Here is a 243,646-nt window from a genome sequence, read left to right as displayed (position 1 = left end):
TTGACTTCACATTACTTCCCATAAATACTTTTATTCAATTTTATTAAGTCTTGAGAACAGGCATTCTCAACTTGGAGTCCATAGACCCCTAAAACTAAATGCATAATTTTGTGTGTATGTACTTTTTTCTGGGAGAAGGGTCCATTGTATTAGTAAAGAGATCACAGACCCCAAAAAGTTGGGCATTTATTCTAAACTCTCTCCTCTTGCCTCAACCTTCCACTCCACCCTCCTATGCTTTGTCCTGGCCCAAGATTCTTCTGCTGCCCCTTCTTGACTGAGATGATCCAAGTGGTCTGGTATGAGCTTCCCCTCTACTCTCACAATATCCACATCTTCCTCCTCTTTCAGTCTTAATGGAAGCAGCATTCTTCTTTCTTCCCAAGGCCAGTGTTTCATTACTATCTCACTCTTAATCTTCTACTTCCTTAGATACCTTGCTCCATCAATTATCCCATGTTTTTCTAGCATCTTAATGCTAGCATCTTCAGCTCTCCCTACTTCCTCTCCAGGCACTCACAGGATTTGTACAAAGAGAAAAACACCTTTGCTTCACTCTACAGCCCACCATCATCCCAATATATGATGGGCAGGGAATGAAGATGAATTAAGATGGGTACAGTCCCTGCTGTTGTAGAATGTCCACTATAGTTGAAGACACAGACAAGGAAAAAAGGCAAGTGAAGAGTTCTCCATTTGGAATCACAACAGATGAAAAGCAGTGTCCCTGGTAACACACAGCACTAACCCAGATTTGGGGCCTGGGAGGCAGACAGAGGGAGCATCAAAGTGGTGAAGAGTAAAGAATCTGGGCCAGCTGGCTGGGGTCAGACTCCAGTTCTACTGTTGTACTAGCTGTGTGATCTTGGGCAAATTGTTTACCAGCACTGGCCTCAGTTTCCTCATCTAGAAAATGGGGATAAGAACAGTGTCTATTTGATACAGTTGTTGCAAGGGTTAAGTGAATTGATATATGTAAAGAACTTAGAAGAGTGCCTGGCACATAGTATATGCTATGTAAGTGTTAACTAATCTTTTAATATTTACATCAAGCTCTGGACTAGACCCCTAACATACATTATTTCATTTATTCCTCACAACAACTCTATGAATTAGGTATGATTATTAATATTTGTTCTTTAATTTTTAAAATAATGGCTTCATTGCAATATGCTTTACATACCATAAAATTCACCTTTAAAAAGTATACAATTGAGTGGTTTGTTGTATTTTAACAGAGTTGTGCAACAATTACACTGTATAATTCCAGAACATTTTCATCATCCCCAAAAGAAACTCTGTACCCATTAGCAATTCCTCCCCATTCACCCCCATCTCCCAAATTCCAAGCCATAGCCAACCACTAGTTTATTTTCTCTATATATAAATTTGCCTATTCTGGACATTTCATATAAAGGGAATTACACAATACATGTTCTTTTGTTATGAGCCTCTTTCACTTAGCATGTTTTCAAGGTCCATCCATGTTGTCACATGTCAGTACTTCACTTTATTATTTATTCTTTTATTTTGAGACAGGGTCTCACTCTGTCACCCAGCCTGAAATGCAGGGGTGCGATTATAGCTTGCTGAGGCCTTGAACGCCTGGGCTCAAGCCATCCTCCCGTCTCAGCTTCCTGAGTAGCTGGGACTACAGGCACACACGATCACACCTGGCTAATTAATTTCTTTTTTTTTTTTTTTCTATAGAGACAGGGTCTTGCCGTGTTGGCCAGGCTGGTCTCAAATTCCTGGGCTCAGGTGATCCTCTTGCCTCGGCCTCCCAAAGTGCTGGGACTACAGACATGAGCCACTGCACCTGGCCTTCGTTCCTTTTTATAGAAGAATGACATTCCACTGTATGAATATATCAAATTTTATTTGCTCATCAGCTGATGGATATTCACAAGCTCTCTACTATCTGATATTATAAAAAATGCTGCAGTCAACATTTGTGTACATTTTGTGTGTGTGGACATATGTTTTCTTTGATTTATTAATCAAAGTAATATATGTATTTAGTTTTAGAAGTCAAATATTACCTCAAGGCTCCTCATGAAACACCAGTCTCCTGACACACTCCTTCCCCTCTGATTCCATTCCCTAGAATCAAGTATTTTCAACAGTTTTAGCTAGTTCTTCTGTTGTTTTGTTCCATATTTCTAGAGTTACGCTTATGGAATATCTTGATTAGGTTCAGATACATACATATATACGTATATATGTGTTCATATATTTTTTTCCTTCCTACTTGAAAGATAAATATTTGAGCTTCTCACATCCCCTAGTCCAACATATACATGGTAACCTTCCCATCATCCTCCAGAGCAGTTTACAATATCCTTTTAGTTAAATCAATACTCAAGTTTTTACAGCGACTCAAAATATTCATAACTGAGTTAGGAATATTTTGCATTATGTTTTTGTATCTTTTTTGATATGCTAGGTTTCTATGTACATATTACTAATTCTGTATAAACTCTCCAAAAGAGCTAAAATACAATTTAAAACATCAAGAAATGATTCCATCCCTTGTTTCCCCCTTGGAGAGGCCCTTCCTCCTGTTCGGTCCTGCTGCCCAGCTGCCTTCTAGAAGCTTCCCTTCCTCATCACTCTGGGGACCCCTTTATTCTCCATCTAGGCTGAATCTCCTATTTCCGGACCACACACCATCCCACTTTCTTGGTCTACTTCCTTGTTTAAATGAGCATATCCTCTAGTGGATTCTTGAGAAAGAGTATATGGAACATAAATTTCTTGAGACATTTTATAGTTGAAAACTATCTTCATTCTTTGAAGTCCATACTGGAAATCATTTTCTCAGAATTTGGAAGGAATTGTTCCTGTGTGTTCTAGGTTCCAGGGTTGCTGTTGAGACATCTGATATCATTCTGACTTATGGTCCCTTTCACGTCATTTTTGGTTTCTCTCGGAAAATTTTTAGAATTTTTTTAATGCCAGATGTTCTGAAAATTGTTGGTGATCTGTCTTAGTGTAAGTCTGTTTTCATCTACCATGCAAGGTACTCAGTGGTCCTTTCTAATTGGGAAATTCAAGTCTCTCAGTTCTGGGAAATAGTTTCTCTCTCCATCTCTTGTCTCCTTTCCTCTGTTTCCTATGCTCTATTTCCCTGGGATTACATTTATTTGCATGTTATGCCTCTTGGATTAATCTTCTAATTTCCTTTATTTCCTCCCATCTTCTGCCTCTTAGCCTTCCTATTCTACTGTTAGAATTTTTCTACACTTGCTTCAAAACTTCCATTGAATGTTTTATTTCTGCTTTCACCTCAAAATTTATCTCTTAGTCTGTTTTGTGCTGTTATAACAAAATATCTCCGACTGGGTAACTTATAATAAACAGAAATTCATTGACTCACAGTTCTGGAGGCTGGGAAGTCCAATATAAGGTGCCAGCATCTTATAAGGGTCTTCTTGCTGCCTCATCCCATGGCAGAAGGCAAGAAGGCAAGGAAGCAAGACTGGGACAAACTTGCCTTTTTATAATGGCATTAATTCTATGTGGGCAGTCACCCCTTTAAGGCCTCACCTCTTAATACTATCACAATGGCAATTAAATTTCAACATGAGTTTTGGAGGGGACATTCAAACCATAGCAATTGCTAAAAACCCTTTTTTCCTGCATGTTTCTTTTTTAAATTTTATATAGCAACATGTGGGTGGGGACAGGGTGGGGAATGTCTTACTGCTCCTTATATAAACTTTCTACTAATCTTCCTATTTTTCAAGTCCCTCTTGCACTCTGCCTCCAAAGGTATCTGGTGCCTCAGAGTACTGAGCTTTGCTGAGTGCCCATGGTGGGATATGAATTACTTCTCTATGGCTTCTCGCATTATAGGCTTGGAATTCAGCTTTTCCATATCTGTTAAGGCTAGTGTTATCACCTATTTCATGGTCTCCAACATACTGCTGACATCTCTGGTATACTATTGGCTCATTTGATATTAGTCTCACGTACTAGACTTGGAATTCCATGAGGCCAAGTGCTGTGTTTGCTTTGTTAACTTCTAAACACTGTATCCAGCATTTCAAAAACGTTTGTTGAATAAATTAATGAAGAGGACTAAGCTGAGACTTGAAGAATGACATGGAAAGGAAAGGTGGAAATGTACTATAAGCATAAGGGAATCGCATGTGTGAAAGATCACAGGTGGGAGAAATAAAAGTACATCAAAAATATGACCAAAACTGGATGCTACTGTGGTTTAAGAGTGCGAAGCTGGGGGAAAGTGCAGAGAAAGAGAAAAACTGGAGGATTTTGCAGAGACCAAGTCATAGTGGATCTTTTAACTGTGTTTAGGAGTTTGGGCTTTACCCTGTGTATTAATCAGGGTTTTCCAGAGAAACAGAACAATAGGATATGTGTCTGTGTGTATGTATTTATGCATGTATGTATACGTATAAAGAGCTTTATTACAAGGAATTGGTTCATGTGATTAGGGAGGCTGACAGGTCCCAAGATCTTCATAATGATTCAGTAAGCTGGAGACCCAGGAGAGCCAGTGGTGAAGTTCTAGCCTGATGGCTGGCAGGCCTGAGACCCAGGAAGATCCAGTGTTTCAGTTTGAGTCCAAAGGGAGAAAAAAGCCAAAGTCTCAGCTCAAAGGCAGTCAGTCAGGAAGAATTCTCTCTCACTCAAGGGATGGTCAACCTTTTTGCTCTATTCAGGCCTTCAGCTGATTGGATGAGGGCCACCCCCTTAGGGAGGGCCATTTGCTTAACTCAGTCTACCAAGTTAAATGTTAACATCACCCAAAACACTGTCACCAAAACACCCAGAATAATGTTTGACCAAATATCTGGGCACTCCATGGCCCAGTCAAGTTGACACATAAAAAATTAACCATCACACCCTGCAAGCAATTGGGAGCCATTTTAGGATCCCTATCTACTTCCTAGGGCTGTTGTAACAAAGTACCAAAAACTGAGTGGTTTAAAATAACAAAAATGAATTATCTCACAGTTCTGAAGTTAAAAATCGGAAACTACAGTGTTGTGGGACTGGTTCCTTCTGCGAGTTGTGAGAGAGAACTTGTTCCATGTCTCTCTCCCAGCCTGGTGGGTTTGCTGGCAACATTTGTCATCCTTGGCTTATAAAGGCATCACCCCAATTTCTGCTTTTATCTACACATTTGTGTCTAAATTTCCCCTTTTTAAAAAAGATGACAATCATATTGGATCAGGGCTCATCCTAATGATCTCATCTTAACTTGATTGTCTGCAAAGACCCTATTTCTAAATAAGGTCACATTCATAGGCATTTGGATTTAGAACTTCAATATTTTTGGTAGGACACAATTCCTAACAGTCATAAGTGGAAAGTGACACAATTATACTTGAGTTTTAGAAAAATCCCCCTAACTCCAGTGAGAAGAGTAAGATGGCAAGGACTATAGGAAGAGTGGGGAGAATAAAGACTGGCCCATTCCAGAAGCCTTTGCCTTGGCAGGGCATGAGGTGATGATGGTGGCAGTGGGATAATTATACGTGGGTGAATTCCAGAGACACTTGATAGGCAGAAAGGGGAAGAAAAGACTGACTGACTACGGAGGAAAAGAGATTGAATATGGTGGAAGGAGCATGGGAAACTGGGTGGTAGAGAGTAGTAACATTCAATGAGATGAGGAATTCAGGAGGAGGGGTTTGGACAAGAGGATTATGAATTTAATAAATGCTACCTTTGTTCATTTCCATAGAATCTCTATTCGGCTGCTGTTCTCATCACTCTTCTGAAACTGGACTCTATTCAGTCCTCAATGTCCTTGTTTTTATACAATATTTGACACTGTTAACAATCCTTTCCTTTTCCAATTTCTCTTCTCCATGAACAATTACTCATATTTAAGTGAAAAATAAACAAGTCTATTTTGAAATTCCGACAATCTCCAATGTCTAAAACTGAAGTCATCATTCCTTTGACAAAGAAGCTGCCCTTAGCCCATCGCTTCCTTTCTTCGTTCCACTAAGAGCAGACTACACCCCCAGGACAGTCCAGAGTACTCCTTGAGTCCTACTTTTTATTTTTTTATTTTTTTATTTTTTATTTTTTGCAATTCCCACATGTGGTCAAAGTTTCATTTATTTTTCCCTTATAGTATTTCTTGGTTTTGTTCTTTCTTTGCCACTTTTGCCTTATTATCACATTTGGATTAGCTTCCTGATTTCCCTGTTTTTTGCCTCACTGCTCCTCTCTCCATCCTGCATAGCAGCACCACATGACTCTTCATAAGGCTACAGTTTTCTCCCTTCACTCTCCTGCTCCCTATGCATCTGAAGTTACTCATTGCTGCTAGAAAAATGTCCAAAGTTTGCCTCAATGCATCTTCCAAGCCTCAGAGCAACAACGTAAACCCTCTAGTGCCTTCAGGCTGGCCTGTCCTTGACCCTCTGGAAGCCTGGCACATTTCTCATTATGCCTGTGAGATTTTTGTGCTCATTCTCCCTGCCTGTCTCTCCACTCCCCTTGTCTATAAATCTGAATCATTCTCCTAGAACCAAGAACAGAACCAACTACATGATTTGCAGGCCTCAGTGCAAAATAAAAATGTGGAGTCCTTTGTTTAAAAATTAGGAATTTTTAGACAGCGACAGCAGAGCATTAAACCAAGTGTGAAGCCTTTCTGGGCACAGGCTAGGAGGCTAGCCTGGCCAAGAATCTTCCCTTGACCACCATTCTATTCTTTCTTCTCCTGCTAAAGCCTATAGTACTTGTTTATAAGACATTCTTGATACTTATTGCATGCCACATTTGTCAACTAATCTTTATGACTATATATCTGTATGTGTTTGTTGCATTTTTATTCATTCATCAAGCTCTTATTAGGATCATACCATGTACCAGGTACTCAGAAAACAAACCTAAAAGACTCAGTCTTATAAATTCGGGAAGTTTGCAATCAGGGAGGTTAACAAACATAACAATTATAATACCTTGTGATAAACTCTGGTAGAAAGATGCATAGGGTACCAAAAGCAAAATGACAGTAAAGTGCCAGGTAGGAAGGCATCTTAGAAGAAGTATAGCTGTAATCACAATGAGATGTCACATCACCTCTGTTAGGATGGCTATTATCAAAAAGATAGAAGGTGAGCATTGGCAAGGATATGGAGAAAAAGGGAACCGTTGTACACTGTTGGTGGGGATTCAATGCAAATTAGTATAGCCATTATGAAGAATATGGAGGTTCCTCAAAAAATTAAAAATAGAACTACCATATAATCCAGTGGCCTGTGCACTCTCACACAGGCCTGTGCCCAGAAGGGCTCCACACTTAGTTTAATGCTCTGCTGTCTAAAAATTCCTAATCTTTAAACAAAGGACTCCACATTTTTATTTTGCACTGGGGCCCACAAATTATGTAGTTGGTTCTGTTCTTGGTTCTAGGAGAATGATTCAGATTTATAGACATAAGGAGTGGAGACACAGGCAGGGAGAGTGAGTACAAAAATCTCACAGGCATAATGAGAAATGTGCCAGGCATGGCAGAGGCATATGCCCAAAGGGAATGAACTCAGAACAGATACCTGCACTCCCATGTTCACAGCAGCATTATTCACGACAGCCAAGATGTGGCATCAACCTAAGTATCCAGCATCAGATGAATGAATAAAGAAAATGTGGTCTATATACACGATGGAATACTATTCAACTTTAAAAGAGAAGGAAATTTTGTCATGTGTGACATCATAGATTAATCAGGGGGACATTATGCTAAGTAAAAGAAGCCTGGCACAGAAAGACAAATACTGCATAATCTCACTTTTATGTGAAATCTTAAAAAGTTGACTTATAGAAGCAGGGAGTAGTTGAGCAATGCGGGGAGGGTAAGAAAAATGGGAAGACGTTGGCCATAGAGAACAAACTTTCAGCTAGATAGGAGGAATAACTCCTAGAGACCTATTGTACAAAAGGGTGACTATAGTTAATGTACTATATCCTTGAAAATTGCTAAGGTTATTTAAATATTCTCACAGGAAAAAAAATAAGTATATGAGGGGATAGGTAAGTTAATTAGCTTAGTTTAATTATTCCATAATGTATACATACATAAAACATCACACTGTATACCATAAACATATGTATTTTTTATTTATCAGTTAAAAAAAGAAGATGATGTACAGCTGGGCCTTGAGAAATATATAGAAGCTGGCCAGATAAAGGAGGGAGAAAAGTGATGAAGCCCATTTCGAACAGAGGGGCCAGCATATATGAACAGAGCTGGATGCTATATACATCTCCCAACTGAAATGTCAGCTTCTGGAGTACAGGAATTGCACCCTTCCACAGCACCTAACATGGTGCGTTGCACGTAGAGCAATTTCAATGCATATTTCATTAGTTGAGAAGGCAAGCCGATTCTATAAACAATATGGCATTTTAACATTAAACCGAAGATCTAAAGTAATTAGACGTTTTAAATAGATATCTAAAATTCATTCTTGAAGCACAATAGGTCTTCCAGAGAGTTTATATACACAGCTCTCATTGGAAGGTTGACTTTACATCTGTTTAATGCTAATTTGACTATCCTTTTCTGATAGCAATGTAACAAAAGTTAATTATAGTTATTATTTTCAGGTAGATTAAGAAAGAAAGAGGGCTGTTCATGACTTGCAATTTTTTTTTCATAAAATGTCAAACACATAAAAATGTTGTCTCTGCAGTATTCCTATGTATTAAAAAGTGGAACTCAGCAAATAATGCAATCTACAACCATTTCAAAAGCAGAAAATTCACTTAACTGTAGCTTATAACAACTCCCTAGATATCCCTAGATATTCACTGACAGTTTACAACCCATTTGCATTAACAGAGTCATTGAAACAGATGCTAGTTGAAATTAATTGTGCTACTTACCTTCAGTTTCCTAAGCTGGAAATACAGTACTTCCTCAACTTTTATAAACAGATATGATGCTGCTGCTGAGACAATGTTTGAGTCTTCGAACCACCAAGAATACAAATATAGGAACAAAGGTTTTAAAATAAGCATACAGAAAACAAAAGAAAAAGAGTATGAACTAAGTTATTCAACAGGAGAGTAAAAATGTAAGTCATGAGCGTTTTAACAATGCTCATGTTAAAAGGTGAAAAAAAATGATAAGAAAAATATTTGAGAGCATGGTACATAGAAAAAGCAAAAGAGTCCAGGCATGGGGGCTCATGCCTGTAAATCCCAGCACTTTGGGAGGCCGAGGCGGGAGGATCACTTGAGTTCAGGAGTTCAAGACCAGCTTGGCCAACATGGTGAAACCCCATCTCTACTGAAAATACAAAAATTAGCAGGACACGGTGGCGCACACCTGTTGTCCCAGCTACTCGGGAGGCTGAGGCGGGAGAATTGCTTAAACCCGGGAGGCGGAGGTTAAAGTGAGCTGAGATCGTGCCACTGCACTCTAGCCTGGGTGACAGAGTGAGACTCCATCTCAAAAAAAAAAAAAAAGAAAAAAAGAAAAGAAAAGAAAAGAAAAGAAAGAAAAAAAGAAAAAGAAAAAGACTTGGAAGCAGAAATCTTGAGACAAACCCTAATTCCAGTATATACCAACAAGCCTGGAATAAGGCATTTTTCCTTTTTCTCAGCTAAACTTGTCTGTACATTGAAAAAAAGACCACTTGCATCACAGGGTTACTTCTAAGAATGCATGAGGAGATGATATATGTGTTCACATACCTAACACAGAGGTCGTAATTATGCCAAATTTTAGTTGAATCTGAATTTTATAAATTGTGATTTATATAAAATGATTCATTATTTCATGTTGCCATCAAATTCGCTAATTCAATCTTTTTGTATTAAGACTCAGGTAGGATTCATTTTGCATCTGTGGGATATCCCATGCTGGGTGCCTTAATCCATCACATGTAATACTTCCAGCAAATCTAGGATACTCATAGGTGGCATTTTTCTCTGTTGTAAGGTAAGGAAATTGAGGTCCAGATGAAAACTCTTTGTCTTATTTGCAGCTGCAATATAAAAATAGTTCTGGCCAAGTTCTCCATTCCTTAAATAGAGATATGAATCAGCTGCTAATCTTCTATAAACTAGGCCAAAGCATAGTCAACATAGCTCCAGCGAATTCACATGACCGAACTTCCTTATTTCAATCACTCTTAGTACTTTTTATTAAGCAAGTATTTACCGTGTATAAGAAAATGTTAAAGATGACACAAAACAAACATAGGTAAAAAGAATCAGGAAATTTGATCAGCAGAGAGTGAAACTATGAAATTGGCCATTTTAGGTTAGTTTGGTAGCAGAAAAAATGGTATGGAGGGGACATGGCTGGAAACAAGAAGGGTTAAGAAACCATGGCTGTGGACAAGGTATGAGGCAGTAACCGCTAGGCCTGGGATTGTGGCAAGGGGCATGGGGAGCAAGAGGCAAACATAAGAGATATTTCAGAGGCTATTGAGGGTAAATAAGAAGGACAAGTCAAGGATAATTTTCAGGTTAATTATCTGCCATTGGACACTTGGATGTTTGTCCCCTTAAGCTCATGTTGAAATTTGATCTCCAATGTTGAAGGTAAAGCCTAATGGGAGGTGTCTAGGTCATGGGGGTGAATCCCTCATGAATGGCTTGGTACTACTGAGGAAGTGTGTGAGTGAGCCCTTGCTGTTGGTTCCCATAAGAACTGGTTGTTAAACAGAGTCTGGCACCTTACCCCTCTCTCTTGCTTCTGCTCTTGCCCTGTGATCTCTGCACACCAGCTCCCCTTTGCCTTCCACCATAAGTGAAAGCAGCCTGGACCCTCACCACAAGCAGATGCTGGCACCATGCTTCTTGTACAGCCTGCTGAACCATGAGCCAAATATGTCTATTTCTTCATAAATTGCCCAGCCTCAGGTATTCCTTTATAGCAACACAAATGGACCAAGACATCATCTAAGGAATTTAGGGAGTGGTGATGCCCTGGACAGAACAGTGGCATTTAGGGAAGATGAAGATGAAATCCAATGGATTACAATGAGGTCGAGGCAACACTGAAGATAGCTCAGGAGAGCTGGCCTGTGGATAATGCAAGGTATGCATCCAGAGCTTAGTGCCAAGTCAGGGCAGAAGATACAGATTGCAGCCTCATCAGCACAGAGCTGACTACAACTGTAGGAAAGAGTTAACTGTCTAGGAGGAAGCATTGGATGCAAATGAGAAGAAGTTTAAAAACTGACATCTAAAATTGTGAGAGGAAAAAAGAAGAACAAAGGCCCATTTCACCAATTTTTGGTGTGCACTTTAATGGAATGCATTTCAATAATAAAGGACTACCTTTTATTCCTGTTTTTCTGTGCCCGAGAACAGATAAGTATCAATAAAGGAGGCGGCACAAGCACTATACATTCTGTTTATTTTAAGAAAAATCATGTTCAGGGCAAGAAAATCATTGTTAAAAATAAAGTCCCTTGAATATCAATAACCCATTTCCAATTTACCAGTGTGTAAGATCTGCTTCTATCATCCAAACTCTGGAAGTGTCCAGCAAATCTGAGAACTTGCTTCTGCCTGCAATGACTACAGCCTCTAAATTCATTCACTCCTTTCCTCATTCATCCTACTTGCCACAAGCTACTCAGCCAAACTTTGACAACACAGTGGCGCATCAGGCAGACATACTGTCTGCTCTGGTGGAATTCATAGTCTAGCCTGTGACAATCTGCATCCTACCGCTTTCCTATACAAAGTAATCAGGATTGAACCTCAGTGACATTTAACTAGTTCTACTTGTCTTTCCTATTGTCCTTTGGCTATGTCCTTTTTATAGATGAAGGCAGGGTGCCTGTTAATCAGCAGAGGGAGGTCTTCTTTTAGACGAATTGTGAGGTAACCACAAAAGGTGATAAATATATGCGCAAGTGGCCACACATTTTAACCCAACTGGTTGAGGGGCTCCCACGACCACTCTACAGGGCTGTGTCAGTAGTCTACACAGCAGAGGGTTTCAGACTTATGAAGGCTGCCTACTCCCTTATGAACTCCAGTCAAAGGAATGAGACCATAGGAGGGAAAAGGATCCTCTCACCTCATCTCCCTTCGCATTGCTCTTTCCTGTCTAAATCAAGAGAAAGGAAGGATAAGGGAAGAGAAACAAAAACATTTTTTAATTTTTAAAAAAACAAGTAGCAGGATAAATAAAACACGGACTCTCCAAAACTGCTTTTGGTAGATTTAGCAAACCTACTGACCTTAGAAACTTTCATTTTATAATTGTCCGGAGATAGAAAGCAGTGCTTCCGAATAAGTGGATAACTCTGCCTATCCCAGTAGGTGCCATTGGTGAGCACCCAGGATTGTTTTAGCCTCTAAGTCATTTCCCTGCCTGTGGTTTCAATCAATGTCAAATACCTACAGGGGTCAGGCAGGTAACTCAATGAAGTAAAATAGGTTGCACAGATGTCACAGGGATTGCCACACACTGGAAAATATAAGTCTTATCTAAAGGTAACAGCAGAAAGAATGTAGGCTTGTTTAAGAGAAACTAGAAATCTGGATTTTTACGTTAAAAGTTGTCTGATTTTTAATATACTGGCAAAATTTTTTCAATTAAATATCAAGTTGGCTAATCTGTAATTGACTCATCCAGACATCACTAATTTACAACTTCTGGTCTATGGCAAGTTTGCAATGTTTGTATGGAAACATGGAAGTCGCTGCAGGGTTAGAAACAAACTTTAGCATTTACAAAGAGTGCAAAAGACTGAAGAATGCTGAAAGAACATAAATAAAGTGCATACAATTATAATTACATGTTTAAAAGAGAGATCATTTAAACACATAAAAATAAATGGTGATGAAATGAGTATTACTGGTGCATATGGAGTGAATGGTTGAACAGTAGCAATAACACCGAGAGGCTGATAATAAATCATGCAAAATGTTGAAATGGGCTTGATCTATACAATCATCATCATTAGCTAGAAACTAGGAAGAACTCTTTGGTGTGGTAAATATTGGATGGCTAATGTTCATTTAGAAGAAGTCTAGGAGTTTTGAGTAACAGATCATGGTGAATTGCTGCTAAAAGTTGTTGCAAGGCCTGGATTATTCCATTGGTTCAACGGCTGCTTCACCAAAATTTGTATTGGGGCTCCAGTGCAGATTCATTCATCCATTCATTCATTTGTTCAACAAATACTTGATTACTTACTGTATCTCAGGTACTTTTAGAGGCACAGGAGGTGTAAATGCATAAATAAGACATTAGTTCCTAACCTTATGGAACTGACATTCCAGTTGAGAGACACACACAATATTTAAGATAACTAAGTACCTATTAGATAGTAATAAGTCTTAGGGAGAAAAAAATTAAAGCACAGAAGGGGAATCTAAGGCTATGTGTGTGTGTGTATTCAGGGTTGAGGGTGGTGTGGAATTGAAATTCTTAGTGACATTACCAGGAAAGGCCTTTCTGAGAAAGTGACATTTGAACAAAAACATGAGGGAGGGAAGGGCAGAGAGTGAGGGAGTGCAAGTGAAGCAAGCCCTGAAGATATCAGGGGTAAGAGAATTCCAGGCAGAAGGAATAAGTGCAAAGGCTCCGAGGGAAGAGTGTTTCATTTTCAAGGCCAATGAGAAGAGGCAAAAGAGGGGTAGAGTAGTAGCAGATGAGGTCAGAGAGGCCTAATCCCACAGGGCGTTGCCTTTTACAACAGGGGAGGCAAGAAGCTATTGCAGGGAGGGTGGTCTCATCAACAGAGTTACAGGATCTGATATACATTTTTAAAAAGATCTTTCCGGCCGGGCGCGGTGGCTCAAGCCTGTAATCCCAGCACTTTGGGAGGCCGAGACGGGCGGATCACTAGGTCAGGAGATCGAGACCATCCTGGGTAACACAGTGAAACCCCGTCTCTACTAAAAATACAAAAACTTAGCCGGGCGAGGTGGCGGGCGCCTGTAGTCCCAGCTACTCGGGAGGCTGAGGCAGGAGAATGGCGTGAACCCGGGAGGCGGAGCTTGCAGTGAGCTGAGATCCGGCCACTGCACTCCAGCCTGGGTGACAGAGCGAGACTCCGTCTCAAAATAAATAAATAAATAAAATAAATAAATAAATAAATAAATAAATAAAAAGATCTTTCCAGCTGTTGTGTCATGATTAAACCAAAGAAGGGCAATGTCAGATGCAGGGAGACAAATTGGGAGGCTGTTGCAATAATCTAGGTGAGAGATGATGTGGCTTGGACCAAACTCTTAGCAGAGGAGACAGAAATTGCCAGATTCTGTGTACATTGTGACAGTACAGCTGATAGGATTTGCTGACAGCTTCTTTGTGGCATATGAGAAAGTGAAGAGTTAAGTATGAATCGAAGGCCTTTGGCCTTAACTACTAGAAGGATGGAGTTGCCATTAACTGATATGGAGAAGACAGGATGAAAATCAGGCCTGGGGATGGAGAATTGCAGAAGCTCAATTTTAGACCTGTTTATCCTATTAGAGATCCAATCAGGAGATCTGAGTAGACAGTTGGATATAGGTATCTGGAGGTCTCACTGTAGATATTAAGTTGAAGTCATCAGCATATCAATGGTATTTAAAGCGGTGAGGGCTGGGTGCGGTGGCTCATGCCTACAATCTCAGCACTTTAGGAGGCTGAGGTGGGTGGACCACCTGAGGTCAGGAGCTTGAGACCAGCCTGGACAACATGGTGAAACTCCATCTCTACTAAAAACACAAAAATTAGCCAGGCGTGGTAGCGCACACCTGTAATCCCAGCTACCCAGGAGGCTAAGGCAGAAGAATCGCTTGAACCTGGGAAGCGGAGGTTGCAGTGAGTCGAGATCGTACCACTGCACTCCAGCCTGGGTGACAGAGCAAGACTCAGTCTCAAAAAATAAAAATAAAGAATAAAGCTGTGAGGTTGGTTGAGATCACGTATGGAGTAAATATGAAGGAGAAGGGAGGGTGGTAGCAGGGTAAGGGATAATAAAACTACGTATTAGGCACAGTGTAAACGACTCTGGTGACAGGTGCACTAAAATGTCAGGCTTTACCACTATACAATTCATTCACGTAACCAAAACCCATTTGGACCTCTAAAGGTATGGAAATAAAAAAGAAGAAGAAGAAATAAACTCCAGATTCTGGGGCATTCCAACATAAGAGGTTAGGAAAATAAAGAGGAACCACCAAAGGATACTAAGAAGAAGCTTCCAGAGAGGCAGGAGATAAATCAGGTGATTGTGATGACTTAGAGGCCTAATGAAGACTGATCTCTAGAGAAGGAGCGGGAGCCACCTCTGAAGAGCTGCTGATAGGCCATGTAAGAGGATGGAGAACCAACTGACCACAGAAGGCACAAACATGGAGGCCGCTAGGAACCGTGTAAAGATAGTTTGATGGAAGAGTGAAGCTAACGTCCCATTGGAACGGTTTCCCAAAAGAATGAGAGGGGAGACATTGGAGACAGTAATTGTAAACAATTTCAGAAGATGTACTGTAAAAGGAAGAAGAGAAATGTTGAAGCTGGCCGAAAGGGGAAGTGGGCTCAAGAGTTGTTTTTCTTTTTTAAGAAGAAAGAAATAGCAGCATATTTCTATGATTCCAGGAATTACCTAGCAGCAGAGAGAAAGGGTTGGGGTGGCGATGGAGACAGAGAGAGAGAGAGAGAGAGAGAGAGAGAGAGATGTGTGGGAGCAATTTTCTTGAATAGATGAGAGGATAAGATCTACTAAACAAGTGGAGGACTTGACCCTGGCTAGCTGCAAAGACAGCTTATCCACAAGGGCAGGAGAGAAAGCACAGTAAATAGTCACAGGCGCTGGGAGGTGCACCTGGGGAAATTCTTTTAATTGCCCCTATTTTCACAATGAATGAGGCTGGGGAAGGAGCTACACAAGGGCTGTAGTGAAAGGAGAGTGTCTGAAATATTGTCTAGGAGTTTGGAAGAATGAATACTTTGGGGAAGATGGTATAATGGCTGAGTAATATTCAAGGCTAGTGATGTTCCATTTAAAAATATTTTTCCTTTAATTAACTTTTAATTTTGAAATAATTTCAGAATTACAAAAAAGGTGGGAAAATAGTTAAAAGAATCCCCATATACCCTTCACCCAACTTTCCCAAATGTTAACATCTTAATACCGTACCATAGTATAATTATCAATATTGAGAAATTATCATTGATCCACTATTATTAACTAAACTACAAACCTTTTTCACCTTTGATAGACTATCCTATTAGTATCCTTTTTCTGGACTAGGATCCAATCCAGATCTCACATTCCATTTAGTTGTGATGTCACCTTAGCCTCCATGAATCTGGGACAGTTCTTCAATCTGTCTTTCATCACCTTGACACTTTCAAAAAGGTCCATCATAGAATGTCCCTCAGTGTGGGCTTGTCTGTTTCCTCACAATTTAATTCAGGTATGTATTTTTGGCAAGAGTAACACATTAGTGATGTTGTTCTCTCTCTCAGCACATCATACGTGGAGTACATGATGACTGCAGGGACGCCCCACTGTAAAGTTACTATTTTTCCCTTTGTAATTAAAAAGTAGGTGACTGGCCGGGCGTGGTGGCTCACGCCTGTAATCTCAGCACTTTGGGAGGCCAAGGCAAGTGGATCACCTGAGGTCAGGAGTTTGAGACCAGCCTTCACATGGTGAAACCCCATCTCTACTAAAAATACAAAAATTAGCCGGGCGTCGTGGCGGGCACCTGTAATCCCAGCTACTCAGGAGGCTGAGGTAGGAGAATCGCTTGAAACTGGGAGGTGGAGGCTGCAGCCAGCCGAGATCACACCACTGCACTCCAGCCTGGGCAACAGAGTGAGACTCTGTTTCAAAAAAATAAATTTAAAGAAAAGTAGGTGATTATGAATTTAAAATAAGGGCATTCCACGTGGGCTTTCTCCGACCCTGTTTGGTTCCACTGGTGTAGGTATTGAGTAGGTGGAGAGTTGATTTAATATTGTGGTTATCAAGTGAGCACCTTAAAGTGTAACCTAAAACACCTGCAGATGTCATCCAAGAGGAGGGTTAACTCCCTCAATAGATTTTCGATGTAGACTAAAACAATCAATTACATTAACAGAAAGAATGTCTGATAGATTGTATATGATCTCAAAGGCGGAGAACAGACCTGATTTTAAAGTTTCACAGGACTAACTTTTTATACCCATCTTTAGTGGAAATGCTTCTGAGGACTTCCGAGAAATACTCCTTAATCTGTTTTAGTCACTAAGGATTTATGCACAAATGTATTGGAAAATAGCCTTCTGAAATCTAACATGTCCATAAGTAAGGAGGTTCTAGATTTTCATTAATGCATCCAATAAATCCTTACTGAACCAATATCTGGACCGAAACCTGAACATCTGGTGTGTGCTACAAGTGAGAGAAAATTAAAAAATATGTCAAGTGTCTAATGAAAACATCCCAGGAACTCTGAAAAGTCAGAAAGCGGAATATGATTCTGAACTTCTGATATAGGAGATGTGCCTAACTAAGCATTTTTCTTACAATAAGATCTAATACTACTCTGTGGCTTTAGCTGTATACTCTCAAAGAAATGTAGAGAACAGAGGCCTGAGGTGAGACAGGAAATACACTAGACCACAAGTCAAGAGATCTTGAATCTAAATTTGATTGGGTTGCAACTTGTGTGTCCAAGTCAAGCTGGGATAGCCAAGCGGCTAAGAGCTCGTTCTGTGGAGTTACAAAGGCTTGGGTCCCAAAGCTAGTCCCTGAGTTTATGGTCTTCTTAATCTAAGCCTCAGTATCCTTATTAGCAGACAGGAAAAGTAAATAGCACCTACATCATAGCATAGTTACGAGGCATAAATAAGGGAATGCATGCAGAGTACTTAGTATAATATAATATAATGACTAACACACAACATATGTTCTAAAAGTACTCATATTTAATCATTTTTATTACTATAATTAATAATCAGTCACTTTTCTGTGCTTAATTTTCCATATCTGTAGAATGAGGAGAATCAACTAGACTAGAACTTCTCTAGCATGAATACATACATGAAAAAATTATCCCAGACTTCCACAGTTGTCTTTACCTATTTCTATTACATAAGCAAACAGCAAACTTGGGGTAAGCTGCTACTGCAGTTAGATCATAACTGTAAATCCAAAATAAGCTTAAAATTAAGTTCAAAACACACAGGAAAACCACACTAAGATTTCTAATGAGGTTAGTAGTGACTTTCTGGAATTAAATTCATGCTTTGCCCTGTGAGCATGGTGCTGACCCCCAAGGCCCAGGGTGGTCTGCGTTCACTGCCCTGTTACCTACTGTGCATTCTGCAGCAGTTCAATTCCTCTGCTTTGCTTTCTTTGAACTACTGCCATCTCTGGTGATGTCATTTGGCCTTCACTTTACACAACTCATTATTCTGTCAGAGCTGGATCTTTCCTCATTCGCCCTTGAAAATTAAGAGAATAACCTGGCCTCAATTCCAGATTCATCTTATAATGCAGATCCTGTAGCTTCCCTGCTCTAAATCTTCCAGTAGCTCCCTACTGCCTGTCAATATCCTAATATTTAAGTTCCTAACAGACTTCCATTGCTAGCCTGACCTACCCAACTTCTTCTCTAGTTAAACTGGAATATCTACTAAGTGCCCCCTCTAGAATTTGTTAAGATTTCCTCTGTGGCCAATCTTGGTAAATATTTCAAGTGTACCAAAGAGGAATGTGTGTTCTTGATTTATTGGATACAGGTATCTATATATCAATCAGATAAAGTGTATTACTTGGTTTATCAAAATCTCCCATATCCTTTGGAATCTTTTGTTTGCTTGAGCTTTTATTTTCTAACAGACATGAGCTTCTTTTAAAAAAGGGGTTCTCATTTTAGAGGTAGATTTATCAATAGCTCCTTGTCATTTTGTCAATTGTTTCTGGTATTTAGAAGTTATGCGGTTGAGTGCAGACAGTCATAGGCTGGCACATCACCTTGATGAATCATTTCTTTGTATCCTTAAAAAATAAGCCTATTAGAGTCTACTTTGTCCACTATTAATATATTGTTTGCCTAGCCTATGGTCAGCTTCCTTGATACGTTGCGGGCTAGAGGGTGGATTCTCTAGTCCCTGTTTCAGAGAAAGGGTCTTAATTTTGAGGCTCTCAGATTTATGCAGGGCATTTCATTTCAGTTCTCTGCTTGCTGCAGACTAGGGAGTGCATCTCCACTTCCCATATATATATATATATGTATATGTATGTATATGTGTGTATGTAAAGAGCACAAGAACCATTTTAGTGTAATTTAGCAACAAATCAGTTATATGTAATTATAATAATAACAGTAATGAGTATGGTACTTCCTTTATATAATCAACTTTTGAATTATCATTGAGAAAAAATAGTAGTTGACATTTATTGAACATTTTCAGTGATCCAGGAACTGTGTTGAAGCATTCTGAGGATGTTCTCATTTAATTTTCACAACTCTGTTTGGGGTAGGTGCCATTATTGCCTCAATTTTACAGATGTGGAAATTAAGAATTAAAGCGTTAACTTGACCAAAGTCATATAATTGGTAAACAATGGTGTCGGTATTCAGACCCAGTCTATCTGACTTTAGGGTCCACATATGTAACCACTTCATATCTCATCTTACGTAGCCTCAGTAGGCAAACAGGGCATATTGTGTATCCATAATATCTCTTAAAAATCATTAGGGATCTCTTAAAAATCACACAGGGGCCAGGCATGGTGGCTCACGCCTGTAATTCCAGCCCTCTGGGAGGCTGGGGCAGGCAGCTCATTCTAGCCCAGGAGTTTGAGACCAGCCTGGGCAACATGTTGAAACCCCGTGTCTGCAAAAAATTAAAAAAAAAAAAATTAGCTGGATGTGGCGGCATGCATTGTAGTCCCAGCTACTTAGGAGGCTGAGGTGGGGAGATTGCTTGAGCCCAGGAGGTCAAGGCTGCAGTAAGCTATGATCGTCCTACTGCATTCCAGCCTGGGCAACAGAGCAACACCTGTCTCAAAAAAAAATTAAAATTAAAGAAAAATAACCATTAGGGGGAAGAAAAAATACTACCATGTAAAAATGGACAAGGGACTGGGATAAGCCATTTACAACAGAATACACTCAGTAATAAACATACGAAAAAATGTTTAAACTCATTAATAATCAAATACTAATTACAATAAGATGCTCTTTTCTTTCTGTACTGCAAAAGAAGCAATAGAATGAAGAGACAACCCATGGTCTGGGAGAAAATATCTGCAAATCATATACTGGATAAGGGGCTGACATCCAACTGAAAGTACTCAATAACAAGAAAACAAATAACCTTACTAAAAATTGGGCAAAGGACTTGAATAAACATTTCTCAAATGACAACATACAAGGTCAGGCACAGTGGCTCATGCCTGTAATCCCAGTGCTTTGGGAGGCTGAGGTGGGAGGATCTCCTCAGCGGGAGTTTGAGACCAGCCTAGGCAACACCGTGAGACTCTGCTCTACAAAAAAATTTTAAAATGAGCTGGACACAGTGGTGGGTGCTTGTAGTTCCAGCTACTCAGGAGGCGGAGGTGGGAGGATCTCCTGAGCCTGGGAGTTCGAGGCTGCAGCGAGCTAATGACTATGCCACTGCACTCCAGCCTGGGGACAGAGCGAGACCCTATCTCTAAAATACTTCAACAGTATAAAATCACTATAAAGAGCATTTTATTAGTTTCAGAAGACAAGATCTTTTTTTTTTTTTTTTTTTTTTTTTTGAGACGGAGTCTCGCTCTGTCGCCCAGGCTGGAGTGCAGTGGCGCGATCTCGGCTCACTGCAAGCTCCGCCTCCCGGGTTCACGCCATTCTCCTGCCTCAGCCTCCCGAGTGGCTGGGACTACAGGCGCCCACAACCGCGCCCGGCTAATTTTTTGTATTTTTAGTAGAGACGGGGTTTCACCGTGGTCTCGATCTCCTGACCTTGTGATCCGCCCGCCTCGGCCTCCCAAAGTGCTGGGATTACAGGCGTGAGCCACCGCGCCCGGCCTAGAAGACAAGATCTTAATCTTATCTCTGACTATGGCTGTGTGGCCTCCCACTTCCTGTGCTTCACCCTGTTCCATCAAAATCTGTCCCTTCTACTTGGGAGAGGTACTATGAAGTACCAGGAAGAAAGGTGCCTGTTAATCTTTGTGCAGATGTTTCTGAAGGGCAGAGGTCATCTGAGGGAGGTCTAGAGATCAAGCAGGAGATAAAGGTCGGTATTCCATGTCGCTGGAGCCATTCCCTTCTGGGATTCCTTAATCCTTTAGGCAGAACATGTCAGCAACTCATTCAGGAAGTTCTGGCCTTTAAAATCCACATCTCCATGACTGTAAGAAGCTCTTAAAGCCCTCAATGCTCTCATACTTTTACAGCTCACAGAAAACATTTATGTTTGACTCTTTGTCCCATGAAAGCATGAAACATAAATACATTTATTAAGAAACACACTAGGCCAACTAACTCTAGCCCTCTGGTATGGCTGTAGAAATCATAGCCATTCTAATTCATCACAGCTTGTCTTACAGTGCACAGTACAAGAGTAGCAAAACCGGCCCTTCTGGTTTTTAACTAACTGATTTCTATTAAGCAAATGGTGCCAAACCGGATTTGTTATACTCATGGTTCCACTTTCAACCCCTGTGGTCTCTCACTTTAACTCCTTTCAGAAAGCTGCTATCATCATTGACCCCATTAGTGCCGTCTTCTTTTTACCTTCACTGGGGACATCAAGTGTCTAACAACTATGTACTGCCAATGTCCTCAGTCAGTGAGTGTACAGGGTGAGGCACTTTGCTTTTTCTTTTCCTAAGTAGGAACACTTGGGGAAAGTGATACACCAAGTCACAAATCCTCTGGAAGCAATCCCTTCTAACGTTCTGAGTTTGGGAGAGAGTAGGGAGTTGGGAAGAAAGGAACGTTCTGGCTTCCTTTGCTCCCATTGAGAGCAGTGGTGACCCAGAGCTGCTACTGAGCCTAACTCAGATGGCTTGGGAATTGACGGTGTGTGTGTAGCTCCTGGGCACAAGGAAGGTACCCCAGCAATGGCCACGCAAGTTTTCCATGAGAAACCTTTCCAGGGCAAGGTACCATCCAATGAGAAGCAGGAACACAGACTGTCTCAAGGGTGAAAACACCTAAAGCCATCTGATTTGGTGGTTTGCATGCAATCTCTTGTAGCCATAGGAACTTTTCTTCAAACAGCAGGGCCTAGTATGTCAAACTCATACAAGCATAGTTGCTTTCTTGGAATTGCAGTGGGGAGAAGAATAAAGCCCCGCAAACTGCCTTCCCCATGGCTTCTGAATAGAGCTGGACACTATATTCTTTTCCTTGGTTGGGTATTACCTCACCTGGAAAACCTGGCAAAAGAAATGAAGACATTTTCTGCTACCTGGGGCAGGGCGAAGAGAGAAGCAATGTCCTGAAACTTTAATTCTACCCTGATAAAATTTGCCATCATATTATAAATTGGGCAACATATTATAAATTTGGCAACATATTATAAAGTGGAGATTGCAATTGTCAGAAATGTAGCATAACTGTCAACAGCATACTAAACTATGTGATACTGAAATGTGAGTTACACTTCTAGTTGTCTAGTTCTGGTATAAGAAATACAAGTTCTTTACCAACACTCAACCCACAGAATACAATGAACTCTTACATGTCCTGCCCTTACTCCCATACACAATTTTCAGCCTCATACACTTATTAATAAAACAAATACTCCATAGGGCAGTAGGCATAAGCAGAATGCTAGGTTTGAAAAGCAAATCAGATCTACTGTTTAAGGTCATATGTTGACATTAGAATGAAGAATAAGTCATACAAAGCATTTTTCTCACCTGCGGTTCTAATTGCTACAGGTGTTTGCTGAGGGTTGAATAGAGAGCATGCAGCTCAGACACTCTGTTGATATGGTACACATTCCTCCTAAGTTTAGGACTAAATCCCAGCCAGTACAGGGACTCAGACTCATCTATCAAAGTCCGGTGTGCACATTAGGAAAAAAACCTAAGAAAGATCATGTGCATTTAACACCTTTCCCTCTAGCCATTCCAAGGAGCTTCACATTGCAGCCCTTTTTCACCTTTGTTAGGCACACCAAGTGGCCTGGAAGATGCTGAGAACAAAGAGGCTTTCTTCCTTGGGTTACCAGTTGAAATTCATCATCAATTCAGCCCAGCTCAATCAATGGTGACGGCAGCTCGCAGACCCAACTCACGTGGGGGAGAGTCAAGGCCTCCTTACATCACTGTACCAGGACTCCCTCAGGCACTAGCTCTCCCACAGCTCCTGCGCCACCCAGAGGAGTATAAAGACCTGTGACAGAATGTAGGACACCGCCTAGAGCACAGCATTTGTGCCACAGTCCGAGAACTGCAAACTAGAGTTGCCAACATTTGGAGACATTAAGAAAGTTAAATGTGAAATGTTGTGGATAAATGTTGTGGATAAATGCCCAGGATGTACAGGCCTCCAATATTTCAATTAACATAGACTATCATCACATAAAGCAGGGCTGCGGAGACCGGAAAACTGGGCTGTTTTATTTTAATTTTCTAACAACATCCACGGAGCACTGACTCTGTGACTGGCACAGAACTAAGCTCCTGACACAGATTATCTCTTTAACTCCTCACAAGACCCTTTGGTAAGTACCATTTTAACCCAGTTTTACAAATGAGGAAACCCCTGGGGCTTAGGTTAAGTAGCTGGTCCAAGGGCCCAGAGCTGACAAGCTGCGGCCAAATGTGAACCCAGCTGGGTAGAGCTGTGCTGTACTTCCTGTGCTTGAAATTTAATGCAGATGCCAGCACCCTCAATTAATGGAATAATTGTGAAGCTAAAACAAAATCAACATTTAAAACAGTGCCTTCCACATAGTAATGGACATTGCTCATGCTTAAGTGCCCAATATTAAGGAAACAAATATTATTTAGCTTTTTTTGGTGAAGGACACAATCATACAATATACACAAACATCTAATATTAGCTGGTTGCAGACAGTCTAAAATGATGGCTGCAGCTAAAAAAAAAACACTCAGAAATGTTTCTGAGAATCAGAGGAGTGTGAATAAACAACACTATTCTACCAAAGCAATATAATAAAAAATTGTTAAAAAAAAAAAAAAAAAAACCCTCAAGTAGTTATAATACAGATAAGTGTAGTCTTCGGAAATGATTTAAAATTTCATTTTGATGTCTAAATTATAAAGCCTCAAATTAATCATTGTAAGTTGTTTTAATAAAGTTAAAAGTTTAGCACCTAGTGAAGTAACTTATGCATAGTAGGTTTCCAATAAATGATTCTGGAATGAATGACTAAATTCATAAAGGCACTTTTGAAAACAGACAGACATTGTCCTTTCCTTGTGTTTGGATTTTTTTTTTAATTCCATGATAAAGGTTGCATGACATTTCCTTATTAGTAATTTTTGTAAAGGAATCCCAGGATCTCCGGTTCAAACAAAGGAAATAACTATCACCTTGAAAGACAAAAAGAAATAATTGGCTAAAATAATTAAAAACGGAGTGTTTGTCTTTACAGTGAAATATGGGGATAAAAAAAGTAGCAGCTTCTTCAAAATATCTTTATTAACATTTGAGAAAATATAAAATGATTCTCTAGGCAACAGCATGAAAACACATGAAATAAGTGGGTACATTTAAGCCACTGTGACTGGTGAAGAAGACATTTCCCCGTACATATAATTAATATAAACAGGTAAATTCAGACCAATAAAACATCTCTTTCTCAAAAGCATTTTAGTGCCCTGTGTTACACTGGAGACTCAGTAGTTGAACAAATATGTGCTCAAAAATAACTATTCATTCTTTAACAGTACTTAAAAAAACTAATATGAACATAAAAACACAAATTACTCCATTATTTCCATAAGGTAAAATATTAGGTTAAAACTATAATGGCCAAACTGTTTAGTAAACCTCTGTCCTATTTCAAAGGTAAATAGATAAATAAGAGACAGGTCTATGGAAAATAAAGAAGATGTCTAGCAACACTTTTTACATCATTTCAACAGAACCAACAGCAAATCTAAGGTTCCCCAAGCATTTCCCACTTATTAGGGAAATCGATAGCACTACCTGCGGGGTGCCTGCGGTTGCTTTTGCATAAGGCTTTTATCTCATTTTAGCAACATTTAAAAAATGCAGGATGTCTATAACCTTGGCACTCATCATTACACTGGCATCTTTAGTACAATTTGCTAATAGAGTGAAAGCACTGTGGTTCAGTTTGGGAAGCTTCTTCATAAGGTTCTGCCAAATTGCAAAGGGGATGGAACAAATAAATAGGCTGACTGTGCGTACATCAGAAAAAGCAGACCCTTAAAATCAAAAAGGGAGCTATTCATTATTTCAAAAACACATTATTTTACAAAAGAAGAAATAAAATAGAGGGGATAATATTTTCAAAAATATAAGAACTATAAAATAATCTAAATTGAATTTCATTTGTCCTGTCTAAACCCATCCTACACCGATACATCATTTCTATAGACAAAGCGGGTCAGATGTGTTAGAATAACATATATACATATAAAACATACTAAGCCATGGATTTAATTTTCATAACTATCTCATTTGCCTAAATGTTTGGTACTAAGTGGTAGAAATAGAAAACAAAATGTTCACACCTGAGAAGATTACATATTAAACCGCCCGAGGTTTTAGTCTGATACTTGCTGGAAGAGATCTACAAGGAATGAAACCTGGATGCCTGCGGATTCCACGTGTGACAAAGCATTTTTTTAAAAAAGCATTCAGAAGGCTTGCTTTCGACTATGCAAAACAAAGCATACATTTTAAAGGCCAAACGTCAGTCAGTAAAACTCAATTCCCGTAGTTCTCCTGGTTCCAATGATCTTGAAGAGCATAGGTACCTGACTCAATTTATGCCATTTTTTATGCTTAAAAATATAAACATTTTTTCACATTTACAAAATATGCCCGATATATATTACTTGAGACTAATCTTAGCCATCAGAGCTGCCTTTTGTTTTCAGCTTTGTGTTTCTGAGAAACTAATGAATCTATGGTGCAGATACAGCCAAAGTGGAAATAAATTCATAGTCTGGGGCAGCAGTATAATTGGGACACAGTAATCTTACGATGAAAAGAAACAGTACACTAGCACTATAAAGGAAAACGAGTTGCATAATATTTTCCAGAGTCTGATTACTTTTTTGTTTAAACTTTTCTATTTTTTTCATTGTTTTAAAATGCATTTGCTACTTAGGAGAAAAAGGAAGACATGGTTATGGTGTGAATCTTGAAAGATCCCCAAAGCTAGAAAGATCTATACAGAAGTCTCTCATTTTCCAACTTCTGTTATAAAGTTCCTGCACTTGTACTTTGAAAAAAACCAAACCTGGAAGGAAGCTCTACCTAGTTTACTTTCTGAGTTCGGATTTCCACATCTATCAGATAAGTTCTTTCTAGCGCTCTTTCCCCCTCACATCTCCAGAGAAACACGCACATTTTTGCAGACACACACGATGTATCGATCACTGCACACACAGGTTCATCAACACCATGACAGAGGCGACACTTCACAATATGATAACCGGAACAGAGGACGATGACAGTGAGAAATGGGTTTCTTTTACAGCCCGCTTGGATCCCTAATGCCCTTATTTCTACACAATCCAGCCTCAGCCAGGAACTTTAAAGGATCAGAAAGACAAAACAGGTTGCATGAAAGGAAGAGAAAGAAAACCGAATGCCCGCTTTTCGAGAGCACTGCAAAATTAGCCCCGGGACCCGGCTGCGCAAAAGTGCAGCGTTAAAGAATGCCAGCCCATATTCTAGACACCCAAGTAAAGCATCCTGCAATAGAGAGAAGTAAATAATAAATAATAGTGGTTATTGCCATTAAGCATAAGAATAGTAATAACAATTGTCACCACGGCGTTCCGTACAGCAGCTGCACGTGGAGCCGGCTTCTCCTCCGGCCCCCACGGCCCGCAGCCTCCCCTGCAGCCCCCCAGGGCGGCTGAGTAAGGCGAGAGGACTTCGAGCGCGCCGCGCACTGGGCTGGGCGGGCCCCTCCCCTCCCGGGGCCCGCCCCGCCGCTCCCGCCCCCGCGCCTGCGCCTGCGCGTCAAGTGGCTGGGCTGGCTTAGCGGATCCCGGTTGCTAGGGTGTGTCTCCTTGGCCTCCTAGAGGGTGGGGATCCGTGGTGCTTCTTCGGGAACAGCCTCCTGCAGGAAGACCCGCCACCTCGCTGGACCTTTACCTCGCTGCCTAGATTCCGAGGAATAGGAGATAGGAGACGAAAAGCCAGTTGGTTTGGGAAGCGGCTGATTATCCTAAAGGGTAGTGTGGGAGTCCAGCACTTCCGTGCACCTCTTTGGGTACTACGGAAGGGAGATTTCCAGCATCGAGTGGAATATATGACCAGGGAGTACACCTTGAGCGCTTGTGTGCAGTTATCTTTTGGCGGTAAACGGCCCATTTGTGCAGTTCCAGGGTGTTCCCTTCTAGGCTATCAATGGAGTAGTGCCGTGCCAGGCACTTTTGATGTTGCCCTGCAAACTAAAAGCACATTTTGGGGGTGCATCTTCTGGCATCATTTCTAAATAGCATGAGTTGGGATCCAGCAGCCCTGGGAAACCTCATTATAGTGAAACCTATCTTATTTTAGGATTGAATGGTTTTGGCCCAAGCATAGTGGTTGAAAAACAAGCCATTACAGAAAGAAGACAATTTGTTTGTGAATGGTTAGATATGGTGGGTCTTCAGAGGCTTATCTAATGAAGAGATCGTCTACACATTTCTGACCAAATTCTTTCTACATTTATAGTGATAACATTTTGGAGGGAGAGAAAAAAATGTCATTTCGACTATTCTGAAAAATTAGTATTTACTAGTTGAAACAGCATTGGCAAATTGAACTTTGTACTAGCATGGAAAATTGTAGAAGGATCCTGGGTAGTAATAATACACATATTTTTAAAATTATATGTTTACTTATAACCCTACATTTTAACTGGATTCTTTCTATTAATAGAAGTTTTAAAGAATTATTTTCTTACCCTCTTTTTTTTTCATAAAGGAATTCTGCTTGGATTCAGTAGAATATTGCAACAGAATGATTTTCATTAAGATGTAATCTAAATTCTTATTTCTCAACAATTCAAACATATTCAAAACCTTTTCAATTCTCACTTACACCAAGGATTATGAAAAACAGCACTTACTATTCATTAAAATGCGAAAGCCCCCACTACTTCTTCGAAGACCCTTACCTCCAAAATTCACTAAGCTGTCTTTACATGAGATAAAAACCCGTACAGGTATGTGTATTAATCAGATATGTGTATTAACATTTATGTATCTTTCATAGAAATTCCTTGACTTGCACAGCTCAGAATCGCAATAAATACACTCACTAATAACTTAACAAATGTTTGTTGTCAGATGAAAGCATCCAATTCAAGCCTACAGATGCATTTATTGATACTTATTGGTGGACTTAGTAGGTTCAAGTTTACCTCATCGATAAAATTTACTTCTAACACCAGAATTGGTACTCATAGGGCTTTCTGAGTCGTGCGTGGATGTGTGCAGAGCACTGAAAAATTTGAGTCACTCAACACCCATGCCCCAGCTGAGGTGGAACAAAGCTACCTCTGCCTTCTTGTTTCAGCTCTCATGTTGTAAACAGGTACTGTGTTCCCTGTCTGTTTAGCGCTATGTTTCTTGAATGTTTTGTGCTTTTAGTTAGTGATTTCACTGTGGGCCCCAAGCATAGTGCTGAAGTACTGTCTAGTGTTCCTGAGCACAAGAAGGCTGTGATGGGCCTTACAGAGAACAAGATATGTGTTAGATAAGCTTCCTTCAGGCATGAGTAGTGTTGTTGGCCCTGAGTTCAATGTTAACAAATCAACTGTATATATTTATTAAAGTGTCTTTAAATAGAAACAAATATAAAACAAAATTACATGTTGGTCAGTTGATGAAAATGTTGAAACCAGAGGTTTGTAGGAACCTAGCCCCATATTTCTCCTAGGAGAAATGGTTGAGTAATGAGTAATTCATTGTTTGCAGAACAGAACTACCACAAATAACGAGGACTGAATATATTTAGTGAGCAAAAACAGACCTTACCAGTTCCCTTCAGTAGTTACCCACTGGGATAGTGATTGTAAACAATCAATCATGTAAGTGAATGTAAAATTGCCCTGTGATAAGTGCTATAAAGTAAATATGAGCCACTTTTATAACTATAACTTTATATAATACTTAATCCTCTATTTCTGTGTATGGTTTCTATTCCCTCCTTATTATAAGCAATACAATTAGCATATTTTCTCATTTTCCCCTTCTTAGTCTCCTCTTCCATCTGATTTTAGTTGATTGCAGTTTTAGTGTCAACATTTATACTGTTCAAATATACCTAGTCTATAACTTGATTTATAATGTTAAATTATCATCTTTTGACCTATGACTGTTAACAATATGTAACTCAACTTACCTGTAATACTGCCACAATTTCCTCTCTTACTTTCTCTCCCAACTTTTGTTACATGATTTCTACATCATCATTTCTACATTTCTAGAATGTTCTGCATTTACAATCTGCTCTGTAATAATACAGTATGCAGATTTACAGCTCAAGATTACCAGTTATCTTGTAGTTTCTCTATTCATCTTTTGTTTAAAGTTTATCTTCTGGTACAGAATTTCACAACCTTGGCACTATGGACATTTTGGGCTGGATGGTTCCTTATTTGGTGGGGAAAGCAGAGCTCTCTTGCTCCAAAGGCTCTTGACAAAGGGCTTTGCACATAGTAAGTGCTTGAATTTTTTTTTTTTATTTATTCTAAAAAAAAAAAACAAAAAAAAAAAACAGGATACATGTGCAGAACGTGCAGGTTTGTTACATAGGTATATGTATGCCATGGTGGTTTGCTGTACCTATTTACCCATCCTCTAAGTTTTCTCCCCTCACTCTCCACCCCCTAACAGGCCCTGGTGTGTGTTGTTCACCTCTCTGTGTCCCTGTGTTCTCAATGTTCAACTCCCACTTATGAGTAAGAACACACGGTGTTTGGTTTTCTGTTCCTGTGTTAGTTTGCTGAGGATGATGGCTTTCAGTTTCATCCATGTCCCTGCAAAGTACACGATCTCATTCTTTTTTATGACTGCATAGTATTCCATGATGTATATGTACCACATTTTCTTTATCCAGTCTGTCATTGACAGGCATTTGGGTTGGTTCCATGTTTTTGCTATTGTGAACAGTGCTGCAATAAACATACATGTGCATGTGTCTTTACAGTAGAATGATTTATATTCCTTTGGGAATATACCCAGTAATGGGATTGCTGGGTCAAATGGTATTTCTGGATCTAGATCCTTGAGGAATCCTTATACTGTCTTCCACAGTGGTCGAACTAATTTACGTTCCCACCAACCGTGTAAAAGTGTTCCTATTTCTCCACAGTCTTGCCAGCCTCTATTGTTTCCTGACATTTTAATAATCACCATTCTGACTGGCGTGAGATGGTATGTTGTTGTGGTTTTGATTTGCATTTCTCAGATGATTAGTGATGTTAAGCTTTTTTCCATATGTTTATTGGCCACATAAATGTCTTCTTTTAAGAAGTGTCTGTTCATATCCTTCACCCACTTTTTGATGGGGTTGTTTGTTTTTTTCTCATAAATATGTTTAAGTTCCTTGTAAATTCTGGATATTAGACCTTTTTCAGATGGGTATATAGCAAAAATTTTCTCTCATTCTGTAGGCTGCCTGTTCACTCTGATGATAGTTTCTTTTGCAGTGCAGAAGCTCTTTAGTTTAACTAGATCCCATTTGTCAATTTTGGCTTTTGTTGCCACTGCTTTTGGCATTTTTGTCATGAAGTCTTTGCCCATGCCTGTGTCCTGAATGGTATTGCCTAGGTTTTCTTCTAAGGTTTTTATGGTTTTAGGTCTTACATTGAAGTCTTTAATCCATCTTGAGTTAATTTTTGTATAAGGTGCAAGGAAGGGGTCCAGTTTCAGTTTTTGGTGTATGGCTAGCCAGTTTTCCCAGCACCATTTACTGAATAGGAGATCCTTTCCCGATTGCTTGTTTTTGTCAGGTTTGCCAAAGATCAGGTGGTTGTAGATGTGTGGCATTATTTCTGAGGTCTCTGTTCTGCTCCATTGGTCTATATGTCTGTTTTGGTAACAGTAACATGCTGTTTTGATTATTGTAGCCTTGTAGTATAGTTTGAAGTCAGATAGGGTGATGCCTCCAGCTTCATTCTTTTTGCTTAGGATTGTCTTGGCTATATGGGCTCTTTTTTGGTTCCATATGAAATTTAAAGTAGTTTTTTCTAATTCTGGGAAGACAGTCAGTGGTAGCTTGATGAGGATAGCACTGAATCTATACATTACTTTGGGCAATATGGCCATTTTCATGATGTTGATTCTTCCTATCCATGAGCATGGTACGTTTTTCCATTTGGTTGTGTCCTCTCTTATTTCCTTGAGCACTGGTTTGTAATTCTCTTTGAAGAGGTCCTTAATATCCCTTGTAAGTTGGATTCCTAGGTATTTTATTCTCTTTGTAGCAGTTGTAAATGGGAGTTCACTCATGATTTGGCTCTCTGTTTGTCTGTTATTGGTGTATATGAATGCCTATGATTTTTGCTTATTGGTTTTGTATCCTGAGACTTTGCTGAAGTTGCTTATCAGCTTAAGGAGACTTTGGGCTGAGACGATGGGATTTTCTAAAACTACAATCATGTCATCTGCAAAAAGAGACAATTTGACTTCCTCTTTTCCTATTTGAATACCCTTTATTGCCTTCTCTTGCCTGATTGTGCTGGCCAGAACTTCCAATATCAGGTTGAACAGGAGTGGTGAGAGAAGGCATCTCTGTTTTGTGCCGGCTTTCAAACGGAATGCTTCCAGCTTTTGCCCATTCAGTATGATATTGGCTGTGGGTTTGTCATAAGTAGCTCTTATTATTTTGAGATATATTCCATCAATACCTAGTTTATTGAGAGTTTTTAGCATGAAAGGATGTTGAAATTTATCAAAGGCCTTTTCTGCATCTATTGAGATAATTATGTGGTTTTTGTCATTGGTTCTGTTTATGTGATGGATTATGTTTATTGATTTACATATGTTGAACCAGCCTTGCATCCCAAGGATGAAGCCAACTTGATCGTGGTGGATAAGCTTATTGATGTGCTGCTGGATTCGGTTCACCACTGTTTTATTAAGGATTTTCACACTGATCTTCATCAGGGATATTGGCCTAACATTTTCCTTTTTTTGTTGTGTCTCTGCCAGGTTTTGGTATCAGGATGATGCTAGCCTTATAAAATGAGTTAGGGAAGAGTCCCTCTTTTTCTGTTGTTTGGAATAGTTTCAGAAGGAATCATACCAGCTCCTCTTTGTACCTCTGGTAGAATTCGGGTGTGAATCTGTCTGGTCCTGGGCTTTCTTTGGTTGGTAGGCTATTAATTACTGCCTCAATTTCAGAACTTGTTACTGGTCTATTCAGGGACTTGACTTCTTCCTGGTTTCATCTCGGGAGGGTGTATGTGTCCAGGAATTTATCCATTTCTTCTAGATTTTCTAGTTTATTTACGTAGAGGTGTTTATAGTATTCTCTGATGGTAGTTTGTATTTGTGTGGGATCAGTGTTTTTATTCTGTCTCTTTGATTCTTCTCTCTTTTCTTCTTTATTAGTCTGGCTAGTAGTCTATCTATTTTGTTAATCTTTTAAAAAAACTCAGCTCCTGGATTCATTGATTTTTTGAAGGGTTTTTCATGTCTCTGACTCCTTCAGTTCTGCTCTGATCTTAGTTATTTCTTGTCTTCTGCTAGCTTTTGAATTTGTTTGCTCTTGCTTCTCTAGTTCTTTCAATTGTGATGTTAGGGTGTTAATTTTACATCTTTCCCACTTTCTCCTGTGGGCACAGTGCTGTAAATTTCCCTCTACACACTGCTTTAGCTGTGTCCCAGAGATTTGGGTACGTTGTGTCTTCGTTTTTATTGGTTTCAAAGGACTTATTTATTTCTGCCTTAATTTCATTATTTACCCAGTAGTCATTCAGCAGCAGGTTGTTTGGTTTCCATGTAGTTGTGCAGTTTTGAGTGAGTTTCTTAATCCTGATTCTAATTTGATTGCAGTGTGGCCTGAGAGACTGTTTGTTATGATTTCCGTTCTTTTGCACTTTCTGAGGAGTGTTTTACTTCCAATTATCTGGTCAATTTTAGAATAAGTGCGATGTGGTGCTGAGAAGAATGTATATTCTGTTGATTTGGGGTGGAGAGTTCTGTAGACATCTATTAGGTCTGCTTGGTCCAGAGCTGAGTTCAAGCCCTGAATATCCTTGTTAATTTTCTGTCTTGTTGATCTGTCTAATATTGACAGTGGGGTGTTAAAGTCTCCCATTATTATTGTGTGGGAGTCTAAGTCTTTTTGAAGGTCTCTGAGAACTTGCTTTATGAATCTGGGTGCTCCTATATTGGGTATATTTAGGATAGTTAGCTCTTCTTGTTGCACTGGTCCCTTTACCCATTATGTAATGCCCTTCTTTGTCTCTTTTGATCTTTGTTGGTTTAAAGTCTGTTTTATCAGAGACTAGGATTACAACCCCTGCTATTTTCTTTTTTTTTTTTTTTGCTTTCCATTTGCTTGGTAAATATTCCTCCATCCCTTTATTTTGAGCCTATGTGTGTCTTTGCATGTGAGATGGGTCTCCTAAATACAGCACACTGATGGGTCTTGACTCTTTATCCAGTTTGCCAGTCTGTCTCTTTTAATTGGGGCATTTAGCCCATTTACATTTAAGGTTAATATCATTATATGTGAATTTGATCCTGTTATTATGAAGCTAGCTGGTTATTTTGCCCTTTAGTTGATGCAGTTTCTTCATAGTGTTGATGGTCTTTACAATTTGGTATGTTTTTGCAGTGGCTGGTACCAGTTTTTACTTTCCATATTTGGTGTTTCCTTCAGGAGCTCTTGTAAGGCAGGCCTGGTGGTGACAAAAATCCCTCAGTATTTGCTTGTCTGTAATGGATTTCATTTCTCCTTCGCTTATGAAGCTTAGTTTGGCTGGATATGAAATTCTGGGTTGAAAATTCTTTTCTTTAAGAATGTCGAATACTGGCCCCCAGTCTATTCTGGCCTGTAGTGTTTCTGCAGAGAGATCCACTGTTAGTCTGATGGGCTTCCCTTTGTGGGTAACCTGACCTTTCTCTCTGGCTGCCCTTAACATTTTTTCCTTCATTTCAACCTTGGTGAGTCTGACAATTATGGGTCTTGGGATTGCTCTTCTTGAGAAGTATCTTTGTTATGTTCTCTGTCTTTCCTGAATTTGAATGTTGGCCTGTCTTGCTAGATTGGGGAAGTTCTCCTGGATAATATCCTGAAGAGTGTTTTCCAACTTGGTTCCATCCTCCTTGTCTCTTTCAGTATACCAATCAAATGTAGGTTTGGTCTTTTCACATAATCCCATATTTCTTGGAGGCTTTGTTCATTCCTTTTTGTTCTTTTTTCTCTAATCATGTCTTCACGCTTGATTTCATTAAGTTGATCTTCAATCTCTGATATCCTTTCTTCTGCTTGATCGATTTGGCTTTTGATACTATATATGCTTCACGAAGTTCTTGTGCTGTGATTTTCAGCTCCATCACTCCATTTATGTTCTTCTCTAAACTGGTTATTCTGGTTAGCAATTCGTCTAACCTTTTTTCAAAGTTCTTAGTTTCCTTGCATTGGGTTAGATCATGTTCCTTTAGCTCAGAGGAGTTTATTATTATCCACCTTCTGAAGCCTACTTCTGTCAGTTCATCAAACTCATTCTCCATCCAGTTTTGTTCCCTTGCTGGCATGAAGTTGTGATCCTTTGGAGGAGAAGAGGCATTCTGGTTTTTGGAATTTTCAGCCCTTTTGTGCTGTTCTTCCTCATCTTCGTGGATTTATCTACCTTTGGTCTTTGATGCTGGTCACTTTCGGATGGGGTTTCTGTGTGGACATCCTTTTTGTTGATGTTGATGCTATTCCTTTCTGTTTGTTATTTTTTCCTTCCATCAGTCTGGCCCCTCTGCTGCAGGTCTGCTGGAGTTTGCTGGAGGGCCACTCCAGACACTGTTTGCCTGGGTATCACCAGTGGAGGCTGCAGAAGAGCAAAGATTGCTGCCTGCTCCTTCCACTGGAAACTTTGTTCCAGAGGGGCACCCACCAGATGCCAGCCGGATCTCTCCTGTGTGAGGTGTCTGTCAACCCCTGCTGGGAGGTGTCTCCCAGTCATGAGGCATGGGGGTCAGGGACCCACTTGAGGAAGCAGTCTGTCCCCCTTAGCAGAGCTCAAGCACTGTGCTGGGAGCTTTGCTGCTCTCTTTAGACCTGGCAGGCAGGAACTTTTAAGTTGGCTGAAGCTGGACCTACAGCTGCCCCTTTCCCCAGGTGCTGTGTCCCAGGGAGATAGGAGTTTTCTCCATAAGGCCCTGACTGGGGCTGCTGCCTTTCTTTCAGAAAAGGCTGCCCAGAGAGGACAAATCTAGAGAGGAAGTCTGGCTACAGCAGTTTTGCTGAGCTGCAGTGGGCTCCACCCAGTTTGAACTTCCTGGTGGCTTTGTATACGCTGTGCGGGGGTTGGCGGGGGGAACTGCCTGCTTAAGCCTCAGTAATGACAGATGCCCCTCCCCCCACCAAGCTTAAGTGTCCCAGGTTGACTTCAGACTGCTGTGCTGGCAGTGAGAATTTCAAGCCAGTGGATTTTAGCTTGCCCGGCTCTGTGGGGGTTGGGTTCACTGAACTAGACCACTTGGTCCCTGGCTTCAGGCCCCTTTCCAGGGGAGTGAACTGTTCTGTCTCACTGGCATTCCAGGCACCACTGGATTATGAAAAAAAAAAAAAACTTCTGCAGCTAGCTCGATGTCTGCCCAAATGGCTACTCAGTTTTGTGCTTGAAACCCAGGGCCCTGGTGGCATAGGCACCTGAGGGCATCTCCTGGTCTAGGGATTGTGAAGATGATGGGAAAAGCGTAGTATCTGGGTTGCAGTGCACCGTTCCTCACGTCACAGTCCCTTCTGACTTCCCTTGACTAGGGTAGGGAGTTCCCGGACCCCTTGTGCTTCCCAGGTGAGGCAACACCACACCCTGCTTTGGCTCACCCTACATGTTGGGAAAAGTTCTTTAAGCATCGCTTCTCTACCCAATAAGACTGCCTTTTTCCTTTCTCCCATAGTATTCCATATTTACCCCTACGAACCACTTATTATAACTGTTTACCTGCCTAGTTTCTATACTAAATTGTGAGATATCTGTTGGTAGTAAGGTTTGTGTTGTATCATTGTACCCCCAGCACTATGTGTACAGCTGACACATGGTAGGTGTTAAATATTCATTGAATGAATTGATGAGAATGATAAATATGTGTTGTATTATCAAAGAAGGATGGATTGCACAGGGTTTAAGGTAGACTTTGAAAGTAAAAAATGATTTGAACTGGTTGATAAGATATTCCACATAGCGTGATAGACATGTGAAATGAAGTCGTATATGAGCAATTAGGCCTTTTCGGTTGTCAGAAATAATTGCAGTAACTAAGGCTTCATATTGGAAAGTAACGAGTCGTCTCAAAAAAGGTGGAGTAAAGTAGTTCCTGTTCACTTAGATTTTTATATGCCAAACTAAGAAATCTGAATTAATACCGATTCTGATAATTCAGTGAAAACATGGTATGCCAATATCAGAAAACCAATGGGAAATTAACTCTGAAGACTAGGACGATGGCAGTGATGATCAGGGGAAAACCTTTTTTAAATTTTTATTTTCCTGTTTTGTTTTCATGACATTGGGTTTGAAGAGAGGGGTTCATAAGTATATGGGACTGTGATATTTTGCTGTCTCTCAAGTGCCATATTGATCAAAGTTCAAATTTTGTCTTCAAGTTCAAGACTTGGTTCTGAGTCAGCAGAGGTTAACCCATTGCTGCTGGGGAGTTGGGGTCTATTGGAAGAAAGAAAGGGACATTGGTGTGAATGATTGTGGAGGACTGAAGATTTCCAGAACCCATCTCAGGCCTTGGATGTTTTCAATATAGTTTATTTGTTGGGAGTTGCCAAAGCAGACCCCTAGAGCAACATGGAATGGCCAGGCTGATATTGTACTCAGAGTGGAAGGTTGTCAGGTGTATAGTGAACAGCTGATGAGAACACATACCTTCAGGGTTTCTTTTTCTCTGCATCCTCACTAACATCTGTTATTTTTTATCTTTTTAATAACAGCCATTCTAACTAGGGTAAGATAATATCTCGTTATGGTTTAATTTGTATTTCTCTAATCATTAGTGATGTTGAGCATTTTAAAATATAAGTGTTGGCCATTTGTATGTCTTCTTTTCAGAAATGTCTATTCATGTCATGCCTAAGGGGATTTTTTTTTTCCGTTGAGTTGTTTGAGGTCCTTGTATATTCTAGATATTAGTCCCTTGTTGTATGGATAATTTGCAAATATTTTCTCCCACTCAACAAGGTCTTAGTCATAAATTATTTTCCTAAACCAGTGTCCAGGAGGGTTTTACCTAGGTTTTCTTGTAGTAATTTTATAGTTCTGGGTCTTCAGTTTAACTCTGTAATCCATTTTGAGTTATATGTTGTATATGGTAAGAGATAGGGATCCAGTTTCATTCTTTTGAATATGGCTGTCCAATTTTCCTAACACTATTTATTAAAGAGGGTGTCCTTTCCCCATTGTTCTTGTCAGTGTTGCTAAAGATCAGTTGGCTGTAAGTATGTGACTTTATTTCAGGGTTCTGTATTCTGTTCCATTGAGCATTTCTCATAGGGTCTCTCTTGGTTGTAGCAAATTCCCTCAGCATTTGCTTTTCTGGGAAAGACTTTATTTTTCCTCCATCTATGAAGGATAATTTTGCTGGATAGACTCTTCTTGGCTGACAGGTTTTTTTTGTTTTTTGTTTTTTTAAATTTCAGTACTTTGAATATATCACCTCATTCTCTTCTAGCCTGTAAAGTTTCTGCTAAGAAATCCACTGTTAAGACCAGGTACAGTGGCTCACGCCTGTAATCCCAGAACTTTGGGAGGCTGAGGTGGGTGGATCACAAGGTCAGGAGTTTGAGACCAGCCAGGCCAACATGGTGAAACCCCGTCTCTACTAAAAAAAAATACAGAAATTAGCTGGGCATGGTGGTGTGGGTCTGTAATCCCAGCTACTCAGGAGGCTGAGGCAGGAGAATCGCTTGAATATGGGGAGGCTGAGGTTGCAGTGAGCCGAGATTGTGCCACTGCATTCCAGCCTGGGCGACAGAGCAAGACCTTGTCTCAAAAACAAAAACAAAACAACAACAACAACAACAACAACAACAAAAACGAAAAAATATCCCACAGAAATCCACTGTTAGTTAGTCTGATGGGGTTTCTTTATTGGTGACTAGATGCTTTTCTCTTGCTTTTTAAAGGGTATGCTTTTTATCTTTGACTTCAGGCAGTCTCACTATAATGTGCCATGGGGAAGACATTTTTGCAGTGTTTGCCTAGGGATTGCTGAAGTTCCTATATCTGAATGTGAACATCTACAATTCTTGCTAGACTTGGGAAGTTTTCTTCTATTATTTAATTATATAGGTTTTATAGTCCTTCCTTTGTCTCTTTGCCCCTGGGATGCCAATAATTTGAATATTTGATCACATTATGTTGTCCCAAATGTCACAAAGTCTTTGTGGATTCTTTTAGGTTCTTTTTCTTTATTTTTGTCTGACTGGATTATTTCAAAAGATGTGTCGTCAAGTTCTGAGATTCTTTCTTCTGCCTGATCTAGTCTATTATTGGAGCTTTCAAATATATTTTATATTTTCTTCAATTAATTCTTCAGCTCCAGAATTTCTATTTGGGTCTTTCTTAAAAATATCTATCTCTCTCTTTGGTAGATTTCTCATTCATGTCCTGAATTATTCTTCTCAATTCTTTGTATTTTCCAGAATTCTCTTGTATCTAACTGAGCTTCTTTAAAATTGAAATTTTGAATTATTTTTCTGGGATTTCAGCAACTTCTTTTTGATTAAGATCTATTGCTGGAGAATTATTGTTTTCCAAAGGAAAACAATTTCCTTTGGAAATATTGTTTCCTTTGGAAAACAATAATTCATATTTCATATTAAAGGGAAATAATACATATTTCATTGTATTTTGATGTTTTCTGTGTCTTTATGTTGATATCTGTGTATCTGGTGTAACAGTTGCATCTTCCTATTTTTAATTCACTTCCATAGGGTAGGACTTTTTTTCTGAAGATGTATCTGTGGTGTTGGCTGGGTAAGGCACTTTGACTTTGATTCTGGGTGCATGTAGTAGTGTAGTCTCTGTATGATTTCTTTGGCTGTAAATAGCATTAGTGCTTTCTGTGATTTCCTTAGAGGATTAGGCTGCAATTATTAGTGAAGGCTGTGGTGAAGTTGTGCTGGGGACAGGCCCCAAGGGTAGGCTGACTCTACCTATCTTTGTGTCCCAGAGTGGTGTATGCTGGCACCTGTGTTGGTGGTTACTGGTGGGCCAGTTCCTGGGCCTTAGGTGGCTTGCATGGCTGCTGGTAGTGGCAACAGTGGGCTAGGTCACTGAACAGATTCTCATGTCCTGGGAAACAATTGTGCTATGGGTCATGGCAGTAGAGGTGGTGGAATGACCCTCTGGGTCCTGCATGGTATGGGCTCATGTTGGTGGTGGCTGTGCTATGGGTCACCACCCACAGCTCCAGACATGCTGTTCTCAGGTTCTTCTGCTCTCTGCAGCAGCAGTGCTATAGTGCCATGTGTCAGGGAGGAAGAACCTTGCTTTCACTCCAGATCCCAGGCATGCAGGCCATGTTACACTGTGAGGTTGTAGTCACTACTTAGAACCTCAGTCAGGCCGGTCTCTGGATCACCTACCCCAGCCTTCAGCAGCAGCAGCAGAAGTGGGTGTGTGGAGGAGGAGGAGATGTCCTGTTCTCTATGTATGAGCCTGAGTACAGAGACTCTTCTTCCAGTGGGAGAGGAAATCAAACTAATGAGTATAAATTACTTCAGTTTGCCATTAAAGGGAAGGATAAATATGGTGAGATGGTGGTAGTTGGAAGGAGTTCTGGAGTCTATTGAAGTGTTTGCTGTGTTAATGTGTTTTGTTTTAATAGAGAGAAAATGAACTTAAATACATTGGTGTAGCTATTTTATTGAATTGGTTACCTTCAATTAGTTCCACTTAAGTGGGAAGCAAACATTATTTTCTTACTACTGTCCTTCAAACTCACGTGGCACATGTATCTCTCTAAAAGCATTTCTAGTCAGTTTTGTCAATTAGCTCTATTCATTTTCAGATATTAAATTACTTGTTTCATCTAAATTAGTACTTCCATATAGTATATAATCAGACTGTGTCCCTTCTCCCAGCTCAACCTAGGCCTGCTAATTCTTACACAAGCCAAGGGAAGGAGGGGCCTGATCAGTTCTTCCACCCCATTTTTTTACTCTCTTTTTCTATTCTTTTCATTTTTCCTTTTTCTTTTCTTTTTTTTCTTTTAGACAAGGTCTCGCTCCGTCACCCAAGCTGGAGTGCAGTGGTGCAATCATGGCTCACTGTAGCCTCAGTCTCCCGGGCTCGTGGTACCCTCCCACCTCAGCCTTCTAAGTATCTGGGACTACAGGAGCATGCTGCCACACTTGACTAATTTTTTTTTTTTTTCTTTTTTTTTTTTTGCAGAGATAGGAGTATTGCTATGTTGCCCAGGCTGATCTTGAACTCCTGGCCTCAGGTGATCTTACTATCTCAGCCTACCAAAGTGCTGGGATTACTGGCATGAACTACTGTGCCTGGCCCTACTCTCTTTTTCAACTCATATTATAGTTTTTGGTTCCTCCATAAGTGGGGCAAGGTGTGGGGAAGAGTTATGTTGTTAAAAAGTTAATAATTAAAGTGAGAATCAGCATCAGTCTTATACCCCACGGAAATGTCAGGAGATAGAAGTCAAGTAGTTAAAATGATTCCCTTATATTACTCTGATCAGGAAACAGCAATGGATAAACCAATACATTTTGCTGTTCTGCAAGTATCAGTGGGGGAGGTGGATAGGGGAAGAGTGAGATGTTACTTTCTCCCTGTGGTATATATTCCTCTTATTTATAAAAAGTCCCCCTCACTTGGTTTGAGATAGGGGACATCATCCCTCCTACACCCTCAATGGGGAGGGAAAAATCAGGGAAATGCATACAACTCCAATAGCTCTGTTCAGAGGAGATACTCTCTCCAAACTCAGATCAGTCTCCAGCCGTCCCATATAGACAACAGATGGGTGAAGGGTGAAGTGCTGAAGGACTTATTTTGGCCACCCCTTGGCAATCTATTATCTCCTCATTTGAATGTACAGATCCTCATCATTTATTGCACTCAGCTGAGGGAACAGAAAAATGTCATTTCACATTCTGTTGCATAGGAAAGAAAAGGCATATATGATTCCTGCCTAAGAATGCAAGCTCAGTGCATTTTCTGGACATGAGATAGAAAAGAATACTTGTTGTTATAATCTAAATGAGCTTATGGCACCTGTAACCACTATCAGATTGTTACCATCTTCAAAAGACACATTGGTCTGACATGTGGCATTTAAAAGAAATGTAAATCTTTGGTCAAGAAAATTTCAAATGAGGGAGAGCTGATGATGTATGATAAATAGCAAAACTTCATCAATTGTATCCATCCCTATTGCCAGAGTTTTAGTGATAAACTCTCAAAAATCTCGTCTATTATTGGAGCTTATATCTTCCCTTCTCTCTACCAATTCTGTTCTTCCAAGGATAGTTCTCTACCCTTTAAAACTCTAATACGATTTAGCCTTTTCACTTCTCCAGTTGCTCACTCAAACTTTATACCAGTCATGTCAACACACATCCTGGTAGCTGAGCACGTATATACAGAAACATTTTTAGAAGGTGAGAAAGGGGTGAGTGGGTAAAGAAAAGTTGTGAATGCTAAGATATTTTGTCTGTGACACATTGATAAATATAATTTAATTTTTCTTTTTTTCTTTTGGTTTAGCCAAAACTGGTAAAACTGGGTCACTACACGTAACATTCACTGAAGATGAAACCACTTCCATTAAAACGGATAAAACTCATTTTCCTGATGTTTTAAGAAGTCAATCATTAACACCTATCAGTATCCAAAATATCTTTTTTGGTCATTGTGTACAAGAAAGAGTGACTGCAATTTCATCACCCCAAAAACCTACTAAGCATGTCTATCAGCAGATTCCAGATACTGCTACTGGTTCCATATTTTTTCCACGTTGTCATTCAGCTTCTACTCGAATTTTTGGGAAACAAAGAAACAAAATGGAAAGTTCCAGAAAGTTGAAAACTATGAAAGATGTTTATACTGAAAAAAAGCTAGAAAACATTTTAATTCTTTCTTCCAAGTTTTCCAAACCTGGAAGTGCTCCTGGCTTAGTTATCACTCACAAACTTGAGAATGTGCACCCTGAGCATCAACCTTTACTGGAGAGTCCAGGCGATACTTATCAGCACATCTCGAGAGATTTACGTGCAAGAGTGCCAAGCCCTCTACCTACAACTGTACCTGTGAAACCAGAAGGACAGTGGCCTGAACATTTTAAACCAACTGCTACGTTGACACTAAAAGTGACTCAATTTCCAGGTTTTGTTTCCTTGCCAACACCAATTTTACCAAGAAAACCTCACGGGCAGTCTGTGATAGGTAAATATGATCTGAACATGGTGTAATTACAGAGTCAAGTAAAGCAAAGGGGAGAGAAGGCATGCAAGCTAATGGTACCCCTCCCCGTTTGGGTTTGCAGAGTGGGAGGATGGAATCACCTTTTATCTATACATGTAATACTTGAGCCATAGGGCAGTAACAGAAGTCCTGACCTTGCAGATCTGCCAAGGCCAGACTGGGTACTCCATTCTGATGGTGATGATGGGAACCAACAAGGGAATTCAAAGGATCAGAAAAGCTAATATACAGAAGCAGTGAGAATACACAATCATTCAAAAGGTGATCTAGATGAACTCCAGAAGTAGAATGCCAATGCTGATAGATGCCTTCATGAATACATTTTCATGGATAATTGGAATTCATTAAATGATGAACAATTATATTGAAGTCATAAAACCCTCAAATGAATTTTTACATGTATCCAAAGTCATCCCATTTGTTTTTCATTTTTCTAGAAACTCTTGCAGCAGAACATGAAAATGTAGAAAGTGTCCCAAAGCAAATCCTACCAAGACCACCTGAAGGTAAATGCTAGATTTATGCAATTCTTTTAGAAACTGTATATAAGATTATATCTTTAAAAAATTATGAATGATTTTGTGTGTTTATGTGTGTGAGTCACACATGCATAACACACATATGTCTTACTTCATTTTCGGATCCCTAAGTCATTTATGGAGCAGCTATTTTTAATATATTGACTATGAACCAAACATATTGATGTTGAGAATATAAAAGCTGATGTACTCTTAATCTGGGTGGGGTGAACAGACATACAAAAATATGAATTAACTATTTGCCATGTGCCAGGCACTGTTATAAGTGCTTTGACCTTAGTTACTTAGAAGAAACAAATGAAAATGAAAAATATCTTTGAAGAAAGATTACACCATCCTAGATTTACATTATGTCTACAAACAATCTCTCAAATATAGTGTGTGGTAAATAATTCACAATTACCAGGCACACAAAGAGAAAGACAAAATGAATGAAAACTAGCAGAAACAATAAAGAGTAGAAACATATCCACAGGATTATTTGGTATTAGAATTATTGGACACATTTTTAAATAACCTGGTGACTTCTAGGTTTTTTCCATTACTAAGTAGTTTGTATTGGACTAACCTTACCAAAGTCGACTATTAACGCTGCCAAAAATATATAAAGTCGCCATTGAAGGAACTGCACAGTAACAAATGTGGGTGTGACTTGGGTAGAGCTGGACAGTAACCAATGTGGATGTTACAATTCCTGAAAGAAGGGAAGCTCTGCCTTTGCCTTGCCTTTTGCCTGAGGGTGTTTGCGGTGTGGGAGAATGGATTACAAGTAGAATGTGGTGGTTTTAGTGGATTGAGGAGCTAGCAGTCAGACTTCAGAGCAGCCAATATACTTGGGACTTGAAGGAGAAAATCTTGGCGAGGAAAGAATTGAAGGAAGGTGAATCAAAAAATCTGCATACAAGCTGGGCACAGTGGAGCGCAGCTGTAGTCTCAGTTCTTGAGAGGCTGAGGTGGAGTATCACTTTAGCCTAGGAGTTTGAGGCCCACCTGGGTAACATAGTGAGACTCAGTCTGTGTTAGGCCATTCTTGCATTGCTATAAAGAAATACCTGAGACTGGATAATTTATAGGGAAAAGAGATTTAATTGGCTCACAGTTCTGCAGACCATACAAGAAGTGTGGTGCTGGTATCTGCCGCTGGTTAGGGCCTCAGGGAGCTTTTACTCATGGTATACAGCAAAGTGGGAGCTTGAACATCACATGATGAGAGTGGGAGCAAGAGAGTGGTGTGAGGTACAGGTGCCACACACTTTAAAACAGCCAGATCTTATAAGAACTCACTATCATAAGGGCAGCACAAAGCCATGAGGGATCCACTCCCATGAACCAGACACCTCCCACCAGGCCCCATGTTCAACACTGGGAGTTACATTTCAATATGAGATTTAGAGGGGACAACAGCCAAACTATATCACTCCACCTCTGGCCTCTCAAATATCATGTTCTTCTCACATTGCAAAATACAATCGTCCCCTGCCAATAGTTCCCCAAAAGTCTCAATTCATTTCAGCTTCATTCAAAAGTACAAAGTGTCATGTTAGACAAGGCATGTCCCTTTGTATTAGTTTGGTTTCTCTAGAGGGACAGAACTAATAGGATATATGTATATATGAAAGGGAGTTTATTAACGAGAATTGACTTACACCATCACAAGGTAAGGTCCCACAATAGACCTTCTGCTAATTGAGGAGTAAGGAAGCCAGTAGTGACTCAGTCTGAATCCCATAACCTCAAAAGTAGGGAAGCCGACTGTGTAGCCTTCAGTCTATGGCTAAAGGCCCGAGAGCCCCAGGCAAACCACTGGTGTAGGTCCAAGAGCCTAAAAGCCAAAGAACTTGAAGTCTGATGTTCTAGGGCAGGAAGCATCCAGCATGGGAGAAAGATGAAGGCCAGAAGACTCAACAAGTCAGCTTCTTCGACCTTCTGCCTGCTTTTTCTAGCTGTGCTGACAGCTGATTGGATGGTACATACATCCAATGTGGTACACACATCCCACAATGTGGAGTGGTACCCACATTGTGGGTGGGTCTTCTTGAGAGCGGGTCTTCCTTTCCTAGTCCATTGACTCAGATGTTAATCTCTTCTGGCAACACGAGAAACACCCAGATATACCCAGAAACAACACTTTGCATCCTTCAATCAAATTGACAGTATTAACCATCACACCCTTCTACTTAGAAGCCTGTAAAATTAAAACAAGTTATTTATTTCCAAGCCTGTAAAATTAAAACAAGTTATTTATTTCCAAGCCTGTAAAATTAAAACAAGTTATTTACTTCCAAGATACAATGGGGGGAGGGGTACCAGCATTGGGTAAACATTCCCATTCAAAAAGGGAGAAATTGGCAAAAAGAAAGGGGCTACAGACCCTATTCATTTTCATGGATAATTGCAATCCATTAAATGATGAACGATTATACTGAAGTCATAAGACCCTCAAATGAATTTTTACACGTATCCAAACTCATCCCAGTTTTTTTCTTTTTTCTAGAAATTCCTATAACAGAAAATGAAAATGTAGAAAGTATACAGATCTGAAACCCAGCTGGGCAGACATTATATCTTAAAGTTCTAAAATAATATTTCACTGGATGTTCCACATCCAGGGCACACTGGTGCAAGGGGTGGACTCCCAAGGCCTTTCCCAGCTCCACCCATGTGGCTTTGCAGGGTACAGCTCCTGTGGCTGCTCTCATGGGTTGGAGTTGAGTACTTGTGGCTTTTCCAGCCTCACGATTTAAGCTGCATGCAGTGCTACCATTCTGGGGTCTGGAGGGTGGCTGCCCACACCCACAGCTCCACTAGGCAATGCCTCAGTGGGGTATTTGTGTGGGGGCTCCAACCCCACATTTCCCCCATCCTGTCCTAATAGAGGTTCTCAGTGAAGGCTCCACCGCTGTGACAGGCTTCTACCTGAGCACCCAGGCTTTCTTATACATCCTCTGAAATGTAGGTGCAGGCTGCCAAACCTCCTTCACTCTTGCATTCTGCAGGTTTTGAGGCCTAACACCATGTGGAAGCCACCAAGGCTTACAGCTTGCACTCTCCAAAGCAGCAGCCTAAGCAGTATCTGGGGTCCTTTGAGCTGAGGCTGGGGTCAGAATGGCCAAGACACAAGGAGCAGCCCCCTCAGGTGGCACAGGGCAGTGGTGCCCTGGGCCTGGCCCCCGAAACTATTCAGTCCTCTTGGTCCTCTGCGTCTGTGATGGGAGGGGCTGCCACAGTGGTCTCTGAAATGTCTTTGAGGCCTTGTTCCCATTTTCTTGGCTATTCCTACTTGGATCCTTTTTAGTTATGCAGATCTCTCTAGCAAGTGGTTACTCTATAGCCTGCTGGAATCCCTCTCCCAAAGCTTTTTCTTTCCATGCTATATGGCCAGGCTGCAAATTTTCCAAACTTTTACAAGCTGCTTCCCTTTTGAATATAAATTTCAACTTTGTCATTGCTTTGCTCCCACATCTGGGCATAGGCTGTTACAAGCAGCCAGGCTAAATCCTGAATGCTTTGCTGCTTAGAAATTTCTTCTATCAGATACCAAATCATCACTCTGAAGTTCAGACTTCCACAGATCTTTAGGGCATGAATAGAATTTAGCCAGGCTCTTTGCTAAAGCGTAACATGAGTAACTTTTGCTCCAGTTCCAAATAAGTTCCTCATTTCAATCTGAGACCTTGGCAGCCTGGCCTTCACTGTCAATATAAATATCAGCATTTTGGTCACGCTGTTTACCCAGTCTCTGAGAAGTTCCAAACTTTCCCTCATCTTCCTGTCTTCTTCTGAGCCTTAGAAACTCTTCCAACCTCTGCCTGTTACCTGGTTCCAAAGTGGCTCCCACATTTTTATGTATCTTCATAGCAGTGCCCTTCTCCTCAGTACCAACTTTATGTGTTAGTTTGTTCTTGCATTACTACAAAGAAAAACCCAAGACTGAGTAATGTATAGAGAAAAGAGGTGTAATTGGTTTACAGTTCTGAAGGCTATACAAGCAAAGTTATGGCATTCCCTTGGCTTTTGGGGAGGCTTCAGTGGGTTTTACTCATGGCAGAAGGCAAAACAAGAGCAGGTATATCACATTGCAAAAGCAGAAGCAAGAGAGAGTGAAGGAGAGGTCCCACACAATTTTTTTTTTTTTTTAAAGACAGAGTCTTACTCTGTTGCCCAGGCCAGAGTGCAGTGGCACAATCTCAGCTCACTACAACCTCTGCCTTCCAGGTTCAAGTGATTCTCCTGTCTCAGCCTCCTGAGTAACTGGGATTGCAGGCATAGCTAGTTTTTGTATTTTTCATAGAGACAGGGTTTCACCATGTTGACCAGATTGGTCTCAAACTTCTGACCTCTAGTGATCCTCCTTGGCCTCCCAAAGTCCTGGGATTATAGATGTGAGCCACCGCACCTGGCCTGCCACACACTTATTTATTTATTTATTTATTTTGAGACAGAGCTTTGCTGTGTCACCCAGGCTGGAGTGCAGTGGCGCGATCTCGGCTCACTGTAAGCTTGGCCTCCTGGGTTCATGCCATTCTTCTGCCTCAGCCTCCAGAGTAGCTGGGACTACAGGCGCCCGCCACCATGCCTGGCTAATTTTTTGTATTTTCAGTAGAGACAGGGTTTCACCTTGTTAGCCAGGATGGTCTCGATCTCCTGACCTCGTGATCTGCCAGCCTCTGCCTCCCAAAGTGCTGAGATTACAAGCGTGAGCCACAGCGCCTGGCCTGCCACACACTTTTAAACAAGATCAGAATTCCACTCACTACCACAAGGATAGCACCAAGCCATAGGAGATCTGCCCCCATGACCCAAACACCTCCCACCAGGACCCATATCCAACATTGGGATTTACATTTCAACATGAGATTTAAAGAGGACAACATACAAACTATATCACAGTCTCCTAAAAAAAATCTGCATACAAACTCCCTCAAGGGTGCTAGCTGATTTCTAAGCTGTGAATGTATAGAACAAGATTCCAAGAAAGAGTAGAAAACATCAGCTGAGAAGATAAGAAATTGATCATAGAGTTTTGTGATTGCACAAAAGATGGATAATAGAGTTCAAGCTCTGCCGAAGTGTTGGGGCCTTTGTAAACACATTGGAATTTCAGTTGAAATTCCATGCCTTAGGAATAAAGATGGTGTTCTAGGAAAGAAGACAAAACTAAAATAGCCGAGCCCTAACAAAACTCAAACCAATCCTTGATAATGGTGTTTTCTGCCTAATCAAGGAAAACCTAACATGTTGAGAGAAAGAGAAAGAAAGAGAGAGAGGGCATATTATCCAGACTTCTTAAAATAGTTCATCTTTGAAGTCCAGCATTAAATTTAAAAAATTACAACACATTCTAAAAATAAAATAAAATATCTGAAAAACAGTAGAAAGAAACAGGCAATAAAACAGGCCTATATTTGATTCAGATATTAGAGTTTCAAATGGATTTAAAAGTAACTATGATTACTATGTCCAAGAAAGCAAAGAGATCATTGGAGAATTTCACCACAGAACTGGTATTTTTGTTTTTTAAAATGAGTCAAATAAAATTCTAGAACAATAAAAATAATATACCAAATTAACAATTCAAATAGCTGCATTTAGTAAAAGGTTATATACAGCAGAACACTCCAACCATAACCCGCCATTCCTCCCAGAACTTTTGTATCCTTGTCTATGATGTCAATTAACTTCCAGGTCTCTTCCATGTCATTCTGCCATTATTTGCTTTATTGAGTTTCTTCTCTGGTGGTTTCCTTCTTAGAAAATTTAAGAATCCCCAGATTCTTGAGCAATCACCTCCTCTTCATCTCCATCTTCCTCATTTCTACTCAACAACCGACTGCGTGGGCTTAGAGCAGGGAGCAGGCCACAGACTTATGTCTTAACTCACTCTCTTTCCCTTCTTGCTCCATTCTTTCTCCCAAGCCAAGGTATCTCTATATTACATTATATATCTTTCTTTATTCAAGCTTTCACGTCTCTTGATCTGAAATGGGCACAGAGGTTCTGTTTTAGAAATTAAAAACCTTTTTTTGTTTTCTTCGTTCTAGGATGCTGATTTTCTCTCATCGAAGCAGTAACATAAGAATTACTGACATTATAAAATATGTTTCTGCAAACAATGCAGCAATACTGGCTGCAAAAGTAAAATATATTATATAAAATGTTAAAATACTTTCCTGCCACATTTGGTGTATACTTGCATGGGACATTTTTGATGGAAGGTGAAACCCATAGGGTCATAATAAAGTAAATTTAAATTTAGATGGTCTTTCTTTGGCTTACTCCTGAGATGTCTGTTTGTCTCCTATGGGGGATCTACCAGCTAAAGGAAGAGTTTAATTACATAGGGCATTTGAATTGTACATCAAAGTGATACTAAGGAAAAAGTGAGGCTGACGTCTTGCTGAGGTATTCTTACATGACGTTGCCTATTAATTTTATGAGCCAAGAAGTTCTTTATGTAATTCATAGTAAATTTTAAGAAAATATTTTTACACATAGTATGCAAAGACAGATATTGATGGAAACTAAATTATCCAGATAGAAATCTATGAGCATATGGTTTACTTTGGGGAAGATAATGGTGCACCTAAAATTACAAAACAAAACAACACCCAATTTGGCAAACAGAACTGAGTTTGGGGTAGATGAAGGCTATGGGGAATCCCTGCCAGAGGATGTGTGCACTTAAGCCCTTAGGGTAACTCAATATTTTCATAAGATAAATACCTCTTAACTTTCATTCTAGGTGATAACACATTTAAATTTTATGTTTTGTTTTGTTTATTTAGGTCTCATCAAAACTGAAAAAATAGAATCAGAGATACAGATTGTGCGTGGTGAAGGTTTTAAGACTGTTGCAGCAACACGATATGAAACAATAGCAGCCATGACCAACCTGGCCATAGTAAACTGTCAAGTATATGGAAGAAATGCACTTAATCTGAAGGTATGCTGGATCTTTTTAATGACAGTGTCCTCCTGTATTATCAATTATTTTTGCTTTAGATTTCCCAATATAGATTAGTTTCCATGGTATTGAGGGGAATTTTCCTATTACAATAGAGATTTCTTAGGAACACATTCAAATTGCATCTCAAAACCTATATTCCTAGTTTGCCTTCAGTTTAAAAAGATTCTGAGGTTCAAGTCAATCACAGTGCTTTTTTAAAATTACTTAGCATAAGAGAATTTGAATTCAGATTTATTGTATTTTTAAGTTATTAGCAATCTTTGGCTCTGTGACAAATCTAGTACTAGGATGGCTTTTCACTGAACACAAGCTCAATATCATGAATAGCAATAATATTAGTTATCATTTGTTAAGTATCCACTACGTGCCACGTACACATTACTCCTAATACATAATTATGTAAAGTATTATAATCTTTATCCTCAGACAAGAACACTGAGGCTTAATGAAAGTAACTTGTATAAGATCACACAGTAAGCAAGTTGTAGAGCTTGGGTTTGAACCCAGAACCTTTTGGCCTCAAAATCTATGCTTTTTTATTTTAAGTTTTATTTTGAGGTAAGTTCTAACTCATAGAAAATTTGTAAAAATAGGAAAAGCTACAGAGAGTTTCTTTGAAAAATTAGGGCATTAAAATAATATCCATATATACTGGGAAATTTGGAAAGTCAAATGCTTGGCTGGGGCTAGACACATTCTTAGAAAAGACCTGAGAAGGCCCTAAGCTTTCACATCTGGCTGACCTCTAAATGCAGTACAAGCAGGAAGTAAAGGCAAAGGTGGTTGTAAATGGCCTGGCTAAGCATTGAAGGAGTGCCTTAGCACAGAGTCCATCTGAAAAGGTAGAGTTCTCTCTCTCTCCTCCTCTCTCTGTCTTCTGTTGTGTAAGGAAATCTCTGTCAAAACAATAACTGAACCCGAGTTAAAAGAGCAGAGATTTTAAAGAAAACATGTGACAAAGAATACAGACTTCACAAAAAAAGTTTAGAAAATTATTAAACAACTCAATAGCTATAGCTCATATCAAGCCTACAGAAATTCTGGAGCTGAAAAATACAATAACTGAAATGAAAACCTCACTGGAAGATTTCAATAGTAGATTTGATCAGGCAGTAGATTTGATCTATTTCTATTCTATAAAAATAGAAATAGAATGCAAAACAACAAAACAAACCCCAAAGAGAGAGAAAAATGTGATTTCCAGAGTTAACACATTATAATGATTAAGACGTCCAGTTCCAGTTTTTAACAAAAATTATGGAATATCCAAAAAATATGGCTTGTTCACAGAAGAAACTAACAGAAGCTCTATTTTTTCACATCAGACGGGTAATGTGCCAATGTCATAAAAAGGCTTGAGGGAGGCATATTTTATTCATGAGCATAAAAAGCCAATCATCATGCTTATGAACTACTAAAGGATTAGAAACTACTTCTGAGGAAGCACAGATATTGGACTTACTGGAAAAAGGACTTCAAATAAACTGTCTTAAATATGTTCAAACTGCTAAATGAAACTATGGACAGAGAGCTAAAGAGAATAATGTGTGAACAGAGATTTCAATAAGGAGAATAATGCGTGAACAGAGATTACAATAAAGAGATGGAAATGACAAAAGAAAAAAAAACAATTCAGGAGCTGGAAACTACATTACCAAACTGAAAACTTCTCTAGAAAGTTTCAATACTAGGAATATTGATTAGGCAGAATAAAGAATTATAAACTAGAAAATAGGTAAATTGAAATGATCAAGTATGAAGAACAGAAAGAAAAATAAATAAATAAAAATGAACAGAACTTAAGGGACCTCCAGAACATCATCAAGTATACCAACATACATTTAATGGGGTCTCTGGAAAAAAGGAAAGAGAAGAAAGGGCAGAAAAAATATTTGAAGAAATAATGGCCAAATATTCCAAATTTGATTAAAAGCACAACTCTATACATCCAGGAAGCTCAATCAACTCCAAGAAGGATAATTGCCAAGAGATCCACAATGAGACATATAATCTAATTGTCAAAAGCCAAAGTCAAAGAAATAATCTTGACAGCAGCAAGCAAGAAGTGTTTTGTCATGTACAAGGGCTCTACAATGAAATTCACAGCCAGTTTGTTGCCAGAAACTATGGAGGCAAGAAAGGAATTGGATGACATCTTTATAGTGCTGAAAGAAAAGCAATCTGTCAACCAAAAGTCTATAACCAGAAAATATCCTTCAAAAACAAAGGAGTAATTAAGACATTCCCCAATAAGCAGAAGCCGAGGGCATTTCTGCCCTATAAGAAATGCTAGAGAGTTGTTCAGGCTACAGTGAGATAACATTAGACAGCAACTCAAAGTCTTAAAAAGAAATAAAGAACTCTGATGAAGGTAACTACATAGGTAAATATAAAAGTCAGTATTATTTTGGTTATCAGTTTGTATTTTTCTTATATCACTTAAAAGACAAGTGTGTAAACATAATTATAAATGTGTATTAATGGACACACAATGTTTAAAGATTTAATTTGTGACAAAACAGAAGGGAGATGAAGCTGTATAGGAACAGAGATTTTGTATGCCATTAGAGTTAATTTGGTATCAATCTAAACTAGATTGTTGTAAATTTAGGATGCCAAGTGCAATCCCATAGTAACTACTACTAAAAAACCATATTAAAACATACACAAAGGGAAGTGAGGAGGGAATTAATGTGGCACACTACAGAAAATTCATTAAATACAAAGAAGGCTGTAATGAAGGGAACGAACAAAACCAACAATGACAAAACATTCTGGAAAGGGCAAAAGTGTAAAGGCAGTAAAAGTACCTGCGGTTTTCAGGGTTGTGGCAGAAGGGAAGAAAGGATGAATAGGAGAAGCACGAGTAATTTTTAGGGCAGTGATTCCGTATGATACTGTAATGGTGAGTCTATTTCCTTATGTATTTTGAAAACCCATGGAATATATAACACAAGGTGTGAACTATAATGTAAACTATGGACTTGGGTTGATAATGATGTGCCAATGTTGGTTCATTGATTGTAACAAATATACCAACATGTTGTACAGGACGTTAATGTTGGGAGAAGGCTATAGGTACATATGGCAAAGGGGTATGTGGAGAAGAAAAATCTCAAATTAAGAACTTAACTTTACACTTTAAAAAACTTGAACAAAGAGAGCAAACTAAACCCAAAGTTAACAGAAGGAAGAAAACAATAATGATAAGAGCAGAGATAAATGAAATAGAGAATAGGAAAACAGTAGAGAAAATTAATGAAAACAAAGTTAGGTTATTTGTAAAGATCAACAAAATAAATAAATCCTTAGCTAGACTAAGTAAAAAAGAGAGAGAGAATGTACAAATAACTAACATTAGTCATGAAAATTGAAATATTACAACTGGTCTTACAAAAATAAAGGGGATTGTAAAAGAATACTTTAAATGATTGTACACTAATGAATAATATAACCTAGATTAAATGGAAACATTTCTAGAAAAACACAAATTACAGACTCAAGAACAAATAAAAATCCGAGCAGACATTTAACAAGTAATGAGATTAAGTCAGTAACAAAAAACTTCCAAACAAAGTAAAATCCAGGACCAGATGGGCCTAATATCAGGCAACCCTAATTTCAGACAAAACAGGCTTTAAACCAACAAAGTTCAAAAAAGACAAAGGCGTTACATAATGTTAAAGGGCTCAATTCAACAAGAAGACGTAACTATCCTAAATATATATGCACCCAATACAGGAGCAGCCAGATTCATAAAGCAAATTATTAGATTCCTACAAAAAGACTGAGGTTCCCTCATAATGAATAGTGGGAGACATCAACACTCCACTGACAGCATTAGACAAATCATCAAGGCAGAAAATTAACAAAGATATTCAACATTGGACAAAAATGGATCTGGACCTTTACAGAACTCTACCCCTAAAACAACAGAATTCTTCCCATTTCCACATGACACATACTCTAAAATCAACCATGTAATCGAACACAAAACAAGTCTCAGCAAATGAAAAATAATTGTATTAGTACATTGTCATACTGCTATGAAGAAATACCCGAGACTGGGTAATTTATAAATAAAAAGAGTTTAATGGACTAACAGTTCCACATGGCTGGGGAGGTCTCACAATCATGGCAGAAGGCAAAGGAGAAGCAATGACACGTCTTACATGACGGCAAGCAAGCATGTGCAGGGGAACTGCCCTTTATAAAACCATCAGCTCTCACGTGACTTACTCATTTTCATCACAAGAAAAACTCACCCCTATGATGCATTTACCTCCCACCAGATCCCTCCCACGACACGTGGATTATGGGAGCTACAATTCAAGATGATGTTTGGGTGGGGACACAGGCAAACCATATCAATAACCAAAATTATACCAAACACAATCTTGGACCACAGTACAATAAAAATAGAAGTCAAGACTTTTAAAATCACTCATACCATGCAGTTACATGAAAATTAAATGACATACTCCTGAATGACTCTTGGGTAAATCTGAAATTAAGGTAGAAAAGAAGTACTTTGAAATTAATGAGAATAAAAATACAGCATATTAGAATCTCTGGTACACAGCTAAGGCAATGTTAAGCAGGAAATTCATAGCACTAAATGTCCACATCAGGAAGTTAGAAAGATGTTAAATTAGTAACCTAACATTAAAACTGAAAGAACTAGAGAAGCAAGAGTAAACCAACCCCAAAGCTAGCAGAAGACAAGAAATAACCAAAGTCAGAGCTGAACTAAAGAAAACTGAGACACAAAAAAGAATTCAAAAGATCAGCAGATCCAGGAGTTGATTTTTTGGGGGAAAAAAAAATTAGTAATATAGGACACTAGCTAGACTAATAAAGAAGGAAGAGAAAATCCAAATACAATTAGAAATAACAAAGGAGAAGTTATTCCTGACCCCACAATAATAAAAATAATCATCAGAAACAACTACAGACACCTCTCTGCACACAAAGTAGAAAACCTAGAAGAGATGGATAAATTCCCAGACACATACATCCTCCCAAGACTGAACCAGGAAGAAGTTGATTCCCTGAACAGACCAATAATGAGCTCCAAAACTGAATCAGTAGTAAATAGCCCACCAACCAAGAAAAGCCCAGTGCCACACAGATTCACAGCTGAATTCTACCAGATGTACAAAGCAGAGCTTGTACCATTTCTGGTGAAACTATTCCAAAAAATTGAGGAGGAGGAGCTCCTCCCTAACTAATTCAGTGATGCCTGCATCATCCTGATGCCAAAACCTGGCAGAGACACAACAACAACAACAACAACAAAAAACAACAAAACTTCAGGCCAATATTCTTGATGAACACTGATGCAAAAATCTTCAACAAAATACTAGCAAACTGAATCCAGCAGCACATCAAAAAGCTTATCTACTATGATCAAGTAGGCTTTATCCCTGGGATGCAAGATTGGTTCAACATATGCAAATCAATACATGTGATTCATCACACAAACAGAACTAAAAACAAAAACTATATGATTATCTCAATAGATGTAGAAAAGGTTTTTAATAAAATTCAACATCACTACATGTTAAACACTCTCCATAAAGTAGGTATTGAAGAAACAACCTCAAAATAATAAGAGCCACCTATGACAGACTGACAGCCAACATCATACAGAATGGGCAGAAGTTGGAAGCATTCCCCTTAAAAACTGGAACAAGTCAAGGATGTCCTCTGTCTCTCTCTCTTTTTTTGTTTTTGTTTTTGTTTTTTGGTTTTTGAGACAGAGTCTCGCTCTATTGCCCAGGCTGGAGTGCAGTGGTGCGATCTCGGCTCACTGCATTGTCCACCTCCCAGGTTCATGCCATTCTCCTGCCTTAGCCTCCCGAGTAGCTGGGACTACATGCGCCCACCACGACGCCCATCTAAATTTTTTGTAATTTTAGTAGAGACGGGGTTTCACCATGTTAGCCAGGATAGTCTCGATCTGCTGGCCTCGTGATCCACCCGCCTCGGCCTTCCAAAGTGCTGGGATTACAGGCGTGAGCCACTGTACCCAGCCAAGGATGCCCTCTCTCAACACTCCTATTCAACAAAGTATTGGAAATCCTGACCAGGGTAATCAGGCAAGAGAAAGAAAGAAAGAACATCCAAATAGGAAGAGAGGAAGCTAAACTATCCCTATTTGCAAATGGCATGATCCCATATGTAGAAAACCTCGTAGTCTCAGCCCCAAAGCTCCTTAAGCTGATAAACAACTTCAGCAAAATCTCAGACTACAAAATCAATGTGCCAAAATCACAGACATTCTTATACACCAACAACAGTCAAGCTAAGAGCCAAATCAGGAACACAGTCTCATTCACAATTGCCACATAAAGAATAAGATCTTTAGGAATACAGCTAACCAAGGATGTGAATGATCTCTACAAGGAGAACTACGAAACACAAAGTTCAAAGGAATCAGAGATGACACAAGCAAATGGAAAAACATTCCATGCTCATGGATAGGAAGAATCAATATTAATAAAATGGCCATACTGACAAAAGCAATTTATAGATTGAATGGTATTCCTATTAAACTACCAGTGACATTCTTCACAGAACTAGAAAAAACCATTATAAAATTCATATGGAACCAAAAAAGAGCCTGACTAGCCAAGGCAAACCTAAGCAAAAAGAGAAAAGCTAGAGGCATCATGCTACCTGCCTCGAACTATACTAGAGGGCTACAGCATGGTGCTGGTACATAAACAAACACATAAACCAATGGAACTGAATAGAGAACTCAGAAACAAGGCTGCATACCTACAACTATCTGATCTTTGACAAAGCTGACAAAAACAAGCAATGGGGAAAGGATTCCCTATTCAATAAATGGTGCTGGGATAATTGGCTAGCCATATGCAGAAGATCGAAATTGGACCCCTTCCATATACTATATACAAAAATTAACTCAAGATATATTAAAGACTTTAATGTAAAATGCAAAACTATAAAAACCCTGGAGGACAACCTAGGCAATACTATTTAGGGCATAGGAATGAGCAAAGATTTAATGATAAAGACACCAAAGCAATTGCAACAAAAGCAAAAATTGACAGATGGGGTCTAATTAAACTAAAGAGCTTCTGCATTACAACGAAAATTATCAACAGAGTGAACAGACAGCCTACAGAATGGGAGAGAAATTTTGCAAACTATGCATCTGACAAAGGCCTAATATCCAGCATTTATAAGGAACTAAAACAAACAACCCCATTAAAAAGTGGGCAAAGGCCATGAACAGACACTCCAAAAGAAGACATACATGTGACCAACAATCATGAAAAAAGCTCAACATCACTGATCATTAGAGAAATGCAAATCAAAGTCACAATAAGATACCATCTCACATCAGGCAGGATAGCTATTACTAAAACGAAAAAAATAACAGATGCTGTTGAGGTTGTGGAGAAAAAGGAACATTTATACACTCTTGGTGGGAGTGTAAATTAGTTCAACCATTGTGGAAGACAGTGTGACAATTCCTCTAAAACCTAAAAACAGAAATACCATTTGACCCAGCATCCCATTACTGGGTATATACCCAAACCAATATAAATTATTCTATTATAAAGACACATGCGTGTGTTTATGGCAGCACTCTTTGTGATAACAAAGTCATGGAATCAACCTAAATGCACATCAATGATAGACTGGATAAAGAAAATGTGGTACATATACACCATAGAATACTATGCTACCATTTAAAAGAACAAGAGCATGTCTTTTGTGGGAACATGGATGGAGCTGGAGGCCATTATACTTAGCAAACTAACTCAGGGACAGTAAACCAAATATTTCATGTTCTCACTTATAAGTGGGAGCTAAATAATGAGTACACACGGACACATAGAGGGGAACAACATGCACTGGATCCTATTGGAAGGTGGAGGGTGGGAAGAGGGAGAGGGTTGGGAAAAATAACTAATGGGTACTAGGCTTAATACTTGGGTGATTAAATAATCTGTACAAGAAACCCCCATGACACAAGTTTTCCTATATAATAAATCTGCATGTGTATCCCTGAACTTAAAATAAAAGCTAAATTAAAAAAAAAAAAGACCTAGAAAACATATTTAAGGAAATAATGGCTGAGATTTTCCCAAATCTGGAGATAACCAGTAGCACCCAAATACAGGAAATTCAAAGGTCACCAATTAGATTCAATGCAGGAGGAATTTCCCAAGGTACATCATAATCAAATTAGCAAAAATCAAAGAGAAAGAATATTTGCAGCACAAACAATAAAGAAACATATGACATTCAACAGAGCCCCAGTACAGCTTTTAGCAGCTTATTCAGCAGAAACCCTGCAGGCTAGGAGAGAGTGTTGAAGGGGAGGAAAAAAAAAAAAAAAACAACCCTCTTGACTGAGACTACTATACCCATTAAAGTGTCTCTTCAAACACAAAGGAGAGATAAAGACTTTCCCCAAATAACAAAAGCGGAAGGAACTCATGAACACCAAACCTGTCCAAAAAATGCTACAGGGAGTCCTTCCATCTGGGAGAAATAGGCTGTAAGGTGTAACAAGAAAACATTTCAAAATATAAAACTCACTGCTGAAAATAAGAAAATTGAAAACTAGACAAATTCAGAACGTATTAATACTGTAATTGTGGTAAGTAAACCACTTACATCTTAAATATGAAGACTAAAAGACAAAACTATTAAAAACAACAATTGCAACAGCTGGTTAAGAGATAGGCAATATGGAAGGATGTAAATTGAAACATCAAGAAGTCAAAATATGTAGAAGGTGCTATTAAAGTGTGGAGTTTGTTTTTGATGCTTTTCCTTGCGAGCAAAGTTAAGTTGTCATCAGTTTAAAATTACCTATTATATCATGGTTTTTGTAAGCCTCATGGTAACCACAAAGCATAAACCTGTAATAGCACAGAATCCAAACATATTACTAGAGAAAATTACTTAAACACAAAGTCAGGTAGTAAGAGAGGTAAAAAGGAAGAAAGGATTCACACAATAAGCAGAAAACGAATAACAAAATGACAACAGGAAACCCTTACCTATCAATAAAAACCTTGAATATAAGTAAATAAATAAATAATATCAGCCCCAGCTATATGCTGTCTATAAGAAACTCACTTTCTCTATAAAGACACAGGCTGAAAATGAAGGGATGGACAAAGATATTCCACATACACTGAAACCAAAAAAGAGCATGAGCAGCTATACTTATATCAGATAAAGTAAACTTTAAGTCAAGAATGGTAAGACAAGGAGGGCCATCGTATAAAAATCAAGAGGAGAGGCTGGTCTCGAACTCCCGACCTCAGGTGATCCACCCACCTCGGCCTCCCAAAGTACTGGGATAACAGGCGTGAGCCACCACACCCGGTCCTTGGTTATAAGCTTTAAAGAATTTGTTTGCTATTTTGCACATTTCTGCCTTAAGACTGTGTTTCTAGCAACTATTTAAAGTTATAAACTCTTCATTGATAAAGAATAAATCTTATATCACTAAAAGATGAATATGCAATAAGATGTTTTCAGACAAAGAAAAGCTGAATTTGTTTTTCTCAAGCTTATCTCTACTACAAGAAATGTTGGAAAAAAGCCTGAGGAGTTAAAAAAAGAAAAAAATTAGACCAAATAGAAACCTAGTTAATTAAGAAATAATGAATAGCACCACAAGTGGTAAATACATCAGTGAATATAAAGGACCTTTTAAAACAATCTTGAAATCTCTTTAAAAGAATACTGATTATTTAAAATAAATACATTAACCATATATTGTGGGTGTTATAGCTAATATAAAAGTAAAATATTTGACAACAGGAGTACAAAAGTTTGGAAGGGGCTAAATGTATGTATCTATTATAAGGTTCTTTTTTTTTCCTTACCCTTTTCTTTTTTTTTTTTTTTTTTTTTTTTTTTTTTTAAGTTTCACAGAAGAAGTTTATTTGTTTGATTTTATATTTGCAAGCAAGACAATACTTTAAAAATAAAAGTATTTGATCCAGACCCTTGAGAGACAAAATATTTGAAGTTGATTCTAGAAGTGTGGTTTTATAATAAAAAGCTAGATTCTGGCTGAATCAAAGTATGTAAAGTTTACATAATGAACCAAGCAGACGTATGTATGTGGAGTTAACTACAGTTTTCCCTCCCCAAATGCAGAAAAAGACAAAATGAAAAGCAAGGATTTAAGTTTCTGATGGGAACATTTCCAGAGTTTAGACAAAGTAAATACCTAAAAGCTGCCCCAAACAAGTGTGGGGAAATGAGAGAGAAAGCTCACAGGTGGAGATTCCAGAATAGATGTGACCATTATCTGACTTCTTGTGGTATAATCCAGAGGAAAGTAAATCTCCTAGGAAACCTTCACTTCTGGATGTCACTGAATGGTGGTTGTAGCAGCTCAGAATTCCCGCAGCCAGTCCCAAGTGTGAAGGGTTTGAAACGGCAGCAGATTAAAAGGGAACTTGGGGCTGTTGTTAGAAAATATCTAGCCAGCACATTTGCTTGCCTTCTTAACTGAAAGGAACTTTCGGTTCAAGGATGTAATAGTGAACATCAGTAAATGATAACAAAGGTGAGATGAACGTGTGTACCTCAGTGGAGGCCAGTGATGTCTCCTCATATAATATATTTCTCATGTAAATCCACATGAGTTTGTGGAAAACATTTTTATTAAAATCCCTAGCTATAAATATTTGTAAGTCTTAAATTGTAAGAATAATGTTTAAAGTTTCCTTTACATAAAACTACAAAGTAGGTGTAGTATGTGTCACTGAAAAAGCAAAGTGGAAGTTATCTAACTTGTTTATTTATCCTGTAAGCAATTTATCTCCTCTTTCATAAATTTTCACTAACACACACACGCACAGGCACATATATTTGAATGTAGTAGTACTTAGCACATATCTGATTGGGATGGTCTCAGAAGGTATATAACAGATTTATTCATGAATCTCTCTTCTCCTAAATGAGTATTATTCACAGCAAACACCCCAAACCTGAACACTTATAATACACGTTCTGTTATATTTCAACATGCATTCCTTACCCTTTTCTATGGTGCTGATACTGAAAGATTCTTTAATCATGAAGTAGTAGAATATTTTTTGAAGGGTGGTTGTGTTAAGGCACATACTGTGATCTTTAAAGAAGTCACTTTTTTAATAAGACTAAGGAGAATAACAAGAAAGTCATTTAAAAAAAATGATGTTTGAACAAATGGTCTGTTCACAGCAAAGAAGGCAAGAAAAGAATAGAGGAATAAGGCTGAGTGCTGTGGCTTATGCCTGTAATCTCAGTGCTTTGGGAAGTCAAGGCAGGAGGATTCCTTGATGCCAGGTGTTTGAGGACAGCCTAGGCAACATAGCAAGACCCTGTCTCTACAAATTTTCTGTTTAGAAATTAGCCAAGAATGGTGATATGTACCTGTAGTTCTAGCTACTCAGGAGGCTGAGGAAGATCACATGAGCCCAGGAATTTGAGGTTTTAGTGAGCTATGATTGTGCCACTGGACTCCAGGCAGGGTGACTGAGCGAGACCGTGTCTCTAAAGAAAAAGGAGAATAGAGAATAGAAGAACAGAAACAGACCAGACAAACAGAAAAAAGCACCAAAATGGTAAACTTTAGCCTAAACATATTAGTAATTTTGTTAAATGTAAATGGGTTAAACATCACAATAAAAAAATAGAGATCGTCAAACTGGCCAATGAAGTACCACTCAATTATTTGCTATTTACAGGAAGCGTACTTAAATAAAGACACTAATGGTTAAAAAGTAAAACTGGAAAAAGATAACAGTAGGCATTATAAAGCTCTTAGGGCTATATTAGCTGACTAAGTAGAAAATAATACTAAAGAAAAAGAGTATTACCAAGTATAAAGAGAAGTGTGAAAATGTTTAAACGGTCAATTCATCAAGAAGACAGAACAATCTAAATGTGTATAGATATAATAAGAATGCCTCAAAATTCGTCAATCAAAATTTAACAGAACTAAAGTGAGAAGTAGAACAATTCACCATCATAACTGGATATTAGACTTAACATATCTTGATCAAGAATTGATATGTGTAGTAAAAAACAATTCAGTAAAGATATAGAAGATCTGAAATAACTCCAGAAACTAACTTGACCTAATTAACATTTATAGAATGATACATCCAATAGCTGCAGAATAAACATTACTTTTTAGGTACACATAGAACAATTTCAAGATATATGTTGGGCCATAAAACATATCTCAGGAAATTTTAAAAGATTGAAATATTGTAGTTCTCATACCACAACAGAAATAAAATAGAAGTCACAGTAAGATATCTAGAAAAGTACCAAATATTTGTGCTAAATATTAATGTAAATATTAAAAAGCACGAAGTGTTTGGAAATGAAACAACACACTAATTAAAAAATAGGTCAAGAAAGAAAGCACCAAGGAAATCAGAAATGTTTTAAACTGAATGACAATGAAGACAGTACAGAAATTGGCACATTTAACAAGAAGTTTCAGGTAGATGCTGGATTAACAGATAGAAATCAGAGAAATAAAGGTAGAGATATAAAAAGGAGTAAAGAAAATAATTATATATAAAATAGATTCAATTATATTTCAGCACATAGCAATGTTTGCTTGTTAGTGATTGAACTAATTCTGTCACGCATATAATACTACACTTGTCACACACATAAATACTTAGTCTGATATGGTTTGGGTCTGTGTCCTCACCAAGTCTCATGTCAAATGGTAATCTCCAGTGCTGAAGGTGGGGCCTAGTGGGAGGTGATTGGATCATGGGGATGGATTTGCTGTTCTCCTGATAGCAAGCGAGTTCTCATGAGATCTCTTAGTTTTAAAGACCTCCCTGGTCTTCCTGCTGCTATGACCATGTAAGACTGCTTCCCCCTTCACCTTCTGCTATGATTTTAAGTTTCCTGAGGCCTCCCCAGAAGCCAAGCAGATGCTGCCATGCTTTCTCTACAGCCTGGAGAACCATGAGCCAATTAAACCTCTTTTCTTTATAAATTACCCAGTGTCAGATATCTCTTTATAGCAGTGTGAGAACAGCCTAATGCATAGTGTTTCTATTTTGCTTCCATCTTTTACATACCAAAGAAATTATTAACACGACAGACTAAAAAAAAATTAATAGATGACGAGTATAGGCTTGTTAGTATATTGTGTAAAACATTCTCATTCAAATTAAGTGCTGATTTTGTTTTACTCTTGTATAAACTATTTTGTGCCTTGTTCATGATTAACTTCTTATCTCTTGTCACTTTCTTTTAGGGCTTTTTTATACTACATTGTCCAGACTTAACACCTTTAGCTTTCCAGTTGATATATCTTAATTTGTCATTTAATGATCTTCGTTACTTTCCCACAGAAGTGAGTCCATTTTTATTGTTATATACTGATGTAACTTATTGTGTATAATAATTATAATAAAAATAGACATCTTTTAATACCTCGAAGTTACTATAAAGTGCTGTAAATGTATTTTGGATTGCATCTTTTGAATGGCTTATTTTCAGAAGCACAAAATGTACAGTACATCTTTCTTAGGAAGTCCCATGATGTAATCCTCAAACAATATGTTATAATGAGGCTCTCAAATGTGTTCTCATAATTCTATAATGTATATTAAATATTTATTCTTCTAACTCTGAATGTAATCCAAAATAAACCTTATTTATATGCTAATTGGAAGCTTTAAAAGCAAACATGTAGTGTTGTAACAAATTTTAATTACCAAAGGATAAAATATAATATTCTGCTTAATAAAATGTATGAAGGATAATCAGATATGGGATTAGCTAATTTAATATCATTTTAAGTGAATGAATCATTATGAATAATTAGGACAAATTGTGTTTTTAGTGTCTTTAGTCATTGTTTCATTGATTACTGGGTAATTGGTGGTTTTGTGAATTGATTTCCAGAGTATTGTCCTTCAGCGAGTTGATTTTTGGCAAATGTACTTTCTTCCTATTTCAATCATATACTATTGAAAACATATATTTTCCATACTTTCTCTATAATACCATGTTTTTATTTTCAATTGGAGAAATTATTTCTTTTCTAATATGTTACACCAGTTTTGTTAATATGACTGGGAGAAATTGACAAGAATTCCCAAGGAATATAGAGATCTGAGTTCTTCACACTAATTTAACTTTTCTTCTAAGTAGATACAGGTAATATTTGTGTATCTGCCAAAGAAAATTCCATCCACTAAAAAATAAATGTGTGAAGACAAGAGGGCTAGTCACATGTAAGATATGAAGTGCTCATTATTAAAGTGACAGAGATCAACTTGTCATTAAAATGCAGGTCTGTGTTATATAGCTATAGGTAAAATATTCCAATGAAGATGGTACTATCTAGGCTTAGAGGGGCTGTTTTGGGGACAGGCTGATGAGGACCAGTTGTTAGCATGGCATAAAGGCAATGAATAGAAGGCTGGGGACTGAGGTAAGTGGGGTGATTCAAATTATTACCGGTTTCATGGAAAATTCAAGATGGTTGAATCAGGCTGAGTGCAGTGTCCACTAAAATAGTTTAGGATGGGAGAAGGTAGAAGCAGAAATGTTAAATAAAGATTAATATAGCAAACTCTATATACATATACTCGGTCTTCTTCTCTAAGATTCTTAAACAGTCATAAAATCAAATATAATACTAAGTATAATAATGTGTTGTTAGGTCTGTAACATATATGGATATGATATACATGGAAATTATAGACACAAAAGGAAGAAGGAATTGAATATGTATGAAGAACATTTCATATCTCACTGGAATTAAGTTAGTATAAATCTGAAGTAAATTCTGATAAGGTATATATTATAACCTCTAAACAATCACTAAGAAAAGAACTCAAGAGAACATACTAAAAACACTTACTGAAGTCATAAAATGTTACACTAGAACATATTCACTTGATGCAAAAGAAAGTAGTAGGGGAGGAATTAAAAGAACATATGACATATAGAAAGCTAAAAGTGAAATGACAGATATAAATCCAATCATGTCAATAATAACATTAAACGTGAATATATCAAACAATCCCTCAAAAGATACAGATAGACTGTACAAAATTATACAAGTTCTTTTATAGATTCAGTGAGACACTGTCTGCAGGAAACACACTTAAGATTAAAAGAAACACACTTAAGATTGAAGAGGTTGAAGCGAAAAGCATGAGAAAATATATATCATGCAAACAGCAACAATAGAAATGCTGGAGAGACTATACTAATATCAGAAAAAATATATTTTAAAGCAAAAAAAGTTACTAGAAATAAAAAGGGACATTTGTCAATTTATCAGATAATAGAACATTATAAACAAGTGTTTATTTAGTAACAGAACCCCAAAGTATATGAAACAAAAACTAGAAGAATTGGAGGAATAGAAAATTCAACTGTAACAACTGGACACTTCAATATCCCACTTTCAATAATGAATAGAAAAATTAGTCAGAAGAACAAGAGGGAAATAGAATTGAACAACACTATAAACCAATTAGACCTAATAAATCTGTATGGAATGTATTAGAGTCTAACTCAAACCAACAGCAGCAGAATACACAATTCTCAAGTTCATATAGAACATTTTCCAGGATAAATCGTATATTAGGCTACAAAATAAGTCTCAATAAATTTAAAAGGATTGAAAAATCACAAAAGTCTACTTTTGGCTACAGTGGAATTAAATTATAAACCAAAAACTGAAAGAAATTTGGAAATTCACAAATATATGGAAATTAAGCAACATACTCCTAAATAACCAGTGGGTCAAATAATAAGTTATAAGTGAAATTAGAAAATATTTTTAGATAAATAAAAATGAAAGCACAACATACCAAAATTTCCGAGCTGCATTACAGAGTACTCAGAGGGAAATTTATAGCTGTAAATGTAAATCTTTTAAAAAAGAAGAAATATCTCAAACTAACTTTTCATGTAAAGCCACTAGAAAAAAAGAGCAAACTAAACCTAAACAAAGAATAAGCAAGGAGATAGTAAATATTAGTATAGAAATTAGTGAAATAGAAGATAGAAAAATAGAGAAAATTTTAAAACGGAAGTTATTACTTTAAAAAAATCAACAAAATTGACAAACCTTATGTAGACTCACAAGAGAAAAAGACAGAAGACTGATGTTACTAAAGACAAGGATGAAAGAAGAAACATCACTACTGACCTTATAGAAATTAAAAAAATTTAAAGAAAACACTATAAATAACTGTATACCAACTAATTAAATAACTTATGTGAAATGAACACATTCCTACAAAGGCACAAGAAGGGACTTTAGAAAATATGAATGACTCCATTATCCTAAAAATTGTATAGAAATGCAAAGGATTACAAAGAGTCAAAATAATTTTGAAGAGAAAGGCAAACATGGAGACTGATGCTTCCTGATTACAAGAATGAACCTGCTCTACTCCACCAATTTTGGACCTTTATGATGATAACAAGGTTGAATTTAATGTTAAACAGAACTAATATAAGACCTTATTAATATTCACCAGAGAGAAATATACTAATCAATGTATATAATGTATATACTACCATTATATACAATGTATATAATGTATATACTACATTTATATAAAATGTATATACTAATCAATGTATATAAAGATCATAGATTTAGTTATTTATTTGTTTTTCTTTTTAAAATTTGTATCCATTTAAGAGGAAAATATAGATTTAAATGGTTTATTCTATTTTTAAAACTTCACATGAAAAATCAGTGTATATGAAATTACTGTGATATCAAAAATAATCTGGCTATGACATCTGATACTTCTCTGATGACTAAGGTTAATTCCACCTATCTTCCTGGTTCTGCAGATATCTCCTTCCTCCCTCATTATTCCGTGATTGCCTCATATGAAACCGTGAGCTTGATCAGAAAGGGTGACTTTCACACTTAGAAAAGGATCATTCTTGAGTCAAAGTTGTATGAGTACAGTGGTTGCACTATTTCACCATATCATACATATTAATGCTGGTCACTTGTTTTGAAGGTTGACCGAGGGTGTTTACTGAGTTACGTGATATAGCCAATTAATGTTGCTATAATGATTCTACATTAGTTCAGAGAGTTTATAAAAGGTAACAAATAATAATTTGCATACTTTATTATTCTGCTCATGTTTGTTTCTCTTTTCTGTTCCCCAGATATTGTGTCTTAAAAATTTACAAATACTGAAATTGAGAAATAATCCTATCAAAGAAATTCCTTCTGAAATTCAACAACTTGAGTTCCTTAGAATTTTCACCATTGCTTTTAATTTAATTACTGTTCTTCCAACCGGGTAAGGTTGATAGTCTGAGATTATAAACACAGAAAATAATTTATAATTTTGAAAAAGATCAATTTCCCCTTTGAAAGCAGCTAACAACTTCTATTTAGTAATTTGTATTCTATTCTAATTAGCTAATACGCTTCTTCTTATGGTGTTAAAAACAATCCTACTAGCTACATACAGAGCAATTAATATGGGTCTAGTGACTATACATCTAGAAATATGTTATCTGAGTATGGGTTAAATTAACAGGAATTATCTAAAGCAGTTCAGGTGAGAGCCTTGCATCTATCTCTTGACAGCCTTTTTTTGGATATGGAAAGAGCACTGAATTTGGAATGAATGTACAATTTGTTAGATCATTAATTACAAACAAAACTGAATGAACATCTTTATAAATGAATTTGGATGCAATTCCTTAGTTACCACAAATAAAACTCTTATTTTGCAAAGTATTATTCAACTATTTATGAGTCCCTCTCTCTTTGTGCTTAGAGATTCAATTTGTTAAATTCTAATTGGAATAAGTATCTTGTTTGACATTTGGTTAAGGTTTTGGTTTAAAACTTTCATTAGGAGTTAAATAATTACTAGTCCATACGTGGGAAGAAATCCATCTCTTTTATGTCCAAATATCAGCATTCCTATGGAGTTGAAAGGGTCTTAGATATCATATAAGCCAATCTCCTTAGTTTATAGATTAGGAAATTGAGGCCAAGAATGATTAAATTACTTTCTCCAGATCGAATATATAATTACCATCAACTTTAAAGTCAAATATTTTTAGATATTGCACTGATACACTTTGAATGTTATACTTTCATTCTTGTAATTAATTCAGCAGATATTCATGAAGCATCTATTTTAATATCGTGTGCTCCTAGGAGCTCACCACCTAAAAGGAAGGCAGATAATTGAATACAACTGAGTAAAGTAAAATAATGGAGATGTACACAGTAAAATGTATGAGTTATGTGTAACCCATTCCAAAGGGTGAGAGATGGTTCCCTGGAAGATGTGGTATTTGATCCAAAGATGACTGAGTGTGAATTAGGTGGATTAAACAGGAGAGACAACAAAGGATAGTTGGGCCAATAATAGGGTGGATATTTCTTCAACGAAAAGTTACAACATATATGAAAAGAAGCAGCATATATAACATGAGATGGGAAATACAAGCAGTTTGCTGTTTTTGAAGCTTAGAGGGCAATGCCAAGTGGTAATAAATGGTACAGATTATCTGGGAAGCCTTGTGAACTAAGGTAAAGAATTTATGCTGTATGCAGTGAGAAACCTTTACAGGTTTTCCATAGGTGTGTGGTAGAGTCAAACTTACATTTTAGGTTATTCTAGTGGCAGTGTGGAGGATGGATGTGAGAGGATAAACAGAATTAAAGGTGATCAGTTGGAAAGCCATTGCAGTAGTTCAAGCAAGAGATGAAGAGAACTTGGACCAAGGCAATGGTAGTGAGCATGGAGAAGGAGGAACAAATTGTTATGAAATTGAAGTAAAACCTGTAATACCTAGAATTGAGACACAGAGGCTATAAGGAACAGAAGAATCAAAGTAAAAAAAAAAAAAAAAATCAATTCAAGGTAACACCCAGATTTCTAGTTAGAGTGAAACAATTCAATCATGTAAAATATATTTATTGAGTATGTATTAAATACTGGGCTCTGTCCTAAGCATTGGGTTTAGATTGTTAAAAGAAAGGGGCATGATCTTTTCCCTCACAGGGTTTAGAATCCAGAGAAGGATACAGGAACTTTAATAAATGCCATAATAAATATATGAATATATAAATATAAAACATTCTAAGGGCTTTGACTGAAAAGAACAATATGATGTCAGGAGAAAAAAAATTGAGTCACTAAGAAAGGCGTATCTGAGGAAATGACATTTAAGCAGAAGTTTATGAATCCAGGCCAAGAATAGGAAAAAGAATATTCATGCAGTGGGAATAACATGTGAGGTAGAAAGGCTTGGACTCCACAAAGGCTGACAGGAAGCCAGCACGGCTTAGAGTAAAACTCAGGTGAGGTTTAGGAGTTGGATGGGGACTATATCCCATGAAGCTTTGAGGGTCAGGTGAGACATTTATAATTTATTTAAAGTGCATTGAGAAGCCATTGGTTGTTTTTAAGCACAAGAGTGACAAGGCTGAGGAGGTTTGAATGAAGAAAAATAATGAGTTTTGTTTTAGATTAACATATTGGTTTTAGATTTCTGTTTTCCATCACAAATCTAGACTTAGACATATTAACCTCACAGGAGAGTTTTGTGCTGGAGATATATCTGGAGAAATGTCTGTGTTTCAAAGACAGATAAAGAAGAAATTATAGGCCGGGCGCGGTGGCTCAAGCCTGTAATCCCAGCACTTTGGGAGGCCGAGACGGGCGGATCACGAGGTCAGGAGATCGAGACCATCCTGGCTAACACGGTGAAACCCCATCTCTATTAAGAAATACAAAAAACTAGCCGGGCGAGGTGGCGGGCGCCTGTAGTCCCAGCTACTCGGGAGGCTGAGGCAGGAGAATGGCGTAAACCCGGGAGGCGGAGCTTGCAGTGAGCTGAGATCCGGCCACTGCACTCCAGCCTGGGTGAGGCGGACCTTGCAGTGAGCTGAGATCCGGCCACTGCACTCCAGCCTGGGTGACAGAGCGAGACTCCGTCTCAAAAAAAAAAAAAAAAAAAAGAAGAAATTATAAAAGACTGAGGAAAAGCCTCAAATTGCATAAAGAGAACCAAGTGTATCATGGAAGTCAGGGAAGTGGATTATTTTGAAAAAGAAGGATGACCAACAGTATCAAATACAATAGAGAAGCTCAGTAAGAGTAAAGGTGAGAACAGTTTTAGTGGAATGATGGCAATAAAAGCCAGCTTGCAGTGGGTTGTGATGGAATGGGAAGAGAGAAATTGGTAATAGTGTAGACCATTCTTTGTAGAACTTTAGAGGCAATGTGAGAAAAGCAATTAGATAAAAGCTATAGAGAATGTGAGATCTTAGAAACATTTTTGTTGTTAGATTTTTAAAGACTCAGGCATATTTACAGGATGTTGGAAAGAAACCAATAGGGAATAGATGGAAGATGTGGAAGGATGATAGATGATGCAGAATTTCACAGGAGATGGGAGGGGAAGAAGTCATCAGCTCAGGTGGAGATTCTGGTCTTGAACAGGAGGAGTAACCCTTATCTTCTAAAACTGGAGGTAGGTCCTAAAAATGAACATGTAAAATATATAGTTATAGGGGTAAGAAAACAGGAAATTCATTTAGTCAGCAAAGATTTATTTAGCTCCTATAATGCATCAGTTGAGAGAGATTACTATGAAATAACTTCAGATAATCTTCGAGAGCAAGAAGAATAATGATTGAAAAGAAATTTTAAAGAAAATTGTGATGATTTAGTATTGATATTGAGAGGAATGGAAAAGAACAGAGCACAGAAAAGTGAATGTTTGAGAGATGATGCTGTGGGCTTAGCTGAGACGGTTCTGGAAAATTCTAAAAGTCGATTGATACAACAAATGATTTTTTGAGTCTGACATCTTTCACTCAACATAAATTTTGGGGATTCACCCATGTTGTATATATCAGTATTCCATTCCTTTTTAATGATGACCTCATGTCACATGGCCTCAGCCATTTCAGCAAAGTCAAAAATAGAAATGGGATTAACTGGGAATGAAATCTGTGGACAAGTCTTTTGTCTTATGGAATGATACCCATGAAATACATGGGAACCCCAACAGGTTCTCGAAGATTTTATACTAATAGAAATGTTGCCAGAGTGTATTAAGGACAAAGACAGTATGAAATGAAAAAACGCTGTCAGATCTCCAAAATTCCATGGTCAGGAAACAGCTGAATATGTGTGCCAACTTTCATGAAAAAGGGAGGATGATTCAGAGGGTGGTGCCAGGAACCGGGGAGGATGAAGCCAGGAGCACAGAAGGTGGAGCTGTGATTCCAAAAGACAGAGCCAGGAGCCAGGAGGGCAGAAACTGGAAAGTAGGCGGCAGAGCTGGGAGCTACTGCTCATTATTCCCAGGCCTGGAAACCAAATGAAGTTTACTCAGTCCTATTTCAGAATTGCTTGGGATTGGTAATTCCTGTTTACCTTTCATTTTCTCCCTTTTGGACCAGAATATCTATAACTTATCCTATGCCTGTCTCACAGATGTATTTTGAGAGCAGATAACTTGTTTCTTTAATATCATAGATCCACAAATGGAGAAAAGTTGTACTTCTGGATGGGTTATATCTGGAGCCTCACCTACACCTATGAGATATGGGACTTCGGAGATTTAGATGAGATGTTGAACTTTGAGTTGATGCTGTAAAGGGTTAAGACCTTTCAGGAGATTGAGATAAGTGAATGCATTTTGCATGTGGGATAGATGTGAATCTTTAGGGATGAACTGTGATAGGCAGAATAATGGTCCCCAGAGATGTTTGTATTCTACCAGAACCTGTGAATATGTTATATTACAGGGCAAAGGGAAATTAAGTTTGGAGATGAAATTAAGGGTTCTAATCAGCTGATCTTGAAGTAGGGAGATTATTCTGGATTAGTTGAGTGGTCCCAGTCAAATCACATGAGCTCTTAAAAATGGAAGGGGGATGCAGGAGCATTTGTCAGATACCACCTGAGGACTTGGCTTGCTTTTGTTGGTTTTGAAGATGGAGGAAGGGAGCCATGAGTCAAGGAATGAGGCAGCTTGAAAACCTGGGAATGGCCTTCAGCATACGGCCAACAAGAAAACAAGGGCCTCAGTTCTACAGCCGGAAAGAACTGAATTCTGCCAATAGCCTGCATGAGTAAGGAAACAGATTTTTCTAGAGCCTCCAGATAGGAATGCAGTCCTACTGATGCCTTAATGTTAGTAGGGTGAGACCTGTGCAGACTTCTGACCTATATAATTAACAAATCTGTGTTGTTGTACACCACTGTTTGTGTTGCAATTTGTTATGGCAGTAACAGCTAAACTAAAACTAAAACTAAACCAGTCAAAGATTTCAACTCTTGTGGGGAGTTGAAACTCTTGTTTATTTTGGTGGCTAAGTATTGTATTTAAAAGATTGTCTTTTTAATTCTTTTCATTATTAGTCTTTTTCTTATAGTTTCCGTATGTTAAAATATGCATACATATTTTTTCCCAGATTTATTATTTTGGTAACTTCTCAAAGTTTTACTAAAAGTATAATGGAGTACTTTCACTGTTATCTTTGCATTCCTAACAAGATCTTGCTAAGTTTCATGAGACTCAAAGTGATAGAGTAGAAAAAGCAAGATACTTACAGAGGCAAGCTCTGCCCTTTATGTGCTATAGACTCTGGCAAGCCACTGACCTACTCTTTTTTTTTTTCTTTTTCTTTTTTTTTTTTTTGAGACAGAGTCTTGCTCTTGTTGCCCAGGCTGGAGTGCAATGGCAGGATCTTGGCTCACCACAACCTCTGCCTCCCAGGTTCAAGCAATTCTTCTGCTTCAGCCTCCTGAGTAGCTGGGATTACAGGCATGGCCACCATGCCTGGCTAATTTTTTGTATTTTTAGTCGAGACTGGGTTTCACCATATTGGCCAGGATGGTCTCGAACTCCTGACCTCGTGATCCGCCCACCTCGGCCTCCCACAGTGCTGGGATTACAGGCGTGAGCCCCTGTGCCAGACCCTGACTTACTCTTAACTTCAGTTTCCATCTGAAAGTTTAGAAAACTAACACTTGTTGGCCGGGCGCGGTGGCTCAAGCCTGTAATCCCAGCACTTTGGGAGGCCGAGACGGGCGGATCACAAGGTCAGGAGATCGAGACCATCCTGGCTAACACGGTGAAACCCCGTCTCTACTAAAAAATACAAAAACCTAGCCGGGCGAGGTGGCGGGCGTCTGTAGTCCCAGCTACTGGGGAGGCTGAGGCAGGAGAATGGCGTGAACCCGGGAGGCGGAGCTTGCAGTGAGCTGAGATCCGGCCACTGCACTCCAGTCTGCTGGGCAACAAAGCGAGACTCTGTCTCAACAACAACAACCAAAAAAAAAAAAAAAAAAGAAAAGAAAACTAACACTTGTCTTCAAGGATGTTACAAAAATTAGGTAAGAAAATCTTGTAAATTGGCTGGGCGTGGTGGCTCACCATGTAATCCCAGCACTTTGGGAGGCCAGGGTGGGCGAATCACGAGGTCAGAAGATCAAGACCATCCTGGCCAACATGGTGAAACCCCATCTCTACTAAAAATACAAAAATTAACCGGGCATGGTGGCACGTGCCTGTCATCCCAGCTACTCAGGAGGCTGAGGCAGGAGAATCGCTTGAACCAGGGGAGGTGGAGGTTGCAGTGAACTGAGATCACGCAGCTGCACTCCAGCCCGGCGACAGAGTGAGATCCGTCTCAAAAAAAAAAAAAAAAAAAAAAAAAAATCTCGTAAATTATTTTTAAAATCCTTCAATTATTTTCACAGATTTGTCTCTTTTCCTTTATTTCTAAAATAAAATAAAAGGTGCAATATTTTTGAAATTATGTAACGATTGTTTCAATGTAGGGCAAATTAGAAGTTAATAAAGAAAAAAAAATTCTATTTGAGTAAAGCACACATGTACTGAGGCCTACATTTTTGTTCCTAAGGTTTTGCTTTGAGCTGCTTAGGGCATACTGTGTGACGCAGCATGGAGGCAGGAAAGCTCAGCTTCCGCGGAAGAACAGGGGCCTCCTATTGGGGGCGGGTGGATCGACACGCCCATGTTATGCTTGGAACTTTATTACTATAAAAAGCTCTTTGATTTGTCTTTTCAACTCTCTTATAAAATGAAGCTAATGAATCACTTCAAAAATCCAAATTTTTTTTTCTCTTCCCAAAGCTTTTGTAGAAAAGATAAAAGATAAAAAAGGGAGAAAAAGGGAGGTGGGGTGAAGAAAAGTAAAGGACAGAGACAGGTTTTAGACTCATGCCCTGAGGTTATGCAGAAACAACTGTGGCAAAGGTTAAAACAAAAAGTCTTTATCTTTTCCTCAGTGGATAGCAGGAGAAAAATGACATAGAAAATAGCTACTTCGGCCGGGCGCGGTGGCTCAAGCCTGTAATCCCAGCACTTTGGGAGGCCGAGACGGGCGGATCACGAGGTCAGGAGATCGAGACCATCCTGGCTAACACGATGAAACCCCGTCTCTACTAAAAAATACAAAAAACTAGCCGGGCGCGGTGGCGGGCGCCTGTAGTCCCAGCTACTCGGGAGGCTGAGGCAGGAGAATGGCGTAAACCCGGGAGGCGGAGCTTGCAGTGAGCTGAGATCCAGCCACTGCACTCCAGCCTGGGCGACAGAGCGAGACTCCGTCTCAAAAAAAAAAAAAAAAAAGAAAATAGCTACTTCAACTAAGGGAGTCAAATCTTTGCCTTACTTGTTTGACTCAATTTGCTTTAATTGGCAGGTACGTTCTTTGGGAAAGAGAAACTACTTGGAACAAAAAGAACCTAACAGCCTACTTGAAAGCCCTGTCTTAAGAGCAGATTCTGAAATTGTACACGTTTATTTCCCCATATTGTTATTTATTAAAGAAGGGGATTAAATTGCCTTGCCTCCACATATCTGATGAAAAGGGATAGCTACATTTTATTTCATACCAAATTGGATAAATTGCTTAACCTCTTACAGCTTCCATTTTTTTTAATCTGTAAAAAACAACAATCCTATATTGGTATGGTAAAAGATCATTCTAAATTGCCATATAGTAGGCTTTTAATAAATACTTATATCAGTGTGGTGGTCATTGCTGATAATACATGAAATTATTAATGCTAGTCTAATCTTGCAAGCTAACAGAAGGGCTCTAGTTTAAGCAGCTCATTGGCCAATAATATGCTACTAAATAAAGCAATGAAATAAATGTAAAAAATTTTACATACCCTAAAAAATGTGATAGATTTGGTACTGGTGGGGCATAGAGTATCAGACCAAACTGAGGGTGTCGTAACAGATTTTCTCTGTAAAAACCATATATAAATGACATAAACTTCAACTCTAGAACCTATTCAGCTTCCTCAGTGCTGCCTACACCTGTTACATCTCACAGTCAGCAGGAATATGTCATCCATAGTGAAAGCCTGGAACCAAACTAGGTTGCCAGAGCCAAAGAAATACGGGAAGATGGAATGACTCCAGAAACTGCCTGAGGCAAGAAAATGATATGATATTGAATTGAAAGACAGAGCAAATGGTATTAACATTTTCTTTACCGAGATGATAAGAAGTCAGAGATGAACATTGAATTGAAAAGGCATTTCTTTTGTTTTCCTAGTCAATCTCATTAACTTCTCAGAGCAAATTATTTTAAATTAACTGGGGTCACCATTCCTTTCATTCAGTTATGATTTACTCAGCACTTACCATGTACTAGACGCTGTGTAAGGCATTGGATATATAGAAATATAAAATTGAATCCGTGTCCTCTGGAAGCTCATAATTTTAGGAGGCAGACATTTATTGCACAATGTGATGGGTACTATGAGAGGGTAAGCAGAGAAGCACAGAAGAGGCGTCTCACCCAGTCTGAAGGATTTGGGAAGAGTTTGTTGGATGATATCTGAGCCAAGACAAAAAATGAAAAGACAATGATCAAAGAGTCAAGCTTGGGGAAATTTTACGTGTTATTTAGAGATATGTAATAACTGGTTAATTCAGGGAATTTTAGCAAATAAATGCTGGACCACAGAGGAATATGGGAGACAAGTAGCCTGGGACCAGATCATGAGGACCTTATATGCCATGTTAAGATAGTAAGAAGTTAGTGAAAAATTCTGCTCATGATGCCTTAAAAATCATACAAATAACTTTTCACCTTTTATTTATATGGAAAACAAGAAAGTCTTTGAGAACAGCACATACAAAGAAGGGGGTGTTTACTAGGGGTTATGATGACTACGATACTGAGGCCTTGAATTCCAGTCTTCAAGAAGCAATTCCCACTTCCATCCCCTAGGAGTCACGGCTTGTGACAGCGCAACTATGTTTTTACAGACTGTTTGTATTCTTTGGTTCTCACCTTTAAGTACCTGTCTTGATGGAAAGAAAGATCAGAGGTATTTTACTAGAAAAATCTTAATGCAATTGTAGTGGGTTGACTAGCATCTCTCAGAAATTCATGTCCATATAGAACCTTAGAATGTGACCCTGTTTGGAGATAGGGTCTTTGCCGATGCAGTTAGTTAATATAAGGTCATACTTATACTAACTTGGTTAAGGGTGGGTCCCAAATTCGATGGCTATTGTCTCTATAAGAAAGTCATGTGAAGACAAAGACAGAGGTTGGAATTATGCTGCCACAAGCCATGGAATGCCAAAGGTCGCAGGCAACCACTGGGAGCTGGGGGAGAAGCAAGGGACAGTTTCTCCCTCAGAGCCTCCGAAGGGAACCAGCCCTGCTGACACCTTCATTTTGGACTTCTGGCCCCCTGAACTGTGAGAAAATACATTTCTGTTACTTTAAGCCACCCAGATGATGGTAATTTGTTATGTCATCTCTAGGAAACTAATGCGACAAGCAAAAAAAAAGTAAGTGATAATGAAAACTTCTCAGGTGACTTTTTCTAAATAGGGCCTTGTCCACTCCAAAAATCTCAAACTGGTCTTAATGGATAGATGAGTAATTCTTAGGAATTTTCACAGTAATTACACCATCTATAATGAAAAGAAGTTGATATAAATTTCAAGATCTTAGAAATCTGGTTTCTATATTCCTGCCTACTTACTCAAGTACTTACTTATTTCCAGTGATGATACATAATCATTTCTACAATTAATTTTTCCTTTCTATTTAAGGTTATTTTCCTTGTCTTATCTTGAAGAACTTGATGTTTCCTATAATGAACTTACTTTTATTCCAAATGAAATTCAGAAACTCAGGTATTTTGGAAGTACATAGAAAGTTATATGCCCCTTAATTATATATTTAATAATGATTGTGATGGAGAAAATTGAGTCCTTTCATTTATTTAATAGCCATAAAATGTAATCTGTGAAGTACAAAGTTTACCAAACATGTAATTTGAATGATTGGTGTACAGTATTTTTAAGACATAACATTTTCAGGATTTAAAGAACAGTACAGATGACTACTTAACAGAATGGATAAGCTACTTATGTCCATTTGTCTCTTTGTGTACCTGTGACTCTTACTATGTTTCATTTATTTTTTGTAAGGAAATACATGTATGCAAAATGCTAATAATACAAAATATAATTTTTGTGCAAAGCTTCAATTCTAACATTAATAAAACTCTGAAGTTTACCTATGTCCTTATAGGTCAGTATCATACTGTTTTGATTGTGACTTCAGAATAATTTTTAATAACTAGTAGGGAGATTATTTTTCAATAATAGTCTCTTAACTGTTCTCTTTAGAACATAATCCTTATGATCATTTTGTGTAATGTCTAGCACATCCAGCAACACACATAATCACAAAGTTAGAATTTTAATTGCAATTGCATAGAGTTTACTCATAAATTTGGGAGTATATTTTTGATGATAAATTTTTCCACTCTAAAACATTTTTTTCATTTTTTCAGATCTCATTTTATGTTCTTCATAAGAATTTATGAGTCACTTCATATTTTTCCTAATAACCTTTTCTAAGTGTTTTATAATTGTGATTGTTACTATGAATGTAATGTAATATTTCTCTTATTTCCACTTGTTTCTATTTTCAGCACAGAATAGAGAAAAGCTATGTACTTCTTTATATTAACTTAAAACTAATGTATGTAACCAAGTTCTCCTGTTAGTTCTTCTGATTTAGTTTTACTGCATTTTATTTTGTTTCCTAGGAACGTAATCTTCCATTTAGCAGAATGAGATAATTTTACCTCTGCTTTTAAAATATTTAAATCAATTATTTAATTTCCTATGTGAGAATCTCTATATTTTAGTAGGAGAATTCAGCCTGTTCATATTTATTATGACCAACATATTTAATTTTTTGCTTTTCATTTTACTTTGTACTTAGTATTTATTTACTTTCCCCCTTTCCTACCTAGTTTTTTAGGATGCTGTTTATTCTCTTTTTAAATTTTTGAATTTATTTTATTTTTAATTTTTAGAGACAGGATCTCACTCTGTCGCCCAGGCTGGAGTGCAGTGGCACGATCATAGCTCACTATGGCCTTGAACTCCTGGACTCCCACAATTCTCCTGCCTGAGCCTCCTGAATAGCTGGGACTACAGGTGTACACCACAATGCCTCGCTGATTTTTTTATATTTTGTAGAGATGGTGGTCTCACTACGTTGCCCAGTCTGGTCTCAAGCTACTGGCCTCAAGTGATCCTACCACCTCTTTTTTTCTTTTTTTTTTTTTTTTTTTTTTGAGGCGGAGTCTGTCTCTCTTGCCTAGGCTGGAGTGCAGTGGCCAGATCTCAGCTCACTGCAAGCTCCGCCTCCTGGGTTCACGCCATTCTCCTGCCTCAGCCCCCCGAGTACCTGGGACTACAGGCGCCCGTCACCTCGCCCAGCTAGTTTTTTTTTTATTTTTTAGTAGAGACGGGGTTTCACTGTGTTAGCCAGGATAGTCTCGATCTCCTGACCTCGTGATCCGCCCGTCTCGGCCTCCCAAAGTGCTGGGATTACAGGCTTGAGCCACCGGGCCCGGCCCTTTTTTTCTATCTTATTAATTTTGGCATTCTATTGTACTTCCCTAATCTGTTAGTGGCGATCTTTCCTTTTCCCAAACTCATAATCAAACACATTTTCTTTAATGTTTTATAAAGGCAAAATAAAAACTACTTCCCCCACCATGATGGTCTATCTCCCCACTGCTGCCTTCTTCTGCTGTTCGTTGAGACCTTTAGAACACTGTTATTTTCCTGCTTTCTTTCCAAACTCATCTTCCCCTTATCCAACTCTAGGCTTTGCTGAAATAGTTTAGAAACTTTTGTTTCAGATTCTCATTAGTATTTTCCTTTGCATCATGTCTCTTTTTATTAAAGAATGTTTATTTAGCACTTAAATCTTACAAGCATTTTAGTTCATTCTCCTTTTGTATTTATCTGTATGTATTTCAAGACTCATTGTTTACAGCTGTTTCACTCCTTTCATGTCACCTGGAACCTGGCCTTGTCTCTTTTGATTCATTGGCTGTTTAGCTTTTTTCCTTAGGTGTTTTCCTCAGATGGAATCCATAGGTAATTTTTCTCGGAATCTTTAACCCTGACAAATAAATGATGTCCGGAGTGAATGGACAAGCTTGCATTCAGCGTGTTTCACAGTAACCTCCATGATTGTGTCCTCCTCTAGTTTCCAGGGTGCTGGGGAGGCACCTGATGCCAGTTTGATTCTTTTTTCTCCCTAAGTGACTTTTATTCTTAACTGGAAAGACTAAGATTCTCCCATAATCTTTGACTTTTCAGAATTGTATTAGATTATGCTTACAAGTTGTGTTTTTTTAAATCTGTCTTTCCTGGAATTCAGTGAATTCTTTTAATCAGCCAGCTCAAACTTCTCTTTTCTGGTTATGTTTAACTATTTCCTCATCTGTTTCATATTTTCTTCCTAAAATGCCTATATTTACATGTTAGATCCCCTAGATCTGTCTTCCATGGTACTAGATTTTTCCTCGTGGTTTTTCTTTCTTTCTTTCTTTTTTTGTTTTGAAATATTTCTTCTACTTTGTTTTTGACTTTAATTTGGATCCCCATGAAGACCATGTTCTTCTTTCATTCATCCACTCAACTTTTTAGTTTTACAAATCATGCATTTTGGTTCCAGAACATCTCTGTGTGTGCTGTATTTGAATCTTGTTTGCCTACCCCCCTCCCCAACTTTTTATCCATCCCTCCACAGAAGGTGCTTGTCCCAGGACCTTTGCTTTGTCTATTCTATGTGTTTTTCTCTTCTGGCCACTCTTTTTTCCATGCAAGTCCAATGGCAGTCACAGAACACTACTCAGAATGCTAAGAAAGCGAGTGGTGGACCAGGAGGAAGCTTCTCTGCACCCCAGGGTGCTCAACTGCCAAGGCTGTCTCAACACAGAGCTATTCTAGCTTTAAGGATGGTTTAGCGGCCAGGTGCAGTGGCTCACACCTGTAATCCTAGCACTCTGGGAGGCCAAGGCGGGTGGATTGCCTGATAACCACTAACAGATTAGGGAAGTACAATAGAATGCCAAAATTAATAAGATAGAAAAAAAGAGGTGGTAGGATCACTTGAGGCCAGGAGCTTGAGACCAGACTGGGCAACATAGTGAGACTCCCATCTCTACAAAATATTAAAAAATTAGCGAGGCATGGTGGTATACATCTGAGGTCAGGCGTTCAAGACCAGCCTGGCCAACATGGTGAAACCCTGTCTCTACTAAAAATATGAAAATTAGCCAGGCGTGGCAGTAGCGGGCGCTTGTAATCCCAGCTACTTGTGAGACTGAGGCAAGAGAATCACTTGAACCCAGGGGGCAGAGGTTGCAGTGAGCCAAGATCAGGCCACTTCACTCCAGCCTGGGCAACAGATTGAGACTCCATCTCAAAAACAAAACAAAACAGAAAAAAAAAAAGTTTAGCCTCCCCCTAACTCTCTTAGAACTCATTGAGGGGAAGGAGGCAGCTAAACGGGTATGTCCTCCAAGGTAGACCAACTCAGACAGGGAGAGCCTCACCATGGCTGTTCTGGTGAGCCGTGGTGAAGCTTCACTAGCATTTGCCTAGGGTGTGCCACACTCATTGTGATTGTCCACTTAGAGTTTGTATTTCTCAGCTTGGGCTACCATAACAAAATACTATAGGCTGGGAAGTTACAAAAACCAGAAATTTATTTCCCACAGGCTGGGAAGTCCAATATCAAGGCCCCAGCTGATGTGGTGTCTGGTGATGGCCCCCTTCCTCATAGATAGCCATCTTCTCACTCTAACCTCACATGACGGAAGGGGTGAGGGGTCTCTCAAGTCTCTTTTATAAGGGCACTAATCTCACTTACGAGGGCTCCCACCCTGAACTAGTCACCTCCTAAAGGCCCCACCTCCAAATACCATCAACTTAAGGTGAAGATTTCAACATTTAAATTTTGAGGGGACAGAAACATTCAGACCAGAGTAGGACTCTCTCCTGCTGGCCCCTAGGCTTGTGATTTGTGCAGAAGAAAAAGGTGGCCATGCCAGCTCTCTCAGGACTGTGGCAGAGTCCAGGATCTTGCTCACCTTTTTCAGACCATGAGAGGTGAATTAGTCAAACTCTGGTTGAGGGATGAAGAGAGCTGAGGTGCCATCTTCCTAGCCTTATTGTTTTAAATACCCTTGTTGATCACATTTTAATGTTATCAGCAGGAGTCATAAATAAGTTACACTGTGTGGATATAAGATGTGAAACTAGACTGTAAATGAGAATCTAGAGGCCCTCAGCAATTTGTTTCCTAAAGTTCATATATCAGCCTTTTCACCTCTAATACATTTGACAAGTTGGACCAGCCTTCGATTTGATATTGATGGGTCTCTCATGAATAGACTCTTTTCTGTCTGCTTCTAGGACTAATTAGAAAGGAGATACATGACTGTACAAAAATACCATTGAGGCAAATGAAAATAAGAAAATCAGTAATGTTGGCTCTGTTTGAATAAAGAATAAGGGTTATTAGAAGTAATTGACACAGAAAAAACCCAGAGGACCCAGTTAATGAAAAGTTAAAGCACAAAATAGCACATAATATGTTTTGATAGCATAAATTTCACTATTTTGATTGGGCTTGAATGAAAATATATATATATATAGATGTTTAATTTGTCTATGAAAATATATTCTGTGGCTCATACTATACTATATTTTATGTAATATGACATTGATTAGTCTTATGTTTGTGGATATTTTTTGTTCCATAGTGATGACATATTGCAAAAATCCAAACTATATACTTAAACTGTGCTATTCGCTCAAATGCACTTATTTGCATAATACTATATTGGTTCAGTTGCTTTAGAAATTAATTCTATTGATTCTAAAGAAATACTTAAATTCATACTTGTGTTTTATTGGTACTAGGTTTGATGCCAATTTTTAAGAACGATTGAGGCAGAATTTTACTTTAATATTATGAATTGTGTAATACCTTTTAAAGTATGGTGTCCTTTATTTATAGATCACTTGAAAGACTGACCGTTGATGGGAATGAACTGAATTTTTTCCCACATGGAATTTTGAAGCTTAACCTGACAAAAATTCAGTTTGAGAATAATTTCACTCATCCTTGTTTTTGGAGAGAGAATTCTTTGAATAATCCACAACAACTTACTCAAATTATTTCTTTGTTCATTGTCCAAAATAAACTACATAAATTTTATGATAAGATCCCAGTAGAAGTTCAGAAGTTACTAAACTGGTGAGCAAATGCTGAAGCCCTTTTAACCAAAATATATCTTTAAGCATTTAAAACGTTCTTCATTACAGGCTTAGATGACAGTGTCACTAACATGCACACGTACTCCATGACACACACAAAACCATACACACAATTCTTCACATTGCTCCACCCAGTTCTTCAGGTATAATAATGTAGTCTGAATCCAACCCCATTGTGTGATATTCTCAAGTTGTTACTTAACTCCAGTGTGAAATGTTAGTTGTCTATATGGTGGTTGCATAAATCTTTTCTATGAATTTCTGAATTCATAGAAGTGGATTCTTCCAAAAAAATTATTTGGCTCCAGGCACACTATTCTGGGAGGTGTTTCACTCCACTGTGACGTCATGGAGACCAGGAATAGAGCAGGCATGCATGGAGTAACCTCCCTCACAGTATCAATGACCAGCATTGGAATCATTGCCTAATCTCAAGACCAGGGGACTTAAACTCCCACATCCTTACAGTCCACTTAGGCTTGTCGCTTATTTTCTTCAGACGGTAGAAGACCACTTTTATTGAATTACTGGCCATCAGTGCTTAGGTTATTAATTTAACAAATATTTGCTATATGCCTAAGTAAAATGGCTTCCCAGGCATATATAAATTATACACATTGACTCAATAAAAGGCAGGAAACCTAAACAGCCTAGTAACTATTGGAGAAATTGAACAGTGGTTAAAAATCTACCAATGAAAAAGGAACTAGGCCCAGAAGGTTTTGATTTTAACGTATTAAGATGTCAATATTAGTGAATGCACATGAGAAAGTAAGAAAAATCACAAAGGCAGTAATTTTTTTGAAGAATTATAACCTAACTGGTGTGTGGTAAACAGATATGGGATCATGAGATTTGGATTCACCACAAGGTACTTGGGAAGCTGAATTTGAGATTCCTGAATTAAATGTGGACTCCAAAAGAGGCTTAATGGTCCCAGAGCAGTGAACTAACTCTCCCAGCAGAAAAAAATGTTTTTGAGAGAAACATCCTCCATTTAGACTGTAAATGTTCCAGAAAATTATGTTCAAATGAATATTAGCTCACAGCTTAAAGAAATTTCCAAATATATGAGGAAACAAGCCACCAAGAAAAAAGCAAAACAATCAAACAGATACTAATTTCCAAGGACCTAGGATATTAGTATTGCAACTGTGACCAGAAAAACATGAGAAAGAAATGTTAAGTAAAATGAAATTCTAGAAACTAAAAAATAATAGTTAACATTAACTCAATGCGTGAGTTAAACAGCAGATTATACACACATGAAGAGAGATCTGAAGAAATTATAGTAAATATGCAGACAGGAGGTAAAGAGAATGGAGAAAAAAGGACAAGATTTAACATACACTTACAGAACCAGAAAGTGAGAACAGAGAGAATGGTGGGAGTCATTATTCAATGAGATATTGGCTACGGATTCTTAGAAGTAAAAGATGTGAATTCACAGACATCATCAGGAGCTCTATAAAAGCTAAGTAAAATACCTTGTGGCAAAACTGAAGAACCCCAAAAACAAAGATTCTAAGAACCTAAAATCAGCCAGGAAAAAAAAAAAAAATCACTTACAAAAAACAACAAATCAACTGCCAGCAACAGTGGACCAGTGACTGAAAAAAAATATTATTTTGCCCAGCAAAGCTTTCAAGAACAAGAGAAAACATGGTATTTTTATATAAACCAAAACAGAATTTGCTCCCAATAAATTTTCACCAAAGGAAGTTGCAAAGGGTGTACATCGACAAAAGAAAAATGATTCCGGAAGCAAGTTCTGAGAGGCAAGAAGGAATGGTGAGAAAAGCAGTTGGAAAATATGTAGGTAAACAAACATGATCTCTATGAAATCCTAATAACAAATGCGGGGTTTAAGAAATATAACTAAAACCAGACATCAAACAGTTAGAAATATAATTTTTAAAGGATACTTTTTATGATAGGAAGAAACAAACCTAATGTATAAATATATTAAGTGAAAAATGTGTGAAACATTATGGAAAAAAAGCTAAATCTTTATAAAATAGTGAAGGCTGAATTAAATGGAAGAGATATAGATACTTAGGGATAATAAGATTCAGTACTAAAAACACATGTTATTCCCAAATAGAGCTATAAATTCAAGGCAATTCTGGTGAAGATGCCAATAGAATGTTCTCAGGAACTTGATAAGCTTATTCTAAAATGTATGTGGAAAAGCAGAGGCTCCAAAATAGCCAAAAGAAACCTGAAAAAGAAGCCTAACATAAGAGGCTTGCCCACCAGACATCAAGACTTACTACAAAGTTAGAGAAGGCAATAAAGGTTGGTATTAAGTTCAAGGAAAGGCAAATCAACCAATGGAAGAGAAAACAACCCAGTTATTTTGTTCTGATGCATGTAGGAAAACTTGACATTTGACAGAATAGCCCTGTGGATCAGTAGTGAAAGAATAGACTTTTGAATAAATGATGCTGAGACATTTGGTCATCCACAAGGAAAAAACAATAAAATCAGATTCCTGCTATATATATGGCACCATCAGACACACAAAAAAATCATTTCCATTTTGATTAAAGATTTAAATATGAAAAGCAAAACTTTAAAGCTTTTACAAGCAAGTGTGGAAGGCTCTCTATGACTTCATGGTAGGCAGACATATCTTAAACGCAATGCAAAAAATATAAACAGTAAAGCAAAGTTTTATAAATTTGACAAAAGTGTAATATTTACGTAAATATAAGATACTATCAATGAAATTAAAAGACAAGCCATTAACTGGAAGAAGATATTGCAATGCTTAAAATAGTTGAATAATATATATATATTATTACTATATATATATACACACACACACACACATATATAAAGAGAGAGAGAGAGAGAGTAGTCATCCCTTATCCTTGGGAGATGCATTCCAAGACCTCCAGTGGATGCCCGAAACCATGGGTAGCACTGAACCTTATATACATTGTGCTTTTCTATACATGCATATCTATGATAAAGTTTAATTTATAGGGGTGGTGGCGCCTGAGGTCACCATGGCTACCAAGCACAAAACCGCAGAGCCAGTGGTACCTTTGTTTGTGGATCGATACTTCATTCACTGGTACAAAGCAGATGTCAAAGGAAAATCTTGTGAGGACCACTGTATACCACAGCACTCTAACCGAATATGTGTTACCACATTGACAGAATCTCATCCAGTTCTTCAAAGTGGAAAAACAATTAAAAGCATTCCCTGTCAGATCAGTACCAACTGTAGCAGACTTCAGAACAAGGTCTCTGGGAAATGTAAGCGGGGGGCACAGTTTCTAACAGAACTTGCACCGCTCTGTAAGATTTACTGTTCAGATGGTGAAGCATATACTGTATCTAGTTGTGTTAGAGGATGTTCGATGGAAGTGATTGAAAACATTCTCCATAAGCCATCTATTCTTCAAGAAAAGCCATCCACTGAAGGCTACATTGCAGTTGAGTTACCCAAATTTGAAGAAAGTAAAAACATAACAGAAGGGTTACTGACACAAAAACAGTATGAAGAAGTCATGGTGAAAATGCATTAATGCCATGCATCAACGTCATGAGGACTGACATGGAGCAAAAAGCAAAGCCGGATTCTTGTTACCTGACCTAAACCATCAGTCCACAGAAGGAGAACCAGTATATGTGGAGCATACTTCACAGCCATACGCCGGGGAGGCCTAGTGCTTCACTGAACTTCGTTTTCCCTCTCTGGCTTTCGTAATGAGCCTTGGTTCCCATTTGTCTTCAGCCTGCCAGATCTGGCCTGCCCTTGTACTCACCCTGTTCTCTTGCATCTCTCTAACAACTGGCGTGCAAGGAATGTTTTTCTGATTAAAAACAAGCAAACAAAGCTCTTTGAAGAAAATTTAGAAAATATAGGAAAGTTTTAAGTAGCCAAGTAAAAATAATTTACTCATTATCCCATAATCCAGCAGTAAATACATTTGACCCTTGAACAACATGGGTTTGAACTGTGAGAGGGAACCATAAACGAATCAAAAATATATCATTAACCAAACACAAAACCCACTTATAGAGCAGGCTGACTTTTCATATACTCAGTTTCCAGAGGACCGACTGCAGGACTTGAGTTATGTGTGGATTTGGGTATATGTGGAAGGTCCTGGAAGGAATCCCCCATGTAAACCAAGGGATAACTGTACTACATTTTAACCTACTTCTGTTTGAACATTATAGTATGGTTATTGCTTTTGCCTCATTGTCCTATTAGTTTGAAGTTTGAAAAAACCTAACCCACCTTTCTTACCCAATCTGCTATAATGTGACTACCAAAAAGTCTAGTCCCAGCCCATCTGCCTCAATGCCTCTCCCTTTTAGGTTGTAGGGAAGAGGCCAGAGTGCAGACTATATCTTCTGCCCTCCTTATGCCAACAAGGTGGCCTTCCCCTCTGAAACAAAGTAAAACTGCAACACTGTGACTGCTGAAATGAGGGACATGTGAAAAGGCTCTGAACAATACAACAGCTTTCCTAGGAAATGTATTATAATGCAGTGGGAAGCTAATTCTTGAAATATGCATATTGTAGTCACTCAGTCTCACATACTCTAGTTACCAGCAAATAAGTTACTGAGAATATGTTGTGCAAAGGCATGGAAGCCTTTGAAAGGAACAAATGTTTTCACATCATTTAAACAAAAAAAAAAAAAAAAAAAAACCTCCAACAACTATGAATTTATAGTTTAAGGTTGATTTACACTGAATTTCAAATAAAAGGACTATAAAACTTGTCATCTTTCTGTAAGGGCTGTAACACATAAATACATTTCAATATCCCTGTTTTTAAATAAAATATACATTTATACAGAAAAAAGTTTATACATTAGGCACAGTAAGATAACTAATAATAACAATAACTAATAACTAATAAAATAACTAATAATAAAGTAGAACAATTATAACAGTATGCCAGTATCACTACTGTTGCTCTTTGGGGCAATTATTAAGTAAAATAAGGGTTACCTAAACAAGTACTGCAGTACCACAACAGTTGATTTGATAACTCAGAGGGCAACAATGGGTAGAGTCTACAATGTGGATACATTGGACAAAGAGAGATAATTCCTGTCCCAGGTGGGCAGTTTAAAACTTACAAATTGCTTATTTATGGGATTTTTCATTTATTATTTTTGGACCACAGTTGATAACTGAAACTGTGGAAAGCAACACCTTGGATAAGAGGACACTACTGTATATCTTCCATAAATCAATAAGAAAAGATATAAACCGTAGACAAGTAGATAAGTGATAGGAATGTGAAATTCATGGATGACAATACACAGATAGGTAATAAACATGAAGAATGTGAAATCTCACTAGTAATCAAGAAACTGCAATGTAAAATAGCAACAAGCTTTTTTTAACCTACCTATTTTATCAAAATTTACAAGATTGATATTGTGCTAGCTTTGGATGCCCGAAAATATGACTATCATCATGTATCATTGTTGGTACTATAAATTGGTGAAAGCTTCTTGGAAGGCAATTTGACAGTTTCTTAGTCTTTAAAATAGCACCTTAAATCTTAGGAATCTGTCTTACAGAAATAGTTACATGTAAACACAAAGTTAGATACGGGGATTATAACTGCAGCCTAAAACTGCATCAGTCAGAGAGTGGTAAAATAACTTACGGCATATTCATACTATGAAACATTATGATGCTATTAATAAGAATGAAGTTTTATTCTTAAGTTTTGACTTGGAAATGTTGTCCAAGTCAAAAAAATGTTTTGACTTGGAAAGTTGTTCAAGACATTTCATTAAACTTTCCAAGTCAAAAAAATGCTTTGACTTGGAAAGTTGTCCAAGACATTTCATTAAATTACAAAAGCAAGTTATTCCCACAGACACATACATACAGAGTGAGGGAGCACACACGTGAGAAAGATTCCATTTATGTAAGAAACAGTTACGTATCTAGGAGCTGGAGGGGGCAACCCAAGCCAAGAGCTTTAGTTACTCTAGGGAGAGGAGTTGCAGTGACTGAAGAGAAGAATAAGCAGGAATCTCTGTGTTTTTCTCTATATATTTCTATATTGTTTGGAAATTTTACAAGGACTCATTTTCATGTAAATAAAAACTGATACAAGTGAATTATAAATAAAAGCAGCTGGAGGAGGAGCTAATGACAAATAGTTGGGGACACAGGGGAAAGATACAGGGATGAAATAGTATTTGAGAAGGGTCTTGAAGGACCAGTAAAATTTGGAACTATGTCTTGTGTTCAAGGGACCTTCCAGAAAGAGGAAACAAAATGGGAAAAGAGGGATGTGGACAAAGAGAAAAATGAATATTTAGCCAGAACAAAACATCCATAAAGAGTAGTGGGCCGGGCACGGTGGCTCACACCTGTAATCCTAGCACTTTGGGAGGCTGAGGTGGGCAGATCATGAGGTCAGGAGATCGAGACCATCCTGGCAAATGTGGTAAACCCTGTCTCTACTAAAAATACAAAAAATTAGCCTGGCGTGGTGGCACGCGCCTGCAGTCCCAGCTACTCTGGAGGCTAAGGCAGGAGAATCACTTGAACCCAGGAGGCAGAGGTTGCAGTGAGCCGAGATTGTGCCACTGCACTTCAGCCTGGGCAACAGAGTAAGAATCCGCCTCAAAAAAAAAAAAAAAAAAAGAGTAGTGGTGGCCAGGCATGGTGGCTCACACCTGTAATCCCAACACTTTGGGAGGTGGAGGCAGGTTGATCACCTGAGGTCAGGAGTTCGAGAACAGCCTGGCCAACATGGCAAAACCCTGTCTCTACTGAAAATACAGAAGTTAGCTGGGCGTGGTGGCACATGCCTGTAATCCCAGCTACTTGGGAGGCTGAGACAGGAGAATCACCTGAACCCAGGAGGCAGAGGTTGCAGTGAGCTGAGATCATGCCACTGGACTCCAGCCTGGGTGACAGAGCAAGACTCCATTTCATAAAAAAATAAAGACGGAGAAGAAATAAATAGAGTTAGCTAGCTGTCCATGAGAGATCACTGAATGCATTGGAAGTTTCTTCTTCAGGCCTTGAGAGTCACTGAGTCCAAATAGTACAAATAGACCTGGCAGTATGTCAAAGATGGACTAGTGCAGGGCAAGCTGAGTGGAGGTCAGTTAAAACACTCATGTCCATAACAGGTAAGGAGGGACTGATCCAGAGTAATAAGCAGGGGTATGAACAGGTGGGAAATGCAACAAGACAAATTATGGAGGTAAAATTAACATACCTAGGTATGTGGGCCAAGTGAGAAAGGGAGGATGAAAAATGACTACAGGTTCAACCTCATCATAGACGACTGTGATATTAGTAAAAATAAGAACAGTGAGGGAGGGATTTGTCACCCAACCACTGTCATCCTCCAATGTCTACCCTTGGCTTTAATCCTGAATTTCTAACTCCTGAAAATTTCGGTACTGTCCTACTTTTGCTGAGTTCTTTGGATTGCGGCTCACCTGTGGGCTTGCACTAAAGTCACTCTAAGCTCAGCTACTGCTCTCACTTCAATGGCTGCCCTCTCAATTAGCAGCTATGTATGTCTTTTTTGTCCTGTACAACTTATCATTGCTGTCTGCCTCTCTCTGTCTCTCTACCCACATTGTATCACCTCAGACAGAGAATCCACTTCCATTGAGAGTGGGGTCAGAGGACTCATGTTCCACAGAAGTTTACCTTGACTTCCTAGTGCATGAGAATAATAGAAATTTTTGTTTGTTTTTATTTTTTCTTTTATTTTTAGTTGGCACATAATTATACATATTTATAACATACAGGGTGATATTTCAATACATGTATTTAGTATGTAATGTTAAATCAGCTTAATATATCTATCACCTTATTTATTATTTGTGTTAACATTTAAAATCTTCTAGCTTTTTGAAAATACACAGTAAATTGTTAACTATATTCACCTACAGTGCTATAGAACACTAAAACTCCTATCTACCTGTGACTTTTTTCCATTTTTAACCTCTCCTATCCTCCTCTTCCTCTTACCCTTCCCAGCCTCTAATAACCACAATTCTACTCTACTTCCATGAGCTCAATTTGTGTTTAGTTTCCACATGTGAGTGCCTTTCTGTGCCTGACTTACTTCACTTAACATAGTGTCCTCTAGGATCATCCCTGTTGCCACAAATGACAAGCTTTTATTCTTTTTAAAGCCGAATAGTATTCCAGTGTATGTATATACCACATTTTCTTTATCCATTCATCTGTTGGTAAACATTAAGAGCAATTCCGTATCTTGGCAATTGTGAATAGTGCTGCAATAAATATGGGGTGCAGATGTCCCTTCAATATACTGATCTTCTTTGCTTTGGATAAATACCCAGTAATGAGATTGCTGGATAGTAAGTTAGTTTTATTTTTAGTTTTTTGAGAAACCTCCATACTCCATTATGACGGCTGTACTAATTTACATTTACCACTGAAAGTGTGTGAAAGTTGCTTCTTTTCTGCATCTTTACCAGCATTTTTTACTTTTTATCTTTTTGATAATAGCCATTCCCACTGGAGTAAGATATCTTGTTATGGTTTTTATTTGCATTTCCCTAAATATTCGTGATGAGCATTTTTTCATATACTTATTGGCCAATTTATTATGTCTTCTTTTGAAAATATCTATTCTTTGATCATTTTAAAATCAGATTTTTTTTTTCTGCTGTTGAATTAAGTTCCTCATATATTCATTAGTGCCTTGTCAGATGAATACTTTGCAAATATTTACTCCCATTCCGTAGGTTGTTGATTCTGTTGATTTTTCCTTAGTAGTGCAGAAGGTGTTTAATTTGAGATTAGTCCCATTTGTCTATTTTTATTTTTGTTGCTTAAGCTTTTCAAGTCTTAACCATAAAATCTTTGCCTAGGTCAATGTCCTGAAGCATTTCCCCTATGTTTTCTTCTAATGGTTTTATAGTTTGTTTAAATACTTAAACATATTCTTATAATCTAATGGTTGTGAAATGGTATTTCTTTGCTAATTTATTTTGTATTTCCCGATTACTAGGGAGATTGAGAAGCTTTACCTATGTTCTCTTGACATTCATTTTTTTCTTCTTCTGTGAATAGTCTATTCCTGTACTAATGTTAATGTACTAATGGATTAATATTTTGTAACTGATTTCTAACCATTTAAAAATACATTATGGACTCTAATTCCATACCGGGTTATGATAGTACCTTTTTTTTAAAATGATATATTTATTTTGTATCATAAAAATTACATGTTTATTATAAAAAATTAGAAAATAAACACATTATTAAGAAACGTAAAATCCCCTGTGATCACATTTCCCAAGAATAATAACTATTTTCAATTTGGGATCTATCATTAGAGTTTTTTCTTGTTATGCATATATACTTTTTTGTTTTAAAAAGCTAGGATTGTATTATAAATATATCTACTGTATTGTTTAGGTCTTTTAGCATTTAGTCTTTCACTTAAGGGGTAGCACTTATCTAGGAGGTAAGCTCAATGAAGATAAGGGCTGTATTTTATACTGTTTAGAGTCTTGCATAGCACAGAGTCTTTAGTAAAAATGTATTAAATATTGACTTGCTGTTTCCTACATTTCAGCACATCCAGGTGTGAATGGTGTCATGGTCCCAAGTTTGGTGAAGGTTTTCGTGTCATCCGATCCTGTGATATTTTTGGAGCATCACAGCTTCCAGTTATGTTTCATGTCTGTTCTTCTTCTTGCTATAGAAGAATAAAGGAAAGCAGTTTTATTTTAGATGGTAGTCCTAGTAGAAGAATAGCTCTAGATGTGGAGTTGTCAAAAGAATTATAGTACAATGATTTATCATATATATATATAAACTTCACTGGCTTTTACTACATATATGTCTACATATAGTAATCCATCTCTTTGAAAGTAGAGGTTCTGTTTGGAAGATATAAGTGTCTTCTCATATGAATTATCTTTGTAATTCTAACTCCTTATAAAAGTTTGTGATTGTTAGGGAATTGTTGCAGAATAATTACTCAAGGAGGATTAGTAAAGCCTTTAGATTTGAATACAGATCTAGAAAATTTCTTTCAGAGTGAAAGGAGCTGGGCACATTCCTCAGCCCCCGGGCTCGAAACTCCCTGAGCCCAGTACAAACACCACCTGGAAAGTCTCCGATAAGGAGACAGCCGTTCAAGGTTACTGAAAGCGCGGGAGCCAAAAGAATTTCTTTGTTCCCCTGCAACTTTTGGGCTATAAAAAGCAAACGCACACATTGATCGGGGCCCTCTTGTATACTGTGTAAAGGAGGGACCAAGTTCGAACTTGTAGTAAAGATCCTTGCCACTTGGCTTTGACTCTGGACTCTGGTGGTCTTCTTTGGGGAACAAACAGTCTGGGCATAACAAGAGCCTGTTTACTATAAAAGGAAAAATGTTAGAATCCTTTGCAAAATGGGTTATATCTTACAACTGGTCTTTTCATGCATCCATACTAAGTGACGAGATAGCATTGCAGAGCCATCAGTGGGGTTTGTGCTGCATACAGCTTCAACGTCACACATCCAAGTGCTCAATGCTTGTGCATTTCTGCGGAAATCTGACCAGTGCCTACCATCTCAATTTTAGGTTGTTTGGGGGAATAAAAGATTAATTCTATCCCCAATTGTTTGTTTAAATTAATTTCCCAGGTTCTTAGAGAACTGGTACAGTCTTTAATTGTTACCTTGAACTTCATTTCCTAACGCTGAGAAACTGGACATTAGCCTGATTCCGTAGGCTAGCAACAGCATCTACCAAGGCCTACAGTGATAGCCTGACAGGAAAACAAAATACAACTTACAAAATAACATTGCAAAGCAGCATTTGCATGCAGTGAAACTTCCTTTAAGAATTAACGTTTGGTAAGAGAAAGATAAAAGGGCATTTTGATATACAAACAACTTTACAATGGCATAGAATTATTTCATGTATCTTTTACACGCAGTTAACTTAAATCTCAAATATCATTGCTAATTAAATTTCGTGATATGAAATGATTTAAATTTACACAGCTATCTTATCGTTAATGTCAGAAAAATACATTATGTCATGTTTGTGTGTATCTTTTAGTGATATCATTTAAATAAAGATAAATCAGGCAAAATAATTTTTCTATTGATTTCAATAAATTGCGATGCTTACACGCTTTTCCTTGAGACTTTGTTTCATTTTTCAGCAGAATCAGGTAAGCTTTGCTTTGCTTGATAAATATACACTGTATTTTCCAGTGTAAGAATAAAATTATTTATAATGAAAGAAGTAACTACCATATTACACATGTATACAGAAAGGGATATTTATAGTATGATAAATTAATTCATTAAAATGTAATATATTCATAATTAGAAAACAAGATGAAGAAAATAATACTAACTCCCTGTGGCATATAGCTTATTAATACCCTTGTTCCTCAAATATTTCTTGGGGAAGAAATATGTTTATTTATCTATTCAAAACATGTTGGGTTTTGGTTTAACTGAGTAGTTTCACATTGAAATAGGAAATAAAAAAGAATAGCTTTCAAGGGAAATGACAAATTCTGAGGGATGTTTCAAAACTAAATATACCTAGATACTTAGACAAATATGAAATATACTTAGAACCCAATCTCTTCATGCTTAGTATAAACCTTGAATCTGACTGATCTCTTATAGATCTTCCAAAAAAAGTAACTTACAGTATTTTTTAATGAAAGTAAGACATATTTTTTATAGTGTAGCAGGACGAGCCGCAGACAAAACTCAGACACCAATCACCTCGCTTCTGGATCAGGGAACCAAGAAATGTAGCAGGAGGAGGCGCAGACAGAACTACTCAGACACTGAAATAAAGAAGGAAGGGTGTTTCTTCGGCTGGGGGCATTGGCAAGACTTCTGTCTCAAGAGCCGAGCTCCCCGAGTGAGCAATTCCTGTCCCTTTTAAGGGCTCACAACTCTAAGGGGGTGCATGTGAGAGGGTCGTGATTGATTGAGCAAGCAGGGGGTATGTGACTGGGGGCTGCATGTGCCGGTAATTAGATCGGAACAAAACAAGATAGGGATTTTCACAGTGCATTTCTATACAATGTCTGTAATCTGTAGATAACAGAACCAATTAGGTCAGGGGTCCATCTTTAACTACCAGGCCCTGGGCGCGGCGCCGGGCTGTCTGCCTGTGGATTTCATTTCTGCCTTTTGGTTTTTACTTCTTTCTTTGGAGGCAGAAATTGGACATAAGACAATATGAGGGGTGGTCTCCTCCCTTAATAGAAATATTAGAAAATACAACTAAACCTAAGAAGAAAACAAAATCCTCCTTGCAATGCCTCTGTAACTCAGGTTCAGTCATCCACTGCTTGCAGAGTCTGAATAACAAGAGCAAGGTCTGGTGGAAAAAAAAAAAAAAGTGACTTAATTCAAGAGCTACCCGAGGGGAAGTAGTACAGGCTCCTGCCTTGAGATACCACTTCAGCCTTCAGGGCAGAAGACAAGGGCTTTTAAAGGGAGGTGGGGAGGAGGGGAGGAGGTGTGGGGTCTGTGTGACTTGCTTCAGATGTCTTATCTATCATGTGGTCTGGCTGGCACCATGGCAGGCAGCTATGTTGTAAATTGAGGCAATCTCCTAGTGGGTGAGAGTTCCAGAGGGGCCTGATTTGCTTCATGTTTTGGTCTCTGGAGCTTCTAAGTAAACACATAGATAAGCTTGCCGCACCTGATGGGATGGAGAGAAGGTAAAGGTTATAATTGCATTCCTAAAGAGCTAAGTAGGAACTAGGGGAAAAGGAAAAAGAAAAAAAAATCATTTTTTCCTTTTAAAAATGGGGTACTCGGCTACACCACTACCCAATGAAAGCCAGAGATAATCATCTCAACATGTGTATGTGTATATACACACATTTATATAATGTATTGCTCTTTTTTAAAAATTGGGATTATCTGCCTCGCAACACACCAAAGATTAATTTCCAATTTTAGACCTAAAGGTCTAAGTTGAAAGCATGAAAATAAATAACTATGGTCTTTAAAAAATCAGATTTAGATTTTTTTTAAAGTGGGTAATGAAACCTCAAAGAAAAGATGAACAAATTTACCATGTAAAAATTTTTAAAATGTCTGTCGAGCAAAAATAACGAAAAACATAGACAAGCAGCACACTGGGGAAAATATCTATAGTATATATGACCAGCAAAGAATGAGGTTTTCAACAACAACAACAACTATATATATATATATGTTGTGCATGTGCCTCCTGGCACACAACTCATTCAGGACTCAAACTGTGTCATCAAGGCATTATCTATTTTTCTGTCTAATCTAGCTCACTCTATCTATCTATCTATCCATCATCTATCATCTATCATCTATCTCTTACCACTACTTTCTAAAAATTTTGTCTCATATCCAGGTAATATGGATGGCTGCTAATCATTCCAGGTTCATGTACAAGAATCTCAGGAACCTCAGAGGAAAACACACTATCTATCCCAACTGTTACTGTAAAATACATTAGGGATGATTTTCATTGGCTCAACCTGGGTCACAAATCCCAACAAATCACTAGAGTTTTATGGATGGTACACCCTGGCCAGGCCTGAGTCACATGCCCATCTCTGGAACTAGGTAAGGCAGAATTAGCCCCTCCAAAACATGCTAATTAGATTCTCCACAAGAAAGAAAAATTCTAGAACTGAAAATTAGGGGAAGAAAAAGTGTTTTGGGCAGCTAAAACTGGAACTGTCAGAGACCTCTAAACTTCCTAACATCCAATTAGCTGTTACAAGTACCAATAACAACAAAAAGATGAGCTTAATATTTATATAGCTATAACAATCAAAATTTAATTCTTTTTTTTTTTTTTTTTTTGAGACAGAGTTTTGCTCTTGTTGCTCAGGCTGGAGTGCAATGGTGTGATCTCGGCTCACCATAACCTCTGCCTCTCGGGTTCAAACGATTCTCCTGCCTCAGCCTCCCGAGTAGCTGGGATTACAGGCATGCACCACCATGCCCGGCTAATTTTGTATTTTTAGTAGAGGCAGGGTTTCTCCATGTTGAGGCTGGTCTCGAACTCCTGACCAAAGGAGATCCACCCACCCCAGCCTCCCAAAGCGCTGGGATTATAGGCGTGAGCCACCGCGCCCAGCCTAATTTTTGTTTTTTACCATAAGTCTAATAATTTTCTGCTAAAAAATACTTGCATGTATGTCTAAAGATATATTCAAGTATATTTACCACCAGGATATTTACAATAGTGAAAAACCGGAAACATTCAAAGAGTTCATCAATTGGGAATTGGTTAAATCTGGTAAATCCATACAAGGCAATATCATTCAGTCATTTAAAAATTCGATACCTCTGTTTCCTTAAACGGAAAGATATCTACCAAGTAGTTTTTGAAAAATATTTACTAGGTAACACAGTCACGTAAGTCAAAAGGTACAAAAGAGTATATAGGATAAAAATTCTTTCTTTAACCCTGATGCCTGGCATCCTTTTCCCTTCTCAGAGACAACCAATAATATCAATCATTTTGTATTCCAGGATAGCTTATGCATATGTATGCTGACATATACATATATTTCTTCCTTATCTGTATAATATTAGCATAATATATACTCCTTTCTGCACCTTTCCATTCAAATTATGTCATAGAGGTTATTCCAGATCAGTACATTATTAGTTTATATTCTTTCTTTATGGTTTTATATTATTCCATTGAGTAACACATGTAGCTTATTTCACTAGTTTACTACTTAATGGACTTTTAACTTTTTAACCTCTTGCTTGGAAAAAAATGTTGTGATGAATAAGTTTGTCCTTTGCATATGTTTACATGTATCTGTGGTACATTTCCCTGGAAGTAAATTGTTGGGTCAAAAGGTATGTTCATTTATATTTAATTCGGAATTGGGAAAAAATATGTATTTGCTTTTTAAATAGGTAATACCAGCATACTTTACCCAACTCAAAAAATATTTAATAGTGAAAAGTCTATTTCATATTAATTTCCTTCAGATGCCCAAATATTGTTAAGCAGCTTCTTGCATTTACTTAAACACTAAGTACCTATAAGCATGCAGCTGTTTATAGAAGAATTTTCCTTATTCCAGTAGGTTTTTTTTTTTTTTTTTTGCATTATATAATTTAAGAACGGCATTAGTGTCATTCATACACTTGTTAAAAGTATGGATTCTCAGACCTACCTCCAACCTACTAAATCAAAATCTCTGGGAATACTATCCAGGAATTTTAATTACTACCCGGTCTCCAGGTGACTCTAATGCTTGCTAAGATTGAGAATCACTGTTCTCCAGAGGTCAGAACGCTCACACCAAAGTGTTGATTCAAGAGAGGCAGGTGTTGGTGTAACATACTTCATTATCTTCTCATTAGGCTCAACTATACATCATCATCACTGACAAAATCATCTATAAAAATGATCCTAAGAATGCAGGACTGGTTTTTGTTTTGTTTTGTTTGTTCTTTGTTTTCAGACAGTTCTTGTTCTATCACCCAGGCTGGAGTGCAGGGGCACGATCTCAGCTCACCACAGCCTTAGCCTCCTAGGTTCAAGCGATCCTCCCACCTCAGTTTCCCGAGTTGCTGGGACCACAGGCAGGCATCACCACATCCAGATAATTTTTATATTTTTTGTAAAGACAGGGTCTCGCTATATTGCCCAGGCTGGTCTCAAACTCCTGGGCTCAAGAGATCCTCCTGCCTCGACCTCCCAAAGTGTTTGGATTACAGGGATGAGCCACTGTGCCCGGCTGCAGGACTGGTTAAACATTCACATATCAAACAGTGTAAACCACTGGGTCATCACCATAAGCCCCACGTTACCTGTAACTTCCAAAACTCCAGGAGCACCAGAGAAAGAAGAGAGATGAGTGAATGCTTCTGTTTCTAGGTTTTCTTGATTGTTGTTGAAAACATCACAATATCCAGGCTCTTTTTTATCCTTCCTATTCCTTGACTTGCTTGCCTTCCATTCCTTCTCTTTCCAGCCTCCTTCCTGCCCTCCTCTTGTTCCTTTCTTTCATTCTTTTTTTTCTTTTTCTCACTCCTAGTGCAAAGTGTGCTTTGTTAAATTAAGACATGCAGGGGGACTAGGAATAATGGAAATTGTCTGTAAAATACTCAAGAGAATTGCAAAGTCATCCTGCAACAGTGAGTACGTGTGCATACAAGTGTCTGCATACACACAGAAAAAGCTTGAGAGAAGCCACCTGAAGGGTAAACAATGAATTTACGGTTGTGTCTGGGAAACAGAATCTAGGGTCTGATCATAGGGTCCTTTGCTTTTGGCTAGATGAACTTCTGATTGTTTGAATTTTTAATATAATTACGTATTACTCTTAGGAAAATAAAAAATGCTTTAACTTTTAATGGGATCGTATAATGGTGACACTTTTTTTCTCTCCTCAACCATATATCACAAATATCTTTCTGTTATTACATTCCAATATTGATATGTCATTATGGAAGTGCCCAATTTACTTATCTAATATTCTCTAATTAAATTACCTTCATTTTCTTTTCCATTATATTTTGATAAAGAAAATTTCTAAAGCTAAATCATTGCCAAAATCTCTACCCATTTTCATTTGATTTTGATATAATTTTTTTTTTGATGGAGTTTTTGTTCTTGTTGCCCAGGCTGGAGTGCAATGGCTCAATCTCTGCTCACTTGCAAACTCCACCTCACGAGTTCAAGCGATTCTCCTGCCTCAGCCTCCCCAGTAGCTGGGATTACAGGCACACACCACCATGCCTGCCTAATTTTGTATTTTTAGTAGAGATGGGGTTTCTCTATGTTGGTCAGGCTGGTCTCGAACTCCTGACCTCAGGTGATCCTCCTACCTCAGTCTCCCAAAATGATGGGATTACAGGCATGAGCCACCGTGCCCGGTTTGATATAAATTTTGTATGATAAAATTGTTCTTCATATCAGTTTACCTCTTCACCAGTAGTGTATAAAATGCCCTTTTTGCCTAAGCCCACATTACTGGTATTAATTAATTGACTAATATATTCATTGCCAATTAGACAATGTGACTGATTTTGTTTATTACTAATAAAGTTGATTTGGGTTCCATGTGAAATAATCATGATCCTATTATCTTTTCTGATTTTTCCTTTTACATCTTTTTCTCACGTTTCTGTTGGTATACTTGTTTATCTTATTGATTTGTAACAGCTTATATATATATGGATAGAGAGAGTATTAACCTTCTGTCACGTGTGATGAAAATATTTTTCTCAGTTTACTGCCTGCCTTTTTGAAGTGAGATTTCTTGACGTAAAGAAAAATGTAAATTTTACATGATAAAATCTATCGATCTAGTTTTTGTGTGTCTTCTTACTGCTAAGCTTAATAAGTCCTTTTTCAATCCTCAAATTACATATTGACCTAAACTTTACTTATTTTACATTTTTATCTTTGATTCACCTCAGAATTCATCTTTGATTCACCTCAGAATTACCTCAGTATGGTACATGATGCGTGCTTCCAAAATTCAAGTCTTTCTAGAATTCTGGGAAGTTGTGCCCTCAGCCATTATCTGCTCAATCTTTACCCCATCAATCTGAAATGCCACTTTATGATACACTAAATTCTTACATGGTTAGGCCATTTTTTTCCTCCACTTTCTATTCTGTTTCATTAACTTGTTTATCTAATGCCAATACCACACTTTTTTAATTATTGTAACCAAAACCAAGCCTCAATATATCTGATTTATCAAGTTCCAACTCATTGCTATCCTTATGCAAAACTTCTTAGCTATTCTTGTAACTTTGTTTTTCTATAATAATTATTATAATCCTTACAGTTAATTTGTTTTATCTCCCTTTCCCATACCACATAAACTGTTTTGGACTGTGGTTAGGATTACTTTGGTTTGAAGAGAACTGACAGCCACACCGGCTAGAGTCTCCCATCCGGTAACGTACTGTATAGCTTCACTAAGGTAATGATCATGATCGTGATAATTCAGTCATTGGGGAATTCACTTCCCTATGATCCATGTTTTTTATGGTAAAAACAATACAGTCTGCGGTTTTTGTCTGCATCTTTTTTGGATATTATGCTTATGCGTTTACTCAAAAAGTATAACTTCCAACCAGGCGCAGCACTTTGGGAGGCCGAGATGGGCGGATCACAAGGTCAGGAGATTGAGACCATCCTGGCTAACCCGGTGAAACCCTGTCTCTACTAAAAAATACAAAAAACTAGCCGGGCGAGGTGGCAGGCACCTGTAGTCCCAGGTACTCAGGAGGCTGAGGCAGGAGAATGGCGTAAACCTGGGAGGCAGAGCTTGCAGTGAGCTAAGATCCGGCCACTGCACTCCAGCCTGGGCAACAGAGCAAGACTCCATCTCAAAAATAAAAAAGAAAAAAAAATGTATAACTTCCAAGCTCAGAGTTTTGCCTGATATATCTCCATGGAATACTCTGCCTTGTTCTGACAGACTGGATGCCAGCTCTGCCTGCTCTCTGTCCTCTTGTCCATTATCAGAGTTCTGTGTGGAGCGGGCATTCTCAGCTGACTGTGGTGAAAAGCAAGGATGAGAAGGCAGGGCAAGGTGTTCTGAGCCCCCTTCACTAGGGATTATCATTTTGTGCTTAGAATCTAAGGGTTGTATAATATCCTGTGTACCTCACAACGGATATTAAAAATCCTCTAGGCTGCAGGCACTCAAGAAGTAGCTTGCTTGCCACGCGCAGTGACTCACATCTGTAATCCCAACACTTTGGGAGGCCAAGGTGGGTGGATTGCTTGAGCCTGGGAGTTTGAGAACAGCCTGAGCAACATGGCGAAACCCCATCTCTACAAAAAATACAAGAATTAGCCGGGCGTGTTGGTGTGTGCCTGTGGGCCCAGGTACTCAGGAGGCTAAAGTGGGAGGATCACTTGAACCCAGGAGGCAGAGGTTGCAGTGAGTCAAGACTGCACTCCAGCCTGGGTGAGAGAGGAGACCCTGCCTCAAAAAATAAGTAAATAAATAAATAAAATAAAGGAGCTTACTGGTATCACTGTTTAAACATAAGCTACCCACCAAGGCAGTGCTTTACTTTCACATCTTTGACGTCATGCAGCCTGAGCCTCTACCCTGATAATCTGACTCCCATAAACTGCCACCACCAACCAACCATGAATGACGATTTAAAGATATTACCTGGTGTCACTGTCTGCCAGAGACAGGGTGGGGTTAGGGATGGGGAAGGACCAATCCTCAACCAAGGCAGCCAGGCTGGTGCAGCACCAATGAGAGCTCGTGGTGACACCACCCAAGGGCCTGGCTTCCTGCAGGCTCAGGAGGACAGCTGCTGAGGCTCTGGAATTTGCTTACTCAGGAGGGCAAGATGAGGTTCCCTTCTGTAGTGGTGGTGACTATGCCCTCTCCAGGCCAACCACCTCTTCTACTGACGCTTGGTCCCTCCCAAAATTCTCTCTCGTCCCCGCTCCCACAAGTGTGGGTTAATACCCAGTTAAAAAGCCTCCAACAGGCCGGGTACAGTGGCTCACCCCTGTAATCCTAACACTTTGGGAGGCCAAGGTGGGCAGATCACTTGAGGTCAGGAGTTTGAAACCAGCCTGGCCAACATGGTGAAACCCTGTTATTTTAGTCTCTACTAAAAACACGAAAAAAAAAAAAAAAAAAAACTAGCGGAGCGTGGTGGTGGGTGCCTGTAATCCCAGCTACTTAGGAGGCTGAGGCAGGAGAATTGCTTGAACCCAAGAGGCAGAGCTTGCAGTGAGCTGAGATCACGCTACTGCACTTCAGCCTGGCGACACAGTGAGACTCCGTCTCAAAAAGAAAAATAAAAAAGAAAGAAAGGGAAAAAAAAAAAAAAACAAAAAACCCTCCAACAGAGTCACAAATACATGTGGAGTTCTTCAGCAGATGGACAAGTCAACCTGGGCAGCCCCTGGGGGTGAGGAGGTGAGCGGATGGGAGTTGATTCTTTCCCCTTCCAGAACCCAGACTCAGGGTCCTCACTTCCAATAAGGTAAAGGAAAGTAGAAGCCTAGGCAACATAGTGAAATCCCATCTCTACAGAAAAATACAAAAATTAGCCAGATATGGTGGTGCATGCCTGTAGTCCCAGATATTTGTGGGCTGAGGCAGGAAGATCGCTTGAGCCGATAGGTCAAGACTGCAGTGAGCCATGATCATGCCACTGCACTCCAGCCTGGGCAACAGAGCAAGGCCCTTCTCAAAAATATAAATAAATAAATAAATAAATAAATAAATAAATAAATAAATAAGTCACAATCCAAGGCTCCTCATCTCCTTACAGGACTTGCAAAGCACCTGATGCAGGATTTGGCACAAGGTACAGACTCAGAAAAGGGTAGCTCTTATTTTTAATGTCAGAACTTGTGTCTGCCCAGTCCATCCTCCTTTCTCTTATACCATGATGGCTGCCTTCAAGGACATTATGGTTTGTTTTTCTAAAATAGATTTTAAACCTGCATTTTCCCAGTTTCTTTTACTTTTAAATGATAAGCACAATGACCTTTTCAAATGATTGAACGTCGGTTGAGGATCTCTGATTTTTTCATTTGTTGTTTTCATTACATTTAGGGGAGGGACAGGAGGTAGAGACTAATGACAAAAATTGATTCTTCTTTATATTCTCTCCAAGCTGTGCTTAGTTAAGCATTTCTAATCTTTAAATGGGATTCCTTTAGCTAGCAAGCAATGCAAATGTTCCAAATGTAATTAATCTCAGAAATCCATACATCCACAAATCAAGAATACCAACTCATTTTGACTACCTAGCCACTCTTTTAATATTTCCATCAGGACATATCAGGAAGCCCTATTTTTCATCAAGAAATGCAGTGTGTGTTTGATCAGAAAACAGTTGTAGGAGGACATATGTACAGTGAGGCCAAATGGTTCAGAGTGTTCTTTTGCTGTATAGCTCTGGGGAATCGTGGAGATTCGTTGCTTTATAGTGGAAGAAAGTAACAACTATATTAACTATCGGGTAAAACTTCCAAACTAGTGTTCTCTGGAGATCACAATTGTTAAAGCTTGGTTCAATTCATCGGTTATTTATTAAGCACCTTCTAGATGCCTGGCACCATGCTAGGTCCTTTGCATAAAGTGTAATGTGGAATTTCCATGACAGAGGTGTGCCCAGCATGCCACAGAAGCACAGTGAAGCAGCACAGAGCCACCTCCGGGGATTCACTTTCTGAGGAAGCATTAGTTAAAGCAATATTGCTGTTGTAAAATGCATGGCAGAGAATTACGGGAGACAATAGTGAAATAAACAGGGCCAGGTCACAAGGCTGTCACATACCATGTAAGGACTGTTATTAGCTGTTAAGGAGTCACGGAAAGGTTTTAACTGAGGAATAATATCATCTAATGTGTATTCTGAATAGATTAGTCTGGTAGATGTACAGAGGAAATTCAGAGAAGATGTTAAGGTTTCCAACCAGGCATGGCAGTAGTAGTAGGAAGGAGCAGAAATTTTAAAAAATGCTTAGAATATAAAATTGGCAGATTGGATGTAGAGCATGAGGGAGAAAGGGGAGTTTCTAGGACTATTTGCTTAATTTGCATCCTATGGAGGAAGAAATTTTTTAAAAAAAGCTTTACTTCACTCATCAATTCACTAAACCTATAAATTTCTTATAGAAAAAAATAGTTTTATAGGACTGATATTGCAAAACTACGAGTTAGTTTTAATTCATATGCTGTTCTCTTCTTGGTACTAAAGTGGACTTTATGCCACCTTATACAAATGTGACAGATTTTTAAAAATCCAGATTTGTCAAGTAAACAAAGGTAATTATTCTCTTTATAAAATGATTATTTGTTCTAGGAAATAAATCTTTATATGACACTTTGAAACTGTCAGCTATAAATATGATTTAATGTACTATTCCTCAGAAACATATTCATTTTCTAAAAACCGACATACTCATACTTTCAAACTGATTTATTTTTTCCCAAGATATTTTTATTTTTTTAGAGTAAGTGGCAGATCAGTATTCTCTAGGATTCATTCATTCACTCAATTAAGAAATATGTGCTGGATTCCCATTCCCTGCCAGACACTATCTTATACTTTTCAGTTATGGCGGTGAATGAAACAGATAAAATTTTCCATCCTCATGGAATGTATACTCTAATGGATTATAACTTTTTTTCTTCTAAGAAATAGGATATGCTATTCATTCTGCCAATTTTACGTATTTCCTGGCACAGTGCTTTGCACATAGCAGGAACTTTCTATAGATTTATTCAGCTGAATAAATTCTCAAAACCAGAAAGTGACTCCAATAATATGTTGTGTAAATGATTTCACCATTTTTAATATTCTGATTTATTGTCAGACTCAGAAGAGATGCCAGACTATGTATTTTTTTTTTAATCAGATATATAGTCATTTGTTGGGAGAAAAAGACACTATGATTTGAATACTCCTAATTTCCTCCCTTAATCTCTCATCAAATAATGTGCTGCCTTTGCATCACTTCAAACTCTTACATACCAATATAAACCAAGTTATGTTGCCTACACAGTTCAGAGTTTTGCAAAGCACTTTCATATACCAAGGGAGGGGAGAAATTTTAAAGCCACTGTTTTTCTAGTATTACCTGTGTGGTGCAGAAGACTGATGACCCATGGCATTTTCTTTCTCTCTTTCCTCCTTAGGAGCAGAATCCAATTTTTGGATAGGGCCAATTGCCTCCTGGTAGAAACTACTACTTTCCCTAGGCTCCCTTGTAGCTAAATCTGGCCACTATAGAATAGCCAATAACATGAGTGAAAGTATGTGTCAGACTCCAGGAATGTTGTTGAAAGGGAGGCGATTGATTTGAGGGAGGATCTTTCTTACCCTCTGGTCTTTACTCTTTCTTCCAGTGTAGAATGCAGACAGGATGACTGGGGTTCCAGCAGCCATTTTGGACTACAAGGTGACCTTGCGAATAAAGAGACTAGAGGCCTATGCCCCCGATGGCATCACAGAGCCACAGTATCAGACCTGGTATTCCCTATCTTGTACATGTGAGAGAAAATGATTTTTATCTTGTTTTAGTCACTGGGATTTTGGGTCTCTGTTTTATCCAGCCAAATCTAATCCTCACAGATACTGCTTTAGACACTAATCAGTGACACCAGCAAAGAGTTAGACTCCCCCTACTGGAGAAATCTGTTGTTAACTCACTCCTTTTTCCCTTCCAGTGGCTCTTGGCTATCTTCTAAACCTGTTATAAGTCAGATTTACATGTGAGGCTGGAGAAAACTTGAGCAAACTGATTTCTTTGTGATCTCACTTGTGGGATGGGGCAGCGGGCTGGGCTCTCCCACCTCCCCTGACACGGGTCTATATGACCTACTGGCCAGGGAGAAATCAACCACTTCTGGTCAACTTATATTTCCTTTTTGTATCTCTGTATACTTCTTAAAAAAAAAAAAAAAAGTCCTAAATCAGCAAACCAGGAAAACCTGGGAACTGCATGCAAAATCTGATTTGTTATTGAGTCTCCCAACATCTACTGGGATGGTGAATTTCTAGCCAGGTATCATCATATTCTCCAGCTTACTATAGACATTCCTAATCAATCCTGACACTCTTGCCTGCTAGGCCCTGATGTGCCCCTGAATCTTTGTCAGTATAACCTATCAGACTAAGCTTCTCTTTGTTTACATGTTAGTGCTTACAAATGCATTTTATACGACCTCTTTTTAGGTTACTGAGCTCTTGTTTGGTAATGGTTAGCAACTCAAACAGGATACTAAAATAAGATTTGCATTCTCTTCATTTTAGTTGGGGGCCAAATGCTTAAAATAAGATGATAAGTTTCACGAATGATATGTTGTAAAGAACTTGGAAAGAAGGTGGTTAAAACTAGTTTTGTGAGTTAGTCATATATATGTGTATATATGTGTGTGTGTGTCTGTGTGGCATATATATATATGTATATATACACACACACACACATATATATAAAAACATATATTCCAGAAATCTGAAAAACACATAAGAGGTGTGTGGGAGGTCCACCAAGACCCGAAGAGACACAGAAATTAATTCCTTTAGAGAGAACAGTTGCAGAACTAAAGCTCCAGGAATCACGGTGGTTGCTTCCCCTTGCCCCAGCCAAGTGGGAGAGACTTCAAAGGTCTGCTTGATGAGTTTTTAATGTGTTCCCTGTAGCTCAGGAACATGGCACTGGCGCAGGACATACACAGAAATCGAAAGGGAGGAGACTGTGGCTATTGGCCTAAGATGGCCAACTAAAAAGAACAGACTCAGGTCAGCTTAGGCACAAGCAGCAAGACCCCAAAGAGAGGCAAGGATGTGTCAGCTTTCCCTTGAGTCAGGTGGACCAGAGGGAGGATCAGGCCTGGGGTCACGTTGAGAGGGTTCTCTTTAGGAGGTCTGCTTGGAGATTGAGCCAAACGTTACAGGGGGATCTACTACTGGAGGTGCAGGGCTTAATGGAGGGGACAGAAAGTGGCAATTGAAGGAAGTACCACCAGGATGGTGGGAGCTGCAGTGGGAGATTCCTGGTGGGGTGAGTTTAGGAGACTCTTCAAGAAACCCACAGGATTGTCCGGAGACAATCAGCCTTGAGCATCCACCAGACCCAAATGACACAATGCCAGATCATGACGCAAGATTGTGCCAGTTTCTCCTAATCTCCTTTGCCCCTGGAGCACCACTCTGAAAGGGTCAGAAACTACAGCCTGTCAATGGGTGAGCAAGATGGGACTGGGGGGCGGGGGGTGACAGACACAGCTGATCACCACTTCTACCCCACTCTAGGTTTCCTGTCCAACTCAGTACTGGTCTCACCTGCTTAAGAGCTTGGAGTGTGATTATTACACTGGACTGGACATTTTGTTGCTGCAATGATACTGCTCTTATGACACAAAAAAGCAGGTAGAGCATTGCGCTCTACCAGAGATTTCATGCAGAGGCAGGGAAGGAACTGGCCTTTGGTATAAAGAGCCATGAGACAAAGGACCAAGTTATTCCATTCTGCCTCCCATGCCTCACCCCTGTTTAGGTCCTACTTGCTAAAAAAAATAGCAGCCACATTGTGTTCTCCCTCAGTCCCCATGTGGCCCCTAGGCAATGTGTGGGCCCAGGAACTGGAGCTACCTGTCCGTTTTGAGGAAATTCCTCCACGATTGCCCCTCAATGTGGGAAAGGCTATTTCCTGATGCCTGGAGCATGAGAAGAATAAGAATCAGTCTACTCAACAGTGCCACATCAGTTTTGGAATGTCTGACCCCCTTCACAACATTTCAACAACACCACATACATTTGTTTGATGACTGGGAAAATCTAAACAAGTTAAATTTTCACTATGTTTCAAATAAAGAAAGCTGATGTTAGGAAATTCTGCAGAAGTCAGAGGTGTCTCCGGAAAACTATTACTACTAGATTTCTTTAAAGCTGAAACTTCATGAGGCCAATTGGTATACTCCGCGGGAACTCAGACAAGCCATTTGCCATAATTATAAAAAGCTTAGTGAGAACCATGGGCTTACCCGAAACTGTACAAATAATAGTCAGTTTGATTTTCTTCCTGTACTTTTCCCTCGCCCAATTGCATATAGCTTATGGGTTGTATTCTTTTTTTTTTTTTAACTAAAAAGAGATGCTCACCAATTATACTTTTTGATCCCTGGGTCACTCTTGCTTCTGTCAGACACTTTTAATTCAGGAGTGAGGTAATAAGATGTAAGCATTGCCCAAGTAATTTATAGTAATGCAAAATTTGGCTCAACGAGCAGATCAATAGTCTCCGTAAGGCCTGGGCCAGATACAGACAGTTTCACAAAGTCATTATCTAATTGGAAATATCTGCTGGGACACCAGATTTCCCGCCGACCTTAACTGGGCATTCTCTTAGCCCAGAAAGCATGATGATAGATTATCCTTGAAACAGCATTCCGACAAGGGCATTTCTCTGTAACGTCATACATCACAGAACAAATTGCCTAATTGGAACTTTACAATTTTATTTTCCTTTTCTGTTTGGCAATACACCAAAAAAGAGACTCAGAAATGATCTACAGGGCCAGGTGCAGTGGCTCATGCCTGTAATCCCAGCACTTTGGGAGGCCAAGGCGGGCGGATCACGAGGTCAGGAGATCGTGACCATCCTGGCTAACATGGTGAAACCCTGTCTCTACTAAAAATATAAAAATTAGCCAGGTGTGGTGGCACACACCTGTAGTCCCAGCTACTCGGGAGGCTGAGGCAGGAGAATCGCTTGAACCCGGGAGGCGGAGGTTGCAGTGAGCCGAGATCGTAGCATTGTACTCCAGCCTGGGCGACAGAGTGAGACTCTGTCTCAAAAAAAAAAAAAAAAAAAAGAAAAGAAAAGAAATGATCTATGGTATTCCTTTTAGCAAAGCTCAAAGAACCCTTAACTCTTCTTGTATTTTGATTCTGCCTGAATTCCTCTCATGATGTTGCTAGAGGTATTTATCATCATAACTATTAGGTTTATCTCCTTGTCCCCCACTTTATACAGGGCAAATGGAATTACAGCTATTTGCAGTCTTCAGTGGACACAAGTGTAAAAGATGTCCTGTGTAAGACAAATAAGTTTAAAAGTATGAAAACAAGGCCAGCTGCAGTGGTTTAAGCCTGTAATCGCAGCACTCTGAGAGGCCAAAGCCGGGGAATTGCTTGACCAGGGGTTTGAAACCATCCTGAGCAACAAAGCAAGACCCTGTCTCTACAAAAAATAATTATAAAAAAGTAGCCAGGTGTAGTGGTACATTCCTGTGGTCCCAGTTACTTGGGAGACTGAGGCAGCAGGATTGCTTGAGCCCAGGAAGTAGAGGCTGTAGTGAGCTGTGATTGTGCCTACATGATAGAGGGAGACCCTAGCTCTAAAAAAGAAAAAACAAACAAATAAACAAAAACAAAAAAACAGCATTACCTTAAAAAGGTGATGGAATCCTGTTAAGCACTGTCCCAACTTGAGGGTCTAAATTTTGCTCAATTCACTAGGACTTCTGGCCCAAGCACAGGACAGGGAACTCTGAGAACACTAAGCTATGAGGGTCCCCTTTGGGTTTGTAGATATCTTGGGTAGTTGTCCACATGACGAAGATTGTGGCATTGCTTGGGGTCACTTTTGCTAGTCAGTTAACTGGTGAGGCAGAGGGGTGGGTGGAGCCGAGGTCCGTGTGTAGTCAGGAGGAGGAGAGGGAGACCTCCACATGCATGAAGGCTGGGAGGTCAGCGACGAAGACACCACTCAAAGTAGCTCCTGAGCGTGTGAGAAGAGGACCCTGCATTAGGCCTCCTGTGAGTCTACCCTTCCCAACATGCTGCCCCACTCCCGCACTGCATGGACAGCCTCTTTCCCCATTCCGACAATTCCCTCTCACTCAAGTGTCAGAAAACTAGGTCTCCATCCCACAACCACTGGTGCATCTCCCTCCTCTCTATCCTGTGGGTTCCATTGCACGCCCTTCTCACAGCTTTCCTAAACAGCTGTATTCTCCCTTCATTCACAACAGAGCTTGAGTTGCTCGTCTACACCACAGCCCAATCACCACAGCCCAATCATGGCTAGCCCAAAACAATCTGGACCCCCTTTCCTTAAGAACCAAGAAGCTTCCATTTTCAAAGCCCTTGAAAACTTTCAAATAGACTCAGACTCGTTCAAGAGAAATAGACTTCTACAAGAGAGCCCACTGTGAAGGTTGATAAGCCAACACTAACCACACAATTCCAGGTAACAGAGTCCACCCTAGAATGTTCCCTCAGAAGCACACTGTATGCCCCCAAAGCAATCCATAAAAATAACATGTGTAGTTTTCTTATATCAAAGATGTCCTCAACTGTTTTTATAACTCTGAATTAAATTGTGATCACCAATTTACATAACTTTCAGACGTCTTAAGAGACCTATTCCAGAACTTAGTGGGAAGTGGGTGGGTGGAAAGCTCACAAGACAGCCGGAGCTCTTTTCAAATGGTTTTATGTTTGTTACCCACACAATGGGCACGTATGATCTCTTGGTGGGTGGCCGTCCAATGACCACAACCAAGGAGGATTTAACAAGGGGATTTTATTACTTGCAACAGGTAAGGAAGACAGCCGGGATAGTTCCCCAAAACAGTGCCTTTCATAACAAAAGTGAAAACGGGGCTTTAATTGGGCTGGATAGTTGAGTTACTGTAAGTAAAGGGGGAGTCTAGGCCACACAGGTACAGTCGCTGTTCATGCTTCTCCATATATTGCATGTGGCCGGACACAGTGGCTCATGCCTGTAATCCTAACACTTTGGGAGGCTGAGGCGGGCAGACCACTTGAGGTCAGGAGTTCGAGACCAGCCTGGTCAACGTGGTGAAACTTCGTCTCTATTAAAGCTGGGCATGCCTATAGTCCCAGCTACTTGGGAGGCTGAGGCAGGAGAATCGCTTGAACCTGGGAGATGGGCGTTGCAGTGACCCGAGATCGCACTAGTGCACTCCAGCCTGGGTGACAGAGCGAGACTCCGTCTCAAAAAAATAAATAAATAAAATAAAATAATGTTGCATGTTCAGAAAATGGCAAACAGGCTCCTCCCTGGGCAGGTTTTTTAAGTATGGGAATGAGGAGAGTTCCCCAAATTTCATCTCCAACACAGCAGGCATCTCCCGATTCAACCAGGTTTTTGTTTTGCAGAGGCTGAGCTTCTTTCTGGGACTTTTTGAAACAGGAACTCAAGGTGCAGCAGTAACAAGTGGGTACTTTTTCACAGTGTGTACCCAAGGACCTCAAAACCCCTGGAACCTGGGCTGCAGGTTCACTCCAGAACATGGAGCTATCAGTGCCCTAAATTTCTACGCCACGATGCTGTAATCATTTTTGCCTAAGAATATTTTTACTTTTTTATTAATAGTGATGTCTCACATTTGTCGGGCACACACTGTGCCAGTTATCTATGATCTAATTCTCACATCACTTTATGAAATGGCTCCTATTAATATCTCTGTTTTATAGGTCAGTAAACTGAAGCAAGTAGAGTTAAGAAAAAGTGGATTCCAGCTGGGCACGGTGGCTCACGCCTGTAAACCCAGCACTTTGGGAGGCCAAGGCGGGTGGATCACAAGGTCAGGAGTTCGAGACCAGCCTGGCCAACATGGTGAAACCCCGTCTCTACTAAAAATACAAAAATTAGCTGGGTGTGGTGGGGGGTGCCTATAATCCCAGTTGCTTGGGAGGCTAAGGTAGGAGAATGCTTGAAAAGGTGGAAGTTGCAGTGAGCCAAGATCACACCACTGCACTCAGCCTGGGCAAAAGAGCAAAACTCCATCTCAGAAAAAAAGAGTGGATTCCACACAGTGTAATTTCAAGGTTATAAATGTAAGCATGTTTAAGGTTTTTCATACGAGAAGCCAATTTGTTTTTTGAAAACTGTGTTCCTGCTAGTGTACATTCCCAGCGTGCTACCTACTTGTTCTTCCCACTACATACTAAGCAAGACATTAAGGATTGTCTTCTGAAATATTTAATGCCTTCATATGGGAAAGTAGTGTCTTTTTGTGGTTATTTTAATGGTCTTTGTTTTAAATTCTCTGTTTTCCAGTTGTTCGATTTTCTAGTCCTTCTGAGTCTTGTAGGCAGTAAGCATGGCATAAATCCTAAATAAAAAGAGGAAATGCTTCACTATTTTTCCTGGAAATGGACATAGGTATTTTATTTTTAAAAGGAAAGAAAAACTTAGAAAAGGGAAAATCTAACAGTGTCAGACCCTCCCACACTTCTATGGTTTGTTCCAGAAAAAGGAACAGCTTCTTTACTCTGAGGAACCAGAAAGAAGCTTGCTCTGTTCCTCTTCTCAACTGTCAGAGCTTCAGCGCTAGCACCTGTGTTATCAAGAGAAGCTAAGAGTCCAGAACACGTGATGGGAAGCATGTGGCTATGTATGTGTCAAAGCTGGTTTGAGCCTCACTCTGTGCTTTTTCTCTTCTTCTAACAGACTCATCACTGGTGTTACTGTGTCAGTGCATGCTGAGAATTTTATGCAACTTAGTGAATATGTGATTATCAAGCATTCAAATCCTAATACCTCTGCTCAAATATAAGGAAATAGGTCAAACAGAAACGCCTCCTCCTGCTGCAGTGCCTTTTCACACTGCGTCAAAGAGTTGCATCAAACAGGATGATGAGTGTTGCAAGGTATGGAGACCACAAACTGTCTGCCACCACTGCCAGGCACCATGTAACCTCAATTCTTTCCTGGCAAATAGTGTCTGACACAGTGCAAAAGAGCAGCACTTTTAGAAAGACTGCGGCTCTAACTAAAATTGATGATCGAGCAAGATGAAAAAATCAGATTATCAGCTATTTTAGAGTACATTTAAATTCCCGAGTGCAATGACCCCTAAAAGCAAACCATTGTTTTTGACCAGCTATGACTAAAATAGCTAAAAAAGATTGAGAAACAGCAAGAGAGAAACTATGCCCTCTAAAGAAGCAGACTTCCTACCTTGGCTAGCCTGTGTTAGAGCAGATTCTGCCAAATAATACCACTATAAAATGTGTCCTCAAAAAAGCTGTATCTTCCAAAAGATGATGTAACAATTGCTCTAGGGAGGCAATAACAATGTTCAGATGAATGGTGAATTCCTTTCCTATTGCTGCTCTAACAGATTACCACAAATCAGTGGCTTAAAACAATACAGCTTTATTACTGCACAGTTCTGGATGTCTGAAGTCTGAAATGGGTTTCACTTGGTGCAAGTCCAGGTGTCAGCAGGGACATGTTCCAGCTTCTAGAGGCTTCCTGCATTCCTTGGCTCATGGCCTCACTCCTCCATCTTCTAAGCCAGCAATGTCAGGCTGAGCCTTCCTCATGCTGCTGTCTGTCTGATTCTTTCTCTCCTGCCTCTCTCTTATAAGGAACATTGTGATAACACTGGACCCACCCAGATGATCCCAGATAGTCTCTCCATCTCAAGGTCAGCTGATTACCAATCTTAATTCAGTCTGGAACCTCAAGTCTCCCATTGCCGTGTGACATAACATAGTTACAGGTTCCAAGGATTAGGATGTCGATATCTTAGGGGGGCTATTATTCTCCCTACCACAAAAGGGAACACCAGAGTCTTCAGTTTAGCATATCTCATCCTCACAGCAGTCTTCAAGGAATGTTGACAAAGTAAAAATCTGAGGCTTTGAGAATGTAAGTAATTTTCCCAAAGACATTCTGCAAGTAGGAGATAGAGCTGGAGCATGACCAGATCTGTCTGCCATGTAAGCCCAGGCTCATCCTCCACACACTGCCGCCATCAGGAGGCAAACTGGCCCCTTCTACTGAATCTCTACATCAGATGGAACCTGCATATGACTCAGCAGGAACCTCAGAGGAAATTCTTCTTCCTTCAGGAATTTCAGGGCACGCTGGTGATCGGAAAGAGTAAGGACAATTGGCCTCTACTACTTATTGCATCACAACCACAACGTGACTTTGGGAAGTTTGCTAAAACTTTCAGGTTCTAAGGATCCTCAGCTGTGAAACCAGGAACTTGGACTAGATGGTGTCTAAGACACTTTTCAGTTCTAAAATTCTGTAATTGAATGGTCTTATGGGTAAAACCATTGTGCTGCAGAACAGTGCCACTCAAAGCATAGTTTGTCGACCTCTGTCAGTCGACAGAGTATTTGGTACCTGTCCATGGCAAGATAAGGAGCTTAAACCAAAATGTTAACCAACTACATCAGTAAGTGCGCTGTTCAGTTCTGCTGCCACGTGATTTTTTGTAGCAAGGCTTTTGTGATGAAGGAAGCAGTGTGTTGATTGACTTCCTGGCACAATCTTCTCATCTCATTGCAGATTGTTAGCAAGTAGTTCCTGGATAAGATTCCGAATAATGCTGACGTAGAAAAAACTTCAAAGTTCAGAGGTGAATATGTGTTTAATATCAGAAAAATTTTAGAGAATGACAGCTGGTTGTTGTTGCCTCACAGACAGGAATAGTATCCAGTAAGTATTTGTAAAAATACAAATGATGAAACTATATTTGGGATCTGTGATAGACTGCAGCATTTTTTCCAGATTATTTACACTCTCCCTGTAAGAAAATTATACATCCAGGTCTACTGTCATGAGCCTTCCTGTGGAATATATTTCTTCCCACTATTTATATCAGACTTGAGTCCAAGGACTTGCCTTGGTTAATGGAATGTGATCAGATAACTTATACCATGTCTCAGCAGAAATTTTAGAAGTCATTCACACCTGTAATTCTAGCATTTTGGGAGGCCAAGGCGGGCAGATCACTTGAGGTCAGGAGTTTAAGACCAGCCTGGCCAATATGGTGAAACCCTGTCTCTACTAAAAATACAAAAATTAGCTGTGTGGTAAATAGGGTGTGGTAGCATGTGCCTGTAGTCCCAGCTACTAGGGAGACTGAGGCAGGAGAATTGCTTGCACCCAGGGGGTGGAGGTTGCACTACTGCACTCCAGCCTGGGTGACAGAGCAAGACTCCATCTCAACAACAACAACAACAATAATAACAACAACAACAACAACAAAATCATTGCATAGTTCAGCGATGGCTTTTTTTCTTTTCTTAAAAAATGTGGGGGTTGGGGGGGAAGAAAGGGGGTTTCCTAGGTAGGGGTGAATCTTTCAGCCTATAAACCAGAATGAAGAAGACATGTAGAGCAGAGCTACAGCCAACCCTAGCTGACATGTATTGTAAGCAAAAAATAATCCTTTGTCATTGTCCCTGAGATTTTGGAATTCTTTGTTACTGCAACCTAACCTAACAAATGCTGACTAATACAGGTTGTATATCTGTGATAAGGAAAGCTCTTTCTGATATTTTTATATCTGTGGTTCAGAACATAATAATCCAAGGTTTTTTATCTTCAATTTGTTTGGTAAACTTGGGAAAGTTGGTGTTGTTTATCTCAGCTTTTATTTTCTTCAGAGAATTAAATCAGCAATACTAATATGTATAAAGCATATTATGGGAGAAAACTAATTTTAAAAAGCAAATATATTTTCAATACAGGAAAAAGTTATCTTATGTGACAGGTGTTTATGTACAAAACGCCTTTATTTCACTTCACCTATAAAATTATAATTTAGCTGAGAATGGAATTCTAGGCTGATGGCTATTTCATTTCAGTACTTTGACATTCATCTTTGGGATCTATTGTTATTAATAACAAGTCTTTTTTTGTTTCATTATTATTCCTTTCTTGGAAACCTGTGCATCTTCTCCTTGCATTTAATATTTGCTCTTTGTCTTTAACATTCTAAAGTTTCACCATGACATGTTTAGTGTGAATTTAATTTTATTTATTATGCTTGGGTATTTAGTGTGCTTCTTCAAATTAAAGCTGCATTCTGTTTCTTTCCTGAAAATTCTTAGCTAATGGCTCTTCATTAGTTTTTCCCCCATTCTCTCTATGCTCTCCTTCTAGAGTTCCTGCTAGATGTAATTTGAAGCCTTTTCTTTAGTCTTCCATGTCTTTTACCTTCTCATTTACATATCCACCTATTTATTTTAGTGTGCTAGATTCAAGATAATTTCCTTATATTTATCCTCCAGTTTTTCAGCTGTTTCTAATAAGATGTTTAATACACACACTGAATTCTTGTTTTTAATGACTTTATTTCTCAAATTTCTATTTGATTCTTTCTCAACCCTGTCTTTTTCAGAGCACTTATTCTTTTATTATGATTTCTAATCCTATTAAAATTATTTAATCATTATAAATATGCTTCTTGTATAGTGCCTTTCAGATTATCCTGTTATTTCAAATTCTCAATGTGCTGCTCTCCTGTTTGATATGTATGCTGACTCTCCTTCATAGTGGATGATTTCCTGTTTCGGCTAGCGATTTTTTTTATTGTACTCATATTTAGTAGGGATTTTTTTCCATGGTAGTCCTATGAGTCTTGAGTGATGAAAAACTTTCATATGACTTGGTCAGAACTCTAAAAATATCAATGGCTGTGGCTCATTATGCATGTTCATCTCTTGGCTTGAGTTTCCCAATGCATGCAAACAGGACATATTTCGATATAATGTACAGGGTTTTTACTTTTCACAGATGACTTTTTTTTCCCATGTGCCCAAAGATATGGTAAAAGTTCTCACAACTTCTTCAAGCAAATGGACAAAATTTTTCAAATGTGTATTGGATTTTGCTCCTACATTTTTCTCTCTTAAGGTAAAATCCAGATTCTGCTGTGTTTGAGGCTTGAAAATTTGTTATCCCAAAGTTCTCTCACCAGAGTTGGCAGCCTCCGGTCACTTCCTTCACAGTTCTAAGGTTTTGTTAAAACCAAACATTTTCTTAACCTTAATTCATCATCTTAATTTGGTGTCTTAGAAATATTATGAGGAAAGTTAAAAATGAATAATGGCAGCACTCCTGTGGTGGTTTTATGTGTCAAGTTTGCTAAGCTGAACTCTATTTTTCAGAATTCTCTTCCCGTATATTTCTAGTTAGGGATGGCCAGAAGAGATATTGGCATGAGGCATTAGCCATGTTTCCTCTCTGAAGATTGATGTAGGTCAGACCCTGTTGCCTCTCATGTACATTTTCATGGATCCACTGACTCACTTTCATGTATGGGCAGTGACTGGGTCCACAGCTCCTCAAGCTCCCACAGGACTGTTCCTTCAGTTTCACCACATTCTGTATGTGGCATGAGTACAGCTCCACAGCAGGAGCACACACTTCTCTGCAAATCATCCATAGCAACAGGATTGGAGACTTAGAGGTAGGGAGGCAGACATAAATGTCGTGTGCTCACAAAGGTATATACAGGGAACAGTTGATCGTGAGATGCTGGAGGAACCTGGACTAGCAGCAGCAGAACTCTCACTACACCCTAGCCTGAAGGGATGAGAGGAATGAAAGTTTCCAAAACCCAAAAGTAGAGAGATCTATGTAGAATAACTACCTTGAGAGATGCTGAGACCTTCGGTTAAGGAGCATGACCATCCCAAGGCAGCCTCACAAGTAAAAACCAGGGTGAACAATTGTCATGACTTCCCTCTCCTTCCTTTCTTAGGTCTCCTTTCAGGGTTTCTAATTATCCAGACCCTCCTGAAAGCTATAAGGGTAGGGATCTATCGACACAGAACTTACACCTTTACCTCCTCGGCCAGACAGCAGAGTGGAGAGGAGGCAGTGAGTAGATATGGAGGAGTAAATGGAGGTTATCTGTTACAGGCTCTAACTTACACTATCATTGTTTTGTTTGTTTGTTTGTTTGTATTTTCTATTCATCTTTTATTAAAAAAAAAAAAAACTTTTGTTTTAGGGCTACATGTCCAAGTTTTTATATAGGTAAACTTGTGTCGTGGGCGTTTGGTGTACAGATTATTTTGTTACCTGGTTACTAAACTTACTACCCAATCATTATCTTTTTCTGATTATCTCCCTCCTTCCAACCTCCACCCTTGAGTAGGCTTCAGTGTCTGTTGTTCCCATTTTTGTGTCCATGTGTTCTCATCATTTAGCTCCCACTTATAAGTGAGAACATGTGGTGTTTGGTTCTCTGTTCCTGAATTAGTTTACTTACAAAAGTGGCCTACAGCTTCATCCATGTTTCCGTAAAGGATATGATCTCATTCTTTTTTATGGCTGCATAGCATTCCATGGTATATATGTACTGCATTTCTTTATCCACTGTACCATTTATGGGCATTTAGGTTGATTCCATGTCTTTGCTATTGTGAATAGTGCTGCAATAAACATACATGTGCATGTGTTTTCATGGTAGAACAATTTATATTCATTTGGCTTTATACCCAGTAATGGAATTGCTGGGTCAAATTGTAGCTCTGTTTTTAGCTTTTTGAGCAATCACCACACTGATTTCCACAATGGTTGAACTAATTAACGCTCCCACCGAGAGTATATAAGCATTCCCTTTTCTCTGCAACCTCAGCAGCATCTGTTATTCTTTGACTTATTGATAATAGCCAATCTGACCAGTGTGAGATGGCATCTCATTGTTGTTTTGATTTGCATCTATCTAATTACTAGTGCATTCTTCTTTGTATCAGTAAGTACAACAAAGCTTTTACCTCAATAGCCTCATGGCCCAGTCAGGACTGCTTTACCTCAAAAAGCAAAGCAGAAACTACAGCTATTATGAAGTCAATGAAAGTAGCATTGTTTACCCCCAAGCAAATATATTTTTTATTGCTGAGAGTATACCCACCTCCTCCAACACACACACACATACAGGATATGGATTAAGTTTAATGGTTCAGGTGTTTCATGTTTTCATAGCCATGCTCCACTTCCAATAACGTACAAAGTCCTGTCAGTTCTACCTCTACCTACTACATGTCTTTCCAATGTCTCTGATTCCACTGCCACTATTCCATTCCAGGCCATCATTATCTCTTATCTGGACAATTGTGATAATTTACTAAGTGGTATGGCCATATGTCAACTCTTCCCCCACTCTAGCTAGCTTTCTATATAATTTTACAAAAGTCAGAGCCAGGCATGGTGGCTCACGCCTGTAATCCCAGCACTTTGGGAGGCCGAGGTGGGCGGATCACAAGGTCAGGAGATCGAGACCATCCTGGCTAATACGGTGAAACGCTGTCTCTACTAAAAATACAAAAAATTAGCTGGGTGTGGTGGTGGGCACCTGTAGTCCCAGCTAGTCGGGAGGCTGAGGCAAGAGAATGGTGTGAACCTGGGAGGCAGAGCTTTCAGTGAGCCAAGATTGTGCCACTGCACTCTAACCTGGGCGACAGAGCGAGACTCCATCTCAAAAACAAACAAACAAACAAAAGTCAGTTTTCCAAAATGTAAAGTTAATCACATTATTGCCCTGCTTAAAACTCATTTAGTAGTCACAAAGGAGAAAAAAAAGGAATCAAACTTTATCACTACAGAAAATGACTAAACTGCAAAAATAAACAGTGAGAGGAAGTAAGGAATAAGTAATATGCAAAACAACCAGAAAACAATCAATAAAGTGATAAGAGTAAGTCTTCACCTATCAATAATAACTTTGAATGTAAATGTGTTAAATTACTCAGTTAAAACTCATAGGTTGGCCAAATTGAAAAAAAAGAAGACCCAACTATATGCTGCCTACAAGACATTCACTTCACTTGTAAATACAAACTTAATGTGAAGGGACAGAAAAGGATATGTCATGAAAATGGAAACCAAAAGCAAGGGGGAGTAGCCATGCCTATATCAGATAAAACAAACTTTAATTCAAAAGCTATACACAGAAACAAAGGACATTATATAATAATAGAAGGATCAATTCAGCAAGAACATATAACAATTGTATATATATGCAGTCAATACTGGATAGTCTAGATATATAAAGCAAATTATTAGATCTAAAGGGAGATACAGACTCCAATACAACAGTAGCTGTGCATTTTAACATCTCACTCACAGTGTTAGACATATCATCTAGACAAAATTTAACAAAGAAACATTGGGCTTAAATTGCATCATAGATCAAATGGACCTAACAGACATTTACAGAATATTTCACCCAATAGCTAAATAATACACATTTTTTCCAACAGCACATGGAATATTTTCCAGGATTAGCCATGTGTTTGGAAACAAAACAAGTTTCAATTTAAAAAAAATTGAAGTCATATCATGTATCTTTTCTGAGTACTGGAATAAAACTAGACATCAATAACAAGAGGAACATTTGAAACTATATGAATACATGAAAATGAAACAACATGCTTGTGAATGACCAAAGAGTAATGAAAGAAATTAAAAAGAAAACTTTTTAAATTCTTGCAATCAATGAAAATAGTAACATAACCTACCAAAACATGTGGGAGGCAACAAAAGCAGGATTAAGAGGCAAGTTTATAGCATTAAATAGCTACATCAAAAAAGTAGAAAAAAACCAGGTGCAGTGGTTCATGCCTATAATCCCAGCACTTTGGGAGGCCAAGGTGGGTGGATCAACTGAGGTCAGGAGATGGAGACCAGCCTGGCCAACATGACAAAACCTTGTCTCTACTAAAAATACAAAAATTAGTCAGTGTGGTGGTGCATGCCTGTAATCCCAGCTACCCAGGAGGCTGAGGCAGGAGAATTGCTTGAACCCAGGAGGCAGAGGTTGCAGTGAGCCAAGATCGAACCATTGCACTCTAGCCTGGGCAACAGAGCAAGACTCTCTCAAAAAAAAAAAAAAAAAAGAAAGATTTCAAATTAAAAAAATAAAAAAAAAAACTAATGATGCATCTCAAAGAAAAGCAAGAGCAAATCAAACTTAAAATTATAAGGAAAGAAATTATGAAGATCAGAGCAGAAATAAAATTGAGACTTAAAAATAACAGAAAAGAACAATGAAACAAAAATCTGATTTTTTAAAAAGATAAAATTGGCAAGCCATTAGCTAGAAAAACTATGAAAAAAAGAGAGAAGACCCAAATAAACAAGATCAGAAATGAAAAAGTAGACGTCACAACTGATACCACAGAAATACAAATGGTCACTGAAGACTACTATGAACAACTATATGCCAATAAATTTTAAAACCTAGAGGAAATATAGAAAGTCCTGGACATATATAACCTATCAAAATTGAGCCAAGAAGAAATAGAAAGCCCAAACAGACCAATAATGAGTCACAATATTGTATCAGCAATAAAAAGTCTCCCTAAAAAGAAAAGTCCAGGACTGGATGGCTTCACAGCTGAATTCTGCGAAACTGTTAAAGAAGACATGAGACTGCTTCTTGTCAAACTATTTTAAAAAATTGAAGGGCAGAAAATGCTTCCAAATTTATTCTAAAAGGCAAACTTAACTCTGATACCAAAACTAGATAAAGACACAACAAAAACTACAGACCAGTGTCCATAATGAACATAGATGCAAAAATTTTGAACATAATACTATCAAACTGAATCCAGCAGCATGTCAAAAAACATCATACGCCATGACCAAGTGGGGCATTCATTCCAGGGATGCAAGGATGGTTCAACATATGTAAATGTTAACCTTTTTTTTTTTTTTTTGAGACAGTATCTCATTCTGTTCACCCAGTCTGGAGTGCAGTGGCACGATCTTGGCTCACTGAAATCTCTTCCTCCTGGATTCAAGGGAACCTCCCACCTCAGCCCCCCAAGTAGCTGGGACTACAGGTGCCTGCCACCACACCTGGCTAATTTTTGTATTTTTTGGTAGAGATGGGGTTGAGTTTCACTATGTTGGCCAGGCTGGTCTCAAACTCCTGACCTCAAAGTGGTCCACCCGCCTTGGCCTCCCAAAGTGCTGGAATTACAGGCATGAGCCACTGTGCCTCATCAACATATGCAAATGTTGATTGAGCTCAATAAATGTAATACATTACAGCAACAGAATGAAGGGCAAAAACCATATTTCTATCTCAATAGATGCAGAAAAAGCATTTGATAAAATTCAACTTCCCTTCATAATAAATATTTAGTAAATTAAGTATAGAACGAAAGTACCTCAAAACAATAAAGGCTGTATATGATATACCCACAGCTAACATCATACTGAATGGAGAAAAGCTGAAAGCTTTCCTCTAAGCACTGGAACAAGACAAGGATGCTCACTCTCACCACTCTTATTCAATATAGTACTGGAAGTTCTAGCCAAAGTAATTAGGCAAGAAAAGGAAATAAAAGGCATGCAGACTGGAAATGAGAGAGTCAAATTATCCTTATTTCTAGATGATATAGTCTTATATATTTAACAACCTAGAGAATCTACCAAAACAAATTTTGGAAATGATAAGCAAATTCAGTGAAATTGTAGCATACAAAATCAACATACAAAATCCACTAGTACTTCTATACACAAACAACAAACTACCTGAAAAAGTAATCAAGACAGCAATCACATTTTCAATAACTACAAAGAAAATCAAATACCTCAGAATAAATTTAACCAAGGAAATGAGAGATCTCTGTAAGAAAAATTATAAAATACTTATGAAAGACATTGAAGAGAACATTTAAAAAATGGGAAGACATTCCATATTCATAGATTAGAAGAATATTGCTAAAATGACCATACTACCCAAATATACAGATGCAATGGAATCTCTGTTAAAATGCCAATGACATTCTTCACAAAAATAGAAAAAATAATTCTAAAATGTATATGGAACCACAAAAGACTCTGAATAACCAAAGCAATCCTTAACAAAATGAACAAAGGTGGAGATATCACACTACCAGACACTAAAATATACTATAAAACTATAGTGACCAAAACAGCATGGTACTGGCATAAAACCAGAGAGACCAATGGTACAGAATAGACAACCTAGAAATTAATCCATGTATCTACAACCAACTGATTTTTGACCAAAGCGCCAAAAATATTCACTGGAGAAAGACAGTCTCTTCAATAAATGGTGCTGGGAACAGAATTTCCATATGCAGAAGGAAAAAGACCAGGGTCCCACCTCTCACCCCATATAAAAATCAACTCAAAATAGATCAAAGACCTAAATGGAAGACCTGAAAGTATAAAACTTACAGAAGAAAACAATAGGGAAACACTTCAGGACATTGGTCTGGATAAAGATTCTATAAATAAGACTTCAAAAGCACAGACAACAAAAGCAAGAATAAACATCTGAGATTATATCATACTAAAAATCTTCTACATGGCAAAGGAAATAATCAACAGAGTGAAGAAACAGTCTACAAAATGGGATACAGTATTTGCAAACTATTCATCAACAGGGGATTCATATCCAGAATATATAAGGAACTCAAACATCTCAACAACAAAAATCCCCTAAACAATCTAATCAATAAATTAGCATATGATCTCAACAGACATTGCTCAAAAGAAGACATACAAATGGCCAACAAATTTGTTTTTTAAAAAAGTTTAATTTAATTAGTTTAATTCCTCTGATGAGGGAAATGCAAATCAAACCCACAGTGAAGTATCATCTCACCCAGTTAGAATAGCTATTATCAAAAAGACAAAAAATAACAAATGCTGGTAAGAATGAGGAGAAAAGAGAACTCATATACACGGTCAGCAGGAATGCAAACTAGTCTGGCCACTATGGAGCACAGTATGGAGATTCCTCAAAAAACTTCAAACTGAACTAACATATGATCCAGCAGTCTCACTACGGGGTATTTAACCAAAGGAAAGGAAGTTAGTATACTGATGAAACAGCTGAACCCCCATGTTTATTGCAGCACTATTCACAGTAGCCAAGCTATGGAATCAACCTAGGTGTACAACAGCAGATGAATGGATAAAGAAAATGTAGGATATATGCATAATGGAATACATTCAGCCATAAGAAGAATGAGATCCAGTCCTTTTTGGCAACATGGATTGAACTGGAGGACATTGTGTTAAATAAAATAAGCCAGAAACAGAAAGTTAAATACCACATGTTCTCACTCATATGTGGAAACTGAAAAAAAGTTGATCTCATAGATATAAAATGCAGAACAGAGGTTACTAGAGGAAAGAGAAGAGGGGGAGAGGAAGAGACTTGTTAAAGAACGTGAAATTATAGCCAAATAGGAGGAACAAGTTCTAGTGTTTTATAGCAGTATAGGATGACTGTAGTTAACAATGATATATTATATATTTTCAAATAGCTAGAAGACAGGATTTTGAATGTTCCCAATGCAAATAAATCATAAATATTTGAAATAACAGATGTGCTAACTACTCTGATCGAATCACTACACATCATATGTATCAAAATATCACTAGGTACTCCATAAATATGTACAATTATTATGTGTTAATTAAAAATAAATAAACACGTCTTTTGAATAAAATGTTTTAAAATACCTAATAAAATACAGTTTCTGTTGTAAAAAGTTATTCAGTGGGTTTCGAACACCTTTTCTCAGCATGATTGTTCTGGCTCCAGCTCAGCCTCATCTGGCCTCATCTCACGCCACTCTCATCTCATAGTCTATGACTGCATCATTCTGTGTTTCTTCCATTTCCTCACATGGGCCACACTTTTCCAGTTCCCAGGCCTTTACACATGCTGGAATCATGCCTCTGCTAACTAATTTTCTTTTTTCGTTGGTGTGTGTTTGTTTGTTTGTTTTTTGCCCAGGGTGGAGTGCAGTGGTGTGATCTCGGCTCACTGCAACCTCTATCTCCTGGGCTCAAGCTATCTTCTCACCTCTGTCTCCAGAGTAGCTGGGAATACAGGTGTGCACCATACTCAGCTACATTTTTTTTTTTTTCCATGGAGATGGAGATTTGCAATCTTGCGCAGGCCGGTCTCTAACTCCTGAGCTCGAGTGATCTACATACCATGGCCTCCCCAACTGCTGGGATTACATGTGTGAACCACCATGCCTGACTTCAGTTAACTAATTTGTTCGATTCAGCTTAAACATAACTTCCTCAAAGAAACATTCCGTGACGCTTGTACACTGTTGGTGGGAATGTAAATTAGTACAACCCTTATGGAGAACGGTTTGGAGGTTCTTCAAAAAACTAAAAATACAGCTACCATACAATCCAGTAATCCTACTGCTGGGTACATACCCAGAAGAATGGAAATCAGTATATCAAATGCGCATCTGCATTCCCGTGTGTTGCTGCAGCACTGTTCACAATAGCCACGACTTGGAAGCAACCTACATATCTGTCAGCAGATGAATTGATAAAGAAAATAAAGTACTATTCAGCCATAAAAAAGAATGGAGTACTATTCAGCCATAGAAAGAATGAGACTCTGTCATTTGCAACAACATGAATGGAACAGGAGGTCATTATGTTAAGTGAAATAAGTCAGGCACAGAAAGACAAACATCACATATTCTCATTTATTTATTTGTGGTATATAAAAATGAAAACAACTGAACTCATGGACATAGGTAACCAGAGGCTGGGAAGGGTTGTGGGGAGGTGGCAGGGGGAGGGGGAGAGAAGTGGGGATAGTTAATAGGTGCAAAAAAATAGAAATAATACAACCTAGTATTTGACAGCACAACAGAGAGACTATAGTCGATAATAATTTAATTGTATATTAAAGAATAACTGAAAGAATATAATTGGATTGTTTGTAACACCAAGGATCAATGCTTGAAGGGATGGATACTCAATTTTCTGTGGCGTGATTATTATGCATTGTTATGCCTGTACCAAGATATCTCATGTACCCCATACACATATACACTTGCTATGGGGTGTGTACCGACAAAATTTTTTTGAAAAAAGTTCCCTGGCCTCCTGACTGGATTAGAACTTCCCCTTTTGATGCTTCTGTGGCACCTTGTTCATTCCTTTACATACTCAGAGCCCGTGTAATCATTTATTCAATTTCTGTGATACCTACTGGTCATAGGCTCCTTGAGGACCAGGACCACTGGTGGCTTTTTTGCTCTCTAGCCCTAGCCTCAAACACAGTACCAGCCTAAGCTGTGTCATAAATAAATAATGAGTTAATGAGCAACCATTGCAATGTCTCCTGACAAATGTCCTTTTTTTGTTTTTGGGGGTTTTTTTGAGACAGGATCTTGTTCTATTACCCAGGTTAAAGCGCAGTGGTGGAATCATAGCTCTCTGCAGCCTCAAACTCCTGGGCTCAAGCGATCCTCACACCTTGGCCTCCCAAAGTGTTGGGAGTACAGGCATGAGCTACCACACCCGGCCTATATGTGAATTTTTACTTTCTTTCTTTTTTTTTTTTCTTTGAGATGGAGTTTCACTCTTGTCACCCAGGCTAGAGTGCAATGGTGTGATCTCAGCTCACTGCAATCTCTGCCTCCTGGGTTCAAGTGATTCTCCTGCCTCAGTCTTCCAAGTAGCTAGGATTACAGGCACCTGCCACCACATCTGGCTAATTTTTATTTTTGTATTTTTAGTAGAGACGGGGGTTTTTGCCGTGTTGGCCAGGCTGGTCTTGAACTCCTGACCTCAGGTGATCCACTCGCCTCAGCCTCCCAAAGTCCTGGGATTACAGGCGTGAGCCACCACGCCCGGCCCCCTTTCTTTCTTTTCAGCAAATAAAATATTGCTGCACCTGTTTTCTCATAACATGAAGTCAGGACACACCAGAATTCACTCATTCCCCAACTATTTATTGAGCAACTAATACGTGTGAGGCATTATGCCAGGTACCTGGAGTCAACAGTGAAAGAGTATATATCTCCCTCAACCTAGGAGAGAATCGATGTGATTTCCTGTGATACAGAAAGAGAATACCTACCATTCACTTGCCTAGGGAAATCAATACTTTCTGTACTGGCTGTCCTCTTTGTACTACAGTATTATCTGCATATGCATTTGCATTTGCTATCCTTTTTTACTTGTATGAAACCCATAACAAAAATATATTTGTCAACATCAAAATGACGCAGCCTCAATAACGTATTCCAAGTTACTTCTGATAAGACTCATTTGGTTGCAAGCAACATAAACTCTTCCAGATAGCTCAAGTTAAGGGAATTTATATGAAGATACAAATAGGAAAGATTAACTGTCTCTGAAATTTTAAAACAATAACTGTTATAGGGACTAGATTGAGAGAGGGTTTCTAGATCTGTGGCTGCTCTAGGGACTTGAGCTGCCACTCAGACATTCCTACACCTTGGCATACTCTCTAGGGCTCTAATTTTGATGCGACTTTATCTACAATCTGGGTTCTTTTATTCTTGTCCTAGTACTAACTGCTCTACTTACTTAGTTTCCGCTTCTTTGTAACTTTGACTGGAACACAGCCATTTCTTCTTATGGTCCCTACTCTATTCTTTTCCGTGTTTGTCCTGTGATCTTTTCCGTGTTTGTCACTAGCACAAATTGACTACATTTCTCCTTATCTGAGTCCAAGTTTTTAAGACAGAGCACTCGACTGGCTCAGTTCATTTTAATGTACCAGAGGTTGCTGGCTGGCCAATGGATTGCCTTCCCTCAGGTCAGGTTCCCTTTCTCATCAGATTAGCAGATGCCAGAAAATAAGTGTGGCATGCCATAGGATGCGGCTGGTGCTCCACTGACTCACACTTGCAGGGCTGCGGAGGGCAGATTTCTGTAGCATGAAACTTGGGCAATGCACGTGCAAGAGAAACTAGTCTTATTTTCAGGAGGACTTTGAAGATTGACAGATTAGTGGTTTATTTGTTGTAATCTTTAAAAATGAAATAATTTCTTTAATTGGCAAAAACCAAACCTGTATTAAAGTCAGAAATATGGAATGTCACTTTGGTGCATTTGTTAAAAGTCTGAGAAAGTGGAATGCAAAGAGAATAGGATCTTCTGGTCAAATGACTTCCTTGGTTCATAATAATCATTGACCCAATGAGAAATTATTGAGTGTTTACAATGCACCAGGCACAGTTCTAGACCTGGGATTACAGAAACACATAAGATAGATGTGGCCCCTAAAATATCAATAGTATATCAACTATTGATATTTTTAAAGTCTTAAATGTATTGGTCTGTTCTCTGAAGTAAATAGGTTGAACATACTTGGAGTTTTCTTGATGACTGAAAATTTTAAAACTAATCTCATTGAAGACATAGATTTAATACAATAGAGAAGAAGACAGGGGAAGCTGGGCTGACGATCCCACAAGGTTCTTCAGGAAATTGCTGTTTAAAAATACAATCTCTTGGATTAGCTGTTTGGTTTTAATTTCTATCATTCCTTTATATTTCACGTACAGAGATAAAAAGAATGTTTATTGAAGTTCCGGTGAAAATTAATTTTGAGTAATTGAGGGAATATGGTTTGGCTGTTTGTCTTCTCCAAATCTCATGTTGCAGTGTGGTCCCCAATGTTGAAGATGGGACCTGGTGGGAGGTGTTTGGGTTATGGGGGAAGATTCCTCATGAATGGCTTGGTGCTCTCCTCATAGTAATGAGCATGTTCTTGCTCTGAGTTCAAGCAAGATCTGGTTGTTTAAAAGAATGTTGTATGTCCTCCCTTTCTCTTTCTTGCTTACTCTCTTGCCATGTGACATGCCTGCTGCCCCTTCACCTTCAACTAGGATTGGAAGCTTCTTGCAGCCCTCTCCAGGAGGAGATGCCGGTACCATGCTTCCTATACAGCCTGCAGATGTGTAAGCCTATTAAACCTCTTTTCATTATAAATTACAAAGCCTCCAGTATTTCTTTATAGCAACGCAATAGAAACATGAGGTTTTACCTCATTTTTATTTTAAGTGATTTTAATTTTTATTTTATTAATTTTAATTACACACAATACTTATACAGATTTTGGTGACATTATCAATATTAATTTTTAAAATACATATAGATCCATAGTTTTAAAACTTTAAAAAAAAAAATTTCAAAGGCTGGCCAGGCGTGGTGGCTCACGCCTCTAATCCCAGCACTTTGGGAGGATGAGAGGGGTGGATCACCTGAGCTCAGGAGTTGAAGACCAGCCTGACCAACATTGCGAAACCCTGTCTCTACTAAAAATGCAAAAATTAGCTGGGCCTGGTGGCACACACCTGTAATCCCAGTTACTTGGGAGGCTGAGGCAGGAGAATCGCCTGAATGCAGGAGGCAGAGGCTGCAGTGAGCCAAGATAGCACCATTGTACTCTAGCCTGGGCAATAAGAGCAAAACTCTGTCTTCAAAAAAAAAAAAAAAAAAAAAAAAAGTCTTATAATGAAATCCATAGCCATATGCCCTGTCTCCCCACATCCTGTTCCAGCAGCAACCACTCTCGACTTTTCTAGCTCTTTCTACTGGTATTTACCTCGATATTTCCAAATGATATGCTTAAACTATAAATGTTCTGTTCTATCTGGTTTAGGTAGTATTTATTGACTTTCTGTCATGGTAGAAAAAAACTTACCCATTACATTTCCTACTCCCAATTCCCCTCCTAACATTACCTTGGTATAGTTATGACACAGCTTTTGGTGAAGTCAAATATCATCCCCCGTCCATGACTTGTGAACTATGACTAGGTCTCTTTATCATATAATCCTCCATTTTACTAAGAATAAGCATTTGCTTGTTTTCATCTGTGATACTTTATGCACCGGTGGCTAATTTTTCTTAATGTTCTTTTATCATTGTTATATACTCATCGGTAATATTTTCCAGATACTCAACTGTATCAATTACTTTTTGTGTTTTCTCTGGGGTCCTCTGTCCTCCTGCTTCAGCTTGGACTGTTTTCTTCCCAAGTTGGTTATACAAGTTTTATCCTGTCACTTTCCTTCACTGTCATCTCAGGACTTTTCTTATGCCATTGTCCTGTGTTAGATCTTTTATTTTACCTTCCTCTTTCTTGGCTTACTCTTTTGTCTTAGTGGAACACATCCTCCAGTAACTTATCAATAACTTGTAAATGGGAGAACATTGTTTTGAGGACGTGTATGTCAGAAAATGCCTTGATTCTAATATCAGTGTATGTGGTATATTAGAATCCAGAATTCTGGATTGAAGATCATTGTCACTCAGAATTTGAAGAAAGGCCTCCATTGTCTCCTAACTTTTGATGTCAGCAGTCTGCTATTGGTCTGACTCACACTGTTTTGTGAGTTGTTGTTTCTAGACGCTTTTAGAATCTTTATCTTTTGTGTTTTGTAATTTCATAATGGCAAGTTTTGACAGTCTTTTGTCATTTGTTGTGCTGGACCCTTGGTGAGTCCTGTCACCTAGAACTCAAGACTTCAATTACAGGAAATGATCTCATTTTATTGTTTGATAATTTTCTCCTCCTATTTTTTTACTTCTCCTTATGATACTTCTATTAGCTCCTATAGGACTTTTTAGACTGATCCTCTAATTTTCTTTCCTTTCATATTTTCTATCACTTTAACTTTGCTTCTATTTTACATGAGATTTCTTCAATATTATCTTTCAGTCCTCTCATTATTTAGAAATGTCTCATTTTTAATCTCAAAGAAATATTTCTTTTTATTTTTCATGTATCCCAAAATCCACACAAAGGATCAACAAAACCAAAAGCTTGTTCTTTTAAAGAACAAACAAGATCAATAGACCACTAGCTGGATTAACAAAGAAAAAAAGAGAGAATATCTAGATAAGTGCAATCAGAAATTACAAAGGTGACATCAAAACCAACTCCATAGAAATACCAAGACTCTTCAGAGACTATTATGAACATCTCTATGTACACAAACTAGAAAATCTAGAGGAAATCTCTAGATTTCTGTAAACACACAACCTCCCAAGACTGAGGCAGGAAGAAATCAAAACCAGAACAGATGAATATTGAGTTCTGAAATTGAATCAGTAATAAAAAAACCTACCAACCACAAAGAGCCCTGGACCAGTTGGATTCACAGCTGAATTGTACCAGACATACAAAAAAGAGCTGGTACCAATCCTACTGAAATTATTCCCAAAAAATGCAAGAGGAGAGACTCCTCCCTAACTCATTCTACAAAGCCAGCATCACTCTGATACCAAAATCTGACAAAGACATAACAAAAAAGAAAGCTACAGACCAATATCCCTGATGAACATAGATACAAAAATCCTCAACAAAGTATTAACAAACCACATCCAACAGCGGTTCTTATTCTAGATGCAATATCTTAATGTACTGGGGATATTTATTGTTTTAGCTTTTTGTCTTTAAATAATTATAGATTCAAATTTACAAAGATAGAACAGGGAGGTTGCAAGTACCCTTCACCCAGTTTCCCCCAATGGTTACATCTTACATACTTATAATGCAATATCAAAATCAGGAAGTTGATACTGGGGCAATGCGCATGTATATTTCTATGTTACATCACTGTTGTAGGACTCTCTCCTTAGTTCAGCTAAAGACGAGGTCCCTGTCACATGGCCATGAAAAATTAGGCTTACAGACAATTTGAAGGGTGAGAATAATGGAATTTATTGGGCAAAAAGGAAAAAAGGGAAACAGGGCCTCTCTGCAAATCCAGAGTCCCTGCTAGTGTGCTTCCTGCCTCGCAGATTGAATTCCAGATTCCACCCAGGAAGAGGAGGGGCCAAGCTCCTCCCCAATGCACACGGCGGAACTCCAGTGCACCAGTCAGTTGGGATTGCTTTGGGGACCCCTTCCCACCTGGCTGTGTCATCACCACAAAGATCTCCCTCATGCTATCCCTTAACAGACTCACCCTCACTCCCCCCACCACAGTAAAAATCAATGTATTTTTTTTCTGTTTTCAGCCTGATATTTTTTCTTCATGTTCTATTTTTTTCTGTCCTTTTTTTTTTTTTTTCTAGTGCTCTTTCATTTTGGAAGCTACCTACAAATGTCTGGCAGTCTTGACTATTAATCATATTCAAGCTTGAAGCAAATTGCAGGGTCAGCTTGTGCATGGTTGTAGGACCCACCACAGGGAGATCAGTTGGAACATCAACTTCTTCATCGCCAGAGGGTCCTCCAAATGGTGGTGCCTGAGATGTTTTCTCTAGATTTATTCACATAGTCTAGAGAAGATGCTTCCAATCTCCCCAGGGATGGGGAGAATTGTAAGCCTGACTGCTAGCTTCCTTAAAACAGAGCGTTGTGGGAGGGTATTGAGAGTCTACTATTCAATGTGCAGATTGTAAGTTAATTTTCTTGTTTTCAACTTGTACCCATCTATTCTCACTCACGTTCATCAAGATTCTCCTGAGTTTCTCAAGTTCAGTTTCCATAGAGAATAAACCTCCAGGCCAGGCGCCGTGGCTCCTGCTTGTAACCCCAGCACTTTGGGAGGCTGAGGCAGGCAGATCACTTGAGGTCAGGACTTTGAGACCAGCCTGGCCAACATGGTGAAACCCCATCTCTACTAAAAATACAAAATTAGCCGGGTGTGGTGGCATGTGCCTGTAATCCCAGCTACTCAAGAGGCTGAGATAGGAGAATCACTTGAATCCAGGAGATGGAGGTTGTAGTGAGCTGAGATCGCACCACTGCACTCCAGCCTAGGTGACAGAGTGAGACTCTGTCTCAGAAAAAAAAAAAAAATAGCCAGGCGTGGTGGCACGCAACAGCAGTCCCAGCTACTCAGGAGGCTGAGGCAGGAGAATCACTTGAACCTGGGAGGTGGAGGTTGCAGTGAGCTGAGATCGTGTCACTGCACTCCAGCCTGGGCTCTGAGAGGGCACTTGCCTAGCTTCATGAGGACAGGGGGGGATGTCTAACCACTCCACATACAGCTTTCCAGAAAATGCCCCCATTCCCACCTTTGACTCATGGTATCTCACACCTGTTTTAAGCCTTTTTGTGCCTCTGAAGAGGAATCACTCATTTCCCATCAAACTCCCCCTCTATAGACACCAACATTGTTACAAATCTTCCATCAATCAAATTTTTTGTTGAAAATTTTCTCACCAGATGCTGTTTCATATTCAATCCACTTTGTCCTCTTGGACTTTTGTATTTTTTTTACTTCCTTTACAGATATTTTATTAAAGTTCTAGGAGGGAGGGGGAAAGCACATTTAGTTAATTTGCCATGCTTATGCAACATAAAACAATCTTTTTAAAAAAATATTTAATATATGATGAAAATGGAATTTTTGTCTTACATAATTTCAAATATAGAAGTAACACGAGATCATATTTCATAAAAGGTATCACAAAAAAGATTACTTTCACAATTTCAGAAGATAAGTTATATTTTTGCCTCATTCATCTTTAAAACTTTGTTGGGCCGGGCGCGGTGGCTCAAGCCTGTAATCCCAGCACTTTGGGAGGCCGAGACGGGCGGATCACGAGGTCAGGAGATCGAGACCATCCTGGCTAACATGGTGAAACCCCGTCTCTACTAAAATATACAAAAAACTAGCCGGGCGAGGTGGCGGGCGCCTGTAGTCCCAGCTACTCGGGAGGCTGAGGCAGGAGAATGGCGGGAACCCGCGAGGCGGAGCTTGCAGTGAGCTGAGATCCGGCCACTGCACTCTAGCCTGGGCGGCAGAGCAAGACTCCGTCTCAAAAAAAAAAAAAAACTTTGTTGGGTGATATGTGGTTCTATCTTCCACACATATTTACCTGAATTTGCTGCTATTGCAATATCAAAGTTGTGAAATTTAACAGGAAACGTGAGGGAAGGCTACATTGAAATGAGCTCTAGACAAGACGTCCTTTTGCTTCTAGAGTTTAGCACCTCTAACAAAAGTTAGGGACCCTCAGGGTTCTTTCTTTTAGGATCCTTGGCAGATGATTTGAATGACTGATGATTTTTGTTGGCTCTTGTCTCCTGTGTCTTCTAGAGTCAGGCTGCTTCTGACTGACCAAGGCCCAGGGGTGGCAAGTAGCGGGGTGGGAGCTGGGTACAGGGGTTATTAAATTGAAAAGCTGACTTTGAAAAATATGAGTAAGCTCTCCTGAAGTTTCAAGTCTGGCAACAAGCATGGAAGCAAGAGAGAGACCTCTCTAGGAAGAAAGAAGTTAGCAAGAATGAGAATAAACACAAAAGTAGACATTAATGGAGAGTAAGAGACAATTGAGAAAGTATAAGATGAAACTGAAAGCAAGATGAAAGAACATATACCAAGCAGGAAGAAAGCAAGTATTGATCTGAACAGAACTAAAGTTAGCACATTTTATTTATTCAATAAATAGTCAATAAGTATCTATCGAGAAGCCACTATCTGCAAGCTTTGTAGAGGAGGAACTAAAATAGACCAACAAACATTTTTTGAAAAAGAGAGGAAGGAAAATATCAGATAGTAGGAATTAAAATAGGTTGACATAGTTAAGAAGGACAAGATGACTCCAGGTGTTTAAGCTCAAATTTGAATGACAAGAAGCAGCTAGCCCTGCAGAAGTCATGACAAATAATCGCAAAATGCAAGTGAGAGCACCACAAGATATCATTTATAACTACCAGACTGGCAAGACTTGAAAAGTTAGGTGATACCAAATATTGACAACAGTATAGGGCAATAGGAATGCTTCCTCATTGACGATAAGATTGTAAATTGGTATAACCATTTTGAAATCAATTTTATGTTACTTAGAGAAAAGGAATATGCTTACATCCTAGAACCCACAAGTCTATACCTAGTTATACGGAATCAACCTTGCACATGTGTATTAGGAGATATGTTTCAGAAAGTTTAGTTTATCGTAATAGCAAAAAGCTGGAAAACTTCAAATGTCCATCAACAGTAGAACAGATAATTGTATTTTGATGTAATGAAATACTACACAGCAGTGAAAATGGATGAATTACAGCTTTACACACAAACACGATGAATCTTAAGAACATAAAGCAGAGTGAAAAAGCAAGTGGCAGAAGTATTGTGATTCCACTAACATTCAATCCAAACAACATATTGCTTAGAGATAGAAACAGATGTGGTAAAACTATAATGAAAAGCAAGAGAATCTCAACACAAAATTTAGGCTAATGTTTGTCTCAGACTAAGTAGGAGAGGGGCTGAGATCAGGAAGGAACTCACAGAGTTTGTGGTAAATGACTGAAATGGTTAGCAGGTCCATGAATGTAAGATATGTTGTTGTTCTCTAAACGTGATGTGCATTTTATAAATATAGCATTAGTTCATAAATTAACGGATTAATAATTCATTAATTATAAATATATTTATTATAAATTATTTTTTGTCTTTATATATAATAATATGATTAGCTTATGTTATATTATTATAAATAAGAATATAAATTATTTTATTATTATAAGTTATAATTATGGATTAATAATTAGTTCATTAATGTATGGATTAATTATTAACTAGATGTTTAAAAGTGTTTTTAACCAAAACCAAAACAATGCAAGGATAACATTCTGGGCAGAGGAGACATCAAGTATGACGGCCATAAAATGGGACAAGCTAGACGCCTCCCAGGGTAGAAGAGAGGCCAGCATGGCTGGAACAAAGCAAGCAGGGCAGGGTAGAGAAAAATGAGGTTGGAGGGGCTGAAATACATAGGGCTATTGATGGTGAGAGAGCACAAGTTTCAAGATATCAAGGGCTCAAAATGTCAAATCGCCTGAGTGAGGCGAGAAGAGTGAATGGGCTGGAGGTAATAGGATAGTGCTCAGACGGTGAGAGGCTTGGAGTTGAGGTTTCAGAGATGATGCAATGATTGGTGATGACGATATCACGATTTCAGGAGTGTGTGATTTCAGGAGTGCATGGACGAGGTATGTGGAAAAACAAAATACTACAGGCAATGAGGTTGATAAAGTAGAAGGCAGGGCAGGGGCGGTCACCCACATGGGTGCAGGGTCTGGACAAGCTTAACAAGTTGCTTGTATAGCAGTCACGTTGGTTGACCACAGAGCCACCTTTCCCACCACCCACCACACCTGCTGCCTGATCCAACTCCGACTCCTAGTCTTCAGCTTCCACGAATGAATGACAGTTCATATAGGTAAGTAAGCCTGAATGGTAGCATGCATAAACTTCAAGAGGCAGCATTGTGTGAAGGGACAAGCACACTGGACCCAGATGGGCAGGAGGCCAGGCAATGGGCCATGTGGTCTCTTCTCATGGGATTTCACATCTGCAGTGAGCTTCCTACACTCACAAATGGTATGTTCATATTCCTTTTTTGGGAATGGTGACAGAGATGAGCCTCATGCCTGTATCTGATACAAGGCCAAAGCACAGTGGCACACACAGGTGTAGAAACCTAGTGGAAGATAAAAGCATGAGAAGTCAGGTCCAGAAACTCTTAGAATACAAGGGGACCGCTGAGGGATCATTAAAGGAGATTAAAGGGTTATGACAAAAAATACGATGTCTGATTTTGAATTAGAAGTGGCAAATTTTGAATTAGAACACAAGTGGCAAATTTTGAATAATGTATAGATTTTTTAAAAACATAATACTATCATACCAGTGTTAATTTTCTGATTTTGATCACTGAAGTCTCATTATGTAAAAGAATATCTTATCTTTCAGCAATACTCATTGAAATATAAAAATATTTGGAGGTAAAGAAACTTCATTTCATATCCTCAACTCAGACATCTCAGAAGTACGATATGCACACGCACATATACAACACAGAGAGAAAGAAGTTCACACAAATGTGAACATTTGTACTACCCAAAGCAATCTAAAGATTCAATGCAATCCCTATCAAAATATCAATCACATTCTTTACAGAAATAGAAAAAAAATTCGAAAATTTGTATGGAACCACAGAAGACCCTGAATAACCAAAACAATCCCGAACAAAATGAACAAAGCTGGAGGCATCACATTACCAGATTTCAAACTATGCTACTAAGCTATAGTAACAAAACAGCATCGTACTGGTGTAACAACAGACACATAGACCAATGGAATAGAATAGAGAACCTGGAAATCAATCCATGTATCTACAGCCACTGGATTTTTGACAAAGGTACCAAGAACATTGACTAAGGAAAGGACAGTCTCTTCAACAAATTGTGCTGGGAAAAGAGAATATCCACATGCAGAAGAAAACCTAGAATCCTACCTCCCACCCTATATAAATATCAACTCAAAATGGATCAAAGACCTAAATGGAAGACATGAAACTATAAAACTACTAGAAGAAAACAATGGGGAACCACTTCACGACATTGATCTGGGAAAAGATTATATGAATAAGATCTCAAAAGCACAGGCAACAAAAGCAAGAATAAACACCTGAGATTATATTACACTAAAAAGCTTCTGCATAGAAAAGGAAACAATCAACAGAATGAAGAGACAGTCTACAGAATGGGATATAATATTTGCAAAGTATTCATTGACAGGGGTTAATATCCAGAATATACAAGGAACTCAAACATCTCAACAGCAAAAATTCAACTAATTCAACTAAACAATTCAATTAATAAATGAGGAAATGATCTCAACAGATATTTGCTCGAAAGGCATACAAATGGCCAACAAATATGTGAAAAAATGTTTAACATCACTAATTTCCCTGATGAGGGAAATGCATATAAAACCCACAATGAAGCATCATCTCCCTCCAGTTAGGATAACTATTACTAACAAGACAGAAAATAACAAATGCTGTTGAGGATGAGGTGAAAAGGGAACTCATACACTCTGTTGGTGGGAGTGTAAACTAGTCCAACCACTGGGGAGAACAGTGTAGAGGTTCCTCAAAAAACTACAAATAGAACTACTATATGCTCCAGCAGTCTCACTACTGGGTATTTATTCAAAGGAAAGGAAATCAGTATATTGATGAGACTTCTGCATTTCCATGTTTATTGTAGCACTTTTCACAACAGCCAAGATATGGAGTCAACCTAGGTGTACAACGGCAGATAAAGAAAACATGGCACATATACATAATGGAATACTATCCAGCCATAAAAAGGAATGAAATCCTGTCATTTGTGGCAACAATAGGTGGAACTGGAGGACATTATGTTAAGTGAAATAAGCCAGAAACAGAAAGTTAAAGACCACATGTTCTCACTCATGTGTGGAAGCTTAAAATGTTGATCTTACAGAAGTAGAAAGCAGAACAGAGGATACTAGCAGTTGGGAGAGGTAGAGGTGAGGGAGGGAGGGGAAGAGATTTGTTAAAGGATGCAAAACTACAGCTATACAGGAAGAACAAGCTCTAGTGTTCTATACCATTGTAGAATCACTGTAGCTAACAATATTGCTTCACATAGCTAGGATGATATTAAATGTTCCCAACACAAAGAAATAATAAATGTTTGAGATGATGGATATGCTAATTAACCCTGATCTGATCACTATATATTACACATATCACATCATTATGTACCCCTAAAACATATACTACTATGTGTAAATTTTTTAAATTACCAACAAATCAGTCAATAATAAAGAATATCAGCAGTACCTTCAAAGATCTGGAGTGCCTCTCCCTGATCCTGTCCTCCACCCTCCACCTGTGACAACCACTATGTTGCATTAGGTTCATCATTCACTTGCTTTGAAAAACAAAAACAAAAAATGTTTCTACCACCTATGGGTAGATCTCTAGTGTAAACAACGTAATGCTTGGCTTTGTCTGTGAAATTTATGTTAAGTGATCGCTATTGAATGTCTTCCATGATTCAACTCTTTTGCTCAACTTTGTTTTTAACTTTTGTCAAGTGTTAAAATTTGTACAATAGAATACAAACCCTAATTAGCCATATGCTAATTAGCCATATGCTCATTAGGGTTTGTATTAGCTAATGTGGCCAATTACGGTTTGCATTGCATTGTACAAATATTTCACAATTTCCTTAATCATAAAAATGTCAACATTTGGGGAATCTGAGCAAAAGGGTATGGGAATTCTCTGTACTACTTTTGCAACTTTCTCTAATTATGAAATGATTTTAAAGTAAAAAGTTTTTTTCTAATTCCTCTTAGAGCTCAGGAAGAAGAAGAGGGGAAGCAGAAGAAAAAGGAGGAAAAGGCCGGGGCAGTGGCTCTCGCCTATAATCCCAGCACTTTGGAAGGCCAATGTGGGCAGATCACGAGGTCAGGAGATGAAGACCATCCTGGCTAACACGGTGTAACCCTGTCTCTACTAAAAAAAAAAAAAAATTTAGCCGGGCGTGGTGGCGGGAGCCGATGGTCCCAGCTACTCGGGAGGCTGAGGCAGGAGAATGGCGTGAACCCGGGAGGCGGAGCTTGCAGTGACGTGAGATCGCGCCACTGCACTCCAGCCTGGGAGACAGAGCAAGACTCCATCTCAAAAAAAAAAAAAAAAAGAAAGAAAGAAAGAAAGAAAGAAAGAAAAAGGAGGAGGAGAAGGAGGAAGAGGAAGAAGAAGGAGTTAAGGAAGAGAAGGAAGGAGATAAGAAAGAGGAGGAGAAAGAAAAAGACAAGAAACAGGAGGAGAGGAAGACAAGAAAGAGGAGGGGGAGGGAGAGAAAGAGGAGGAAGAGAAGGAAGAAGAAAAAGACAAGAGGGGAGGAGGAGGAGAAAGAAGACAAGGAAGAGGAGGAAGAGAAGGAGGGAAAAGGACAAGGAAGAGGGGAAGGAGGAGCAGCAGCAGCATCTCCTGTTCTCTTCCCTCTCCACACACACCCCTGCAGGCTCTCTTACAATGAGATGTCTCTACATAAACACAATGTTCCTTTGCCACGTGGTTTTCAATCGGATCACGCTTTCACAACTTTCTCTGTATGGAATTTAGTTGTGGGAAACTAGAGACCCAAACAAGTTGCTTCAAAAAGGGGAATGAGGGATGCACTAGGTGCCCTGCTACCTCCTCCAGTTCATCCAGGGGCATGCAGTCTCGTCTCGGCTCGCAGCCCTTCTGCTTCTTGCGGTGGGCTTATTCTCCTCTATGGCTGACACCTAGGCCGGCTCCCTCATGCGCTGGCCTGTGTGAGGCCACCAGGTCACCCTGCAGCCTTTCTGCTCCTTGAAGTTTTAGTTTGTGCTCTCACTGCTCACCACGCCATCTTCTGATCCTTTAGATCTTGAAAAGCAGGGATCTCACTGGCCCAACGCATCTTTCAGACCAGGTGATGAGCTGAATGTCCCAGGCCAGGTTAAGGAAAGGGAACCCTGGGGTCAGGTGCGGTTGAAGAGGAGCGGGAGGGATCCAACAGGTGCTGAGTTGCAGGGGCTGCAAGTGGGACAGTTCCCCCTTAGAAGAGAAAGGGTGTGGAAGACATTCTCAGGCTTAGCCTGTCAAAGACAATCTTGAATATTTTGGTCTCCTGAGCTAGTCCAGAAGAAAGAACCGGTATCTGTTGTTTTCATCTCAAAAAAAAAAAAAAAAAAAAAAATCTCCATGACCTCTCTCTTCTCTCTCTGGTTTTCTCTCACACACACAGACACACACATACATACGCCTCACTGCCTTCTTTTCATTTCAGCCTGGCACTGCTGTTAACACTTTTGGTGCATTTTTATTCCCAGAAAGATGGTGTTTCTGTCCTACCTTTCAACTCCACAGAGAACGCATGTGAAGTTGCTTTTCCTGTGACTGTTGGTTTTGTAAGTCATACTCACCTGGTCCACATTTACCCCCCTGTGGCTTATAACTGCAACATCTGATGATTGGATTAGGTCACTTGCAGTGTGTCTTTCAGCTCTAAAATCTGTGGTTCAGCAGTTCATGAGAAATCAGACCCTTAGTTCCTTAGACACAAGCAAAGCTGCCTGGTCTTTCAACCGGAAACCTTTTGAGGCAGAGCTGTGTCACCAGTGCCCTCTTGTGGGCAGATCTGAAACCTACAATACCTTGAAATTACAAAACTGTAGCAACACTCATAATAATGATTAATGTTTAATTGAGGGCTTCCTAAGTGTTGGGTGCTGATCTACAAACATCTCAGACGTTACCTAATTTAACCCTCACAACATCCCTATGCAATAGGTGGTGTGGTTACTACTGCCTTTTTTTCCCCCCCTGAGATGGAGGCTCTCTCTGTCGACCAGGCTGAAATGCAGTGGTGCGATCTCCAGTCACTGCAAACTCCGCCTCCCGGGTTCAAGCGATTCTCTTGCCTCAGCCTCCTGAGTAGCTGAGATTACAGGTGCCTGCCACCAAGCCCAGCTAATTTTTGTATTTTTAGTACAGATGGGCTTTTACCATGTTGGCCAGACTGGTCTCGAACTCCTGACCTCAGGTGATCCGCCCGCCTAGGCCTCCTAAAGTACTGGGATTACAGGCGTGAGCCACTGCACCCGGCTGTTTGTGGGTACAAATTAGGGATGCAGGGTGTGGGTAACTGTAGGGGCAACTGTGTGTGTGTAGAAAGAGGGCACTATGGATGGAACCCACAGCCTAACTTAGTTTAACCCTGCTTCTTTAACGAGATCCTCTGGGGTTCCAGTTAGGACTTTGTTTGCTAGATGACAGAAATGTTTTATATTGCTGGGTGCGGAGGCTTACACCTGTAATCCCAGCACTTTGGGAGGCTCAGGCAGGCGGATCACTTGAGGTCAGGAGTTCGTGATCAGTCTGGCCAACACGGCGAAATCCCATCTCTACTAAAAATACAAAAATTAGCCGGGCATGGTGGCAGGCACCTGTAATCCCAGCTACTCGGGAGGCTCAGGCATGAGAACTGCTTGAACCTGGGAGGTGGAGGTTGCAGTGAGCCAAGATCTCGCCACTGCACTCCAGCCTGGGTAACAGAGTGAGACTCCATCTCACACACACACACACACACACACACACACACACACACACACACAGATTCTAAATGTTCTACAACTTATACTTCAATACAGTTGATTTTAAAGTTCTCTACGTGATTTCTGAAAAAAAGTCACTTGGAAATCCACATGGACATCATGAAGATTTGTTGGAGAATAAATTGTATATAATTGGAATATCCAATTTGAGAGTTTAGAGTGTGATTACAAGATATGCCTTCACTATTGATTTGCGTATTAAAGAATTTCATGTAGATGGATTCATACAGTATGTTCTTTTTTGCTTCTGGCTTTTGGATTTATCAGCAGTTTGTTCTTTTTATTGCCAGTAGTATCCTATTGTGTGAATATAACAAGATTGGTTTATTCATTCTGTTAATGGACTTTGGGGTTTTTTCCCAGTTCTTTTGGATAAATATGTAGGAGTGGAATTTCTAGGTCATGTAGTGAGTGTATGACCAACTGTTTCCCAATGCGTTTGTACCATTTCATATTTCTACCAGTGATGCATGAGCTCCTATTGCTCCAGATCCTCGCCAGCATTTGGTATTGTCAGTCTTTCAAGTTGTGAACGTTTGAGAGGGTGTACAGTGGTATCTCATTGCAGCACATGCAGAACTTTGAAGCTTAAAAAGTAGAAAGAAAACATGCAAGAACGTATAAAAGTCAGGTTAAGCTGATGAGTATTACCATGGTCTGCATTATGCTGAGCTAAAATAATGGATTTCCAACAATTTCTCAGTCTGGACCGGGAGAGAGAATCAAGGACTTGCGATGTCTTCACTGGGCTGCTGGCCCAACTGATGGCTCATCCCATATCTTGGGGCAAGTTCAGGAAGGATTCTGATTGAGATAAGGAGAATCAACCCAACTAATGGACAGGAGAAAGAGCAACTATGGAAATTCTCCCCAGAACTTTCACTTCCAGGAGATAACACACAACTCTTCTTTTTTTTTTTTTTTTGAGATGGAGTCTTGCTCCCATTGCGCAGGCTGGAGTGCAGTGGTGCAATTTTGGCTCACTGCAACCTCCGCCTCCCGGGTTCAAGCAATTCTCCTGCCTCAGCCTCCTGAGTAGCTGGGATTACAGGCGTTCACCACCACACCCTGCTAATTTTTGTATTTTTAGTAGAGATGGGGTTTTGCCATGTTGGCCAGGCTGGTCTCGAACTCCTGACCTTAGGTGATCCATCTGCCTCGACCTCCCAAAGTATTAAGATTACAGGCATGAGCCACCGTGCCTGGCCTAGATAACACACAACTCTTAAGACTGGGTGTCTCCTCCAGGTCTCTAAAGGGTTTAGAATTGCTTTCAGAGATAGCAGTTTGATTACTAAACGCTGTAACTAAACAATATTTCTGTAATGTATGATCATTTCTATAATGAGCCACTGCTACACAAATAAAGGCTTTTAATGGTTGATCGTTGAATTTTGGAAAAGGAGTGCTGGAAAGTAACATTATTTGGGGGAAACACTTTCCTACACCTCAGGTTTTCATACCAAGCAGGGAATCATGATTCCCTGATAGAAAAGAGGAGGCGGGGGATGTTCCTGGCCCCTTTCTCCACACCTAGGATATGACAGGACATTTAACAACCAGTGAAGCATGGTCACCACCAATCAGAAAGATGCCACCTGGAGGGGGTCTTTGGTGCTCCTGCCAGGTGCTGTTGCTGGGAGGTCTATGAGTCGGAAGGAGGGGCTGGAGGTGACACAGGATGCTGTTTCTCAGCAGCATGGAAGTATTCCAGTATTGTCACCACTGGTACAGCCACACTCATGTGTAGGGGCTGACCCAGGAGGAAGAAGAACGACTTGTCATTGGGGTGAGTTTGGGAGAAGGAACTCGATGGCTGCAGTGAGCCACCTGGGCTTTCTCTCTGATGTCAGCCTGCCTGCTTCCCTCTCCCATACGCCAAAGGTTACTGGGCAGGCTCTGCCATGAGATGGAGGCTGGCAGGAGACTGGAACTCAAAGGGTCTGTTTAATTCAAGGCTGAAGATTGATTAAGCCTTCTCAGCAATGTGTTCCATCAGTAATATCTGTCTGATTCATGTGTCTCTCAATTATTTCCAAGTTCAGTGTGGAAGGCAGGACTACAACTAATTTGCACCCCTAAAAACCCAATACTATTGTCAGTGGGACCCCAGGTCCATTTATGGGAGGAGAACCTTGCTTCTAAATAACCAGTTCTCTATTTTAGACACAAATATCCCTAATAGAAAAAATTGCATAAGATTCTATAACTCCACGGATATATCATGTAATATCATTCCATTCCTTCTAGTCAATTTTCAACAATGCAAGCAATTATCTGATTAACACGTTGGTTTCCTAGAATACCTGCTCAGTAGAAGAATGTGTCCTGTGCATGCAATAAAATTATGGTGTATAGACAGGGGATATGATTTGTTTGTGTGGCCCTTCCAAATCCCATGATGAAATATGATCCTCAGTGTTGAAGGTGGGGCCTAATGGGAGGTGGCTGGGTCACAGGGGTGGATCCCTCATGATTACCTTAGTGCTATCCCTGTAGTAATGAGTGAGTTCTCACTCCATTAGTTCATGGGAGAGCTGGTTATTTCAAAGATCATGGGATCTTTCTTGCTCCCTCTCTCACCACATGACGTGCCTGCTCCCCCTTTACCTTCCACCATGAAGAAAGCTTCCTGAGGCCTCACCAGAAGCAGATTCTGGCTCCATGCTTCTTGTACAGCCTGCAGAACCATGAGCTAAATAAACCTCTCTTCCTTATAAATTACCCAGCCTTAGGTATTCCTTTATAGCAACACAAAATGGACTGACCCAGGCCTTATTCAATTATTTTATGTCAAAATAGCTAAAAGGCTTTTCATCCAAGGAGCTAAACCCTTTATTTTGAATAAGCTAAAGGCCTTAAAAAGTAAATTATAGAGCATATAAATATTCCAACACGAAACACAGTAGACGGAGGGCAATTAAGGGATAAATCACCTGCGTGTGTGCTCTTTTTCCTCTTCTACTTTTTAGCTGGATGACATTGAGCAGGCATCTCTCTGTGCCTCAGTTGTCTCAACAGTAAAATGGAAATAATGAAATCTAATCTTACAGAGCTGTTGTGAACTGTGTATGAAATATATAATAAAGTGTGCATATAAAAATGCTATGCAAAATTTTAAAATCTGATACAAAGTGTATTACAATTCTTATTATACTTTAAAAAAGAAAAGAAAAAACATTGCCAGCAGTAGATAGATGATGGAACATTCTGATGAAGATGATGGTATTTGTCCTCACAGAGCTGGCTCCATTGGGTTCCTTCTATTTTTTTCTAGGATGCTACCCTGGTTCTAAGATCAACCAGCCGTCCACGTAAGATATTAAATTCTTGAGAAGAAGGAAGTAATGTGGGGAAGGAAGAGATGAGAAAGAGGTGGAAGGAAGAAATAAAAGATATCTGTGTTTCAGGAAAGTATAACTCCTTCCAGTGGCTTGGTGCTTTCTGATGTCCTGGATGAAAGATGAGTGATTCAGAAAACATCTTAAATTCAAGATTTTCCCAGTGGTTTGCAGATTTAATTGCTGTCTCTACAAGAGCTATGAAAACCCTGTTTTCTTCTCTCATCTTCATACCATTTGGTCCTGACCCTACCCTCCTACCCAGATTCCTCCTTAGTTGAGAATCTCATGCTTCTTTTCTCAGATGATTGAGGATTGACAACTCTGCTGGTCAGTTATATGTGTTATCATGGCTGGGTTATAATACCCTGCTATTTAATCCAACATTAGTGTAGGTGTTTCTGTGGAGGTATTCTGTAGAAGTGATTAACATCCACAATCAACTGACTTTAAGGAAAGAAGATTATCTTGGATAGTCTGGTGGACCTGCTCTGGCCAGTGAAAGGCTTTAAGAGCAAAATTGGGATTTCCCTGAGGAAGACGAACTGATGGCCTGTCCTAAAGATTTCAGATTTGGCTAGTCAATCCCACATGCATGTAACCCAATTCCTTGCAATCAGTCAAGAAACAAACAAACAAACAAATGAACGTGTATGTGTGTGTCCTACTGGGTCTGTTTCTCTGATAGAACCCTGACTGACTCTAGGAAAACAGCCTGTTGCATGACAAGAGTGACGCCATCTTGAAGTGGAACTGCCATGATGGCAGATATTTGACTCCTGCAGACCAAGGTGATCTTCAGCAAGGTCTTTAAACAATGCCTGCGGCGTAGATAATTCCTCATAAAGATGCTCATCTAACCTCCCTAGTGGTCATTAGTCCTGGCAAGAAAGTCTGAGATATGATCAGCTGCATGTGTCTCTACCTTAAAAGATTGCTATATAAATGATATTTTTTGGAGGGCAGGCATGGGGATTCACTGTCTCACGGCTGCCCAAGACATTGTTTCTGTTCATAAGTCCCTATTAAATGCTTCTGAGAAACTAGATTTCTCAGCCTCTTTCTTCAGCCTCTCAGTTCCCTTGGCCTTTGGGGGTTGGTTTGCATAGACCTGCACACCACAAACCAGTGACCAAGAGTAGCCCTCTATGCAACTGATGTCATTTTCCTTTTTTACACCCTTACTTATCTGGTGGTTAGTGATGTCACAGCATCAGATAAGGCAGGCACTGGCACAGATGTCAGCCAAGTCACTGGGGGACAAATTGAGATTTTAACTTTAACTTGATTTTAATGGCAAATCCAAATCTGAGTTTCAATCATAAATCTTTAAGAAAAAGACTAAAAATTAAGTGAAAAATGGGCCACAGAACAGGCAACACTCAAAATAATGTTCTATGAACATATGCTAAGATGCTAAATCTCATTTGTAAATAAAGAAATGTGAATTACATCAATAACATATCATTTGTCATCAACCAGGCAAAGGTTTAAAAGAATGACGCTAAATATGTGTGGTTTAGTATATGTCAATTATACCTCAATAAAGCTGTAAAAAGCAAAATGAAAAAAAAAAAAAGCATGGTGTTTGGGAGACTGCTGAAAAATGAAAATTCTCAGTCACAACCAGTGAGTGTATGAACTGATTCATCATTAGGGAAGGTAATTTGGAAATATTTATTAAAATGTTAATTATACTCACATTTTGACCTACCAGTTCCTTTTCCTAGAATTAATTTTAGGAAAAATTTTCAAACTGGTACCAAAGGAGTAGCTAGAAAGAAATATAAGAAGTAAAGAAGGGAGAAAGAAAGAAAAGAGGCCAGGCATGATAGTTCACTCCTGTAATCCCAGAACTTTGAGGGGCCAAGGTGGGTAGATCACTTGAGGCCAGGAGTTCGAGACCAGCCTGACCAACATGGCAAAGCCCCACCACTACTAAAAATACAACAAAAATTAGCTGAGTGTGGTGGTGGGCACCTGTGGTCCCAGCTATCTGTAAGGCTGAGGCAGAGAGTCACTTGAACCCGGGAGGCGGAGGTTACAGTGCATCAAGATTGTGCCACCGCACTTCAGCCTGTGTGACAGAGCGAGACTCTGTCTCAAAAAAATGAAGAAAAAAAAGAAAGAAAAACACATCCTAAGAAAATAATTAGATGCGTGAATAAAGCTATAGGTATAATATTATACCTTTATAAAAGCAAAAAATATTAGGATATTTATAAGAGCAAAATATCTGGACAAAAATTAGATTGGTCATATGAATTATGGTAGAACCACAGAATAGAATACGATACAGGCATTAAAACAACTATGGAGATCTATGTGAACTGGCAAGAAAAGATATCCAAAAACATTACTGGGAGAAAAAAGTAGTTCACATAACAGAATTTGCTGAATAATCCCCTTTTTAATAGGTGTAGGAGAATAGCTAACAAAACTCACACATTTTCAAAGGTTTGGGATTTTTAGAGTGAACACGAATAACTTTTATAATCAGAAATAGTAATACATTACTTTTCCATTTAGGGAAAAATTAAAATAAATAACAACAAATAAATATGGTCCTTCTTCAAGGGGCTTACATGGGAAGATGCTTTCAGCAGAAAGCAGCTACAATTAAGCAGAAATTTCACTGAAGCGCTAATATATTGATTTAGGATGTCCCGAGGCTCTACCTGACCCCCAAGAGAAATATCTCTCAGGGGCAATTTCTAGGAATAATTGCATCTCTCCTGATTGTAAAAGGTCTGATCTTTATCTCAGGGGCCTGAATCACATAACTGAGAGTACTGCTCTGTACATGAGCTGTGAGAAAGTTCAAGGCCAAACCTATGTTCCCTTAGTGAAGGTAAAGCATCTTGCACTTGCATTTTGTACTCTGACATTTCCTCTGAATTCATGGTATATTTTCTCCTCTTATTTTATCTTCATCCTGATTTTCTCACTGATTTTTATCTTAATCAATGATTCACTCATTCAATAAAGTATATGGAGTAGCTGGTATGTGCCAGAGGAGGCTAAAACGAATGAAATGTGTGTACCCTCAGTTTAGAGGCTACTGAGGGCAGCAGTTGTCAGAAAGGAGCAGACAAGAGAACTGTAACTTCTGTTACATGCTACAATGAAAACATATCCGTGTTGACTTGGAGACATGTAGGAAGAAGACCCACTGAGTCGAGGGGGAGGGTAGGGGAGCTGAGCTGAGGTCTGTGGTTGGGATGAAGCCCAACATTTGAAGATGGGAAGCCCTGGGAAGGAACAGTAAACAGCGTCTTCTGAGCTAGGAGTTTAACGCCTTCTGAAAATAGAAAAATCAGTGTGGGTAGAACATAGCAATCCCACGGGGTTTGCAGAGCTTTCAGGTTGGTGGACACGTCAAGACACTGGGAGGGTGCTGCACCCAGAGAGAGTGTGGAAGCTCTGCGCCCTCCGCCATAGTCCGCCCTCTGCATCTCTTCCATTTGGCTGCTCCTGAGTTGTATCTTTTATAATAAACGGGTAAATACAGGTACTTCTCTGAGCTCTGAGTCATCCTAGCAAATTATTGAACCTTAAAGAGGGGAGGCTTGTGAGAACCTCCAACTTTGTAGCCAAATTAGACAGCAATGTGAGTAGCCTGGGCACACAATACTTGGGTCCGGCATCTGAAGTGAGGACAGTCTTTGCGGGCTGAGTGATTAAATGTGTACAGTCCAACACTAACTCCGGGTAGTTAGTGCCAGAATTGAATTAAACTGTAGGACAACCAGTTGGTGTCCTGAGAGAAGGAGAATTGGTCATTGGTGTGGAAAACCCCCACATATTTGCTGTCAGGAGCATTGTGGGTAAAACATTCAGAGATACTCAAGATACCCTCAAAAACCTTAGGGTATCAGAGGTGAGCCAGACTAATAATCAGTAAAAAAATGTGCAATAGTATAAATATATACAAGGTATAAAAATAATAAAGCAGAAAGAGTAACTGATACTGAGAGGAGTTGGAGAACAAGGCTAAGTTCACAGAGGATGGCAATGAAGGGTGAATAGGAGTTTTCCAGGTGAATAATGAGGAAAGACTTCCCCTTATGTTTTCTTCTTCATTTTAATGACACAGTCCTTCTGGGTTTATGCTTTCAAATACCAACAAAAATTCAGCAGAAGCACCTCTGCAGCTTTATGACTGTCTGCTAATTGTAGCAGCTAGAAACAGTGAAAAGGTGTCCAATGCAAACTCACTTCTATTCAAAAAAGATGTGTTTTGTCCCCACCAGACCAGACATGAGGTAAAACTGGAAGGGAGGCCCTCCGAGGTCAACACTGCCTGGGCCGGGACAAGGCAAGGGTGAAAATCATGGCTCTCTCTGCCATGGGCTTCCTCCTCCCCACTTCCTTCTTCACACTCTATCCACTCCCCCAGGCTGTGAACCAGAGCAGCAAGTGCGGCCTGGCCCTTCTCACTGGGAGTCAAACATGCTTAAGCCCCCAAAACCTAACCCAGACAGCAAAGAAAGCCTACGTAAACGAGGCTGTGTGTGTGTACTTGGATGCGCGTGTACTTGGATGTGCGTGTACTTGGATATGCGTGTACTTGGATGTGCGTGTACTTGGATGTGCGTGCACACAGCTCTGTCACTAGGCATGTTACCCTGGTGGCTGTGGACTGGGACCAGGCTCCTGGAAAATTCCCTTTTTAAAACATCTGTCAGACTTCACAATTGAAAGCAAGAGTCATCTGCTCCAGTTGCTTTAAGCAGAACAGAGATTTGTAGAAAGGACATCAGGAGCTTCCAGAATAGCAAGGAAGGTTAAAGAACCATGCTTAGAAATAATCCGAAATGAGAAGCCTTTGGTCGCCAGAACCTCATGCACCATCACACCACGGCTATGCCCCTGGAATGGGTGCTCCCCAGCCCCGCCTCCCTGTATCACAAGATCCTGATTTCAGAACTGCCAGGATGCATCCAATCCGTGGTACCTGGGTCGCCTGCCAGTGCCCTGGCTGAAAAAAAGGTCAGAGAAGGAAGAAGACTGGAAATTTTTGCATTTATGGCAGGATGTAGCCTTAGCTCCCAGCAAGAATCACCAGATTGAAATTTCCCAAAGGTAGGAAGGGAATTTAGATGCTAGGCAGGGGAAAATAATCATTTCCTTCACCCCCCAACAATATTGTAAAGTAAAAATATGAGAGAAAAATCTGCAGTTATGTTTGGAATCAAGACTAAGAGGAGAAAGAATTGAGGAATATTTTTTAAATAGCCACGATTTATGTAGGCACAAAACCATTTTATCCTCCCCGCAGCTATCTGCTTCCTTTCTTGTTATTATACTACTATCTCATCATCTGCATATTTGACTTACCACAATTTAACCAAAAGCTTGCAGAAAAAAAAAAAGAGAGAGAGAGAAGGAAAAAGAAACAACAAAAGAGGAGGCTGTGCTGTGGAGAGAGGCAGACAGCCTGTGGTCCCCTTGGGGGCTCTTGGTCCCCATTGCATGTACAATGCCACCGTGAGTGTGAAAATAATATCTGAAGACAATTTTTTTTAATTCAACAAATGCAAGTCAACTACTTTTTCTGTTGTTCAAGTGTTAAAACAGCAATGTATTCCAAAGTGAGGAACAGCCTTGCTTTGCTGGACTTATTAATTCTCCATGTTTATCTCCCATGTGGCTGCTGCTTCAGAGCTTTCTAGTAAGGAATTTTTAATCCAACTTCAGAACTTCAATCCCCCAGCACTGAGTGATGCTCCCAGGAAGGTGAGAGTCCAGTGTTCCTTCTTGTAACAGAGGTTTGTCAATACTAGCCTCAGAACAGCTTCCCTACCACAATTATATCTCCATCTTCCATGCCATCACCACAGTTAACTTTCTAAAGCCACAAACATAGTAGTCCCCTGTTAAAAGTGCTTCTGGGCAGGGCGCGGTAGCTCGCGCCTGTAATCCCAGCACTTTGGAAGGCTGAGGTGGGCGGATCATGAGGTCAGGAGATCGAGACCATCCTGGCTAACACAGTGAAACCCCGTCTCTACTAAAAATACAAAAAATTAGCCGGGCGTGGTGGCGGGTGCCTGTAGTCCCAGCTACTCGGGAGGCTGAGGCAGGAGAATGGCGTGAACCCGGGAGGTGGAGCTTGCAGTGAGCTGAGCTTGTGCCACTGCACTCCAGCCTGGGCGACAGAGCGAGACTCCATCTCAAAAAAAAAAAAAAAGAGAAGGGCTTCTGAGACAGTGAAACATAGAGGTGAGGCATAGTACAACAGTTAAGAGTGTAAGCTTAACCATAATTATAAAATAAAAAGACTGTGAGCTTGAGTTTCCTGTAAAAATGGCAGCCTGAACATACGTTTACTTTTGCATACTGCTCAAGTCCCTCTAAAGCAACAGTAGAAAGACTGCTCAAAAGCAACAATCAAGGAATTATTTTAAAGACATAAACTTACAAGAACAGAAAGGATGAGAGAGGACACATCAGCAACAAAACTTGGGGAGCCAGAATGTCAATGGAGATTCCGTAACTGACTGCAGCATCTTAACCCCACTTCCCTTTTCTGCCTTTTTTCCTCCTCTGTGGGGAACTGGAATTGGGCAGGTACTGAGATCCCACATGGACCCACATGGACCCACATGGACCCAGATGGCTGCAGGGGCTAGAGGCAGGGGCCATCAGGGTCAGCCCTGCCCCACACTTTGGCCATCTGGACACTACAGCAGAGACAACATGTCAGAGCTTCAGGTTGGGGAGGAGAGGAGGTAGTTAATAGACGAAGTTAACCTAATTGGAATCAGGTTTGGTCAGAAAAAGGCAATAAATTCTGCGTGTTTGTGTTTGTGTTTGTAATGTGTATGTATATGGAGAGTGTTCCCTAGCATGCATCTTTGGGAGACTTCTCCAGGGGGTCCTAGGACTACTCTGCAAGGGAACAGGAGGGCCTGGTGGCATTTGTGGTATGCAGCCTGACCCACTCTCCTGCCCCCATGGTGACGAAGATGGGCTTACTCGAGCATTTTTATAGGTCATGCTTTAGAACCAAGTGAGAGCCTGAGGAGGAGCTGGAATCAGAAGGCGATTCTGACTGTTTAAAACTGTCAACTTTGGAGGCTGCAAGGGTCTTTAAAGTATGCACTGGATCAGGTTCACACCTGTGCTTCCGGAGGAAGGCTGATGCTCAGTGATAGATTTTTAAACTGTCTTCAACTCAGAATTGCTGGATACATGAGATCACCCAAGAAGTAAAGATGCAGAAGGTGGGTGACGGAGACCTGAAAATTGTGGTCAGTCTTCCAGTACCGGGAGAGCTTTGTGCAGATGCACATATACCAGCATCCTCAGTCGGCCACGGCCACCAACAGCAGCTCCCTGGGTAAAATGACTCGCCAAGAGGGTGGCACGTGCTCTGGGACTGGTCAGGACATGGTCAGAATATCACGTTAGCTCACAGGTCACCGTGAATGGCCATAGTGCAGGAAAGGTGTCCACACAGCTTTCTATAGAGTTCAGGGTTGGAGAAACATACATATTGCACAGGACATATATACAGTAAAAACATACCCGTATATGTAAAAACTTACTCGTATATCTCAAGTTCAGTTTAACTGGGTGCCTGAATTTTTATGTGCCAAATCTGACAACCCTACTAGGGTTGTACCACTCCCACACCATTTCTCTCATCCAAAGACAGGGCCCCAGGAAGCTCAGTCGAAATGTGGCCAATCTGGACTCTGACAGTGAAAGACGGTTGGCAGGGAGGTGACTCTGAGGAAATCCAATGGCAACTGACATGTGCTCTGAAGGTGGAAACCACCGGCATGAGGTTTTCATAAGCACTAGCACCAGAAGAGAGTAACTGTTCTAAGCTCCATCTCCGTGTGCTTTACATTATAGCACTTCCACTGCCATTATCTTGTTAGATGCACACAATCACCCTGCAAGGTAGGTGTTATGCGCCACTTTCCAGATACGGGAGCCAAGACGCAGAAATGAAACGACCTGTCCAAAGTCACTCCACTTGAATGTCTAAGCCACCCTTTCCGTGTAGCTTTCCTGACTGTTAACGGACCACTCTACATTCTCATGATGCCCGTGGGCCAAAACCATCACTCCTTCCTCCCCACGTCACTTAAGTGACTGAATGGGAAGGGTCCCTTAGGAAAGTTGATGTTATTTTTATGGAAGACTCAGAGGGTCAGACAAGTAGGAGGCAGGGATAATGATTCAGATGTGTGAATTATACCAGGGCTGAATCAAGAGGTTATAGACAAGTTATGATTTAGAGAGGAAAGGGGATGGACTAAGGGTAGGCAAGGGTGCTTGGAGGCCAGGAAAAAAAAAAACCACTGAAATATACACAAAGTGATAGACAAGGTGCTAAACACACTTTTCATAACTTACATCATTTAATCTGTACAACCACCTTGTGAGACAGATTATCAGCATTGTACAAATAGGAAACCTGAGTCTTAAGAAATTGGAGCAACTTTTCACAAATCACAGGACTAGAAGTGAAAGGATCCAAGTGCTTCTGGCTCTAAATTCTGGATCACTTAGACTCACTGTACTCCAAGGGAAAGTGGGGGAAGATTTTGGGGTGTACTCAGGTGAAATCATGGAAAGGGCAAGAGGAATTTTTAAAGAGGTTCCTGGTGGAGGGAAGCGAGGAACAGCTCAGGAGGTGGTGCCAGGTCAAGCCCGACAGGAAATCTGCTTGGGTAAAGAATTTGGCCTTTTTTTTTTTTGAGATGGGGTCTCACTCTGTCATCCAGGCTGGAATGCAGTGGCGGCATCATGCTTCACTACAGCCTCAAACTCCTGGGCTCAATCAATCCTCCCACCTTAGCCTCCTGGGTAGCTGGGACCACTAGCACACACCATTGTGCCCAGCTAACTTTTTTTTTTTTTTTTAAGGGACAGGGTCTCGCTATGTTGCACAGGCTGGTCACAAACTCCTGGGCTCAAGTGATCCTCCTGCATAGGCCTCCCCAAAGTGCTAGGATTACAGGCATGAGCCAGCACCCAGTCAACTTAATTTTAAATCAAGTCTTCAGAGGGCTTAATCCGGGAGATAGATGATCTGATTTATGCTTTATAAACATTCTGGTGTTCTGTGGAGAATGGACTATAGAGGGGCAAGTGTGGAAAGAGGAGATAGGAGGCTTTTAATTAGGCTGAACCACACACAAAATTGCCATTTGGTAGCTCAACAATTATAAAAGAGCAGCAATGCTACGTAGTTCAACCTAACAGAAGTTCAGGAGAGAGATGGTGGCTTGGACTGTAATAATGTCAGTGGCTATGGTGAGCCATCAACTAAGACATGTTTTGTAGGTAGAACTGACAGAAGTTATTGATGGACTGGATCTGGGGAGTGAGGGAAAGGGAGAGGATGACTCCTAGGTGTTTTCTTAAGCGACTGGGTCTATGGTAGTGACATTTTCTGAGATGGAAAAGCCTGTAAAGAAATATTAATACAAACACAGCTATCAGTGGGCTGCTGAGTACATGCCTCTGGGCTGAAGCTACAAACTTAGAAGTCATTCAAAGCTATTTCACTAGGTAAGACCATCCCAAGAGAAGAAAAGAGATGGTAAAACTGAGCCCTGGAATCTCTGTCTTTATTTAGAGATGGACAGAGAAAGAAGAGGAAAACCCACAAAGGAGACCAAGAAAAGAGACCACTGTCTGCAGAGGAAGGAGACAAATCACAAATGTCACGATGTTTCCAGGGTTCCAAAGCTTCCAGGGGGAAGGTGAATGGTTGCATCCATCCATCTGGTCCATCTGACAGCTGGCCCTGTTCTTTTTTGTTCACAAGGTCTTTAGTAATTTACTAAGTAACCAGGAAAACCAGGAGCTTTGGGTACCAGGCAGCAACTCCATCATCAGACTCTATGAAGATGAAGTTTCAGGTGGTCCCCAACAGCTAATCTGATTTCTCCATTGTGGGTGTGGACAGCAGAAATGTAACCATCACTCTTAAAAATTGTATAGTACTGATCAGATTTATCATCCATAATTTGTCATTAGTATCATCTGATTTATCATTTATTTAAAATGATATCTAGTCTATAGGGTAACATTTACAAAGAAAATTCTTGAAAATTATTCTAATCCCACTATCCAGAGATAATCACCACTACAATATGATAAAATTCATTATAGTCTAGCTTTTTAGCTATATTTTATTATAAAATATTCTTCTCTTTTGTTAAGAAGAATGCAAGCAACTGTGGTAGAGAGGTAGATGAAGACAATACAGTGACTACTGCATTTAGATATTGTTAGTGACCTTGACAGTTTGGGGAGAATGGTTGAGAGGGAAATGCTATTGTTGTAGGTAAAGGAAGAAAGAGGTGTGGAAGCGATGGCAAACATTAAAAACTGTTCTTTCAAAAATGTTGCTGTGAAAAAGTTCATAAAGGTAGGACTGGAAAGGAATGTGACGTTAAAGAATTTTTTTCTCTCTGCATATTCCTTTATTTTTTAATATAAGGAATACTAGATAATATGGATAACTCAGAGGAATAGAATAGTTTTTGATGTCTGCATGAGCATTATGGACTGAATATTTATATCTCCTCAAAAGTCATGTGTTGAAGACCTAACCCCCAATTGTGACAGTATTAGGAGGTGGGGTCTTCAGGTGGCGATTAGTTCATGATGGTGGGACCCTCATAAAGGGAATTAATGCCCTTATAAAAAGAGACCCCAGGAAGTTCTCTTTTTTTGGGGGGGGCAGGGGGCCGGGAACCAAGTCTCGCTCTGTTGCCAGGCTGAAATGCAGTGGCGTGATTTTGGCTCACCGCAACCTCTGACTCCCCAGTTCAAGAGATTTTTCTGCCTCAGCCTCCCGAGTAGCTGGGACTACAGGCACACACCACCATGCCTAGCTAATTTTTTGTAGTTTTAGTAGACATAGGGTTTCACCATGTAGGCCAGCATGGTCTCGATCTCCTGACCTCGTGATCCGCCTGCCTCGGCCTCCCAAAGTGCTGGGATTACAAGCGTGAGCCACCACGTCCGGCCTGCTCCCTCTCCTTTCTACCATGTAAGGTTACAGTGAGATGGTGCCATCTATGAACCAGGACGTGGTCCCTCAATAGATATCACATCTGCTGTTGTCTTGATCTTGGACTTCCTAGCTTCCAGGACTGTGAGCAGTAAGTTTCTGTTGTTTATTATCCACCTAGTGTGAGGTATTTTATTGTAGCAGCCCAAACAGACTAGGACAGTGACAAGCCTGTTCCCTCAGTACTCATCCCCTGGACAACAGGCATCAGGACATCTTATATTAGCCAGAGTAGGTTAGGTCACACTGCAGGAGCCAGCCCCACAGAATCTCAGGAACTGAACACAATAAAGGTTTACTCTTGCTTGTGCGAAGTCCAATGCAGGAGCCACACTCCTGAGTAGTTCTATTTCAAACAATCACAGGGAGCTGGGTAGGACCCTCAGGAACGTGGACCTTCGGGGGCTGCAGGAGCAAAGGGAGAATCAAGTCTCTCTCATAGTCTCCAAGAGACTTTCAAGGGCAGATAGAAAGGATCAAAGGTTGCCAAAAGTTCTGAGAGCTGTTCCCAGTGGAATAATGAGGTAAATGCAGATATCAGAGTTTAAGGCGAAGGGAGCATGTGTGTGCATGTGCAGTACCCTGAAGGACGAGCAAGATCGGGAGGGAGATGGAAAGGGGAGGGGCCCACCACTCCCATCTGCAGAGCCTATGCAAGAGTACACATACAGGTCCACGTGCCATGTATCCAAGTATTTAAAATCTGAAATATGTTTTATCCTCCTGCCATGGTGAATATTCCTTCATCAGGACCCGAGAAAGCAGGTTTGAGTTTTGAAATCTTTGACTCCTCAGTGCTCTGCTCTGGAGCATGGTGGCTCAGGTATAGCTAGCATCGGGCCAACCCCTGCCCCTGTCTCTTCCCACTTTGGCTCTGTCCCACAAACAGCTGCCTCTTGGTCTTAGCAGCGCAGTTCACTTTCCGGAGGCTGGACCAGGGGAAAGACCTGAGCAGCCCTAAAAGTGGATTTGAGATGACAGGGCAGGGGATTCTGTCTGGGGCTCCAGGTACATGATCTAACAGGAGGGCTGGGGGCTTTGAGTGCCCTTGCCCTTTGTCTCCTCACCAGTGGGGATGTACGTAGCCCGAGGAAGGCCAGAGCAGGGCCTCTTTCTCAGGATGAAGGGGCAGTCCTGATCCCAGGCAAGGGATGCAAGAACAAGACCATGGAGGCAGGAACATGGCAAGACAAAAAAAGAGGGGGCAGCTCTGGGGAGACAGAAGGCTGGAAGCACAGGTAAAGGCCACAAAATGTGCAAGGAAGGGCTGGGCGCACTGGCTCATGCCGGTAATCCAAGCACTTTGGGAGGCCGAGGCGGGCAGATCACTCGAGGTCAGGAGATTGAGACCAGCCTGGCCAACATGGCGAAACTCCATCTCTACCAAAAACAGAAAAAAATTAGCTGGGCGTGGTGCCACATGCCTGTGGTCCCAGCTACTAGGGAAGCTGAGGCTGGAAAATCGTTTGAACTGGGTGGCAGAGGTTGCAGTGAGCCAAGATCACGCCAACTGCACTCCAGCCAGAGAGACAGAGCGAGACCCTGTCTCAAAAAAAAAAAAAAAAAAAAGTGCAAGGAAAAATACACAATTTGCTTAACCTATGTGGTTAAGCTCTTCAATCCTTAGTCCTCTTGGCTCGGAGAGCTGCCCAGACGTGCAAGGATGCAGAGGTTCTCATTTTCTCATGTTTGCGCTGAAGCTTCCCAATTGTGCCTACAGCCTGCTACCTCAGCATTACTCATAAAAGTATTGTTTTAGTTTCTAGTGAAGTGAAAAAGGGGAACTACGGTTTTCCTTCCCATACCAGTTGAGAAATTATTTAAAGACAGAGATCCTTAAATGCTTGTTTTAAGGAAGCACGCTTGTAAAGGAGGTTGACAAATGACACACTTCACCCTCCTTTGGGGATTAGCTCAGGAAGGCTTCCTGCAGGTGGCGTTTGACAGTGGCTAAGCCAGCCATGCAGGCTCAGACCTGGGAGCAGAAACTCAGTGTCAAACCCCTTCCCAACATGTCTACCATGCTCCTTCCAGCAGTTTGAATTCTGAAGTCTCAGACAAATGACCACACTCTGGGTGGTTTAAAACAACAGAGCCAAGTGCAGTGGCTCAGGCCTGTAATCCCAGCACTTTCAGAAGCCGGGGCAGGCAGATCACCTGAGGTCAGGAGTTTGAGACCAGCCTGGCCAACATGGTGAAAACCCGTCTCTACTAAAAATACAAAAATTATTCAGGTGTGGTGGCGTGCGCCTGCAATTCCAGCTACCCAGGAGGCTGAGACAGGAGAATCACTTGAACCCAGGTGGCGAAGGTTGCAGTGAGCCGAGATCGTACCACTGCACTCCAGACTGGGTGACAGAGCAAGACTCCACCTCAAAAAAAAAAAAAAAAAAACCAGGAATTTATTCTCTCATAATTCTCAGTGCCAGAAGTTTGAAATCAAGGGGTCAGCCACGTTGGTTTTTTTTTTTTTTTTTTTTTAAGGCTCTGAGGAAGAATCTGCCCCCTGCCTATCTCCGGCTTCTGGTGGCCACCAGCAATCCTTGGTGCTCCTTGGCTTGTAGATGCATCACCCCAACCTCTGCTTTTGTTCTTCCCTCCATCTTCTCTCTTCTCTCAACTTCCCTTTTCTTATAAGGACACCAGTCACTAGATCCAAACTCATCCTAATGCACTATGTCCTCATCCTAACTTAACCACATCTGCAAAGACCCTCATCCCAACAGGACACAGCACAGACATCTGGAATTAGGCCTTTAACGTATTCTTTCACAGGACACAATTCAACCCACAACAGTAGCTATTGTTCTAATCCTTGTATTACAGAGTATAAACTGAGACCCAGGGAGTAACTGACCCTGAGATACAGAAAAGAAGGGGTATGACTCAGTTTGTAATCTGTCTAGACCTCATTATTACCATTTGCCCTTGCTTATACCAGGCCTTTTCGTGGGTGCTTCATTTTCATTTCTAATCCTCATCTCAACTGCAGAGAGTCATATCCCTCATTTTACAAACAGAGGCTTAGATAGTTTAAATGGCTTCTCCGGTGTCTGAGTCTATTTGTGTTGCCGTAAAGGAATACCTGAGGCTGGGTGATTTATAAAGAAAAGAGGTTAATTTGGCTCATGGTTCTGCAGGCTGTACAAGCAAGGCACCCATATCTGCTTCTGGTGAGGATTTGTGGCTGAGGGGAAGAGGAGCCTGCGTGTGCAGAGACTGTAAGGAAAGAGAGGAGGCAAAGAGAGGGCAGGGAGGTGCCAGGCTCTTTATAACAACCAACTCTCACGGGAACTAAGAGTGAGAACTCACTCATTACCACAAAGACACCACCAAGCTATTCATGAGGGATCTGCCCGCACATGACCCAAACACCTCTTATTAGACCCACCTTCAACACTGGGGACCAAATTTCAGCGTGAGGTTTGCAGGAGTCAAACCAAACTAGAGCACCCAGAGTCACCATAGGTAGGTAGAAAGTGGCATATTTGGGATCTAATCTGAAGCTGTGGCCAAGAATTCTCACCCAGGTCAACACACCAGACGTCTTTGGGATGGCTCGCCCCTCCGCATCCTATAGCCTCTGCCTCGAGATGGTGTAACTTCCTCTCTGCAGCTGAGAATCATGACTGTAAATGACACACCGCTGGAATTGCCCATGTGAAGAGTGTAGAGGCAGGAAATGAATCGCTGACCTTCACAGCACTGCAGCTGATGCCTCACAGCGGGGAATGGTCTGACCAGGCATTTGTCTTCTTTCCGGCAGCCAAGGAAGAATGGAACAGAAAACCCTCATGATCAGGAAGACCCATTAAACAGCTATCTATGCCATGACTCATCACTTCCCTACGGGGTGCTCCATGTGGGCTGAAGATCACTTCTATAACAGGTGTCGCCCTGGGAAGAAGCCTCTGGTACCACATTGGAGAGGAACAAAGTCTCAGACAAATCCCACATTGCAGTGATTTAAATGACCTCATTCTTCCTCAAAATAAAAAATCAAAAGCATCACTTCCTAGCGACTGCTGTGCACTCTTCCTTAATACCAAAGATACGTAACACACACAGGCTCGTCGTGCCTTACAAACACACAAACCCCGAGCACAGAGCCCTTCAAGCAAGGCTCGGGCCACAGCGACTGTCTTACATCAACACTGAGGTGAGAAAAGCTCCGCCCAATGCCAGTTCCGCAGGTTCGAGCAACACGTACCAGTTAAGGTTGTTTTTACTCCTTTGTCTCGAAAAGACGCCACAAAAGAAGCAGGGGCTAAGCATGGGCTTTGGAGGCAGGTGGACTTGAATGCCAACCCCAGCTCCATCATGCACTTCCTGTGGGAACGTAGGCAAGTTATTTCTCTTCTCTAGGCCTCAGTTTCCATGCCTGTAAATGGAGATACAGACATTTACCTCAGAAAGGAATGTGAACATACCACTCCTCTTACCCTTGATTCCTAACAGGGAATATGAGCAATGGGCAAGAATGAAACATTGTTTGAAATCTGGTTTTATTTATTCTATGTGCCTACCTTCTTTTTTTTTTTTTTTTTTTTTTTTGAGACGGAGTCTTTGCTCTGTCGCCCAGGCTGGAGTGCAGTGGCGCGATCTCGGCTCTCTGCAAGCTCCGCCTCCAAGGTTCCCGCCATTCTCCCGCCTCAGCCTCCCGGGTAGCTGGGACTACAGGCGCCCGCCACCACGCCCGACTAATTTTTTTGTATTTTTAGTAGAGACGGGATTTCACCGTGTTAGCCAGGATGGTCTTGATCTCCTGACCTTGTGATCCGCCCGTCTCGGCCTCCCAAAGTGCTGGGATTACAGGCTTGAGCCACCGTGCCCGGCCGTGCCTACCTTCTATAATAGTTAAAAAAAAGATCTGGCTTAAATGATGAATGTGAGCACAGTTCTGGCAGAGGCATCACGGATGAGAAAACACTGACAGAATGAGAAGACTGAATGAAAAGAGACTGACAGAAGTCATTCATTTCTTTCATGTGCTCAATACTATCCCATTGAATAACACACACACATACACACGGCTGGATGGAGTTAGGGGACAATCTGTGATGCTTTATTGCCTGCCTGTGCTGTCTGAGAAAATCAAGGTAGGTTTAGTCAGGGCATGCGAATCCCAGGGAATATAACATCCAAGCCCTAGGCTGAAAACCGTTCAGTCTAAAGATATACCATGAAGGGACCCAGCCTCAAGGCCCCTTTCTCAAGTAGGAGAAAGTATATAGAAAGTAGAAAGAAGAAAAAAGAATAGGCTCACATGTTTCAGGAAAACATATAAGAACTACTAGGAAAAAGAAATTCATAAAGGTTTTGTGATTCATTTAACCTTATTAGTCGATGTCTATGATTTTAATGTTATTACTAGAATTACACTGTTCATTATTTCCCCCAATTTGTTTAAATCTGCAAATACCGTATGTTCAGTTTTACATCTATAAAGCAAGATCCTCAAGGGCAGGGATGGAGTTCTACTCCTGCGTCCCTTGACATTACAGCGTGTGGAACAGAGACGACAAATACAGGTTTGATTTGTGCCACCTGAAAGAATGCCATCTAGAGGCAGCTGCTTCAAACTGCACTTCAACTGGATCTACACGCCCTGCTAAGCAACTCAAACTCATCATGAAATAAAGCTGCAGAAGAAATGTGTACTCTCTATTCAAACTCTGGAGTAAATAAAATGTGGATGATTGACACAATCACAAAATGGCATTTAAGTGGAAGTCTGTTTCTTGAAGAAATAAAAGCCAGGACAAACAGATTTGGGGTCATATTCTTGTTCACTGAAAGAACCAAGCAGTTTCATCAAACAAGCATTAGAGGGAGAGAAATTGAGTAATTCATCTTGTCAGTTACAATTCACATATGTACACACACACACACACACACACACACACACACACACACTGGCTCAACATCAGTTAAACATCACTATTCAAATACAAAAGTATAAAAAACCTCTTTAAAAAACCAATAGCAGCCAAAACAGAACATTTGTAAACAAAACCACTATCAACCCTGTGCTTAATCACAGACTCTGCAATCTTTTGAAACATTAAGTATATGCAATAAAGAGAATATAGACCATCTTTTTCCTTAATATACAATACCAGATATCTAAAACAATGTCACCAATAATGGACACAAATCGATGTTATCATAAGGCAGGTTGAACAGTCTTTTTCACAATACTCAGGGGCATCATGTTGCTGCAGAGGCCACACTTTCCAGAAGTTTTCTCCTAGCTGTGATCCTCGCACACCGGGGGCACTCGGAGGACTGGAAGCACTGTTTGTGAAAGCAAGCCCTGCACGCTGCAAGCAAGGAAGACAGCTGTCAGCAAACAGGCTATCTTGTTTTCTCACATTTCTGCAGACATTCATCTCCATCCTAGGGAGGGAGGGGGTCTGAATCCAGAACCCAGAGTCTCTAAAAAGAAACCAGCCAGGCTGAAACTCACATTTCAGCAGGTCACGTTTCAGCAGACCTGTTGGACTCTTCCAACCGGTCATGAACAGGAGGCTCAGAGAGCCTGACATAATGGACGCCGCAGCGCCCTCTGGATCTGCCCAAGCACCGAGGCAGGCGTTTCCCCAATTGCCAAGACAGCTGGGGGCTGATAACTGTTGGCAAGCCACATTGTTTCTCTAGAAATGGCCCTACATCGAGAAAGCTGCTTTGTCCAAGCTCATGCCCCGTGCCTGGCACCAGCCTGCATTCAGTGACTGATCACTATGTAGTGAGAAGGCTGGCCCCAATTTGTCCCCAGTTTGGAACAATGCTGAAAGGCCACCAAACTCCAGAGCTGCCCGTGAGATGAGCTGAGGGCTCCACTGCAACCTCACCACTGTTCAACTTCTCCCTCTCCCAGTCTTGCTGCCTGCACGCCGCCACAGGTATTAAGTTGAGGAACATGAAACTTTTTCTGGCAAATCTCTGCCCCAGAGTCTCCTTGCTGGGGAGCCAGTCCTGCAACACTGCCTAAAGGGTTGGGGAGACAACACTGGAGTGGCCTGAGAGGAGGATGTGCCCCTATCAAGGGTGAAGGTAGAGTGCATTACCAGGATCTCTCCCATGAAACAGAGTTTACAGAACACGGGATTCTCTCGGGCATTAATACCGTAGAAGGGTCGGCAACCTTTTCTGTAAAGAGCCAGATAGCAAATGTTTTAGACCTTATGGGTCACGTGGTCTCTACAATAGCTACTCAGCTCTGCCTCTGTGGTGCAAAAGCAGTCAGAGACGTCACCACTGGGCATGACTGATCTAATTACAAGACAGAGAGGTGGGCATAGGCAACAAAGGGAACATTTCCTCTATCCAAACCTTTATCCTTTATCCCTGCCCCACCCAAATACTCCTCCTTCTGTGCCCAAAACTTCATTATCTCCAATCCAACACACAAGCACACACCAGCATGACTGTACTTTAAATAACTGTGCTTGAATTATTAAGCTATTATTCAGCTTAAGTTAATTTTGTGCTTAGCCGGGCGCGGTGGCTCAAGCCTGTAATCCCAGCACTTTGGGAGGCCGAGACGGGCGGATCACGAGGTCGGGAGATCGAGACCATCCTGGCGAACACGGTGAAACCCCGTCTCTACTAAAAAAATACAAAAAACTAGCCGGGCGAGGCAGCGGGCGCCTGTAGTCCTAGCTACTCGGGAGGCTGAGGCAGGAGAATGGCGTAACCCGGGGGGGCGGAGCTTGCAGTGAGCTGAGATCCGGCCACTGCACTCTAGCCCGGGCGACAGAGCCAGACTCCGTCTCAAAAAAAAAAAAAAAAAATTTGTGCTTAAGTTACTAGTTTAGTTAATTAGTTAAGCTATTATTAAGCTTATGCTATTAAGTTATTAAGATACCTGAACATCTTCTACATGTTGCTGTCTGAAATGGGAAGATGACAGTCGTATTCTGGCAAAATTCACAAATAAAGCCCTTTCCTTGACACAGCTGTAAAAGAAGACATCAAAAAGTTACAACCTTCTCTTGATGGAGAAGCTGAGTTTTCACTATTACAGAACTTTATAAACATTAGTGTTTGAATGTCTATGATGCCAGCCTCTAGAAAGAAAAGGATGTTGTGTTTTACAGCAACGAATGGATCAGAATCAAAAGAAAAAAGAAAAAAATACACGTTCATCCAATTCCACATCAAAGCAGTTTTAAAGTACCAGGGTAAGGGCCTAATTGTAAACATGCACTCTGCGATGATCTAATTTCATTTCTCATTGCTGCCCTACAGTTCTTCAATCCTTGGAGACACAGAGCTTCCCGTTCCATTGAATCCTGGTTCCACATGACTGTATTTGGTGCTTCAGGGCAGAGTGGGCCCTGAGCAGAACTGGGCACCTAGATGAAGTCCCTTGGTCCAGGCTTGCATCCCGGCTCTGCCACTTACCAGCAGGGCGATCTCAGCTGCTACTTCACGGCTCTGACCTCAGTTTTCCCATCTCTAACTAGGTCACTGGCACTTCCCTCAGGGTTTGTGAGAGTGAAATGAAGGGCGGAACACCCAGCACATGCCCTGTGCGTCGGGAACGCATCTGCCCCGGGTGCACCCTCACCTCGCAGCCGGCCACGTGTGCAAGGGAAGCTTTCAGAATGTCCTTGAGTAAGGGTGCCAGCAGCCCTTTCTTGATCCTGACCAGGTCCTCAAGGGAGAACAGGTGGAGCTCATCAGTCAAGTGTCCCGGCACCTGCTCAAACTCCTTTAATGCACTGCCAGAGAGGAAACAAAGAGGAATTCAGAAACTCACCCACACAGAGACTGGGGAAGAATGAGGCCAGTTGTTTTCTCTTGGCACTCACGCTTAATTTTTTTTAACTCAATTTAAAAAACAAATAGCTCCAAGAACAACAGTGAGCCATGCTCGCCAGCATTCTACATTTTGCAAGTTTGCTTGGAAGCCAGGAAGTTAAAATTCCATGAAAGCTGATTTCAAGAAGCTGACTAAGCAGAGACACACATCTCTTACAGCCTGCCCAGGCACACATGGAGCAAAAGAAAACTGAGCATTAGTTTGTTAAGTCTTAAAGAAGGTGTACCTAGTACCCTTTGATTACCAAGTAATCAAAATTCCCACCTTATTTCTTCCAGCTACATTTCAAGTCTATCAGCCTTATGGTCTATCGGCTCAGCTGGGAGAATTCTCACTCACCCGGCAAGCCTGACTTCCAATGCACGAGTCAGGCACTGAGCTTAAGGCTCACGCAGCCAACGGCCAGTGGTCATGGTCCCTAGGGCATTCAAAACTTAATCTTCTCCAAAGCCAGCAGGTGTCGACCTGAATTCTCTAAATGGCTAGTAGAAGCACTATTCCCTGCACTTCCAAAACAGTCACGGCCTACACTGGACTTGGCATGCTACAATGCCAAATTCTCTTCAAGTCTCCACCCAGCCTGCGGTGCCCACTCCTGCGGCATCCTCTGCCTGGAGAATCCCCAATCCCTCTTCTTTGCTCCACCTTACTCTTAAGCTCAGCCTTTTTCTCCTGGAATCCTTGCTTGCTCTCTACCCCACCTCACTCCTGAGCTAAATGCTGCCTCTGTTTGTATCCTCACGGTGCGCTGACACATGTCTAGCACTCAGTCCAGCAATGATTGGTTTGTGCTGACCATCCCCCTGGACTTAACACAGATCTACCAATTTTTTTTATCTGAAGTCCAGAATGGATATTCAATAATTTTTGCACAAGGTAGGAAGTATAGGTATTGTTACATGTTGTGGATGAAAGAACTGAGGCCCTGAGACCAATGCCATGCCAAGGCCATGAAGCAAAGGCTCAAAACTAAATGACTATAGAACACATGCTCCTGGCCGGGCGCGGTGGCTCAAGCCTGTAATTCCAGCAGTTTGGGAGGCTGAGACGGGCGGATCACAAGGTCAGGAGATCGAGACCATCCTGGCTAACACAGTGAAACCCCATCTCTATTAAAACATACAAAAAAAAAAAAACTAGCCGGGCGAGGTGGCGGGCGCCTGTAGTCCCAGCTACTCGGGAGGCTGAGGCAGGAGAATGGCGTGAACCCGGGAGGCGGAGCTTGCAATGAGCTGAGATCCGGCCACTGCACTCCAGCCTGGGCAACAGAGCGAGACTCCGTCTCAAAAAAAAAAAAAAAAAAAAAAAAGAATACATGCTCCTTCTCCCCAAATTTAATTAAAAAGCAATACATTATCATTAAAGATTAGAGACTGAAAAAACACTTTTAAGCTAAACCATTTATTTAAAAACTCTATGATTTCACCAACTACAATAAATAATCTTAACTCCCTTGAGTAACCTATGCTTTTTCCACTTAAAAATCTCTCTCTGAATGAATTCATGCCTAAATCTTTACTGGTTGCATAGTATTCTATTCTATGGACATGGTATTAATGTAGGTACTACCCCATTATGAACGCCAGTAGATTTTTAAAATAATTTCAACTATTATTTTAGATGTGGGGGTATGTATGCAGGTTTGTTACATAGGCATACTGCATGACACTGAGGTTTGGAGTACCAATGATCCCATCATCCAGGGAGAGAGCATAATACCTCTTAATAGACTTTTAATACCTTTTCTTATTTAAAAACAAAACTAGTAGTTTCAGCACTTTGGGAGGCTGAGGCAGACAGTTCACCTGAGGTCGGGAGTTTAAGACCAGCCTGCCCAACATGGTGAAATCCTGTCTCTACTGAAAATACAAAAATTAGCCAGGTGTGATGGCACTTGTCCGTAATCCCACCTACTTGGCAGGCTGAGGCACAAGAATGGCTTGAACCTGGGAGGCAGAGGTTGCAGTGAGCCAAGATTGTGCCAGTGCACGCTAGACTGGGCGACAGAGCGAGACTGTCTAAAAAAAACAAAAACAAACAAACAAAAAAACTATACTTTAAATCTCTGCCTATATCCATCAGTATGTCCTTAGGATAAACTTCTAAAAGTAGAATTTCTGAAGACCATGGTCCCACTTGGTTAGACAAGCCTCCCTATAAGGGGTTTTAAAAAGCCTCTGGTATACTCATGGTCATATCCACCCTTATTCACAATAGCCGAGGAGAAGCAACCCTAGTGTCCATTGATGAATAGATGGATTAAAAAAAATGTATATACATACAATGAAATATTACTCAACCTTAATAAGGAGGGAAATTCTGACACGTTACAACATGAATGAACCTTGAGGACGTTATGCTAAGTCAAACAAACCAGTCACAAAAAGACACATACTGTAAGATTCCACTTATATAAGGCATGTGAGTGGGTAAAATCATGGAGACAGAAAGTAGAATAGTGGCTGCCAGGAGTTAGGCTAGGAGGAAGAGGGAATTGGGGAGTTGTTAAAAATGAGTTTTAGTTTTGCAAGATGAAAAAGAGTTTGGGGGCTGGATGGTGGTGATGATTGCATAAGGATGTTAATACTTTAAAGCCACCAAAGTATATGCTAAAAATGGTTAAGATGGTAAATTTTATATGTATTTACCACAATTTAATGATGACAATAATAATAATAAAAAGGTCACTGGCTAGAGTTGTTTCATCCTCCAGCTAAACCATTCTTAATGAGTTAAATTCTCCATTATATGGTTAGGCTGTGTCTCCACCCAAATCTCATTTTGAATTATAGCTCCCATAATTCCCATGTGTCATGGAAGGAGCCCGGTGGGAGGTAACTGCATCATGAGGCACGTCTTTCCTGTGTTGTTCTCATGGTAGTGAATAAGTCTCACGATATCTGATTTTTCTTCTTTTTGTTTTGAGACGGAGTCTCGTTCTGTCTCTAGGCTGGAGTTCAGTGGTGCGATCTCGACTCACTGCAACCTCTGCCTCCCAGGTTCAAGCGATTTCTCCCACCTCAGTCTCCCGAGTAGCTGGGACTACAGGGGCATGGCACCACGCCTAGCTAATTTTTGTAATTTTAGTAGAGACGGGGTTTCACCATGTTGGCCAGGATGGTCTTGATCTCTTGACCCCGTGATCCACCCACCTCGGCCTCCCAAAGTGCTGGGATTACAGGTATGAGCCACCGTGCCCGACCTATCTGATGGCTTTATAACAGAGAGTTCCCCTGCAAATGCTCTCTCTTTGCCTGCCACCATGTAAGATGTGCTTTTGCTCCTCATTCACCTTCCACCATGATTGTGAGGCCTCCCCAGCTATGTGGAACTGTGAGTCAATTAATCCTCCTTCCTTTATAAATTACCCAGTCTCTGGTATGTCTTTATTAGCTACTTGAGAACAGACTAATGCTTTCCACCATTGGCTTAGTAATTCAAAGAGATGGCTGATTTCCCAAGGAAAGCCATGAGGTCATCACTGTGCTAAGAAGCCCTGTGTAATGGGGGAGCCAGATGCAGGAGGCACTAATAGGATTAGCAGATGAATGGAGGGAAAGCAGCCTGTCCCAGCTGAGAATAGTACCTGTCAGCAAACCTACAGGTCTTCAATAGCTTCTTGATATGGAAGAGCTGTTCCTGAATTTCCTAATGGGAGAAACCAAACACAAGGAAAGTTAAATGTAATAAATGACACAGGAAAAGTGCTAGTCAAATTTAAATATTTCTAACCTTGAAATGCTGCATTTGTATGAAACAAACCTTGAAAGCAAACAGCCTATACAGCAAGGCTTCATAACCGAGTCCACTGATCCACAGATTGTGTCCTGGATGGATCCAGGTTTTGTGGAACCTGAAACTTACAGAACTTTGGGGTCTTCTTCAAGAAAAACATAATACTAAGTATAAGATTCAGTGTGGGGTCCTGGAAAGAGCCTGTGCAGGAGAGGGGTTTCAAAGTGTAAGCTTCACTTTTTTTTTTTTTTTTTTTGAGACAGGGTCTTGCTCTGTCACCCAGGCTGGAGTGCAGTAGTGCAATCTCAGCTCACTGCAACCTCTGCCTCCTGGGTTCAAGTGATTCTCCTGCCTCAGCCTCCCTGAGTAGCTGGGATTACAGGCATGTGCTACTATACCCGACTAATTTTTTTTTGTTTTTTTTTGTATTTCTAGTAGAGATGGGATTTCACCATGTTGGCCAGGCTGGCCTCGAACTCCTGACCTCAGGCAATCCGCCCACTTTGGCCTCTCAAAGTGCCAGGATTACGGGCATGAGCCACCACACCCAGCCGCTTCACTCGCTTTATGATCCATTTGCCTCTTAGAGCATGTATCTGTGGGTTCCCTAAGCTAGTGTCATGTGCATTTCCTGCCACAGGACACTTCCAATGAGAGGGATGGGGTTGGGCCTGCGGCTCACCTTCATTCTGCCCAGCTCCTTGGCTTTCGCATACAGGCTTTGGCCAATGCTCAGCAAATTGAAAATGGGCTGGTTCCATATGCTGTCCAGCAGCCGTTTGGAGAAATTGCTGACGTAGTACTTCTTGAAGTCCCACATCATCAGGATTCGGGCAGGGATGCAGGACTCTGCATATGAGTGGCAGCAGTCACAGAAATACTTCCCTAGGTATTCGCAGTACCGGAGCCGCTTCACAAACTCTGCCAAGCATACCAGAGGGTGAGTGCTGCACCTGGTGCTGAAAACCTATCCTGGTCTACCCCCGACTTCCAATTCCTATGCAAGATGCAAAGACTCTGATGACGTGTTTCATGATGATAAAGCCATACTCAACCTCACGACAGCTGGGAAGGCTCTGGCAGAGACTCGGGGAATCAAATCACGGCCATTCATGAGCTCTGCTCTTGTGGAACAGATGTCGGAAAAACAAAACCTTCCCAAAATACTCCTGGATTTGGAAGATGGAAATTGCAAACTGCAGTGTAGCAAAAGGAACATTCATTTTAGGATCTGGAAATCTGGGTGGGAGTCCAGACTCCTCTCATGAGCAGGAAGACTGAAGGCGGGTTGTAATCTCTTTAGGCTAACTGTTCTGAGACCACAGAATGTGACTCAGAACTGGATTGAGTGATATTACACATATGAAAAGTGCTTTATAAATTGTGAAGCAGTATATATACAATGTTAGGAAGCAGCATCATAAAGATCCCTTGATAAATCAATGAGAAAAAAACACAAAAATGCACAAAGGATGGGAATAGGTAATTCATGGAAAGAAGAAATGCAGATAACTAACAGAGAAAAACAATCTCAGAAACAAAGAAATGCATATTTTAAAAGTGAGGCTGAGTACAGTGGCTTGTACCGGTAATCCCAGCACTTTGGGAGGCCAAGACGGGAGGATCACTTGAGCCCAGGAGTTCAAGACCAGCGTGGGCAACACAGTGGGACCCCATCTTCACACACACACACACACACACACACACACACACACACACACACACAATTAGCCAGGCAATGTGGTGTGTGCCTGTAGTCCTAGCTACTTGAGAGGCTAAGGCAGGAGGATCGCTTGAAGGTGGAGGCTACAGTAAGCCATCATCAAGCCACTGCATTCCAGCCTGGGCAACAGAGTAAGATCCTGTCACAAACTGATGACAAATAATAAAATGAAATTGAAATGAAATGAAAGAAAAGAAAAGTGAGATACTCTGTTTTGACTCAGCCTGTCATAAATTTAGAAGACCCAGAACTGGTGCAGTATCTAGAGGAGGGCACTTACGTCTAGCACTGATAGAACTAATTTATAGGAAGACATTTTTGTGATAGACTTCAATTCTTACATGTACAACAGTAATCCTGCTTCTGTGACTCCATCAGACAGAAGTGCTAACAGGTACACACAGTGACATAAAAAGATATTCATTACAGCACATTTATAATGGGGGTAGCAACCAAAATGTTCATCAAAAGGCAATTGATTAAGTGTGGTGCACTCAACGTGAAATGCCGTACAGCCCATAAAGTACATGGAAGAGGCCGGGCGCGGTGGCTCACGCCTGTAATCCCAGCACTTTGGGAGGCCGAGGCGGGCGGATCACGAGGTCAGGAGATCGAGACCATCCTGGCTAACACGGTGAAACCCCGTGAGGCTGAGGCAGGAGAATGGCGTGAACCCGGGAGGCGGAGCTTGCAGTGAGCCGAGATCGCGCCATTGCACTCCAGCCTGGGCGACTAAGCGAGACTCTGTCTCAAAAAAAAAAAAAAAAAAAAAGTACATGGAAGAGGATGGGAAGTGGACATCCAGTTACAAGTAGGTACAATGTGATCTCAATTTTATTTAAGAACATATATATAAACATACACATAAACACATATGCACTGTCTAGATCTCCACCAAAAAGCCAACAGTGACTATTTCTGGAGGGAAGGGGAAAGAAGGAATTTTTGCTCTTTATACTTTTTTTTTTTTTTTTTTTTGAGAAGGAGTCTCGCTCTGTTGCCCAGGCTGGAGTGCAGTGGCATGATCTCGATTCACTGCAACCTCTCCCTCCTGGGTTCAAGCGATTCTCCTGCCTCAGCCTCCCTAGTAGCTGGGACTACAGGGCGCGCCACCATGCCCAGCTAATTTTTGTATTTTCAGTAGAGATGGGGTTTCACCATGTTGGCCAGGCTGGTCTCAAACTCCTGACCTCAAGTGATCCGCCCGTCTTGGCCTCCTGAAGTGCTGGGATTATAGGTGTGAGCCACCACGCCCAGCGCACTTTTTAACCTACTAAAATAAACACTCACAGACCACTTTTTGAAATGTCTCTAATAAAATACACTAACAAACAAAAGGTATAGAAACGAATGTGACAAATACCTGTGCGCTCACCACCCAGCTTCAGAAAGAAAACAGGTCAGTTGAAGTCTCCTAAGTGCCCCTCCCTCAACACTAGGTTCTGACATGAACCAAGTTTGATATTTATCATTCATAGTTTCAGTCATGTATGTCTTTGTAATTGAAATATCATACAGCATAACACAAATCTTAGTTGCCATATATTGGGAGGATTAGTGAAATCATGAATGGGAAAGCAGTTGCTGTAGAACCCGTACACTGCAGATTCTGAAGATCATTTCCAAATAACAGCTTTAAAAATAAACAAGGCCTGGCCGGGCGCAGTGGCTCATGCCTGTAATCCCAGCACTTTGGGAGGCCAAGGCAGGTGGATCATCTGAGGTCGGAAATTCGAGACCAGCTTGACCAACATGGAGAAACCCCGTCTCTACTATAAATACAAAATTAGACTAGAGTGGTGGTGCATGCTTGTAATCCCTGCTACTTGGGAGGCTGAGGCAGGAGAATTGCTTGAACCCAGGAGGTGGAGGTTGCAGTGACCCGAGATTGTGCCATTGCACTCCAGCCTGGGTGGGCAACAAGAGTGAAACTCCATCTCAAAAAAATAAAAAAAAAAAAAAAAAACAGGGCCTGGCTGGGAGTGACCAAAGGAATCTTACTGAATACTTACTCTGTGCCACAGATCTGTTAAATGTTTTATGTTTACTATGTCATTCTGTGCTCGAAAGTCTGTGAGAAGGGACAGTTATTTCCCCTATTTCAATGATGAAAGCACAAGACACTGAAGTTAGGCAACAGGTAGGGACACACGAACAGTATGTAGCCACGCAGGATTCCAACCCAAGCCCGGACTGCCAAAGCTCCAGCCCACAGCCACCATGTCCCACTCCTCCTCTGCTGCATTCGAAGGAGGGAAAGGGAGAGGGAGCTAATGCCTTTGCACACGCCCAAATTGTCCCTCAGACCCAGGTCACACTCAGTTGATGTTTACAAGCAAACAAATAGAGTTGTTTTTTGTTATTCATTATAGTTATGTTCTACAGAGTTGCCATGAACACTGAATTAGTCAATACTGAACCACTGCTCCTGGGGGAAATTCAGGGTTAGGCACCTGTGAGCTTCTGGTAGAAACAGTTTCATCTACTCCTCAACACACACTCAATATCCATTCACTCATTCATTAAACTTTATTGAATACATGCTGTTATACTATCAATACAGAATACACTAATGCCCATCTTTTTTAGTTTCCTAAGTCCTTTAACTAAAAGAGAACAATACAAAATGACCTAAACCAGTGGTTCTTGCCCAAGGGTGATTTTTGCTTCCCAAGGGACATTTGCAAATGTCTGAAGCCATTTTCAGTTGCCACTGGGAGCTGCTTCTGGCAGCTAATGATGCTGCTAAACATCCTATAGTGCACAGGACACCGCCCACGACAAAGTCCATGGTACTGAAGTTGAGAAATCCTGCTCTAAAACACAATTGTTCTCATTTTATGAAAAGTCAGCGTCAGGGGGTAAGGTGGAAGGGAAATATTCTACGACAGAGATGTCCACTATAACTTTCCATGAGGATGAAAATATTCTATATCTGTGCTGTCCAATACAGTAGCCATGAGTTACATGTGGCTATTGAGTACTTGAAATGTAGTTAGTGTGACTGAGGAACTGAATTCTTAATTTCAATTAATTTAAATTTAATTTTAAATAGCCACATGGGCTAGTGGCTACCATACTGCATAGTAGAACAAAGCTAACTAAAGAGAAACAATGACTAAATGTGATGTGTGAAACTTGATTGCAACCTAGATGGAAAAAATTGCCATAAATGATACCTTAAGAACAACAAGGACTAGGAAGTAGACAATATAGAGAATTGTTTTAATTTTTTTGGTGTGATAACTTGTTTATTATCCTTATTGTTGGGCCATACTGAACTAGTAAAGGGTAAAATCTCATGTTCGGTGTGTGGAAATTGAGGGAGACTAAGGAAAACATGACAACTAAATTCAACATGGAATTCTGAATTGGATTCTGAAACAGATAAAGGATGTTGTTGAAAACCTGGTGAAATCTGAATAAAGCCTGGGGTTTCATTAATAGGACTGTACCCAATGCTAATTTCTCAGGTTGAATAATTATACTATGATTATGTAAGATGTTAGCAGTAGAGGAAGCTGGGTGAAGGGTGTACAGGAACTCTCTCTACTATTTTTGCAACTCTTCTCTAAGTCTAAAATTAACTCAAAGTCGAAAGTTAAAAAAAATTTATCCTAGAAGCTAGAGGAAGTTAACGGGAAAAGCCCAAAATTATTTCTATGCTGTCTGCAATCTGTGCTCTGCCTACCTCTGTGGCATGTTCTCTCCTCCTATTCTTACTCTCTGCTCACACAGGGTTTCTTTTACTTGCCACAGGCCCTTTGCACATGACAAACACCCCTACTTCTGTGGACAATCAGTTTCTGATGAAACCTCTTACTCCCAGCTTCTCAAGCTCAGACGAAGTTCCCCTGCTGTAAATCCCACAGCATTCTTGACTCTTGACTCTTTCGTTACATATACTTACTTGGCTGATGTTGTATCTTCCCTAAAAGATAAGCAAGCTCTCTGGGGGCAAGGCCAACGTACAAAAGTGCAGACACACACCTCCATACCTGAACAAGCTTAGGGAAATAACAAAAAGTTGGTGGAATGATAGTCATATGTGTACAGTTTCTGACTCATGCATTAGGTATTTATGGAAGTGCCAGGACATAGTGGTTAACCAAAGAGACATGTTCCCCACTAGATGTGCTGGGAAAATGACTCATTCAAAGAAAATCAGCAACAATGGTGATGCCCGTCAGGCATTATCATCCAGTGTGGGAGAGGAAGCCTAGATCGATTCCTGCTTCCTATTTTTATCTCTTGAAGTAGGAGCTCCTCATAGTCTTTTTCCTTCAAATACTGACTATCAAAGGCTAAGGGAACTCATGCCACAAGGCTCCTCTTTCCAGCCTTTTGCAGGTCAGACATACAGGTACCATCAGAGCAAAACAAGTGATTCCCAGTCTCAAGGGGGTAAACTTGCATTTCTGACTGAGGAAAGCCTGAGCACTTTTTTTTTTTTTTTTTTTTTGAGACAGAGTCTCACTTTGTCGCACAGGCTGGAGTGCAATAGTGCGATCTTGACTCACTGCAACTTCTGCCTCCTGGGTTCAAGGAATTCTCCTGTCTCAGCCTCCCGAGTAGCTGGGATTACAGGTGACTGCCACCATGCCTGGCTTTTTTTTTTTTTTTTTTTTTGTATTTTTAGTAGAGATGTGGTTTCACCATGTTGGCCAGGCTGGTCTCAAACTCCTGACCTCAGGTGATCTGCCCACCTCGGCCTCCCAAAGTGCTGGGATTACAGGTGGGAGACACCGTGCCTGGCCCAGGAAAGTCTAATCTTCTAGGCCTCAGTTGGCCCAGGAATGATCCTCTCAGGCTACCTCCTCAAATTCTCTCAGAGAAGTTTGGCTAGCTCCTTGGTAAGTCATACCTTTACTCAACACATATCTTTCGAGGACCTACTACATGCCAGGCACTCTTCTAGAAGCTGGGACTAAAGTAATAAATATAACAGACAATACATTTGGCCTCACAGAACTTACAATCTAGTGTTGAAGACAGATAATAAGAAGACATATTAGTAACATATAAGAGACTATTTTAGAAAGACTGTGCTAAGAATAAAAAGGAGCTTCCAAGAAAATATTATGCAAGAAAATAAAGAAAAAAAATAAGGATGGGTAATATAAAGTGTACATGGGATTGTTTGTGACCAGCAGTGGGGCAAGACAGGCATTTTAGATAGAGCAGCAAGGGAAGACCTCATGACTTTGGAGTGAAAATGTGAAAGAAGCAAAGGAATTAGTCATGGGGGTGTCTGCGGGGAGAGTATTTGGGGGAGAGAAAACCACAAATGCAAATATGTCAGAAGTGAGCCTGGCATTTTCAAGGGGCAGCAGGAGGCCACGTGGTTGGAGCTTTTGCCCAACAGGGAGAGAACTAGGAGGCTGGTCCTGGTGTCCTCGGTCCTAGTTGGTCACACAGCCTTGTCAGTCATGATGGCCTCCTCATGAAACAGAGGGCAACTTCTGTGAAGCTCTTATAACAACTTCTCATCAAAGGCGTCTCTCACACAAGCAATGCACTGCCCTACTTTGCTATTCTTGACCTTGCCATCACATAATAAGCAGGTGATCCATTATCCATACTTACTAGGCTCTATTGGAGTTCCACAGCCGGCACAGAAAAAATTCTGGGCTGCTACCACAAGGTCCCTCCTGAATACAAAAAATGATACTAGTTACATTTCAGAGAAGGTCAATGGAATATTTTTCACTAATTAGAAAAGAAATTGCCATCGTGACACTTTTCTCAACTAAGGGCCTTAACTTTGTCACCTTTCATTTGGGAAAGAAATAGATTTATTAAATACAATTTCTAGTTGAAATCTCTGGGTCTTTTAAAACTACAACTAATTTTTATTTTTTTTTCCTGAGACAGGGTCTTGCTCTGTCACACAGGCTGGAGGGCACTGGCATGATCATAGTTCACTACTGCCTCAAACTCCTCGACTTGGCTCAAGTACTCCTCAGCCTCCTGTGTAGACAGCTAGGACTATAGGTACACGCCACCAACCCCAGCTAGCTTTTTTTTGGCTTTATTTATTTATTTATTTTTGTAGAGATAGGGTCTCTATATGTTGCCCACGCTGGTCTCGAACTCCTGGCCTCAAGTCATCCTCCTACTTCAGCCTCCCAAAGTACTGGAATTACAGGTATGAGCCACTGTGCCCATCCTTAAAGCTACATCTCTTTAAAAGCTTCTGCTAGGCCGGGCGCAGTGGCTCATGCCTGTAATCCCAGCACTTTGGGAGGCCAAGGCAGGCAGATCATGAGGTCAGGAGATCTAGACCATCCTGGCTAACACGGTGAAACTCCGTCTCTACTAAAAATACACAAAATTAGCCAGGCGTGCTGGTGGACGCCTGTGGTCCCAGCTACTTGGGAGGCCACTGCCTGGTCTCTGTAACATTTTTTAACTATAAGTGCTTTCCCTGAGATTAAATGTTCCTTTTTTAGAAGTTTATTCATTCATTTTTATTTCACACTGATTGTTCTGGAAGATAAAGAGGTCCAGTCTTTTAAAATTATCATAGGCTGGGCGAGGTGGCTCACACCTGTAATTCCAGCACTTTGGGAGGCTGAGGTGGGTGGATCACTTGAGCCCAGGAGTCCAACACCAGCCTGGGCAACATGGTGAAACCCCATCTCTAACTTTTTCAAAAAGGAAACAAATTTTAAAAAAATTATTGTATATAATTTTTAAGTTTTGATATTAGCCACTTTAAAAAATCTCCTTTAAGCCTATTTAATTGTGAGTTGCTATGTAATATTTACATTAGGCTTGCATAGTTGAATTCTCAACTTGTGAAAACTTATAGAGGCCCCAAAAGTCCATGGTAAACAAGAGGAAAAAAAAAAAACCTAACCCAGAAAATACAGCCAACTTCCCTTTCCCTAAAACAAATTTTCCTGTGTTCTTTAGCATATGTATTTTTTTCACCTACTGCCATAGAGCGTCAGGTGGGATCTGTTACAATGTGATTTAAATGGATTGGAGGCCCAAGCAGCAGCCCATACTTACTTGAGTGGTGGATGAATATTAAATATGATTTGAAATCTAGGAGGAGCCCAGTCTTCAGTCCCTCTGATCCTAGACTTAAATTTAATTTCCTGTACAACATTCATACTGGATTCAAAGTTTTTTCGGACACGCTCTTCATTTACAACCTGCATAAGACATAAAATGATTTAGGAACAACTTAAGCATATTTCAAAGAATTTAAATTAAAGGAACATCTAAATGTATTTCCAACAGTAAAATTTACCACAAAAAATTAATAGTGCTTTTAACTGAACTAAAGGACATACCAAGAGCCCTCCACATCTCTAAAGCCATCTGCAAAAGAATTGCTTTAAACACCACCCAGATGAGATCACTTTTCTTAGTATTTTTAGTTCATTTATTTCCAGACTTCAAATTTACTGTAAGTAGGTCATTTTGACCTGGAATGCATTTATGAATAGCAGAAGTCTTACCCCTCTTAGTCAACAGACTGACAAATGCTACCAATCAGAACCCCTATCATTATTAGTCTTCCCCAGAAACAGCTCTATTAAGACCATTCTCCTTGCTTATAAATGTTCAGTGCCTCCCCCCAAACCACTGGACCTTCCTACTGTCATTTAAAATCCAAACTTCTCAGCCGGTGCAGTGGCTCACGCCTGTAAGTCTACCACTTTGGGAGACCAAGATGGGCGGATCACTTGAGGTCAGGAGTTCGAGACCAGCCTGGCCAACACAGTGAAAACCCATCTCTACTAAAAATACAAAAGTTAGCCAGAAATTGCTTGAACCCTGGAGGTGGAGGTTGCAGTGAGCCGAGCTTGTGCCACTGCACTCCAGCCTGGGCAACAGAGTGAGACTCCACCTCAAAAAATTAATTAATTAATTAATTTAATTAAATCCAAACTTCTCAAATTAGCATTCTACATCCTCCGCAATTTGGCTACCATCATTCAAACCTTATTTCCATAAAGAACAACCTCTCGCACACAAATAGTCACAAACGGGTATTATCCAACCGCACCAAATCACTCTGCTCAAGAGCATAGCATGCCCCTCTGCTTTTGCTGCAGCTCCCCTTTGCCAAGAATGTCCTCCCCCAACCTTTCTACCTGCCACAGTTCTGGCCAGCCCAATACTTAGCTCAAGTTCTGAAATCTGCAATCAGCCTTCCTACGTTCCCCCAGTAAAATTAAACACACCCTCCTCTGCACTTCGAGGGCATCTTCCCTACCCCTATTTTAGCCTTTGTCATAATATTCTCCACCCCGAGAAGGCTGGCTGCTCTCTGACAGCAGTGAGCAGTGTGTTCCATGAGGGAACCAACATGTACTTTCCAGTGAGGCAGCCTGGTCATGACTCCTGCTTCATGGCTGACCAGCCCTGCTGGGAGACTGGGCCCAGCACTTAAAAATAAAAATAAGGACAGCCTCTACCTAATAGGATACTTATGAGGATTAAAATGTGGACTGCTGGCTGGGCATAGTGGCTCAGGCCTATAATCCTAGCTCTTTGAGAGGCCAAGGTGGGCAGATCACTTGAGGTAAGGTGTTGGAAACCAGCCTGGCCAGCATGGTGAAACCCTGTCTCTACTAAAAATACAAAAAGTTAGCTGGGCATGGTAGCAGGCACCTATAGTCCCAGCTACTTGGGAGGCTGAGGCAGGAAAATCGCTTGAACCGAGGCGGCGGAGGTTGCAGTGAGCTGAGATCACGCCACTGCACACCAGCCTGAGTGACAGAGCAAGAATCCATCTCAAAAGAAATTATAAATAAAATAAAATAATGTAGACTGCTGAGCAGTCTCTGGTGCACAATAAGTACTCAATACATGCCAGTTTCCTCATTCATTTTGAGTCTCCCCTAATATCCAATGACCGTACAAGGAAACACAAATGTTTAAACTGAACAGGGCAGGCAAAATGAGGATTTAGGAACTTTCAATTCAAGGTCAATTTTTTTTGATACTTACTATTGAGCCAGCTGCACTCAGGGAACCTGCCAGCTGAGAATTAACTAGTGACAGCATCCAGCACTTCCGGAACACGCGGTACAGCTCTTTGGCTAATAGTTCAGCAGAATTGAACTCTGGCTCATAAGTGACACTGAAATGTAAGAGATGCAAAAACCAGGAAATTATATTCATGAGGAGTATGTTCAGGGTCTTCCTGAGGTTTTCAACTGTTCTTCCCAGCCCCCAAAACTCAGAAGAGGCTGTCATATGAGATGATGCATCAATCACTCACCAGGTATCTTACTCAACATAGCTCCTCCATGTTCAATAAATAAAGCATCTTTTATTTACTGAGGGCACTAAGACTTAGAGGTGTGGTGAAGGAGCACTGGTTTTAGAGTCAGAAGACCTGCATTTGAGCGCTGCTTCTACCTCACAGCCTTCGCGTCCTGAAGCACATCCTGTATGAGTCTCAATTTTTATGTCTATAAAATTAGGTTTAAAAATTCATAAATACATGGTCGGGTGTGGTGGGTCATGCCTGTAATCCCAGAACTTTGGGAGGCTGAGGCAGGCGGATCACCTGAGGTCAGGAGTTCAAGATAAACCTGGTCAACATAGTGAAACCATGTCTCTACTAAAAATACAAAAAAAAAAGTAACCAGGTGTGGTGACAGGCGTCTGTAATCCCAGCTATTCAGGAGGCTGAGGCAGGAGAATTGCCTGAATCCAGGAGGTGGAGGTTGCAGTGAGCCGAGATCGGGCCATTGCACTCTACCCTGAGTGACGAGAGCAAAACTCGGTCTCAAAAACAACAAGAACAAAAATCATAAATATACACACACATGCATATACAAAATTCGCCCAGCCTGTTTAACTAAAATGAGGATTAAATGAAAATGCATACAAAAGCCTTTTATATATTGTAAAACACTATAGAAACTTCGGGGGTGATTGTTTCCATTCTAGGTGTTAATATCCTAGATTCGTGGGAACAAATTATTGGAAGTAGTTGAAGTAGGCCCAGAATGTCAGAGGCCTAGTGTTCACACTGCCTCCGAGGTGACAGCCCAAGGGTCTATGTGCACTGCGCATGGAAGACAGATACCTCTTAGAGGAGTTGCAGGAACAGCTACAGGTTTCTGTGATATCATTAAAATCTCCAAGCTCTGTGGGAAAATAAAAGAAAGAGTGGTGAGGTCGTTTAGTCTGTTTCATTTCATCGCAGTCCATTTTATAAGAACACTAAAATCACTCCCTGCATCTCAGAAAGAGCAAATTCTTCAGCATCTCCATGTTTCAGGTTCTGAGAAATGGACAGAACAGATAATGAGAGTACAGATAATGATCAAAGATGGGATTTCATCTGAAATTTCACCAAAATATAACTGAGAGGCCAAGGAGATATCAGACCACAATGAATATCTGCTTTTTCATTCAACTCTACAAGTGAGATGGAAGATTAGCTATCCAGACATTTGAAACAAGAACACCCATATATATATAAAAATATATATAAATATATAAAAAAAATATATAAATATATAAGTATATTTATCAGGGACATAATCTGATTTTGGAAGAAGTTGATTCGAATGCCACTGTAGCATAGTATTGTGTGTGATGTATGTTAGTATGTATATGCGGATGGGATTGGGGAGGCAGCCAGTCACATCCAAGTAGTTTCCAAATCTTACCTAAAATAACAAATTCATCAATGTCGCATTGGCAAATCTCTTTCACATCATGGTAAGGACGTGTTTCAGTCACTGGGCTGACCTGTAACACAGCACAACCTAGACAAAGAAAGGAAGGAGGTTTTTACCAATAAGAAGAAAAACTGTGCAACCTGCAACACCCAACTAAATAGAAACTGGGAAATGAAGAGGGCTAAAAGTTTAAGAGAATTAAACACTTCAACTTAAAGAATTAAAAAATTAGGGAACTGTTTGTGTGTGCTTTTTGCATTCACTATGATTAAGTGCCTGTAATCCCAGCTACTCAGAAGCCTTTCATCACAAAGAAGCTATTTGCAGTACATCCAATGTTTTAAAATATTAAAACACTGAAAGCACCTAAACGTTTAATAATAGGAAATTGATTTTGCAAATCACACGATTAAATACTATCATTTAAAAATGTACATCTGCCAGGGGCAGTGGCGTGTTCTTGTAGTCCCAGCTACTCAGGAAGCTGCGGTAGGAGAATCACTTGAGCCCAGGAGTTCAAGTCCAGCCTGGGCAACGTGGCAGAACACTGTCTCTACAAAAAATACAAAAAAATTAGCCCAGTGTGGTGGCCCGGCCTGTGCCTGTAGTCCCAGCTGCTCGAAAGACTGAGGTGGGAGAATCACTTGAGCCTGCAAGGCGGAGATTGCAGTGTGCTGAGATCATGCCACTGCAGTCCAGCCTAGGTGACAGAGTAAGACCCTGTCTCAAAAAAAAAAAAATGTGAAAACTAAAGCAACATGATTATTAATACTATTAGTATGAATAGCATTAATACTATTAATACTGATAATAGTATTAATAATCATTATATTATGATTAATTATATTGTTAATATAATTATATAATCATTGTAAATATAAATTTGTAAAACTGTCTTCATTTGAATAAACATAGCAGAGAAACACAGAAAAATGAATACAGTTGTTTAGGGAAATAGTCTAGCCCATAGTTTACATAGAAGTTATGTGGGCTGGGCATGGGGGCTCACGCCTGTAATTCCAGCACTTTGGGAGGCTGAGGCAGGTGGATCAATAATTTGCTCTTTCTGAGATGCAGAGAGTGATTTTAGTGTTCTTATAAAATGGACTGCGATGAAATGAAACAGACTAAACAACCTCACCACTCTTTCTTTTATTTTCCCACAGAGCTTGGAGATTTTAATGATATCACAGAAACCTGTAGCTGTGCCTGCAGGTTTCTTGAGACCAGCCTGGCCAACATGGTGAAATCCCGTCTGTACTAAAAATACAAAAAAAAATTAGCCAGGCGTGTTTACAGGTACCTGTAGTCCCAGCTACTTGGAAGGCTGAGGCTGCAGAATCGCTTGAACCTGGGAGGCAGAGGTTGCAGTGAGCTGAGACTGCGCCACTGCATTCCAGCCTAGGTGACAGAGAGAGACTCCGTCTCAAAAAAAAAAAAAATAAAAAAGAAGTTATATGAAGGGTTTTGCAGTAGGCTGGCTGACTTTAAGAACCCATTCTAGCTGGGTGACTATGGACAACCACTGCTTCCAGCTGCAGTTTCCTCATGGGCAGAATGGGGGTAAGAGTGCCCATCTGTGTTTTTCACTGTCTTTTGCCCATCACCCATAGTAACATACAATTCACATTGTGACTTAGTACAGACACAATAATATGTTTAACTGATTAAAAAAACAAAAAACTTTCGGGAAACATTGCTCACCCTCAGCAAGATGCACTCTGATACTTTCTACTCTTGTTTGTTTCTTTTTTAATGTTCTCAGGACCAACTGACAGTTTGAGTAATACCAACCCACCTCATGGAGGAACATCTATTGCCACAAATGTCACAAGAGAAATACTTAATACAAGATAAATATTTATATTTGGAGGATAGAAATGTTCTTAATTTTCATTTAACATATTCTTATTTATTCACATTTTCTTAAAGTTTCAGCTACCATCAATTTCTACCCAACCACTATTTATAAAAATACCTATTTCAGACAAGGCATTATACTAAACACAAATACGAACAAGACAATTTCTCATCCATCTAAGAGTTTAAAATCTCACGAAGGGCTGGATGCGGTGGCCCGCGCCTGTAATCCCAGCACTTTGGGAGGCCGAGGCAAGTGGATCACCTGAGGTCAGGAGTTCGAGACCAGCCTGGCCAACATGGTGAAAGCTTGTCTCTACTAAAAATATAAAAATCAGCTGGGTGTGATGGTGTGTGCCTGTAATCCCAGCTATTTGGGGGGCTGAGGCAGAAGAATGGTTTGAATGTGGGAGGTGGAGGTTGCCATGAGCCAAGATCACACCACTCCACTCCAGCCTGGGCAACAGAGCAAGACTCCAACTCAAAAAAAGAAAAAAAATCCCATGAGGGAGCTGATATACTAACAGACCTAAACCACACACACACACACAACACAGTTGCATTGCATGGGCCTTGAGAAGTTCTGAGGCAGGGCTCTGCACTACACAAGTCCAGGGAAAGCCATGCATGCAGATGGCACTGGAGCATTCTGGAGCACAACCTGTGTTTCATTCCACATGGATGGTGCCCCTCCACTGGGATACAAACCAGGGAGCATGTCACAGTGACAGTGGCAGGAGATTGCTTCTGAAGGATGGGAAGGATGAAAGACCTGATGTGTGGTTACTGGGGGAACCCACATTTCAGGACATCCTTCCCAAAGCCATGGGGGGAAATGTCTGCCAGCAACTATACACAGTCTAGTTCAACTACAGCTCACCATCCGGCCAAGGGGAATGGCAGGAGATTCCTGTTTAAAAGGCAAGAAGCAGCCAGATGCCACAAGACTAAAAATTCCAGAATAAAATGTGGCACAAAGTCGGCAAGCCATTATAGAGGACAAGAAGTTGTGATCCAGGAAGACAGATAAGTGCAGGATAAACTAGGGGAAACAAGTTGAAAGGAAAGAGGGAAAATTAAACCAAATCAGTATTGAAGAACTAAATTGTAGTTCTTACAAAATGACTAGCCAGAAGGCTACTGCAGCGGGCCAGGTAAGGGATAGAAACAGGAAATGGATGGAAGAGAAGTGATTATGACTGAGAAGTCAGGATTGATTTGCTCACTAACTAGAAACGGGACAGGAGCACAAGACCAAGGAAGAAGAAAGAGTCCAAGATGGAGCCCAGTGTACTAAAACAAGAATTACTTCTCCACCCATATTCATTTCCTCCCTACTGGTAGCCTCAGAAGGCATGATCGTCCATATGACATTCCCCCAGCCCTCTGGCTGCATCGGACCAACCAGTCATGGACATCCAACCAAGGCAAGGCCCATCAGGTGCTCTGCCCTGGGATCTGGATTGAGGGTCCTACAAAACTGAGTTGTTGAGCTGTGAGGACCTGGCTGAGTAGTCAGGAAGACTACAAAGCTGAAACTAGATGCCAGGGGTGGGTAGAAGTAGGTAGGCTACAGAAAAAGAATGAAGCAATTGCTAGAAAAAGAAGAGGTGAGAGGCTTAAAGTCCGCGAAAAGATAGACACTGGAGCTATGTCTATACTGGTCATATATGTTCCAGATATATTTCCCACGACTGGGTTCAGTGAGAATGTTCTGTATCTTACGACAAAACAACCCTTTTAATTTGAGCCAGTTAGTGCATTCAACAGGCATTTGATCGTACACCTATTCTGGGCCAGGCATTGTGCTACACAACATATGGAGTGAGTTCTTCCTCTGTTATTGAATATTCCTGATTAACGTGTAGCAAAGGAAGTCAAGAAGAAAAGCAAGCTTTAGTGGTTTTCTTTGGAAGGAAGAGGATTGTGAGGGAGTGATGGAGAAATGACTAGTTTAGACATATTAAGTTATAGGTTAACTATGCCCACCTTTATGTTGCAGTGAACATATATGAACAATGAATAAAATGAAGCATTTTAAGTCACCCAGAAATGAAGTATTAAGTCAGAGGTCCTGCGGGGTCAGCCAGACGGACAAGGCTCCAGCCATAGACAGCAAGCACTTAGAAGAGATGTCCAGGACTGAAAACATAGATTTGGGAGATAATAGCTGAGAAGGAATAATTGAAGGTGATCATTGAAGGTGTATAGTAGGTTAAATATGCCAGGAAGCAAATACAGATTTAAAAAAAGAATATAGGACTGGAGGCAGGACTTAGGAAATGGTAAGAAAGTAGCAAACCCTAACATGAGCTAATAGCTTAGGCACTTGTCCCTCGGGGAAGAACCCCTGGGTCCTAGAGTGAGCCGAGCCGTTCCTCCTCAGTGACGGTGATGCACTGTGCTGGGTCCTCGCCTCTGTTCTACAAGTTACCCCACAGGGCTTCCCGGTCCCGTGCTCTAGCATGCAGGCTCCTTGATGGAAGGAGCACAACCTGTGTACTGCTGATGCTCAGCACCTAGCATGACACAGGCTCATTACTGAACGATGAAAAAGAAGACTCGTTGGAAAAGGAAAGATGGTGTAAGAAGAGCCAGGAGAATGCCATGTGACAGAAAACAAAGGAAGAGGAGACATCAGCCACTTTTATTTCCAGTGAAAAAGAAAAGTAGGATGAAGTCCAAGATTAAAACAAAAAACAAAACAACAACAACAACAACAACAACAAAAAACCATAGGATTTGACAACTGAATGGAGCATGACAACCAATCCTGACCCAAGACAGCAGAAATGGTGAGGATTACAGAGGTTACTCAAGACATTTTTAGACAAAGGATTTAAAGACATACATGTGTCCTCCTTTATCTGCAGTTTCGCTTCCCGTGGTTTTAGTCACCTAGAGTCAAGTGATCCAAAAATATTCAATGAAAAGTTGCAGAAATGAACAATTCTTAAGTTTTAAACTGTGCACCACCCTGAGTAGGATGATGAAGTCCTACACCGTCTTGCCATGTCCCCTCTGGAACATGAATCATCCTTTGTCCAGCATACCACACTGTATATACTACTCACCCACTAGTCACTTAGTAACCCTCTTGGTTACAAGAACAACAAAAAAAAGTAGTGTATGTAGGGTTTGGTACTATTTGAGGTTTCAGGCTTCCACTGGGGGTCTTGGAATATATGCCCCATGGATAAAGGGGAATTACAGAGGAAATGTACGTGAAACACATGACATACAGCTTTCTCGTATTTGCCCAACTTGCCTTCATAGCCACTGTATGAAGAAGTGGAAGACCCAGACTGTTGCTTTATGTTGGTATCAAAAGTCACGTCAGAGTCAGGCTGATCACTCCCAAGTAACCCACTGGCTTCTTCTTTACTCCAGTTCTCTGTCTGCTGTTGACTCAGAATGTTACACTTCATTTTCTCCATTGCTGATATAATCATATCTGCAACATGAAAGTGGGCATTTTCCTGCAGAAAAAGAAATCAATTAAAATACACGCATAATCAACTTTTTTTCATAGAGGGTAGATGAGATTTGAAAAATCAAGGCGTTCTATTTAAGTGGAATTAATGCATATCAATATAAATATTTATTTAACTGAGTTGTCATAGGTCACTCTATGACTTATAGCACACATTGTCCAGAGCTGTACATTTGGCTTACTGTAATCAACGGACAACTCAAGTTGGATTTCTTGTTATACAAAACCTTAGGCTGGGGGAAGCCTAAGCCAGACATCATTTATCAATCACAGAAAACTTTCCAGCTGAGCACAGGCACTGCCTTGGAACCCTTCTTAGCTTAGTGTTTCTAGCAGTCTCTATCAATGAAATGCTGAAAGGAAACCTATTTGTAATGCTTCATCAAATTGAAGTTTCCAGATTAAATCAGAACAACATTATCTAAAGGATTAAGACTCTATGGTTAAAAAGAAAGAAGATAGTACTCACCTTTTCTACATCAACAGGCAGCACAAATACTTCTGGTGAGAAGGAATTCAAAGAAATGGTTCTTCTACTGACTTGAACAGCATCTGCCAATATAGCAAATTATTAAAAAATGGAGAAAAGGGAGTTTAAAGATTACCTAATAAAATAAAACAATTCTAGGAAGCGGCTTTTAAATAATGTAAAAAAAGAGTAAGCACAATTCTAGAATAAATTAAGATGATAGAAAAAGAAAGACATGGCAGGTCTTGCAGATACTGCTTTAATGATGGTCATTTCTAGGAGAGGCTGTTGGAGCAACTAGGAGGTATCCTCAGCCACCAGAGTGGAGGAGACCAATGAGGAAAAGGGTAGAAAGAGAATATGGTCCTGGGAAATCCCAACAGGGGCTGGGGTAGGGTGAGAAGCCACAGTCCAGAAGCAGGGTCCTAAGGATTATGAGATCGCTTCTCTAACTCATTGTGATTGACCTTAAACTTCCTTTTTTTCTTCTTCTTTTGAGACAATATCTCGCTCTGTCACCCAGGCTAGAGTGCAGTGGCGTGATCACAGTTTAGTGCAGCTTCAACCTCCTGGGCTCAAGCGAATCTTCCACCTCAGTCTCCCTAGCAGCTGAGACTACAGGTGCCACCATGCCCAGCTAATTTTCTAAATTTTGTTTGCAGAGATGGGGGTCTCATTAGGCTGCCCAGGCTGGTCTCAAATTACTGGGCTCAAGTTATCCTTCCACCTCAGCCTCCCAAAGTGCTGAAATTACAGGCATGAGCCACTGCACCCAGCCCTAAACCTCCTGTCTAGAGAAATAAAATCCATCCAAAAAAAGGTCAGCATTGCTTCTCTAAGACAGTCTTCTTCCAGTCAAAACCAACAAACTGCAGAAGGCACATTCTGCTGACACATCCATTCCTGCACCCTTAGCCACTCCATTACTGGCAATGACCACCATCAAAACAAACATTTTTTCTGTCATGTGATTTCTTACTGCAGCATTTAAAGCAAAAATTTCTGTGTCAAGAGCTGAGATGTCCCAACCTGCTAAATTAGAACAAAATGCTGCACATGGTGGTGACACAGCTCTCAGCGTGATGGAGTTGCAAGCAGGATCATTCAAATCCTTTGCTTCATGTTCAAGAAAGTAGTTGTTGCATGGAAAAACTTGGACTTCTTAGCTTCAGAAGCTATGGGTTGGCAAACCTTTTCTATAAAGGGCTAGGTGGTATATATTGGAGGATCTGAGGGCCATACAGTATCTGTTTCAACTACTCTATTCTGCCACTGTAATGAGAAAGCAGCTATAGACAAAAGAGAAATTCATTTATAAAAACAGGAAGCTGGCAGGATTTGGTCCACAGGTCATAGTTTGCAGACTCTGAGTATAGAGGAAAGAACACAGAGAAGAATTGAAACAGAGTAGATTCCAGTTCCAGCTGTCCATTCACCGGCTGTGCCTCTGCATCAAAATGCTCTCAGCCCTGAAATTGGGATATTTATCAGGACATTAAGGAGATAAAGGCAGGTGAAAGCGCTTGTGAACGTGTAGTTCCTACGCAAACCAAAGAAACTGTGGAATCCTTTCCTACAGTCTCAAGAAATGCTTACAGATGCAGACAGTCTTTCCCTAAAGTATTTCCCCCCCCCCAAAAAAAAAAAAAAAAAAAAAACCCTTTTGCTGCCATCTGAGATGCAGCGGTCATAGGAATATCCACGTCTTAGTGGCCAATAGCTGTTTTCCCTATTGCTGCCTCCACACCACAGAAAGAAAACCCGATCACTCAGGGCTTCTTTTTCTTAGTCTTATAGAATGAATCCCCTCTCTGAGTCTAAGAAATATTCTCAAAACATTCTGTGAGTTGTTTCTTTTCTTTTTTTTTTTTCAGGCGGAGTCTCGCTCTGCCGCCCAGGCTGGAGTGCAGTGGAGCGATCTCGGCTCACTGCAAGCTCCGCCTCCCAGGTTCACACCATTCTCCTGCCTCAGCCTCCCGAGTAGCTGGGACTACAGGCGCCCGACACCACGCCCGGCTAATTTTTTGTATTTTTAGTAGAGACGGGGGTTTCACCGTGTTAGCCAGGATGGTCTCGATCTCCTGACTTCGTGATCCGCCTGCCTCGGCCTCCCAAAGCGCTGGGATTACAGGCTTGAACCACCGTGCCCGGCTCTGTGAGTTGTTTCTAAAGGCGCTGGCAGGAGCTGCTGGGAGTCCTTGTCTTTGGGCAACAGGGGCTGGGGTACCTGTTTTCTTTCTGAGAAAAAGACAAAGCTGAAGGATAATTGTAAATTGTAGAACGACTCCCTGTACTGTGATAGAACAAAAGGTTTCAGGCAAGGGCATCCTAGGCCCCAAAGATCACCTTCAGTTTATTATAACTTGTCGTTACGGTGGTGCTCTGTTGGGGAGAGAGCTTTCCTCTATGAAACAGTCTATTAAGACTAATCTCTCACTTAGCCATTACTAAATTTGCAAGTCACTCTTACATCTTAGAACTATCGAAGCAAGTGAGCAAAAAAATAGAGAAAAAAAAAAAAAAAAAAAAAAAGGCCTGTCATCAGTCTTGTCATTTCGCTTACACTTGGTCCTTATCTCAAAATTAACCATTGAAAGATTGTCCAAAATGTGTTCTTTTTAAGCAATGAATAAATGTGTTACAGACTGTCATCATCTTTGATTGCCCCAACATTTCCAAAGAACATTCCAAAAGAACGAATAACAAAGTTGAGCTCCTGCTAGTGAGAAATAAACATATAGAGAAATAGGCAGGCAGCAGGCAGACTGATGACTTTTTAAATTGCTTGGAAAGAAAAAGGTCATTAATTATTTGTACTCGGGTTCTAATAGAAATGTAAATTAATAATGACAAGTGTGACTATAACATAAATATTTAAAAATGAAATAAACATGTCACAGATAACAGTGATAGCTAATTTATTGACTCTTGAGTAGCACTTTGCATGGATTATCCAAGTTTTAGGAATTTTAGGGTCTTAGGCATATGTACATTACTCCATAGCAGTGAGAGCCCTTGTTTTAATAAAAAGGGGTTTGGTATAGTCGTCGGGGGGTACTGTAGTTACTGTTTTAAAATCTTCCTATTTTCCCATCAGACTCTATACAGATAAATATAACAAGTGAAGTGAGTTCACCACCTACTAGGTACTGGTGTGAAATGGAGCCCTCTGTGACGGTCTGAAAACACCTCCAGCCCCCACACTGACTTGAGAGTGCTTCTGATGCTCTCCCTTGCAGACCGTTTAATGAACTCTAAGCTCCTGAAGGCAGACACCAGCTTAAAGATGGCACATGGCATTGATTATCAACTACGTTAAGCTAAAAAGGTAACAATTCTCTGCAGTCTAAGGAGAAAGCCAATACTAGATTTCACCTGTTGTGACCACCCAGCTGGCCGGGCTGCTGTCTAATATTAAATGAGGCAATGCACTGGCATGTGGTCAAAGTGGAAACCCACGAACTTTTCTCCCATGAGGAAGACAATAAAGCAGGCTTTAGAGCAAGGTAAAGCAAGGGTGTGAAGAGAGAGGAATGAGGGAGGTCACCTACTAAAATTACCTTCAGCAGCAGCAGATGTCAGGTGGGAAGGCTCAAAAAAAGCACTGTCAGTCTCAGGATATGGGGAGGTGACCAAAATCCTAGGGCTTGTGGGCAGAGACACTTGATGAGAGTATCCTGGGTGGACCATGTGTCCTTCTGTTGAGGACAGAGAGAAGCTGCTACTCTTTTCCCTCGAGCCATGGGGAGAAGCGCTGCCAATGGAGTCTGTAGTAGCCTCAGACAATGTTGTCTCTGCCAGGGAGTCCCTGAGGCACGAAGATGAAGGGCCTGAGGGAGAGGCAGCATCTGTCACAAAATGGGTCCCACTGTTCCCGGCTGCTGGCACCTGAGGTTGCAAGTCCTGCAGCTGTTGCTGCACATCCTGGGGGTTGATCCAGGCAGCTTTGTGCCTCATGAGCCTGATGTCTAATTGGCAAGGAGGATGGTCAGTGTTCAGGAGTCCAGGCGGTCCATCAATAATGCCAGAGTAATGGGTGATCCTTTCCCAGGGGTCCTCAGGAGAATCCTGCCTGACTGTAGACTGAGACACCATCTTTCCAGGCTTGTGACTGGTGTGAATCCATTCAAAACAGATAGAGGGAGTTCCCTGATGGCTGGTACTACTTGATTTGGGCTCCGAACTCACCACATGGCCAGCTGGGGGTCTGGAGAGCTATTCTGCAATGAGCAAAGAATCATTCAAAGTAAGAAAGAATTCAATTGTATTTTGGCTACAAGTTATTTTGAGATGGCAAAACCCCAAAATTTAGAAGTCTGTATTTGGTTCTATCCAACACAGTAAAGTCCACTTGGATTTATAAGTCAAAAAGTAAATAAATCAGCTATAAAACTAGCAGTAAACCTACAGAGGCTTGACATTGGGATAGGAAACATTTTTCAAAGCATAAAATTAAGAAATCACGGCCGGGCGCGGTGGCTCAAGCCTGTAATCCCAGCACTTTGGGAGGCCGAGACGGGCGGATCACGAGGTCGGGAGATCGAGACCATCCTGGCTAACACAGTGAAACCCCGTCTCTACTAAAAAATACAAAAAAACTAGCCGGGCGAGGTGGCGGGCGCCTGTAGTCCCAGCTACTCGGGAGGCTGAGGCAGGAGAATGGCGTGAACCCGGGAGGCGGAGCTTGCAGTGAGCTGAGATCCGGCCACTGCACTCCAGCCTGGGCGACAGAGTGAGACTCCGTCTCAAAAAAAAAAAAAAAAAAAAAAAAAAGAAATCACAAAGGATCAACTGATAAATCCCATAAAAATGTAAAACATCCATGCATCAAAATTATTTTAATAAAATTAAATGTCAAATCCAAGATAGGAATACTATCTGGAAGTAAAGATACATTTCCATATTTTCTTTTTTTTTTTTTTTTGGAGACAGAGTCTTACTCTGTCACCCAGGCTGGAGTGCAGTGGGGTGATCTCAGCTCACTGCAACCTCCACCCCCCAGGTTTAAGCTATTCTCGTGCCTCAGCCTCCCGAGTAGCCGGGATTACAGGTGCCCACCATCATGCCTGACTGATTTCTGTATTTTTAGTAGGGAGGGGGTTTCACCATGTTAGCCAGGCTGGTTTCGAACTCCTGACCTCAGGTGATCCACCCGCCTTGCCCTCTCAAAGTGCTAGGATTATAGGCATGAGCCACTGTGCCCAGCCATTTCCATATGTTCTTATTTTCATTTAATTTGTTCTTGTGTTTCAATGAAGTAGGCAAAGTGGTACATAAAACAGAGGGATGATCTATAGCACTAAAGGCTTTGCTTCATGTAACTTATATTACCTTTCATACTTATCAATATCAATGTATTCTCAGTTCATAATATTTAAAGAACACAGTATGAATCTAGAATCCATCTTTAAAACCCACTCACTTCTAAGCTCAGATTTTAGCTTTAGTGAGGAGGTAATGATTAAAATGTTGAGAGCTACACAAACAAGAAGCACTCCTTGTCACTGTAATTACAGGCTCGGGAAATGTTTTGCTTTTCTGTTCTCCCACTGCCCTTTGCATTGTGAAGCTAAAAGCAACTTTCAACAGCAAAAGTAAGAAGAGCCAGGGGAAGGCCTAGAGATAGAAGGGTGGCCTATGCCACATTCACCCTGCACAGTGGTGAACGTGAGACTTTGGAGTCAATTACAGGGCTATAAATACCATCGCTGTGTATGAAGGCAACTCCTACATGTATCTCTATTTCCGATCTCCTGGCTATCGTATCTTACTGCCTATTTGACATTTGTCCAGTAGGCATTGCAACCTGATACATCCAAAACAGTCACTCATTTCTCCTGAAACCTGCTCCTTCCCTGCTTTTCCCCCATCTCCCAATTGCCCAAGCCTGAAACTTAGGAGTCATTTCTGATTTTATCTTTCCTTAGCTCTCCAACTTCATTCCATCAGCAAGTTTATAGCTATAGCTGCCGTCTTAGTATGAGTTACCATCTTCTCACACCTGGACATGCAGCCATAGCTTCCCAATAGTTTTCCCTGCTGTTACTCTTTGCCCAGGCTGGAGTGCAGTGGCACAATCTCGGCTCACTCCAACCTCTGCCTCCCAGGTTCAAGCAATTCTCTGCCTCAGCCTCCTGAGTAGCTGAGATTACAGGTGTGTGCCACCACACCCACCTAATTTTTGTATTTTTAGTAGAGACGGGGTTTCATCATGTTGGCCAGGCTGGTCTTCAACTCCTGACCTCGTGATCCACCTGCCTCAGCCTTCCAGTACTGGGATCACAGGCGGGACCCAACGTGCCCAGCCAGTAACACCGTGTTTTAACATCCAGAGGGGTGCACTGTTCCTAGAGGTACAGCAATACCAGGTTGATGCGTGGAGTGGACAGAGCAAGCTCCTAGTCCATGTTCCTGCTCCAAAAACCCATTTAATATATTGTCCTCGGATAGAGGACATATCAGATACTAAACTGATAAGAACAGATACTACACTTGATCTTAGCCAAAAGGCCGAGAAGCGATTACTCTTGCCCATTTACAATCAAGAGGTATTCGGAGAGATATTTTATAAACCTAAATCAGATCATGTCATTGCCCTAATCGAAATCCCCCAAAGGCTTCTCATCAAATCTGGAATAAAATCCAGACTCCTTACCTTGCCCTCAAGGCCTGACATGATACTGTCCTTGTAAACCTCTCTCACTTATCTTCATCCAGCCTCCAAAAGCCCCAACCACACTGCAAGCTCTTGAGCCCTATAGACTCCTTCTAACCCTAGGAATGCTGTTTTGTTTCCTCTTTCTGAAATGCTCCTCCCCCAGATGATCACACATTTGGCTCTTTCCTGTTGTGAATGCCCTGATTTATAAATTACTTCCTCAAAGATATCTTTCCTAACCACTTTTCTTCTTCAGGTAGTTCCCCCATCATTACCTCTCACATCACCATAAACACTGAGTTTTCTTCACAGAGGTGCTCACTTCCTGCTATTTTTTAGTTCATTACCGCCATTCTCCCCCCACTCCCACCTAACTATAAGCTTCATGAGAGGAGGGGCCTTGTCTGTTCCCTGCCGGGTAGCACGTCCCATACCTAGAGCTGCATACGACGTTGCAATAAATGTTTACAAATTGAAAGAACAAATCCAACAAAATGGAGACAAAGTTAAGAGCTAGAGAAAAGGCCAGGCGCAGTGGCTTACGCCTGTAATCCCAGTACTTTGGGAGACCGAGGTGGGTGGATAACCTGAGGTCAGGAGTTCGAGACCAGCCTGACCAACATGGTGAAACCCCATCTCTACTAAAAATACAAAAATTAGCTGAGCGTGGTGGCAGGCGCCTATAATCCCAGCTACTCAGGTGGCTGAGGCAGGAGAATCGCTTGAACCTGGGAGGCGGAGGTTGCAGTGAGACAAGATTGTGCCACTGCACTCCAGCCTGGAAGACAGCGAGACTCCATCTAAAAAAAAAAAAAAAAAAAAAAAAAAAAAAAAAGAGCTAGAGAAAAGACTTCTGTGGCAGATATAACTGTTCTATTAATGGGGCAGAATTACTCATATAGGAATAGAAGTGAATCCATGTTTCCTAAAACATGAAATTGTTCTCACCCAATAATAAAAGTTCAGTAGACCAAAATAAGGTACATATGAAAACTGTTTTTGAGACTTTGAGTCTCAAGAGTGTTTGAGACTTCTTTATTTGGGGGCCCTATATTCTAGTTTATACCTTTTCGAGTAATAAAGATTATATGTATAATTTACATACATGCGCGCGCACACACGATTGACCCTTGAACAACATGGATTTGAACTTTGTGGGCCCACTAACGTGTGGATTTTCTTCCATATTTGTCACCATGAGGCAGCAAGACTAACGCCTCTTTTTCCTCCTCCTCTTCAGTCTACTCAACATGAGACGACGAGGATGAAGACCTTTATGATGATCTGTTTCCACTTAATGAACAGTAAATATATTCTCTCTTCCTTATGGTTTTCTTTTTTTCTCTTTCTTTTTTTTTTTTTTTGAGACGGAGTCTCGCTCTGTCACCCAGGCTGCAGTGCAGTGGCCGGATCTCAGCTCACTGCAAGCTCCGCCGCCCGGGTTTACGCCATTCTCCTGCCTCAGCCTCCCGAGTAGCTGGGACTACAGGCGCCCGCCACCTCGCCCGGCTAGTTTTTTGTATTTTTTAGTAGAGACGGGGTTTCACCGTGTTAGCCAGGATATTCTTCATCTCCTGACCTTGTAATCCGCCCGTGTCGGCCTCCCAAAGTGCTGGAATTACAGGCTTGAGCCACCGCGCCAGGCCCCTTATGGTTTTCTTAATGACATTTTCTTTTCTCTGCTTTATTGTAAGAATGCAGTATATAGTATTGTACACTAACATACAACATATGTGTTAATCAACTGTTTATGTTATCAGTAAGGCTGCGGTTAACAGTAGGTTATAAGTAGTGTTAGGTTTGGGGGAGTCAAAAGTTGTGTGCAGATTTTCAGCTGCACAGGGTGTTAGCGTCCCTAACCCCTGCATTGTTGAAGGGTCAACTGTAGGGGTGTGTATATATACACACATTTTGCAAATGACATATACTGTTTCTGGAGGCATATATATATACACACACACACACATACACATATATATACCTTTTGTATATAACATATATTAATACATAAATGCATCGTTTGTCTGTAGTACACATATATAAATGTATACATGCGTCTTGAAAACACTACAAAAGCCCCAAATCACCATTCACAAAATATCAACAGAGTATATCTGGTTGTGTTAACTGCCAGAACTCACCCGCCAAAATGCCTATCTTCCTTCTCCTGACCTCAAATCCCACCTTGTGCACCAATTTCTCTTTGTCACACATCTTTTCCTCTCCAATAATTCTGGATTTTATAATTACAAAAGGAAACCATGACGTTTTTATAAAATGCCCAAACATAGAAGCCTAGAGTAAAAACTGAACAGCTCTCATCACCCTAAGCCCCACAATCCTACTTTATTCTCAGGAATCACATTGTTAACCATTCTATTATTTCTAGACCTTTATCTATGAATTAACGTACATATTTCAGACCAGAAGATATGTTTTCTTTTTTATACACATCCATGGGATCATACTGGAGTTATTCTACAACTTACCTTCTTTTTCACTCAACAGTATGTCTTCAGGGTGTATCTGATTCTCCTAAACTGTCTTGTCACTTTCTATAGTATAAATACATCGTACCTTACTTAGCCAGACCCTACTGATAGAAATTTATGTATAACTTTTTCAGTTATAAAGTATATAACAATGAACATCCTTATTTGTGTCCTTTTTTGGTTGACTTTCCTTTTTCAGTTCCTTTCTCTTACTAGTTCCACTCTTAGTCTGAGTCCATAGTTCATGACAGCCTCATTATTTCCAAGAGAATAAAACTATATAAGTTATGGTTTATTCTCAATTTTCTACACATATCTTTTGTGTGTTTGGTGAGGGGAGATGATTATAGATGTGAAACCACATGAAAAATATGGAGTCTCAAATGGTAAAGCAGTAGTGATTACAGGTGGTTTTGTTTTTAATTTTTTTTTTTTTTGAGACGAGTCTCGCTCTGTGGCCCAAGCTGGAGTGCAGCAGTGCGATCACGGCTCACTGCAACCTCCACCTCCCGGATTCAAGCAATTTTCATGCCTCAGCCTCCCCAGCAGCTGGGATTACAGGTGGGCACCACGCTGGCTAATTTTTGTATTTTTAGTAGAGACAGGGTTTCACCATGTTGGCCAGGCTGGTCTCAAACTCCTGACATCAAGTGATCCACCCAACTCGGCCTCCCAAAGTGCTGGATTGCAGTGTGGGCCACTGTGCCTGGCCGATCCCAGTGTTTTTTTTTTTTATAAACAAGTTAAAGTCAATAGTTCAAAGAGAATGACCTTATTTGGAGCCTCCCATACATGGAATGACCTAAGTGAATTGAGCAAAAACCAACTTCCTCATAAAAAGCAACTGTCAGAAGCAGGTGCTTGCTTCACTTCCTTCTAGAAAAGTGTTGTTGCTTCACAAAAATAACCAGCAGGTGCTGCTTTGCAAGGTTATAATATCAAAGCATTGAGAGTTAGAATAGGCCCATAATATATTCACAACCATGTCTAAGGTCACAGCTGGACAGTGGCAGAGAGAGGACAAAAGGCCAGGTCGGACACTCACCGGGAGTATGTGTCCAGAGCTGCACGCCCCGGCCATAGCGAATAATAACTGACGATTAAAAACGCCTGAGCTCTATTCATTTCCACCTTCTACCTCCTCCCTAGATTTACCTTTTTCCCTGTATTAATACCTCATAAAAGATGGCGCTCTTCCTGCTTCTTCTTCACCCATTTTTCCCGCGCCCGCGAAAATTACTACCTGACAGCGCAGGTGCAACATGACGTTCGACCAGAGAAACCAATACCTACTTGGTCACGCCCTCTGCGATGAGATCATCTCCGCCTCTGGCCCAACCCCTTTCCCTCCAAGTGTATATAAGGCACTGCATTACCGCCATTAAAAGAGACTTGATCAGAGCACTGTCTTGTCTCCATTTCTCGTATCTCTTGTTCCCCAAATTCCCACCCCCTCCTCCAGGGCCTGCTTCGACTATCCCGCGGGCCGGGATAAGTATGAGTTTCTCGAAGAGGCAGATTGACACAGAGGAGAAAGTAATGATTGGAAACCATCAAAGTCCATGCAGTAGTGACAGGAGGTCAATATCCCCATTTTTTATTTTACCTTTAAGGCAAAAAACAATTTGCCAGGTGCTATGATACCATTGCCAGGTATGTCACTTGTTTCCATATTGTTTGTAGTGTGTTATTCAGTTAAGAAATATTTATTGAGCATCTACTACAGGTCTGGCATTGTTTTTGTTTTGGTAGCACTGGGGTAACAGAGGGGACTAAAATGAGCTTCCTGCCCTTCCTCAGCTTATGTGCTGGTGGAAGGGAGATAGTGAATGGACACACATTTACACCTTCAGATATACATACATTTCAAGGATTGATAAGCAGAGGTAATACAGGTCTAAGCAACACTTAGCATCTTCTCAACATACTTCCTCCCACTGTCACAAAGGGGGCCCTTTGAATCAGAGATACTTAGGTACAAAAAATAAAATCAATTTCCAAAAACATTTAAAGGAAGAGATCTCAATCTCAAAGCTTACCATCATTCCTACTGAGATTTTCCAGCTGGGATTAAAAGGTAAGCACAGGCCAGATTACTAGTGAACATATAAGCTGCAGCAAAGGCCCTAGACAAACAAGAGACTTCAGGACTCCTCCAGCTAAGTCATTGTGACATCAGAGTCAGTGGCCCCATCGAGAATGACTGCATCACTAGAGCCACCACACAGACACAGTATTTACAGCAAAGATGCAACTTCTGCAGGAGGGACAGATGCCTCAGTGCCACCATGACACCTACAGTGACCACACAAAAGTCTTTCAGATCATAAGCAGTTAGCACTTGGAGGGCAGAGCAGCTTTAGCTCCCACGACGTAAAACACTCTTGAAGTTATTTCATAAACAGGCAAAAGTACATCAGATTTAAGATTTAGGATTTTCTATGCCCCAACCCTAACTGCCTATTGAATATACAACTGGGGACATCAGAGTAAAGACACATCTTTTTTTTTTTTTTTTTTTGAGACGGAGTCTCGCTCTGTTGCCCAGGCTGGAGTGCAGTGGAGCAATCTCGGCTCACTGCAAGCTCCGCCTCCCGGGTTCACACCATTCTCCTGCCTCAGCCTCCGAGTAGCTGGGACTACAGGCGCCGCCACCACGCCTGGCTAATTTTTTGTATTTTTAGTACAGACGGAGTTTCACCGTGTTAGCCAGGATGGTCTCGATCTCCTGACCTTCGTGATCTGCCCGCCTCGGCCTCCCAAAGTGCTGGGATTACAGGCGTGAGCCACTGCGCCCAGCCAAAAGACACATCTTAAATCTTACCTTGTCAGTGAGGCCTCCCTGGTCAGCCTATAAAAACTAGCAATTGCCCCTCCCAAACAGTTCCTATCTCTCTTTTTAGCTCTGTTTCTCTCTTTAGCACAAATCTCATTATATTTAACCTCAATGACTAGCACCCACCAGAATGTTAAACCTATGAGGGCACTTTTTTTTTTTTTTTTTTTTTTTTGAGACAGAGGTTTCATCTTGTTGCCCAGGCTGGAGTGCAATGGCACCATCTCAGCTCACTGCGACCTCTGCCTCCCAAGTTCAAGCAATTCTCCTGCCTCAGCCTCCCAAGTAGCTGGGATTACAGGTGCCCGCCACCATGCTTGGCTAATTTTTTTGTATTTTTAGTAGAGACGGGGTTTCGCAACGTTGGCCAGGCTGGTCTCGAACTCCTGGCCTCTGGTGATCCACCCGCCTCGGCCTCCCAAAGTGTTGGGATTACAGGTATGAGCCACCACATGTGGCCAAGGGTACTTTTTAAAATAAGGTATTTTGGACACTGCTTTGTCCCCAGAACCCAGAACAGTGGCAATAATAGGTGTTTGATAAATATATTCTTTGCACTTATGAATGAAATCATGAACAAATTATCAAACAATACCTAGGTATGGTTATGTTGGTTATTTCTTCGTCACTCAAGAAAGGAAGTCAAGAATGGATGTCACCCTTTAGAAGAAATTAGAAATCATGACCTAAATGTTCATCAACCATTTCCTTAGAATAAAGGATATCAGAGAATAGAAATCACAAATAAATAAGAGTCTAGAGTGAAAGGTAAAATTGATTTTTATCAATTTTATGCTACGTTACTAAGCACAGGTGCTATGATACCATTGCCAGCTATGTTCCTTGCTGCTATATTGTTTGTAGTGTGTTATTCAGTTAAGAAATATTTACTGAGCATCTACTATAGGTCTGGCATTGTTTGTGTTTTGGTAGCACTAGGGTAACAGAGGGGACTAAAATGAGCTTCCTGCCCTTCCTCAGCTTATGTGCTGGTGGAAGGGAGATAGTGACCCCCTTTGTGACAGTGGGAGGAAGTATGTTGAGAAGATGCTAAGTATTGCTTAGACCTGTATTACCTCTGCTTATCAATCCTTGAAATGTGTGTATGTCTGAATGTATAAATGTGTGTCTATTCACTATCTCCCTGGCTAGTAATAAACAAATGCTGAGTGGAGCACGAATAAATCTTAAACTGTAGCATGTGAGCTGCTTGGTCACCACAGTTCCCCAGAACTTCTTCCCTTCTTTCTCGGGATCTACTTCTCTTCATACTTTGAAGTTAGGCAAAGATTCATATCCCCAAGAGAATAACAGAGTCTAAAACTATCACATATCAAATATAAACTGTCAAGACGCCCGATAATTTAACTCGACAGCTTCCAAAACAGTGTCCAGGAATTGTGGTAAACTACAATTTTCCTATTTCATCTATATACTATATACTATGTAGTAATAAAAGCCACAGAAAGGAAGCAGTGCTATACTGCGATGTGGCTGGGTGGTGTCACAAAAGACTCCACTCTGATTTAGCCTTTGGCAATGACCATTAATTTTGAAGGTTTGCTGTCAGAAGAACACAAAAGAAGGCAGAAAGCAATCAAGAGAAATGGGTAAGTAAGAAGGGAAAGGCAAAGTTCACGGAAAATTGAATATTTCACCTAAAAGAACTGCAGGGTTGCCCAAAACACCCAAATGACTAACTCCCTGTGGTCACTGCATATGACACCCTTCCCAGTCTCATTCTGCAAAATAATAATTTGCAAATTTTCAGGTGTTATTATGCCAATTTGAGAACTGAAATGGAGACCATCAGGCGACTTACTCAAAGGCTCACTGCAGCCTTGACCTCCTTGGCTCAAGTGATCCTACTGTCTCAGCCTTCAGAGCAGCTAGGACCACAGGTGTGCCACCACATCTGGCCAATTTTTTTATTTTTGTAGAGGAAAGGCCTCACTGTGTTGCTCAGGTTGGTCTCAAACTCCTGGCCTCAAGCAATCCTCCTAGTTCAGCCTCCCAAAGTGCTGGGATTATAGGCAAGAGCCACCATGCCGGGCTAGACTTGTACACTTTAAATCAGTGAAGCGTTTGGCATGTAAATTCTATCTCAATCTCAATAACAGTATTTTTTTAAAAATACGAGTAGGAAATGCTCATCTCCCTTCAAAAAGATCTAGGACTAAAGGGAGCTGTATTTCATGGGCTACAGGGATCCAAGGAGCACAAGCTACACATCTGGCTGTGAACAAAAATACTGAAAGGATAGGAGAAAGTTAAAAGGAGAAGTAGAGAGTAGATAAAGGAAATACTGAATAAATGTGTCAAAAATAGGTAAGGAGAAGAAAGAGGAAGTAAAAGTGAAATTGTCATGATAGAACTATCTAGAAAAGGAAAAAACAAAAAACATCAAGACCTGGTAAAGACAGAGTTTTTTGTTTTTTTTTTGAGACGGAGTTTCACTCTTTTCACCCAGGCTGGGGTGCAGTGGCACAATCTCGGCTCACTGCCACCTCTGCCTCCCAGGTTCAAGCAATTCTCCTTGCCTCAGCCTACCAAGTAGCTGGGATTACAGGCACCTGCCACCATGACCGTCTAATTTTTTTTTGTATTTTTAGTAGAGAAGGGGTTTCACTATGTTGGCCAGGCTAGTCTCGAACTCCTGACCTAGTGATCCACCCGCCTTGGCCTCCCAAAGTGCTGGGATTACAGGTGAGCCACGGCACCCGGCCTATCCACGCTTATCTTTAAACCAGTGCTGCAAGAAGGCTCTCAGGCCAAGATTTACAGATGATAAACAAGGTCAAAAAAGGTAAGTATTGTGGTTATGTTTTAAGTGCCTATTTTTAAGAAATATATACAGAAGTATTTAGAAATAACTGACAGAATGTCAGTGGGGATGATAAATAGAAATAACTGGTAGAATTGCTTGCATTTGCTTTAAAATAATGCCAGTGGGCAACATGGATGAAGCACAACTGGCCATGTTGATAACTGCCAAAGCTGGACGAAAGGAGAAGGCTGCTCATTGTACTATTCTCTCTATGTTTAAGTTTGAAATTTTCCATCAAACAATTCCTGTAAGTTTTCTAAAAACCTTCAATTTGCTACATCTGTCCATGAGTCCCTAGGTTGCCTATCTGACCTCCTTCTCTGCTACCTGGACACCTCTACATCCCTCTACCCATACCCTCTTGTGGATTTTTATTCAAATGAAGACCTTACCCATCACCTTTGACAAAACCACATCTCTACAGGTAACTGCTCTCCCCAGGTACTGCCCTATAGCCTTCTCTACAGCATTCATTTTCTGACACCTTCCTCCTCATCAATTCATAACTAATGTTTACATGACATTTACTTTGTGCCTGGCACAGTTCCAAATTTTCTACACACACATCATTTCCCTATGCCTCTATTAGGTCAGAATCTTTCAAGGTGCTTCAGATTATTACCAATCTAGCCCAACCCCCAACAAAAACGAACTCTCTTGGCTTCTACACAGCAACATCCAAAGGGCAGCTGGAGGATGGGGGTGGGGTGAAGACTATTAAAGCTATCTTGATTAAGAAACAGTCAACATATGAGCAAAACGCACAAGTCCAGGTGGCACTGTTTGGAAAAACAGAAAGCAAGAAAACTATCATCTGTAATTTCACAATACAATAGAAGATACATGGAGTGAATAATGAATTGTTTCTGCCATACTAAGACACACAGCCAGCCTACTTGAGGAGCTATTTTCAAATGACCAAGACCCAGGACGCCCAGGCTAAACTAATCTAGCCCTAATTCTACAAGCACAGGGGTGGAGAGAAGATCTTTAAATCTTGTGGACTCAAATATCTCTTCCGAATATTAATATTCACCCAGCATGCAGCAGACTGCCTATACCTTGGCAATGCTAGTGACATTGATATGTCTACCTTCCTGAGCCCGGATCACCATAAAACCAAGCCTAAACTAAGAGTCAGCAAGCAAAAAACCCCCAGATTTTTATATAAGTCATGGGACTAACAAAATGATTTAACAATTGAGCCATATTTTTAAAAATACCTGCAAAATATGCATATAGATAAGTGGAAGTCTCTTCACTTAACAAAGTGGCCATGCCAAAAACTAAGAATCATTTCCAAGTAAACACAGAGAGAATAGGGAAGTGCCCTACGTATATTTTTGGAATTCAGTTCTTTTCTGATCAACGGTAGCTTGTTGGAATAAAAGAAGGTAAAAGAGTATAAGAAGAATACAATTCTTTATAAGAATAATACAATACCTTTGAATACAATTCTTCTTATACTTACTCTATGATTGTACTTACTCTACAATTTTCTTTCTTTTTTTTTTTTTTGAGACAGAGTCTTGCTCTGTTGCCCAGGCTGGAGTGCAGTGGCGCGATCTCCACTCACTGCAAGCTCCGCCTCCCGGGTTCACACCATTCTCCTGCCTCAGCCTCCCGAGTAGCTGGGACTACAGGTGCCCGCCACCATGCCCGGCTAATTTTTGTATTTTTAGTAGAGACGGGGCTTCACCGTGTTAGCCAGGATGGTCTCAATCTCCTGCCCTCGTGATCCACCCGTCTCGGCCTCCCAAAGTGCTGGGATTACAGGCGTGAGCCACTGCACCTGGCCTACAATTTTCATCATCTAAAATCAACCAGTGAACAGCACCTGTCGACTGTGGGTGCTTTTTCAACGTTACCTGTTAAAAAAAAACTTTGAGGTCTAATTTACATTTACTTCTTTTAATAAATATAAAGCTAAGGATCATTGGAATGAATGCATTTTTAAACAATAATTTTTCAACATAATTGTTGGAAAAATCGCATTAAGTGTATAGTTTATTTTAACTTCTATTCATTTTCCAGCCTACTGATGACAAAAAGGCTTGAATCTGAAACTCTTCTTTTTACATTCTGAGTATTTTACTTTCACAGAGCATATTTTATGCTCACTAGAAACAAAGGATTCATTCAATGTAGAATTATTATCACCATGTTATGGGTCAGAAAAGGAAGTAAAGTGATGACCACATTGCCACTCAGCAGCATGCTCAGTCCAAACTCTGGAACCTTGTCCAGAGCCCCTAGTTTCACCATCCATGTCGCCTCCGTGTGTGGGATAAAACACAATGCAAAAGTTAAAATACTCGCACACAAAGGACCCAATTCAATATAATTTTTATGCCAATCTGAGAAAAACGACTTATTAGCTGTGTGATTTTGAGCAATGCTCTTAACCTCCCCATGAAGGATAGTGTGACAATGAACAGAATTGTAGTACGTGTATCAGTCTGGTACACAATGTCCTATGAAGGTTAGCTTTATTATCACCATCATTATTATTGCAGAAAGACTTTCAGTTCAGAATAAGACAGCACAGTTAAAGAGACCTAGTTTTATTTTCCAGCTTCTTAACTGTGTCATCTTTCAGCTCCTTTTAATTAAAAAGAAAAAACAATCAGAGATCTAATTGGGTATCAGGAAGACACACAATATGACTAACAGGCACTAATATTACTACACTTATAGTCTCTGGAAGGCTGGACATACTTATCCAAGAACTGCCTAAATTGTTACAATAACACACCATGCTAAATCTTCCATGTTAGAAATTCCGTATTTCTCTCCATACTAGAAATAATCGTTCCATATTAGAAATATGAATGTAGATTTGGTAACAAGGGAAACTATTCAAATTTTCCAGTGCTATTATGTGTGCCTTCAGATGGGTGGGGGGAAAATATGTCAGCAAGCAATGTATCCTTTCTTTAGTTTTTCACTTATAATCCTCTAAAATCATGCAAAAAAACAAACAAAAAAAGAAAACCAAAACCAACAAACGTTTACTCTTGGATGTTTAACCTTGGCTCTGACAGAATGTTCCCTGTATCAAAAAACAAGAACTCAGCCAACAATGTTTTAGGAGTTAAACGGTTGCATGAAGACTATGTCCAGTCAAATCTAACCACCCACCCCTCTCCGAGGCTACGACCCTCAATTTTCATCAAAGCTCCTACCATCTCCCATTTTGTACAGGCCCTAAAGAAGTTAATGAAAAAGGCAAAGTTCCTGTGCTGTGCTGTCACTCAGTAATGAGCAGTTTCATGTGGCAGTGCAGAAACTGGGGTTTGAGAAACAGATGTGTCCTGACACTCTGGACTGGTAATCATGAAAACCCCAGTACTGCCATAAACATGCTGTCTTAACTCGGCTCCAAACAAGGTTCTGTCGGCGGCCGGCAGCGTTTGAGCTGGCAGCAAATGTGGGGATACCTTCATAGGATACTTTATAGGCTTCAAAACACCTCCCTCCCTTCAGGCCATTAACCTTCTAAACCACACAGTGGGGTACGGCTGGAGTATTCTCCCCGCCAAGGCAAAGGAACTGATGTTCAAGGAGGTTGCTTGACTTGCCAAGATCTCCCCGCTACTTTGGCTTTAAGAAACTGGGTCTAAGAAACTCAAGCTTATGGATTCTGTCCTCTGCGCGCTCCCACATCTTCAATTCAAAGATCCTTCCAAATTTCATAGAAATAACCTAGTAAGGGCAGCTCTTGAGTATACTTTTTCCTTTGAGTCTTAATTTTCACTCAAGGCGAAGTAACCCCTCCTCTGAAAGTTCTCCACGTTCTCCAAGCGGACAGCATCTAGTTCGCAGGGGATCCATATCAGTCTCAGCAGGTGGACTTCACAAGGGGCGGGTTGGGGGAACGCCCGCCTGACAGTGTCCTGCGCGGCGGGGCGGGGGGGCGAGAGGCGGGGAGTTGCTACGTAGGGCGCTCGGACCAAATAACACGCCGCGATTTCACACTCCAGCCTAGCTCAGTTATGTAGCAAAATGTTTTTCTGTCACCAGATAGCCACGACTTTGGCTGTGTTGACGACAAGAACAGAGAAAAGCCACATCCTGGAACACTGCGCCTGGGAGGACGCAGGACGCAGGCTTTGTAGTCACCGAGAATCGCCCTGCGTAAAAGTGCCCTGAGGTCCCGCTTCTGCGCCCTTCCCGGCCCAAGCCGAACACAGGCTCAACCTCACTCTACAAAGTCAACAGGATTGAAATCCGCCACCCCGCGAGGAGCCCTTTCCCACTGTCTCCAAGGGGTCCCCGACACTAAGATACCTGGGTGTCTCTGCTGAGCACAAACCTCCCCGGCGCCCCTTGCACCATCCCAGCTCTCCCGCTGCCCTCCCTTCCCTTTCTCTAACCACCCTCTCCGTCCCACGCCGCTGCACTCTCGTCCCCGGCCCCGCCCGCCTCACCCAGCCAAACCCGGGCGGTGGAACGCTGCGCCGGTGGAACGTTGCGCTGGGTAAACGCCGCGCGTCAGGTCCTTCCTCGCGCGGCTCGGGGCAGCGTTCCGTGGCCACCGCGCTCCCCATAGCAGCAGAAAGGGGAGGGAGGAGAGCTACCGAGGAGAGGACAGAGACGCCCACGCCGCCACGCCCCCCGCCCCACCTCCCACACGGGGGCCACCGTAGCTCTCTAGAAGCTCCTCTGGGAAGCAAACAGCGGTTCCCGCTGCAGCACTGAGACGCCGCTGAGATGGAAGGAGCTCTGGCCATGCGCGCTCCTACACCGGTGCCGCGGCGCTCTGGCCCAGCATCGCGCACCCATGCGCCCCTCTGCTGGTCCTCCTAGAAATCCCGCCCTACCCTACCCACGGGGCCAGACGCAACGACGCTTTCAGGGGTCAAAGACCTGGCAGAAATGAGTTCCCAACCCCAGATGCCCCAAGCAGCTGTATTTAGCAGTCATACAATTGCCTGAAATGAAGATTGAGTAATCTGGATGAGTCGGCCCTGAAATCGAAACGTGAGCTGCCTCGCTCTGACCTCTGCTTCACCTGGAGTCGGAGTCCGACTCATTTAGCACTTCACTGTCCGTGTTAGTTCAGCCTTCACTGTCAGCAACTCGTCACCTTGTCTTCTTGCAGCGAAGGTTTGGAATCCCATCACGGGTGTGCAGCGGTTAGTCCTGAGATCATGGTGGTGCTAGGAGAACCTGCCAACCAATACAGAAAGTTGTCACGAACAGAAACCTCAGCTCTGGCCGGGTGCGGTGGTTCACGCCTGTGATCCCAGCACCTACTTTGGGAGGCCGAGGCGGACGGATCACTTGAGGTTAGGAGTTCGAGACCAGCCTGGCCAACATGGTGAACACCTGTCTCTACTAAAAGTATAAAAATTAGCCGGGCGTGGTGGCGGGCGCCTGTTATGCCGGCTACTGGGGAGGCTGAAGCAGGAGCAAACCGGGAGGCGGAGATTGCAGTAAGCCGAGATGGCGCCATTGCAGTCCAGCCTGGGCGACAGAACAAGACTCTGTCTAAAAAAAGAAAAGAAAAAGAAAAAAGAAAGAAAGGAGAAGAAGGGAAGGAGGGAGGGAGGGAAGGAGAGAGGAAGGCAGGCAGGCAGGCAGGAAGGAACCCAAGGGAGGGAGGGAGGAAGGCAGGCAGGAAGGAAAGGAAGGAAGGAAGGAAGGAACCAAAGCCAAAGGAAGGAAGGAACCTAAGCCCAGGAAGGAAGAAAGGAAGAAGGAACCTAAGTGAAGGAAGGAAGGAAGGGAGGAAGGGAGGAAGGAAGGAAGGAAGGAAGGAAGGAAGGAAGGAAGGAAGGAAGGAAGGAAGGAAGGGGGAGGGGGGGAGGGAGGGAAGGAGGGAGGGAGGGAGGAAGCTAAGCCCCTCTCTCGCCGTACCCTAACTTCTCCCAGGGAAGGACCTCTGAACTGCCTGCGCTGGTAATGACACGTAGGTGAACCGTTTCTGGCCTTCTGGTCCTGGCTTTCTTAGAAGATTCCCTGCTGCATAAAACCAAATCCCGTTGCACTTTCCTGGGTTCCTTGACTTTGTCCTTTGTCATTTCCAGGATGGAGCAAAGGCACTGGTAATTTGGGTTTTACTTGCCTGGTACCTCTGGCATGGAGTGGCTAAACGGTGGCACCATGTACTAGTTGCTGCCATCTTCAGATAAAACCTTGAATCAATATGACAAAAGTCAGATGAATACTAGCTGCCAATCACCCTGCTTCCCTTAGGGGCAGCCTGTTTGGAGCCTAGACCAGCTTCAACCTGCAAGAACTCTGGATATTTAGAACATTTAAAATTCCAAATACAGTGTCCTAGGAATTCAGGTCAGGTGAAGGCCAATTGGGAAGGGCTTACCTTAAATGAATCAGAAAGAAAAAGTTGTGGGTGTATGCTAACATTTTTTGAGTATCGGCTATGTGCCAGGTGCTTTGTCTTATTATTTTAAGCAAGTCTGTGAACATCCCTGAGAATAACAAATCATTGTTCCCATCTCACAAGGGGGAATCTATGACTTAGAGAGGTTTAAGTAACTTGCCCAAGGTCACAGAGCTAGTAGGTAGCACAGTTAGGCTTTGAAGTCAGGTGTATCTAACACCAAACCCTATGTCCAATTTCTTCTACTGTACCACCAGCAAGATGGAAGAAAAATGAAATAAAGGGACCAGGCAAGAGCCAGTTTCAGGAACATTTAAAGGGAAAGAGGAGTAAGGAGGAACTCAGAGAAAGAATCTTGAAACAAGAGGAAATGTCATGCCAGGTAAATCAGTGAGTCAAAAACTAAAAACAGCTGTACTAGTTGGCAGATTGGACATAGTCCAAGGCAAGAAAGTCATTCTTGTAGGGAGATTAGGATATTTTGGACCAAGATTGTGGGCTTTAGTCATCCTGTCTGAAGCCACTCTGAAATCACCTTTATCAAAACTGCCATAAGGCAGGCCTAGGCACTATTACATGGACATCCTACTAAATCTGAGTATAGACGCTCGACATCTCATCACAGACGCAGGAGGTTCACATTCTGAAAGAGCATCTCTAGGACTAAGGAGGAACATTCGAGGACAGGGTTTTCAAGTTAGGAATGCTCACTGGAAATCTGCTCTGTCCCCTCCGGGATCTGACAGTAGAATTTCCCAAGCACTAAATGCTGAGGTGTGGGCTTTCCAAGAATTTCGTGAATCGTTAATTCTGAGAATGTCACTGATCATTACAGATGGATCACCATGCAGGAAAAGGAGAGGCTGGTTTGGGTTTTTTTCATGGGGAAGGTGAACTTCCAGATCACAGTGCCCTCCAGGACACAGGGCTTGAAAGTCATGAGTGTCAGGGACAACTCACCGTGTTAGCTAGCCCAGCCGGGCTCATGCCCAGCACCCCTTGATCACACACAAAGCTCCATTGTGGCCAGGACAGCCTCATAAAAGACCGAAAGCCTAGCAGCTGCTGGCCAAAACTCAGCCAGGCTTCACAAGAAGTGATTTGTGCTGTGAGCAGAGCTTTGACCCTGGTTTTGAACTCAACTGACAGCAAAGGGGAAATCAGTCCCTGTACAAAACAGGAAGGAAATGAGATGAAATGAACTGCATTGTAAGCTACCAGAGGGTGCCTAATGGCATCCTCACCACACAGTAGTCCCAGGAAGAAAGACTGATGATTTCGCATGGGAGAGAATCCCAGACGCGCCAGGGAAGGAAAGAACCGAGAGAATCTGCATTTGGCTTGGCTGTTTCTCTTCCTCCTTGCCTGTCTGACTTAAACAGTCACTGTCTGCAAAAGGACACATCTGTATGAATCCACTTACATGAGGAACCTAGAATAGACAAATTCATAGAGACAGAAAGTAGAACAGAAGTTGGCTGGGCCTGGCAGGATGGGGAATCCGGAGTTACTGCTTAATGGACACAGAGTTTCTGTTTGGATGATGAAAAAGTTCTGGAGAGAGATTGTAGTGATAGTTGCACAATGCTGTAAATGTACTTAATGCCACTGAATTGTACACTGAAAAACGGTTATGATAATACATTTTGTTATATTTTACCACATATGTGTATGGCATATGTATATTTGTATATATTATATATTTACATATACATTTATGTAAAATTACACATACATATATATGTCTATGTAAAATATGTATATGTAATTTATGTATACATATATATGTAAAAAATATAAATGTATTATCATGATGTAATACTTCTTTGGAGTAAAAGCCCAGGTGAAAGCAATCAGCTGACATGGCCCCTACACATGGAAATTCTTTGCTTGAATTTTTGTTTGTTTGTTTCTCTTTTTAATTTTTATTTATTTATTTTTGAGATGGAGTCTCACTCTGTCACCCAGGCTGGAGTGCAGTGGCATGATCTTGGCTCGATGCAACCTCCACCTCCCAGGTTCAAGTAATTCTTGTGCCTCAGCCTCCCAAGTAGCTAGGATTACAGGCAGTCACCACCACACTCAGCTAATTTTTGTATTTGTAGTAGAGATGGGGTTTCACTGTGTTGGCCAGGCTGGTCTCAAACTCCTGACCACAGGTGATCTGCCTGCCTTGGCCTCCCAAAGTGCTGGGATTACAGGTGTGAGCCACCGCACCCAGCCTTTTTGCTTTTAATTTATTTTTTTGAGACAGGGTCTTGCTGTGTTGCCCAGCCTGAGTGCAGTGGCATGATCATGACTCACTGCAGCCTTGACCTCCCAGGCTCAGGTGATCCTCCCACCCCAGCCTCCCTAATAATTTGGACTACAGGCAAACAGCACCACACCCAGCCAAATTTTTTAAGTTATTTGTAGAGATGAGGGTTTCCCTATGTTTCTCAGGCTGGTCTCGAACTCCTGGGCTCAAACGATCCTCCCACCTTGGCCTCCCAGAGTGCTGGGATTACAGGCATGAACCACCACACCTGGCTCTGTGAATGTTAATAAATCTTTGCCAGGCGTGGTGGCTCATGCCTGTAATCCAAGCACTTTGGGAGGTGGAGGTGGGTGGATCTCTTGAGGTCAGGAGTTCCAGACCAGCCTGGCCAACATGGAGAAACTCCGTCTCTACTAAAATACAAAAATTAGCTGGGCATGATGGCAGTTGCTGTAATCCCAGCTACTTGGGAGGCTAAGGCAGGAGAATCGTTGAACCCAGGAGGCAGAGGTTGCATTGAGCCAGGACAGCGCCACTACACTCCAGCCTGAGCTGTTAACAGAGCAAGACTCTGTCTCAAAATAATCAAATAAATAAATAAATCTTAATTTATTTTACTTTCCATTTAGGGGTGCCAGGGCCCAGCTTTTGGGTTGTTGCAGCTCCTTATTCAGAAGGAAGAGTAGTTATGTCGTTTTACTCTCTGCTCCAGCTGGTGTTAAGTGGCTGGGGGTTTGTGGTGGCATATTCAGAGATGTGGCCCTAAAAGGGACTCTTTACCTTTGAAGATTAAACTCTGATTTTTTTTTCTTGCCCAAATTCCTATCTAAGGGGTTTGGGGAGTCATGCCCTACAAATCATAAATTCTCATTAGATGGGTTTTATTTAACCCTGTATGTCATGACTTACTTTTCAATCTGACTCTGGCCTAACATCACAAGATAAGGAAGAAATTCAAAATATTTTACCCCAAAACATGTTTCTTTGCCATATTTTGAAATGGCCCCACAAAGCTGTTCTTTGTAGGGGAAAATTTACATCTGTAAAGAATCTATTAAAATAGCTAGATCTTTTTCTTCCAGACACTCCCAATCCTAAAGAGATTAACTAAGATCTGAATAGGAAACATTTGTCATCTATTGTCTCTAAGGGCAGACACTATAAGACTTCAAAACAACTTTGGTCACCACAATTTTTATCTTAACCTGAACAATCCCTTTCTATGAATCCCAGGTTTTTAGACAAACTCAACCAATTGTCAACCAGAAAATGTTTCCATTCACCAATAACCTGGAAGCCCCACCACCGCCGGCTTTTCATTGTCCCACCTTTCTGGACCAAACCAACTATTTCTTCAATGTATTTGATGGATGTCTCATGCCTCTCTAAAATGTATAAAACCAAGCTGGGCCCTGACCGCCTTGGACACATGTTCTCAGGACCTCCTGAGGGCTGTGTCACGGGCCATGGTCACTCATATTTGACTCAGAATAAATCTCTTCAAATATTTTATAGAGTTTGACTCTTCTCGTCCACACCTTCAATATTAAATCTGTGCACTACTTACAAAGAGAGAGGGAGAAGGAGAGGGAGGGAATGAGAAAGAGTGAGAGATAGAAATTGAAGAAATTAAAAGGATTGTAGACCCAAGTGACTATTTGCTTCCAGCAGCCAAGATGACCAGATGGGACCATCCCATAGCTTCAGGCTGACCATTATCCCCATGGTAGGCCTGTTCCTGGAAATGACTGGATGAGGGGATGTGCTCTCGGTCTGACAGATAACAAGAAGTAACCTTTGACTTTTAGTCCTTCCTCCTGTGTCTTCAGTACACAGTTGCCACTTTTCCTCTTTGAAGATGCTCTTAGCTGGACTAGTAGAACCAGAAGCTGCACCTGTCTTGTGGTCTACTTTTATGACTAAAAATGTGTATAGATAAAATCCGTGGTTCCACATGAGTGCAATGGCAATCTACCGTTAGAATGAAAAACATTAAGTTGTTTGTACTCTGTCTTGCCCACTGGGTTGTGGAGCCAGGAAAACGTTACTGATTCTTCAATTTCTTCCCCATCCCCTATCCAGAACCTAGCCACGTACTTTATATACTTTAGGTGTTTCATAAATATTTTTAACTGCTCACATGGCTTGTGTGGTATGATTTGAATGCCATCCTGCAAAACAGGAAGACATTAAACTAAGATCCCATGCTTGGAAACAGTTAATACGTCCAAAAGTTCAAAGCCTTCATCTAACATTTATAGTGTTGTCTGTAATCTCAACCTAATTTTCAGTCTCTTCTTTCAAGCCTGCCTCAAATACCGTAAAATCCATAATAGCCACCAATTGTTCTGAGAACATTCTCCATTTTCCTACCCTTGTACCCCAAGTCATGGACCACATCTTATATTCTTCACATGTACTTCCTGGTGTTGACCCTATACTTCCGTGTTTTGTGCCTGACACTTCCTTTGTTTTTGGGGTAGCCTTGTAGCCCAGTTTAGACAACTCCAAGTCATTTTCACATGGAATGTTTGATATGGAAAGGCTAAAAGATTTAGATAAAATCTTAGGTGGCTGGTATGAATTTTATTCCATAACTCTGGTATCAGAAAAAGTGACATTACCTTATTTTTCTAAAATCTCTTCTAACTCAAATTAAATTGACCTGGTATTTCCTACTTGAGTAAATGACAAGCAATGGAGTCTGTCATGGGTTGGAGAGCCTTACTCTTGCCTCCCTAGAGCTTCTAGAGAGCCCAGGTGCTTTTTTTTTTTTTTTTTTTTTTTGAGACAGAGTCTCGCTGTGTCTCCCAGGCTGGAGTACAGTGGCGTGATCTCGGCTCACTGCAAGCTCCGCCTCCCGGGTTCACGCCATTCTCCCGCCTCAGCCTCCCGAGTAGCTGGGACTACAGGCGCCCGCCACCACGCCCGGCTAGTTTTTTGTATTTTTAGTAGAGACGGGGTTTCACCGTGTTAGCCAGGATAGTCTCAATCTCCTGACCTCGTGATCCACCCGTCTCGGCCTCCCAAAGTGCTGGGATTACAGGCTTGAGCCACCGGCCCGGCCAAGAGAGCCCAGGTGCTTATGGAACATCCAGGGAAAGATTTCTGGTCTTTGTTCCATCATTATCACTGCAGAAGTTCCCATTTTCAAAGCCTGTGTTAATTAGGAAGTTCTATCAATCTATGCCCAGTGTAGGTACAGGGATCCTTTGCCAAACCCCTAGAGGTTTAATGGCTCAGCATCGAAATGCTACCCTTTCAGAGAGTCTCTTCCTCATTCAAACACCTTCTTCAATCTTCCCAGCAAAACAAACAAACAAAAAAATCGCTCTCCCTTATCTCCTACCTGAAGAAGCTACCTCCCAGTCAGGCAACTCCCGCCTCTCTGCATACCATATCCTAGAGACAAAAAAACTAAAGACAAAAATCTTTAACTCTACCCTTTGGGACTCCCAGCCCTGCTGGCTGTCTTTTGGGAGCGGGGAGAAAAGAGGTCTCATTGATTCAGATTTTTCCACAAAGCAATAAGAACAAAACAAATCAATTTCTTAATTATCAGCAGCCACAAAATGCAAATGAACTTCTCAATAATTTATCCTGCCACAGTGGTTCAAAAATTTTAATGCACTGGTACAATGAATACCAATGGATACTGGTCTGTGACCTAAACAGAGGTTACATCTCTCTATAAAGTTTATAGATCCAGCATCTCTTGCATCAATTCACTTCACCAACCATTAAACTCATTCAGCTTAATGTGATACTCTGATTTTATGCTCACCAAGCCATCTACTTAAAAGTGGATTTTCTATGCCAATTTGCCTACAGAAAGTGAGGGCCGGGCGCGGTGGCTCAAGCCTGTAATCCCAGCACTTTGGGAGGCCGAGACGGGCGGATCACGAGGTCAGGAGATCGAGACCATCCTGGCTAACATGGTGAAACCCCGTCTCTACTAAAAAATACCAAAAAAAACTAGCCGGGCGAGGTGGCGGGCGCCTGTAGTCCCAGCTACTCGGGAGGCTGAGGCAGGAGAATAGCGTAAACCCGGGAGGCGGAGCTTGCAGTGAGCTGAGATCCGGCCACTGCACTCCAGCCTGGGAGACAGAGCGAAACTCCACCTCAAAAAAACAAAAAACAAACAAAAAAAAAAAAAACAAATAAGTGAGAACATGCGGTGTTTGGTTTTCTGTTCTTGTGTTAGTTTGCAGAGAATGATGGTTTCCAGCTTCATCCATGTCCCTGCAAAGGACATTAACTCATTCTTTTTTATGACTGCATAGTATTCCGTGGTGCATATGTGCCACATTTTCTTTATCCAGTCTATCTTTGATGGGCATTTGGGTTGGTTCCAAGTATTTGCTATTGTGAATAGTGCTGCAATAAACATTAATGTGCAGGCCGGGCGCGGTGGCTCAAGCCTGTAATCCCAGCACTTTGGGAGGCCGAGACGGGCGGATCACGAGGTCAGGAGATCGAGACCATGCTGGCTAACACGGTGAAACCCCGTCTCTACTAAAAAATACAAAAAAACTAGCCGGGCGCGGTGGCGGGCGCCTGTAGTCCCAACTACTCGGGAGGCTGAGGCAGGAGAATGGCGTGAACCCGGGAGGCGGAGCTTGCAGTGAGCTGAGATCCGGCCACTGCACTCCAGCCTGGGCGGCAGAGCGAGACTCCGTCTCAAAAAAACAAAAAACAAAAAACAAAAAAAAAACATTAATGTGCAAAGTGGGAGTTGAACAATGAGACCACATGGACACAGGGAGGGGAATAACAAATACCTAATGCACGTGGGGCTTAAAACCTAGACGACAGGCCAGGCATGGTGGCTCATGCCTGTAATCCCAGCACTTTGGGAGGCCAAGGTGGGTGGATCACGAGGTCAGGAGTTCAGGACCAGCCTGGCCAAGATGGTGAAACCCGTCTCTACTAAAAATACAAAAATTAGTTGGGCGTGGTGGCATGTGCCTGTAATCCTGGCTACTTGGGAGGCTGAGGCAGAGAACTGCTTGAACTCAGAGGGTGGAGGTTGCAGTGAATCGAGATTGCGCCACTGCACTCCAGCCTGGGTGACAGAGTAAGACTCTGTCTCAAAAAAAAAAAAAACCTAGATGAGGGGTTGATGGCTGCAGCAAACCACCATGGTACACGTATACCAATGTATCAAACTTGCACGTTCTGCACATGTATCACAGAACTTACAGTATAATTAATAAAACAATTTCTCTCATTAACATGTTTGCAAAGACCCTAAATAAAATATTAGTAAAGCCGCCGGAGGTGGCGGCGGGCATCTGTAATCTCAGTTACTCAGGAGGCTGAGGCAGGAGCATCACTTGAACCCAGGAGGCAGAAGTTGCAGTGAGCTGAGATCATGACATTGTGCTCCTGGGCAACAAGAGTGAAACTCCAACTAAAAAAAAAAAAAAAAAAAGTAAAAGTAAATATAGCGTTGGAATAAAAGAGAAAATACACCGAGAAAAAAAAAAAGGAGAGAGAAGACATTTACCAACCAGCATGGACATTCCCACCGACTCCACTCCCCTAATGTTATATTTTTATAGTACATAGTAAGTAATTATCATTCTTACTTATATATTAATCTCTAGTGAGTTTGGTCCGATTACATCAGACCTGTAATAAGTGGAATAATGGTCCCCCAAAGATGTCCACATTTTAATCCCAGGAGCCTATAATTATGTTATATGGTAAGGGGGAATTAAAACCGCAGATAGAATTAAGATTGCTGGGCTGGGCACAGTGGTTCAGGCCTGTAATCCCAGCACTTTGGGAGGCCGAGGTGGGTGAATCACTTGAGGCCAGGAGTTCAAGACCAGCCTGGGCAATATGGCGAAACCCTGTCTCTACCAAAAATACAAAAATTAGCGAGTCTCATAATGCGGTCTTAAAAATAAATAAACAAAAATTTAAAACAAAATATTATTTATTTTTTTTTTAAATTAAGGTTGCTAGTGAATCAGCTGGCTTTAAAATGAAGAGATTATCCTGGGTTATCCATATGAGTTCAATGTCATGACAAGGATCCTTATAGTAAAAGAGAGACAGAGTCAGAGTGATTCATTGTGACAAAATTTTGACCAGCCATTGCTGCCTTTGAAAAAAATGGAAGGAGGCCATCCATGAGGCAAAGAATATGGGCAGCCTCTAGAAAGTGGAAGAGACTGGGAAACAGATCCTCCCAGAGCTTTCCAAAAGGAACACAGCCCCACAGACACCTTGATTTTAGCCCTGTTAGGCTCATTTCAAACTTCTGGCCTCCAGAGCTATATGATAATACATTTCTATTGGTTTTGTTTGTTGGTTGGTTTGTTTGATTTTTTTGAGGTAGTCTCACTCTGTCACTCAGGCTGGAATGCAGTGGTGCAATCTCAGCTCACTGCAACCTCCGCCTCCTTGGGTTCAACCGATTCTCCTGCCTGAGCCTCTCAAGTGGCTGGGATTACAGGCACATGCCATGATGCCTGGCTACTTTTTGTATTTTTAGTAGAGACAGGGTTTTACCATGTTGGCTGGGCTGGTCTCAAACTCCTGACCTCAAGTGATCCACCTGCCTCAGCCTCCCAAAGTGCTGGTTTACAGGCGTGAGTCACCATCCCCGGCCATTTCTATTGTTTTAAGCACTAAATTTATAGTTCGTTGTTACAGCAGCAATAAGAAACTCATGGGACCCTGAGAGCCTGAATTATTTTGGTTGCACTGACGAAATACAGTTTCTGGATTTCATATACCTGCCAAGTGGTTTCCTGGACTCACCTGAAATATCTCAATTTTTTTCTTTCTCTAATTAATTATCCAAGTGCTTTGAACATAATATAGGCTCTTAAAAATATCTGTTGAATCAGTGAATTTTGGCTAACTGTAAAGTCTGTGAGTCATGGCTGGTGTGTTTTTGATAGTCTGAAAACTTTTAGGATTAACCATTTCTCTCTCTAATGAGTTGTGAATAAATGCCTCTAATATCAATGTGATGTATCATTTTACATGTCACCGGCATAAGAGGATGCCCAGATAGCTGGTCAAACATTATTTCTGGGTGTGTCTGTGAGGGTGTTTCTGGATAAGATGAGCAGCATTTGAATCTGTGAACTCAGTAAAGTAGGTTGGCCCTCCCCAGTGTTGGGGGCATCATTCAATCCCTTGAGGGCCTGAATAGAACAAAAGACAGAGGAAGGAAGAATTCGCCCCTTTTTCTCCGTCCCACTGCCTGAGCTAGAACATCTCATCTCATCTCCTACTGTGCCCTTGGTTCTCAGCCCTTCAGACTTGGATTTCATTATTCCATCGACCTTCCTGGGTCTCCAACTAGCAGACAGCATATTGTGGATTTCTCAGCCCCTGTAACCTCCATAATCATGTGAGCCAATTTCTCATAATAAATCAACTTCTCAGCCAGACGCAGTGGCTCATGCCTGTAATCCCAGCACTTTGAGAGGCCAAGGCGGGTGGATCACCTAAGGTCAGGAGTTCGAGACCATCCTGGCCAACATGGTGAAACCCTGTGTCTACTAAAAATGCAAAAATTAGCCAGGTGTGGTGGCGGGCCCCTGTAATTCCAGCTATTCGGGAGCCTGAGGCAGGAGAATCGCTTGAACCCAGGAGGCGGAGGTTGCAGTGAACTGAGATCGTGCCACCGCACTCCAGCCTGGCGACAGAGGGAGACTCCATCTCAAATAATAAGCAAATAAATAAGTAAATTTCTCTCTCCCTCATATATATAATATATAGCTATATATACAAATGTACATATGCATGTATACATATGTGAATATTATATATATGTGTATATACACACAAAGAATTATCGTGTATATATATACATAATATGTATACATATACATACGCTTTTGTGTATATATACATACACATGTACACAGATGTATACACAAAAGCAAAATGAGCAAAAGCCCTCAATTTCAATATCCTATTGGTTCTATTTCTCTGGAGAACCCTAAAAATCAAGAAACTGTAGTTAAATTATATGGACTTAACAGCAAATTTGTGATAATACCTAGCTCTTTTTTCTTCTTACAGGGAAAATGTGAATTCCTTTGAAAATCAATGCCTAGTCTTAGCATACAGTAGTGACTTTCCCCAGAGGAAACTTTATTTTATTTTATTTTATTTTATTTTTAGACAGAGTCTCACCCTGTCACCCAGGCTGGAGTGCAGTAGCACCATTTTGGCTCACTGCAACCTCTGCCTCCCGGGTTCAAGCGATTCTCATGACTTAGTCTCCCAAATAGTTGGGACTACAGGGGCACACCACCAAGCCTGGCTACTTTTTTGTATTTTAGTAGAGACGAGGTTTCACCATGTTGGCCAGGCTGGTCTGGACCTCCTGACCTCAGTGATCTGCCCACCTCGGCCTTCCAAAGTGTTGGAAATACAGGTGTGAGCCACTGCGCCTGGCCCAGGAAGCTTTATTTCTATTTAGAGGTGTGTGGAAGCTCTTTAGGCAGTCTAGGAAGTTTAGGCAATTTAGGAAGCTAGTGACATTCTGATCAACACTGCTGACAGCGTATCATGTCCAACACTAAACACTGAGCCTGTCTGAAGAAGAAAAGACAAGTAGGGCGTTTCAATGAGCCATTACAACATTTGGTCAGCTACAAAGGGCTCCCAAGAGACCAGTTGTTATTGTCTGGTGCTAGAGCTGCTGTGACAATGTCAAACTAAGTGTAAATAAAAAAGTCCCTTGAAAAATGCCATCAGTTGGAAGTTGCTGGCTTGAGAACCCTCCTGGGAAGAGATGTGCTTCTTGTATTGAGACTAGCCACACTCACTGGGCCTGTGTGGGCTTGGGGACTTTAAAGAAAAAAGTTCGGCTGGGTGCGGTGGCTCATGCCTGTAATCTCAGCACTTTGGGAGGCTGAGGCCGGTGGATCACCTGAGGTTGGGAGCTCAAGACCTGCCTGACCAAATAGAGAAACCCCGTCTTTACTAAAAATACAAAATTAGCTGGGTGTGGTGGCACATACCTGTAATCCCAGCTACTTGGGAGGCTGAGGCAGGAGAATCGCTTGAACCCAGGAGGCAGAGGTTGCCGTGAGCTGAGGTCTCGCCGTTGCACACCAGCCTGGGCAACAAGAGTGAAACTCCGTCTTAAAAAAAAGAAAAAGAAAAAAGTTCATTGTCCCTAATTAGTGTTGTATTTCTGTGGCTTTAAAGCAGTTCTATTATTATTTTTTTCTTTTTCTTTTTCTTTTTCTTTTCCTGAGACAGAGTCTCGCTCTGTCACCCAGGCTAGAGTGCAGTGGCACCATCTTGGATCACCACAACCTCCGCTTCCCAGGTTCAGGTGATTCTCCTGCCTCAGTCTCCCGAGTAGCTGGGACTACAGGTGTGTACCACCATGCCTGGCTAATTTTTGTATTTTCAGTAGAGATGGGGTTTCACTATGTTGGCCAGACTGGTCTCAAACTCCTGACCTCATGCCTCCCAAAGTGCTGAGATTACAGGCCTGAGACACCACGCCTGTTCAGTCCTATTTGTTAAAGTGTTAAAAAGCGTAAGCATTGGCAGAAAGATGTGCAACACATGGAACAAAAAGAAAGCCTGACTGGTTTGTGTTGCTGCTCTAAGTTGAACTTGGCTGGACTATGAGAAGGAAGAGGGAGCAGCAAAGTCTGGAGGTGGGAGTCTAAAACCACTTTAAGGAGCTGTAGACTTCATTGCAAGGGCAGTAGGAGCTACTTAAGGGCTTTGAAAAGTGGGGCATGATCAGGTTGGAAGCCTATATTTGCATTTTCCTTCCTTGGTGATCTAATATTCCTTAAGGCAGTGCTTTCCAAACTTTAACGTGCACAGGAATTACCTGGAATCTTGGGAAAGTGCAGATTCTGATTTAGTCTCACGTGAGGCTCCAGATGCTGTGAAAAGCTCCTAGGTGATGACAGGGCTGCTGAGCCCTAGACTGCTCTCTGAGTAGCAAAGTCCTAGACAGAATCATTTGTGAACCTCCCCCATTGGCTTTTTCAGAGCCTGCAAGAAAGCGAGTAGCTGTAAGGCATAGACAAAGCTCCTTTCCATTCTCAAATGGCTACATGTTTTCCTGGGGTGACCTAATTGCTCAGGCAGAGAACATTGTGGCAATGTCATTAGTCATTCCTTCTGAGCATTTTGTGTTCTGCACCGTTACTTAGACTCTGCTCTTTCAGCTCAGAACTTTGTGTCTCATCTTGCTCTCCATGTGCTTAGTTACCAAATGGACTTTGATATTCCATTTGGCCAGGAGCTGTGGCTCATGCCTGTAATCCCAACAATTTGGGAGGCTGAGGCGGGCAGATCATCTGAGGCCAGGAGATCAGACCAGCCTGGCTAACATGGTGAAACCCTGTCTGTACTAAAAATACAAAACATTAGCTGGGCATGGTGGCACGCACCTGTAATCCCAGCTACTTGGGAGGCTGAGGCACAAGAATCACTTGAACTCAGGAGGTGGAGGTTTCAATGAGCCGAGATCACACCACTGCACTCCAGCCTGGGCCACCAGAGCAAGGCTCCGTCTAAAAAAAAAAAAATGCAATTTTCCTGCCATCTGCAGCAGGATTAACTTCCCCATTCCTTGAGATTGACATCAAGCCAAGAATATCAGATTCTCCAAATGTGACCACTTTGCCTTTCTTCAAATAATCTTGTGATGTGAAGGGAGGTTGCAGAGTCATAAATTTCACTCTTTTTAAAAATTTTCTTTTCTTTTTAGACTAAAAAGACTAGATCTGAGAGAATATTTTAAATTGATGTTGCAGAGAAACACAGGACTCCTCTAGCCTTTGTTTTGGTCAGCATAGCATAGATAGATACACACACACACACACACACACACACCCTTTTATAATATAAATAAAATGATAAAATGTAAAGTACTTAGCACAGTGTCTAGCACACAGGAAGCATCTGAAGGAAATTAAAGTATTTTACCGCAAAATAAATTTCTTTGATATATTTTGAGATGACCGCTCAGGGAGACAGAAAGCTGTCTTGTGGGGGAGATTTGCATCTGCAGAAAATCTGCATTGATGCAACCAGGACTTCCCTGGGCTACATGTGGGAAAGGTGAACTGAGAGGCTGCCACCTTTAAACATCTGAAAGAAACATTTACCATCTGTTTTCTCTGAGGGCTGCTACCAGTGAGGTTTTATTTACATGAAAAAGACCATGTTTACTAGCCAGAGCTCCTCTTTTCTCTTTTTCTCTCTCTCATGTAACTTACCTTGCCACTATAACCTGGTTTATTACCAGAACCTGTTTCTGGCCATACTCTGAGCCCCCGTGCGTTCTGTAACCTTCTGTACTCCACTGGGGGTTGGGTAATTATTCTGTGATTCTCCCAATGTACATATTAAAAAATTTGTAAGCATTTTCCGCAATTAATCTGTGTTTTGCAAGTTGAGTTTTCAGTGAAACTTCAGAGGGCAAAGGGGAAGTTTTCTTTTGGCCCCTACATATCCAGTATATGGTAGCTATTGTGATCAAAATACCTACTTTAAGTCTGAATGCCATGGCTCACACCTGTAATCTCAGCACTTTGGGAGGCCTTGGCCTCCCAAGGATCACTTGCGGCCAGGAGTTCGAGACCAGCCTGGGCAACACAGTGAGACTTTGTCTCTACAAAAATTTTAAAACATTAGTCAGCCACGGTGGCATACACCTGTAGTCCCAGTTATTTGAGAGGCTAAGGTGGGAGGATTGCTTGTGCCCAGAAGCTCGAGGCTGCAGTGAGCCATAATCGAGCCACTGCACTGCAGCCAGGGCAACACAGTGAGACCCTATTTCAAAAAAGAGAAAAAAGAGGGGAGTGGGAAATACATGCTTTACAGAAATGATGTGAAAGTTAAGTAACATGTGTAAAGCACTTTAGGATAGTGCCTGGCACATGATAGATGTTGAATACACCATAGCTTTCACGATGGTGATGATGATGGAGATAATGAGGAGGAGGACAAGGAGGAGGAGGAGAGGATGGGAGGAGGAGGAGAGGATGGGAGGAGGAGAAGCAAGAGATTAAGAAAAGGGCAGAGAGGGGGAAGAGAAGAAAGGGGAGGGAGAGGAGGTGGTGGTTGGTGGGGAACTGGAGGGGAGGAGAATATAAAGTTTGACTTAAACAGGAATAACAACAGTGGTGTGCTGATAAATCTTTAACAACTGGCCTTCAGCACACCACTGCATAAGCGGTAGGTTAAGATTAGTTCCAAGAGACTCCAAGGCTGGTTTTGGTGGTGACAGCATGAATGGGAGTGTGAGGAGGTATGGCAGGAGCTCATGGAGCTTTGGGATTCTCCCTTCCTTCCTGCCATTGCAATGACACTCATTCCACAATTAAGACTGGGTGTATCTTTATGATTTAAAATGATAAATTTTATGTTATGTATATTTTACTATAATCAAATATTTTTAGTTAAAAATAACATTAACAAGAAAACTGCTGAGATCAAAATAAATTCAATTGTTTAATAGTTAAACAAAAACCCTGAGAGATCCTCATGATAACCTTGTTTGGAATTAAGACAGAATCGAGAAGTCAAGCCACTGTAACTTGAAGCATTCATCTTCAAGAACCTCTCCATCTTCTTCAGTTTCTAACTGTTCTCTCTTTTTCCTCCTGTTCATCACCTGAATCGCCCCTTAAGTTTGCCAGTCCTGAGAGTGGTGCCTCACCAAGGGCTCTCTGTGAGGCCTGCGTCTTTGCTGAGCTCGCCCTAGTTTGAGCAGGCGGCCAGGCAATGGTCAATTTCTCCCGGCAGTCACCATTCCCTTATCTGTGCTCTTCTAAGCCTCTGGAAATTAAAAACTTCCCCCAAACACTTTCTTTCCAGGAAGGAGACTCAAAATATTCATTTTCCTGTGCCCCACACCTGCATTCCCAGCACTCCTACTTCTCCAGGTTATATTCCTGTTAGTTACGGTAAGGTCTTTTTCTGTCTTTTAGTGATTGAAGCAGATGCATTCAATCTGAAATCTGAAAATCTTGTATCACATCTTGGCTCCACTTTGAATAATGTATTAAAGTTGGATGAGCTTTCCTTCCCTCTTCTGTCAATAGAATTACCTTCCTATGGTAAGACTTGGTGAGGGGATTAGGGAGGTAAAGTAATTTACTTAAACATACGTCAACAACCAACAACGATTATCATGCAACCAGTGCAACCAAAACTCTTTATTTGCACTTTTTTCTTTTATTTTTTTCTTTTTGAAGCAGAGTCTCACTCTGTTGCCCAGGCTGGAGTGCAGTGGTGCAGTCTCAGCTCACTGCAACCTCTGTCTCTGGGTTCAAGCAATTCTACTGCCTCAGCCTCCTGAATAGCTGGTGCCTGCCACCACACCCAGCTAACTTTTGTATTTTTTGTAGAGATGGGGTTTCATCATGTTGGTCAGGCTGGTCTCGAACTCCTGACCTCAGGTGATCTGCCTAGCTAAGCCTCCCAAAGTGCTAGGTTACAGGCATGAGCCACCGTGCCCAGCCTCTTTGCACTTCTTCAGGACCATCAAAGGCAATCGCACTCATAACTCGCCAACCTACGTCATTGCATTCCATTTCCCCTCCCCTCAGCTTCATTGATACCCAGAGCCTCCTCCCAAGTGTCTGTCACTCTCCAAATGCCACTTCTTACAGGAAGTTACTCAACACACACAGTAGCTTGTGTTTGTGTCTATATCTTCCACAGCAACTGACACAGAGCCTACCACATAATGAGGGCTCCACAAACATTTGTGAAACTGAATGGAGTTTTATCAGAATACAGAGATCTTACCGCAAAAAAACTAGAGTAAATAACTTTTTCTTCTAAAAAAAAAGAAGTTCAACCTCAGTTACCTCTCTCACTGCAAACCTCATTCCCTTCCCCCTCGTACCCCCATCACTGCCCCAGGGCAGAAAGGGCATCTGGAACATGATGTGGCATTTCCTTCAGCATCCCTACCCAGACCATCAGTTTAATTTGTTAGGGAAGTGACCAGGGAGTGACTGCAATCAAAAGGAGGGTGCTGTGTGCTTCTCTCCACCTCTGAAGTGCTGCTAACTCTCCTTAGGATGTAATCAGATGTTCTTCTTCAGAAGCCCTCGGCATACTTTTCCTAGCTCACCACAATTATTTCTTCAGTTCACCTCCAAGAGGAATGGGATCATGTCGTATAAATTAAACATTTTTCTTCTCCTCTATCAACCCAGGTCCAATTTACATCCACTATTGCTGTTCTGATAACAGAAGATTCCCGTCATTGCTTCTTTGGTTCACACTCCAGCAGCAGAGTCCACAGAGGCATATCCTGAGTCTCACAGTCTCTAAGGTCACTATAGTAGTTACTGGATAAAAGTAATATCAAAAAAGAAGGAAAAGGAAAGAAGGAAGGCAGGAAAGGAGGAAGGGAAGGAGGAAAGGGAGGGAAGGAGTGAAGGAAGAAGGGAGAAAAGGAAGAGAGGGAGGAAGGAAGGAAGGAAGGAAGGAAAGAAGGAAGGAGCTTATTCAGCTTATTGTGGAGTTCAAGAGAGGCTCACAGTTTCTTTATATATAGCAGTAATGTTTTCAGAACCAAAACTGAGGATATAGCCTGATGAATGACATTTTCTGATTTTTAATTACACGATTCATAAAGTAATTAAAATTGTGCTAAATTTACTTGAAAACATGTATTAATTAGCCTTTATTGGAAAGAAAACAATTTAATGTAATCATGTTTGTCTGAAAAATTCATGAGATCCGATTATTTTGCCTATGTGGATTGGATGAAGTGCCAATGGACATAATTCTGAAAGCAGCACAATTTTCCAGCACAGTTCCTATTCCTGTGACTCTATCTTATGCTTTCTTATGAAATTGAAATGGCATCAAATCTACTTAAACACATTTCAAAAACCAACAATATTAAGGCTGCAGTAGGCCATGATTGTGTCACTATACTTCAGCTTCAGTGACAGAGCAAGGTCATGTCTCAATAAAAAAACATCAACAAAACAAAAAAACCCACCAATAAATATAATGCAACCAAAACTCTTTCTTTGCATTCCTTTTTTTTTTTTTTTTTTGAGATAGAGTCTCGCTCTGTTGCCCAGGCTGGAGTGCAGTGGCCGGATCTCAGCTCACTGCAAGCTCCGCCTCCCGGGTTCACGCCATTCTCCTGCCTCAGCCTCCCGAGTAGCTGGGACTACAGGCGCCCGCCACTTCACCCGGCTAGATTTTTTTTTTTGTATGTTTTTAGTAGAGACGGAGTTTCACCGTGTTAGCCAGGATGGTCTCGATCTCCTGACCTCGTGATCCGCTGGTCTCCGCCTCGCAAAGTGCTGGGATTACAGGCTTGAACTACCCGGCCCTTTCTTTGCATTTCTTAAGGATCATCAGAGGTGATCATAACTCTCTACCCTACTTCACTGCATTCAGTTGAGGTAGGAGACCACTGGCAGGACTTATTTCTTGGTCCCCATGGATAAAGTAAAGAAACTGGCAGGAACCAGCAGATGGCCAGAAAAGTGATCCCTAGCTGCTCATTAGCATAAGTCACTCCTACCAGCACCATGACAGTTCACAAATGCCATGACAACCACCCAGAAGTTACTTCCCCTTTCCTAGAAAGTTATGAATAACCTGCCCCTAAATTTGCATTAGCCCACCTCTTAATTTGCATATAATTGAAAGTGGATATAAATAGAGTTGCCAACAGTCCATAGCTGCCAACTTTGGGTGCAATGACTATAAGTTAGCTGTCCAGTGCTCCACACACTAGTGTACATCACACATTATTATGAAAACTAATGAAAAATAGACATATTTCATAGACTGAGGTGCAGGTTTGAAGACATGGAATCTTTTTTATTTCAATATCTCATGGATTATCATAAATGAAAGATGTAACTGGCCCAAATTTCTCTATCTGGTATTGGGATGGATCTCTCAGAGATATGCTAAGCAATAATGGGGACTGTTTCGTGAAAAGGCTGTGTGTGCAAAGTGGCTCTCAAACGCCAAAGGAGCCAACAAGCCAAAGGACAAGGCGGACAAATGAGGTGGTCACTACAGGACTGAACAAAGGGGGACGAATACAGAAATGAAAACTTAAGACAAAAGAAATGGTTTTAAAGAAGGGGCCAGGGAGGTCTTGAGCTTCCACAGTGCTTTGTATTTATTGGGCAGAAAGAGCAGGGAGGAAGTGCTATCAGTTGGTCAGCTGCTTAATTTATCACAGGTTCACACGATCCCTAACAGGCTTCAGTTGTGCCTGCAGATAATTACAAGAAACACTGTGCCTGGGTCATGACTGCCCTCAGCATTCCTTCTGGGCAGCAGACACAGTTTGTCAGTTTGTCAACATCCCGCTTTCATGAGAACAGTTTGCTGTTTACTCATATAGCCTCCAGTGGTGTACTGAGTTGATCACGATCCTCATTCTTTCGGCCTCTGACAGACAAATCAGTTTGTAGGTAAAGAGTGGTTTATTGGGGTAATTTACAGACGGAAGCATGGTCTTAGGTGGCTGCAAGATAGGCAGATCTCTGCACTGTTACTCCCCAGACCCAGGGCCTATATACCATAGGGAAAGGGTATATGTGCTTTGTGCAAGATGATTAAAGGCAACCCTCCAGAATAGGCAAAATGTTACATGTGCTTATAATCTGTGAGATAACATCAAGGTTGACATGTTCCTATCCTGAGGACAGTAAATAAAGTAGGAATCAGGAGACATTCATTGGACTGGGGCTAATCAGAGGTCAACATGGCAGATATATAAACAAAAACATACTATCTGTTAGTAATGTTAATGATTAGCTATAACTTAATTTCTCTGTTTTTGAAAGAGGATAATAAAACCTATTTGTATAGGTTTTTATGAAGATTAAATGAGATCATATTTAAATTATGTGTGGTACACTCTCTGATACATGGTAAGAGCTTAATGATAGCTTTTTAATTAAAAACTTTTTTTAAAAATTTTATTTGTTTATTTATTTGAGATGGAGTCTTGCTCTTTCTCCCAGGCTGGAGTGCAGTGGCACGATCTCGGCTCACTGCAACCTCCACCTCCCAGGTTCAAACGATTCTCCTCCCTCAGCCTCCTGAGTAGCTGGGATTACAGGCACACACCACCATGCTTGGCTAATTTTTGTATTTTTAGTAGAGACGGGGTTTCACCTTGTTGGTCAGGCTGGTCTCGAACTCCCGAACTCAGGTGATCCTCCCACCTTGGCCTCTCAAAGTGCTGGGATTACAGGCATAAGCCACAGCGCCTGGCCAATAAATGTTAGCTTTTTAAAAATATATCTCTGGTAGTTGCCTGCTTCACTAGCCCTACACACACAGACATACACAGACACACACACACACACATGCACCTGTGCAATTTTCCCTGGTCACCACTGATGACAGTGAATAAGAAGAAAATCTAGGCCTGGCGCGGTGGCTCAAGCCTGTAATCCCAGCACTTTGGGAGGCCGAGATGGGTGGAACACGAGGTCAGGAGATCGAGACCATCCTGGCGAACACAGTGAAACCCCGTCTCTACTAAAAAATACAAAAAACTAGCCGGGCGAGGTGGCGGGCGCCTGTAATCCCAGCTACTCGGGAGGCTGAGGCAGGAGAATGGCGTAAACCCCGGAGGCGGAGCTTGCAGTGAGCTGAGATCCGGCCACTGCACTCCAGCCCGGGCGACAGAGCGAGACTCCGTCTCAAAAAAAAAAAAAAAAAAAAAAAAAAAGAAAATCTATACATTGTTTCATGAACCTTTGCAGTGTTTGAGGTTTTAGAAAGGCACAGATCTAGTTATATAGACTTCTGCCATCAAACTTGTGCAGATTTAAATGAGTATTTTTTTTTTTGAATGGGAGTGGTGGCTCATGCCTGTAATCTCAGCACTTTAGGAAGCTAAGGCAGGAAGATGGCTTGAGCCCAGGAGTTCGAGACCAGCCTGAGCAACGCAGTGAGATCCCATCCCTAAAAAATAATAATAATTTTTAAAATAAAAACAATTAATTTAAAAAATAAAATGAGTGTTTCTAAAATTGTATTTTTAAATTGACAATAATTGTACACATTCATGGGGTACATAGTGATGTTTCCATATATATAATGTATAGGGATTAGATCAGGGTAATTAGCATATTTATCATCTCAAGAGTATTCTTTTTAATATATCCTTTCCTCAAAGAGGAAATGAATATTCTGCTTGCTGGGGAGGGTGAAAAAGGCAATTGCTATTTATTCTGTGCCCACTCATTTTTTCCCCTAATCTAAAAGAAAATAATAAACCACATAATCTGTTTGAACCATGAAGATTCTTCCTTATAGTATTGTTCTCCTCTTCCTCTGTCACTGCCATAAAAAGCTTATTCCTTGCCATCTGAATTCTCATAAAGCCCAGCTGGCCTTTGTCCTAACCCATCAGATTTCAGCTTATTTCCCTTTCAGTCAATCAGATAACATCATCCTTTTGTACTGACTTTCGTACTTAGATTTATGAGTAACTCGGCCATGTGGTAATGTCTACCAATGAATGTCTTTTTTTGTTGTTTAACAAAGAGACATTTGTAAAAGCAGCTAAATATAGTAATTGCTGGATTCATTTTTCCCTGCTTCCACGTACTTTTAGCCAAGGAACTGTGCACTGTCTAGGGCATTGAGCAATAGACAGTATAATGATACGCCTATTTGACCTTGGGCAAGATATTTAGAATCTCTAAACTTCAGTTTGCTCATCTGTAAAGTCTGCATAAGAGTATCCACTTCATTAGTATAATTATAAAAATTAAAATAACTAGTATGAATATTTAGTATGGAGCTAATTTTGCTTTAAACAACTGATTATCTTTCAAAGACATCTAAATAATGAGAAAGAAATTCTTCCTATTCACCTATATGGAACCATGGTGGCTCACGCCAGTAATGTTAGCACTTTGGGAGGCTGAGGCAGGAGGATCACTTGAGCCCAGGAGTTTGAGACCAGGCTAGGCAACACAGAAACACCATCTCAAAAAAAAGGAAAGAAAAGGAAAAATAAAACCAAGTATATACCCATGGAGTCACCATTTCCAGTGCTGTCATTCATAGGTGAGGATGATGCAGTTGACCCATTAAAAGACAAGGGCTTGGGCTGGGCCTGTAATCCCAGCACTTTGGGAGGCCAAGGCAGGCAGATCACAAGGTCAGGAGATTGAGACCATCCTGCTTAACGCGGTGAAACCCCGTCTCTACTAAAAATACAAAAAAAATTAGCGGAGCGTGGTGGTGGGTGCCTGTAATCCCAGCTACTCATGAGGCTGAGGCAGGAGAATCGCTTGAACCCAGGAGGCAGAGGTTGCAGTGAGCTGAGATCGCGCCACTGCACTCCAGCCTGGGCAACAGAGCGAGACTCTGTCTCAAAAAAACAAAACAAAACACAACACAAGAAAAGACAAGGGCTTCAGGCCAGGCATGGTGGCTCATGCCTGTAATCTCAGTACTTTGGGAAGCCAAGGTTGCTGGATCACCTGAGGTCCAGAGTTTGAGACCAGATTGCCAACATGGTGAAACCCTGTCTCCACTAAAAATACAAAAATTAGCCAGGTGTGGTGGTGGCACCTGTAATCCCAACTACTTGGGAAGCTGAGGCAGGATAATTGCTTGAAGCTTGGAGGTGGAGACTGCAGTGAGCCAAGATCACACCACTGCACTCCAGCCTGGGCAACAAAGTGAGACTCTGTCTCAAAAAAAAAAAAAAAAGAAAAAAAAAAAAAGACAAGGACTTCAAGCTGCTTCACCAGCAGTTATCAGTGTCTCTTCTGTCTCTTGTTTTAGAGACAGCTCTGCAGATTTGGGGTAGCATGTGGCCAAGGAACCAAAGTAAATAGTTTGCAAAATGATCTAATATGTCTTCCTGACATTACCAACATCTAATGTTCATCTTTTGGTAACGTTCCAGAAAATAGATTAGACACTTTGGGAGTGATAGCAATTCTTAAACAAAAATATTTTTTTTCTGACATTAAATAAAATGTTCATTGTACAATAGTTGGAATGGAAAAATATTCAAAATGTCTAAATCATATATAATCCTAAAACTTATAATCATTATTAATACTTTGGCATATTTTCTTTCAGTCTTTTTTGCATATATGAGTGCATACTATATAAGTTACACATGCACATATTTAAAAAATCATCTTATCAAATATCTAGCTTTTAAAAACAACATTATAGCATAAGCAGTTTTAAAATCATTAAATGTTTTTCAGAAAACCTGATTTTGAATGACTGTGTAATAGTCCATTATATGACTGATCCACAATTTATTTAACCAATGCTCATTGCTTCAAAAATAAAATTACCATTCCACCACATACTCCCGGGTATAATTCACTTTTTATACAAAAGAGTGGGCCAAGCTCTATTTATATAGTTGGAGACCAAGGGATACATTAATGGTTTAGATACCAGAAGTGTCAGATGTACAAAGAATGACAGCAAATAACTTTAGTCTCCATTTCTATCTTGACCTTTAAACTTTGGCTTTGTGAAAGGAAAATAAATCTTGGAATCCCAACATCACTAAGCCAAAGGAAAAAGTCAAGCTGGGAACTCTGTCAGGCAAACCTACCTCCCATTTTATTCCTAAATAAAATAGCTACAAAGTTTGTTTGTTTGTTTGTTTGTTTATTAAGACACAGTCTCGCTCTGTCACCCAGGCTGGAGTGCAGTGGCATAATCTCGGCTCACTGCAACCTCTGCCTCCCAGGTTCAAGCAATTCTCCTGCCTCAGCCTCCTGAGTTGCTGGGACTACAGGCACCCGCCACCATGTCTGGCTAATTTTTTTGTATTTTTCATAGAGACGGGGTTTCACCATGTTGGCCAGTTTGGTCTTGAACTCCTGACTTCAAGTGATCTGCTTACCTTGGCCTCCCAGTGTGCTAGGATTACGGACGTGAGCCACCCCACCTGAGCCAAAGATTTTTTTTTTTTTTCTTGAGACGGAGTTTCACTCTTATTGCCCAGGCTAGAGTGCAATGGTGTGATCTCCACTCACTGCAACCTATGCCTCCCAGGTTCAAGCAATTCTCCTGCTTCAGCCTCCCGAGTAGCTGGGATTACAGGTGCACACCACCACACCTGGCTAATTTTTGGGTTTTTAGTAGAGACAGGGTTTTGCCATGTTGGCCGGGCTGGTCTCGAACTCCTGGCCTCATGTGATGCACCTGCCACAGCCTCCCAAAGTGCTGGGATTACAGGCATGAGCCACCGTGCCCGGCCAAGATTTTTTTAAAAGATTATATACCTCCCTCACAACTTGCCCATCAGGAAATTCCTTGTGAGCCCAAAGACGTTTACCCTAAAACAGTTCTGTTGAATTTTACCCTGACAGTGTAAATTGATAGCTTATCTTCACAGGTACAGGACAAAGGACAGAGCTCTAAGTCATCTCCTTGTACTCACCAAAGACAAATGCATATCTGATTGCTTCCTCTGTAAAAATACACATTCACTGAGCTAGACTAAGGCTAAGTGGCTGCTCCTTTACCCTCCTCTCACATGTAAATTGCATATTTGGTGAACGTCTGATCAAAGACTCGAGAGAATGCGACCATTTGTCTCGTATCTTTCCACACCTTTTAAACATTTCGTCCTCTTTCCCCTGTATCTGCTCTTTCCCCTTTAAATATTAAAGCCCTCAAAATCGTCTGTGGAGAAAGGCACAGACCTGCCTCCCAGGTGCATGTACTTAACCTTGGGCAATTTATCTCTAAATGGATTGAGACCTGTGTCAGATACGTTTTGGTTCACAGCTTGAAGGAGATGATGCAGTGACTGACGTGTTTGCTTATGGTGATAAGCAGTAAGTTTTACCTTGATTCCTACATTTAGTTTTTCACTCACATGTTCCCAGCAGCTCCTAAGAGGTAGCAGCCTTGTTGGTGAATGAGTTATCTGTTCATTCAATAGACTAAGTTCTCTGTGTTGCTATTTCCTTTGGCCACTCTATTGTAGACAAATGAATTCTTATTAGAGATGAAATCTGTATTTAATAGTTGAATAAAAGGAATTTTCAAATCAATTTAAATGTAAACTCTTCATATAAATCCAAACATACCTAGTTCTTCCTTTTATCTTTAAAAGTAAGATGTCAGTTGAGTTTTTCTCATCAAAAATGTTGCACAGGGGCCAGGTGTGGTGGCTCACGCCGGTAATCCCAACACTTTGGGAGGCCGAGGCAGGCGGATCACGAGGTCAGGAGTGCGAGACCAGCCTTGCCAATATGGTGAAACCCGGTTTCTACTGAAAATACAAAAATTAGCTTTGCATGGTGGCGCTCACCTGTAGTCCCAGCTACTTGGGAAGCTGAGGCTGGAGAATCGCTTAAACCCAGGAGGCCAGAGGTTGCAGACAGCCGAGATCACACCACTGCACTCCAGCCTGGCAACAGAGTGAGATGCTGTGTCAAAAAAAAAAAAAAAGTTGCATAGCTCCAGGCTGGGTGTGGTGGCTCACACCTGTCATCCTAGCACTTTGGGAGGCCAAGGTGGGCAGAACACTTGAGGTCAGGAGTTCAAGACCAGCCTGGCCAACATGGTGAAACCTGGTCTCTACCAAAAAATACAAAAATTAGCTGGGTGTGATGGTGTGTGCCTGTAGTCCCAGCTACTTGGGAGGCTGAGGTGGGAGAATCACTTAAACTCAGGATGGGGAGGCTGCAGTGAGCTGAGATCATGCCACTGCACTCCAGCCTGGGTGACAGAGTGAGACCCTGTCTTACAAATAAAATAAAATAAAATGTTGCCTAGTTTTGCCCTGAACCAGCCACACTCACTAGCCTATCCCCTACTAACACTCACCCCTATGGACCCTAACCCCCACCCACAGCTGTCAGCTCTGCCTGGCCCTTGAGGGGTGGGTTTATGAGAGACCTTCTGTTTACTGCTAGTCTCAGGATCTATATTATTCATGGAGTGCTGGTGCTATGGTTGAATGTATGTATTTCTCCAAAATTCATGTTGAAACTTAATCCTGATGTGATGGTTAAGAGGTGGGGCTTTTAGGAGGTGATTAGGTCATGCGGGCCCTGCTCTCACAAATGGAATTAGTGCCTTATAAAAAGGCTTGAGGGAGCCTGCGTGGTCCTTCCACCCCTTCCACCATGTGAGGAGGCAGCCACAAGGCGCCATCTTTGAAGCAGGAAGCCAGCCTGCACCAGACAGCAAATCTGCGGGCACCTTGATCTCGGACTTTCCAGCCTCCAGAACTGTGAGCAATAAATTTCTATTGTTTATACATTACCCAGTCTAAGGTATTTTTGTTATAGCAGCAGAAACGGATTAAGGCAGGTTGAGGATTAAAATAACTGACTGTTTGCCAGGCGCGGTGGCTCACGCCTGTAATCCCAAACCTTTGGGAGACTGAGGCAGGTGGATCATGAGGTCAGGAGTTCAAGACCAGCCTGACCAACATCGTGAAACCCTGTCTGTAATAAAAATACAAAAAATTAGCCAGACATGGTGGCAGGCGCCTGTAATCCCAGCTACTCAGGAGGCTGAGGCAGAAGAATCGCTGGAAACCAGGAGGCGGAGGTTGCAGTGAGCTGAGATCACTCCACTGCACTTCAGCCTGGGTGACAGAGTGAGACTCTGTCTCCAAAAAATAAAGTAATTAAGTAAATTAAATAATTGACTGTAAAACACTAGTAACTGTAAACTTTGCAGCACCCTTCTACAAAGCATCTAGCCCCACTACATTCTGATGGGGTAGGATGTATATGGACTAGATTGCAATGAGAGTTAATAGAAATGAAGTGGAACTATTTGGGAGGAGGTTAAGGAGAGGGCAGGAGGGGACAAGGAAGAACATCTAAATCACCTAGCATTCTGCTAGCATTTTTAATTTTTAATATGATGACAGTCAAGGAGAGGACAGAAGAGAATTCACTTCACAGTCCCACTTGGGGTGGGTTCCCGAGTTGCACAGATAAAATTAGCTCCAAAAAGGGACTCCTCTGCACTGATTCTTTAAAGGGTGTTTTTACCATAAATTATATTGTGTATGGCTTTCCAAACTCCGTGGCACTTTGTCTCTGGGTGGATTCCCCAAATGGCTTTCAGCTGCTTTTTGTAGCCACCCAACTCCCTAAGCAAAGAGCCACTCCAAGGGTCCCCTCTCCAGGAAGGAGAGGTCCCGACACAAAGTTGGCCTGGGCCCCACAGTGTCAGAAGCTGCATGCTTTATTTCCTCTTGTTTCATGTAGTTGATATCTTTCAAATGGTTGTGTGAAGGTTATTCTTGTATTTTCCCTCTCCCTCTATCTTACTGGTAAGAAAACATTTGGCTGTGCAAAAGGTAGAAACACAGAGGCAACTGAGATGTGCGTATGAGCCGGCAAGTCCTGGGTTTCAGGTATTTATTCCTGAAAGTCACAGTGAGTATTTAGGGATGATTCCCCTATCCAAAGGTACCAGGGAGATTAGATTTGTTAAAGACATTACTCACACGTGCAAGAGTACATACCCACACCTGTTCAGACGCAAGCAGCCGGGAGCACGGATAAGAACAAGAACCTGCTGACACAGCCCCTTGCAATGACTACAGCGCATGCCAAACAGCTCTAGTGCAGAGCGTGAATGAGCTTAGAACAGTGCGTGGATTTATGCAATTTTTGAGAACCACAATGGAAGCTTCTGATTTGATTGCCAAAAAGAGAAGACTTTGTTGTTGTTGTTTTTGTTTGGCTTTGTTTTTTACCCTTTGCCTCAGAATGATCATCCTCCCGCACATAAATTAGTGACAACACCCGTGACTTGGAAAGCCAACGTTGGAACGGCAGCAACATGAGGCACCACTTTCATGACTCATTTCACCCGGAGAATGTACTCAGGCCCTGTTTACAAAACTGTGCAACATAAATAGAACTGCACAAATACACTTACTGAAAAATTCAGCTTGAATCAAAAGACATATTCAGATCACTATTTTTCTTGAATACTAGAATTAGACTATCTCAATATTTTTAAGTGGTATGAATGTACTCTAGAATTGGAGTACTTTAAAATGCATTAGTTTATTTCTGTTTGAAAACTCTAAAAGCTTCTTCTTTTTTTTTTTTTTTTTGAGACGGAGTCTCGCTCTGTCGCCCAGGCTGGGGTGCAGTGGCCGGATCTCAGCTCACTGCAAGCTCCGCCTCCCGGGTTTACGCCATTCTCCTGCCTCAGCCTCCCGAGTAGCTGGGACTACAGTCGCCCGCCACCTCGCCTGGCTAGTTTTTTGTATTTTTTAGTAGAGACAGGGTTTCACCGTGTTAGCCAGGATGGTCTCGACCTCCTGACCTCGTGATCCACCCGTCTCAGCCTCCCAAAGTGCTGGGATTACAGGCTTGAGAATTAGTGGTTAGCTACTCCACATTGATCTTTTTTTTTTTTTTTTTTGAGACAAGGTCTCGCTATGTTGAAATTGCTGGGCTCAAGCAATCCTCCCACTTCAGCCTCCCAAGTAGCTGGGACTACAGACACATGCCCTGCCTGGCCACATGAATCATTTTCATCCAAGACTGGCCAACTCTTCAACATTCTTTTTCCTGTGTCAGGGCAAAAACCTCAGCAATTCTTCTATTTTTCTGCAGAACAAGAACTTGCATCTTCACATATTAAGTTTCAATGCAAGTCATTGAGCATTTTGATCTCTATTATTATTATTATTATTATTATTATTGAGACAGAGTTTCACTCTTGTTGCCCAGGCTGGAGTGCAGTGGCATGATCTCGGCTCACCACAACCTCCGCCTCCCAGGTTCAAGCAATTCTCGTGTCTCTGCCTCCCGGGTAGCTGGGATTACAGGCATGTACCACCATGCCCAGCTAATTTTGTGTTTTTGGTAGAGATGGGGTTTCTCCATGTTGGTCAGGCTGGTCTTGTACTCCCGACCTCAGGTAATCTGCCTGCCTCAGCCTCCCAAAGTGCTGAGATTATAGGTGTGAGCCGCCGTGCCCGGCCTGGATCTCTATTATTAATGTGCAAAAGAGGAGATAAGGAAGCAGCTTGTGCTACTTCTTTGGTGGAGGGGATGGGTGGTAGGCAGCTAGGAGGGAGTGAGGGCCTGCACACTGAAATTGGATTTACTGTAAAGCAGTCTGGAAAACATAGTAAAAAAAACCCTGCCTGGAAACTGCAAGTCACATTCCAAGAAAACCTGGAATGAGAAAAGGATAAATTTAGCAATAATGATTTTTGCTAGATCTTGATGGTACAGGCAGAATGACAAGGACAATGTCTTTTGAGAACAACACTCTCATAAAAAATAATGAGTTTCCATCAAAGAAGTAGAAATAAGATACATACAGTTTGTTTCCATTTACATGAAATTCAAAATAGACAATATTCAAATCTATTTTTTAGAGCGAGAGAGTGATAGGTGGTAGCAACGCGAAGAAAAATAAGGAAATAAGCACAGAATTCAGCATAGTGGTTCCCATTAGCGGGTAGGGTAGGAACAGGCTGCGACTGAGTGGAAACACAAGGGGAGTTCTGGATCGCTGCTGAAGTGGCTACGTTATCTGGGGTAAATACCTGGGGTTCATCATCTTACACCAGGAAAATTTAGGAAATGGACACACGAGGAGTTTAGGAGCAGAGGTTTAATAGGCAAAAGAAAGAGAAAGGAAAACAACGCTTTTTCTAGTGAGAGAGAGAGGGGCCTTCCAATAAGAAAGACTGGCCAGTGACAGATGCTCTGAATTGTATAGTCAGGTTTGAGGAGGTGGTGTCTGATTTACATAGGGCACACAGATTGGTTGCATCAGGTATGACCTTTACATAGCGGGAGGGGCAGGCTGGCCTCCCCACTCTAATCTTATTATGCAAATGAACTTTCCCCTTTGGGGCGCCATCTTGTCTGCTCCTTACTGTCCACAGGGCTGACAAAGAGAAGGGAAGGTGGTGCTGCCATCTTGAACATGACTGGCACAACTGCCAGCATCTATGTCTGCAGCTCAATTTTACAGGCTGCTCTTTGTTAGAAAGGAAAATACTTTGGGGCTGCTTTTCATTAAAAGGAAAACCTTACTGAGGACTTCTGTACTCCTCACTATCTGCCTCAGTAATTTCTTTTTTTTTTTTTCTGAGACGGAGTCTCGCTCTGTTGCCCAGGCTGGAGTACAGTGGCGCGATCTCGGCTCACTGCAAGCTCCGCCTCCCGGGTTCACGCCATTCTCCTGCCTCAGCCTCCGGAGTAGCTGGAACTACAGGTGCCCGCCACCAAACATGGCTACATTTTTTTTTGTATTTTTAGTAGAGACGGGGTTTCACTGTGTTAGCTAGGATCCCGGGTAGCTGGGATTACAGGCATGCACCACCACGCCCAGCTAATTTTGTATTTTTGGTGGAGATGGGGTTTCTCCACGTTGGTCAGGCTGGTCTGGAACTCCCGACCTCAGGTGATCTGCCCGCCTCAGCCTCCCTCGTGATCCGCCCGCCTCGGCCTCCCAAAGCGTTGGGATTACGGGCATGAGCCACCGTGCCCAGCCTAAGTAATTTCTTTTAAACTCCTGTATCATTAGTAATGTTATATTTCTTAATCTGGGTGGTCTTTATATAAAGTGTCATTTGGTCTGATTGCGTCTCCAGAAATGGTGTTGGAAATTTAATCCCAACTGCAACAGTGTTAGGAGGTGGGGCCGTCGGGAGGAGTTTAGGTCATGAGGCTCCACCCTCATCAATGCCCTTATAAAAGAGGTTTGCAGGACTGGCTTCACTCTCTTTTACTGTTTTGGGACATGAGGACAAATTGTCGGACCCTGCTTGCCCTTCCACCTTCCATCATGTGAGAATGTGGTATCTAGCCAATTACCCTAGCACAGTGGTTAAGTGCACAGACACCAGAGCCAGGCTGTCTGAGAAGCTGACAAGAAGACTTTCACCAGACACCAGATGCTGGTACCTCGATCTTGGACTTCTCAGTTTCCATAACAGAGAAATAAATTCTCTTTTTTGCCCAGTCAGATATTTTGGATAGCAGCATAAAAAAGGCTAAGACAGTGTGTGTGTGATTATTCGCTAAACAAAACATATCTGTTTTATGCATTTTTTATGAGTGCATGTTTTATTTCACAGTTTTTTTAAAAATGAGATAAATGGCTACATTAATCGTCCCTAGAAAGATAAACATTCTCTCAAAGATGAGACTTGGGCACCATGGAATATTTAGTGACTGACACACTCCGGGTTTCACTAGAGTGAGTCTCTCACTTTGGTATCCCTGAAAGTCCTTCATATTTAGGATGAGAGGCTGAGGGAGCCACCAGCCTTGATGCTGGCTTCTCCATGAAAGTCCTGGCACCATAGGCAGCAAGGGCAGGAGCTGAAATCTGGAGAGATGGACAAAAGTTGGGGGAGCATGATTAGGAAAAAGAAGACACAGGGCAGAGCAAGGAGACCAGAGCTCATAGTAGGAACCAAGTGTCACGTAGGCAGAGCTACTGGCACTAAGAGCGAGGCTAGGTGTCAGACTAGGCAGGTAAGCAGAGATCTGGACAGTTACAGAGGTTGCCAGTTCTCAGAATGGAAAGTTACAACTCCAGAGATCTGACCCTGGGTCTCCTGGCATAAGCCCACTTGAGCTGAGGAGAGGAAAGGCAGGTGAGGACTAGGAATAAAACAGACCTGCTGTGACGGCAGTGGCACTAGGGTTCCAGGTGAAGGCAGTTAGAGAAATGACAGAGTAAAGACAGAACAGTGTAGCTTAAGTCTTTATGCACGCATGCATTCATTCAAATACTTCCCTGAGAGCTTACTGTAGGTCAGATACTATCCCAGGTACTGGAAATCCAGTGTCAACAAAAGTCCCTGTCTTCCTGGTGTTGATATTCTAAGAATTAGCAAAGAAGCAGGAGAGACAGATGGTAAATAAGTAATTGGACAGCTACAAGGGTAGTTTCACATAGTACTATCAAGAAAAATATAGAATGGCTTGGGGGGTGGGCAGTACTCAAGAATGATAAGCGTTTTTCTGGAGATGGAGCAAGCAGGAAGAGCGTTAGATGAGATGTTATGGGCAGCCTGAAGAGCGTTCCAAGTGCAGAAAAGAAGCAGAGATGAGATCTGCAATTAAGATCCAGCTGTTCAACACAGCCTAGGGCCAGGAATCCAGCAACCTGGGAAGACTGAAAATATCAGTGGCAGCCCTGGCCCAGGGGCCGAGATACCTGACCTGTTATCAAAGCAGGATCCAGGCTTGGCAAAGCCCACCAGAGAACATGATTCCAGTAGAGCAAACCTGGGGCTTCATCCTACGAACGTGTCAGAAGTCGGAGTCAGGCCACACAGCCAGAATATTCTCCACTTAAGACATGATTACATTTCCCAAGCCAATTGCTTTTTCTCCAAAGAAGCCTCAGAGCTCTAGTTTAGAGCTTTCACCATGATGTACAACGTTAACGCTTAAAACACATCAAAACATCCTCCTTGCTGGGGAATGCGACTGGATTCTCTCATCTTGGCTTAGCATGCTGCCATATTTCCATTATCCTCAGGCTCTTTTGTAGACAGAGACAGGCAGGATGGGGAAAAGCTCTTCAGCCTCCAGGCTAAGTCTGAAACATACTCTCTTTGTCAGCAGTCTTACTTTTAGATTCACCCAATAAGATCCTCTAGAATACTGATTACAGAAAGCCACAGAATCAAGCAAGATAAGGCTGGTGGTCTCTTACAGCTTACCTCACAACCTACTCTTCTACATATTTAAAAGTAGCCCTTGGCTATTTACATCTGCATTCTGGGACAGCTGCTTAGCCCAATACTGCAGCCAGTTCTGGTCTTTAGTCTTCAAAAGCTAAAAGCAGTTCAGAAAAAGGGCAAAGAGGATGATTCCATGTTCATGAGCAGGGCTGCTCCATGAGACACAGGGAGAAAATCCTCCCCATTTCTCCCTCCATGCCACCCTGCAGAGTTCCTTGATCACATCCCTGGCAAGCTCACCACTAACACAGATGGCTCGACAGTCTTCCTGGCCTACCTCACAGCTTTGTTGAGAGGTCAAAGGAGGAAGCTGTAAAGCATTAAATTTAAGAACTCATTATTATCATTTTACAGTATGATATGGTTTGGCTGTATCCCTACCCAAATCTCATCCTGAATTGTAGCTCCCAGAATTCCCATGTGTCGTGGGAAGAAACTGGTAGGAGGTAATTGAATCATGGGGGCAAATCTTTCCTGTGCTGTTCTCGTGATAGTGAATAAGTCTCACAATATCTGATGGTTTTTTTGTTTTGTTTTGTTTTGTTTTTTTGACATGGAGTCTTGCTCTGTCACCCAGGCTGGAGTGCAGTGGCCGGATCTCAGCTCACTGCAAGCTCCGCCTCCTGGGTTTATGCCATTCTACTGCCTCAGCCTCCCAAGTAGCTGGGACTACAGGCGCCCGCCACCTCACCCAGCTAGTTTTTTTTTGTATTTTTTTTTAGTAGAGATGGGGTTTCACCGTGTTAGCCAGGATGGTCTCGATCTCCTGACCTCGTGATCCGCCCGTCTCGGCCTCCCAAAGTGCTGGGATTACAGGCTTGAGCCACCGCGCCCGGCCTCTGATGGTTTTATAAAGGGGAATTCCCTGCACACACCCTCTTGCCTGTCACCATGCAAGATGTGACTTTACTCCTCCTTTGCCTTCCGCCATGATTGTGAGGCCTCCTCAGCCATGTGGAACTGTGAGCCCATTAAACCTCTTTTCCTTATAAATTACCCAGTCTCAGGTATGTCTTTATTAGCAGTGTGAGAACAGACTAATACATAGTAGTATCACTTTGAAACCTACTATAGGCCCAGAAGTTCAATGGTTAGGAAAAATAAGCTGCTTAAGTTTAAAAGGACATGCAGCAGTATGGTCGTAGATGACCCTCCAGAGGAAAAAGGCCTGATATGCAGTACTTGCCAAGGTCTGTGATGCAAATACTCCCACCACAACTCATGTCAAGCCATCAGCGTGATATCGCAGAATTGGAAAGAGATGAGCACGGTCCAGCCTGGCAACCCAGTGCATGCTGGCTCCAACACACTCATGGGCCACGCTAAGGACTGGAGGCTTAGAGGTAAATAAAACACAGCTTATGGCTTCAGATTAATGCATGGGCTAGTCAAGGAGATAGATAACAGAGTAAAGAACCATGATAATAAATTCTGTAACAAAATTATGTGCTGGTAGCAGTTGCATGTGTCTGTTCTCCCAGTGGAATCTGGAACGCAAAAGGAAAGAAAGCTTTAGATCAACAAGATGAAGCTTTGATAGTGGAATTGCAGACATTGGCTACCAGTCAAGGAAGGTTACTGGAAATTCCGTCTCTAACGGATAGTTGCCAACTTGTTTTTGAAGGCTGGCTCTAGATAAAACAGGCACTGTAACAGAGAATGTTCAATGATCTCAGCTAAGTTACTGATAAGCATGAGAGGAGTTGAGTCAGAGACAGGGTAATTAAAACTTAGGCTTCCATGGGCTAGAGAGACTTGCATCCATTCTCCTGACATCTGTCTACTTATTCCTGCTGCTGCTGTGTCCGTACATTGGCTGGATAGAGCAACTGGGTCAGAGAGAGGCCGGAAAGGCATGGGAGAAGCAAGGGGAAGAAGAGGTAGATGCCATCAACATCTCCTTATCTTCCTGCTCTTTTGAAGTCCATGAAATCTACTTATACCATACCCTCCTCCTAGGCAACCCTATTGTCTATCAAGGTTCAAGACTCAGTCACACCTTCTTCAGATATTTCAGCATCACAGTCTGTAGCCGCTCCATCTAGATCTCAGATTACGCTGTTTCTCTGTCCGTTTCTGGCTCTTTACATGCAGAGGCTTCTTCAAGGTTCAGTCATTCTTGATTCTTTTGTTGTTTCATAGTTTCTCTTTAATATTGACATCCACTTCCTTATTTCTCTTCCCTATGCAGACCACATCCCTGCTTACTTATCAAGACCTTACCTTTCTCCTGAGCACCAGCCTCATATTTCAATCAGCTGGTGCACAACTCATTTACAGAGACCTCTGGAATTAATTCAGACAGCACATCCTCTGCAACCTGGTCTTCATCTTCAAGTTTCCATTGCTATTTTATTTTATTTAGCAAAAATGTATTTTTAAAACTGATTCATATCAGTTGTACATATTTTGGGGGTACATGTGATAATTTGTAATGTGTACAAATATGTATAAAGTGTAATTATCAAATAGGGTAACTGAGATATTCATCACCAGGGCATGGTGGCATGTGCCTGTAGTCCCAGCTACTTGGGAGGCTAAGATGGAAGGATCACCTGAGTCTGGAAGGTCGAGGCTGCAGTTGAGCTGTGATCATGCCACTGCACTCTGGTCTGGATGACAGAGTGAGATCCTGTCTTAAATACCTACATACATACATACAATCATACATACATAAAGTGCATATTATTCTGTTTCCTTGTACCAGCAAACAGCTTTGGGAGAAAAAAAAATATTTTGTAATTGGGAGATAATGAAATGCTTTTAGAATGGGGACAGAACTAGAGCCACCCTTAAGGTTGAATGGACTCAGGAACAGGAACAAAGACTCTCACAGCTGCTTCTTATGGCTGCCAGTCTCTGTGTGTGTGTGTGTGATTGTGTGTGTGTGTGTGTGTGCGCGCGCGTGCGTGCGCAGGTTTTTATCCACAATTCCTACCTCATAACCTCCATAGACAGAATTTTGTTAAAATGTTGGGGCACTGTAGGCCAGGCGTTAGAAGGAGGCATCAGAAAACAGAATCTTCCTCTCTCTCTCTCTGACATTTTCCTGTCCTTCTTTGACCTGCCCAAGGCAGAACTCTAGTCTGGTTGTGGGCCCTAAGAGCCTCATTCCAGAGAGGGTCCTGCCCCATACCCCAAAGGAAAAAACTGCTGCACAGGGAGGCCAGAAGAATGTGAACAGACAGGCCTTTCTGGATTTCTCCAATCAGTCTATTAGTATTGAATCATACCTGTTTTGTCCAATCACATTTTGACATGGTTGTCCATGCTTCAACCATGCCTATCCAACAAAGTCTCCATAAAAGACTCAAGAGGACTGGGTTTGGGGGCCTTCCAGAGAGCTGAACACATGGAGGCTGACAGGAAGGTAAACAAGAATTCATTCATGTGCTGGGACGATGGCGCACCTCAACTCCATGGGGTCAGAAGCTCCTGCACTCTGGACCCTTTCAGACCTCGTCCTATGCA

General features: G+C 40.9%; 2 protein-coding genes, 2 non-coding genes and 1 pseudogene across 22 annotated transcripts; 2 read left to right on the top strand and 3 right to left on the bottom strand.

Annotated features, from left to right (window-relative positions):
• The first annotated feature begins 16,175 nt into the window (after positions 1-16,175).
• LOC105490672 (leucine rich repeat containing 63) lies at positions 16,176-94,023 on the top strand. Of its 10 annotated transcripts, none has more exons than XM_011756536.2 (10): positions 27,002-27,133; positions 28,048-28,288; positions 42,035-42,712; positions 43,189-43,257; positions 50,076-50,233; positions 63,543-63,641; positions 67,451-67,587; positions 77,387-77,470; positions 82,680-82,919; positions 92,518-94,023. In XM_011756536.2, the coding sequence occupies exons 2-10, from the start codon at positions 28,204-28,206 to the stop codon at positions 92,729-92,731; spliced, it is 1,764 nt and encodes a 587-aa protein (XP_011754838.2). In that variant the 5' UTR covers positions 27,002-27,133; positions 28,048-28,203; the 3' UTR covers positions 92,732-94,023. The 10 variants fall into 10 exon arrangements, with proteins under 10 accessions (XP_070937443.1, XP_011754838.2, XP_011754836.2 ...); XM_011756534.2 differs by having other exon boundaries at positions 27,113-27,158; XM_071081341.1 differs by lacking the exon at positions 27,002-27,133 and adding an exon at positions 27,140-27,308 and having other exon boundaries at positions 28,171-28,288.
• On the bottom strand, positions 51,577-51,680 carry LOC112428196 (small nucleolar RNA U13). The gene has a single exon (XR_003020144.2). It is a non-coding gene; the product is annotated as a small nucleolar RNA U13 (small nucleolar RNA).
• Positions 85,782-87,588, top strand: LOC105490671 (protein Abitram pseudogene; annotated as a pseudogene).
• Positions 92,511-206,451, bottom strand: LOC105490669 (rubicon like autophagy enhancer). 10 transcript variants are annotated; one of them, XR_003020103.2, is made up of 15 exons: positions 193,723-194,087; positions 190,628-191,287; positions 187,068-187,150; positions 186,374-186,584; positions 181,234-181,332; positions 180,645-180,705; positions 179,555-179,687; positions 177,602-177,747; positions 176,171-176,235; positions 169,544-169,782; positions 168,713-168,774; positions 164,872-165,025; positions 164,167-164,257; positions 160,507-160,677; positions 92,511-92,640 (listed from the first exon to the last, which is right to left on the bottom strand). XR_003020103.2 is itself a non-coding variant. In XM_011756525.3 (15 exons), exons 2-15 carry the CDS (start codon positions 191,160-191,162, stop codon positions 162,547-162,549), a joined length of 2,034 nt encoding a protein of 677 aa, XP_011754827.2. In that variant the 5' UTR covers positions 191,163-191,287; positions 206,311-206,451; the 3' UTR covers positions 161,154-162,546. The 10 variants fall into 10 exon arrangements, 8 of the variants coding, with proteins under 8 accessions (XP_070937438.1, XP_011754827.2, XP_011754828.2 ...); XR_011614806.1 differs by lacking the exon at positions 92,511-92,640 and adding an exon at positions 142,818-148,553; XM_011756525.3 differs by lacking the exons at positions 92,511-92,640; positions 160,507-160,677; positions 193,723-194,087 and adding exons at positions 161,154-162,619; positions 163,367-163,448; positions 206,311-206,451.
• On the bottom strand, positions 193,399-193,589 carry LOC112428197 (U2 spliceosomal RNA). Its single transcript, XR_003020145.1, has one exon. It is a non-coding gene; the product is annotated as a U2 spliceosomal RNA (small nuclear RNA).
• Positions 206,452-243,646: the final 37,195 nt, after the last annotated feature.

Source organism: Macaca nemestrina, chromosome 16, assembly GCF_043159975.1.
Source record: "Macaca nemestrina isolate mMacNem1 chromosome 16, mMacNem.hap1, whole genome shotgun sequence".
NCBI classification, from domain to species: domain Eukaryota; kingdom Metazoa; phylum Chordata; class Mammalia; order Primates; family Cercopithecidae; genus Macaca; species Macaca nemestrina.
Note: the sequence above shows the minus strand (reverse complement) of the source record. Positions and strands in the feature narration are given on the sequence as shown.

What these genes read in the sequence shown, in the direction of transcription:
- LOC105490672 (XM_011756536.2), top strand. Translation starts at nt 28,204, where the DNA reads ATGCGAAAGCCCCCACTACTTCTTCGAAGACCCTTACCTCCAAAATTC. An exon ending in CCTACCAAGACCACCTGAAG is followed by an intron (nt 43,258 to 50,075) that starts GTAAATGCTAGA and finishes TTGTTTATTTAG; the next exon opens with GTCTCATCAAAACTGAAAAA. An exon ending in GAAATGCACTTAATCTGAAG is followed by an intron (nt 50,234 to 63,542) that starts GTATGCTGGATC and finishes ACTTTCTTTTAG; the next exon opens with GGCTTTTTTATACTACATTG.
- LOC105490669 (XM_011756525.3), bottom strand. Translation starts at nt 191,162, where the DNA reads ATGGTGTCTCAGTCTACAGTCAGGCAGGATTCTCCTGAGGACCCCTGG. An exon ending in TGCCTGTTGATGTAGAAAAG is followed by an intron (nt 186,585 to 187,067) that starts GTGAGTACTATC and finishes CTTTTTCTGCAG; the next exon opens with GAAAATGCCCACTTTCATGT. An exon ending in TGAGTGCAGCTGGCTCAATA is followed by an intron (nt 177,748 to 179,554) that starts GTAAGTATCAAA and finishes TGTCTTATGCAG; the next exon opens with GTTGTAAATGAAGAGCGTGT.